This window comes from Talpa occidentalis, unplaced genomic scaffold (assembly GCF_014898055.3).
Source record: "Talpa occidentalis isolate TD23 unplaced genomic scaffold, MPIMG_talOcc4v2.1 talOcc4.11, whole genome shotgun sequence".
In the NCBI taxonomy this organism is placed as follows: domain Eukaryota; kingdom Metazoa; phylum Chordata; class Mammalia; order Eulipotyphla; family Talpidae; genus Talpa; species Talpa occidentalis.
Window position 1 is genome coordinate 92,640,660 of NW_023601104.1, and position 253,397 is coordinate 92,894,056.

The following is a 253,397-nucleotide window of genomic DNA, read 5'->3' on the forward strand; positions in this document are numbered from 1 at the left end:
TCTGCAGCATGAGTTCGATCACTGGCCAGGGAGCAACCCACATGGCGAAGCAGACCTCTCCTGTCTCGCCCACTACTACCCTCAACACACTGTGTAGCAGTTTGTTTCAGTCGGTCTGCCTGTTCTGTTCCCCACTCTGTCTCTGGTGAGTCCTTTCACCCCCCGCATTTCTGGCCTGTACCCTAGCTCTTGTATGCATAAATAAATAAATCTTTTAAAAAAATTTATTTTGGGGGGCCTCCCTGGTGGTGCAAGGGATTAAGCACAATACTGTGAAGCTATCTGCAGCCTTTTCAGTCAGTCTGCCTGTTCTGTTCCCCACTCTGTCTCTGGTGAATCCTCACCCTCCGTACCTCTAGCCTATACCCCAGTTCTTGTATGCATAAATAAATAAATCTTGAAAAAAAATCTTTTCAACCTCCATCATTTAAAAAAAAAGATTTATTTCATTAGGTTTCCTATTATTCCTACTTAAGGATTACAGTTGGAAATTCATCAGAAGATAATTTAGAAATGTAAGCTGAAATATTAATGGATGATATTGATGGCATTTTGTTATATTTCATTGTCGTTTTCCCATACAGATATTTACATTGATACTTTCACACTTGAGGTCAGTTTGGTATAAGAGAAATATTTTTTAGTTCACTCTTTTTTTTTTTAATAGAGGCATGTATTTATTTATTTATTTATTTGTTTGTTTTATTTATACAAGCACTGGGTACAGTCAGAAGCGCGGGAGGGTGAGAGAATTCACCAGAGCCAGAGTGGGGAGCAGAGCAGGCAGAAGGACCGAAGGACACTGCTGAGGGGAGCAGCGGGCGGCAGGAGAGGTCTGCGCGCCTTGTGGGACCCTCCTCTGGTGGCCGGGGAGCAGCTGGGGATCGAACCGGCTTCGCAGAGGAGGCCGCGGGCAGCTTCGCAACCCAGCGCTCAACCGCTGCGCCACCGGGGAGGCCCCTAGTTCACTCATTTTCTAACAAAGATCTCACATATTTATTACTGAGCCAGTCTACTAGATGCAGAAGCAAAGAGATGGTTTCAGTAAGATGGTGTGACAGGAAGACCCGGGGACCCTGACGCAGCATAAGTCCCTAGCCACCTCACAGGCGTTCTCCTTCTGTAACAGCTGCATCCTCATACAAAAGGGAGGTTCCATGTTCCCTGTCCCACCTAATGAGGGGCAGAGCTGAGCAGTGAGCAGGAGCTGGAAACACAGAGGAGAGACAGGGGAGACACCTGAAGAGAGAGAGAGAGACACATGAAGTCTCCCCCCACCCCCTTCTTCTCGACTTTGGACTTGCACCAGGGACTTGGGAGATCCTTGGAAGGGACACGTGGGTGAGGGACGCTCGGGAGGCTGACAATGGCAGCTGTTATCTTGATATGTACTTTGATTTTTCTCCTTTAGCCCCTGCCTTGCTTGATCCTTTCTGCCCCTTTCCTATGGTTCCCTGCCAGAAGGTGCCTTACATTTGTGGCAAGCTTTTGGCTTCCGTGACCCCACTTTGGGCGCATTTCCATGAGGGAATGGGTAACTTTGGGTGTTTTGTTGGCAATCTATTTTCTTTCTTCTCTCTCTTTTTTTTTTAAGATTTATTTATGCATACAAGAGCTGGGGTACAGGCCAGAGATGCAGGGGGTGAGAGGATTCACCAGAGACAGAGTGAGGAACAGAACAGGCAGACTGACTGAAATAAACTGCTGAGGGGAGCAGTGGGCGAGACAAGAGAGGTCTGCTGCACCGTGTGGGTGGCTCCCTGGCCAGCCGGGGATTGAACTTGTGCTGCAGAGGCTGCAGATTGCTTCATAGTGCGGTGCTTAACCCCTTGCGCCACCAGGGAGGCCCTCTTTCTTCTCTTTCTATGTACACCAATCCTATTAAATTTTTTTTAAAGATTTATTTATTTATTTATGCATACAAGAACTGGGGTGTAGGTGCTGGAATCTACAGCAATAAGCAAGGAGAAAGTGCTGCTGGAATCTAGTGGGCAGGAACAAAGGCCACTGTTCAACACTCTACAATGCACAGGACAACTTCCCCACTTGCCCCAAAACAGATTATCAGACCCCCAAAAGTTAATAGTGCCAAGGTTTAGAAATGCTGCAGAGTGGTACCTTTGTCACAGCACTTCAAAGATAATTGTAGTTGTCAAGGGGTTGGTCTTCTCAGCTAGAAAGGCAGCTCCTTGAAGATAGGTGATGTGTGGATCTTTTTTTGTTTTTTAAAATTTATTTATTTATGCATACAAGAACTGGGGTATAGGCCAGAGGTGTGGGGGCGGTGAGAGGATTCACCAGAGACAGAGTGGGGAACAGAACAGGCAGATCTACTAAAATACACTGCCAAGGGGAGTAGCAGATGAGTCAGGAGAGGTCTGCTGCACCATGTGGGCAGTTCCCTGGCCTGGCAGGGATCAAACTTAGCTTAACAACATGGCACCACCAAGAAGGCCCTTATGTGTGGATCTTGAGTATTTGATATATACTTGACACTTAAGAAGTAAGGTGAAAAGCTACATCCAGATTCAAACTCAGGGTCCTGAGAGGGCATGCTGTTTGTTTTCTTCATTTTCCCTCTCTTTGAGCACTACAATCAGTCAGTTGATAACCCATTGCATGCATTCACTAGTAAATAATTAATAAGCATTTACTATATACTAGAAATGTTTTAGGTACTGGGAATACAGCAATAAGCAAGGCAATGTCTGCTCAAATGAAATGTATTGAAATAGAGGAAGATAATAAGGGAGAACATGATTTCAGACAATGATGATAAATAGAAAGAAAATAAAAGTGAAATGCAGGGGCCTCCCTGGTGGCACAGGGTTTAAAGTCTGAGCACTATCAAGCTATTGCCAGCCACTGTGACATGAGTTCGATCCCTGTCCAGGGAGATAACCCACATGGCGCAATAGGCCTCTCCTGTTTTACCCACTGCTCCCCTCAACAGTGTATTTTAGTAGATCTGCCTGTTACTCGCTCCACTCTGTCTCTGGTGAATCCTCTCACCCCCACCTCCCAACCTCTGACCTACACCCCAGTTCTTGTATGCATAAAAAAGAAAAAGTGTAATGCAGTAGGGAAAGATGGGGTGGAATCCAAAAATTTAGGTAGTGTGAAATGGTGGCATTTGAACTATTGACGATAATAAGCCAATCATTAGAAGATAATGAGACGTTGAGAGGAGGGGACGGGAGGCGCGGGGGATAATGACCCAGGCCTAGACAACTACAATTACATAGACTCCTAGTGGCCCCTCCAGGAGGGCCAAGGGGAGCGTCCTATCATCTACAGGATGGGAATGTTTAACGCGTTTTAACTACAATCAGAAGCCGGAGTTATACTATTAACTGATCACTCTGGCTTCTTAGGGAGAATATATGAAATATCCGTATTCAAAGGTCTAAAATACTTGTCACAAAACATAAAACAAAAATTCTAAAAGCATGGCCACCTTCTCGGCTACTTCTCCTCAAGGGGGAAACCGCCCGTGTCCAGCAGGGGGCGCTCTAGGCGCCAGGTCCACAGACTGAGCGGGGCACTCTGGTTCTTTCAGAGAAGTCGGCCGCTTCCGGGAGCGGCCATGTTGCCCGGCACCTTCCTCTCTAGCCACCCGACTCTATGGCCTCCGGCGGCCGGAGCCCGCCCCTCGGCGGCGGGTCCCGCGCTCTGCGGACGGTGCCCAGAGCCGAGCCGGGCTTGCGGGCTTCGGCGTCCATCGGGCCCGGGTCATGGCGGCCGCAGGGTCCGCGCCCCGGGCTGGCGCCAGGTGAGCAGTGCGGCTGGGAAGGCGGGCCGGGCCTCGGGGCGACCGGCTCGGGGCTGCGTGGGGAAGGGGCGCCCTGCCCTGCCCTGCCCGACCCTCGAGCCCCCGCCGCTCCCGGGACCTCTGAGCGCAGGGGGCGTTTGCGACCCCCGCCCCGACCTTCGCGGGACCCCCGGCCGCCCCTGCCCTCGGGTGTGGGGACCCGGGATCTGGCTCGGTGGCCCCCCGCCAGGACCCCAAGACCCGGGGTGCTCAGAACTGAGGTGATCCTCGTGCTCAGTTCGGGGCGCCGGGTGGGCCAGGGCAAGGCCCCTCGTTGTTTTGTCACCGCCCTGCCCGTGTTCCTCGTTCTCAACCCCATTCCACCGCCTTCCTCAGACCTGCCCTGCCTTATAGCAGATGAATGTGCCTTCGACCCCACCATCGTCAGATTGTCTGTACGTTACCTTGAGAAATGTACAGCGGCTTTGAATTCATATAAATGATAATATGCGTGATTTTTTTATTATTTAAATTTTATTTTTATGTTCCCCATACAATTACAACCCCCTTATTTTCACCCCAAGCCCTCCTTCCCCGCCCCCCAACCCCCATAGAGTGTCTCTGATTCTAGTTATTCTTTTTCCTGGTCCCTTATTTTTCTAGATTCCTTCTATGAATGAGACCATCTGGGATTTTTCTTTTTCTTTCTGGCTTATTTCGCTGAGCAGGATCCCATCCAATATGCTGTGATTTTTTTAAAATAAATTTTTTTTATATTCCCCATACATTTGCAATCCCCTTATTTTGACCCCAATCCCTCCCCTCCCCACCCCCCATAGAGTGTCTCTTGTTCATAGTTGTTTGTTGATTTTGATATTTTCTTTCTTATAGTTATTCTTTTTCCTGGTCCCTTGTTTAAGTTTTCTAGATTCCTGCTATGAGTGAGACCATCCGGTATTTTTCTTTTTCTTTCTGGTTTATTTCGCTGAGCATGATCCCTTCCAATATGCTGTGATTTTTTTAAAAGCGTTTTTACTCAACATTATGTTTTTGAGACTATCCAGGAGATGGTGATCTAGTTTCCACCCTCGAGCGCTGCCTGGTGCCGCCTAAGTGCTTTCGACCCCATTTTATTCGAGTGTTGTGGTGATGGACGCTACATTGCTTCCAATTTTTAACCAACACAGACCACACTGGCCTTGTCTCTCCGGGAAATGGGTGATTTTCTCTGGATTATCCACCCCCCAGGGTGGGCTGCTAGGTCGGAGTCTGAGATAATGGCCTAAGTTTTTTAACGTCTGCTAAAATGTTCTCTGGAATGGTTATGCCAGTTTTATGCCCCCCAAAGCGCAAAAGTTCCTGTTTTTCCCCTCATCACCCCAACTGCAGTATTGTTTGGTTTCCTAATGTTAATCTGATGGGTGTGAGGTGGTATCCTATTGTGCGAATTTTCATGTATTGAGCTTTTGGGTTTCCTTTTTTCTGAATTGTCTGTTTATATCCTTCTATGTATGTGGATTTTCTTATATGCTCTACATTGTAATTCTTTATTGGTTTTATACTTTACAACTAACCTTCCCAAGTTTTTTTTATATTAACTATGGCACCATGTTGAACAAAAATATTTCATTCTAATTAAGCTGACTCCATCAGTTTTCCTCTTTAGTTGTTTAGTGTCTTACTGGCACAATAAATTCCTTCCCACTTTAACATAACTAAGATCTTCATTAAAATACTTTTCTACATTTCCTTCAAGTAGCTAAATGGTGTTTCTTTTCACATGTGCATTTGTAACCCATTTGGAGTTTCACAATTTTATTTCTGTAAATAGTTTGAAGTAATGACCTAAGTTTCTCTCCACCATTTAAAATTAATAGCTAATTAATAGTTAAAAATTAGAGAAGCTGTGTAGTTAGTTAAGAGCGTAGATTCTTGGAATCAGGCTGCGACTGTTCAATCCCTGAGGCCTCCAGGGGGTGACCCGGCAAGTAACTTAACCTCTTCCCTCAATCCCTCATTCATAAAATAGGATATAGTCTTCATCTCTTAGGATGAATTAATACGTATAAAACATGTGTACAATAGTACCAGGACATAGTACAGCTTATAAGTGTTGACAACTATTAGTATTGGTATTAATATGCCCTTTCTTATACTGTAACCTCGGTTATGTGCCCAGGTGAACAGACCTGTTTTTTGTTTCTCTAGTCCTTTGGTCTTTTTGTTCCTATATTAATACCACACTCTCTTATTCCTCCAGCCCTGTCATATGTGTCTTAATAACCCAGTGGTTTATGTTCTCATCCTTCTACTTTCCTATTTTCACAACTGCTTATGCTATTTAAGAGCCTTTATATTTCCATATAAAGTTCCTCAGCAAAGTCCAGCTTTTGCTTGGTATTACACTCAATTTATAGACTACTTTTGTTAGAAGTGGTATTTGTAAAATGATATAATGTTACGTCATATTGGGTCTATCTCGTTAAGTCTTCTTGTATCCTATAGTAGAGCTTTTTGTTGTTCCTCCAAAATGTTTCATAGGTTCTTTTTGTGTGTGCGGGGGACCCTTGTCGGTGGCCGGGGAACAAACCCGTGCTGCAGAGGCTGCAGTCTGCCTCGCAGCCCAGCGCTCAACTGCTGCACCACCAGGGGAGGCCCTTCATAGGTTCTTTTTTAAAATTAATTCCTGGCTATTTTTTGTTTTACTTTCGTAAATTATGTCTTATAGTCTTGTTGGTTATTATCGGTATAGAACTATTGACTGTCTCTAGCAATACTGCTGAACTTTTATTTTCATCATTTTGCCTGTTGATTTGCTGCGTTTCCAATGTCAGTGATCACATCATCTGCAAATAACGACAATTTAATCTCTTCTCTTTCAATTCTTTTACCTCATTTCTTTCTCATGCTTTATTGCTTTAGCCAGGACCCTAAAATCTTTTATGAAGTGAACTTTCCTGTCTTGTTTGTGACCATAAAAAGCATGTGGCTAAAGTTTCTTCATTAACTATGTTTTTTTGCTCTAGACCTTTGATAAATAACCTTTTATATAGTATGTGTCAACTCCAAGAAAAGGCCTTTCTAGCCCTGTCTACCCAGGTGCCCAGGTAGACTGTCCCCAGTCTACCATCCTAGGCATTCATCAACCATTCTTTCTGCCTGGCCTGGACCACCAAGTTAGAGCTTGCTAACTGCTCTCTTGAGACTCACTGCCTTCTTAGGCCTCTCCTGCTTTCTCTTCTTTAGGCCCAGGTTAGATCTGCAATTTCTCCAGCGGTTCCTGCAGATACAGAAGGTTTTATTTCCGGCTTGGCCGTCACAGAATGCCTTGATGTTCCTGACCCTTTTGTGTGTGGCCCTCCTGGGTGAGTGAATGAGCCTAGGCTAGACGGGGAGGGCAGCCTTGGTTTGGGGTTCCCTTCCTTCTCTCTAGGGTGTTAATGAGGCAAGGACTCAGGAGGAAGCCGCCCTCCTTCTTTTCTCCTCATCACTGATTTCTGGCTCCTCTCCCTCCCCAGAACAACTGGTAATCTACCAGGTTGGTTTAATCCCCAGTCAGTACTACGGGGTCCTGGGAAACAAAGACTTGGATGGGTTTAAGACCCTGACCTTCCTGGCTGTGGTGCTCATCGTTCTCAACTCCATGGTAAAGTCTTCTCCTTAAGTCTCTCTTCCTCACCAGCCAAGTATGAGGGGAACACACACTGGGACTTAGCCACCAGGAAACAGGAACCAAACTGGGTGTATGCTTCCTCCCTTTTCTGGGAACCGAGGTCACAACCCTAGCAGGGCAGGAGCTTGCTACTGGCCCACTGGGATCAATTCCTCAGGTGTTCGATGCTCCTAGGGCTCGGCCATAAGGTTTTGGTTTAATTCAGCATTTAGTGGAAACAATCATTATTCCTTTCATTCCCAGAACTCTTGCATCAGGTGTCAGAGTACTTTACAGCTAGAACTGCTGCTCCTCTCGGGGGCAGAGGCTGGGACTCAGCCTGGTACTGTGTCACACCTGGCTTCCTTGCACCTGCTGCTTTCTCTCGCAAAATGGCCTCACTTTTCCAGATTCCTCTCACCGCCCTCAGTTCCTCCTCAACTTTCTCCTTCATTTTCCCTTCACCTAACTCTGCCCTTTCTCTCGCTCACTAACACACACTGTTGTCACACTCCCCACACCCTTGTAATTATCTGTTTTCCTTGCTAGACTATGGGCTCATTATTCCCCTGCTGTTTAGCACGTTAATGCTCCATGAATGGTGAATGATGAGGGTCAGCCCTCTGCTAGGACTCAAGCCTAGTGCTCTCCTCCTTTAGTCTGTGCTACCTGTACGTGGGGAAGCTACTTCTCGTCATATCTTGACACTTCTAAGGTGACTTTGGTCAGTAAATACCTATGTATACAGAGCCCTGTTCCAAGTTTTGGGGACAGAAACAAGAACATAAATGGAATAGCAGATGTGGTCCCCGATCTACCCGAGCTCATCTGCCCTCAGAATAAAACAGCACAAGGTAGAAAGGGGTTAGAGCGCCTGGCTTCCGCTTAACCTTCTCTGTTCGGTGAACAAACACGTGAGTGAATGAGGAAGGGAAACATCCCCTCCGCCCAGGTGCCCAGTGGTTGGATGGGCTGGGGCTGGTCAGCAGAGGCTGTCGGCCGGCTCTGCGTGGGAGCCGAGGCTGGCAGGAAGCCATCCCTCCTCTCCCCTCCCCTTCTCGCCTCCCCACTGCACAGCTGAAGAGCTTTGACCAGTTCACCTGCAACCTGCTGTACGTGAGCTGGAGGAAGGACCTCACGGAGCACCTCCACCATCTCTACTTCCGGGGCCGCGTTTACTACACCCTCAACGTGCTGCAGGATGACATCGACAACCCGTAGGCACCCCTTCAGTCCTTGCTATCTTCTGCAGGGCACTGTCCATCAGGCTCAGCCCTGGAGATGCTGAGGCAGACCCCCCGGAGCTTCTCCCCACAGTTCCTGTCCATCAGGCTCAGCCCTGGAGATGCTGAGGCAGACCCCCTGGAGCTTCTCCCCACAGTTCTCTGCCAGAGACTGCCCAGGACTGGGGGAGAGCACCCTCCAGGGGACCTCTGGGTGGGCTGTAGGGCTAACAGGGAGCTAAAAAATAGCAGCAGCTTCCTTTTCTCCATTTCATACCCTGGGCTTCCAAGTCAGGCACCCTCTGAAGAACGTGTCCTTGCTCAGAAGGAAGTGCAGTTGTCAGATTCACTCACCACCCTCCCAAGCACCTTGTTGCGAGGAGTGACTTTTCCTTACCTAATGCTGAGTTTTATAGCAAAGATTGTTGGGTGGCTGCTGCTGCCACTTAATTTGTAAGCCTCTTCTGCACGGCTCAATCCCTGTGAAACTTCCCTGCCATATACTCAGGTGGAGGCAGGCTGAGGCTCAGGAGAGAAATTGGGAACAGCTAGGGGGCTGCTTTCCTGATGATCCAGAAAAATTGGCTCATCTTCCCTCGAGTTTTTGTGACTACTGAATACTGGCTAAGAACCCCCGGTGCTGAGCCTTTCAGTTGCCGCTTTTTCTGAGGGGTAAACTGAGGCATCATAAGGCCAAAAACCTCCACAGCCCTGTTTAAAAGTCCTCAGGGTCTGGCTGCCTCTAGAAACTCAGCCCTTTTCTGTGTCTTCCTACTGCGTCACCGCTGGCAGAACTGAAAGGTCAGGGCAAGAGGTAATGTGAAACTGTCAGCTCTCTCAACCCCTGAGCCCAGCTCCGGGTTCAATCACTGCGTCACCGGCTGCAGGGACCAGCGCATCAGCCAGGACGTGGAGCGGTTCTGCCGACAGCTCAGCAGCGTGGCCAGCAAGTTGATCATCTCCCCCTTCACCCTGGTCTACTACACCTATCAGTGCTTCCGAAGGTGAAGCCTCTCCTCTTCCTGGGGCCTCCTCCTCCCCCGCCCAGGTGCTCCCCCCAGAGGGCCCTCACTCACTGAGTTAGGGGGCAGTCAGTGCTCCCAGGTCTGGGTCTTCCTCGGGCCCTTCACCTCCCTATAGGGTCACAGGGATCTGGTGCTCTGACAACTTAGACCAGATGCCCGAAGCCCCCTGCCGCCCCAGGAGCAGAGGACCCCCCAGGCTGAGATTGGACAGGGGCTGTGGAAGTCGAAGAGGCCAGGAGTCTGGCCGCAGCCTGCAGGGCCATGTGATGCCCCACACCCTCCCTCTGCTTTTCAGCACAGGCTGGCTTGGCCCTGTGAGCATCTTCGGGTATTTCATCCTGGGAACCATAGTGAACAAAATGTTGATGGGGCCCATTGTTGCGAAGCTGGTGCAGCAGGAGAAGCTGGAAGGGGATTTCAGGTGTGTCTCTTCCTGGAGGTTTCTGGGATGGGCATAGTGATTAAGAAATAGGACCTAAAGGAAGACCAAGTTCACACTCCAGCTACTCAGTTTCTTGCTGTGTGCTCTTGGGCACAGTCTTTAGCCTTTCTAAATTTAGGTTTTCCCATCTGAAATGGTTGTGTTGCCCAGAGAATTTTGAGGATTAATGAGATTATATGTGAGAAGCATTGAGAAGTACCTGGCTGGTCCTCATCCCTGGGTGTTGTGACATGCTTCTGGCCCAGCCGCTATTTCTGGGCAGCCAGTGGGTCTCTCCCCTGCTCTATGCATCTTGGCTTCCTCCTAAGGGCACAGCCCTGGGGGAGGGGTTCTGTGGCCAGGAAAACACCTGTCCTTCCTGGAGAGAATCATCTGCAAGGCTCCTACCACTCCCCAAGCCCTAGGGTTTCCCACCCCTGTGACAGTTCAGGGAAGGGTCAAGCCAAGGCAGCCACAGTTTCACAATGGGACCAGGCTCCTCCTTGGAGATCTCCACATTCCAGGGCTCTCAAAGGAGAGGGCCAGTACTGCCTGATGTCAGCATGCACTTCCCTTTGGTCTGCCCAGGTTCAAGCACATGCAGATCCGGGTGAATGCCGAGCCTGCCGCTTTCTACAGGTGAATCCAACGGGGATAGTTCCCCACCTGCCTTGTCAGAGCTGGTAGTGATGGAAAGATGAACAATACAACCCTCCCCCCACCCCAACCAAACCCAGGGCCTGAGCCTGAGCAACCTCAGGCTTGGCAGTGGGCCCTCTCTTTACCTCTCACTGACCTGTCTCCCTCTTCCTTCGGCTCAGGATTTGCTTCTGAAGTTGGTGGTTTCTTTTAGTGACCTTTATGGGACTTAAATTTGTTGTAAGAATGAAATGAATGAGTGCTTCATTACCTGGCTGGACTCTCTTGCTTTGCCTCTGCCTATAAAATGGCTTTCTGCCAATGCCTGACATCCTAGGCCATTTGTTATCTCTGTGGGAAATCAGGGGAACTGCTTGCTCCCCAGAAGCCACATGTCTGGTCTCCTGACAGCAGTGTTGTGAAATCGTATACCTTCCCCAGGGCATAGGTCCCCGTGCTCTGCCTTGTGCAAGGCCTCTAGAGTCCGTGATTGGACTAAGAGCACGGCCCTCAGAAGTGTAAGGAGTGGAAGCTACTCCTTGGGCCCTCTGTACTTGGGTGGGTCTCAGCCCTGGGGCCTTTGCCCTGATCAGTTTCTGCTGCCGTTTGCAGCTGCTACCACTTGGGGGCACCAAGAATCTTGGAGGTTGGGTTTCCTGTTTTTGGATTGAGTGGCCTCTGCTCGGGAAGCTGCAGGGAAAACAGGCTAGTTTATGACGCTCCAAATGGGTTCTGCTGGAACCCCTCAGGGTAGCACTGAAGACACACCGCTTACCTAATGCTTTCCATGTTCCAGGTGAAGAATGCAGTGTCAGAGATACCCGCCCCTCCCCCCTAAATGGAGCACGCCTCAAGGGCAAGGACTATTTTCTCCACCTCTCTAGCTAACTATTACAGAGCCTGCCACAAAGTGACCGCCCACGAATACTGTCTAAAGCTGAGGACCCCCATGGGCCAGCACTTTGTATCCAGAAATTCTTACTCTGGCTCAGTGCGTAGGTGTTACTAGCTCCATTTTACAGATGCGGGAACAGACTCATAATCTGTTAGTGTCTCCCAGCGAGTCAATAACTAATCAGAGCCAGGATTTGAACCGGGTTTGTCCAATTAGAGTTCTTGTTCTGCCCATGTTCATTTACTACCATGTTGAATGAGTAAAGCTGTGAATGGGTGCGAGGCAGAGAGGCCTCAGGTAAAGGTCCCTGAGATGGATTGGTCCCTGAATGAGGGTGTGAGGAGGGACACACTCCTGGCCGAGGCGCTCCGGGCCCCATGGACATGCCAGCCTTTCTCGTCAGAGCTGGGCACGTGGAGCACATGAGGACAGACCGCAGGCTGCAGAGACTCCTCCAGACCCAGAGGGAGCTGATGGTTAAGGAGCTCTGGTTGTACAGTAGGTGGAGGGAGCCCCAGGATCAAGACAGTCCCCTTCCCTTCCTACACCCCCTGACTTCCTCTGCACTGATAAATTTGCTCTGATGAAGGAAATTGCTGGGGAATCACTGCCTTTGCCATGAGTGTCCTCAGGAGCCTGGGGGGGTCCAGGGAATAGCTTAGCCCGACGGGGGCTTCCTCCTCCTTCAGGGCACATGAGTGGTCCCCAGGCCTCTGACACTGCCTCTTCCGCAGTTGGGGTCAACACATTTGACTATCTGGGCAGCATCCTGAGCTACGTTGTGATCGCCATCCCCATTTTCAGTGGTGTCCTGGGAGATCTGAGCCCCACAGAGCTCAGCACCCTGGTGAGCAAGGTGAGAATCCTCCCTGGCGGCCCCCACTTGCCACCCCCATCCCTCACTGCAGCACCCAGGGCCCGGGAGTGGAGACCTGTGCTCACTGCTCTCATCCTGTCCAGAATGCCTTTGTGTGCATTTACCTCATCAGCTGCTTCACCCAGCTCATCGACCTCTCCACCACACTCTCGGATGTGGCCGGTTACACACACAGGTGAGGCTGCATCCAGTCCTCCGCTAGTCCCCAAGCACAGCGTGCGCCACTGGGAGAAATGGCTGAAGGAAACAGGAACAGAAATCTCACCATAAACTAGTGGGCTGAGACAGAAAAAGGAGTTTCGCCTTCACCTGGCCCCTCAGACCCTCCTCAGGTTTCCACTTTTTGCCCAGGATTGGGGAGCTTCGGGAGACCCTGCTGGACATGTCCCTGAAGTCCCAGGATGATGAGCTCCTGGACGAGAGCGAGTGGGACCTGGGCAGGTGAGCGCTGGGCTGGCAGTGGTTGGGAACGCAGGCTGCAGGCTCTGGAACCGCCCATCTTGGTTCAGCCTGGAGCCCTGCCCTCCCGCAGGTGGGCAGCAGAGTAGTGCTCAGCAGGTGAATGTTCCCAGTCGTTGCTGTCTGATAGCTGCCGTGCCAGTTACACCATCCCTGGGCTGATGCAGCGAAGTCACACACCCGCTGGGCCTGAGATGAAACAAGCATCTGAATAGTGTCCCTCTTCCTTTTCCCCGCTTCCTTTTGAGTCCTGCCACCTACCCCGCTCTCTGGGCATGTCTGCTTGTTCTCCAGGCCCCGCCTAGACCAGCCAGGTCTCTCTGCATCTCTGCAGGCTCTGTGGTTTCTGACCTCTCTGTGCATTGAGGGTTTTATGTCCACCTTGAGTGTGCACATGACTTAATCTGTGCCTCAGTTTCTTCACCTCTAAAGAGGGGATATTAACCTTCCTTTTTGGGTTGTCATGAAGATAGAGCCATTGTAGTTCATGAGAAGTGCTAGGACAGTGGCCCCAGAGTCAGCTTTCAAAAATGGAAGCAGTCTGAATGTCAGAATTCCAAAGCCTACAATCAACTCTCAGGAACTAACGCTTAACTGTTGCCCCTGTTCAAAATTAAAACTTCATGTAACTGAGTCCAGAGGCTGGTGTCATGGTGCGAGGAGTGTAGGAAACCCAGATGGCTAATCTGTGGGATGATGGGAAGACAGGTATCCAGGAAGCTCCAGAAACTCCAGACCATTCAGTGTCACCCCAGCAGTTCTTACATCTGTTCTCCAGCCACACCAGGCACCACGAAACCCCACCAGCATTAAAATTGGCAAGCTTAAGATCAGTCACTTGCCACGCTTTGCACAACCGGGCACAGAGTAGGTGGCCCAGGCTTCCTGACTGCATTAGTTTGCTAGGTTTGTGTTAACACAGGCTGGGTGGCTTAAGCAATAGAGATTAATTTTCTCACCATTTTGGAGACTAGATGTTCAAGATCAAAGGTGTCAGCAAGATTGGTTTCTCCTGAGACCTCTCTCTTTGACTGGCAGACAGCTCTTCTCACTGTGTTCTCAGGTGGCCTTTTCTGTATGCATGTGCACCTCTGAATCACCCCCTCTTAAAGGGACACCAGTCATACTGGCTCAGGGACCTACCGTAATGACCTCATTTCCATGTCATCATTTCTAAAAGCCCTCCCTCCAAATGTATTTTGACGGACTAGGGGTAGGAACTATATTTTACCATTTTTTTTTTTTTTTTTTTTATAGAGGCATGTTTATTTATTTATTTGTTTGTTTGTTTGTTTTGTTCATACATGCACTGGGTATAGTCAGAAGCGCGGGAGGGTGAGAGAATTCACCAGAGCCAGAGTGGGGAGCAGAGCAGGCAGAAGGACCGAAGTACACTGCTGAGGGGAGCAGCGGGCGGCAGGAGAGGTCTGCGTGCCATGTGGGACCCTCCTCTGGTGGCCGGGAGCAGCCGGGGATTGAACCGGCGTCGCAGAGGCTGCGGGCAGCTTCGCAACCCAGCGCTCAACCGCTGCGCCACCGGGGAGGCCCTATTTTACCATTTTTAAAAAAGATATTTTTATTTATTTATGCAAGAACTGGGGTGTAGGCCAGAGGTGTGAGGGTTGAGAGGATTCACCAGAGAGTTGGGAAAGGATCAGGCAGATTGACTGAAAACACTGCTGAGGGGAGCAGCGGGCAAGACAGGAGAGGTCTGCTGTGCCATGTGAGTCAACTCCCTGGCCAGGGATCAAACTCGTGCTGCAGAGGCTGCCCATGGCTTCATGGTGCTGAGACTTAACCCCTTTGCCACCAGTGAGGCCTTGCATCATATGATTTTGAGGACACAACCCCTAGCAAGTCCCCATCCAGAGGTGATACCCCCCAGGAGAACCTCCCTGCAATGCTGGCACCATTCTACCTTCCTACCCTCTACCCTCGGATCCCAGGGCCCCAGGATGGCCAGCAGCAGGGCCTGCAGACACAGCTTTTCTCCTTGAGCGAGTCTCCATCTCTGCCCCCGCCTCCGACAAACCCCTAATCAAGGACCTGAGCCTGAAGATATCTGAGGGGCAAAGCCTGCTCATCACGGGCAACACAGGCACTGGCAAGACCTCCTTGCTCCGGGTTCTGGGTGGCCTCTGGGCAAGCACAAGGGGTAAGAATCAGTTCTCCCCACCTCTGACCAGCCTTGGCATGGGAGGGTGTGAGTGTCCATCCAGCCTTTGCTCTTGGGTAAAGGGTGGGAGGCGGTTACCTCCTTGGGGGTGGGGAGCTCATTTTGAGGTCTCCCCATGGCTGTACAGGCTCAGTGCAGATGCTGACGGACTTCGGACCCCATGGGGTGCTGTTCCTGCCACAGAAGCCGTTCTTCACTGACGGGACCCTTCGTGAGCAGGTTGGCCTGGCTTAGGACCCTCTGCCCAAACCAGGACCTCTGGAGTATGACGAGTCCTGGCCCAGTAGAGTTATGGGGCAGGAGGTGAGGTAATAACACAGCCCATGCCTGGGAGCTCCCCCGGCCTACGGATCAGGACATGGACTCAGAGCAACTCCTGGGGCAGGTTCACCTGTGGGGGCGCTGGCCAGAGATGACAAGTGTTCGCTGGGTACCACGATTGCATTCTGGAGCCCTGCCCTCAGGGGTTCACAGACGCAGGTTCCATGGGTGGTTCTGAGGGAGGGTGGTCTGTGCAGTCACCCCTGTCAGCCCTTGTCCTAGGCCCACATGGGTTCTGTTCCATCAGGTGATCTATCCCCTGAAGGAGATCTACCCGGACGCAGGTAAGTGGCCTCTTCGGGCACGTCCTTCAGTTGTCCCTGCTCTGCCTGAGCCTGGCCTCACCTGTGCCCTTTGGGGGAAGCCCCAGTCAGGCTGCTGGCTTAGGCTGCCTCCCTCCTCCACCTCCAGCACTTTGCTCTTTTAGAGTGTGTCCCCTCAGCTCGTCTTGTTCTCTCCCCTTAAGGAGAACTCACTGGAGGAAGGGAAGTAATGGCTCTGTCACCCGCTGTTAAGAGCTGTGACCCGTCTCTCCCGAGCCTTAGCCGAGATCCGGCCTCTGCCAGAATGCACCCTGTCCCCTCTGGCTGCCCAGCAGTTGATTCCTGACGAACGCTTCTCTGTTTTGCAGGTTCTACTGATGATGAGAGGATTGTGAGGTTCTTGGAGTTGGCAGGCCTGGTAAGTAGGGGAGGGAAGCTGAGGTCTGAGCCCCTCTGAGGTGGCCACTGTCTCTGGGCCCAGGTCCAGAAGCATGAACCTGGGGCAGGGGAGTGGGCATATAAAGTGGCAGTGGGAACTGTTAGCCAGCTATAGAACAAGCGGGCACACCCTCTGTAACGAATTTTTAAAAATAATAAAACTAAGTCTGCTTTTTCTTGCCACTGCGCTCCAGCAGATCTAAGCAATGCAGTTGACAGTATGGTCATCTCTACCTAGGGCAGTAGGCACCCTCAGCCCCCCACCTTGGTAGCCACTAGTCTCAGAGGGGTATGTGTGAGGCAGTTCCCTGGGATGGCAGGAGGCAGGGATGGCATGGACGTGTTCCCTCCATGTGTCTTACAGTCCAGCTTGGTGGCACGAGCAGAAGGACTGGACCAGCAGGTCGATTGGAACTGGTAAGAAAAGGCCTGGGGTACTCCAGACCAGCTTCCCCTAAGACAGTAGTGCCTCCAGGAGCCAGGTCAAGGGGTGGTAAATGACTCCTGACCCCAAAGTCCAGGTGTTTTCTGGATATTTGGGGCTTGTTCTATGCCCGTGGGAGCAGAGTGTTGGCCTCAGCTGTGTGGGCAGCCGGGCTGCGGTTGAAAGGGGAGTGATGTCCATCTGCCTTGGGGTCCGCTTGGCCATCCTCTCTAGAAAGAACCTCTCCCTGATGAGACCCACTCTAGGCATCAGCCAAAATGTAGTCTTCTTCCAGCACTTCTTCTCCTTCCCCTGCCTCAGGTATGATGTTCTGTCCCCAGGGGAGATGCAGAGGCTCTCCTTTGCCCGGCTTTTCTATCTGCAGCCAAAGTACGCAGGTGAGGTCCGCCCTGCAGGTGCGTGTCAGGTACTGTGTGCTCACAGGTGTAGCAGGATCTGGCCATGTACATGGAGGCATTAGCACAGCAGGAGAGCACACCTGTGTGTGTCTGGGCTTCTTTGCCCCTGCAGGCCCCGGCAGGGCTCTGCCATGAGGCCACAGTGCTTGGCATCCTGATATTCTACTGGGTCAGAGGCTTCCTGCCATCAAAGCAGCTGGATCCACCCCCAGAGGACTGGGATTTTAGGCTCCTCAGGCTCTGCCACCTTGAATGACCATGATCCCAGCTGCAACTGGCAGAGGGGTGCCAGGTGTGGAATATTCCAAGGACTTACATTCATGGGAAAGTAAGATGCACAGTGACTGGTGCCTGTGTTCAGGAAACTGAGGGGTTTGTCCTGCCACTGGCAGGGGCTGCCCCGGAGCTTGGCCCTTTGCTCCTGTGGCCATCCTCTCCACAAGCCTGGGCTCCTAAGCAGAGCAGCTTTTGGCCTTCCCTGGGTCCCTGCCAGGGGTGAGTGTGGCTGGAGGCGAGGCAGACAGGCCAGGGGCCAGAATCCTTCTCCTGTGGATTCCACCCTCAGTACTTGATGAAGCCACCAGTGCCCTGACGGAGGAGGTGGAGAGCGAGCTCTACCGCATCGGCCAGCAGCTGGGCATGACGTTCATCAGTGTGGGACATCGGCGCAGCCTAGAGAAGGTATCGTGCTTGTAAGGGTGGCCTGAGGAGGAGGAAGAACCCAAAGGTTGGGCCTGACCATGGCCAGAAGCCCCTCAGAATGGGGCGTGGAGGTGGCACAGGGCTAGAGGGATAAAGGCCTCTGGTTGACAGCCTGATCCGTGTGTGATGCCCTCTCTTGTAGTTTCACTCGTTGGTTCTGAAACTCTATGAGGAAGGAAGATGGGAACTGAGCAGAATCAAAGTGGAATGAAGCTAAGGATGCAGCTGGTCCCTGGAAGGAGAGCCGGGCCCAGGGCAGGTTGGCAGTCCCCAGGAAACACTGGTTCACCTCAAGGATCTGGTGTGGACCCAGCCCAGGTGTGGGCCTCGCTGGGACACTCAGTCCTGCCAGGACTCCTGCAGCCACAGCCAGAGTGCTGTACACCTGCATTGCTGATTACGTACAAATGACCTCAGATCATGTTTTACACCTGCATTGCTAATTACTTACAAATGACCTCAGATCATGTTTTCTAAAGAAAAACCCACAAGTGTGAAGTCTCTAGGAAATGAAGGTTGCAAGTGGACCTAGTAGTGGATTTGGAGTCAAGAGATCCACAAATCTTTTAAATCAGCCACATTTTGCAGCAAACGATTTTTAAATTTAATTAACTATATAAATATATAGCTTTTTTTAAAAAGAAAAACATTAAAAAAATTCTTTTATAGCTTTCCTCTTTTTCTTCTCTCTTACAGAGTGAGTTTGGGGTTTTTCACTGTACCCCACAGTTCCCCCCTCTGCATTTGCCAATTGTACCTGAGCCATTAGTCTCCATAGCCCCACTCTGTTTTGCTAGTTTGCTTTTTTTTTTTTAAAGATTTATTTATTTATGCATACAAGAGCTGGGGTACAGACCAGAAGTGCAGGCGGTGAGAGGATCCACCATAGACAGAGTGGGGAACAGAACAGGTAGATTGACTGAAACACACTGCTGAGGGGAGCAGTGGGGGAGACAGGAGAGGTCTATTGTGCCATGTGGGTGACTCCCTGGCCGGGGAGCTGCAGTAACTCGTGATGCAGTAGTTGCTGATCACTTCATAGTGCTGAAGTTTAACCTCCTGTGCCACCAGGGAGGCCCGGTTTTGCTAGTGTTTTTTTTTTTTGTTTTGTTTTCTTTTTTAAGATTTCTTTATTTATACAAGCACTGGGTACAGTCAGAAGTGCGGGAGGGTGAAAGAATTCACCAGAGCCAGAGCGGGGAGCAGAACAGGCAGACTGACAAAATACACTGCTGAGGGGAGCAGCGGGTGTGGCAGGAGAGGTTTGTCACGCCATGTGGGACCCTCTCTGGGGGCTGGGGATGGAACCAGCGCTGCAGAGGCTGCGGGCAGCCCAGCCACCAGGGGAGGCCTGGTTTTGCTAGTTTCAACCCGGGGAAAATCACCCCTTTCCCCTTAGCCAAAAAAAGTTTGAAATTTTTCAAAAATAATCATTATTAAGGAACAAGAACAATGATTTGGGCAAAACCCAGAAAGCACAAAGGCATGAGATGAAGTTATCGGGCCTAAAACCCTTGCTCTAGAACAGTGTTCCCCTAAGTACAGTTGTCAGCATATCACCTTCATGTTTTTTTTTAAAGATTTATTTATGCATACAAGACCTGGGCCACAGGCCAGAGGTGTGGGGGTCGAGAGGACTCACCAGAGACAGAGTGGGGAGCAGAACAGGCAAACTGATGAAATCCAATGCTGAGGGGAGCAGTGGGCGGGCCAAGAAAGGTCTGCTGCACCATGTAATTCACCTTACTGGCCGGGGATCGAACTCGTGCTGCAGTGGCTGCCAATAGCTTCATAGTGCTGCATCTTAACCCCTTGCGCCACCAGGGAGACCCCCACCTTTGCTAGACCTCTACTTCCTGTACTGTTCATTACTTAATATTTTTTAGTAACTCACTTTTTATTTTGACTTTTATTGAGATAACATTGGTTTCAACACTATGATTCATAGGTATAGGATCACACCTCTTCAGATGTGTGTTACTATACAATTAACTCCTTTTTAAATTTAAATGCATATTAAAAAATTTGTACCTGATATAGTAATTGGAACGTGAAAACCAGTATTATGAGGTATTATGAATTGCAGCTCCGCAGTGCTGCTGCAAAGACGGAGCCTGAGGCTTGCTCTCTTTGTTCAACGGGTGCTTGAGGTTATAGAAGAATTAGACGTACAACTGAGAATTTTCTAATAAAGTTAGAAAGATGGAATGGGAATTGTAAGGGGGAAAGCTTTCTCACTGTAAGAATTGAGGTTGGGCCTTCCCCGGTGGCGCAGCAGGTTGAGCGCAGCACTGTGAAGCTGTCCGCAGCCTCTGCAGTGTGGGTTTGATTCCTGGCCGGCCAGCGAGATTCCCACATGGCGTGGCAGACCTCTCCTGTCTCACCCGCTGCTCCCCTCAGCAGTGTATTTTGGTCATCTGCCTGTTCTCCCCACTCTGTCTCTGGTGAATCCTCTCACCCTCCTGTGCCTCTGGCCTGTACCCCAGCTCTTGTATAAAAATAAATCTTTTAAAAAAAAAAAAGAATTGAGGTTATTTGTCGGTTGGCACCCCTGAGGAGGGTATCAGATATGGGGGTAGGGATCCTAGACTTGGTGCTGCCCTGGATAACAAGTCTCGCCCACCCCCACTCTGCCCAACTTGTCATGGCTTTGGGACCTGTTCTTTCTCAGCTGCCCCCTGGTGGGGGAGTAAAAACTGCGTGTCCAGATGCCAGTCTCTCTTGGTGCCGAACTAGATCCAGTCCCAGGCAACACCTCAGTAGGACTAGGATGTCAGCCCGGGAAACCCAGGGGAGCCCTTCAGCCACCCTGCTGACCCCTCTCACAGGTCCCTGAAAGGGATCTTCAGGGTTGGCATCTGCTTCAGGAAGCTTCCCATACTTGAATCTTCCCCCACTCCCTGCCCAGTGGTGTTCTAGTCTCCTTGCAAACACCTCCAGCTCTGGGGACCACCCATCCTCAACAAAGTGCAGAAAATGCTTCCTAAGTTAAGGGGAAAGCTGTCTCCCTAAGGTTCCCCCTAATTCCCACCCTTGGGCCTATGTCAGTCAAATTGTGGGATCTGGGTATGGAAAGATGCCCTCCCTAGTTTTTATTTCTGGGCTTTTACCAGTGCAGTGGAAGTCTCCTCCCTCCCCACTCAGCCTATTTGGTGACAGCGTTGCTTCTTTGACTTCATCCTTACTAGCCCCTTCAACTCTTAAGCCTTTCCACAGCCTCTAACAAATTTTAGAGATCAAGTTCATTCCTGATTCCTTTGCATGTGATATTTCCTCTGCTTTAAACCTATTCCAAGGGCAAGTATCTGTTTTAAGTGTTTTAAATTCAGCCAGGCAAATAATTTCCCAGTTTAAATCTCATTCTGCCATCCAGGGATCTACATAGACCAAAGTAAATGATGCATAGAAATGTCATCCGTATAGTCCTGGCATTACTCTTCTAGAGAGTTCTGGGTCTGTGGGACAGGGGAAGAGAAAGCAATCTTTCGTCAGCTCCATCAAGTGTCTGCTTACCATATCAACTTGTGCATCCTAACGGCATTTCAACCCAACGTGTCCAGAAGTGAACTTTTTAAAATTTTATATATTTTTTACATCATTTTTCATTTTTGTACAGAAGTGATCTTCTGATCACTCCCCAAAACTTTTTCCAGTCTCTTCTGCAGGTATGCAGTACCATTGTCCATCCAGATGCATGAATCAGAAATCTAAGTCATCTCTAATGTACCGGCGCACAGCCCCTTATCCAACCCATAGTACTTATCCAACTCAGGTCCTATCGATTTTACCCTTGTCCCATCCATCCACCTATCTAGGAGAAGCTTAAGAGGTAAAGATAAGAAAACCGGAAGGAGAATCAGTTTCTGAAGAAAGAAGTGTCAGGAGGTAGCCTCTGCCCCATCATTTTGGGGAATGTTAAGAAATTTGTCCATTCTGTGGATTAATGCAACTGTTGACAATAAAGGATCGTCAATTATTTAGTCATCAAACCTCTACTGAATCCCTGCCCCCTGTGAAGGCAATGGAGTCCAGGAATACAGTGGGGAACGAGGAGGACATAGGTCCTCCCCTCATGGAGCTTATATGCTAGGTGATCTGAAGACCATAAAGTCACCAGAAAATTAGGGTTTTTTTTTTTAAAGATTTAATTTTTATTTATCTATACAAGCACTGGGGTACAGGCCAGAGGCACAGGAGGGTGAAAGAATTCACCAGAGACAGAGTGGGAAGCAGAACAGGCAGACGTACCGAAGTACACTCTGAGGAGAGCAGCGGGCGAGACAGGAAGGGTCTGCTGTGCCAAGTGGGTATCTCCCTGGCTGGCTGGGAATTGAACCCACACTACAGAGACTGCGGACAGCTTCACAGTGCTGCGCTCAACACGCTGCACCATTGGGGATGCCCAAGAATTACAGTTTAATGTCAGTTTATGTACAACATTTGCAAAGTTGTACATAATGTTACTGTACTATGGGGTAGAAGGTCTTCTCTATCTGCCTCTAGAAGTCAACCATTTCTAGTACTCTCCGAATGCCAATTCAAATACAAAACCATGGAAGAATATGATAGAATTTTGCCAGGGTTCATGAGATTGCAGGGAATTAAATGCCAACTGCAAAGCAAAACATCTCCAAAACTCCCATTATCTTATTCTCTTCCCTTCACCAAAATTTCATGCCTTAAGCAACTGCCTATGTCTTCTCTCTCCCTCTCCCACATCATCCTGCCAGCCTCTTTAAGCTACTTGGATATTCCTCCCTCCCTTCCCAAGGGATTTCGGTGTGGGAAGAAATAACTTGGATTTCAGACTATCTTGGAGGACCAAGGTGGGTGGAAGCGATCTCAGTTTTTGAATAAAAATCTACAGGGCAAGCCACAGACGTGGAAGTTCTCATCAACGACCGCTGTTCCTCCCACACATCCAGCACTTTCTGGACATTTTCTCATTTACTCCTTGTCACAGGCCTAGCAGGCAGGAAGGCTGCAGAGCTTGGGCCGTGACCGATGGCCCACCCTGCGTGAGGCAGGTCTTACCCTCCCTGTAAAATAAAATACCTCTGAACCTAGCCTGAATGTGCTGCTGAGTGTGGAAGGACAGGGACTGAGGCGGGAGCTGGTGGCCTGGCCACAGGACCAGGTGTTGAGAAAGCTGGAGAGGCTGTGAGTGGGAGAAGGAACATTAGAGACTTGGGTTAGCCAGGCCAGTCCTTCTGAGGGTGGTAGGGACAGACAGGTGGCAGACTTGTCTCTCTATGCACATTCTATTAAAGTTCTCACACTAAGCGCATGCTTTGTCTTTATGTGGCACATGGCAGAATCCCTTTAGAGCATGCAAGTTTGGGCACCCCTAAGGTACCCCTAGTCTGCCCGCTAACAAAGAAGGACTTAAAAATGAATGTTAGCAAAAACCTCCTCCCCCGAAAAAAAAAGTAGAAAGTGGGATTTTTTTTTTTTTTAATAAGTGTGAAACTTAGTAAAAGTAACTCAAGAAGAGTCATGCAAACCATCTCATCGCCTCCTTGGCTCTTCACCCCAACCCGTGAGGCATTGTTCTGACTGTGGTTTGGTAGAGGAACTGTAGTGGCAGGAAGGAGGACACAGAGCAGGTTCTCTATGAGCCAAGCAGACGGGCTAAAGGAGGAGTGAGTCCTGGAGCCCTCAGTGGACTTTGTAGGCTTTTATTGGGATTTACCAGGTACACGGCTGGCAGGCCTCCCAGCCCCCAGCAAGTCTTCACTCTCCAGTGTTCTCTCTGCTTCTCTCTGGTAGTTCTGTTCTGCTGGCGTCCCCGTGACGCCGCCCTTATAAGCTCGGCCTCTCAGCCCAGGTGTACCCACTTAGGCATGCCCACATCCTACTCCAGGTGCCCGCCATCAGGCATCCATTCAGGACCACAGGATCCATCATTAATCCAAATGGCGGGAGGGCAGAAAAGCCTGACATTTTCTTTACCCTACAACATTCTTCCCGGTTTTATGTTGCTCTCTTCAGGCGTTGTCATCCAGGGGATGGGGCCTTGCAGACAGTGTCAGTGGGCAGACAGGAGCGCCCTGGGACCCCAAAACCTGCCTGCTTTAAATGGGTTCTGCCAGGCCTCCCTGGTGGTGCAGGGGTTAAGATGCAACCTATGAAGCAATCCGCAGCCACTGCAGCACGGGTTCGATTCCCGGCCAACCTGGGAGAAACCCACACGGTGGGACAGACCTCTCCTGACTCGCCCGCTGCTCCCCTCAGCAGTGTATTTCAGTCAATCTGCCTGTTCTGCTCCCCACTCTGTCTCTGGTGAATCCTCTCACCCCCCACACCTCTGGCCTGTACCCCATCATCAGGGGGATGGTTCTGCCATCCCCCTCATCAAGACAAAACTTACTGAACTGAGTGCATAAGACCTTTCATAGAAAGCACTTTAATACAATTAATGTCAATAGAAGAGAAAGAATATAGGTAAAATAGTTTACCTGTAAAACACCCAAAGTTACCCATCCCCTCGTGGAAAAATGTCCAGCCAAAAGTGATGGCCCAAAGCGGGACCCCTGAGGCCCGAAAGCCTGCCGCAAGTCTAAGGCCCCTTCTGACAGGAAACCATAAGAAAGGGGAAAAGGGTCCAGGAAAGTCTGAGAGGAAAAGAGCAAAAGTAAAACACAAGTCAGGATAAAGGCTGCCACTGTCAGCCTCCCCAAGGGTCTCTCACCCACGTCTCTGTCTCAAGTGTCTTCCCCCAGGTCCCTGATACAAGTCCAAGGCTGAGAAGGAAGCGTGGCCTGTTCTTCACAAGTCTCTCTGCTCCATGTGCCTCTTCCAAGTGTTCTCTTGTCCTTCCTTCCAGCCTTTCCCAGCCATTTTTAGCTTCTCCCTGCTCAGCTGCACCCTCCCTTGGGTGGGGCAGGGAACCTGGGACCGCCCCTTCTGACGCATCTCACACTGACTACAGGAGTGGGGGCCGGGGTGGGCGCTGACCGCCCTTCCTTGCCTGTTGCTCTGCTCCTCCCCTCCTGGGCTCTTGCTGGAGGAAGGAAGGAGAGGGGCTCCTATTGGAGGCTGTGTTTGTTCTCTGAACATTCCCCTGTATTTATTTATTAAGATTTATTCATCTATGCGTACAAGAACTGGGGTACAGGCCAGAGGTGCGGGGTAGAGGGGTGAGAGGATCCACTAGAGACAGCGTGGGGAACAGAACAGGCAGACTGACTGAAATACACTGCTGAGGGGAGCAGGGTGAGTCAGGAGAGGTCTGCTGCGCCCTGTGGGTCAGTGGCTTCCAATAGCTTCATAGCGCTGAGATTTAACCCCTTGCGCCACCAGGGAGGCCCATCCGGCACTTGTTCTAACCCAAAGAAGCCACCAGCTGTTTTCCCACTAGAAAACAAATTCATGTTTTTAAAATAATAATTTCAGATTAAAAAAAAAATCTGTGACGATAGTACAGAGTTCCTCTAAGCCCCTCACTCATTTACACTGTGATCACATCTGCATTAGTATGTTACAGCTGGTGGGCCGCTCCCCACGCCTCTACACCCTGAGGGGAGCCTGAAAGGAGGGGCAAGGGCCTTCTGGTGGGAGCAGGACAGGAGGATGACTTTGCAGCCTGGCTCCTGGAGTGAGCTGCCCGAGACACGGGAGCTGGGTGAGCAACAGGGGGCTGGAACTAGGTTCCAGAAAGCCCTCAGACCATTACCCGCCTTGCTACCTGGCCCCAGGACTAGGCCTCAGGAGCGGCTGTCACCCCCACTTGCTACTGTCCCCACAACGAGCCAGACCCCTTCTCATCTGTCCCCACCAGGCCAGCTCAGCAGCTACAGGCAGCCCTCATAAATCAGCCCCTCTGCTCTTTTTTTTGTTTTTAAAGATTTATTTATTTATGCATACAAGAGCTGGGGTACAGGCCAGAGGTGTTGGGGGGCGGTGAGAGGATTCACCAGAGACAGAGTGGGGAGCAGAACAGGCAGATTGACTAAAATACACTGCTGAGGGGAGCAGCGGGCAAGTCAGGAGAGGCCTGCTGTGCCATGTGGGTTGCTCCCTGGCCGGCTGGGGATCAAATTCATGCTGCAGAGGCTGCGGATATCTTCATAGGTTGCATCTTAACCCCTTGTGCCACCAGGGAGGCCCCCCTCTGGTCTTTTTATCACTCTCTTGCTCTTCTTGGTGCACGGAGTCATCTCTCTGTGGCCTGTTGGGCTTCAGGATCCTGGGGGAAACCCCCTTCCAGGTTCTGGGTTTCGGGATCCTCAGTGTCTAGAGAGAAGTCCTTCTGGGTGTGGTCAGTGAGTGTCACTTCCTTTGTTCTATCCCTGGCTATCCAGGCCCTTCCTCTTCTGTCCACATTCTTCCCTTCGCGTTGGCATCCCGGGCCTCTCCCCTCCTGGACTCCCCTTAGACCTAGCTCCATGTGCCTCTGCAGAAAGCTGCAGGTAGACTCCCTGGGGCGGTCGTCCAGGAGGATTTCTGACACCTCCTGAAACTTTGAGTGTCCCAGCTGTTCTTCAGATCTAACTGAAGGTGGGGCAGCTGCAAAGACACCCCACACCCCAGCTCGAGCGGCTTGTCCCGGGGCAGCCACCCTTCCATGTGCTCAGGTGATGCCTTTGCAGGGTCCTCGCTGCACCCTCACAGCCCTCAGGGGCTGTCGTGCGGGTGTCTTATTCCAACTGAGCATACAGGACAGAGGCGCAGACTCTTTGACCCAAACCCTTTGGTTTGACCTGAGCCCCATGGATATGCTGTCACGGCCCCGTTTATTACACCTGTATGGCCTCGGGGCAGCTACAACTTCACATTTTATTTATGTGATACTTGAATTCTGTTTGTCTTTCCCTCTGAAGAGGTCGCTGTCCACCACTCTCTCCCCAATACCTTGCCCACAGCCTGGTACACAGATGCTCAATAAATATCTTTAAATTATCGACTCAGTGGATGAGTTAGAGGAAGGACATTCATTCATTCAACAATAGATGGAGTGTCAGGCCCTGTGATGGGTCCGGAGGATAAAAGATGAATAAGGGCCTCCCCGATGGCGCAGCGGTTGAGCGCTGGGTTGCGAAGCTGCCCGCGGCCTCTGCAGCGCCGGTTCGATCCCTGGCTGCTCCCCGGCCACCGGAGGAGGGTCCCACATGGTGCGCAGACCTCTCCTGCCGCCTGCTGCTCCCCTCAGCAGTGTACTTCGGTCCTTCTGCCTGCTCTGCTCCCCGCTCTGGCTCTGGTGAATTCTCTCACCCTCCCGTGCTTCTGACTGTACCCAGTGCTTGTATAAATAAATAAATAAATATTAAAAAAAAAAAAAAAGATGAATAAGACACGGTGCCCACCCTTGAAGAAGTCAGCCTCGTGGGGAAAATTACAGCATGAACTGCGACAACAGAGGGTCGTCAGGAGAGCTGTGAGGAAACAGAGGTTACACACGGGGGTGAACGGCTTTCCAGAGAGGAGGGGGACTTGAAGCGTGAGTGATGGGTATTTTCTGGAATGTTGGGGTTGGGTACAGCACAGAGGCCTTTCCTAGACCGAGGTACCCGATGTGCTCAGGGAGGTTGGGAGGCATCCTGTGCCGACTTCAAATGAGGCTCTTGCATCTTTCCCTTTGCCACAGTGTGGGGTGGGGGTGGGGAGGCTGGCCCACCTGTGCTCCCCAGGCTCTGGGGCAAAGAGCACTATACCTGGGCCCAACCCAGGGTACAGGGACTTCCAAGCACTCACCATTCCCCTGTGATGACAGGCTGCCAGAATAATCTCCCGGGAGAGGAGCGTCTACAGCTGAGCCGACTTGAAATAATCTTAGAAGATTTCTTGAGCCAAAAGCTCAAATATAATCTATCTCACCTGCCCCGCCCCATCTTGTAATTCCATCCAACACATCCTAAATCTGTGGGTCCTGCTGTCCTAGAGCAATCACAGCAGCTCCTCCACATGTCTCATTTTCTCCTCCTGTGAGGGGGTTTAACAGAGGTTTGGCAACTTCCAGTTCCCGATTCTGCTGCCTTTTCCAGGCCCTGCTGTTGTGTTTGAGTTGTAGGTAAGATACACAGTGGGGGGCCTCCCTGGTGTAGCATCAGCACTATGAAGCTATCAGCAGCCACTGCAGCATAAGTTCGATCCCCAGCCAGTGAGGTGACCCACATGGCACAACAGACCTCTCCTGCTTGCCTGCTGCTCCCCTCAGCAGTGGATTTTGTCAGTCTGCCTGTCCTGTTCCCCGCTCCATCTCTGGTGAATCCTCTTACCCGCCCCACACCTCTGGCCTGTGCCCCATTCTTGTCTGCATAAATAAATAAATCTTTAAAAAAAAATACACAGTGGGCATATGTAAACAAAAGAAAGGAGTCAAATTCTTGGGGGCCTGCGGTGGCTGTGGGCTTTGCCCCAAGTGTGAAGGAAAATAGAGTTGTTTATAAGGAAGTACCAGAGGAAAGGTAAATGCAATCTATTGTTGGGGAGCAGGAGGGTGGCGAGGTAATAAGTTAGGGCTCAATGGCTTGGATATTTTGTGGTGCCTGCGAGGGAGGAGGGTCCTGTATCACAGTGATACATGTCATGGGGAGGTGGTAAACACCAGTTCAGTGGCAAACAGCAGAGCACCGTGTCTCTGCAGGTGGAGTAGCTTAAAAGAGGAATCGAGTAAATTTGACCTAAAAGTGATTCCATGGATTTACTTTTCTTTCTTTTTTTTTTTGAAAGATTTATTTATTTATTTTATGTAAGAACTGGGGTACAGGTCAGAAGCGTAGGAGGGTGAGAGGATTCACCAGAGCCAGAGCAGGGAAGAGAACAGGCAGACTGACGAAATCCACTGCTGAGGGGAGCAGTGGGCAGCAGGAGAGGTCTGCTGCGCCATGTGGGGTTCTCCCTGGCTGGCAGGGAATTGAACCAGTGCTGCAGAGGCTGCGGACAGCTTCGCAGCGCTGCGCTCAACTGCTGTGCCACCGGGGAGGCCCCGGATTTACTCTTCTACACACACACACACACACACACACAAACACACACCCCATCCTCACCCACGGAGGATTCCGGGATCCCGCCTCTGCTGTTTTTACATCAATTTTATTCTTACTTGTGTCTTTACAGAAAATGGCACAGAAATCACAGGCTGAGAATACCTAGAAGTTATTACAGCTCCATATTTCAAACACCTCCATATCAAGTTCTGTCTTCTCACTCTATGTACATTATTTACACGCCAGGGGCTACAGTCTAACACTTTAAACCAACAGGGACAAAGACAAGAAGAACTGGAGTGGGGGCGGGGGAGACGTTCCATGAATGAATGAAGAAGAAATCAACTTTTGATAAGGAATTAAAATCCCAGCTAGCTACCCCAGGCCTTTCTCTTGCTTCGCTTTCCCTGCCAAGGTGGGTGGGATGGCAGAGGAGAGGGGGTGAGGGAGTCCAGGGCCTGGCCTGGGGATAGAAGAGGCAGCTGCAGAGAGGCCACCAGTATGAACAACCCTCCCGTTAGCAGACAGGAGAAGCCCCTTATTCCTACATGGCCGCTGTGTCAGTCTTACAAGCGGACATGCGCCGTGGCGGGCACCTCGCATGGGGGTGTGCCTGTACTCAATTTGGGCCTCACACTGGCTTGCTCTCCTTCCAGTCCTTTCTCATGCCCTTCTTGTGACCAACCTTGATGAATATATACAGCCCCAGGCCCGCTCCAGGCTTGGCTTGGATCAAGTTGCATTAAGGTCTGTGGCTTCCTAGGTATTCACATGACAGCTGGGTTGGGTGCTCCAAAGCAGGGCACATGCGAACCAGTAATTTGCAAGAAGCTCTGGGGAAGAATACCTGATGGGCAGCATACCAGAGGAGTCAGGATGTATTAGGACACAGGCCCAAGGGCCGTGGGTAAGGGTCTGCCCTCCCGAGATGTGCAGTGGGCCAGAGCAAGGCTGAGAATGTGCCTGGCAGCAGACAGCGGGCCTGGACTCACCACGTTACTGGACGTCACCACATGCAGGGGAGCACCTGTGCTGGGAGGAGCCATGGGCAGGCTGGGTGTGAAGAGGGTGGGTTCCTGGAGTGACCTTGGAAGGTATGAGATGGAGGATGACCGAGGGGCCCAGGCTGACTCTTCTCAAGTTGAATCTGGAATCTGGGCCCCACTGATGGGGTGGGCAGAGGTTGTACCTGCCTGTAGGGCAGAGGCCCAGATGATGAGGGAAGGAACAGGCTGAGGGGGTTTTGCTGACTGGGGCGCTCAGGACTCTGGCAGCGGAGCACAGGTCCTCCGTCCCTGACAGGCAGGCATGTTGGCAGCAGGCATGTAGGGCAGCAGGATCCATGGGGGTAGAGCGCAGGGAAGGGGACGCTTAGAGCAGGAGAACAGAGTAAGGGAAGGGGTGGCTCAGGGCAGTGAGAATTTCCCAGGTATTGCGCGAAAGCAGCTTGAGGAGGTGGCTTGGGGTAGCAAGAAGGCTTCTGAGGCAGGGACTTCGGGATAAGGAGGTGACTGCAGAGATCGACACTAGGTAGGGCATGTCTGTCCCAGCAAGGCCCACAGCCTCGGCTGGAACTGAGTTGTGCCTGAAGTCACCGGGGGGTCCTGCAGGGCCTGTGGGGCAGGGGGAGAGTGGCAGAGGCCAGGCCTGGGCCTCAGAGAACCTTCGGTACCACAGGCCCCGCGGAGAACAGAGTCCTGGGGCTCCAGTGACGGCTCGCCCGCGACCTAAGCCATGTCCTCCAGCTGCGCTGGACTCAGCTTCTCCGGCGGCCTGTCCTCCTCCACGGCCCCCTCCTCCGCTGGCTCCTCGGCGCTCCGGGCCAGGCTGTCAGGCCCGGACACAGTCCCGAGCACTTTGGTGCTGTGCTCCTGAGCTCTGGCTCGGAGGGCTGCAATGCTGTTCTCCCTCAGTTCCTCCTGGGACATGGCTGCGGGAGGGTCGGGGCCCCGCTCCTCCTGCTCCATCTTGTCGAGCTTGGGCAGGGCCTGGCGCTCCACCTCGGGTTTCCTTCCCGACTCAGCTGCTGCCTCCAGCGACTTTTTGTGCATCCCTAAAAAGAATTGTTGGTATTCGGGTTTAGAAAAGCGCCTGGGAAAGCCATCTTGAACTGAAAACAGCAAAGATAGAGAGAGGCCAGAATTAAGGACAGTAGAAAGCCTTGCTTCACACGCCGCAGTCGCGCGAGTCCCGGGGCAGGGGAGCGGGAGGCAGGCGGGGAAGGGGCCGCACCAGCCCTGCGGGGGGCTTCGCCTAGCCATGCCCGCGATGCCCACCGGCAGCCTGTTCTACCCCTTCCCAAACACAGCAAGCACGCCCCCCTCCCTGCCTCCTAGGAGTCCGGATCTTAAACCCCAAGGTCAGCTGGCACTACTACCAGACGGCAGGGCAGGGGTGAGGGTGGAGGTGAGGAAGGTGGCAGGGGGGAGAGATTTAGAGGGAAGAAGCCCTTTGGGCAAAGCCGGAATAGTAGCCAAAGGGACTTAGGGTGTCCTCAGTCCCCAAGGGGGGCTTTTTTAATGACCACAAACCCATCTCCAGCTAAAGGAAGAGATCTAGACTCTAGAACAAGCCACAGCCTTCTCACAGACCAAAGAACCCACCGGGATGAGAGTCCTAGACACCTAGTGTGTGGGTGCAAGGGACAGACTCAGGGTCCTAGGCCAAGCTTGCCTTTGGAGGCCCCCGAGGAGACCCCAGTCTGCTTGGAGGGGCTCTCTCCTGCTAGGCTGCTGTGGCCAGCCCCCCATCCTTCTGGAGCTTTCTCCTCTGGGAGCCCACTGTCCTCACGTGGGGCGGGTCCCAAGAAGGGTGTGGGCTCTTACCCAGTAGCCACGGGGCGCAGGAGTCCATGATGCCATCCTTGGCAGATTTGAGGATGGACTCGGGCAGGGGGATGGAGTGCCGCACCATGGCCCCGTATAGCCCGTACTCCGCCATGACGCTGCTCCGGCCCCAGCATTTCTCCCGCTTCCTCCATTTGGCTCGGCGGTTCTGGAACCAGACCTGCAAGTGCAGGCCAACAGGTCAGTCGCTTGCTCTGTGCCAGGCCCTCAGCCCCTGCTGCCTGGAGTTAAGGCCCACCCCCATGGGGTTAAATAACCATAGCTGACTGAATTCATTTTAAAGAGCTAATCGACTTTCTGAAACTCTGATGAATCGGGCAGCTTCCCATCTAGTAGGACAAGAGGGCCACAAAATGTAAGCTTTTTGCAGGCAGAAAGAGCAGGAGGAGGGCTGAGGGCCTGGTTTCAAGGTGAGGTAACCTACCTGTGGGGATGGGGCAAGCCCTGTGGAAGGCAGGTTATCTCGTCTTCCTTTGCGGAATGGAAAAATCCCCTCTGACCAGAAATTTCCATACTGACCAGCTAAGACTACGTCCCCGGGCGAGGTTGAAAGGCAGCGAGGTTAGGTATCAAGTCCTGGTGGGCTTAGCACAAACGCCTCCATTTGGGGGCTACTGCTTTCCTTTCAACAATGGCCAGTAGCCCCATCCCCTGGGGACTGCTGGGTTCTCCAGCCAGTTTATACAGCCAAGTCCCGACCTAAGCTCAGCCACCCTGGGGTGAGCTTCCTCCAGTTTCAGGGGTGTTCAGAATGGGGACACCGAGTCTGGTGAGAATGCAATGGGGGGAATAGGTCTGGTTTTTTTTTTTTTAATCAAAGCAGTTCTAGAGCAATGTAGGGACCCCTCCTGGGGCAGGGGTGTGTGTGTGTGTGTGTGTGTGTGTGTGCGCACACACACGTGGACAGCACCACATGGTTCTCAGGGCTGGCTCTCTTGAAAGTGTCACAGCCCAGCGTCAACACAGAAACCCTTTTCTGACTTGCAGAAGGCCAGATTCCTTTCAGGGGCTAGAGTAGCCGCGTCTCTTGCCGTGGGGTGCCCGTGGACCCAGGGAGCCAGGGCACAGATGATCTTGGGGTAACAGGAAGCCTGGGAGATACTTCCACAACACCCGGTAGGGCACCCTGCCAGGCCTGAGTCAACCTCCCTTCCAGGCGGCCCCCAGGGAGCAGCCATCACAGTGTCCTCCACCAGCTCCCTCACCCTGAATGCTATCTGGGGGCGCCAAGCAGCCCCGCCTCAGCCAAGCAAGGAAGATGAAACTCCCAGTGGTGTGAGGAGCCAATGGGTGTGGGGGGACTGTGTGGTGGGGGACATGTTTTAAGGCCCCAAAGCTGACAGGTGCAAGGTCTGAAAGAACAAGGGGTGTCCTGGGGGAGGTACCCAGGGCCCGCCAGTCGGGCACTCTAGGGAGATCCCTTGGTCCCAGCCACGCTTGGCGGAAGCCAGACTTCGGGGTCCCCCAAGCACCTTCCAGAGTCTCCCGAGGAGGGTCAGCGCTGCCCCTGGGCGGGGGTGGGGGGCGAGCCCGGAGGAAATGGAGGCCCGGGAAGGACCCCCCGCCGGCCTCCACCTTGCGGCGTCGGGATCCTGCGGGGGGGTGGGGGGGGCGGCTGGACCCCCGGCGCCCTGGGAAGTGGGGGTGGCGGGTTGGGGAGAGGCGGGCTCGTGGAAATCTATTAGTTTCCGCTGCGATTTCCATTCCCTGCACTCGGGCAGGGCCCCCGCCCCGGCGGCGGCGGCTTCAGCTTTTGATGAAAAATTGCTCGGGCTCTATTCAGGAGGCGGCAAAAGAAGAGTCACCCCCAGGGGCAGCCCTGGGCTGATTGAAAAATAAGTTAATTTCAGTTTGAATCGATGGGCCTCAGGCACTGAAATATCACGGGAAATTAAAGCGGCCGCTCTCCGGGGAGCCCGGCATTGACCCGCGCTAATTAATGCTGGGGAGGCCGCGGGGCGCGGGCCGCCCCTCCCGGGGGACCCCAGCGCTTCTCATTTAACTAATTAGACGGGGAAAATTGGGTGTTAATTTGTTTAGGATTTTTTCCCCTCTCCCCCCCCTGCAGCCCCCCCCCCCGGCCCCCGCCCGGCGCGGGGCGCGGGAAATGAATGCGGGGCTCGCGGCAGATGGCTGCCCCGGTCACTCGCAATCTTCCCGGGCTTGATTGCTTGATTAGGTCGTTAGCACATTAAAAAAAAAAATTGCTTGCCGTCTGGCGCTGGCGTGATGAGTGGGACGCGCGGCAGCGCCTGGGTAATTTATCTTTTTATACGGCAAAGAATTTGATTTCAATCTGCAGATATATGGGGCGCCTTTGACACCTGTTTAACACCGCGCGGCTGACAGGTTAACCCTTTGCTGCCTCGGCCGCCCGGAGGCTCGGGCGGGGCGGGCCGGAGCCCGGCGCCCGCGCGCCCCCGCGGTTCCCGCCGCCGCCACCAGGGGGCGGGGTGAGTGCCCCGCGGCTCGCGGCGGCCGGTGCGGCCGTGTCCGGCAGAGGGCGCTCCAGCCGCCCGCCGCGCGGCCCCAGCGTCACCCGCGAACAGCCCCGCGGGCCAGGCACGTTCCGCCCGGCCGACCGCGCCGTCCACGCGCAGCTTTAAACTGACCTGAGGGTCGGGAAGCCCGTTTTGGCACTTCTGATTTTGTAAATAACGGGAACCCCTAAAAATGGGAGAGGCACGACCTCAGTCGTCCTGGGCTCTCAGCCCTCGCACTGGCACACAGAGGCTACGCACAGCTTCGTGGGTTGCGTCCAGGGAGCTACCCACACGGCGCGGCAGACCTCTCGTGGCTCGCCCGCTGCTCCCTCAGCAGTGTACTTTGGTCTGTCTGCCTGTTCTGCTCCCTGCTTTGTCTCTGGTGAATCCTCTCACCCACCCCAACCTCAGGCCTGTACCCCAGTTCTTGTATGCATTAAATGGATGAAGCTTTAGGGAAAAAAGAAAAGAAAAGAAAGAGCAAGAAAGGGAGAGAGGAAGGAAGGAAGGGAGGGAGGGAGGGGACTCATCCCACCTTGGGTGCCACCGGGTCAGGCCTTCCTGGAGAGCTGGGGAGCCAATGTGTCCCAGCTCCCCCCTGATCCAGACGCAGACTGCCCTAAATGGGCCCTGTAAAGGAGCGGTTTGTAACTTAAGGGCCACAGAGGACTGTGATCCCCGCACTGAGGAGCAGAGAGGGGTGAGCCAGGCCAGGGCAAGTACCTGCTTGTCTCAAGCTGCCTTCTCCCACAGAGGAAACACGGAAAAGACCTAACCACATGCAGGGCCAAGTGACCTGGGGTTTCATCACCTTTGAAAGAAGACAGCAAAGATTGAACCCCGGCCTCAGTGCTATCGATGCTATGCGCTGAGTTCGATCCCCGGCCAGAGAGTTAACCCATACATGGCGCAGCAGACCTCTCCTGTCTCACCTGCTGCTCCCCTCAGCAGTGGAGTTCAGTAGATCTGTCTGTTCTGCTCCCCACTCTGTCTCTGCTGAATCCCCGCCCCCCCTGCACTTCTGGTCTACACCCCAGTTCTTCTATGCAAATAACTAAATAAAATTACAATTAAAAAAAAATTGAACCCTTAGTGATGGAATTCCAGGCACCAGGTCTGACCACCCAGGTTGGAAAGGCTTTCTTTATTTTTTAAAAAAAGATTTATTTATTTATGCAAATAAGAGCTGGGGTGTATGCCAGAGGTGCAGGAGGGGGTGTGTATGAAAGGATTCACCAGAGACAGAGTGGGGAGCAGAACAGGCAGACAGACTGAAAAACACTGTTGAGGGAAGCAGCGGGCGAGACAGAAGAGGTCTGTGCACCATGTGGGTAGCTCCCTGGCTGGAGACTGAACTCTGTGCAGCAGGGGCTGCAGATAGCTTAGTTCTGAGATTTAATCCCTCGCACCACCAGGGAGGCCCTGAGAAGGTTTTCTTCATGAATCTAAAAGTAAACCATCTGCTTGGTGGGCAGGAGATGCCCTTCCAGCCCAAATGCGGTGCACTATGAAACATACAGAACCACCACAGACCCCACACCAGAGGCCTGCAGCCAGACTCCAGAGTGTTTTGGATTTTAGGAAGAATCTTCCATATGTTACACTACACCTGCAGCAGCAGTGGCTGCACCTCATCGTCAACCCAGCAGTTTTCATCTCCACAACAAAGTGCACACATACTCATTCTAAGAGGGCTAAAGAGCATAAAGTCACATCTAGTGTTTGAACCAATGAGTTTTGATGACCGACTTAGAATTGTTTTCAACAGGGGCTGGATTTAGGGGTTCTGGAGAAAGATCATGGGGTACACAAAGGCAGAGGTGCCCCTCTCTCCCTGAAAGAGTGGCTGCCTGAGAAGCACACCTTGTTTCTTCAGGATTTCATGGGTGTCAGGGCTTGATAGGGGCGGGCTGTCACCTGGAGACAGCTTCCTTACTGGAACACTAAAGAGAGGGCTGCAGACAGGAGACTCAGAGCTTCTCTAGGGCCTGTGAACAGAACCATTTTCCTGGGTCTCCTAATTTGGGCAAATGAATAACTGCCGTGCAGGCTTTGCCCACAGACACTCCCAGAGGAGTTGGCGCCAGCTGGTCGCTCAAACCAGGAGCCATTGACTCTCGGTGATGGGGTCCTGGAATGCCTGGCTCTCTTCGAAGACCAGATGCTGCTTCAATTTATGGAGGAAACCTGGACAGCCAGAGCCATTCCTTTTTAAGACAGTTGGCAGGGAAGCTATGGCGATGGTGCCTTGGAGGAAAGTGGACAAGGCATTAGAATTCATCCTACCCACTCTCCCTAGCTGCCTTTCTCTTCCCTTCCTGGAAGCACCCAGCATGTGTGCAAAGCTTTAACAGTGGACAAGAAACACTGAAGTCAGCCAATCCTGAACTGGAATCCCCAGCTCTGGCAAAAAATTGCTGCATGATCTTGGGCAAGTTACTTGCCTTCTCTCAGGCTCAGTCTCTTAATACAGAAGATAAGAATCCCCATTTTTTTAGGGTTGTTTGGAGGATTAATGAAAAAAGTAAAAGTGCCTAAAATCTTCATCCTTCTAGAAAAAAAAAGAAAATGGCTAAAATCAGTGCCTGTCACACAAAAAGATGCTCAATATGTACTGCTTATTATTATTTCAGCAGAGCAACAAAATACTCAGGGGTGTGTACTCAGAGTGTATGTAATTGTGCCATCACTGCCCCTTTGGCCTCCTCCACATACCCTTTAACAAGGCTGGACTAGGGGGCCTCCCTGGTGGCACAAGGGGTTGAGTCTCAGCACTATGAAGCTATCCTGAGCCACTGCAGCATGAGTTCAATCCCCAGCCAGGGAGCTACCCACATGGCACAGCAGACCTCTCCTGTCTCCCCGCTGCTCTCCTCAGCAGTGTATTTCAGTCAGTCTGCCTGTTCTGTTCCCCACTCTGTCTCTGGTGAATCCTCTCACCTCCCGCACCTCTGGCCTATACCCCATTTCTTGTATGCATAAATAAATAAATCTTAAAAAAGAAAAACCAGGGTCTCCCCGGTGGCGCAGTGGGTTGAGTGCAGCGCTGTGAAGCTGTCCGCACTTCTATAATGCAGGTTCGATTCCTGGCCGGCCAGGGAAGTTACCACATGGAACAGCAGACCTCTCCTGTCTCGCCTGCTGCTCCTCTCAGCAGTGTATTTCGGTCCATCTGCCTATTCTGTTCCCTGCTCTGTCTCTGGTGGATTCCCTCACCCTCCTGTGCCTCTGGCCTGTACCCCAGCTATTGTATAAATAAAATAAATCTTAAAAAAAAAAAAAGAACAAAAGAAAAACCACAAGGCTGGACTAACAATAACCACAATGCAGGGAGAGACACAACCAACCTTCAGGCTGTCAGATTTTTGATACAGATGTCCCCTCTTTCCCCTCCAGGCGTCCTGAAGGGGGTGCCCAAACAGATCTCACTGCAAGTTTCCCCATATTTCTAATGTGTCCTAGTCCCTTGAGACTCCAATGCAAGAAAACATCCATGTGGCGCCCGCCACTCCCTCAAGTCTGCTGACGGGGACTGGAAGCCCAAGGTCAGAGGTCTCTGCTCTGCCTCCTGTGGAGGAGGCCAGAGGGGCTGCCTCTGCGACACGGTGCATTTCTTAACCTCTCTGAGCTTCAGGTTTCTCCTCTGCCCCATCCTGCCATATCCTCAGTGGTTTCTCATGAAAATTAAGTCAAACAGTGTATGGGAAGCTCGTGGTTCACAGGAAGAACTTAAAAACATTGGCCAGATGTTGGATGAATTCTGTGAACAAATGTGTGACAAAATGAGGCTTTGCTTTCCAGCAAATGCCCAAAAATACTCTCACACTGAGCCCAGCCCTCCCATCTCCCCTGTTGTGAGATTCCCTCTCAGGATGGACTCCTTCCCTCCCTGGTCTCTTGGTGCTGGCTAACCCACAATGTTCCCTCAGTCCCTCTCTCTCTCCTGACTGTCCACTTTCTAGAAGACACTGCTCCCCTCACAGGGGAGTCAGGTCTGGGCCCCTTCCAGAAAGCCTGAGTCAAGGCCCCAGGCGGGCCCACAGCCCTGACTTACAGCCTCTGATTGCCTGAGAAGGGGCCCTGAGTGACCAAGGGCCACCAGGTTTGGAGTCCGAGGCAAAGGAGAGGGACCCACCTTCCAGCTCAGGAAGGAGACTGGGTTTCCCCGAGCATTCTCCCTTGGGGGGAGTCCCTGAGAGCTCAGGTAGGATGTCTCTAGCTGTCATATCTGGCCTGGCAAGGCAGAGAAGATCCTGAGACCCTGTCCCTCTGAGGGTGGACAGCACTCGGGGAAGGGCTTCTTGCCAAGTGGGTACCCTTCTGCTACAGGGCACGCATGGACAACCAAGCCACTGCCTTGGCTCTTTCCTTCACGAGTGGGTGAGCAGCACAAGCAACCATGGCCGTGTCCAGGGTGTCTCTTGTCCTCACACAGCTCCTGTCTCGCCAGCAGCTCCCTGGGCCCCCACGGGACAACATGCCCAGAGCTCCTGCCCTCAGAGGCCTCCCAGGAGACCCTCTGCAATCACCCCAGAACCACCCACGCAGGAAGCCATCCACATGACAGATGCTCCATGGACATTCTGGGCACTTGGCTCCCTGGGGCCCTGCCCTCCAATCTTGTCCCTTGCCAGTAGGCCTGGCTCGGCTGGCCACGTGGCGGTTTCCATCACCTTCACCCAGCTTCTTTCCTGCCCCTGTCTGGGAGCTGATTAATTTGGGCTCATTGCGGGTGTTATTTAAGGACGTCACACTCCAAGCCTACTCAGTGCTCTGACACTGTCCACGCTCCTCCCGCAGCACCCCCAGCTTCAGGCTCACAGAAACCCCGCGGCTGCTGCCGCCTCTGTCCACTAGGGGGCAGCACCCTCCCCAGCGCCCCAACATGTCATAACCCAGCATTTTTTGGAGACAGAAAAAAACCAGTGTGTTTGAATCTGATATGAGATTCAGAATCTCTTCGCTGACAACGCTCTGTGTCCCTCCACCCCAACCTGCAGAGAGTGGCGTGAGGACGGGCCAACACTCCAAGCACAAAGACAGTAAATGGCCACAACCAGGCACTGGCCTTGTCAGCACTGCCCCAGGCATTGGCTACTCCAATTGACCCACACAGGCCTTCACGGGTCATTCACGGGTCCCTCGCGTGACATCGCTGAGTGCTGGGTTTCAACCTCAGCTGCTCAACGCACTCTCGGCCCCTCAGTTCCCGCATTCAGGAAATGTGGCGAGAATGGCCTCTGACTCACCCAGGTGTTGAGAAGGTTTAATGAAACAAGGTGTAGAATGCTCTTAATATCTGGGACCACGGAAAGAACTTAATAATAACAGTACTTTCATTAAGTTAGTCTTCCAGAAAAATACTATTAGCTTACAAGTCAGCCGTCTGAGGCTCAGAGTTTGGCTTGCTGACTTGGAGCAATGAGGAGGTGTGTGAGCCAGCATGCCCGCCCTGGGTTCTCATCCGACAGTAGCTTGGAGGCTACAGACATACTCATGTGGCTACCTGGAATGGACAAGAGGTGTGTGCCCCGGGACTGCTAAAGGCAACCTTCCTGCCCCTCTCCCCCGCCCCATTTCACCAATGGCAGCCCAGGTCCTGGAGATGAAGGTGACCTTCAGGAGGCCCTCCCTGGGAGAGATCCCTTGACTTCCTTTACAGATAAGGAGGCTGAGAGATGGGAGGTGACCTGGCTTCTGACCGGCCTGCTGGGTGTCAGAGCCGGAAGTGAGGCCAGGTCCCTGACATCCAGTCAGTGACCTCTCTGCTGCTCCTTGAGGGTGTCTAACCCTGGAACAGAGCCTCTGATAACACCCTCCTAGTCCTGCTCTGCCCACTCACAGGCAGGCCTCTGACTGAAGGTAGGACAGGGACTGGTTTCCATTTTCCACGCAGAGCTCTGGTTGGAAGGGGGGCCGTGTAGTGACACAAGTGTTCCGGAGTGGAAAGGTGGGGGGAGGTCTGAGTTCTGTACCCCGTCCTTCAGATTGCCTTTCTGTCAAAGGGGAGTAGCAACAGACACTCACAGGGTCCCCTAGGGTCCCTGGGGAGTGTACATAAACTCCTCTAAAAGGAAACAACAGAACCTGGTTACCACCGTGGGGATGCTGGCAGGGAGTATTTCACCCTTTGGAACTCACATACATGGATTTTCCCATTCAAAAAATAATTTTTTTAAAGATTTATTTATTTATGCATACAAGAACTGGGGTACTGGCCACAGGTGCAGAGGGGTGAGAGGATTCAGCAGAGACAGAGTGGGGAACAGAACAGGCAGATCTACTGAAATACACACTGCTGAGGGGAGCAGCAGGGAGACAGGAGAGGTCTGCCGCGCCATGTGGGTCACCTCCCTGGCCGGGTATTGAACTCCATGCTGCAGTGGCTGAGGATAGCTTCACAGTTGCGTCTTAATCCCTTATGCCATCAGGAAGGCCCCCAAAATAATTTTTTATGACTAGTTTTTGATTTTTAGAATAGTGCCTGGTACTCTATAAATATTGATTTTTGTATAAAGCCTTGGTGCAGACCCCCTCATGTGACCTCAAATCATCTGTTTCCCCCACTGCAAGTCAAAGCAGATTATTTTTTATGACAGTTGTGGAGCCTGTGGGCTTGAGAGGCAGAGCTGGGCTCGAGCCCTGTGTGCCCCACCTATAGCTGTGTGGTCTTGGGGCAGTCGCTCTGCCTCAGTTCCTCAGTTACAAAAGGAGGTTAATGGCCTCTACCCCACAAGTTGTCACCACGAGTTAATGAAATCAGAGCTGAAACCATGCGCGGGCCAGGTAGCCTCGGAATACACTGCACATGGTTCATCACATCCGCAGGTGCCACGATCACCCCTATCTTACAGATGGGGAGTCGGAGGCCGTGGGGGTGAGGCACTTGCCCATGGTCTGCTGGAAACTGGTAAAATCAGGATGTGTCTGGCTCCAAAGTCCATGCCCCTAACCACTGCACTCCCTGCCTCTCCTGAGCACATCTCCTGTTAGAACACCTGGCACACGGAAACCACTCTGTCAGTTTTAGCTATGATGATTATCGACACATGCTAAGCTCTTCCCCAGGCCACCTGGTAAAACATTTTGGTGCAGGACTATTTGACAGTTGCAGTCACCTCCTGGGGGCAGTATTTACCCAAGAACCCTGCGCGCACAAACAGCTCCAGAAAGTCCACCTTAGTGGGCCCATAGAAACAAAACCACAGTCAGTCCTCATAGTGTCAGGGCAATTAACTTTGTCGGCACCCTGGCTCCTCCTAGCTGGCTCTGGTGGCTTCAGACACCACCCTGTAGACACCCTCCAGGCCACTAAAGAAGCCTCCACCTGCGGGGGCACCCACCCCAACCATAGCGGGTTGACAGGACAACCCACTGCAAGACACAAGCTGCTCCTTCTCAGTGCACAGGCGGGTCCTCCTAACAGTGGGAGTTTGATCCTACCATGGATAGGATCTTCGCACTCTCTCTCTCTCTCTCTCTCTCTCTCTCTCTCTCACACACACACACACACACACACACACCCCGTTCCGGATTCCAAGTCAGCACCCAACCTTACCCCACTGGAACCCAAATGGGTGGGGGAAGATGGGGCCAGGCTGCCATGGATAATGCATCAAACACATAATCTGCTTACGAATAATTGAGCTTATGGTTAGTGTCAAGGTCTAAAGCCATTAGCTGGAATTCCAAATAGATTTCCAGGGGAGAGGAAAGCTCTTCTAGAAAAGCAACTCATGCCCCATTTTCCATTCTCTGGGTCTCTAGTGAGAGAAGGCAGAACAACCCACACATCTTATTTGGTTCCTCCTCTAGGCCTATCAGGATTCCCCCCAGTACGTGTCCTATCACACCCGGAAACGTAAAAGGTTTTGATCTGAACAGGGGACAGAAGGGATTTCACGAAGTACGAAGCTTCCACCCATTTCCCAGGCTCAGCTGTGAACTACTCTGGGCTAATCAGCTGATGGGTCTATATTTCATTAAAAGTTTTGATCCAACTAAGCTTAGAAACTCCAATTTTTCTGGAATGTTCTTTCCCCCCATTACTCCTTCCACCTCATGGGGGTCCTGTTAGAAAATCATCAGACTTCATCTTTTACCAGAGGAATAATTAAGTAGCTCCCTTCCTGCCCAGTTAGGGGGGTTCTGAACTTGGGGAGGTCCTGCTGCTGATGAAAGGAGACTCCATACCCACCACCGCTGAGCACAGCCCAGTCTCCATCGAGGCTGGTTAAGCAGGGAACCCTCCAGGAGAGGGGGAAGGGAGGAGGGGGGAAGCTGATGGGGAGGGGAGGGCTGAGGAGGGAAGAAAGCGGAGGAAAAGGAGTAGGAGGAAGGGAGAAGGAGGAGTGGCTCACTGAGCTACACCTGCAGCCACAGGTACTGGCCACATCCTGGCGTGAGGTGGGGGTGAAAAGCAATCAGCGCTCAGGGCAGGATCAGCTGATTGGTTGTGAGAGAAGCAAGTCTTGGGTGATGGGGAGGGGAGAGGAAGTAGGAGGTAGGTGAGTGAAAGGAAGGGAACCAGACTCGGGCAGAGTTGGAAACACCAACCCCCAGCCCACCCCTCAGCCACCCAGAAAGGCCTGGGCCCTCTGGTCTTGGAGTACCCAGGGGACATCTCTGCAACAGAGACCTTGCCCAGAAGCCAGCACCTGCCCAGAGCTCCTCCCACACAGGCCCTGGGGTCTGCCTGACATCCTGCTCAGGAAGCTCATATGGAGCCACAGGCCAGCCCAGGCTGCTAGACCTCTCGCCCCAACAGCAACCCCTCACTCAGCCGGTGTCCAGCAGATTCCTGTCAGCTTAAATCAACTATTCTGTGTGAGGACATGGTGTCCACAGCAGCGGCTGGGAGCCCGGAGGTGTCCCTGAGAGGTAATGCCCAGCAAGAAAACTCCTCTGCTACCTGTATCCTGTCTTCCGGCAGCTCGGTTTTCATGGCCAGCATCTCGCGGGCATAGACATCTGGGTAGTGGGCCTCGTTGAACGCTTTCTCCAGCTCCTCCAGCTGGTAGGAGGTAAAGATTGTCCTGAGAGGAGAAAAATCAGACACTCAGGATCCAGAAACAGAAAGAATCTGCTCCAGAGAGGACGGAATGGCCCTTTCCTGCGCCTCCCGGACAGCACAAACCATTGGCTCAGCACAATGAACACACACAGATACACAAACACACACTCACACGCACAGCTCAGCCCTCTGAACTCCTCTTTTTATGACTGAGGGTTAAGCAGAGGTGCCCTGCTGGTGGCTGGGGGCGTCAGTGCTCAGGGACTGTTCACATGGCAAATCTTTCTGGAGGTGCTTTTGGGGAAAGGGTGTTAAAACAGAAACTTTAGGGCCTCCCTGGTGGCGCAGCGGTTGAGTGCTGGGTTGCGAAGCTGCCCACGGCCTCTGCGGCGCCAGTTCGATCCCTGGCTGCTCCCTGGCCACCGGAGGAGGGTCCCACGTGGCACGCAGACCTCTCCTGCCGCCCGCTGCTCCCCTCAGCAGTGTACTTCGGGCCTTCTGCCTGTTCTGCTCTGGCTCTGGTGAATTCTCTCACCCTCCCGCGCTTCTGACTGTACCCAGTGCTTGTATAGATAAATAAATAAATCTTAAAAAAAAAACAAACAAAAAAAACCAGAAACTTTAGAAAACTGCAGAAAGTCCCTTGTTCCATGACCCCAGCAAGGAGTAAGGGACTCCCTAGACAAATAAACGTCTGAGCCCCACCAGCTCTGCTCCCGGACTCCGCTCGCACGCAGCACACTTGATCTTGCAAACCGCACTCAGAGTTTGAAGCCTCACTAGATGCTCTGTGCACCTGCCCCCCCAGTGTCTGCAGCGGGAAGCGGAGTCTCCCACTCCCTGAAACCTCCTCAACACTCCACCCTCCTCAGCTGCCCTGTCCCGGCCCCACCTCTCAGAGCTGCACTCAGAACCCCTCCCCCACTTCTGAGCTCACAAGGTAAAGGCCACCTCCCACCTCCCACAACACACACACACACACACACACACACACACTCAGCCATGAGGGGTTTGGAGGTCCCATACAGGGGAATCCCATTCCGGTCTGCTCCAGAAAGCCTGTCCACACAGCCCCGACCTCTCACAGTGACCTGTGGGGGATCACAAACTGCATTAAGAATCTGGTAAAAGCTACATGCTCTCACCCTGGGAAAACGTGCAAATGAATTGTGTTGGAGCATTCCAACATAAAATTTTGCCTCCACAATTGGGTTCATAGACACTTTTTCTTGCCTAAACCACTACATATCCACTTACACATGTGAATTCTCTTCTCAGACCTTAATTTCACTAAGTTCCAGGTGAGCGGTACCCTGCACCCTCCTCTGCAAGCCGGCAGCGTAGTCCAGCAGGCACCGTCCTTGCTGGGTATGTTCCCAGCTTGTTCCTCTGGGATTTGAACCCTCGGACCAGCACAGGACTTAGAATCCCTCCCTGCTGCCCTCACCCAGCACAAGGGAAAAGGATGAAGGTAAACCCTGCAAAATCCTTGTGCTGATGTCAACTTTAATATCTTGGGGGATGAAGCAAGAAGTGTGTGAGGAAGAGAGATTCAGCTCTTTATAGAAAACGACTGGTTGGATTCTAAATCGTTTCTCCTTTTCTCTTGGGGGACATACAATGCTTGTGTACACAGAAAGTTAATTCTTCAGAATTTGGAAGATGTGCTCCTTTCGATTCCTCTCTTGCCACTTACTGGGGAGTCCCTGAACAGATCGTCAAAATAAACAACCAACACATGCAAGTCCTTTTCAAAACGAGGGAAACTGAGCCACACAGGTGCAACTGCTTGGCCAAAGCCAAAGAGGAGGGCAGATGGTAGGGCATGTCGGTGCCAGTCTCCGCTCGGGAGGGCTCCCAATAAAGACAAAAACAAAACCAAGAACAAACAGCCCCCCAAACTCCTCTTCATTCCTTTTTCACAGCGAATGTTGGTGCTCTGATGCCAACAGGGACTCTATACCCACAATGTGCCCCAAACCCGGCTCCTGGCTTTATGCAGAACTCAGCCCCTTTGAGTAGCCGTTATGTCCAGTGTGCAGAGGCTCTGAGCCTTTCCGGCAGAGAAAAGAGACGAGGGGAGAGGGAGAGACTCCCAAGCTGCCACTCCATCCCCTCTCTAACCCCTGCTAAGCCCAGCATATTTCTGGGAGGTGGCGAAAAGGCCCTCTCCCACCACCAGATTTGGAGATCTTTTACCTGAAACCCCTAAATGAAAACAGCTCAGGAAAACACATTTTTTTCACTAGTTAAAAACTGTAATCAGTGGCCATTCTCCGCTTCCCAATAATTTCAATCTTTTCCCTCTGTGCATAGAAATAGCCAGAAACTGAGGGCAGGTGGGGGTTGATGTCTCGTGTCCCCTGGTATCCTCCCCAGGGTTTCCCTGGTGGAGAGGGTGGGGTGAGGACAGAGGGTCAGGAACTGCAGGCACGGACGTGGTGCTACGCACCAGCCATCAAAGAATGTCCTGATGTGGAAATACTGTTCAGTACCGGAGTTTGCGGGGTGTTTTTCTCAGGGCTCCCTATGCTGGGAAACCTCACCCCCCATCCAAGCACCAAAGTAAAAGCAGACCAGCCAGACTCCCAGCTGCTCCCCAACTCAGAGGGGTCCCTGAACTGCTCCAGGAAGCTGTGAAAATTACCCAACCTGGGACCAGCATGGGATAGGGGTATAATTTACTGAATATTTGTTGGATGAATGAATGTAAAAGACAAAAAGGAGAGATGCAAGATAGGACTAAAACCAATGTTCCCATTTAAAAATAAAACCAAACCTGGGCCTCCCTGGTGGCACAACGGGGTTAAGACACAACCTATGAAGCTATTCGCAGCCTCTGCGGCACAAGTTCGATCCTGGCCCACCAGGGAGCAACCCACATGGCAGGCAGACCTCTCCTGTCTCCCGGCTGGTCCCCTCAGCAACGGATTTCAGTCAGTCCCCCTGTTCTGCTCCCCACTCTGTCTCTGGTGAATTCTCTCACCCTCCCCGGCACCTCTGGCCTGTACCCCAGATCTTGTATGCCTAAATAATTTTTTTTAAAAATAAAACCAAACCAAACAAGAACAAATAGCTGCGGGAGGGGAACGACCAAAGTCCAAGTTCTTTCTCATCCAGGAGGGGCCTCTTGGGGCCTGGAAGTCAGAAGTGCCTTTTGGAAAGGTGGGGAGTCGATATCGGAGTCTCTAGCTAAGAAGGAAGAAAACGCAGAAAAGAGTGGAGAAAAGGGGGGGCGAAGGAGCCGAGAATAAATTGGGGGAAAGAAGATGAAGTGGGGTGAGGAGCCGCAGAGCTCACCAGTGGGGACAAGTCCGAGAGCGCGCGGGAGGCCCCGGCGGGCGGGCGGGGAGGGAGATTTGGAGAAACAGACCCAGGGCTGAGCTCAGCGACCGCGCTTGAAAGCAGCAGTTTCGGAAAATCAGGCCGATTTTTGGTTCCCACTCTCTTATTCCTTAAAAACCACCTCATGATTTTACACGAGGACTCGGTAGTCGTGGCGCTGATGCCCAAGGAAAGCAGGGCCTGGGATGGGGGGTTCCTTTTCCAGATACACCTTTCGGCACCCATTGAAATGTAGTAGTGCAAGTAATGTCTATTTAAAGGCTTTTATTTAAATTAAAGAAACCAAATCCTGTGTGGTCTGTATCCCGGGGCAGCCTCGCGCGCCCGGCCCGCGCGCTCCCTCGCGCCCACTCCCCATTTTGCAGACAAGGAAACTGAGGCTCGCAGAAGGGAAGCAACCTTCTCCGGATCACAAAAGAGCAGAAGCCAAAAGGAAAAAATCCCTGGATGCCGATGTCACACGGTCACACTCCCGACACTGGGCGCGCAGGGAATGGGGGGCTGGGGGGCTGGCAGGGCCGGCGGGGACCGCAGGAGACCGGCGCGGCCCGAGGCCGAGCGCCCGCGAGGGAGGCGGGGGCCGGGGCGGCCGCCGGGAGGTGCGCGTGGTTCCCCCAAAGTGTGGCCGCAGGGATCGCGTCTGGGGCCCGCCAGCTCCCCTCGCGCGGGTTGGGCCCGGCTTGGGGCCTTTTCTTGCTCGCGAGGAAGGAGGGAAGAGCCTAAAACGCAGCCGCTTCCCCGGCGCGGCCACACAGCTTCCTCCCTGCGCGCGGCCCGGGGCCAGGAGCCGGGCTGGGCTTCGCAAACAACGCCTGGTCGCCCTTCCCGGGCAGTCTCGACCCTCAGATCCGGAGTTGCCAAAAAAAAAGAAAAAAAAAGGGGGGGGTGCGGGGGTTCGAGCCCCCGACGCTCGCACAGCAGCGGCAGGGGGTGGGGCGCAGGGGAGGGACCCGAAAGCGCCGCAAGGACCTTACCTGTGCCGCCGTTTCTTCCGTTTCTTGGTCTGGTTTAAAGCCGATTTGGACATTTTTCGGTCGCTGGAGGACACATCTTCAGAATCTGAAAAGCGGGCGGAGGCACATGCGGCAGAATGGGGGGCGCGTTCCGCGGCGCCCCGGTGCGTCAGGAGCCGGGAGCCCGCGAGGGCCCCACCCCGGGCCGCCCCCGGGAGCGGAGGGGGCCGGCTCTGCCCCCCGAGAAGCCCTCTGAGGGGTCGGCCCCGTCCCTGAAGCTCGGCCGGCTCTACCCGCCCCGGCGTCGGGACCGAGCGCTTTGGAGCAGATTTCGTTGCAGAGAGGCAAAGGCCCCGCGCGCCGGGAGCCGGCCCCGAGGGGGAGCGCGGCCGCCCCAGGGGCCGCGGAGACCCGGGGCGCGCTCGGAACTCCGCCCTCAGCCCCGGCGCCGCGGGGAAAGTTGGCCTGGAGGGGGCCCGGGCGTCGCCAGGTGCGCGCAGGGGGAGCGCTCGGGCCTCCCGGGCGAGCGCCGGACCAAAGCCGGCCCCGGGCGCCCCGCTTGCGACTGGACAGACCGCGGCGCGCCGCTCTCCGGGGCCCCCCAAACAAAAATGAACAAATAAATCCATAACGAAATATGAGGGGAATTGCCCAGTGCAAGCAAGAGCCAGGCGGCCGGGCGGGCGGGGACGCACAGCCCGGAAAGCGGCCCTGGGAGGGCGCGGCGGGGTGACCCAGGGGCCCCCAGACTCGGGGAGGCGCGAGGTCCGATCCATCGTGGCGCTTAGGAGGGATCGGACGGCGGCCGCTTGCACTGCTGCGGCGTCCAGGATCGCGGGGCGAGAAGAACCCCAGGCGGTCCGTGCCGGGCAGGGCCGGGGGTGGGAAGGGAGAAGCAGGGAGGAAAGGACAACTTTGGACACCAGGGCTGGGGCCGAAGCACCCGCTTCCCGGCCGCCAGCCCGCGGGGCAGCATCCCTCCCGCTCCCGGAGCGCACGCAGGTCCTTTCGAGGCCGGGGCCGCAGCAGAACAGCAGAACTGCGGCTCCCCAGCCCGCCCCGTGGCGTGGCACCCCAAGTCCGGCTTACGGTGGGGCCCCACCCCGGCGCCGCGGCGGAGTTGGGCCTGGCGCGGGGGCCGGCGCCCTGCAGGGCAGCGGGAGACGCTGGGGCCGAATCCCGCGGGCGCCTGGAGCATCCGCCCCAGCCCCGAGCGGGCCAGCCCGGGCCCTGGCCGCGATCCCTCGGCCGGTCACCAACTTTTGCGCGGGGTGGAGGCCTTGCGGCGCGGCGAGAGCCGACAGCTCCCGGTTCCCGTGCCCAGCCAGCCAGCCTCGCAGCCTCGCCCTCACCTACCCGAGCTGGCCGTCTGGCTGGTGTCCAGCGGCCCCGACGCTCTGCCCAGAGGCTGCAAGTGGACGTTCTGCGGGTCGGACAGCACTTCCAGGAAGGTGGGCTGCGCGTAGAAGCCGGGGAGCCCTCCCGGCCCCAGCAGCCCCATGCCGCCCACTCCTGCGGGACTGAGCACCGAGCGCGCCGCCAGCAAGTGCCCGGGGGCCAGGCCGTCGAGGGCGGCCCGAGGGTGGGAACTGGGGGGCTCCTTGTTCAAGCCTAGGATCTCCTGGATGCCGAACCCGGTGCACCTGGCCGGGGCGCCCCCCGAGGTACTCTTGGCCACTGTCTCGGGTTTGGGTTTGCTGAGCGCTTCCCCCGCTTTTCCCGTCATCTCCTGGCTCGCTGGAGGGGCCGAGGCCGCAGGTCTGTTTCTCCCCCCACCCCCCGCCGGGCTCCCCGCTTCCCGAAGTTGGTCCCAGGTGCCCCCTCCGGTGTCTAATGCTCTGGAGCCCCAAGGAGATTCCCCTTTTATCCAACCAGGCGGCAGCCCAAGTGGGGTCAGAGCTGAGCAGCCAATCACCGGGGCCAGGAGCGATTAGGAATTCCAAAAAGCTGGCAGCTCCTGCAGCAGGCAGCACCGAGGGGCCGGGGCACTAGGGGCCAGTCAGTGGGTGGGCTCTGCAGGATGCCCCAGAGCAGGTGCCCCAGGGGCTGAGATGACAACTAGGTTCCAGGCTGTCACAGGAGGCAGGGTGGCTTGGGACTCTGGGCAGCACCTGCCTGGGTCATGCCCCTGGGGCTGGGGTGGGACAATGGGCTGAGGGTACAGTCCAGAGCCAAGAGCACGCCTCCCCTCAACTACCGTGCAGTTTGACAGGGTCAAAGAAGTTCAAACACGGGAGCCCCGTGTGAAAGACAGAAAGAGGGAGCAACAGTGCCTGGGAGTGTGTGTGGTGGCCAAGGAAGGGGTCAGAGTGTGAAGGGGGCAAGGTGAGGTGTGAAAAGCCCCAGGCTTGTGTCCCCAGTCCAGGACACAATGGCAAGTTCGGAAGAACTACTCCATAAATATTGGTCCAATGAATGAATGCATGAGAAAGGGTCAGGAATAGGGGTGTCTGGTGGGAAAGGAGAGTGCTGGCGACCTGTTGTGATCAGCTGTGGACCTCTGAACATCTTCTCAGAGTGAGCATGGCGTGTGGCCACCTTCCATGGAAAGACTTCATTATTCTCTCATCCATTCATTCAACTCCTATCTCTTGAGCACCTCACCAGCCCCGAGCTTGAAGCTAGGGATTCCAGACAATCTGAGCAGAGGGTCTGCTGCTCCACCCATGCTGATGTGGAAGAGGGGCTGAGGGGCATGGCAGGTGAGCTGCTCTCTCTTTTATGGGAATCCTTTGATCCACTCCAGGATTGGAAGCTGCAAAATTGCAATCAACAGGGCCAGTTGAAAAGGATGAGAGGCAGCAAGAGACTGTTTCCGGCAGGGTGGGACCCTCACCTGCAGAGAAGAGCCTGAATTCCAGAGGTGACTGGTGGAGTTCCTTGTCCCCTGCTTGAGGGTTCTGTGAGAAGCAAGGCCCCCTTGAGCTCAACTGTCAAGTGGGAGTGAGTGTTTGCACGCACTTGTGCCCGCACACTATGACCTGCTGCTCCCTTTACTCCACCACCACAGCTAACTCTTCTAAAACCATCTTGGGGCTGGGGGCTATCATATCTACCTGGGCACTCACCTCTCCACTCTATACCTAGCATAGAGTAGGTGCTTAATAAGTGTTTTTGGCATTGAAGGCACCCTGTAAGGGGTCATTTGCTCTAGGCAGATACTGGAAAACCAGCCTGGGGAAGAGATTCCATTCAAGAGCTCTTGGCCAGTCAGCTGCAATCCCCCAAATAGATTGAAACCCCCTCAAGGGCCCAGCCCACTGCCAAGGTGTCTAACACCCTCTGTGGCTGCCAAGGGCCAAAGAATGAGGCAGGAACATCTCACAGTGCACAGGGCCTCTGGGAGAGGATACTGTTCACTGCTAGGCTGTCTCCTAATCCTATAATAATGCCATACCACATGCCTGTGTTCACCAGCCCCTTTCCGAGCATAATCCCTGGTCTTCACAACAACCCTGTTCAACACCTGAGAGCTGGCATAGCTATTCTTAGTTGGCAAAGTGTAAACTCAGGAACATGCAATCTCAAGGTATCCTTCATCTTGACTTCTGTGAAGTTGGGTTCCAATTGACACCACTCACATAGACAACAATGTGAACGGTGCCCCCAGTTGACTTTGCCTTCCAGCTGAAAAGTCTTATCTCCATTTTATGAATGGAGAGATGAGGTAACTTGTCCCAGGCTACCAACTAGTAAGCAGTAGAGGCCAGTCTCAACCTCAAATGAATCTGGTGTCCAAAATTGTGCTTTCTTGACTCCATCCCTCTCTCGGCTGCCTCTTCATGCCAGCCTACCCTGGAGGATGAATGGTGGTGTTATATTAATGGCATCTGTCATGTCCCTGACTTATCACAGGACCTCCACGATGAGCCAGATGCCAGCCGATGGGCAAGGACATGAGTGATGGAAAACAAGTGTGAGTGATGGAAGCACTACTCTTGCCAGGAGATGAAGATGAAAAACCTCTTGACCAAACCCAGTCTGAAGCTGCTAGTTCCCAACTCCCAGGGAGACAGTTACATTCTGCCCTGGGAGGCAGGAGCCAGGGAGGAGGGAGCCATAGGCCTCCGAAAGGCACCCTTACAGAGGCTAAAGGTGGTTAGAGGGCCCAGCATCCGTCAGCCAGTCTCACCCTCAGAACAGAACTTTCCACAGACTGCTGGCTGGGGGAGCTGTCTGAATGTTGGGGAATTGTTTTTGCATCTTAACTACTCAACAGGCCACACCAGGCTTGAGACACTTAGGGAAAGGTTGGCCCTTGGAGTTGCGTTAAGGTGGGAGGATGAGGAGTACCCTTTTAGAGGCATTTAACTTGGCCACACTGGAACAGAACCCCAGGTCTACTGCATACAGCTCTGTGGGATACATACATATATATATATATATATATATATATATATATTATATCATTGTTCATTTTTGCATGCTGTTTGCTTTCTCCTCTCAGGTATACTCCCCATAGAATTTCCACCACCCATTCACCCGTGCAGCATTGCCATAGTCCCTTGTGCTCTTTGTCCCCCGTTTTGATCCCTCTACCCCCCAACCCCGCAGAATGTCTCTGAGTTATAGTTGCCTCTCTATTTTTTTTTATTGTTATTATTTCCCCCCTGCTCCCTTATTTGGTCCCCCTACACTCCTCCTGTAAGTGAAACCATCCAATATTTTTCTTTTTCCTTCTGGCTTATTTCACTGAGCATAATCCCTTCTAGCTCCATCCATGTTGCTGAGAATGGCACAAGTTTATCTTTTTTGATTGCTGAATAGTATTCTGTTGTGTATATACACATCTTCTTGATCCAGTCATTTATTTTGGGGCATTTGGGTTGTTTCTATCTCTTACCTATTGTAAATAGTGCTGCAATAAGCATAGGGGTACAGGTATCCTTTTGAATAATGTTTTTGGGGTTGTTCTTTGGGTAGATTCCTAGGAGTAGAATTGCTGGGTCATGTGGTAGCTCCACTTCCAGTAGTTTGAGGAACCTCCACACAGTTTTCCATAGTGGTTGGACCAGTTTGCATTCCCACCAGCAGTGTAGGAGAGTTCCCTTATCTCCACATTCTTGCCAACACTGTTTTTCTAATATGTGCCATTCTCACTGGTATCAGGTGGTATCACATTGTGGTTTTGATTTGTATTTCCCTGATTATAAGGGACGTTGAACATTTTTTCACATAATGTTGGCCATTTGCATTTCTTCTTTAGAGAAGTGTCTTTTTAGCTCTTCTGCCCATTTTTTGACTGGCTTGTTTACTTTGTTTTTGTTGGGTTGTATGAGTTCTTTGTAGATCTTTGTGATGGGTCCCAACTCCATCAGTTGTATGGAGTGCAAAAATTTTCTCCCAGTCAGTAGGGTGTCTCTTTGTTTTGGTTAATGTCTCTTTTGCTGTACACAGCTCAGAGGTTTTGAGTCAATCACTTAACTTCCTTCTTACCTCAGAGTGCTTTACCTATAACACAATCTGACACTGGACTTGTGAGCATCCTCTGACTCCCAGTTAGCACAGAGGTCAAGGGCATGGACTCTAGAGCCTAACTGCTGGTTTCACACTCCTGTTCTAGCACTTTCTTATTGACCTTGAGAAAGTCATCCAACCACTCAGTGCCCCTCTGTGCCTCAATTTTCTTATCCGTAAAATGGGGATAGCGATAGTACTTCTCCCTTACAATTGTCATGAAAATTAGAAATGTACAGTGCTGAAAATGGTACAAAATGAGGTTCTTTGAGTGTTATTTGCATTGTCATTTGAAAGGATATTGTTCTCGTGATCTGCAATGTGGTAAGGAACAAGACAGATCTAGTCCTGATCTTCACGGAGTTTGGGACTGAGATTGAAGAAGATGATATTTTAAAGCATTTACCATGGTGCCTGGCCCTGGGGACTCAATCCATCATGACTCTTCCTACGATTATTAATGGGTGCCAGCCCTCTTATTGCATGTAATCCACTCAACTTCTCTGAGAGGTCAGGAGTTCTGTCCCCTTGTTACAAATAAGACACTGGGGTTCAGGGAGGGAGATTAGGGTTGAAAGAATTTTTCTACTTCCTCTGCCTGGTTGCCGGTCATTTTAGCACCAGCTGCAGCCGTCATTCCGCCCTATAAGCTGCCTGCCCGAGTCGCTACCCAGCCACAAGCAACAATTTTTGAAGGGAGGAGGGAGGATGGAAAATGCAAAGAGAAAGGACCTGTGTTTGAATCAATAATCCCATTATGAATCTTTCACCCATGAATGTCTTTTCCTTTTTTTAATGCTCTTATGTACTTTGGGTTTGTCCCTTGAGAATAAACCTTATCTTTTCTCGTGCTAGACAGTTCTCCTGAGAGTCTCTGAGTCTCCCAAGCTGCCGTCTCTCGTCACTCTGCCACCAGACACTGGAGCAGATACTCCCTTTGTTCCATGAAAGGGCTGATGCTGGGAGAGACACAAGAGAGATTTTGATTGATGCTTATACATAATAAACATTTTTTAACTTCTGGTCAACTTTTTTACATTGTCTCAATGAATCCCCCCAAATTCCCTGAGGTGGGTATCATTTTCTTGACTGAGGAAGCAACCTCAGAGCATTTGGTGACATCCCAAGAATGTTCATCTACCCAAGGCCAACGGAGCCCAAGTCCACTGACCTCTTGTTTTCTTGAAGATGGAATCAGAGCCTCAAGCAAAGGAAGGAGGTAAATGATGACCCTGAAATGCTTGAGCGACGATCCTTCCCCACCGAGAACTGGAGAAAGGAAAGGAAGGGGGGTGGTCTCAGAGGGACTGGGGAAGGCTCCTGAGGTCGAGGCCAGATGAATCCCCTGAATTTAGGGCTACTGAGAACATCTTACCTCAAACTCCTGGGACTATTTTGTCTTCCTAGTCCTCAAGGATTAATCTAGCATTTTCTCAGCACCTAAGTGATGGGTGCTTCTGTTATCTTCTCTTCAGAAATAAGGAAACTGAGTCCCATTATGGTTATGGCCAGGCAGCTAGTGAATTGTATTTGAATAGTATTTGAACCCATGTGAATTGGGTTTTTGTGGCATTAAGACTGTCAGTTCGGGCCTCCCTGGTTGGTGCAGGGGTTAAAGTCTCAGCGCTGTCACGCTATTGGCAGCCACAGCAGTCGAGTTCATTCCCCGGCCAGGGAACTACCCACATGGCGCAGCAGACCTCTCCTGTCTCACCCGCTGCACCCCGTCAGTAGTGTATTTCAGTCAGTCTGCCTGTTCTGCTCCCCACTCTGTCTCTGGTGAATCCTCTCACCCCCCCACACCTCTGACCTACGCCCAAGTTCCTGCATGCATAAGCAAATAAAAATAAATCTTAAAAAAAAAAGACTGTTAGTTCAAGTACTCTAAGGAAGCAGATGCCAAGGCAGAATTAGGAATGCAAGTGGTTTATTTGGGGAGGGGTGACACCTGTGAAAGATCAAAGTGGGGAGAAGCGATACTGGGCAGAGAGCCTCCGACCACAGTACAGGTCTTACAATCTCAGCCAATCTAACTGGGTGCTCTGGAACAAATATTACCCATGAAAGGAGCCTTGAGTTGGGCAGAATGGCCAGGTTCTCGTACCTGCACCAGGCTCTCACTCAAATGCTGTGGTGGGTCAGAACACGAGTAATATACCTCACATGCAATGTTACTCAGAGAGTAGATCTTCTATTCTCACATGGTGACTATGTGATGAGTTGGAGGTGGCAGCTAACACCATAGCCATAATCATGTTTGCAATTTACACATATATCAGATCTATTAGACCACAATGCCATGTGTCAATGATATCTCAATAAAGCTGGTGGGGGTGGGGTTGGCATGTGGAAAGCCAGCTCTGGGGAGGATCTCCTAGGGACTGCAGCTAGAGGCGGTGTGTTAATTGCACTCTTGCACAAGTTCCATCTTGAAGGAACATTCAAGCAGCGCAACTCCAGTGGCTTCTACAGATGCGATGTAACAGCCAAGTCCACCTCAAGGGTTTATCTTTCACTCAGGCTCTCTGGGTTAGCCAGGCACAGCTGAGTTGGTCCAGGTGTGTTTTACGAATTTCATTCTTCTCATAGCAGAGGTCAGGGCCAGCCAAGACTGAGCCAAACCACACAAGCCCATTGGAAGCCTCTGCTCACCTCCCGTTGATGAAGCTAGTCTTATGGCCAAACCCAAAGGCGAGGCGTTGGGGCAAAAACTCTGCCAAACAAGGGTGGAGAGGAGGTAGAATTTTGAATAAACACACTGTCTGGCAGTCCCCTGGCTGCAGAGCCTACACCTTGGTCACTGTGTCATCAGTGCTGGTACAGCCCTGATGCGAGGAATAACAGGGCAGTGGCTAAGAGCAGACCCTGGATCCAGCACTCACAAGCTCTTCCCTCAGGCATTTATTTGATCTCTGGGAGCCTCAGTTTCCTCTTTTGTAAAGTGGGAATCACAAAAGAGTCTACATTAAAGGGTTGTGGGAGAATTCAGTGAGAGAATATCTGTGCAACACTCGGCTTGGTGCCTGGTATGTGGTAGGCCTCAGGAATACTATATTTACGTCCAACCTGTATAGCAGCCCTCTGAAATGGGCCTTGCTCTCTGTTAACCCAGAGCTGTGTGTTATTCTGAAAATGGGAGTCCACTGTATATTGTGTTCTAAACTTTCTCCCACCCAGAACATGTGGCAGTGTGTCACACATGTCTTCCTGGGTGCTGTTTCCCCACATCTTTACTAAATGCCACCATAGTTGCCTTCAGATGGATGTCCCTGCCTTTGTGCAAGTCTCTCCCACCAGAACAGAACCAACTACAGAGGCTTGGCACTCTCGGGCCTCCCAGAGGTGGCCCACACCAGGGCATGAGGGAAGTGAGTGTGAGGACAGTGCTTGGTGGGGCAGGAGAGGAGACAGGACAGCCTGTTGGTGGGGAGCTCGAGGCTTGGGGAGCTCGGGAGCTCGAGGCATCCAGGAAGGCTGCGGGAGCCTTGCTTGACAAGGTGTGGCGGGAGGGGAGAGGGAACTTTCAGCACAAACCCATAATGTGAACAAAGTTGAAAAAGAGATCCTGAACCTCTTCAAATTTCTTCAGCTTTTTCTTCCATGAAACAGGAGCCACTTTGGAGAACCCATACTGTAAGGGGATTGAGAAGACTCGGGGTCTTAGTGGAGATGACAGACAGTCAGGGGCCTGGCACAGTAGGGGCTGGGTTTTCTGGGTTTCACTCTCCCTCCTCTGGCCTCTGTCACCAAGTTAGTGTGATACGGTGGGTAGGGACACTGGCTCTTAAATCACATGGTCCTGAGTCCAGTTCCCCATCTACATTTGCTAACTGTGTGACCTGGGCAAGTAACGTAGCTTCTCTGTGCTTCAGTATCCCCGTGTGTATGGAACACGCAGGGAAGACATCCTGGAGGAGGCAGCACTGGGTTGGGCTGTGAAGTATGAATGCTCCCGGGGGCTCCCTGCCTGCCTGGCAGCAATGGACCGAGGCCCCCAACAACTCCTTTACCTGTGACCACCTCCTCTCAACAGCCCCCCATCAAACCTCAAATTTAGTTCACCTTTCTAGAAAGGGGAACATCCAACACCTCCACATATTTTCCTTCAGTCATGGGGTTGGGGGAGAAAGTCACCCACCTCTGCCTGGCCAAGGGATCCTCCAGCCCATCCTAATTTCCTCCTGCCTAGAATCACCACTTGGCATCGTAGGGGTGAGAGGAAAAGCCTCCCTCCCGACACTCCCTGGTGGGCGCACAGGGGCAGAGGCCAGCAGGAGTAGAAAGCCAGCCAGGGAAAGGTTTAGGCCCACAATCCAACCTTAATATCCCATAATAAAATGCTGTCAGCATGAGTTTCCTGTTCAAGTGGATCTGCTAAGAAGGCTGGGGGAGGTCAGAGGTGTATTCCGGCCTTCCCTGGAGAGTGAGGGGGGATCAGTGGGGTGGAGGGGGTTGCCTGGGGCACGAGGGGCCCCTCCTTACCCTCTCTCCTCTGACATCCAAACAGGCTCTCAGGAAGGGGTTTGTCACACTTGTCTGTCAAACCGTGAAAGGGAGGGGCCCTCAAGCCTCCTGGGGGTGTATGTCTCCTTTGATAATCCTCCAGCCACAGAGGCAGACAGTGTGCTTTGAATGTGAGGGGGGTTCAGGAGATGGGGTGGTGTTCCCAGTGGGGGCGGACCGGTGTCAGAAGGCCTGAAGTCCCATCATGAAGTGGGAGCCACCAGGCCAGCCCTGGGCACTCTTAGGGGACAGGGGACCGCCTAGTGAAAAGCCTAAGGATCCGCTGTGGCCTCATTCCGGGGACACCATCCCTTGTTACTCAAAATGGCTGTCGTCTGTGCCCTTTGCCTCCCAGGCTGGCGCTTGCCAAGCCCCTTCCTCACGGGAGCACAGGCCTGACTTCCCAGAGAGGTCAGCTTTCTCAGCGGCCCAGCAGCCTGCAGCCTGGAAGGGAGCGTGACCAGAGCTTGCGCACTGAGAGGCCATCACGACCCGGCACCCTGCTGGGGACTCTCCTGGCATCATGTGGGTGACCACAGAAGAGCAGCAACGGGGCAGGGTTGTGGGAGGGGTTGGTGTCATTTCTGGTTTCCCAACAGGTCAACAGGGGTCTGGGGAGCTTAAGAACTAAACCAAGATGTAGGGGAGATGACACTGGGCCAGGTCCCCAGAGCAGTCAGGAGGTGTGGGGAGAGGCCTGCAGGCTCCGACAGGGCCTGGGAACCAGCCGGGCCTGGGCAGGGCCTTGGAGTTGGTGAGTCCGCAGCAAGGTGGAGGCAGAGATTGAGAGGAGGGTGAGATGGGCCCTGGCTCCTGTCCTGGAGCCTGGGGGTGGGTGACAGTGATGAGCTAGGCTGGGGCGACCAGGGGAGGGGAAGAGGGTTCTGGGGCAGAGAAGAGTAAAGCTGGGCCCCCAGCCCTTTTGCGAGCCCTTTTAATTTGTGTAAATGAGGGTTTTTAATTTGTTATTCTGGGTTTTATTTCTATTACCATCTCATTTGCCTCTAAACCCTATTTTGCCCCAGCCTGGACCGAATTCCATTTGATGCATTAGGACTAATTCTCCTCCCGAAGGGTTAGATGTTTTCTCCCTACACAAAAGTCGCTTATTTTGGATAAAGAGACGATTAGATTTATCTTTAATATTTTAATGGCAGCTGGGATTAGCGGGCAAACAGCCCCGACTGGGGTTGTTTGCTATGGATTAGATTCTGATAAACTCTCAGATGGGGGCCCCCCACCCCACTCCACTCTCTGTTTTCCACAAAGTGCTTTTTATTATTTTTTGTTGAAAAAAAATTTCCTTGTCTTTTGGAGCATCATAAATTCCATTTGCTGTTTTCTATTAAATCAAGTTGATTAAATTCGTTGTGACTCTTCGCACATAGATCTTTTTAATTTTAACGTCTTCAGCATAAAATCTTTAATGGTGCAATTCGAAATGGCTGCAATATACAGTACAGGCCTTGATAGAACAGATGGAAATGAGGTTCTTGGCGGGGAGGGGTCCTGTCAGGAGGGGAGAGCCCGGCTCAGGCTCAGGCCTCCGGGAGATGACAGGTAATGGCCCTCTGAGGCCAGGACAGGTTCTAGCCCCTGTGGTGCCACTTCCTAGGGGCCTTGGGTAGTGACCGTGGCCCTAGTTTACAGAGTGCTTGCGATGTGGGTCATAAGCTCAACTGATGTGTACTGGAGTGCTCGCCACGTGCCAGGCACAGTGTGTGCGTTGACAGTAACCCTGAGGAGGAGGCTCAGGAGGTCCCTTGCCCAAGGTCACACAGCAAGCTGGTGGCAGTGGGCGAGTCCAGGCTGCCTTTGGCCACAGAGTGAGCAGTTGTGCTCTTGCTCACAGGTGCATGCAAGACTCAGATGAGGGACGGTGAAGGGCCAGATTTTCCAGGACCCAGTTGGGGCCCAGAGGCCCTGCCATCACTGCAGAGTTGATTTGCTGAGACCTTGGGAAGCTTCCTTGATTCCAGGGTCAGTGAGGCTCTCAGTTATGGGCACCCCCTCCCACCACCTCTCCAGCCTCAGGTTTGTTCCGGATCCTTCCTGCTCTAATCCTGACCTCATCAAGTCTCGGGAAGGGTTGATCCACAGGAGCAAATCCCTCATTCAGAGGGACAAAATCAGCTTAATTTGCAGCAATTTGAAGCATGTCTTTGCCAGGATTTGAATATCAAATTATCCCACAGCCTAGGCTGGACTGGAGGGCCTCCCCCGCCACAATATGGATGGATGTGCTCTGGGTTCACCAGGGAAGTTGTCCTGGGAGTGACCTAGGCTGAGGCTAGGCTGGATGTGCTGGAGTGAGGTGCAAAGTGGGGGCTGAGGGGGCTGGGAAAGGTGAGATCATAATTAGCCTGCATTTTTTTAGAGGGCCCTGTAGTTTCCAGGCCTGGGGAATGGGATGGGGCTGGAAACCACCCCTCCCCAACCCCGTCCTGAGACTGAATCTAGAGTCTTACCAAATATTCTCAGGCCCCTCCCCAAATAAAGGAATCAAGATTTTCATAGGGCCTCCCAGGTGGTGCAGGCGGTTGAGAGCAGTGCTGTGAAGCTGTCCGCAGACTCTGCAGTGCCGGTTCCATCCCTGCCGGCCTCGGAGCAACTCACATGGCGAACAGACCTCTCGTTTCGCCCGCTGCTCCCCTCAGCAGTGTATTTTGTAAGTCTGCCTGTTCTGTTCCCCCTCTGTCTCTGGTAAACCCTCTCACCCTCCCGTGCATCTGGCCTGTACCCCAGTTCTTGTATAAATAAAATAAATCTTTTAAAAAAAAGATTTTTATAAAACTTGAAAAATTCTAGAGCAACTCAGTTTCAATCAGCAAACCCTTACTCCCCAAGCACACATGCTGTGCTTCCTCCTGTCTTGAGGAATTTTGCCTCCTCTGGCATCCACCCCATTCGTTCCCAGTCACTGGCACTGCAGACCCTGTCCCTTTGCTCTTTGCTCTGTGGTGGCCCCAGATACCGAAGTCAGATGTTGCACAGGACCCTTCAGCCTTCTTCCCTGGTCAGCATGTCCATTCTCTCCAGCCTCCCTGTGCCTCTGTGCTTGCTTGGGCCTGGCAGCCATCCTCCGAGGTTGGCCACACGGGACACGCCGCCCCCCTCCTCTGGCCTATACCTCAGCTCTTGTATGCATAAATAAATCTTTAAAAAAAAAGAGGCAAATGACTTATAGAGAAGTCATGGACACAGACAAGTTAGGGCCAAGGCGGGTGCGTAGATAAGAGCTCAGAATCAGGTGGCCTGGCTGTGAATCCCAGACCCACCACTTAGACCCTGTGAGCCCAGCACATTACCTCTCTGTGCCTCAGTTTCTTCATCTCTAAAATGGATGCAGTTGGAAATGTTTCCTGCCTTATTGGGCTTTCACAAGGATGAAATGGGTAAACAGAGGACAAGCACTTAGAACTGCGCCAGCACATAGTAGGTGTTGGAGTGAGAACCTCGCTGTTTGGCTCTCTCCCAGCAGTGGGCTCTCTGGGGACAGGGACTGGACTCAGCTGTGTGCTGAGTGGTTATGGCTGCTGCTTTCACACTGAAGAGCCAAAGGGGCGGGAGCCGCGGCAGGACCAGCACGTTTCACTCATCCCTGACGAGGGCGGGTGTGTCTGCTCTGGGTCACACCAGGGCCTGACCCTCTCTGCAGAGGCTCACAGCTTCCTGGTGGAGTGACCTGTCCATGGGAAGGGTCTGACCACTGGGAGAGCTCCAGCAGGCCCTCTGTCCACCCAACACCGTCAGCACACAGCTGAGACGTCCAGTCCCTGTCCCCAGAGAGCCCACTGCTGGGGAGAGAGCCAAACAGCGAGGTTCTCACTCCAACACCTACTATGTGCTGGCGCAGTTCTAAGTGCTTGTCCTCTGTTTACCCATTTCATCCTTGTGAAAGCCCAATAAGGCAGGAAACATTTCCAACTGCATCCATTTTAGAGATGAAGAAACTGAGGCACAGAGAGGTAATGTGCTGGGCTCACAGGGTCTAAGTGGTGGGTCTGGGATTCACAGCCAGGCCACCTGATTCTGAGCTCTTATCTACGCACCCGCCTTGGCCCTAACTTGTCTGTGTCCATGACTTCTCTATAAGTCATTTGCCTCTTTTTTTTTTAATAAAGATTTATATATGCATACAAGAGCTGAGGTATAGGCCAGAGGAGGGGGGCGGGGTGAGAGGATTCGCCAGAGACAGAGTGGGGAACAGAACAGGTGGATCTACTGAAATACACTGCTGAGGGGAGCAGCGGGCAAGACAGGAGAGGTCTGCTGCGCCATGTGGGTAGCTCCCTGGCTGGGGATTGATCTCATGTCACAGTAGCTGCTGATAGCTTCATAGTGCTGAGACTTGACCCCTTGCGCCATCAGGGAGGCCCCCACTTGCCTTATTTTTAAAGACCCAACCACAGTGAGTCTTGGAAGCATAGAGAGGAGCACTGAACCCATACGAGGGTGGTCACAGGAGCTTTGGGGAGGAAGCATCTTTGACGATATGAGCAACAATTGTGTACCTTGCATCGGTGATGCAGAGATGAAAAGGCTGTGGTCCCTGCCCTGAAGGAGTCACAAACTGGGGGAGCAAATGTCTATAAGCAGATGTGCTAAGTGCACGGATGGAGAAAGCACAGGGCGTCACGGGAGCACTGGGGAGACCCTAAAACGAGTGATCCTGGAGGAGGCTCAAGTGAGCTGAGTGAAAGGACAAATGGGAATCTTGAGGACACATCCTCCACTGGGGCCAGTTATTAAGCTGAGGTTAGGGGGCCCAGAAATCCCTTGTCTGGCCACCTACTCCTGTGGAGGTCTGTACCCCAACTCCTGTGTGTTTCTGGGAGGCAGGGCCTAGCACAAGACTCGTGAACTCTCAGTCCTAAGCCTAGCAGGGGTCAGGCAGAGTCTGTTGTGGGAGCAGTGGCTGACTTGGAAGGCTAAGTGGTTTGATTTGAAGGCACCTAGAATTTAGAGCAAGAAGGGCCCCCAGAAACCACCCAATCCCACTTCAAAGGAAGCAGAACAAGCTGAGGGAAGTAACAGGAAATGCTCAGCGCTGCTCCACCCCCCCAGCTGAAGTGGAACTTGAATTCCCAGCTCCCAGTGCCCTGACCTTCTCTGTGGGGTAGTCTGGGCCCGCCTAACCCTGCCCCCAGGACCACCTTGCCAATGGTGGCCAGGCAGCCTTTCCTGAATAACGACGGTACTGGCTCAGATTAAGGGCAACTAGCTGGCTCTTGGCTTTTCCTTTTTATATAACATCTAATCTCCTTCTAATCAGCCATTATTAAATTATATTCTGTTTTTAATTCATTCACAGATCACCGATGGGACAGCTGTATGGATAATTGGGGAGAGATAATTTATGTAAATGAGGAGCAGCAGAAGGTAGGGGAGAGGGAGGCTGAGGGCCCAAGGGGCCCCTCCTGTGCCAGGCTCTGGAGAGGGCAGTGACCTGGCCTGGCCAGGGAATGGGTGGCTGGGACTTCAGGGTTCCTGATGCCTGCCCCTCAGCATGCTTCTAGCAAAAGGGGAGCACATGACTTTTGGGGGGCAGCTCTCAGACATCAGCTCTCCTTGTTAGAAGTGGATCCTGAGAATTCCAGCCAGAGCTGTGTTTGATTCCAGCTCCACCACTTGTGTAGCTGTCTCTCAACCTTAGTTTCAGGTCTGCATAGCAGGGGTGTCCACAGTTCTGACGGCACGAGGGGGTGGTGAGGCGTGAGAACCTGGTGCAGAGGGTCAGCTGGTGCCTGGTGTCCAAAGCACTCCCCTCACTAGTTGAGGTTGCTGTTACCTCCCTCTAACACCTGCCCAGAGGTCATGGGGCTGCCTTCTTGGTAACACAGACCTGACACATCATCCCACTGATAATAATCAACAGCAACAACTGACACCTTGATATGTTTCCTGTGCCAGGCACTGTGCTAAGCACCTGCTGCACACAGTATGTCACTGTATCATCAGAACAACTGCATGAGGTGGGCACCATTGTCTCCCGTTTACAACTGAAAATGCTGAGGACCCCAAGCTCTCTCCTGGCCATTCCTTTAACAGAAACTAAAGCAGAAGCCTGCTTAGAAAGGCTGGAGGCTCATGTAAAACCAGGACCCCAGCTGGAGGCCTTATGGGGAAGGTGCCCAGAACTGGAAGACAAAGGCCTGCAGGCTGGCAGAGGAGGCAGGAGAAGGAGGCTGGGCCTCCAGTCCTCTTGGTTGTCCCTTTGGGGTCCCAGAGTAGGGCTCAGGTGGGCACAGGTGAGGTCTGCATGTGACTGGGGTTAGCAGGAGCTGGTGAGGAGGACCTTGGACCATTCCCAGAGGGAGGCAGATTAGGGAGAGTTAGGGAGGGTGGTCCCAGAGGGTCCCTGCAGAGTAATGGGATTAGCCCTAGGCAGCGAGTGAAAGTTATTAGTGTGGGGGGCCTCTGGCTTCCCACCCGAGGCTACAGCTGTCTCCCATCCCCAGGAGACTCACTAGCAGTGCCTGACCCCCACAATGGCAAGCTGGCACCCTCTGCCCCCATTTGCTTTCCTGTTGTGATCATCTGTCAAGGGCTGGCCTCCTCTCCTTAGCCTCCCGCCTATCTTTGGCAGACTGGGCCAGCCACACAGTGTAGCCTAGCATTGCTCTGTGCCTCAGTTTCCCTATCTGGATAGAAGGTGACAGCGAGGATGCTTGAGACCCTCTGAGATAGAAGCCCTGAGAGATGGAGGGAGGCCCTGAGAGGGCGCCCGGGCAGGTCCCCTAGGTTTGTGGTTCTGGATGCAGTAGCCGTGTGGCCCTGGACGCGCCTGTTGGCCTCTGTTTCCTAATTTGTAAACTGGGGCCAGTGGCACGGCAGGGTTTTCACAGGGCTGGACTGCGCAGGGATGCGTAGCTTCGGACCTTGTTAGCGGTCCCGGCCCGGGCGCGCCTCTGGCCTGAGACCTAAGGACCAGAGCGCCCGCATCTTAGCCTGAGCATCGCGGAGCAGGGCGGGCAGGACCAGGCCTGGGAGGAGCCGCGGGAGCCTTCGGGGTCGGTCCGCGCGCCCTCTAGCGGCGAAGGCGCGAATAGCGCGGGACGCGCACTCCGCGGAGGCTCAGACCAGCCCGGCAGGTGCGAGCACCTGGAGTCCCGCGAGTGCGCGCCAGGTCCACGTTCCTGGAAGCCTCAAGGGAAGGGGTGCCACGGGCCCTAAATGTTTCCTGTCCTAACCGATGCCTGACAGCCACTGGCCCAGCTTCTAGGCGAGTGTGTTAAAACGAAAATAGCCTCCCCAAGGGGAGCATTTTTTCCACTGCTTACCCAGCGGGGGGCCCAGCAGACTCAGAAATTTGCCCAGTCTGGCAGTGAATGCCAGTCAGCCCGGTGCCAGCTTGGAAAAGTCACTCCCTTTTCTAGACTCAGTTTCCTTGGGTAAACTGCCACGGTGGTTCCACCTATTCCACCCCAACAAGTCTTCTAGACGTTCAGCATTCAGATCCCCTTAGAGCTGCACTTTTACTTCTGCCTTTAGACTGAGAAAGTAAAATAGAGACCACAAACTATAAGGCTCTCAGTAACGGTAGTGTTTAAAAAAAAAAGATTTATTTATTTATTTATGCATACAGGAGCTGGGGTTCAGGCCAGAGGTGCCAGGGGGTGTGTGTGTGAGAGGATTCACCAGAGACAGAGTGGGGAGCAGAACAGGCAGATTGACTGAAATACACTGCTGAGGGGAGCAGCGGGCAAGCCAGGAATTTGTCCTTAGGGGAGGCACCCTGGAGCATGTACGCCCTCAACCGTCACTTCCACAGGGCAGGTGCTTCACAGGTATGATCTCATCTAATCTTCACAAAGACCCAATAAGATTTCTTAAAATATTATTCTCAGCTTTTTCAGAGATGGAAACTGTGGCTTAAAGAAGTGAAGTCACTTCCTGGGTCACAGAGCTCTCAAGTGGAAGAGCAGGACTGGAGCCATCTCTGCCCGCACAGCCTGAACTGCCCGCCCTGACCCAGCCTGCATCCTGCCCACCTCTCACGGGTGCCAGGAGCCAGTCCTTCCAATGGATGCTCTCCCCGGGGCCTTCTTCCACCTGGCACATCTGTGTGCACCACTTCCCCAACGTCCTACCTGCCTCCAAGCTCTGCACCTCACTCGTGTGAGGCACAGGCCGTCAGATACCCAGGAGATCCAGGGGTCTCCTGTGTCTGGGGACAGTGGCGGGCAGTGCGCCCCAATCCTCTCAGCTGGGCTGGTGCTGAGCGCGGCGGGAAGGCAGGCACAGAGCGTGCTGATCCTAACCAAGTTTGCCAGCCCAGCTTTTCTCATGGTTTCCGCACAATGGTCTGCTTTGTGCCCACCTGCCGATAATGCTTAATTAGGCAAGGAGTTGATTAATTTGAGGTAATTGACAGCTAATTAGGGGCCCACAGGCTCATTAAGTTGACATCTTGTCTTCATGAGTTGGCCGAGTAGGGTCAGGTGACCCACAAAAGCTGTTGCTTCTTTCTCCCCAGCTCACCCCAGTCCCATAGGTAGAGGTGCTCACCTGGGCAGACCTAGCAATTCAGGTGGGGAAATCCCAAGGTCAAGAATACAAGAACAGAGGAAATCAAGGCAGCCCAGGAGGAAGGACCAGAGATGGAGGTGGAAGTAGAGAGCAGGCACTGAGGAGAGCTGGGTGCCTATTCATGGGGCAGGGAACACCTGGTGTCCATGCAGGGAGGAGGAAGGTGTGTGGCGAGGCCTGTTGGTAATAATCATGGAGCGAGACGGACCAGTTCTGCTAGGAAACAGCTAGGTGAGTGTGAACAAGTTAGTTCACCTCTAGGCCTCAGGCTTCACAAATCTGTGAAAATGGGAATAATAATAAAGTTATTGTGAAAAGTACATGAGATCTGACGTAAAAGATTTAAACTGGTACTTGGGGTGTCCAGAGAGTATTTGAGTAAACGCTAACCCTTGTTGGCAGCAGGAAGGAGCGACAAAGAAGATAAGTCCGATCATCCTGGAGAGAAATTGTAAGGGGCAGGAATGGAGCACAGTGCAGGTTTCCTGATCCCATGCAGACCGGGTAAAGGAGGAGTCAGAGTCCTTAGGGCTTTTGCAGGTCTTTTTTTTTTTTTTTTTTTTTTTTAATTTTTTTTTTTTTTTTAATAGAGGCATGTTTTTCTTTATTTATTTGTTTGCTTGTTTGTTTGTTTTGTTTATACATGCACTGGGTACAGTCAGAAGCGCGGGAGGGTGAGAGAATTCACCAGAGCCAGAGCGGGGAGCAGAGCAGGCAGAAGGACCGAAGTACACTGCTGAGGGGAGCAGCGGGCGGCAGGAGAGGTCTGCGCGCCATGTGGGACCCTCCTCTGGTGGCCGGGGAGCAGCCGGGGATTGAACCGGCGCCGCAGAGGCCGCGGGCAGGTTCGCAACCCAGCGCTCTACCGCTGCGCCACCGGGGAGGCCCTTTTGCAGGTCTTTTATTGGGATTTACCCGGTATACAGCAGGCTAGGGTGCTGGGGGGCCGGGAGGCTGGCAGGCCTCCCAGCCCCCAGCAAGTCTTCACTCTATCTGGGCTCTCCGGCCTTCTCTGCTTCTCTCTCGGCTTCTGCTGCTTCTCGGCTTCTTGGCTTCTCTTGCTTCTCTCTCATCTTCTCCTGGCGTTCCCGTGATGCCGCCCTTAAAAAGCACAGTCTTAGCACAGGTGTACCCACTTCAGGTGCCCGCCATCGGGCATGCATTCAGGATCACAGGGTTCCCTCATCTATCCTGATGGCGGGAGGGCAGAAAAGCCTTATACCTTTTACCTTGACCTACAGAAATGGATAATTTTCTTTCATCTAAAGGGGTGCATGGGCCTCCCTGGTGGTGCGAGGGGTTAAGTCTCTACACTATGAAGCTATTGGCAGCCACTGCACCATGAGTTTGGGCCCCGGCTGACCGGGGAACTGACCCACATGGTGCAGCAGACCTCTCCTGTCTTGTCTGCTGCTCCCCTCAGCAGTGGATTTCAGTAGATCTGCCTGCTCTGCTCCCCACTCTGTCTCTGGTGAATCCTCTCCACCCCCACCCCCTTCACCTCTTGCCTATACCCCAGTTTTTCTAAGCAAAAATAAATAAATAAAATCTTTTTAAAAAGTTTATAATTTACTTGGGGCCTTAAATGAGTTAAGCTTAGGGAATAACATTAGAGGTAATAACAGAAGTAATAATCACCACATCTGAGTGTTCAGCCTTCCTAGGGTCTTCCATATTCTATCTCACTTAATCCTCTCAGTTGAGGTATGTGCAGCTGCGGTGCCCAGTGTAAGCGAGGAAACAAGGCTTGGTGAGGCTAAGTGATTTGCTCCGTCCCCTGGGTCCTCAAGACCAGCTCTTCTGTCTCCCCCAACATACCCCAGACCTTATCCCCTCACTCAGCCTTCTAACCCTGCCACCCATCTCTGCTTTCCAGGCCTTCAGCTCCCACCCAGAGGCACCTTCATCATTCCTTTTTGACACGTCGACTTCATTTTCCTAGGCTGAATCTCATTTAACAATCTCCTGCCCATATTTCTAAGCTCCTGGGTCTCACTGTACTATTTTCCTGTCCTCTCTGGGGTTTGTAACACCAATCATCTGCAGGTTTCATTAGCATGCTGTTTACCCCTGTCTTTCAGATCATTAATGAAGATGCGAAGTAAGACACCAGTGCCCAGGCCCCCGCCACGTGCCTCTCCCCTCTCTCCAGCGCCCGGCCTGCTGGAATCATTACCCTTCCTGGTGTGACAGGGTCAGAACCAAACCAATTTGCATCAATCTTTGGTGATGCTGTGAAGTGTCGCCGGCCCTGCAAGCCTCACGTTGTAACAACTGCTTCGGCTGTCTGTTCTGGAGCGCTCCTCTCTCCTTCTGGGAGCTGATCAGATCTGGCCGCCCAGCTCCTCTGGCTGAAAGCCCCAGGGTTGTCCTGCTCAGGCAGGATTCAGGGCTGCATGTGGCTGACGTTTGCCTTTGTTTTACAATCGTGAGCTGGGCAGAAGGAGCGCCTCTTTGAGAAACAGAAGGGACAAGGGCACGGACTGGTGAAATGGAGGAGGGAGCGGGTGTGGCAGGCACCGAATTTTTCTTACTCATCCTGACGGCTATTTCTGTTGAATGAAAATGAGGAGCCCAGGGAGGCTCCTTGGGACACTCCAAAGCCTAGTCTGATGCCTGCGCTTGTACATTCTGGGTGGCTGGGGCTGGGGCGCTTGAGTCACTTCTTGGGGACAAAGACCATTCTCCTTCAGGATTTTCATTCGTCATAAGAAACGCTTTTGCCTCTTTATCAACTCGTTGACTCTGCTCGTCTCTCAGAGGAATCGACTTTCTGTACATACTCGCTCCCTGATAAAGGTGAGCACCACTTCCAACGCACCCTACGTGTCCCTCAGTTCCCACCTTCATGAAAGGTACTTCATTCTGTTTCCTGAGGAAGATACGTGCGTCATTCCAGACTCTGCCTCCCCCATGCCTACTCCGCTGACCCCTAACTCAACTTTCCCCCTTTTCTCTCAAGTAGGGAAGAGGGAGGTGAGCAGGAAGAAAGCAGTGAAGGAAAATCATATGTTCCACATCCAAGGGAAAGTTTTGCATCCTCCAGAGGTGGGGAAATTCAGCCTCCAGAGTCTCCAGCAAGTTAGATGAAAGTTACGTTTCTCAGGGTGGGGAAGGAATGAGGAAAAAGAATAATTTTGCAACACTGAACACCTACTGAGCAACCATTTTTCTGTGCCAGAGAAAGGCTCTGTGGAATGCGAGGGATGGCCTGCAGAACTGGTTATGATTGGGGAACAAGTTGTTTCAACCACATTGCATGAGATGGAGCAGTGACTGGGTGGGCGGGGTGCTTAGTAGGTGCTCATCAACACATAAGAGGTGTACATGCTGACACCTTCTTACACAAAACACATTTTATTACCATAAACCTATGTTGTTGTTGAACTGTGTGTGTGTGTGTGTGTGTGTGTGTGCCCACGTGTGTTAATAGGCTAAGATGAGAGGAAGTTTTAAGCCCTGGCTACCTGTTTACCCAGCTCCAGAGGTCTTCTTCTCCCAGTGTTATATTATAAAAGAATACATACTGCTGTTCGGTTGAGCGCTGGGTTGCGAAGCTGCCCGCGGCCTCTGCGGCGCCGGTTCGATCCCCGGCTGCTCCCCGGCCACCAGAGGAGGGTCCCACATGGCGCGCAGACCTCCCCTGTCGCCCGCTGCTCCCCTCAGCAGTGTACTTCGATTCTTCTGCCTGCTCTGCTCCCCGCTCTGGCTCTGGTGAATTCTCTCACCCTCCCGCGCTTCTGACTGTACCCAATGCATGTATAAACAAACAAACAAATAAATAAATACATAAATAAAAATACATGCCTCTTTAAAAAAAAAAAAAAAAAGAATACATACTGCTGTAGAGAAACTGGGAAACATAGAGGAATATAAAGATTTCCCATACTTCTCCGAGTAGGCAGTAAGCATTGTTAACCACTTGGGCCTGTTTCCTTCTGCTCCCCCTATCCACATACCGGAGATCAAGCTGCATTTATCATTTTACCTTTTACTAGTCTCAGTTATCCTTGTGACAACCGCTTCTTCTGTGCCCGTGTAATCTCTTTGCAAACTGTGTGGCTACATAATAGTTCAGTATGCGAAATGTACCATCGTTTACTTGTTAGTTATATTGATGTTGATTGAGAAGACGACACCCAAAACTACATATTATAAAATATTATTTTAATAAAAAATGTACTTAATAACTCAATTTAAGTTACATGCTTGAGGGGTTTTTGGGCAGTTGGTTTTGGATCAGTGGGGCTGTGAAGGAAGCAAGAGATGAGGTTCAGGGTAAGAAGGTGGATGCAGTGGCAGCAAAGAACAATGGGGGGTAGCAGGGGGCCAAGGAAGGAGTTTTTGGGCGCTCGCTTCCCCATGAGGCACTGCTTTCCTCAGAGATCATTTCTCATTCTGACCCCAGAGCCTCTGTCTTAGCCTCAGGCAATGCTTCTCATTTCTACTCAGTTTCAAGTCACTGACTTCTCAACTTGACTCTTCTCAGCTGCTCCTTTGAATGGAGTCACTGACTCAGGCTGGCTTGGCTCCTGGGGTTTGGCTGCCACCAGAAAGGCCCTGGGATGTGACCTTCAGCCTGGCTTGACCCGGAGGCCTTGGGCTTCAGAGTGAGGCCAGACTGCTCTCTGTGGGCTCTCAGAGAGGCAAAACCTCGAGAGAGGGCTGTTGGGAGAGCCCAGGTGTCAGTGGATTGGCTCAGCCCTGGAAGGGGAGTATCTGGGGGGTAGGAGGAGGACAGATCAGAACAGAGACATGTGTTCCTAAGCAGTGACTGGAAAAGCGTGGATGCTAAGAGGATATTAGTATGCCAAGAAGCACAGGATATTGATACATGCCAAGTACATCAGCTAGTTGTGGCTTCTTCTCCTAGCAGTTGATGGTTCACTTTTGTGTGTTCAAAAACCAGAATCTTCCAGGAGAAGGAACAGGTAGCTGGCAGGGGTGAGGAAGAGCCAGAGACATAGAGGGATGTGGTGGGTGCTGGAAGTGATGGCCACTTCCAGGTCGTGAGCTCTGAGAGCAGAATTCATGCATGTGCTGAGTGTTAGCTATCTAGAGATTGTAGCTACAGTTGAATCGGGCTGCAGAATTCCCAGGGATGGTGGCACGCTTAGAGCTCCTAGGCAGCCACCTCTCTGGACAGTGTGGAAAACGGGGTTTAAGAGACTAAAAGAGGGGCATGGGCAGAAGGGTGAATGAGCATGGTGACTTAGTGCTTCAGACCCAGTTCAGGGGAGACCCCAGACCAGGATGCACCAAGAGCTGTTCCCCACTGTCTCTTCCCAATCTGCCCACAACCCCAGTGTCGGCCTCTTGGAGGTGGGAAGCATTGCCGCAGCAGCTGGTTTAAGGACCCTGTCTTCTCACAGTGCCCAATGCAACCCCCCACCTGCACTGTCCTCTGGTTAGAGCTGTGTGAATCGGAAGACAATCTGGAGCTTATTAGTGACCCAGGGAGACATGAAACTTGTGTTGCTGGGACCCAGACAGCAAGAGTCTTAGCGGCAATCTCCAGCTGAGAAAAGACTGAGGCATTGTCTCACCTAATTACAGGGAATGGCCCTCTTCATGTTTGTGATTCAGTACGCTTGTCCGATCACTTTTGATCGCTTTTCTCCATTTGCTGGCTCAGGTCATGCTGGAATTGTGCTAATTAAGAGAGAAGTGGACAGTGATCTTGTCAGCCCTGGTTACTGGTGGGGACAAAGCAGAACATTATTCTGAGGCAATGTTTTGTGAGAGCCCTTCTTCTAGCTCTCATTAGGAAGAAGGGGCCCACAGAAGGGGTAGGTTCTGAATGCGTGGTCCAGCTAACGCAGCATCAGGGTGTTCCAGTGCTAATTAACAGGCTCTGTGCACTTGCGCCAACCAGGAGCCTCTTGCTTACACCTGGTGTCATCTGAAACCCCAACTGTCCCTGCTCATGAAGTCAAAGTGTTGGGCAAGAGGATGGGAAGGCCAGTGGCCTCTTTAGGCAGAGTCAGGGACACATTGCCAAAGTGCCAAAAAAGTCCAAAAAGATAGGAAAAGTCAGTTTCAGGCTAGTGAGAATTTACAAGCTTGGGCAGACCTTTTTTTGTCCACTCTTTGGAGGTGGGGGTTGCAAGGCCCTCTAGTGAAATGAAACCCATGCAAAAGTTGTATAGAAGTGGAGAGCTGGTAATTTCCTCATTTCTTGCTCTGCCTGTTTATCTCTTGTGTGCCTTAATCCTGGGGCAGGGGGTGGAATGGGGGTTGGGGGAAGGGATCAGAGTATCCCATGAGAAATGGCTTCACTACAAAGCTCCTCCAGAAGCCTGAACACCCTTTGGAAGTCATAGGGGCAACAGAAGGACTTTCACCAGCAATGCTTGCACTGCCCTGATCTGGAGGAGTCAGAAGACAGAGATGCTAAATCAGCAGCAGGTTGAGAACCCAAAACAAGAAGCAGTTAGCAAGTGTTCATTTAAAAAAGTGGGTAACATTAAGTGGGTAACAAAAAGATAAAAAAAGGTTAATGATGGTATTTTGATATCAATGTAATGAATATCCTGGAACTTTTGGGGGTCTAACAATGGAAGGAAAGTGAACCTAAATCCTGAGAGTAAGAAGCAACAAGACGCTTCTCAGTACAGTGCTGCTCACAGCCAACCACTAAGTTACAAGGATGGTATTCAGAAAGACAGATGGAAAGGGAAAACAAATCGGTAGACAAATAATAACTAAAAATAATCTGCAGCGATTTGGAGCAGAACATTCCTAACATTGTCCCTCTTCAATCAGTCAGCCATGCTTTTCCAGATCATTGAAATCTACTGTCCACTTGGATGTTTTGTTAGAAATCAAAGATGAGCCAAAGATGGTAAGCAACTGCTTTCCTTTTTTTTTTTTTTTTTTAAGATTTATTTATTTATGCATACAAGAGCTGGGGTGCAGGCCAGAAGTGCGGGGGGTGGGAGGATTCACCAGAGACAGAGTGGGGAACAGAACAGGCAGACAGACTGAAATACACTGCTGAGGGGAGCAGTGGGGGAGACAGGAGAGGTCTACGACGCCATGTGGGGAGCTACCTGGCCAGCTGGGGATCGAACTCATGCTACAGAGGCTGCAGATAGCTCCACAGTGCTGTGCTTAACCCCTTGCGGCACCAGGGAGGCCCCAACTGCTTTCCTTACTTAATATGGAATGTTTTCTCTGAAAGGGTGTATGCTATTTTCTCTGTAAGGGCATGTACTGGTCTAGAGCAAGTCAACTATCAATGACTGAGAGTAGCAGTACTGATAAATACTTCTGCTTCTCTAGTTCTTGACCAGAGTTGAAAAGACACTCCATTTAAGGGTTTTAGTAGGTGGCAGAGAAATATTTGTTTTCAATCCATCATGTTTAACTAGATCCTACAGACAGATTGTGAACTCCCAGAGCAAAGAAGACACTGAAGAACTAGATGTGTAGAAACAACTACAACCTTGAGGAGCTTATAACTAGCAAGGCAGTAAGATAGTATGCACAGCGCTTAAATATAAGATGAAAGTCATAAGGAAGGTCTAAGCTTTGGAGGAATTCAGGAGGAAGGGTTATTTCCACCTGGATCATCAGAAGTTTACAAGAATAAGTTTCAAGTGTGCAAAAGGGATGCAAGATTTTCTAGGAATACAAGGGCATGAACAAAGATACTCAAATGTTTTTGAGAAACAGAATTGTTCAGATTAACTGGAACAGACATTTCATGTTGTAAAGGAAGGAAACCAGAAAGGAGGGTTGATTATGATTGCATGTAGAGATTTTAATGCCAAGTTGAAAGATCCAGACTTCATTAGTAAACATGGAGAGGTATTACAGGTTTTTAACTGTACTTTAGGGAGTTGAACAGTAACGAGCTGGGTGGCCACTAGAAGACACTGGGGAGACTAAGAAGCAAGTGACCAAAAAGCCGCACATGACCCACTGTGATATTAAGGGGAAGATGGCAGACATCTGTGATAATGGTTGTGCTTTCTGACGAGGTCTGTGCTTTAAATATGCAACTTGGTCCTTTGAGGAAAAACTCACTCTCCTATAAAAGAGACATTATTTATTATGATGATGCAGAAACATCATATATAAAGCACCATCCTCTAACACCCTGAAATACATACACACACACTGTACATAAATTTATATTATCAATATAAAAATACATCATTAACATTTCTAAGGACGACAAATACAAACCCAATAAATAGCACAATTCTAAAACATCTACTTACATTAAGTGCTGGTGAGTAAGATGACAGTAAAAGAAAGGTCAAAGCAGACCAGAAAACCAACTATGTAGCTTCAGGTTACAAACTTCATTCAGTTGGTTTTGGAGAGGTATCTCAATAGTCTCCAGATATTTTTCAATTTCCCCAAGAATTTAAAAGTGCCTCATGTCATCGACTCTCAAAAACAGAGCAAAGGAAGAATTTGACATGGCACTATTTTTTGCCCCTCCCTATCACCACTCTCTCTCTCTCCCCCACACACATACTCCCTGTCACTCTTCAACCGCATTTTAGACATAAAAGAATGTTAATAATAAGCTTAACTTAATATCAAACCCTCAACAACCCAACTTCTTCATCTCACACACATCCTTTGTGTCTTGTGTTTAATCCTTCCCATCCCAATTCTGTGCCCTGTTCGATAAAACTGCAAGGGGGTCAAATGGTATGAATGCTAGAAAATGCTCAGTGACCAACCATCGAGTTGTGCGGTTCTGGGTCTTAGCACACAGAACTCAGCACACACACGGGACCAAAAACTTGACCACAACTTTCCTTGCATCCAAACACTGTCACACAACAGCCTCGTGAATGTTCTTGTCATGAAGTTCAGGAAACCCCATGTACTTTTAAAAAATATCAGAGGCTGGGGGCTGGCTTATAAGACAAACTCCGGAGAACATGTAGAATCAATGAGCTAGATTCTCAGGTTTCAATATAGAGATAGGTAAGTGACAAAGAGCTCCAAAGGACTTGTATTTAAGTCAGGAAATTCTCTTTTCAGCGCGCGTGCGCGCATGTGTGTGTGTGTGTTAGAATGGTGAACTATCTGATATGTGCTATCAGAGGGGACAAGGGAGATAAAAACATTGCCACTATCCCATAGCACATCCCTTTAAGGTGAATGAGAGTTTCTAGTCAAATGGAAATTCCTGCAGACAACGCCCTTCTATGTTTCAGACATAGTGACATTTTTTCCCCTAGCAACAGATTAACTAGAACTTTAAAGTTCTTTCTGTCACCTTTACATTGGTCTTGAGGGACCTTTCACTATAGAAGCTAATCCCAGGAGGGATTCGATATATAGCGATCCCCTGTCCTGGAGTCAGAACTAAAAGGAAGGGCTCTGGAACTATCATGAGAGGTGAAGAAATTTAAAAACGGTATACACTTCAAAAAGATCCCGGTTTCTTCAGTTGGGGATTCTTGGAACCTAACATAACTGGAGAGGTTATAGGACAGGCGGCAAGGCCCGGGTCAGAATCTTAATTGGTCTCTGATCTCCTCGCATCACAAATTCTTCCTACGATATCAAGTACAACTCAAAAGAACCCATCCAATCAACATGTCACACTGACTTCGCCATCCCTTAATCATATCAACTGTAAGATCCTGGGGCTCTTGAATCATTTCCAGAAGAGAGAAAGCAGGACGGCGACCTATAAGAATGATATGCCCTCTGCTGTTACCAACATCAGAGGCTGAGACGATCAAAGTCTAGAAGCTGACTGAATAACTGCACTGATCCTTGGGTAGAACAGCTTCTTCTCTGGCTGCCGAATGTCCTCAGAGGTGCAGAGTGCCAGGAGCAGGAGAGAGGGTCAGTCCTGGACGCGCATCCTCCGGCCTCTCTCCAGGAAGCAGTTAAATGTGCGTAGGCAGAGCTGCACCTGGAGGGGAGTGTGGGTCCAGTCTCCAGGACGTCCTGTTCACATGCAGCTGCTACTTCTTGGGTTTCTCTAGAATGTTGAGGAATTTCCCCCGTGTCATCTCTCTAGCTGGAATCACAAAGCAAAAGAAAGATCAATGAAGACCTACCTTTTGAAAAAAGAATCACTGGAAGATTTAATTTTAAAATGCAGATTAAAAAAAAAAAAAAGGCAGTCAGGGCTGAAAAAAATTATCATCTTAAAAAATTAATAAAAATGCAGATTGATTTAAATTGTATATAAGACTGCTACCCTAACAGATTCAATTACCAATAACCTCCAAAAAGGGGGAAAAACCAGCCACAACTGACAACTAAAACTGTACAAAGCTATTCTGAAGTTTGCAATGGCTATACGTCGCAAACCAGCTAAGGAAGACTTGATTATCCACCCTTGAAAAACAATCAGCAGGGAATTCCCCAAAAACCTCTCTCTCTCTCAAGAATGTAACCTAATCCTCAAATTCACCATCTCAGTGGGTTTGCTCTTGGAGGATAAAAATCTAACCAAGATGAGAGTCTTTCTCTGGATTGTTGGTCTCTGGACGTTCATAATCTCAAATCAAAGTCAGAGATCATTTGCCCCAGTTCTCAGCAGCGGTGCTCCCTGGATGCTGTAATATAACAGGGTTTATATCCCCCCAGTGCAGCTCATCTGTGGATGGAGTAATAAAGTGGGGTTTATGGAGCTTTGGTCTTCTCTCTCTTGGCATTGTCAGCCCTTAGATATTTAATACAGCCAGGCAAGGTTTATGTGTCTTTCCCTGACTTTCAGCACTATCAATCTTTGAATGCTAGAGTTACAAGAGGGTTTATACAGCTACTTTCCTATATATGAGGCTTCGAAATGAAAGTAAAACATTTCTCAATTACAAGGGCCACTCCAGAAACTCAGGCTGAGCTCTGTCAAGCAAATTCTCCAATCGTATTTAGCTTTACACCCACTTCATGCTCATCTCCACAAGATCTTCTTTTCAGATCTCTCAAATGGATTTACCAGTGTTGAAAGTTTCTGATGGCTGGGCCTGTTCTGGGACCATGCAGTGGTGCGGGGGGCAGAGGAAAGGCTGTTCCCCATGGTGGCTCGAGAACATGTCTCCATCTTAGCCAAAGTCAGGTGGTTAGGGAGGCACCAGCAGGGATGAGAAGGACCTTTGCCCAGTCTGCCTTTCCCAAGTCCAGAGCAAATGGTGCTAGATGAGTGAGCTCTCACTTCCCACCCCACCGCCACCTAAGTATAATAGTTCCTGGTTGATCTGTACAACAATGAAATAAAACAGTATAGACTCCAACCACAGGAAGGCTTTTGGTAACTTGATGGATAGTCTCCACTTTCCTAAGTTTCTGAGCTCCAGCAATGGGAAAGGAAATCCCATTAACTTGGTATGGAAGCCCCAGTCCTAGGTCTTCCCTCATGTACCTACAACCCCATCTTGGCCCAAGTCAAATGGACTATTCCTTCCTGGGTGGATTTATACCAAGCCCTATACAGATAAGGTTCCCGTAAGAATTGTAATTACTCAAGTATATTAACTGAGGGCAGAGATTGTGTTTTATTATTCTTTACATCACCAGCACCAAGCATAGTATCTACTAAGTAAACGTTAGTTGGATGAGTAATAACATACAAACGAAACAGAACCAAGTAGGAACATAGTATGTCCAAGCTCTTTCCTTCCACAAGTGACCCTTGGTGCTCTATTCTCTATTTTGTGGGATTCTTTTTAAATTTGCCCCCTTTTTTGGCAATCAATTCCCTTGGTGGAAGTAATGCCAAATGAATGTCGAGATCAGTGGATAAGGACTAAATACCCTAGAGGAAATCCAGGCAAGTACTTTCTTGCCGATGGGAGGCAGCATGGACTTCTTACAGAGAACACAGGATTTGAATTCAATTTAAGTTCCAGCTCCAGCACTTAGCAGCTGGGACACTTGGGCTGGGTAAGACCTGAGTCTTAAGTTTCTTCATCTATAAAATTAATAACATATAAATGTCACCTGCCCTGCTTTGCTTCAGCAAAGAACATGCTTGGTATAGCAGGAATCACACAAGCCCTTCCAGGGGGACAGGAAGTAGTCAGGTTCTTCTTTTTCAACTCAGTATTTCCTCAGTGAATGAATGAACTGTGATAAGAAGGGAAGCTAGCAATCTCAAAAATCCCATTCCTTGTAATCTTTTTCCTCCATCTGATCCTATAGGAACTTACTTATACTTTTGGTTAGACTGGGTCTCATCATTCGTTTCTGCTAGACGGGTTATCTATTGGATGGTCTATTCTCCAGTGCTTATGAAGGACTTTAAACACAGTATCAAATGATTCTTCAAATCAGACAGAAGCGGGTACTGTGGAAACCAGACATGGGCAATACAAAATTCTGCTGGGTAGACCAGAGCCTGGGTCCAACGTCACGAGCCAACAGCACTGCACCGGTCTTACTAATTATTTCTGCTTGCTGTCCTTCAGATGCCCCAATTCTCAACTATTTATTTTTCCCTAAAGGAGAGAGTGACCAATATTTTAAGATCTAAAATACAAAAAGATCCAATCTATTCAAGGCATCAGAAGGATTTAAAAGGAAAAATAAATGGATATTCCAAAGTCAGTGGCAAGCTCTCCTTGAATTTAACCCATCCTTTTTAACAACCCCCTTTCCATTCAATCATTCCTCCCCTTCAACCTAATCTAAGTACACAGAGCTGCAGGAAACCACTGGAAAAGTAAAAGTAATTCAAAAGACATCATCTTCTACGTGGGAGGGGAGAAAGTTTTCCTACTTGCCAGTCCCATATAGGAGATATACGAATTTGTGACATAGCTGCTCCCTAAAAGAGGGCTGTGCCCTATAAATCACATCCGAAGCACCAACCCCTTTTTGTGCACAGAGAAATTGCTGTGGGTCAGGGGCTGGCTGCTTCAGAGCACGTGCCCTCCTGTTCACTTGTCATCAGAGATGTTAACATTTCTGATTAATTCTCAGACCCCTTATTTTATTCCCAGTGTCTTTCTCCTAGCTCTCCTGCTCTGCTGCAGTGCGAAGGTTCTTACCGACCTGCTACAGTAATCACCACCCACTAACCGCACCCCCCTAAACCTAGCGAAATTGTTTAGTGATGCCAAACGCGCTTTTAATTTGCAAGACATCAGACACAGAGGTAATTTATACCAACATCTGTTCATTTTTGACTTCTCAAACAAACTCGCACATGCTGCTACAAAATCCCATTAGGAATAGGGAGACAGCCTTCTGCTACTATTCTGGACTTCTACACATAAACACACACACACACACACCCACCCCTTCCAGTAGGGTTTTATATGTAAATGCATTTTACTGAAAAACTACATTTCAAATCTCTTCGGGGGAAAACCTTTAGAGCTATCTATGACTTGCTTACAGAGGTGACGAAGATGTTTCTATTTCCTCTGCCTGGCCCCATCCTTGTTTCCCAGTCCAGTTTGATAGCATTCTAGACTTCATGGCTAACATAAGATTACGTGAACCTCAGTTTGGCATTTCCAATTCCTCCCTTCTTTCCTGGCTCTTTTCTTCCGCAATGAATGAAGACAGAGGACAATTCCAGAGATACTATGAATGCTAGGAAGAGTTTCAGATAGCGTCAATAAAGTTTGTTAACTATTTTGTAATTCCAGATGAATTCTCTAGGGGTCAAGACTCAAGAGGAAGGCAACACTGCCACCACATTCTAATAACTATGCCGAGAATCCACTGGTCATTAGCTACCGCAGTGTAAACTGTGCTGAAGGAAGAATGGTCTCTGGGTCAAGTCATGATTTACAGCCCCTCCTATGCGGTGCCAGCCCATGAACTGAGAATGCCACAAAAGAGACTGTCACCGTAGGGTGAACACGTGAACTGCTTCAGGGAGTGGAGAGCAGGGCCACTTGTACACAAAGACAACAAAAGGATAGACGACAATCAACTTTCAAGTTTATGCTGTTTCGATGACACCATCCTAGTTCCTTTGGAGCTGCAGGTTCCCAGCAGCTGTAATACGTGGCTGTACCTGCAGAGGTCAGGGCTGAAGGGAGGGCTCCATCTTGCTTGCTCTGGAGGTGGTGGGTGTTTAATATTATTTCTTCTCTAGACTCTGCAATTCCTCCCTCCTACATTTAGCCTTGCCTCTGGCTCTCTTTCCACAATGACTATCCCTAAACTGCCTTCTCTGCAGTAAATTTTCTGGTGGCTGGTTGAAAAAGATTCAGTGGTACAGATTGATTTCTCACCGGTGAGGGGATGAGGGATTACCAGAGGCACCCTGGTTAACAAGATTGGGTGCAGAGTCTCTCAAGAGACCAGCCCTCTCAGCCAGGGTTCTGCACCTTTTTGCCCATGACATATGGGTTTCATTACAGAAAGATTTTCCAGAATATAACTTTGAGGCAATTGCCTGAGAAAATTTGGCTTGGTTTTAATGCAGGGGACAATGTAAAGATTAAGTAACTTTTTAGTAAAATTGAGAAAACTCATGGTGTTTGGACAAACCACTAGAAATATTTTTGTGCTTTGATAGGATTAAAAACATGAGTGACCTGGAAAAAGGTTACTTTTCACTGGTTCTCTCACATTCCCAAGAGCAACAACAGGCCTTCATTAGGAGACTCTGTTATGAATGGCAGGAAACAAAGCAGACAGCACAACATGGTGAAAAGAGCAGGGCTGTCAGCATTAGCCAAGCTTCAGCTCAACAACCATGCAAGTCACCCAAGCCATCTTTCGGAGGTTCAGTTTCCTCATCTGTTGAAGGTGAGATTAATACAAAAGTCACAAGAGGCTCAGTAGATGTTAGTCACTGTATTCCCTCTTCCTTTGCTTCCCCTTCTTTCCTTCCTTTCCACACAAGTTTATTCAGGCAACAAGGTACTTGATGGGAAAACTATCTAGAATTCATTCCTTTGTAGAGTAATATCAGCTGAAGGAGCATGCCATGAATGGAGAAAGGGAATATTTCCACAAAACCATTATTTTCCTCCATCCCATTATCTTTTGATGGCTCTCAAAATACATTGGCCATTTAGTTTAAATTAATAATAAAATAACAGCAATAGGCTAGTGCACAAGTGCCAGTTATTTTATATACAATAAAGGACAAAAAGAGGAGAAAAGGAAAGAATAGAGAAATCCATTCTAGCCCTAGACGGGATGTGGTGGAGCCAAATTGGGGTTTTTTAATGGAGCACGGATTCCTGGTCTGTGGGAACAGAGTTCTGAAGTAAACAGCAGGTTCCTTTGTAGTAGATATTTCTAGTCTGCTGCTGGATCACAGAGTCGTATCTTCACTCCACTTCCAGCTATGCAGGTGTGTCTGTTTCATAAATCTGTCTCACTGATAAACACTGTCGTTCACAATAGGACTTCATTAGTCTACTAAGTGGTGGATGCCTCTTAACCTTAAACTGCAGCAAGAACCATCTTGCCCTACCACCTACACATTAATATAACATTGTTCTTGAGTGTTTGTTTCATCAGTCATGAAGAGTAACAGGGTCTCTTCAGCTGCCACGTCACGAAAGAGGTACCAGGTCTGCACCAAAGGTACCATAAAAGCAGCATCAGGAGTTGTAAGAGGGGGTAGAATTATTTTCAGATCGCAAATACAAAACAATTGGAAACATGAATGATTTCCATGTTTTGTAGAAATGCTACCATTTGCTATAATTATGGCTTTGACTCTTAAAAAATTACATTTTTGGCCCTTGAAACCCTGAATGCATTCTAATAACTATGACTAAGGCATCTCCTAGTCATCACATGTGCTGTGCAGAAGAGAAGCCTGATGGGGGTGGGTATGAATAGTTAAGTTAGCCTACTATGTATTAGATATTAGGGAAGATTCAAATAAATTAGAAGTGGCCTTTGGGATGGAGCTAGCTGTTCACAGGTACTGGTGCATTAGAGGAGAACAAAAGGAGACCAATATGATTAATAATGCTGGCTTCTCTTTCACAGGAAGGTAGAAAGTTTTCCTTTCGCTCTGGCAGAGAGCTGGCGCACAGCAGAGCAGTTCCAGGGCAGTCTGCCAGACAGAGATTCTTCACTATGCTCCAGTCCAAGCCTTCACACAAAACCTAGCACTGAGCGATCGATAATTCAAGTCAAGGACTAAGCATTTTTTAATGTCTCTAGCATGAGAGCAGCTGGTGCTGGTGCCACTGTCAAGAGCAGAAGGTGTTGTGAACTGAGAATGGTGTCACTACATGGGGAGGGGCCTCTTGGAGCCTCAGAAGGTGATGTATTGTGCAAAGATCTGCTGACAATTATCAATCACCACTGTGGGAGAGTGCAGACAAGTGAGAGTCTTTAGTAGAAATTTCATTTTTTCCCTAAAAATTTATAAAGTAGCATTTGGTGACTGTAAGCAGAAAAGCCTTGAGGCTTTTGTCTCATTATTTGGGCATAATATTTTAAAAAAGAGTCTCAAAAATATGTATCCGAGAAAAGAATAGTCGAGATAGTATATCTATGACCAAACTATCACCTACTATCAAAATCTTCATCCTCAGAATTCTCAAAAAGCCCCGGAGATACACTTCTCAGATTCTCTTCTTATCAGGTATCTTGTTTCTCTAACAGGCCTTTTTCTTCCAAAAGTATGGCCAACGAATAGTGTTTCCATCAATGAATTGAGAAAGATGACTTTATAGTACACATTTGTTCCCTTCAACTCACAGTAAGACCCAGTGAATGTTTATCCAAGAAGTAACATAAAAAAGAAAATCCAGGACTCAATGTATAGGTAAACAAATTTGGACAGTTCCAATATGGAAAATAATTTTAATGGCTTTTTACAACAGGGGGAGAAAAGGACAGAAATATCTAGTCAACAGATTTATTCTCAGAATATAAAACATCAAGCAGGAACATAAAATATGGGAAGTGTCAGCCACGATGCCTGAAGATTGAAAGCAGAAGTAGAAGAATCTTAATTGTCAGGCATTTGAAAAATGTGTATTCAGGAGAAAGCCTGTGTTTCTCCATCAACTCTCCCTGCCTGGCCCTTTTAAAGAGCAACGACTAGATTTGAAATACTCAATCTTTCTCATCATCCTTCTCCTACTAAAAATCAAACCAAAACAACAACCAAAAAAAAAAAAAAAAACCCCAAAGATTTATGTTCAATAAATCAGCAATTTCTTATTTGTATTTTGTTTCCTTTTCTGAGGGCCTCACAGGCCTACTTCATAGTTCGCTTGGTTCTCTTTGCAAGGGTAAATTCAACTGAATGAAGGGCAATGATATCAAAGCAATGGATTAACACTCTTGGGGTAAGAACTTTTATTAAATACCCATAAATTTGTGCAGAACAGTCATGCTTCAGGTCTTTATACAGTAATAGATTGTGGTGAAGTACTCATTATAGCCAAAGACATTAGTAGCTTCAGGCAGTCTTAATTTCCTCATCCATAAAGCAGTAACAGCAATAATAATCTATCATGTAAGGTTAAGATAGTACAACAACTAGTCAAAGTGACTTGATCAGCACAAAATATTTTGCCCCAAGTTAGATAATTTATCCATAGGCTTGATTCCACTCTCACAGAAATCAGAACAAGATCACAGCATAGATAATTTCAAGTGTCTTGAGTATTAAGAACCTTCCTGTTTAGAACATACCCTTATCAAGGTGCTGGCAATAACTAAAGTTTACAGGGATGAAGGCCCAGTGTTCTTGACCCCCAGGGTAGGGAAAGAGTTACATCTTCCCACTGAGAAGCCAATAAAAACCTCTCTTGATTATAATTTAGATAAGAACCACTGGATTGAATAATAATGTCTGAAACTCCCCTGGCTGTTTCACCTTGAGATGTCCATCACTGGGTTAAACATGATGCTAATTGCATTTGGATTGATTAATTTCTCTCACTCCTGTCTATTCGAATAACGCTTAACAAAATAATCATAGCACCCAGAGCCAAATCTTTTCCGTCAAAGGAATGAAGCCATCAGAACAGGCAGAGATGAAAGAAATGAAGATGACCCGTAATTACTGCTACGGTGATATCATTACCATATTATACAAAATGAGTGTGTGGGGGGAAGGGGGAGTGGAGAGAGGAGGGGCTGAGATTATTTATATTTTTTAATGGAACCCTACAATCCAAGAATACAGATTTGACATCAAGTAGAACATATAGAAATATAGAACTTTAAAAAATACAAATCTTGCTCATGAAATTGCAAAATCCAGCAAACACTGAGGCCCAAGATACATCAAGTGTCTTGGTCTGTGAACACGTATTATTCACGCCACTATTTTTTCACTGCAATAACACTTTGTGTATGACTTGCATAGAGATTTAAGATGCTGTCTTCATACCACAAGCATTCCTATACTTACTGGAGAATTTTTCTTTAAGTCAGGGAATAATAACATTTTAATATTGTTAGAGGTGGCTTGTTTGTAAAATTAGAGTCCAGGCATTAACTGCAGCTCGTTCTAGTTAAAGACAAAAAATGCCTATGAATCACTAAGCATGGTTCATTGGACAATAGCATGGATTTAACTCACTAGCAAGGAAGAATCTAACAATATTTCCTTACTTTCTTTTGATATAACATTTTCAATGCTTAGATAGGAAATCTATGATGGTATAGAATTTGAACCTTAGGTCTGAACCTATCACTTATTAGATGGTGATCTCAGGTAAGTTGTGTAGCTTCTGTGTCTCAGGTCCTTCACCTATAAAATGGGGAACAATATCTACCTGTATGGGTCATTGTGAGACTTAAGAAAATATATTTAAGCGCTTAGGAAGTGCTGATACGAGAAAAAAAAAAAATTCCCCCACCTCCTTGCAGTGATTAATTTTATGGCTATTTACAGAATCTTGAACAATGTTTTGGTTATTTCATTTACTAAAATTAATTTAAATGGACATTTGTAACGTAAGTTTTTGCATATAGATTTTAACAAATATTTGTAAATAAATAAAGAGGATAGTCAGGTATATTATTTTTTTTTTTTAATAGAGGCATGTTTTATTTATTTATTTGTTTGTTTGTTTGTTTATTTTTGTTTATTTGGGTACAGTCAGAAGCACGGGAGGGTGAGAGAATTCACCAGAGCCAGAGCGGGGAGCAGAGCAGGCAGAAGGACCAAAGTACACTGCTGAGGGGAGCAGCGGGCGGCAGGAGAGGTCTGTGCGCCATGTGGGACCCTCCTCTGGTGGCCTGGGAGCAGCCGGGGATCGAACTGGCGCTGCAGAGGCTGCGGGCAGCTTCGCAACCCAGCGCTCAACCGCTGCGCCACCGGGGAGGCCCAGGTATATTATTTTAACAGACTAGAAATATCTGGGGGATATTTTTGCTATATATATATTTTAAGATTTATTATGCATACAAGAGCTGGGGTACAGAACCATCATTAAACTGAAAACAGTAAAAAGATTAAATTATTTTATTTAGTGCAGACAAGAAGGCATGTTTCTCTATACACAACAAATATTCTCAAATAAAACAAGCATTTATATTCTGAATTTGTAATCATTCAGTAGTGAATATGAACAGTGCTTTAAAAACAAAACAACGTATTTTTGCCAGATTAAAACAAGAATCTAAACCATTTACTCCTTTCATTCAGTAGTATGTGTTTTCTTTTTGATTGAGAGGCATTGGAATACAGCATAAAGGGTTTATTTTATCCAGATTTGGAGGTAGGCTTAGATTTGATTAAAATCCCAGCCTCCATTTCCAAGCTTCATGATCTTTAGTAAGTAATTTACTTTTCTGACCATCAGTTTTCTCATCTGTAAAATGGGAATTATAAAATAGGTTTTGCGGAGTTTTTTTGAAATTAAGGAAGGCACAGTATGAAAATTCTTTATATTCCCTGACATACAGTTGGGAAGTAAAAAAAAAAAAAAAAAAAACAAAAAACTGGCAGTGTTATTTATTTTTATCCTTCTCAGCAAAAAATCACCTTTTCAGAGAGGTCTTCCCTGACTGCACTATCCAAATTGAGTCCGCGTCAGTTATTATCTCTCTTTTTTTTTCAGTTATTCTTTTTCATATCAACCCATTTACTTCCTTTATAGCATTAACCAAAATCCAAAACTTAACTTTGTTTATTTACCTTCATTTTCTATGAAGTTCTATAGAATCTCCATCTATAGCCCCAAAGGGAATATTGCTAGGCACTTAATAGGTGATTATCTATCTATCTATATTTAAATAATCTATTCATCTATGACAGGGTTCTGTTTCTTTTTCAATTTTTAAACAACCTGCATGAGAGATGTTTGTTTCAGTAAAGTTATAGACACCATTTACCCTTTGACTCAGCAATTCCACCTCTATGATGCTATTCCAAAAATACACTGGCAAAAATATTAACTAGTCTATTCATTTTAGCACTGTCTATAATAACTGAAGACTGGAAACAACCCAAATGCTCATCAACAAGAAGAGGAGTGGTATAACCTTACTATAGAATACTACTCAGCTGTAAAAAGGAATAAAGATACCCCCTCAATGCCCCCACATTATGGTAAACTCTCCTGAGCAAACTGTTTACATGAAAAAAGCAAGGCGCAGAGGATTGTATAAGGTATACTACCTTATGTGGAAAATTAGAACAAGAGGGAAATACCTCTATATTTAATTGTATTTTGAAGGAAAAAAAAAAGGGGGAAGGATAAAGTTTGGTTACTAGTTTGTATTAATAAAGATGGTTATCTAGGGGAGGGAGAGGTGGGGAAGGCTAGAGATGGAAGGCAGACACTCTGAATGTACCTTACTTTATGTTTTACTTTGGAACACCATATAAACAATATGCTAACAATAGTAATATGGTCAATAACATGTTAAAACCAAAATCACTAAATAGGAAAAAACTCTCTCTAAAATTTGAAACAAACTAAAAATAACTTGAATCTTTAAAACTTGGCAAAATAACATTGTACAAAAATCTAAATAATTTAAAGAGGTATGTTCTGAAAATAGAGTCCTAGAAGTATATATACAAGATATAAAAGAAACACAGAGAAGTCTTAAACTGCATAGATGAGTCTAGGTCACAGTTTTTGATATTATGTTTACTATGGTTTAAAAACAAATAAATAATGATGTCAGTTATCAGGAACCAAGAGTTTCAGCATAAGAGAAAAAGACAATATAAAATCAAACACATTAAATAAGAGTCCTCTAACACCTTTAATTTGAACTGGGCATAATATTAAGAACATAACTTCTTTTCAAAAACAAATGTTTCCTAACATTGTAAGAGTTAGTGTAGAAGCAATGACAGACCAGTAATAACAAATAATATTAGTGCCTAGACTTCTATTAAAAGGAACTTTCCTGCTTTGCCCGCTGCTCCTCTCAGCAGTGTATTTCAGTGGATCTGCCTGTTCTGCTCCCCACTCTGTCTCTGGTGAATCCTCTCACCCCCCCCACATCTCTGGCCTACACCCCAGTTCTTGTATGCATAAATAAATAAATAAATAAATAAATAAGCCTTTAAAAAAAAAAAAGAAATCATATTGACAAATATAAGTGCATAATTTTCAATTTATTCTTAAAACAGTTAAGAGGGATGCTTTCTGGATCAATATGTTGCTTCTATAAAATTCCCTGGGTGGTAAAGAGAGTGAATCCTTCGTTACTCATTTAATGAATCCTCTCAGAACAAGCTTCAGAGTGAGGAGAAAGACTAACTTTAACGTCTAGACCAGTGAAATAACTAACAAATTTTAAAAAGGATTAGTGTAATCCAAGCTTTCACTAATCCAGCTAAATTTCAACGAGTTTGCCTTTACACTATCAACAACTGTATATTAACGACTCACTAATCCTACCTCATTTTGATTACTCTCTTACTTCATAGATGCTGATTTATTCAATTTAAAACAAATCACGTGTTCTAGCTGATAATTTGATTTTTAATGATTTGTTCTGAGGTTTCATGTAGGAATGGTTCATGTTCTCAACCTGACCAGACAGAAAATTCATCAGTGGAAGAGACTTTTAATATAATTTCCCTAAACAGACTTGGGGGGGGGGAGCGAAGAGCACAATATACAGTGGCTAGCTAGCTCTCCAGTAAGCCTCAATTTAAAAATTCCCTCTAAAATCATATATCAGTACAATCACTGTCCTCACTTGATTGTAAATTTTAATTTTTTAATTTATTCATTTTGTATTATTTTTTATTAAGGCCATAATGGTTTACTACACCACGGATGATTTAATATCCATCACCAAAAACTCTGATGATCCTCTACACCAAAGATCACTGGGCTTTCCCCTTTGCTCTCCAACCTCCACCCACCCCTCTGGTGATCTCAATTATAGAGTCAGATTTCTAGGGTTTGTTCTGGTTTAGTTTTATCTGTTTCTTTGTTTTATTTATAGTACACATATGAGTGAAATTATATGATATTTGTCTTTCTCCTGACTTATTTCACTTAGCATAATGTAATCCAATTCCATCCATGTTGTTGCAAATGGAAAGATTTCATCTTTTTTAATATGAATTTCTTTTAAAATCAAATTATAATCAGGTGAGAACTTGACTGTATTATGTGTCTACTTAGAAACTCATTTAGCAGTATTTATTTGCTTTATGATTAGAAACAACAGCTAGTTAACCTGTATCTTCAGAATATCCACTTATGTTTTTGAATAATTTTGTTTATACCATTCTGAATTCATTTAAAATAATAAGAACACAAAAATATCCTCAGCCAGAATGATATTACAATGTGTATAACAGTCTACATCACTGAAACTCTAGCATCTAACCTGCACATAAGTAACACACAATAAACATGTACTGAGTAAAAAAATACTCTTTCACTGACAGTACAAGCCATAATTTAGGATCTTAAAAAATGATTTTTGGGTAACCAATGTGGTTAGATATAAGAGAGGGAAATCTGGTTAATTAGATGCTATAAACAGTACTACCTAATACTGAAATTTAAAATCTTTTCCATTAATTTTATTTACATTCAAACCAATACAGAAGTGAAAGTGAAAAGAACATTTTAGATTCTAGATTATTGGTATCAATATTAGAACGTTAAGAGTTCTAAATTAGTCTCATCAGCTACAACAAATTCTTGCTGTATTCCCATTATATACTCTTATGATTGCACGTGAGACACCAAAAGAGATCAGCCTCTTTCTTAGAATATCTCTTTGGGCATGAAAGTTTGCTAATCAACAAATTAATTATGCACTGGGCAGACAACTGTAGAGAAATTAGGGACAGATCCTACTTCAATACACTAGAGGTTTTTCAGGTAGGCTAATGAACCTATATTGCGGTTCTCAAAATGTAGTCCAACCACATCAGTATCACTTGGAAAACCAGTTAGATATACCAATCCTTGGCCCACACCCCAGACCTACTGGATCAGAAACTCTAGAGGTTGGGCCCAAGAATGATGTTTTTTAAGAAGTCCCTTCTTCAGGTGATTCTGTAACATGCTTGAGAACTACTAACCTATATTATCCAGGCTCTTTGATGTTGTCTCCATTTCTCTCCTGTTACAATTTATTACTAAAAGGTTATTTTTTCTTTTTAAAATTATGACTCAAAACACATTTGTTACCATAAAGTATAAGAGAGTATATCTTCTTGAAAGAGCAACAACAGGAGAAATGAAAACATTCAGTCAAAGGTTTAGAATTTTTACCAAAACTTTAGCTCTGTTTCTATGGTCACACATTGTACCTGGTATTAAGGCCACACAATATAATCCTTAACCTTGAGGATCCTGGCGGAAGACCGGGAAATAATTACCAAACAATGTAATCAAAGCTATAAGAGGAATATACAGTACATTATGAGGGCAGCAATGGGGATAATTAATTCTGCAGAAGGTTGGGTTGGATGGACTGGAAAGCTTTAGCAAGGGGGGATACTTGAACTGTGTGACTTTAGGAAAGTCTTACCTAGGAACACCCAGGCAAACTACGGACGGCTCCTTTTAAAAGCATTCCACAAGGGGACTCCCCGGTGGAACAGCGGTTGAGCTGGGTTGTGAAGCTGCCCACAGCCTCTGCAGCGCCGGTTCGATCCCCGGCCGCCAGGCAAGGGTCCCACATGGCGCACAGACCTCTCCTGCCGCCTGCTGCTCCCCTCAGCAGTGTATTTCATCAGTCTGCCTGTTCTGCTCTCCACTCTGGCTCTAGTGAATTCTCTCACCCTCCCGCCCTTCTGACTGTACCCAGTGCTTGTATAAATATTTAGGGTGAGAGAATTCACCAGAGCCAGAGCGGGGAGCAGAGCAGGCAGAAGGACCAAAGTACACTGCCGAGGGAGCAGCAGGCAGCAGGAGAGGTCTGCGCGCCATGTGGAACCCTCCTCCGGTGGCCAGGGAGCAGCCAGGGATTGAACCGGCGCTGCAGAGGCTGCGGGCAGCTTCACAACCCAGAGCTCAACCGTTGCGCCACCGGGGAGGCCCTAAATAAATAAATCTTTAAAAACAAAACAAAACATGGCTTTGCCATGAAACATAAATTTCTAAAAATAATTAAAAAAAAGCATTCCACAAGGCCACTGGTGTAAAATGCCAGTAAAGGGCATTCCTGGTGGCGCAGGGGCTAAAGTCTCAGTGCTATCAAGCTATCAGCAGCTAAGGCAGCATGAGTTTGATCCTCAGACAGGGAGCTGACCCACATGGCACAGCAGCCCTCTCCTGCCTTACCCGCTGCTCCCCTCAGCAGTGTATTTCAGTAGATCTGCCTATTCTATTCCCCACTTCTGTCTGGTGAATCCTCTCACCTCCCGTACCTCTGGCCTACATCCCAGTTTTCGTATACATAAAATAAATATATTTAAAAAAAATAAATGCCAGTTAACATTATGAAGCAGATCATAATTCCCAGCACTATTTGGAATTTCTTGTGGACACCAAAGTAGAATAAGACATGCCTTGATATTAAGAAATTAAACCACAGTAATGAGTGAATATGCCTATCCAAATTTTGTCAGAAATGAAGCCAATTATAAATATTCTTCATCTTTTTTTGTTAAGCAAAAAGCAGTGACAGTCACTATCCAAACCAAAATAAAGGCAAATGACTTTCTCTTTAAAAAAAAAAAAAAATATTTATTTATACAAGCACTAGCGCACAAGTCAGAGGCGCCGGAGGGTGAAAGAATTCACCAGAGACAGAGCAGGGAGCAGAACAGGCCAAAGGACAAAAGTACACTGCTGAGGGGAGCAGCGGGCGAGACAGGAGAGGTCTGCCACGCCATGCGGGAATCTCCCTGGCCGGCCAGGAATCGAACCGGCACTGCTGAGGCTGAGGAAAGCTTTACAGCACTGCACTCAACCCGCTGCACCACTGGGGAGACCCTAAAATACTTTGTTTTTTATTAAAAAGAAATAAATTATAAAGCTCAAGCTGTAGGATACTATCTTACTGGGTTAAAAAATTTTGTACTCATAAGATCAACCTAACCAAGTTCCATGAAATAGCCAAATCTTAAAATCATTTTTTTCTTTTGTATTGACGCTGATTCCAATAAACTAGTATTTCTATAACCAAACAGATCTGACTAAATCTCATTTTGGGGGAAGGTAAAGAGACCATTAAAGCTATCTTTCATAATTTGCTAAATAATAAGTTTATCTTAGTAAAAACTACTTATCAAGGCCCTGGTAACCTTAGCTTTGGTTTAAGGGGTTCTATTCCTAATAAATAAACCCCCAAATTCAGAGTTGAGTCAAAGGTCAGAAGACAATGTAATACTTGAAAGAGTCCTACCATTAATCACATTCTTTGAACTACTTTCCTAATGATTGTCCAAGTTCACTTCATTGTAGAGTGATGTGTCTTTGAAGTTAATGTCAATACAGAAATTAATTTCTATATGTCAGAAGTTGTTCAGTATTCTAAGTGCATAGACTCGTTGTTGCAGTTTCACTCTAAGCAAAAACAAAATAAGATTATATGGCTGAGATTAAAAATAACAAAACAGAGGATATGACCTATTGCTGTCACTTGGCTTTTTCATGCCCCATGGGCCAACCAACTGTAAATGGATTCACAAAAAGCCATTCTTCTTCATTCTAGCTCAAGATCTGAAACATCAAATTCTACAGTCCTTTGAGATGGAATTCAAAACTAAGACTGCTGAAATCAAAAAGGACTGTGCTTTTGTTTATCCAGTCACAATTTCTAAGTGACTCAGTATGACAAAGGAGAGACTAATAAATAAATGGCTGAATGTCCTACTAGTTTAGCAAAATATATTTACGCCATTGGATGATGCACGTTGTACTCATTCTAGTCAAAATTATACCCAGGGTATTGTAATGCAAATCTTGAGACATTACATACAAACACATTCCCACATCAAAAAAAAAGGTTTAAAATGGTGATGATAAAAAACGTACTGTTTTTTATCTGAATGCTTGTAGTCGCATTTCCTAAGAGCTAAAAAGTAGAAATACATAACCCCATCAACTGATAAACAACAACAAAAAAATGTGGCACATCCATATAATGGAATATAATGGCATTTAAAGGGAATGAGATCTAGAGACAAAAAGACTTGTGATTATTTGGGGCTACTTGGGAAGGAGTATAGTGAGGGTAAACCAGAGTGACTGCTATGGATGGAAATACATCAAAATTGGATTATGATGCTTGTATACCTCTGTGAATATACTAAACACTCATTGACTTGTACACTTCAAACAAGTGGAAAGATCCCCCAAAAGCTTTTTTTTTTTTTTAAATGAGTGATGTGCACAGTTGTGCAAAAATTAAATGCAGAAGCATAAAAAAACTTTGGGCTTACGTCAGACTGCTGATAGAGAGACTTTACATAGGGCAGATCCAAGGCAATAGAATCTGAGTTCCTCCACTAAAGATACAGGCATCCAGTTCTTACCTCTAATTTGAAGCACAAAGGAAAAAAGCCCATTCCTTCTGTTTTTGTTCTTGATAAAGAACTGACTGAAAATTTAACCAATCAATGATCTTGGTTTAAAAAATATGGGCATTGGGACATTACCGCCATATACATCAAGAGAAAATATACTTCATAAACTCAATTCCATTTTAATTCAGATATCAGATTTGTATTTATGATGTACTTTTAGAAAATGAATACACTATATTTTGAGTTAAAATAAGTACAGCAGCACTTAGAAGACTTAGACACTATGAATAATTATTTGAAAAATGTTCCTTTTGTTTAATGACTGAATATTTATCCCAGGAAGCCCAGATGCAGTTAGATTTAATATAAGTAGATTAGATTAATGCAAATGCATTAAACACAAAAACAGTTAACAAAGCTCTATATTTTAAACATATCAAAATCCATGAATGCTACTAAGTAATCTCAGTACATCTAAATAATTGGCTAAATGTAATAATGGAATTAGCAATCCTAACTCAGATCATGAGCAATGTTGAGAAAACTTACATAAAAAGATTATAGAAAAGCATTTATTTAACTGTAGATTTTTCATGTGCTTAATGCTGTTAAACTCTGAAGATATTAGGAAGAATAATTCTGACAGTTTTTTAATTGGTTTATTCAATATGTATTTATTGAACACAACTTTATAGAGGATTAGTAGAGCTCACTGTTTTGCACTGACCTTTTGAAGAGAATAAAAGAATCAGAAAATCACTTTACACGTTAACACAGTTATTCCTGTGGTATAATTTTTCATAGGATCCATAGTCTCCAGAACTGCCACACTAGTTACCTGGTTGCCCTTCAGTTCAATGTGGCTTAGATGATTTTCTGATCTGAACACATTCTTATATATATATTTTTAAAGATTTATTTATTTATGCATAGAAGAACTGAGGTACAGGCCAGAGGCATGGGTGGTGAGAGGATTCACTAGAGACAGTGTGGGGAACAGAGCAGGCAGATTGACTGAAATATACTGCTGAGGGGAGCAGCGGGCAAGTCAGGAGAGGTCTGCTGTGCCATGTGGGTTGCTCCCTGGCCAGGGATCAAACTCGTGCTGCAGTGGCTGCGGATAGCTTCATAGGTTGCATCATAACCCCTTGCGCCAGCAGGGAGGCCCACATTCTTATGTTCTTAATATACTATTTTTTCTGGTCTCCACCTGTCTCCTTTTATTCTGGGACTCCAATTACATGTATGTTAAACTGCTTGATATTGTTTCACTGAAGTCGGATTAATTTTGTTTTCAACATTTTTCTCTTGGTGCTTCATTTTAGAAGTTTATAACCATTTCAATAGTTTTTTATTGCTTGTTCAAGTTGAACAGAATTGTTCAACTAATTCATTTTTAAGTGAGCTAAGTTCTACATTTGAGTCCATGCACATCATACAGATTTTAATAGGTATAAACCTAGAATACTTGCAAAATTTCTCATTGTAGCAGAAAAAGTGGATTTTCAGAAAAGGAGAGAAATTGAGGATTACTCAAATTTAGATGCAGAAATAAAAGAAGGAATCTTATGGTATGGACTATCTATCACGCCATTTATATTATCAAACTAAATTTTAAAAACCTACCTCTAACTTTTCAATTTATTTTATTTTTAATAAAAAAAATAGTATATTTAAACTCTAAAGTGACTTCTAAAATGTTAAGTGAAATATTATAGCATTCACCTCACCAAAAATTATTTTTATTTTCTTTTGCTTTGAGGTAGGTAATTTGGCAAAATGTAGCATTATAAATTCTATAGGTAATCAAATAAATTAACATTTTGTATTCACCTCAGATTCACACAAGTGAAGAAATGCTCATTAAGAATTATGCCTGAGAATCTGTAGAAAAAGTAAAAATGTAAAAAAGGCTGGTATAAATGGAATTCATGTGAAAATAACTTCACTCTTCTGTTCATTGTTAATTGGCAGTATTATCTAGTTTTTTACAAGCGGGCAATAAGAAGCTTTCTAGTATAATGAACATTCTATATGAAAGGAATGATGAAATTTCAAGCTATTATGTAACTATTGGGGCAATCTTTAAAAACATTATGAATACAGTTGATAAAGATTTCAGGAGGGTCTATAACTCATTTGCCTACACAAGAGCTTATTAAGTTATTGAGGCACATAATGTATCACATTAAAATTTGACCCCTCCTTCAAAAACTGTATTTTGATAATATAGAAGATAATCTAAGACTGCTTATAGTAGACCAAACACATTTAAACAACCATTGAAACAAAGTATAAGGGCCACAATACAGGTAAAGAATAAGTGCTCTACAGCCCAAAGATGGAAAGCATACTATTAAGGATTGGAAAATTCACAGCATTAATCTTGAATTGGGCCTCCACTGTGAGTAAGATGTGGGCCTCCCTGGTGGCCTAGTGTCTTAAATCTCAGTGCTTCCACCACAATGGCCCACCATGACTGCCTCAGTTCGATCCCAGTCAGGGAGCTGACCTGCATGGCACAGAAGACCTTCCTGTTTCGCCCACTGCTCCCCTTAGCAGAATATTTCAGTAGATCTGATCTGCCTGTTCTGTTTCCCACTCTGTCTCCTGTGAATCCTCTCACTGCCTTCCCTCCCCCAGCCTATACACCAGTTTTTCTATGCAAAAATAAATAAATAAAATCTCTAAAAAATAAGTGAATATGTGGAGAAGCAGAAAGGAGGGCCAAGGCATTCCAGATGGTGGAAAGGAACAAAGACATATAGGGTGACTGGGGAGACAGAAGTGAGGTACAAACTTCAGAAATCCTCACATCTAAAGATTCAGAGGAGGGGCCTCCCTGGTGGCGCAAAGGGTTAAGCACTGCACTATGAAGCAATCCACAGCCTCTGCAGCATGAGTTCGATCCCCAGCAGGCCAGGGAGCTACCCATATGGCACAGCAGACCTCTCCTGTCTCGCCCACTGCTCCCCTCAGCAGTGTACTTCGGTCAATCTGCCTGCTCTGTTCCCCACTCTGTCTCTGGTGAATCCTCTCACCCCCCCATGCCTCTGGCCTTTACCCCAGCTCTTATATGCATAAATATATAAATCTTTAAAAAATAATAAAGATTCAGAGGAAAGGATACTAAAAGCATGGGTTCACAGAAGCCAGCGAAGTAGCTTCTGTAAAAAGTAATGAAGCTAAAAAAGGCTACTGGATAAAGTAAAAACTGATATTTAATTTATTGATGGGAAAAAAAGTGTAGGATAGGGAGGGGCACTTGATTTGAGAACTGAAAAACTGGGTTTTCAGTTGATTTTCAAGTATGGTAGAGCCAACTCTGAGAGATACAAGTGCTAACAAACAAACAAAAATAGTAGTTTCCATGAGTAGAAGCAGTTTCCAGATTAAAGAAAACAATTATCAGTTCACAACTAGAGTGCTGGATTCAGTTTTCATTGCCATATTTTAAGAAATATATTGGTAAACTAGAATCTATATCCAAAGAAAGGTAACAGGAGTATTATCTCAAAACTGCAACAACAGGGAGTCAAAAAGACTGGTTTTATGTACTCTTATCCCCTTTAAGCTGGCTTCATCTTCTGTATCCCCATTCTAAGCAATGAGAGCACCTCTACCAAGTCACCGAAGTTAGAAATCTGGGAAGAACAGATTTCTCCTCCTCCTTTACTCCCATCTTCAACTGGTCACTAAATGATGTCTCTAACCCAAAATTCTCACACCAATTGCATTTTTTGTACCACTACTTTAGTTTAGTTCCCCTTCACTTTATCCCTGGATTATTACTGATAATCTAACTGACTTCGAAGTCTCAACTATACTCTTACAAAACTACTGTCTACACTCAAGTTCTAGGGAATTTTCTATAGTCAAATCTAATCCTACTACTCCCTGGTTAAAAAAGAAATATCCAATCACTTCCAATCATTTGCAGATTAACAGTTCAGTTTCCTTTGTGGTTTACAAGATTTCTACCTCTTTATTTCTTCATTCATCAGATATTCACTGAGCATCTGTTATGTGCTAGGCAACGTGAATGTGATGATGAACAAGCCAGAAGAGGTCCTGGCCCTCATGGAGTTTGTATCTAATGGGCAACTTCATCTCTTGCTATTCTCCCACATGTTCCAGCAGCAGGAACAAGTAGCATTTCTTCAAAAGCACCATGTAACTCCACACTTCTGTGCCTATGTATATTATTAAATTACTTAGATTGGCCAAATAGCTTCTTCCATTTTCCTATACTATTTACCTTATATCCATATGGTAAATTTGTACATCCTCTTCATTTGGCTTCAAGAGTCTTTCTATAAAGGCTTCCCTGAAATCCTCACTCGGGGAGAGTTGGTTGGATGCAGTCACGCACTGCATGCAAACTTATTTTACAGTCAACTACAATTATCTGATTACATGTATGTGTCTCACTGAGTGATGACTTACTCAAGGATGTCTTACTTATCTTTGAAATCTAAGAATTTAACAGTGTCTGAGACATAATATAAGCTCAATTAATATTTTTGAAAGAACTGAATTATATGATTAGGCACATGAATGAATTTTTAAAAGGGGCACTATAATATATTTCCTCAAATATATTAACCTATGTGAGAGAAATTTGTACTTTTTAAAATGTTACTGACATCATAAGTAACAACTGTGACTATAAATTAAGAAAAGTAGGAGCAAAGGGAAAATTCTACTAGGATGATTTAATTGTCTAGCAATGCAAATGAGCTCCATACTGCTGGAAATGTTGAAATGGATGTTGGAAGACGAACAGACTTATGGTGCCGGAGAAAGAGTAAATAAACATGGAAATAAGATTAAAGATTCCTTAGAAGTCACCAGAAAACAGAAAGCAGAATAGAAGGAAAAGGAAGAGTAATTGAATGAGGAAATGAAGGGCATTTTTTGGGATTAGGAAAAAGGAAGGGAAAACAGAGACAAAGGACTTCGATATTAAGGTCCGCTTAAGATAGCCTAGGTATTCCCGATAAAATAGAAAAAAAAAAAATGGACTGAGAATGTAGGAAAAGAAACTAATTTAGAAATAATCACTATGGAAAGTCAGTGACACATTCCAGATATGAAATTCTGTTTTGTTTTCAAGGGTCTATGAAACAGGCAATTTCATACTTCCATCCAAATTTTAACATTCCTCTGTCCAGAAATTCTATTTATTATCTAAATAAAGTCATTCGATGTCACATTAAATATATTTCCTTTCAGTCTGAATGGTTGAAAAACTGATTAATTTTTCTATCAGAATATTTACTAATTAAAGGCAAGTAATAACAGTATTGCCACCCTGTTAATAAATAACTGTTACAAGGAAGAGAACCATAAGATTAGGATAAACAAAACGATTATAAAAATGGAGCAATGTAACATAGACTCCAGCTGTTGATTTTGTAGATCCTCTGTTGCAGGTAGAAGGAATAGAATCCTTAATTTTTATGGTTGCAAAGATTATGTGAGATCATCTAATCTATGCCGACCTAATCCCATGCATCATATGGTAACATTCTAGAGAGGGTAGAAGAGTTCTGCCTGACCTACGGGTGGGAAACTTGGTGCTTTTTTAAGAGTCCATTTAATTTCTGGACATTTGGAAGGTTCTTCATTATACTGTGGCAAAAACAAAACACCCTTTAACTTGTCTCCATTGTTATTAACACTTATCTTCTGGAATAGGACATGGATAAATGCCATGGTTAGTCTATGTAGACAAAATGGAATATAATGAGTCTAATCAAAAGGAAACATAGGTGAAGTATTAGGGACAACTAAGTCAATAGACAGTTGTTTCCTGAATACTTTAAGAGCAGTGAAAGTAACCCCTTATCATCTTTCTTGTCACTAGGATTCTGTTCAAACCCAAGGGGTTTATAGAAATTATACAATTCTTTTGCACTTGCAGATATTCAGTATTTCTTGGATGAAGCATACCGTAAGGAGAAACAGCATGTGATTCCATAGCCAAACATGGACGATCCATTAAAAAGACAAGTGACAGCTCCAGCCCTCTCTAGGAACATTTGTCACCTACGCCTTTATCCTTCAGGGATTTGAGTTGAATGACATTTGCTGTAGGCTGATAATTAGTTTTTCTTTCTTTCTTTTTCTTCCTTTTTAAAAAAAAAAAAAAAAAGCATAAGAGGCCAATGTTGGCCTCTTCCCCATGAGAGACAGTAGCCTGAGTGGTTTTGGGAATATATGCCTTGATCAGATTTGCACTATGACTCCTAAATGCATGAGTTATCCCAGAAACACCTGCTCTCCTGACAGGCCACCTGGGACCAGCAGAAAAAGGATCCATCAATTCCCCTCTCCCTAGAGAGATCACCCAGACTTGAGTGTTAAATGTACAGTTCAATGCCATGTTAAAAACTAAAATTCCATATACCAAAACATACCAGTTACCAGAGGTCAATATTTAGAAGATCCTAATAATAGAAATTAGCATAGAATTTATTTTTTTCTAACTGAACTGCACTCAACTAAATACTCAGAAAATTATCACTCATAAAGCAGGAAAAATGGTAAAGAGTAAAATTAATCATATTGTGTCACTAATATATTGCTAAGAACTTGACTTTTAGGTTCTATACCCCATCATATGATGAAATACAGCTGCACTGCACCAAAAAACTCTGGACTACTTATTTTACATTACAGTAAGTTTGGGCACACAAATTTTATAATATAAGGACTAAAGTTTTTAAGTAATCACTTTTTAATTCAAAGTAATTACCTTCCTTTTTTACAAAGAGAGGTAGACATCTTTTATTTTTGTCCTATTCATAATCATTTCCTGTTTCGGTTTCCAATCATTTTCCTACTAAATATTATTTAGCCTTGTGTCTCCAATGTTACAATGCCCAGTCTCCTTCCTATTACCTATTTCACCTATTTTTTAACTATTTTAATTATTGTTTAACAATTAAAGTTTTATACATACATATTTCAAAAATCAAGTAATTCTGTAAGTTTTATTAAGAAAAACTGCAGTTCACTTTTACCAACCATTTTAGTGGCAACCATTTTCACCCTGTTTAGCTGATTATTTTATATCTCTATATCGCTAAATGATTAAATAGTATGCTCATAAGACTGCTTTTTCAACTTGAGGCATTATGTATTTTTCAACTTGAGGCATTATATATTGACTTCTCTCACTAGAGACAGTGATGATTTAAAACTCCTTTCTCCACCCCTTCACCTTAATTCCTTACAATACATGTGCAAGCATCCTGTCTCCTATTCCCTGAATTACATACTATAACTTTACTTAGGTCAATATTCAACTTTCTACACTATTACTTTATAAACATTATAGCTTCTCATATAATAAGCTATGATTCTCTTTTCTTGCTTGCTCACTTTTTATTTTCCCTAGATTTTTTAGTTTCCCCGACTTTTAATCTATTGATTGAACAATATTTATTAACTTATCTCTAGGTTCAACCATAGACACCATGTGAGCCTATTGTCTAAATCTTAAAATACTGAGATATATGAGGCCTCCCTGGTGGTGCAAGGGGGTAAGTCTCAGCACTATGAAGCTACTGGCAGCCACTGCAGCATGTGTTCAATCCCCGACCAGGCAACTAACCCATGTGGTGCAGCAGACCGTTCCTGTCTTACCTGCTGCTTCCCTCAGCAGTGTATTTCAGTCAATACCCCTGTTCTGCTCCCCACTCTGTCTCTGGCATGTGAGTCCTCTCACATGCCCCCAGCACCTCTGGCCTATACCCCCAGCACCTCTGGCCTATACCCCAGCTCTTACATAAATAAAAAATAAATAAAAATAAATCTTTAAAAAGATTTTTTTTTAAAGATATTGAGATATATCATGTCATTTATCAATTTCATCTTCTTGAAGAAGTCTTCAGTATGGTCTGGTTGTCTTCTGTACCTACTGCATAGCAGTCAACCTGAATTCATCCTCTCCCAGGCTGGGAAGATCCTGTTTTCTGGATCCCACATTGTTTTCTTTTTTGGCTTATTCCCCTATTTGGGTGGTACATGAGTTCAATAGTTCCTAAATGTTTAAGAGATTAATTTTTTGGTATCTGGAAGGATTTTTCAGACTAAAACTGTATGTTCTACAATTTGGGGAACTTTTCTTGAAGTATTTCACTAATGACCTACTATTAATATTTTTCTCTCTGTTGGAACTCCTATTATTCAAGTTTTTGGATCTCATAGATTGGTCCTTTTCTTTTTGCTCTACATTTTAGGAGATCTCCTTAACTTCAACTCTTAAAACTTTCATTGAGTTATTCATTTCTATCATATTTTTAATTTTGTGTGCTTTTTTCTGTTCTCTAAGTAGTCCTGTTATTATCTCTTTCGTGGTAACGTATCTCCCTAAAGCTATTAATGAGATAGTTTGTGTTCTCCAAGTTGGCTTTTTCCATGTGTTGTCTTTGGTATTTATTTTTTTATTTAGGGGTTTTTCTCATATATTGGTAATTTTTTATTTTTCCCCCCATATGTAATAACAGGGAACTAAAATGGTGCTTCAAAAGTCTGAATGTGGGGGTTGGGGGTTGTCAACTGTGACTTTCACTGAAGCAGGCCAGGCAATCTAGGTGTAGAACTTCCAACTTCAGTGACTTTATTCTTCTTGGGCTAGTTGGATCCCCCCAGAGAAGTCTCTTCCAACCTGCAGACTAAAGAGGTATAATTCACTGCCTTTTCAGTATAGAATATTCATTCTCTATTGGTCTGGTATCCACCAGTTGTAGAGTCTCTTTGTTTTACCCGCTTTAGCTAATAAACTTCTCTTTTGTGGGGTAGAATAAAGCAGGTGATCTAGGTTTCTTACTCCTTCTTAAATAGACTTTAATCCTCTTATTTAAACTATCTTCCCCTTCTACCTGATACCAATGTTCAGCCTTTTGGAGAACTGTGAAGTATGAACTGATTTGGTCTTGGTTTTCCTCACTTTAAGGTTGTCTTTCTTAGGTTTACTAAGTCTTTCCAATACTTCGCTGCTGTGTTCTCTCAAGAGCTTAAATCTTAAAAAACAAAAACAAAACAAAACTGGTCTTAATAGGGTTTGGAAAGGGAAGGAAAGCAAATGTGTGCATTAAATCCACCATTAATCTGTAAGATTCTCTCCCCAAATTTATTTTTTCACTATAGACAATTCTAACTTTCTCCATTATACTGTCTGTCATCCTCCCCACTCCTACCATGGTTTTGTCTTTACATTCCTAAGTTTAGTTATATTCCTTCTAGAAAGTGAGAGGCAGTGGATAGCCTCTGAAACAGTAGCAATAAGGAAAAGAATGGCTAAATACCTATCTGTTCTCTGACTACCTTGGAGACTATTGTTTCCACTTCTTATTCTGTAAATATAAGAAGATTCCATCTATTCAACAGGCATTTGCACAATACTATGGCATGATATACAACAGTAATTAACAGCATGGCTTCTGACAGCAAGAGTCTGGATAAGGAGTGAGGGGTGGTCTCAGCACCCCAGTTGGGAAGGCATGCACAAATATCATTTGGGTGCTAATGGAAGTCAGGAATAGGAGCTAACAATGTGGCTAACAAAATTGAGAAAGAACAGTTAACAGTTCCAAAAAAAAAAAAAAAATGGTTAGAAGAGATTCAAAAGAAAATTAGGTGAATTCAACGTAGGGTAGAGGTTGGGAAAGTTATCTTCTACTGATATTCATGCTTTGTCTAATTATTATCAGAGTTTTTAATTTAAAAAATTTGTTAATATCTATTATTTATTAAACTCTTTGGTAAAATGCAGAGCCAATAGAATTTTGGGGAGACATGGACAGATATTTCAAACTCTAGCTTATGTGGCATTTCCTAGTGCACCCAGTCAACTGCAAAAGTTACACATATCTATTTTTTAAAAGATTTATTTTTATTTATTTATGCACACAAGAACTGGGGTATATGGAGGCCAGAGGTGGGGGGTTGGGGTAAGAGGATTCACCAGAAACAGAGTGGGGAGCAGAACAGGAGGATCAACTGAAATATACTGCTGAGGGGAGCAGCACGCAAGTCAGGAGAAGTCTGTTGTGCCATGTGGGTTAGTTCCCTGGTTGGGGATGGAACTCAGGCTACAGTGGCTGGCGATAAATTGATAACACTGAGACTTAACCCCTGCGCCACCAGGGAGGCCCAGAAACAAACATCTATTAAAAAACCAAAACTGGGCCTCCCTGGTGGCGTAAGGGGTTAAGACGCAACCTATGAAGCTATCTGCAGCCACCACAGCACAAGTTTGATCCCCAGCCGGCTAGGGAGTTACCCACAAGGCGCAGCAGACCTCTCCTGACTCACCTGCTGTTCCCCTCAGCAGTGTATTTTGGTCAATCTGCCTGTTCTGTTCCCTACTCTGTCTCTGGTGAATCCTCTTACCCCCACACCTCTGGCCTGTAGCCCAGTTCTTGTATGCATAAATAAATAAAATTAAAAAAAAACAAAAAACCAAAACTATTCACGATGCAAAACAAAATATTTTATTTGGGGCCTCCCCTGGTGGCACAGCAGTTAAGTGCTGGGCTGCAAAGCTGCCCGCAGCCTCTGCAGCACCAGTTCGATCCCCGGCTGCCAGTGAGGGTCCTGCATGGCGCAGCAGACCTCTCCTGCTGCGCCCACTGCTCCTCTCAGCAGTGCGTTTCATCGGTCTGCCTGCTCTGTTCCCTGCTCTGGCTCTGGTGAATTCTCTCACCCTCCCGTGCTACTGACTGTACCCAGTACTTGTATAAATAAATAAATAAATCTTAAAAAAATATATTTTATGTGTAAGATTTAATTCATACAATGTTTTGTACTCAGTGTCTCAGATATTCATTTATTTCCTCTCAGTTCCTAGGTCACCTCTCTGCTCTGCTTTGTGATACTGGGACTGGAAATGTATATACATTTCCCCTCTTCTGGCTTGCCCAATTTTTAGCTAGCCAACAGAGAGGGCATTAATGCAACACCAAAAGGCTGAAGCAGAAAGAAGGAACTTTCCTTCTTCCTTCTGAATATATGATTTTTCTATACAGTGACAAGAAGGATGGCAAGTGTGGGGGTGGAAGGGTGGAGTGGGGGAGCCAGGAGTCCCAACTAGGTGGCCCTCAGTTCAGTGGTAGGCCTCCCACCAGCTACAATTCTTTCCTACCACACAGGTAGTTCCTCCAATTTGTCAGCACAGAACCCTCTGGCAGTGGGCAACATATTCTCATGGCAGCCAGGAACTTTCTTCAGTGGTTTGATTCTCAACCTTGCAGGGACCTCTAAGTTTCTAAGTTCTTTTGTGGTTCATATTTCCTTCAGCCCTGGGGGTAGCAGTTTTCTGCAACTGCTATCTTGGTGTCTTTTTAAACCCCCCTTTAGAAGTTAACCACCTTCTACCTTGTTAATAATTTTTCAAAAAATTCTTTGTTTACAGTACTCCTGATTGAATTCTGACTGATACAATCACTCCAAAAAAAGAGCAAATAAATGAAACACACAATACACCATGGTGATCCCCACACCCTGATATTAGAAAGCTAACTACTGTTATAAATCCACAGAAACTACCTAATATCAATTCTGAATTAAAAAAAAACATAAATATTAAGGTTAACCAAACTGTGAGTAGTAAGCACTGAAGAGTAAGAATAAAGAACCAACTACATTAGAGAAAGTTTTAGATTTTTTTTTAAAGATTTATTTATTTATGCATATAAGAGTTGGGGTGCAGGCCAGAGATGCCGTGTGGATGAGAGGATTGGCCAGAGACAAGTGGGGAACAGAACAGGCAGACTGACTGAAATATACTGCTGAGGGGAGCAGCAGGTGAGACAGGAGAAGTCTGCTGCACCATGTGGGTAGCTCCCTGCCCGGCCGGGGATTGAACTTGTGCTGAAGAGGCTGTGGATTGCTTCATAGGGCGGTGCTTAACCCTTTGCGCCACCAGGGAGGCCTAAGTTTTAGATTTTGTTGTGATAAAATTACAAGATTGGTGGCTGACAAGAGCCAAGTAGATGAAAGAATCTGATTATAAGAAAGCATTTAATACTGCTTCTCCTGGCATCTTCCTTGCAAAATTAATTAAAACTAGTCAGGATATATGAGTCTCATGAATTGAAAACTGGCCTCAAGACCGCACGGAGTGATTATAAACTGCCTTAAATCACACTGAAGAAAGCGTGAGGTAGACTGTCCAGAGAGTATTAGATTGGTTATAATCCAGTATTTCCATTAGTGCTTGGAAAAGTAAAGAGGAAGTTAATTAAAGTTTAGTAGACATTAACTAGAAGGGATGTGTGAAAGCCAGTATAGTCTAAAGTGTAAAAGATTAGGAAGTGAAAGAAGATATATGAAAGATCTCTTCAAAGACCAACTCTTTCAATGAATAATTAACATGAAAAGGATTTTCACCTACTGATCTCAAAACTTCCATATGCATATGGGATGTCATAAAGTTGACAGGGAAGAATCAAAGGCTTATAGCTGGGCTAACTAAGAGCCCCCTAAGGGACCTAATTCCTTTTAGTCACTAGGGATTACAAACTTTTATAGAGAAGAGTGTCCTGTCTATATATAATCCTTTGCACGGCTATACTCCACAGGAGCTTGAGTTAATGCCAAAATTTCCTTGCCACGTGGATTTGTACATTAACAAATACACAGAAGCAGAGACAGAGAAGAATAAGCAAAAGCTTAACACCAGCAGCCATAAAGATATAATTTATGCCTTAATAAAGAGATGGCCTAAACCCAGAAGCTTTCACACCTCTTCTCTCTTCTCCTGCACCTTCCTGGCACTGATGTGTGTATCAGGCACTGGGAACCCAGTGGAGAACAAAGCAGATACTCTAACAAGTAACTATAATACTGGGTAGCATAGGAAGAAGCAGACAGTGCTGACAGAGCATATGTCATGGGCATGGAAGTGAAAGTTTGAGTAACCTAGTCTAAGGGTCAGATACGGCCTTCCAAAGGAGACTAGAGTTTGCTCTAATCCCTGTGTGGGCAGTCCATCCTTCTCAAGGGAGTGAAATGTCAATGGTAATTTCCTGCTATGGAACAGAAGATAGTCTGAAGCTTCATGTAGTCAATAGGGATGCAGGGCCTGATTTTCGTGAAAAATTTCCTTTTCTATATTTGGATACTGTTGTCAGCATATGATGTCAAAAACTGTAGCAGTCATCTTGCAAGTATGATGGAAACCAACCTAAGAGGGACTCCAACACACCACAGGTGGCAAAACAGAAAGATGGAAGGAACATGAATCTCCAGCAATAATGTCGAGCCACTGGAATGAAGTGACCCTGAAAATGAAATACCTCTGCACTTCTTGTTAAATGAAACACCCTTATCCTTTAGGCCATCTTAGCTAGACATTCTGCATTTTACAGACAAAAACATCCTATAACTGGTAAGAGTGGTAGTTTGTTTGATAAGGCTGCTGTAACAAACTATTATAGACTCAAAAGCATTTCTATATAACAGAAATTTATTGCCTCATATTTCTGGATACTAGAAGTCCAAAATCAAAGCTCTGTCAGGGTGCTTTCTTCCAAGGCCTATGAAGAAAGGATTTGTTCCAGGACTTTTTCTGTGGCTTGTAGGTGGCAGTTTTCTATGCGTATCTGTCTCTGTCAGAATTTCTCCTCTGTATAGGGACACCCATCATACTGGATTAAGGCCTACCCTAATGACCTCATTTTAACTTGATGACTTCTGTAAAGACCCTGTCTCTAAGTAAGGTGACATTCTGATGTATGGAGGGTTAGGACTCTGATCTATCTGTTTTTCAGGGGGACATAATTCAACCTAAAAGGCCTAAAAGAGGCCTTTTAAAGAATCTAAGGAAAGTCATGGATATTCTCTGCAGAAAAATATACATGTATATGCATACACAGTGTTTGAATATTATTAATACAAAAAGAAAACACATTTTATTTGATTTAATTATTAGTGTTAAATAAGATTTAAAGCTTAGAATAGTTGAGATCCAACCATTGGGATTACAGAATCAACACTGACATCCATGGCCCCAGCAAACCTATATCATCGGTAGGCTGGAAAGAGCTCTGAGGCCCAGCAAAATGGCAGGAAGAGAAGGGCAGAGGGCACTGGGAAGAAAACTATAGCCATCTGGCACAACATCAGTATACTTGTAATACGTGAAGGACAAAAATTCTGAAATCTTGTGCTTCTTGGCTTTGAGAAATAGCATGCAAAATCATTAAGGGTCACTGGTGAACTATGGCAATTAGGTTAAAAAAGTTTGATTTCTATTCTCCACAGTTAAATAACTTAAGATACTAATAAGGGCATAAACAGACACTTTCTTTCCTCTGTTAGCATTAAAGATCACTGCAAAACAAAGTCAAATTACAAAGATACCTCTAATGTTGAAACCAAGAGTTGGGAACATTTGCAAAATCACCTGGCAATGATAGACAAAACCATACATTCTGATACTAGGAAACTATATTTTCTCTTCCACAGGAAATCCTCATAGCCTCCGGAATAGATCCTAGTGAATGAGAACAAAAAATTAACTCTACCTGGAAATAGGTAGACACTACACAGAAAGGGTAGATTTGAAATGGCCTTCAAACTGGAAAAAATGGATAGGACAATGTTAGGAGGGCTCGTTTTTAAAGGCACGAGGAATCAGAATTTTATCTTATAGAACTCAAGGAGTCAAAGAACTTGTAAAGATTTGTTTTTTAAGATGTGGATCGGAGACAGCCATTTTCACCACTGACCATGGCAACTAATAATGCTACACACCTAACAGCTACTCAATTAATACTTGTTGAGCAAATGACAGGCTAAAGCCTTAGCAAAGAGTTGTTAGAACTGTAGATTAACATATAAACAAGTGTGAGTCCAAAAAGCCAATATCGGGTGTTGACATAAAAACAACAAAAGTATGGAAGTCTTGATGCTTGTTTTTGTTATTGCTCAAAAAGGGGTATTCTGAGCTGTAATCAAATGATACCAATTCTTTTTGTATATTAAAATGACTTTATCTGACTTAAAGTTGGAGGACAAAGCAAATCAATAACCTTATACAGAGGAAATAAGGCCAAGTAAAATTGCATCTAAAACATCAATGTTTATTTCAGTCTGTAAGCCCTTTTTTTTGCCTGGCTGTACAATCTCCAATCATCCCTGAAATAGAAGTGATTGGGTTCTTCTGGACCCACCAGTTAAGGGGAGGGAACATTTATCTACCGTCAATTCATGAGACACTAATCTCCTTCCCACTCCTCTGATTACAAGCAAGCAGGATGCTAGAGGAAAGGCTTCAATAGAAGCTTTAAAAAATAAATAAATAAACCCAGGCCCTTCTGCTCCAGGAATACAGAAAAAGATTGGCATTAATGTAAGAGAAAGTGATCGGCCTAAACAAAAGCCAATCTGAAGGAAAAGCAAACCCCACAAGCTAGCCAGCATTACTGCAAGGAAGATAGCACACTTGTTAAAAATGTATATTTTAATTTTCTATATTGCGAAAAGACCCCAATTTGCCCGGGGATCTAGCTAAGCTGCCATTTTCTACTACGACAGAGTCTAATCTTTATTTAATGGATTTAGCATCTATCTTTACTAGAGTGGTCTCTAAGGAAAAGGGGAGGGGAGAATGAAGGGGCAGAGAAGAGATGATCAGATTCCCCCCCCCCTTTCATCCATCCAGCGCTCATGTTTGTGTTCAAAATTCAATTACCTCCTTATTGATACTTCACAGAGATATTTAAGCTGCAAACATGAAGCCCTGATTTCCCAAGGGGCCATGCCCCTCTCTATTTCACTGCTCTGCTTCCCCTAGGGTGAATTCCTGAGGCGTCCATATTAATAGGTAATCAGTCACAATTCATTTATTAAACAGCTAGCAAGGTTTATCAGCCTGTCCTGATTAGCCCGAAGAAACCACTGAATTCCTAATTTATTTATGGAAATGTAAGTGTCTTTTTGAATTCCATTCAGGAGCTGCAGAAGTGTTTTGGTCTTAGCATACTGCAATCTAACAGGCAGCACAAGCAGCTAGAAAGCTTTCCAGGAAGAAGGAGCTGCTTGCCACCAGAAGGCAAAGAGCCAGGGACATACACTACAGAGATTCTTCTCCTGGCCCTGGGATTTGGGTCCACATAATCCTTGGATTAGTACTTATTTGATTGCTTTCTGTTTACATAAAAGAGTTTGAAATGTTGTCACTAGGCAGCCATTACTATCCACTGTAACAAAAATCAATTTCAGGAATGCTACTTTTTTTGATTGGCAGAAAAATGGTCCTTAATGGAGTAGAATTGAGGACTCAGTGAGTTAAAAGCCAATCATTCTTAGCAGAGTTAAAACCAACACCTGGCTGGAATACAAACCCAAACTACAATAATACTTTCCAAGCATTCATCTTAAAATAGTAACTAAACCAAACCCTGTTTTAATCTTCACTGTTCTAAGCTACAGTGACAAAACAGCTTTGCGTATAATTTTCACAATTCGAATCAATTAACAATTCACCCCAAATTGCCCATTACTAATTAAGTGGCCAATACAGATTAAATAAAGCTCTTAGGAGTAACATTAAAACTCATGCTAACTGCCCCAATAAGTGCAATTAGAAAAGAAACAGTCTTAAGAACATGAGCAGATCATATAAACTAGAGTCCTGTTTTCAGCCAGAATTACAAGTACTTTCTTCTGGAAAACGACAAAATATATAAAAATATGAAGAAAAGTAGCCGACATTTCAATGCCAACAAATCATGCTGCTAATGCTTATTTTTGTATGGATAATCCACCACCAGTATTTTCAAATCCTAATTTGCCTTTCTCATATAGTTTGCTATGATTAAAAGCACACCCCTAATAATCTACTATATGCAGTGAAAGGCAAACCATAATCATAAAAAAACAACAATAATTGAAAGACCTGGACAGTACTTAAAATTGTCACGGGTAATCAAAAACAAAGAAAGTAAGAGAAACTGTCACAGCCGAGTCTAAGAGGAGATATAACTAATATATTTAACTATGGTATCCTGTATGGGACCCTGGAACAAAAAATAGACATTAGGGGAAAACTAAGGAAATCTGAAAAAAGTATGGGAAAGAGTTCATCAATTGTACCAAATGCCTAACAGATGTACCATAGTAATATGGAAAACTGTACTTTTGGATTGTGGATTATCTGGAAGTTCTCCTTCAAAATTTTCCTATAACTAAAACTTAAATTTTATTTAAAAACCAGAAACTGACAATTTACAAACTAAATTAGAAAGTGGCCAAAACATGAGTAATTTTTGTTTAAAATTTTAAAAGCGTTTAAGAGAAAGTTAAAGATATACTTTTGAAAATTCATTTTTTTATTAGAAACAATTATTTTTGGCAGATTTCAAGATACACATTTAGAAATGAAAATTTATATATATACTTATTTGTTTTTACTTGAAAGGACTAGCAAAAAGTTACTAGTACATTTATCAGTTTTAAATATTCTCCAGAAAAATATTATCTCCATGTACATCAATGGCTATAATAATTGCAACAGGAAACTACCTAAAATATATACACATACACACACAAAAGGCAAACCAGTTCTAATATTAAAATGAAATATAATGGGAGGGGTGTCTGAGAAAGAAATCAATATATCCTCAAATCAAATGTTAACATTCTGAACTGTTTTACTACTAGATTGTGTTAATGTTATTACTGTTTCTCTCCTTAAATTTGAATCATCAAATATTAATTTATTAGTAAGTACTCTGGCTAAAGAGAAACATACACTCAACTCAGAAGCACCAGCTTCCCCCACTCCCAAATTAATACTTACATACATTAAGATTTGGTTACTAAATTCAAAGCAAGACATAATAAAATTTTCTTTTAAGGCCCAATGTCTTTAGCTTCTAACACTTAAAAATATTGATGTCTCTGGACTCTAAAGTACTAATTGTGGAAAAGCAAAAAATGAAGCACATCATGGCAGGCATAGTATAACACACCAAAAGCAACTACTGTGGACTCAGATGGCTTCAATTTGATTCACAGCTCTTGGGCTGGCCCAGAACATTGAAACCCTAAAATGGGGTCAATGGTCTAAATGACTCCCAGTGAAGTTAGGAGGTTCTGGAAGCTATGTACTGAAGGCACTTAGCACAGAACCTATTAGTAGGCACTCAGATCATAATGGCTACTGAAGGTATGCTATCAATGTTTCTCAGAAGATATCTGATGATTACAGATAGAAAACTTGAAGAAAAGTTAACTGACTTCCCAAATTATATAGTTTTGGAAACAAAAGGGCAAATCAATAACATCTGATGTAAGAAAAGTTAACTGAATGATGAAAACAATGTAGATCATTACCATTACTATAGCATCCTTAAAGATAAAAACATGCTTCTCATGCAGTTAATAACCTACACGGAAGGCAAATCACATACGTATTATAAACATATGTATATAGTATATAACATATGTATTACATATGCATTATAAACATGATTATACTGTATGTTATATGTGTATTCTAAGCATATGTATTATATATGTATTATAAACATATGTGTATAGTGTATGTAATTTATCACCCATATATCACAGGTGACAAAAAGAAAATTTAATCAGGTTAGTGAGTTGTCCAAGGTCAACAGCTAATAACAAGCCAAGTCAGGACTTTAATGTAGTTCTTCAGACTCCACTGATATCCCACTTCAAACAGTATAGGTATGTTCTATCCTTTGGCTGATAACTCTTGATTCTGACATATTACTGTAATCTATGTCAAATTCCTTACAAATAAAACTCCTGTATGCCATTAAATTTCGTAAGCCCCAGTGCTTTCGTTAAGCACTACCATTTTAAGAAAATTTAAGCATGAAAAAAGTGACTATTCAAGTAGCATATATTTTGTATTAAAATTACCAGCAAAAACAGAATAGTCAACCACTTTAATTTTTTCTTTTAATTTTTGTTCAAGTGCATCCTAATTGCCTCATCAATAAATTTCACTGACATCTTTGTACAAAGCAATCAGTCATTCTGTTAATCTTGACATATACATATGCCTAAATACAAGACAGGCAAAAAAATGACAATGTCCAAATCCTTCCTGAATATTCTATTTATTAGCACCTGTGAAAAGCAATACCACTTTATCACTACAGGGTTTTGTGTGGAAAAATACATCCTCTAGTTTTGTGGACTCTAAATTTTATTGGTCATATGAAATAGTAATACATAAAACAACAAATGTATAAAAATATTTAAATGTTCTTTCTGGTCTACTTGTCCCAACATATGACCCGTATCACTCCTACTGAAAAGTTTCTAAGAATCACACCCATAAATCTACATTTCAACCTAAAACTTCAAAGGGAATACTGCCATCTACTGAATTACATTCATCACTATTCTTTCTCTATTCCAGTGTTAACCTCATTTAATGACTCCTTGGGAACAAAATTTTTTACACTAAGGGATGTTTATGTTAAAAGCAAACTTTTAAGGCACAACAGTTATATATATTCATAGTTACCCATGACAAAAATACCCTAGAATATCATTTCTATTGTTTTTATCCACTATTTTGAAATCTGGGGGATACGTTCCCTTTTTCTTCAGTATCTTCTTTCCTAACTGGCTAGAAAATTACTCATGCTCAATAACCTTTATTGAGCTTCCATAGCAAACCAGAAAGGTTATGAGAGTTCTTTCAATTTAAGGACAGACTGACGATCAGACTTTAGAGTGAGTTAGTTTCAAATTTTATCTCAGCCACTACTTGTCTTACATTACTTTTAGTTAATTCTAAATTATAATATATACAGAGAAAAATGTACAAATCTTAAGTATATCTATGAGGAACTTCACAAAACAAAGACATAACAATCACATATATCTCTAGATGGAGAACTAAGCCCCCTTCCTTCTATCTCCTCCCAACCATCAACATATCCCCAATGCAATCATTATTTTTACTTTATCACTACAGATTAGCGTTGCTTATTTTTGAGCATTATATAAATGAAACTGTACAATATGTACTATATAGTGTCTAGCTTCATTCACTCAATGTTATATTCCTGAGGTTCATTCATTCATGGTATAGCAATAAGTTGTTCATTTACATAGTTATACAGTATACTATTATATGAACATAGCATAATTTATTCATTCTACCATCAATGAATTTTTAGATTATTTTTAGTTTGGGTCTACTGTGAATAGCGTTGCTCTGAATAATTTTGTATGTATCTTTTAGTATACAAATGTTTACATTTCTTTTTTTTTAAAGATTTATTTACTTATGCATACAAGAGCTGGGATACAGGCCAGAGATGTGGGGGGTGAGAGGACTCGCCAGAGACAGAGTGGGGAGCAGAACAGGCAGACTGACTGAAATACACTGCTGAGGGGAGCAGCGGGCAAGACAGGAGAAGTCTGCTGCGCCATGTGGGTAGCTCCCTGGCTAGCCAGGCTCGAACTTGTGCTGCAGTGGCTGCAGATTGCTTCATAGTGCTGTGCTTCACTCCTTGTGCCACCAGGGAGGCCCCTACAAATGTTTACATCTCTATTTCTAGGGTACATATCTAATATTGGAATTATTGGGTCACATGGTGTATGTATGATCAGTCTGACAGTTTTCCAAAAATGGTTTTATTGACAGCAACTTGCCATTTGAAGGCTCATATTTCTCAGCAAAGGATTGGTCTTTCAACTATAAAGTGTTCATAGTTAAAAAGACACTTGGAATTAAGCAGGGAGTACTTAAGGGGAAGAAGTTAGGGAGTTGCTGAGATCATAAGAAACCTTCTCAGACTTCCTGGTCTCCCCTTGAGGACTAGGGCCTAAGGTCCAGGGCTTGCCAGAAGTCTATTTTGAGAACAGAAGAGTCTGCATTCCATGTTCATGTACTCTAAATACCAATTCATCAGCAGGTTTCTTTCATGCAGGCTCTCCTAACACTCTCTGAACATGATCAATACATCAGCCTCCCTGATAGATAAAGATATTGTATGTTTTTAAGTATAGGCCTAGTTGTTTCAATTAGAATGCAGATATTTTTACACAATAACTTCCCTCCTATCAGATTACATGGAACGTGTTTTGAAGTAAAGAGGTTTCTGAAAAGCAAGACTATTACTGGAATTGAACTGGAATTACCATAATGAAAACCCTCCTCTAAGATTTCTCCAACTTATAGTGACAAAGACCCTTGTCAATAACATGTGGAATGCCATGCCTAACTTCATTCATGTGCCCATCAGGCCAAGCGCAGTCTTATCTCATCATGATGTTTCAAGTTAAAGGTAAAAAGGAGACAGCTGCCAGAATATTTTAATACCTATGAATTTAGAGAATTGCTCGATGTCAGTCTAATCATTTTGTAGAGTTATAAAAATATCTGCTACAAAAGCAGTGCTCTAAGTATGTGCCCTTATGTAGCTCAGGGTAATAAAACACTGCATAGTCCCGGGTCAAAGACTGCCAAGCCAGAACTGATATACATCAGTGCTGCTGTGAATTTAAAAACTGTTCTGGCTAATCTTTTTAAAGGACTCTTATTTGTTTACTTAAAAATAAGAATTAGCTGCAACAGTAACCAACTGCTTCAGTGCTTCAACAACGAGTTGTGCCTGATGCTTCAGAAATCATCACTGCATGTTATTGGAGGTTAACGGCATGTAGAAGACTTAAAAAAAATCGATACATTTTTTAAATTATGGGTTTTTGAGACTCTGTTGGGTAGTAAATCCATATAGCATAGAAAGCAGAAATAATCAAAATCATTGTCAAGATACATGTCAAACTCACCCCAGGTCAGATATATTTGATAGTGGCTTTCTTATCTCTTTGTTGCCACTTACAGGCTTAACAGGGTAAATCTAGAGGCTGCTGCATGGCCAAATTATGATGTAAGTTTACTCTGCCTCTCTATTTAATTATTGGTCCATATGTGCACAAAAGAGCAAAACAGCAAAGCCTTTTACTGTACAAGTAAACTGAGCTGCCAGTAAGGGAAATAAGTATGGATCTGTGTAGGCTAATCAAACAGTAACTGCTACATAAAATGTTACATTTTTACATGGATTCTTATACTGAGGAGGAAAACAATTTGCCAATGATTATATAGGATTTACTTCTTTCATTCTAGTTTAAATATCACTTTTTAAAGATCAGTACACTGTGATCTCTCATTTCTGAAACATGGTAGTCAAGTGGCACCAAGTATATGATATGCTCTCTTGTACTTCAATCTTTTACATATTTGCCTTCTCATTTGCCACTAATCAGATTTTAAGTGCCTTGAAAGAAGTTTATACATTTTTGACACCTGGGATCTAGCATATTACTTTTCAGTGTAAGCCATAAATATTTATTTATTATGATATATTTAAATCCTAAGAAATATATGTGAGCTCTTGATGGGGTCAGATGCTATTAAAATAAATACCAAGAATGTCGGGAGATTGTTTCAAATCTACTTTAGGACAGAATAAAGGCCTTCAGTTAGAAGCAAACCTACAAGGGAATTCTTCAAACCCTTTTGGGCTTCCTGGACTAGTTTTATTTTGACATTTTCTTCTCTTTCTGATAAGAAAAAATTGAGATATAATTCACATAGCATGAAGTTTACCTACCCCCTTTTAAATTATGGGAACATACACATACATTTTAACCATCTTAATCATTTTTAGGTGTGGAGTACAGTAACATGAAGTTTATGTGAATAGTCCCTCTTCCCAGCACATTTGTTAAAAAGAGACTATTTCCCCTTTATTGAATGATTTGGTTATTTAAAACTAACTTACACTAAAAGAAAATACCTTTGCATACATAAATCACATAAAAGGAGAGGTAAACACCCATTAGACAATAGATATGTATCATGTACCACTTACAGAGTTAGGAATTCAGTTGTGAACAATAGATACCAATATATCTTTAGAGAGCCTGCGGAGTTTTAATGTTAGACTAACTCATCTACTTTGTAGCTATGTGCTAACTTCATGTAAAATTAAAGTTCCCCCTGATAATTTGAGAACTTTGATATACAAAAGGATTTCTTTTCCAAATACTGATAGGCAAAATTATCATCATCATCATCATCATCATCATCATCATCATCCTCCTCCCATAAATCCTTTTTCTGTTTTGGATTGGCTTTATAAATATTTTGTACCAGAAATGGTGAGACACCAAATTTCTCAATAGCTGGAATTTCAGGTTCTTCCCATCATGGATAATATGCAAGGTCATCCTGAATGGCTATAGTTTGCAACTCTAAATCTCAATGTGATGTTCCTGCCCCTTTAATGCTTCTGACTTTTTCACTTCTGACTTTTAAATACAAGCTTAAGGTATATAACTTTGATTTTTACTAGCATCATAAAATGCCATGCACCAAGATCTCAAACTTCTTCTCAGCTAACTTTAGAAGAGATACGTCCTTGATTATATAAGAAATATTATGGATTCTCTTACTGAAGATCAAGTGATCTCACTGGCATATCTTACACAGAAAGGTTGTATATGATTTTAAGCAGAATATTTTCACAGGTAATGAAAAGGAGTGTACCATTAAAACAGGTAAGACAAGAGGGTGGCAAAGGTCAGGTGGGCACACATGACAGTGATATGGAAGAAGTGAAAGAGTGGGAAGAGCTGGCAAAGAATGTAAAGGGAATAATATTGAAGAATCAGAAGACATTTGGGGGAGTTTTCATAAATTTAGTCAAAGCTCTAACATGGGAAACTGCTGACACCATAACCAGTAAGGATAAATAGAGCTTTAAATATAAAACTTGCAGGAAATAAAAGCAAAACAAGGTACCATTCCTAATTTCTTTGGGGAAAAAACTATCACCTGAAGGTTTCCTTTTAGAAAACTGTTTCATATATAATTATCTCCTCTACCACTTTTTTCAAGGTTAATAGTTGAAACTTTTTCTATAGTTCAGTACATTTCATTGTCTCAACCACACATAATAATCTGACATCACTATTTTTAGTTTGAAGATTCAGATAAATTCAAGTTAGTGTTTCTATGAATAATTCAGTATTTTATACTATACTATTTATTTTAGTGGAAGAATTAGTTACTTCCAATTATAGAATAATTTACATCCAAAGCCCAAGAGAGGAATTTAATTTCTTTCATCCATACCTTATTGTATTTCAGAGTAAAAACAATATGCTTTGGGTTATCAAATACTTAGGATATCACAGACTTGGGAATTCATAAAGTTCATTCATGAATGTCAAGGTCCTATCTTGAAAGCAACAAGTTGACTGTAATTTACTACAAAAGTGCCAGATGCTCATTTTATAGGCAGATTTCATAAGCCTTACTTTAATTAGAAGTTGTTAGAGCTACATTTGGCAAGAGAAGATTCTCTCTCAGATGTTAGGAATATTGTTAGAATCTTTTTATTTCATTCCTTCTAGGAGACTAACTGAAATAATTTGAGGGTTAAAGATAATTTGACAGATAAAAATTTTCATGGTAAATTCTTTCTTGAAAGGTCAAATGCATATGCTAAAATGTACTGATTTTATTTATTTCATTATGGAGACTACAGCTTAGAAGATATAAAATAGTGGGCAAAATCAGAAGGTTGGTCTTTTATACTGTAGTTATAGCCCACAAAGCTGTAGCAAATTGATCATTGATATTACAAATAATTGCCTATTTCAAAGCTCATACAACTTGTACTAGCTCCAGGGAAGTGATTTGTATAAACTCTAGACTTACTCCATAATCCACCTATAGAAACTTTGCTCCAGAACTTGCATAACAGTCACCCTCTTCAAATGGCTTAGTTAAACCCCTAACTTAACACAGAGTTGAAATTTAGTCAAGAGAAGTAGTCATGGGTCTAAAGGTCAGCAAACCTCTTTTAAAGAAGAAGAGAGTAATGTCACGCTTTGGGGGTCGCGGTAAATCTGTCTCATATGCTTCTATTTTTTATTTTTACAACTCTTTAGAAATGTAAAAACCATTCTAAGCTCAAGGGAAATCAGATAAATGCAGCGGGTCACAGTTTGCTAACCTTTAGAGTAGTGCTATCCTATAGGAATGTCCCATCTCTGTGCTAATATGGTAGCCACTGTCTGCAAATGGATACTGAGCATTTGCTAGTACAACGAGGTACTGAATCTTTATTTTATTAATTCCTATTTAATGTTAATTAACTTTAAATGTCATATATGGCCAGTGCTTACCATTTTTGTTTCTTTTAATTTTTTTTTTCTTTTCTTTTGTGGCTACCATTTTGAATAGTGCATTATCTAGAGGAATACCAAAAGTCCCCAAGGACCTCAGCAATCTCTGCATACCTTTGCTCTCAAGAACCTGTGGAAGACTTCAACAAGAAGTAAATCAGGTATAAACAGTAATGTTATTAATGCTAGCTTCCAACAATTAAGCTAAGCACTAAACCCAATTCAAATAAGTAACACTAGAAGCAATATGATGGCATTACACAAATTATTCATATGACATCTCTTCAGTAATGTTTGGGCAAATCAGAACTTGAAGTGCTGAGTGGGTCTAAGGACTTTGAGGGCCTCCCTGGTGGTGCAGTGGATTGAGCGCAGCGCTGTGAAGCTGTCCACAGCCTCTGCAGCGCTGGTTTGATTCCTGGCTGGCAGGGGAGATTCCCACATGGTGCAGCAGACCTCTCCTGCCGTGACTGCTGTTCCCCTAGGAGTGCTTTCAGTGTCTCTGCCTGTTCTGCTCCCCGCTCTGTCTCTAGTGAGTCCTCTCTCCCTCCCACGCCTCTGACCTGTACCCCAGCTATTGTATAAAAATAAATAAATAAATAAATAAATCTTTTAAAAAAATTTCTTAAAGGACTTTGAATTAAAATAGACAAAATGACTATTTGTAAATAGACATACAATGTTCCCATTTTTGGTGTGACAATTTCTACCATTCAGTTTGAATAGATCCTTCCACTGAAGACAAATTCAACTAAAATTAGGTTTCTGTTTGCCTGAGAAGACAACTGATTTCTCCCATCATTGACCTGAAAAGCTCCTGGGAAATTGCTTTGCTTCATTCATCAAACTGCCACTCCCACAGGTCCCTAAAGTTCATGAGGCACAAACTTGCTTTGTTAGTCAAGCTGTTTACACACGAAACCTACGTCCTCATTTTCATGTGCTGACAAATCACCTCCCAAGTCCATTAATGCATTCATAATTTGATTTTTGGAACTCTGAAGTAGAAAACTCGGGGAGAAAACACTCGTTTAACTTTAGAGGAAACCTACAATCAATGCCTCAGCGTAGGGAAAATGGAGTGGCTACAGCTCTTTTTTGCCTTCCACTGGTAGCCTGTCCGGCTGGCATCTGCAGCCCTGCTTTCCTTCCAGGTTTCATTGCCCACAGTGACATCGTGTTGGTGTAAAAAGTTCTTGGCAGCGCGCGCACGGGGCACACATGGACACCAGGCAGAGAAATAGACAAGATTACGAGAGGGAAACCAAGGGAGAATGCCAAAGAGGAGTAAAACTGAGTGTGTGGAGGTCATGGGGACTGGGAGGTCTGGTTGCTTCCAGCCTCCCAGCCCCTCTGCCGGTCTGCCTGCCTGCTGGTCTGCCTGTACCTGGTTCCCTGCTTCAGCATTCAGCTGTCAAATCTATCAAAGGCTCCAAGATTCCTTTTTCTGTCTGCCCGACTCCACAATGAATCTGCCTAGTTTGGGATGGTTCCCAAACACTCAGATAATACCCACTGAAGGTATATACATTTTTAATATTTATTTATGTATACAAGAGCTGGAATAGAGGCCAGAGGTGCAGGGGGCGGGGGTAAAAGGATTCACCAGAGAGAGTGGGGAGCAGAGCAGGCAGATCTACTGAAATACACTGCTGAGGGGAGCAGCCAGAGAGGCAGGAGAGGTCTGCTGCGCCATGTGGGTTGCTCCCTGGCCAGCTGGAATCAAACTCGTACTGCAGTGGCTGGCAATAGCTTGATAGCGCTGTCTTTAACCCCTGTGCCACCAGGGAGGCCCCGCCACTAAAGATATTTGTTTTTCCCACCTATCTTTAGGACCCTTTGGTGCCCTACTACTCTGGTTCTTTTGCATTTATTACCCCTGGCTGGTACTGAGTCCCAGGGCAAGTTAGGGTTAATTAGGTAGCTTCAGGGACAGTGCAGACAGGGACTTTGGGAGAGTTAAAAAAGCTTCTGCAGTAAGGACAGAAAAATCCAGAAGGGCTAATGAGGACAGTAAATTTTTTTTCCCCCAAGATTTATTTATTTATCTATCTATCTATCTATCTATTTATTTATTTATACAAGCACTGGGTACAGTCAGAAGTGCAGGAGGGTGAGAGAATTCACCAGAGTCAGAGCAGAGCAGGCAGACAGAAGTACATTGCTGAGGGGAGCAGCGGGCGGCAGGAGAGGTCTGCACGCCATGTGAGACCCTCACCGGTGGCCGGAGATTGAACCAGTGCTGCAGAGGCTGCAGGCAGCTTCGCAACCCAGCGCTCAACTGCTGCGCCACTGGGCAGGGAGGGCAGTAAATTTTAAAGACTAATAAGGAGAGTAAATTTTAAGAGAACTTGGACAGGGGCAGTGAAAGAAAGACTAAGATAAGAGCTTTAGTAAAGTGGACACAGCTGCCCAGGGAAGTACAGGCACAGAGAGAGAGCCCATAACAAAGAGGATGACAAAATTTTAGAATAAAGAAAAAAGGTTTAAATATGCCCTAGACACAGGCCCATTCAGCTCCCTTGCCCCTCCCTGGCCTGGTTCCACCAGCTTGGGTGTCCCACTTTATTTCTGTTCCTTTTTTCCTAATTAACTTTTTCATTCTCAAAACAAATTTGCCTCTTTTCACTTGCTTGCCTGAGTGTCAGCCAAGTTCCTACTGCAGCTTTGTGAGGCACCAACCCATGGTGGTCTAGTGGCTGGGACTCAGTGCTGCCACCACAGCCTGGGATCCAATCCTGGGGAACACTAGACCAGAAAACCTGACATTACGGAATCAGTACCAGTCCTCTGGCCATCTGAACAGGTACAAAAGGAGCAGTCTGGGAGTTTATCCCTATTATAACCCATAAAAACTAAAAACAAAGAGACAGAGAATGTATCACAAATGCTGGAGCACCAAAACCCTGGAAGAAGTCCCAATCCAGCAGAGCTGTGGAATGTACCTGAAGAAGAGTTTCAGGTAATAGTTATAACAATGCTTGCTGAACTAAAATAAACAATGGGTGATATAAAACTGGAAGAGAATAAAGACTGAGAATATGAGTACAACTAGAATGAGTGGGTCCAAAACAGCACTATAACTGGATTTTAAAAATACAATAGAAGGCCTCAATGGCAGACAAAAATAATTAGTGAGCGCAAAAGCACAGTGTCAGAAAATACATAAATATAAAATAAAATGAAAAAAGAACTTTAAAAAATGAAAATAGCACAAGAGCTCTTTGGGGTAACATAAAAAGAAATAACATCTAAACTATCTGCCTAGCAACTATAAATGGGAGACATTCTGCAGGGGAGGAGGAGGGGAAAGGATCAAAACAGGGGTGGAAAGAGCACAAGGGACTCTGGTGGTGGGACACAGGTGAACTGGTGGTGTGAATTTCACAGGGACTATACCTGAGAGGAGAAAGCATACATTGTACAAAAATGAAGAATATATATATATAAAATTTTTTTAAAAATTTAAAAAGCTATCAGCCTAGAATCTAGAATTAGTACATTCATACAAAGAAATCCAATGCAGCAACTGGGAAACAATGAGATAGATCTATATGTACTACTGGGGACAGACATTCAAGAGGAAAAACCAAGCCAAAAAGCAGTATGTATATTTCTCATTTGTATGTGGTAACAAACAAACTTGATTATGCGCAGAAAATGTATGGAAGTGCACATGGAGAAACTGATGGTGGTGGGTAGGGCTGGTAAGTTCAGCAGGCAGGGTTTTTAATTTTCACTTTATATGCTATATAATTAAAGTTTTTAAACTGCCAATCGGCTGTTTAAAATGTTTTTTTAGAAACCTAGAGAGATCTCTGCGGTGGTTTCCCCAAGAGACTATGAAGATGTGGTGACCTTTCTTTTATCATTATATGTTATCACTGAAATGAAAAAGTCAAGACTATTCCTTGTATTCCTAATGTCACTATAAAGTTGCTAATATTGCTTCTGTCAGTGAATTTCTTTGGTGGAGAGGAGGAAAAAAAATTCACACAACAGTACCATGAAAGTGAAAAAGGGAAAAAGCAGACTTTAAATAGGGCCTTGGTAGGACTAGAAATCCACAAGTGCCAACCAGCTCCAGGGCGGAAAAGATCCCAGGAGAGCCATCACATTTCAATTACCATCACTAACGTTAGTTATTATTTGGCCTGCTCCAGTCCCTGAGGAAGCCTGCCTGTGATGGCAATACCCAGTCTCTTCTTGTAGAACAATTCATTAGGCAAAGCAGAACAGCTGGGGCAGTCACGTGCAAGTCCTTAAAGCACTGCCACACTGGGACCTCAGGCCCAGGTTTCCCTTTCGGTGAGGGACAGCCACCACCCTTCTGACAGCTGTAGTGTCCTCCAGGGGCACTTCGGGGTTTAATCAGTACTTCCCGCCCTGGAGAGGACCATTTGATTTCTAACACCAACTAATGGCATTCCTCCTATCAGCAGGTTACACCAGACATCAGATAAGAGGCTTTAAGGCATTTTTATCTTGTTCTAATACTCCAGAGTTAATGAGGCAGCAAAAGATACTGTCATAGAGTCCCGATGTAGCTATATTATCCAATAAAGGGACTCTGTCCAAGACAGGCTTAATATGGATCGAGGAGGTAAAGAAGCCTTGCTCAATATTGATCCTACTGCATGGATGAGAATCCAGTCATTAAAAGTAGGGGAATATCACGCATATTCTATAGCAGACAAAATGCTACAAGGAAAGAGTCATTTTTAAGGTGAAGAGTAAACTGCTGATTTTTACCATTTTAAACAGCATAGGTTTATTATTATTAGGTTAATTTGGCATTTTTGGTTTAGTTTTTTTTAAAAATGCTTCTAAATGAATACCTATTTTCATGTCTTGCTGAAAATATTCTAGGAGTTAGTTTCTTTTTTTAAATTAGCAATGAAGTCATCATAAAATAGCTTGTAGTAATTATATAACACATATTTATATTAATTGTATTAAATATAATATGCTCATAAAGGACATAATTTTTCTATTAGCAATAAAGCCAATTTTATTATGCTAAACCACATAGACTGCCATTAATTTCTAAATATCACAAAACCTACAAAGCTTTTGAAATAACTTCATTATCCATTCAACATTACTATTAGCTTATTATAACCAATGCTATGTGAGACATAGTGAAAATAAAAATCAGTCCTTGGATTCACTAGTCTCCAGGCTAATTGTTTAAAAGAAAATTTTACATAAACTTTTTTTTTTGTATTCTAGATTCTGTTTTGGGAAATATATAGAATCAGAGAACCAAGTGGTTTTCTTTTCCCCATAATTGGAAATCTGTAACAGGGTCTACTCAGAACTTGATGATTGGATATAAATATTAATAAGCTGATCATATAAAATTGTCAATACTAAAATATTTAAAGCTATTAAAAAAAGATTTATTTATTTATTTATTTATACAAGCACTGGGTACAGTCAGAAGCGTGGGAGGGTGAGAGAATTCACCAGAGCCAGAGCGGGGAACAGAACAGGCAAACCGATGAAATACACTGCCGAGGGGAGCAGCGGGCACAGCAGGAGAGGTCTGCGCACCATGTGGGACCCTCGCCAGCGGCCGGGGATCGAAAAGGCGCTGCAGAGGCTGCGGCCAGCCTCGCAGCCCAGCGCTCAACCGCTGCACCACAAGGGGAGGCCCAAGCTGACTATTTCTTGAGTAGTTTGTCACATAAAGATTAAAGGGGGCTAAAATTGTCTAATGCCTAACTGAAAATAGTCCTTGCCTTCCCTTCCCCAAAAAATGACCTGCAAGCTCTTCAAAGTACGTGTCGGACATATATTCATTCATTTATGGAGGATTAAATATATTTAATATAGTACAAGAAAACAGAATCAATAGCCCTACCTTTGCTTGTAATTCACAATCAACAAAGTTTAAGAGTAAAGTTCATTTGACAGATGGTAAGTTCATACATGCACCTCTAAAATCACTATTTCTAAGCTTCTCAACATAAACATCACCTCATATTCTTCTATTTCTACTGAAAAGTCATAGCTCTTGTACAGGTCTCCTGTGTTCCCCATGGCAGAAAGTTCTGGTTGACCTTCCCAATACCCATTCTCCTTTTCTTTCTTATCAGCCCCCAATTTGAAAGCAAAATTACAGCCCAGAATAGAAGATTACATTCTTTTGCAGCTAGGTGGGTCACTATCCTCCAGATAAGAAGCTTAAACGGAAAAGAGTCAGCTGTTTGGGGTCTCCTCTTTCCCATCTCTCCACCTTCTTCAGTCTTAAAAATAGTGATCTTGAAGTATCCTTTAGGATGGATGCATTAAGAAAGTGGAGTCACTATGGTGGAGGGCTATGGGGGCTCTGGAGAAGGGAAAACTACGGTGACCACACCTGTGGGGAGAAATCCTATATTATGAAAAAACAAATAAGGATATAAAATATTGATATATTATTAATTTTTAAAAAAGTAGAGTAAAAAGAAAGAATCCTTGGTCCTTGATGACGCTGTGGAGCTGCCCCACTGGCTGGGCCTGTCTACCTTCAGTATACATTTTTTTTTTTTTTTTTTTAAAAACTACCTTGGATAAGCCACATTATTTTGGACTTTTAATTATATGTAGTTGAAACTCATCCTAACCAATAGACCTGAGAGCCATAATCTTTTAGTCTATAACCCTGATAGTTTTTCATTTCAAAGATACTTTAATAAAATGTTAGCAAACAAAAACTGAGGTTTTATACCACATACTCCACTTCTACCCATAACTGTATTTTCCTAGTCACTGGGGCTTAAAACCTTGAAATTTTTAGACTCTGTGTCTAAGTTTCTTATAATTTCATATCTATTTTTAACCCCAAATACCTCTAACTGTTCCCTCCTTTGCCATTACAACATCCTATCTAGTACAAACAGCTATTGCATTGTAGACCACAGCAGCTTCCTACCAGTTCTCTCTGGGTGCTGCTATCAGTCTTTGGAAAATGAAGCCTGGTCCTTCAGGCTTTCTATAATCTAACTTGTCCTTTTCCCCCTACACTTTCTAAGATTCTAAACAATCCAAACTAGAAAACTGCTTCCCAATCTGAGATATTTTCCTCCCTGTCTCATGTAAATTTTTTTTTTTAAAGATTTATTTATTTATTCATACAAGCACTGGGTACAGTCAGAGGCGCGGGAGGGTGAGAGAATTCACCAGAGCCAGAGCGGAGAGTAGAACAGGCAGAGTGATGAAGTACACGGCTGAGGGGAGCAGCGGGCGGCAGGAGAGGTCTGCACGCCATGTGGGACCCTCGCCAGGTGGCCAGGGATTGAACCGGCCCGCCCGGCCCTGCAGAGGCTGCGGGCAGCTTTGCAACCCAGTGCTCAACTGCTGCGCCACCTGGGAGGCCCTGTCTCATGTAAATCTTAACCATCAAATTCTACTTCAGGTTTCATCTCTTTCAAGAAGTATTCCCCAAATCCTTTACCTCACTTTTTCCTCTTCAAGAATCTGTCAAACCTATGCTCAGAGGGAAACATGGGGTGATGAGCATGGTGTGAAAAAGGCCAGGTCACACAGAGCTGGAAGGCCAAGTTAAAGGTTTTTATTTTATCCTAACAACAATGGGAAGCCATTGATGGATTTTAAGAAGGGAATGAGGTCATGTGCCAATTTGCATTTCAAAAATATTACTCTGGCTGGAAAGTGTAGCAGTTATTGGAGAAAAGATCAATTCTACAGTTGATTCAGTCAGGAGAAGGGGAGAACACCAAAGGTAGATTGAAGCAGCTTGATAAAGCAGGCCTGGTGTAGAGGGAGAACTTGAAACTCATATTCTAGAGGAAAACGATAGTAATCTGAGTAAATACATGTTCACCATAGGAGAAAACTGGTAGATATTTATCAAAAAAGTTGGTGTGCAGATTTTAGCACTAAATGTTCTTTTATTGAGAATGCATTGATATTTATAATGCCTGAACTAGATCTTGTTTTTTAAAAAAGCTACACAAGATTTTTAGGGACAATTGAAGAATTCTGAATGTGGAGGGCTATTAGGGACATTACATATTCAGGTATTATAGATTTTTAGGGAAATAGAGGAATTTAATTATAAGTTTTCTTGGATGCAACAACAGTGTTAATATGAAGAAAACTGTCCTTACTCTTAGGAGACGTATTCTGAAGTATTCCAGGGTAATGTGCCTGATATTTGAAACTTACTTCCAAATAGTTCAAGGGGAAAAAAAAATGTGTGTGTGTGTGTGAGTGTGTGTGCACATGCATATATACATCCTATATATACAATTGCATTTTATATATATAAGAGGAGAGGCTCACTGGGTGTTTAACATTTTTTTCACAAGGGACTATCAGAGGAAAAGATAACTTACTAGCTTTTTTCCCAACCTATTTCTTGTATTGATATTCATTTATTTGATAATTTGAAATAAATTGTTTTCTAACCTACAGTTCCCAGCAAGTTTGGCATCTTAAAAAGTAAATCACAAGAGCATTTTCACCCAAGAATGATCCCTTTTACAAGCAGTTAAAGAATCAATACTCTAGCCCTCCCTTTAGTTTCAAGCCTGGCTACTCCTGGATTCCATTCTCAGGCTGATTAAGGAGACTGAGGAAACTTCAGGTCCCTTTTCAATCTGAAGACATGTCATTGAATCATTCTCCAACACCTATGTTTATTAAACCTTTAATACATACAAAGTTATCAATCCCTCATGTGGAGCCATTTCAGAGAATAGCAGATACACAAACTTGGATTCAAATAATCTACTGTGTTGCTCTTTTCTTTGTTAATGCCATTATCCTCCAACACAGTGAGACTGCTGACTAATTGAACCCTAGTTTTTACTGAATTTGATAGCTGACAGAGGCATAAACAGAAGCAGAAAGCATAAACTCTTCTCACTTCAATCAAGAGAAAAATGCTTCCTCTGCAGAGCTAGAATACTATACTTTTCCCACCTACAAAACTATTTTCTGGGAGGAAACAGTCTCAGTAACAAGTCTGTTAATCTGAGTAATCAGAAGGCTTATTTCTATAGTCAGACCTAGCTAGACATCTCTTCTTTTGACTAATTGAACAGGCATGCAGGTGAAAACCCTTAACTTAGTCCAAATTTACTGTGTTTACAATCAGACTGCATAAAATGGAAAAAAGACAAAAGAAAAAATAAACGTCTGCACCAAAATGGGTGTCAAACATCTCCAATATGGTAATCATTAAAGGAAGCAATTTTTTAAGTTCTTAAAATAAAACAAGGACTTATAGTATCAAGTCATAAGGCAAACTTGAAGGTTTGTTTGGTTGCTTTTAGGTTACTGTGTATGTTTGCTATATGGGAAAGAGTAAATCAGATACTAGAAGTTTTCCCACACTAGAATTACGTAACAATGTAACTTTACAAGTTTACTCAATGCTTAGAGTGAATATAAGGAAGAAAATGGAAAAAAATGAAGAAAAGGTGTCCCTGTTCTAAAGGAAGGCAAGGACTGACTGACAAAGGAGTCTGAGTAGCTTATTCCTCTCTTACAAAGAAATAGCGTATCTTGTGTGGAGCAAGAAGAAACTGTTAGAGAAATAGGAGAGAAAAAGAATTAAAACCACAGATAATTTCAAATTCATTTTAGCCAGGATTTTCTCTAATCATACTTTCCACACAGCTTCTAGAAAGAAGTCAATTTTGTATCCTATCATCTCTTTTCATCTTTCCCTTTTCCATCTACCAGTAGAAAGATGGCAAAAAGAATACAAACAAGTTTAAGGAATGGGGAAAACCGACTAGAGAGCACTCCATATCATTTAGATTCATGGACTGACTGAAGGTAGCCTCTCTTTGTTAAACTGTAATGTCACTTCTACTCTTAAACTACCTCACAGAAGGTGCTGGGTATGCAAGGACAGTTTTGATTCTTGAGGGAGTTGTTCAAGTATCAAATGTACTAGAAAAAGGTATGTGTGTGCACTTCGCCATCTATTTTTAAAGGGCTTTTCTTAGTTTCTTTCATAATTTGTAAGGAAAGAAAACAAAGACTAAAGAAATCCTGAAGGGTCTTCAGAGCAGGAATATTAAGGATTTCTCAGCTGTAAGACTCTTTCTCATGGCAAATGGTAGAAGACAACCCCTTCAAGCAGTTAGGAAAGAATCATTAGAGAATTAAGACATGGCAGATGTAGTCATCAAAACTCTAGGAGAGGATCCCACTCTTGGAGGAAGAATGGATGTTCTTTAAGAGAAATCCTGTGTTTATTTCCAAGTAAAGGAAAATGGAAGGATGAAAAAAGATGCAAGTTTACCTATCAATAGTGACAGAAAAGGGAAGTCCACCCTAAAGAGATTGTATAAAATAAAGTTAGAAAGGGTCCTTCCTCAGTTGCACAAAGATTGTCCAATTTTTATTTTCAACACAGTTATCTAACACAAAGTTATCTAATCTTAAACAATCAGAGGCCAAGGTCCAGTATCAATTCCTAACCCACCTTTCCTTCCTAATCTCCTAGCAAGTTAATGCAAATCAAAGCAAGCACTTCAGTGCTGCTGGTAGTGAAGCCTTTCCCAAGAGAGGCCTGTAAAACAGGACAGTCAGTGACAGCAGTACAATTACTGACACAGATACAGACTTTATGGACATGTTTATCTCTGCTGTAAATCCACACTCTCTCTCCACTACGATTCACGAGTCATAAAGAAATTGCAGATAATGAAAAAGTTGGGGAAATTTACAGCATGTCGGAAACCTCAGACAGCCAGAAGAAATTAAAGAGCTGACTAGGGATAAATCACACAGGTACAATTAAAACTTCCCGCATATCTCCTTCATTTCCAAACTGAGGCACAATCCAATGGAGCTGATGAAAAGTTGAGGTCATGACTCCTCAGGATGTAATCATTTCTTAACTAAGTGCATGTTAAAAATTAGCCAATTCACAGGTCATGTGTAGATGCTGATACCTTGATTTCCTTCACTCTCCACTAGAAGCACCCACAGAGCAATTCTGTCTATAAACAGGCCAAATGGCAACCAGCAATAAATGGAAAGGTGATGTCCCCTCTCCCATTGCCATCTCCGTAGGTGTAGGACATCTTTTACCATCACCACTGTGGACTGAGTATTAAAATGAGAAAGTAGAGCTACAATAGGTAAATAAAATTGGAAGTTTCGTCTTTCCCAATAAATAACCATTCTGAAGGTTTCATTTGATCTCTTTTCAACATTCCAAAGGAGATTTTAAAGGACTGTTATGTCTGATACTAGAAGGAGAATAACTTCTTTGTACTTGTTTTTTGATGATGGATAGAATTACTGGTCCATACGCTATGTAACCATCTCTGCATGAGCTTAAATGTGGTATGGTGTTAGCTATACCACTGCCATCAACTCCTGTGACATTCTTTCAGTCACAAAGGCTACAGGAAAGGAGAAAAAACAGAAAGAAAAAAAGGCAAAACAAAACAAAAACTCAGGAATTTGTAAGTGCAATTAATATTCAACTCTTACTTCAATAAAGTAAATCAGAAAAATAACAAAGGTAAGAAATAATGTCTATTCCTGGGCCTCCCTGGTGGCGCAAGGGGTTGAGCACAGCACCGTGAAGCTATCTGCAGCCTCTGCAGCACGAGTTAGATCCCCAGCCAGCCAGGGAGCTACCCACATGATACAGCAGACATCTCCTGTCGCACCCGCTGCTCCCCTCAGCAGTTTATTCCAGTGCATCCGCCTGTTCTGTTCCCCATTGTGTCTGGTAAATTGTCTCGCCCCCCGTACCTCCAGCCTGTACCCCAGTTCTTGTATGCATAAATAAATAAATCTTTAAAAAAAATGTCTATTCCTTAAATAATAATAGCTTACCAGATCCCCACTTAACAGAATTCCTCTATTCTATAAACCTATCAACAACTCTATGAAAGAAAAAAAGACTTTTAATCTGCACTCTTCCATTTTCCCTAGCTTACTTAGATGAAACTAGCAGGTTTAAAAACATCAATTCAAACACATACAAGATCTTCCTGGAAAGCAGAAACAAAGATTTTACCAACTAACTGAACTGAACCAAAGTGTCAAAAAGTACATAGGTCAATACTAATCTCCGTGTATCCCTATAGAATAAAGTTGCAACCAAATCAGCTCTAACATGATTTGGAAATTCTGAGCAAAAAATGAAGGTTAATAGGCTTTTTAAGCAATGTGGAGGGTACAACTGACATGGTTTCGATTTTATTCCTATTTGACCCCTTGATGATTTGAGGTGCATTTTATACTTCAGAGAACCTAAATATCATTTTCATTTTATATATTAAGATTTTATTCTCTGTGGAATAAAGAGTTTAAAAAATACTAAAAATTTCAACCCAGACATCAGTACCATAAAAAAATTGTCATATCTAGCTCATAGATCTCAATTCTATTTATCCATAAACAGTAGACATGGCTTCTGATGTGTTTCTGCTTATAAAGAAAAGTTCCTTCAACTCCTAAGTGTCTGACTGGTGGCCACTATCAAACAAGAACTGTTAGATAGATATAGAATTTAACGATAAATTCCAAGAGGCAACTCATACTGTATCAAATCAGTATTTGAGTGAAATCAAGAAATAAATTTATTGTCAATTCTAAGTGAAAACGCTACCCCTGGGTTAACAATCAGAAGACTTGGATTCTAGTTCCAATTTTACAAATAACTAGGTACATGACTCTGGCAAATCACTGAAGCTCTCTGAACCTGTTCCCTCATCTGCTCAAATGGGAATAGCAGAACAGTAGGAAGGATTAAATAAGAAAACATGCGTAAGAAACACTGCAGTCTCAAAACTACTTGCCTTTTCCCTCTTCATGTGGCATGATTGAGATTCCCAGTTCTGTCACTAATAAGTTCTGTGGCTGTCCTTAGGCAAGTCACCTAATATCTTTAGGCCTCTGTTTCTGCATCTGTAACATCAGAGGGTTGGCACTTGATGATCTCTAAGATTCCCTTCCAGCTCTAACATGCTACGATTATCGATCCTGTCACTAAGTTATTGGGTGGCCCTGAAAAAGTCACTTCATTTCATCAGATCTGTTTTCTCACCTTTAAGTACTTAGAGCTGAACCAATAGAAAAATAGATAAGAATTAAACAGGATATTCATAAAAGGAGGAAAAACAAGTAGCCAGTAAATATAACTTTACTAGCAATCAAAGAAATGCATATCAAAATACTGAAACATAATTTTTCACCAATAAAATTGGCAAGCACTCAAAGGGTAAAGGATATCTAGGGTTAGCTAAGATATAAGAATACAAGCTCTTTCATATACTGTTCTTAGAAATAAATTTTGGACAAGTCATTTTAGAAGTCACTTTGGCAAAGGGTACAAAAATTTGAAAGTGCCATTCACTGTGATCTAGCAGAGAAAGCACAATGCAGCATGATTTACCTTCGTGAACACTGGAAACAATCTTAAGTATTCATTAAGAAAGAATTAACAAAATATATTGTAAATCATCATATGCCATTCTACACAGTCGTAAAACTGGTGATTTTGCTCTTTCCATGGGTACTAAATATGTTAAAAAAATACTAAGTCTAAAAGGAGGTTGTAGAAGAATTACTTAATGCCATGTATATAATATGAATACTTTTGTGTGTGTGTGTGTGTGTGTGTGTGTGTGTGTGTGTGTGTGTGTGTGCGCGCGCGCGCGCATAATATCTCAAAAACAAATGTTTGGAGGATTTGGAGGAGTGTTCACTAAAATCTTAAAAGTGTCTACTGTTTTGGTGTGATTTTTATTTCTTTATATTTTCTACAATGGATATATATTATTTTATAATGGCAAAAATAAAGCTCATATTTAACTTAAATACATTACAAAAAAGATCATTTCCATTACCTAAGCAATATCTCTTGTTCTTATAATGAAATACAATGTATACAGTTGCACTGTTAGCATTACAATGTACTTGCTTTACTTAGACTTATGCTAAGCAATTTACACATACCATTTCTAATCTTCTCTACTGAGCTGTAAGACCATTTTATCCTAAAGAAAACCCAGCAAAAGCTTTTCATTTTAGAAGTTGTTTGCCGCCCCAGACAAATGTTAGTTTGAAAAGAGTAAGAAACCTCAAACTGAGATCTTTAATACAAAAATTATCTTTATTTTTTTAGAAAGTCACTTTGAAAACATAAACAAATTTTATTCTCAATTATCCTTCAAATCTCAAATAGAAACACTCGGGCAATTAGTATTCTAAAATGAGACTAGGAATATACTCAGACTGTTACACTGCAGGAAAAGCAAGAATGTGGTGTTTAACAAAGCACAGTAGATGAGGGGGTATGGTATTTGGACTGGTTATTTGCTTCAGGATGGCCTGGAGAGGCAATCAAGGAACCAGAGTATTTAAGGGTAAAACTTAATTCCTAGATCACGTTGAAATTTTGGGTTGTCATTCTACATTAAAAGCATATTTAACTAGCTCATTTCCTGATATATGTCTGTGTGATTTAAATTGAAGAGATAAAAGGAAATATTTAGGCACCCTCTGCTCTTCCCACAAACTCATAAACCTCATCTATTCTCTTTATGTAATAATAGATTAGCTCTTTTCAATCTCTTTTCCAAATGCAGCTATGTTCTAAACCCAAGAGGTCCCATAGAAACCTCACTTCGTCTCCCATGTCTTCTACCTTTGCCACCAGAATTTAAACATATAGAAGTCTATTATTAAAAGAAAAATAAACTTCGACTCCATTTCTATCTCTTAACAGCCAAAACTCTGAAAGTATTATCTACATTTCCTATTCCATTTCTACCTTCCACACATTTCTCACTCCATTTCAAATGCCTCTATACACCCCTAAAACTGCCTCTCTCACCATAAATTCAACTGCCTACACACTCTCCAAATAACATCTAAAGTAGAATCCCATTTAAAAAGCAAACTGATAATCTTTCCTTACAAATCTGTTCCTCCTCCCTGTTCTTTTTTAAAAGTTTTAGGGGGTATAACATATATAATAAGCTATACATATTTGAAGTGTAGTCTGGTAAATTTAGACAAATGCATTTGCCACTACTGAGGCAAACCCTTTCTGAGCCCTGTGGATCATGAGATTTTTCCAATCTGGCTGGTGAGATGAGCACTATTACTGGCTCTGGGATTCCAGCCACTGTCCCATCTAATCCTTTGGCTGGTTCTCTCTTCAGCCTCAATTAGCATCCTCACGTGACTGTGCTTAGTACATTTAGGTGACTATTCTGGGAAGACCCACTACAGGATTTTCTCTGTGCAGCTCTGTCCTGAGAACTCTAGCTGCCTTGGTCTCTCCAATCTCTTAGTTCCGTTTCTTCAACTCAGGGAAGCCTTCCAGGCTCTGCCTGGGGTTCTCTCCCTTGTTCCACAGGGGAATTCTCAAAGCAGTAAATGGGACAAACACAGAGCATACCTCATTTCTTTCTTTATTTTTTTAAGATTTATTTTATTTATGCATGCATGCAAGACTTGGGGTCTAGGCCAGAGATTCAAGAGGATGAGAGGATTCACCAGAGACAGTGGAGAGCAGAACAGGCAGATCGACTGAAATATACACTGCTAAGGGGAGCAGCAGGCGAGACAGGAGAGGTCTTCTGCTCATGTGGGTTAGCTACCTGGTCTGGGATTGAACTTGTGCTGCAATAGCTCAGATAGTTTCATAGTACTGAGACTTAACTCCTTGCACCACCAAGGAACCCAGCACAGATACTTCTTAAGCTATATTTTGTGCCCCCATTTCTTTAAATCCCCCATTTATTTCTTATCCCTCAGGGTTTACTGTCCTCTCTGGTCTCTAGTGTCCTAAAAACCATTTTTTTATTTAAGTGAAATTCATGTTTTTAAGTGTATGATTCAGTGGCATTAGTATATTCACAATATTGTGCAACCATCACTTGTATCATTTCATTTTTATAGCCCCAAAAGAAAATTCTGAACCTGTTAACCACTCACTCTCTTGTTTCATGAATTCAAAAATACTAAGATGCCTTTTGTACTTCTCTCACAAGTGAACAGTGAAGTTTTCTAAAACCTACCTAACAAAAACATTGTTAACATAGTGAAAGAAGTAGATATGAACATATAGCTATCAAGCAAGAGTTGAAGAAATTTGAAAATAAAGTGAATATTTTAAAATATTGTTTTAATTTTTAATAGAGTAAGTATAGATATTATCATCGTCATTTCAGAAATGAAGAAAATGGGGTTTAAAAAGTTAAGTAATTTGCCTAAGAGGTAGAAGGAGATTCATAAAAAAGCTGTAGGACTCCAGAACCCAAGCTCTTAATCCCTGTTTGTGCTCACCTATTAGCTACTTATCTGGCTCCTACCTACTTATCTTGGGGTTTTCTTTCTCTTGTATCATATTCAAGTAATCACTTCTCTACTCTAGCCTGTGTTCTTCAAACATAGGTACTTCTTAAACTCTATTTTGAAAAAAGCAATTCCTACCTGTACCTCACTACAATAAGACAGCATACTCTCCCAATGACTTCTTTAAATCAGACAAATTTAAGATTGTCAACCTATCAGTTACAGATAGGATATAATCCCTTTGATCTGAGGATCTTGCCCTTTGTTTACAGCAATGCCAACTGCATGGTGGGTAACATGACAACTCTTCCAGCATTAACATTGATGGTAATATTGGTGGGGCATTCCTTTTTGAACAGTGCCCATCCCAATCCCCCAATACCACCTTTCTTGTAGATTCCCAGGTATGTGGCCAAAGGAAAGACTCCATGTTTTCTGAAAGTCCTAGAGAACATATACAGAACATATATAGTCCTAGAGAACATATACAGCAGGTACCTCTCCTCTTTCCCTTTTTGTTGGTGATGTTGGTGACTAACTGGAGATGGCAGTTCTGGCCAAAAGGAAGACTAGATTTTTTATTTGTAATTGTCCTTAGATATAATAAGCATTTTTCTGTCATTAAATATTCTTTAATTAGGGCCTCCCCGGTGGCGCAGCGGTTGAGCGCTGGGTTGCGAAGCTGCCTGCGGCCTCTGCGGCGCCGGTTCGAACCCCGGCTGCTCCCCGGCCATCGGAGGAGGGTCCCACATGGCGCGCAGACCTCTCCTGTCGCCAGCTGCTCCCCTCAGCAGTGTTCTTCGGTCCCTCTGCCTGCTCTGCTCCCCACTTTGGCTCTGGTGAATTCTCTCACCCTCCCGCGCTTCTGACTGTACCCAGTGCTTATATAAACAAAACAAATAAATAATAAATAAATAAAACATGCCTCTATAAAAAAAATTCTTTAATTAAAGAAATAAACTTTTAAATGGCTATATTGTCTTTTACTATATGTACACTGTATAATTTATTTAGTTATTCCCGTAATGTTGAGTTTTAAATAGTTTTGCTATGTCATCTTTTTACCTATAATATGTAAAATTGTGCAGAATGCTACTTTGAAGCCAAACCATCCACCTTAATTTGTGCCTTGCCTGCTTTCCTCTACACTAGCTCTCTCCCCCACCCCCACAAAATCAGGAAAGAATAAAACATCACAAGCATTTTATGGCAAAATCCTCTTTGTATGAAAGCCATCGCAGAGACAATGCTGGGTTTATGAAATAACTTGACTAATGGATAAAAGACATGAATGCTTATAAGCCTTAGAAGTAATTTGAGGCTTTGTGTATCCTAATTTGTTAATCAAGGGAAAAATGAGAAATAATGGCATCTTTTATTTCCCATTATCATAATACATTTTTAAAAACAAAATACTCAAAGCTAAATCAACAATTTCTAATTATGAAGAATAACCTTGATCCCCTCCAAGTGGGATTTCCAAATTTTATACTACTATGTTATTACCTAAGAAAGATGCCATGCTAATGACTATGGAAAGTGGTATAGTAATATATAAAATAAATACAACAAAGCAAGTTTCATTTGATATTTAAGAAACATGGATTACAGCAAGGTGCTTTTGAATCAAATTCCCTAGCTTTAGATTCTGATTAAAATAATTTAAATTTCTGCATTCTTGAATGTCCAACCCTTTCTATAGAAACATTTTTTAAAAGTCTACAAGTAAAAAATATTTTACATAACAAAAGTAAAATTAAAAAAAGATATTAATATTTGCCTATCAAGTTGGCATTGACTTTTAAAAATTATACTTGATGTTGGCAAGGATGTAGAGACAGAAATTGTCTTTCTGCAAGACAATGTAGCAGTATGTTTCTCTGTCAATCAGAGATTCCACAAATCTGTGGCTGCAAGTAAAATGCAGTCTACACGCTTAGGAGGAACTAACTTTGGTGCTGATATAATCCGAATATGGCTATTGATTAAAAGATTTGAGAACATCAAATACGTTGTCAATTTCTGTTATTTCAAATTAAAATTTATGAAATTATTTTCCAGTTAATAAAGATCTGGACATTTACTGTATACAAAAGGCCTTAACAATTTCCTAAATAGCTATATGTAGCTAATGGAATAAAATAGCACTACCATGAAAGAGGCTTAATGACCTGCCAGGGAGCACAGACACTCCATAAATCCATTTTTGAAGTTATGAATATGCTGTTTTATACATTCATTTCCTGGAGAAAAAAAAAATCTAAAATACTACCTGTTGCCTAAAGTAGACAAGAGTATTCCTGTCTTTCCATTAATAATACCAAACCAAATACATGGTTTTTACTTATTTCTGGAAAAAATTAAGAGGGACATGTAAAAGAGATAGGTGATTTTTTTTTTTTTTTTAAGCTGATCTCTCTTCTCCTGACTTACATTAACCAGGCTCAAAACACCAAGTTATTCAGCTTACTCCCTAAGGTCCATCAGTTACCTAGTCCTGAAAATTATATACTGGAAACCACAATCAGAATACTTCTTTCACTCATTCAAGCCCTCAATCTTTCTTGCTGGACTCCAAATATATAAGGAGTGTATTCTAATATATTCTAGGCTCCTTAAAGCCCAGGTTAGATGACTCACACTGTCCCTTGAGCATGGCTATTGCTTTCAAGCCCTGCTTTGCTATGAAATCTTCATTCTATCTGGAATATGAATATGGTCCCTTTCCATTTCCACCCATCAACATCCAATATGTTCTTTAAGGTTTATTTTAATTATCCAGAATATGCAAATATTACCATATACCTTTCTCTAGTCCACAGGAGACATCATTAGTTGACGTCAGACTCCTTCTCAAAATCCTTCTCAATGGTCCTATGCAATCCTTACTAATCCATCCATGTTGTCATACAAAATGAAATTTATCTGCCTTTCTTGTAGCAATCTAATGTAATTGCCCTCTTCTCCTACTTCCAAAGTTCTTTGCACTCATATGGAACTTATCTCCTCTCCTATTAAGAATCATTTACTTAATTGTCTTATTTCTCTTTCCTATTATATTTTAATCTGCTCAAGGGCAGTAATTATGTCTTATTTGTCTTCATATCCCCTACAGTCCTACACTAAGTAAGGCATTCAAACAGTTGCTGCATTGAATACTTTATTTTTTTGTTATTATCTCATCATTCAAAATGGCTAAATATGAAAGTGTTTTATTTTAATTTAAACAATTAAATTCTTCTGGAAGGACTAATTAGCCCAAGACTATTTCATCAATTTTAGCTGAATACTTCTGCTTGAATTTAATAAGCTACTGTCTGATATCACACATTAACAACAGAGTGAAAGGATAAAACAAGATAAGCTGAGAGGTTGAACCCACTTTGAGAGTCTAATATCCAGCTTTGGAGGTTAATAAATTAAATGACCATACTTTTGGGAAATATTGGAAGAAATACGTCATTTCTGACAAAAGAGAACTAAAGGATTCTGATCCTCAAAAATATACAGTTTTGGGGCATCCCTCGTGGTGCAAGGGGTTAAGACGCAGCCTATGTAGCTGTCCGCAGCCACTGCAGCATGAGTTCAATCTCTGGCCTGCCAGGGAGCAACCCACATGGCGCAGTAGACCTCTCCTGACTCGCCAGCTCCCCTCAGCAGTGTACTTCAGTCAATCCGCCTGTCCTGTTCCCCACTCTGTCTCTGGTGAATCCTCTCACCTCCTCACACCTCTGGCCTATACCCCAGTTCTTGTATGCATAAATAAATAAATCTTTTTTAAAAAAAAAAATTGTGTGTATATATATACACACAATTTTGGGGCCTCCCGAGTGGCGCAGTGGTTAAAGTCTCAGCGCTATCAAGCTATTGCCAGCCACTGCGGCATGAGTTTGATCCCTGGCCAGGGAGCTAACCCACAGCAGACCTCTCCAATCTTGCCCACTGCTCCCCTCAGCAGTATATATCAGTAGATCTACCTTTTCTGCTCCCCACACTGTCTCCTGTGAATCTTCTCACCCTCCACACCTCTGGCCTACACCCCACCTCTTGTATGCATAAATAAATAAATAAATAATAAATCTTAAAAAATATATATATACATACACACAGTTTACAAAAGAAACTGTTTAAAAGATGGAGAGATAAAAAGGAAAAGAAAAAGTTAAAAACCATGCAAGGTATCAACAAAATTAAGCAAGTAGTCTGGTAAAACAAGAAGAAATTTTTTAAAATCCTAAATCAGGAACTCCGTTGAAGAGATGGGGAGAAGAAAAGCTAGCAGTACAGTAAGACTCATACTGCCATCTAGAGGTTGAAGGCTAGATTTTTCGCCTCAGTCAAGAGCAGTTTAATTGAACTTTCAAGCATTACAAACTTAGGACTGAATAGGCCTTATAAACTAAGCCAGACAAATAACTCTTATGTCAGAACACAAAGACTACCCAGGGTATAAGAGTACCAGTTATTCTCCCCCTGCCTACCTTCATAGATTGAAATTCCATTTATCTGAAATGTCCAGGTTAGAGAAAAATCACAGAGACAGAAAGCAGATTAGTGGTAGCCTAGACCTGTAGAGTTTAGGGGAAAATGACTGCTAATGGGTACAATGTTTCTTTTGGTGGCAATGAAAATGTTCTAAAGTTGATTGTATTGTGGTAATGACTGCACAACTCTTGAGCACACCAAATCACTGAAATGCAAGCTAAATGGTGAATTGTAAAGTATGTGAACTATATCACAATAAAGCTGTTATAAAAAGAAGAAAAAATAACAAATGTATGAAAGCCCCAAGTTTTAGTCCTAGTTTCAAACGGCATGTTGGCAAAAATATGGGGAATACGGCCACTAAGTTGGGCATCTGCATGACTACTAAAAGGTTTGTAGCCTTCAGAGTGGGGAAACATTTAAGAACAGGATTCACGATAGTTCAATGGGCCTTAGGATAAAGCAATCAATGTACTGTTGCAACTTATAAGACTAAATCAGGAAACCCAAATTGTAATAGCAATGGAGTAGGGTTCAAGTAGAAGATAATACCAAGAAGATTAACAAGATTCACACTCTCTCTACTATGTGTGGTCGATCATCCATTGTCATAAGAGGAAAAATTCTAGAAATCACAAGAACTTCAAATGTTACTTCCCATCACTGAAACACAAACTATGCATAAAAAGAACAATTTCCAGAAGTGTCTACCTTTTCAGTAACTGGGTTTCATTAGAAAAATTCTGTCATTTCATCTGAAGGCATCTACAGTTAGTCATTCATTCAATCAGCAAGTACACATTGCACATTAACTATATGCCAAGTACTCTATGGGTTACAAAGAGAGTTCAAAAATATTCTTACCTTAGAGTTACAATAAATCCAAGAGATAAGATATATACCAACAATCTCCCAGCAGAGCAAAGTATCATACAATTGAAACTAACTGCTCTAGAAACAATTTTGGCAGGCCAGGAAAGAGCTCACTTTCCAGATCAGGTATAAAAAGGAAAGGATGATAGAAGAGGTAGATTCTAGGCTGAACAATGAAGGATGAACAAAAGTTCTAATATTATAAATAGGTCAGGGAGGCTTTTCTGAGAAAAAGGAATAGTATAAATAAATAAAGATGCAAGAATGTTCCAGAAACAGTATTACAAATGGGAACAGTACATGTTTTGGTAGAGGAGAACTAAGAGGCTAAAGTCAGAATGTAGAGGATTGAATGCCATGCTAAAGAATCCAAATTTTATTATACGATTAATGAAATACTATCAACAACTTAAGAGCAAAGGATAAAAGAAGCAAATGGTACTTTAGAAATATTACTATAGTAGTGATAAACAAGATGGACTGGAACAGGGTCATTGAGAGGCAAAACAGACTTGTTAGAAGGTGACTACAATAGTTCCAGTAAAACAGGAAGGACACTGAACTCAGAAGTTACAGAAACAGAATTCTTTATACGGTAGGGCAGGTTACAATTCTTTGTATTTCAATGTATTTCAAGGGAATTTCATATAAATTAACCACCCATTTGAGCCATGGTGCCTCAGTGACAAAAGTTATAAATACCTATGCAAAAAAGTATTGCATTCTAAAGTCTGCACACCAAAAGGGTTAACTGTGACATAATCAAGTTCCAAATCAAAGGGTAGGGTTCATCTTCCAGAAGATTACAATCTAGTTACTACTAGTCCTAGTAGGTCCACGTTATTTCTATACTAACATTTAACAATGCTCTAGGGAAGTGACAATCATGTTTAGAGGACAAATATTTTTTGCATTTTGTTCTTTCCATCATCTTTATCGGGGCAGATATTTGCATGAAAACAGGATCACTGGTCCTTGGGGATTCATCAGTTCCTATCGCTTATTTTTCATCCATGTCATCCTTTCAATTAATGCAGAAAAGAGGACTGAGATATCGAAACACCAGATTAGGGTGTCAAGTAAATGTCAACCTCTAGAGTAGATGAATAATCTGTAAGGACAAAAAAAAAAAAAAAATTCTTGCTTTCATGCATATATGCTATACACAATAAAACAAAGAAAAACTGCATTCAAGAAGTCTAATACATTTCAGTGTAATTCTTTCCATTCTAATTTTAAAAATTATTTTCTTTATGTTAACAGTTAAATTTGCATTGGTCAGGGAAAAATGACAATTAAGAAGTCTAATACATTTCAGTGTAATTTTTTCCATTCTAATTTTAAAAATTATTTTCTTTATGTTAACAGTTAAATTTGCATTGGTCAGGGAAAAATGACAATTATAAAACACCGCTACAGAAGTTGCAAGGCTGGAATTTTGAAATAGAAAATAATTTTTTATAAAACTCAGCTATGCTCATAGGACTCAACCAGCAGAAACAAGCATTTCTAACACATAATTTTGGTTCAGTCTCAAGATGGCTGAGTTTGGTGACTTCAAACCCCCATCTCAAAGCCTTATGTTTTTTAGAAATGCAAAAACTTAATGATAATGGTTTTAACTGTGTGAATTAAAAATTAAAACAAACTACACCAAGTTTCTGATTCAGTGGAAAGTCATTAAAATAGACTTTATTAATGCTTAGGGAACTGACTCATTTTTCTAAAAACTGATAAAGAGAAAGAATAGTTTACCTAGTTAAGAGCAGCTTTCAAGGTAAAATAAAGTCCATGATAGAAAAATTCTATCTAATAAGAATGAATGGGGCCTCCCCAGGTGGCGCAGCGGTTGAGCGCTGGGCTGCGAAGCTGCCCGCGGCCTCTGCAGCGCCGGTTCGATCCCCGGCTGCCAGGCGAGGGTCCCACATGGCGCGCAGACCTCTCCTGCCGCCCGCTGCTCCCCTCAGCAGTGTACTTCGTCAGTCTGCCTGCTCTGCTCTCCCCTCTGGCTCTGGTGAATTCTCTCACCCTCCCGTGCTTCTGACTGTACCCAGTGCTTGTATAAATAAGTAAATAAATATTTAAAAAAAAAAAGAATGAATGACAGAATCAAAATATTACTGTTTTGCAACCTATGATAAAATAGTAGATCTAGGTAGTTACCAAAGTAACTGATGAATAACAGATCAGGGTAACAATACCTTTATCAACTAATTAATCTTAACATCACAATTAGATACAAGCAGACACAATGGACTTCTGATGGATGTATATAGTATTTACAAAATTTTCTTGCCAAAATAAAAATAAAGCCTGTATCAGTGCTTTTAAATTTAGCTACTAGAAAATAAAAAGAAATAGATGACCATACTAAGTGCTTTCATAGGGATGTAAACAAAAAATCTACAGAACAAATTCTGCGAAAAAATTCTACAGAACAAATAACTAGCTAGGTTTACTAAATGGCAAAGGAAAGTAAAAGGGAGGTAGAACCAAGACAGATTAAGATACTTAAGAGAAATACCTATCAAATATGGTATATGAACCTTATTTAGATATGATTCAAACAAATTAACTGTAACAACTATGAGTCAACCATGGACATCCAAATTAAGCAGGTCTGCTAAGCTTTTAGGCATAATAATGGAATCGAGGCAATATTTTTTTAAAGAGAGAGAGAAAAAGAAAGAATCCCTGTCTTCTGGGAAATAATATGAAGATATTTGGCAATAAATAAGATGCCTGAGATTTGCTTTGAAATTATAGGAGATCAGTATAAGTAAAACAGATAGGTTATAATATTGAAGATGCATCCTGATCATTATTCTGCTTTCTTGACTTTGGTATTATGTCTAAAATTTTCCAAAATAAAAAGTGGAGCAAGAAATACGTCATTATCTTTCTCAGTAGGAATACAGAAAAACTAACCTGAGGGAAAATAGTAATTTCAACTACAACTAATTGACAAAAATGCTACTGATAAATACACTTGGTAATATAGCATCTCTTGAGAGAAAAAGCATAAAATTCATTTCATTAAAAAAAGTGACACAGAGGTAAAGAACTGATCATTATAACTGTTACAGCACTTACTATCCAGAAACAGACTCTATACTATTGAAACCTCACATCTATGAATTTAAAACTCACAGATTTGTCTTTCATTATAAACTCTGGAAGCCCATGACATACACAGTAGCTACTAATTTTAACCAAGACATTAATCATGAGAAATAAACAACCATGACAGAGAGATTTAGAAGCAATAAGTAAACTTAGCAAACCACTAAAAACCTATCACAAAGCAGTTTGTTGTTCTCTATTTCTTGACTGATGAAGTGATTAAAAAATGTCTTCTTGATAAAAGAAAGTCAACTCTAATGACAATAATGTAAATAAAGAAAAGGTAGAGGGCTAAGAACTGATTAGTCAAAAATTACAGCTTTTAAGGTGAAATGTTGAATTTGGCAATAAGTTAAATCAGTGACATGAACAAATCCACTACATGCTTCTGTGATGAAAAAAAAAAACCATTTTGAAACTGTTTGTGGGATTTTGCTAATCAGTATAAAACTTGTATTTTTGAAGAAATTATAAGCCATAGTAGTCTCTCAAACTGCATTTATGAATGTTTCAGAAGGTACCCATTGAGAACAAAGTCCCAGTCACTGTATTTACATTGAGAATCTCTTTCCGTTGCTAAGTGAAGATTTCCTACAATTTCTTCTTCAATTTTGTAATGAATACAGAATGGGAAAAGATACAATTTATAAAGAAATAATTTTAAACTAAAAAGTGGAGAGCAGACAGGAACAAATGAGAACTTTTGAAACATTACTCATGGCAGCAGATTATGTTCCTGACCTGCTATACATCCTTTCTTTTAGGAAACTAATCCTCCCTTCCCATTCCATCTAAGTCTGACTAACCCTTCAATCTGCATCTACACTGTGGGCCCAGGCCTGGTCCATCAGAGTGTTCCATGCAACCTAGCAAAAGACCTGGATTTAGGATAGGTATGTGAACGACAATGGAATTATCAGAGTCCTCCCAGGACCTTTCTTTTTAAACTCTCAGAAAACATGTTCTTTCTTTTTGGGATTATGATATTTAAAGACACAAACTGGAGCTCCTTTTGGCCACCGTCTCCAGTGCTGGTTCAAATAAGCCTTATACATGAGTGAAGCAGTGCCTTGAGATGCAAAACAAAACCAAGTGTACATCCCAATGACATCATTAAGTCATGGATTTAGATATGCTCAAAACTATTTTGATTTATGGAAACTAAAGTTCCTCTTTTGCTTAAGCTAGTTTGAATTGACATCCTGTTACTTAAAACTGAAAGGGTTCCCAATGTACTATTAGTGTATAGAGAAAAATCACTTGTTACCCAGTAGACTCAGTGATTAATAAACACATTCTCACAAAAGGCAGTGATTTCTTATCTCCAGAACATTTAATAAAGATACTTTCTGAATTATAGCTAGAATGAAATAGACAACATGTAACCCTGAATAAATATGATCTGAGTACTTACATTCATCCAACCCCAGCTGATAGGCCAGGTTCTGTAGTCCTCGCACCTTCTCCATCAAATTAGCTGTTGTGAGGCTCCCCAATTCTGAAATAGAATCATTTATTTAAATACCATTTTTTTTCTGTTCTACAGTAACAATTAATTTGGGTTCTGAAACCCTGTTATAAAAGTTTTCAAGCTTAATTTCTATAGAATACATGGAAAATGCACCCATATCTTTTCTTCTCATCCAATCATCCTTTCCCCTTGCCTTTCTTCCCCTCCGCTCCCCTCCCTTCTCCCTCACACACACATCAGTGAATTTTCCATAAATGTAAAATGTGTCAATTGAGCTTATCTACTTGCTTATCTACTTCAAAAGATTTAGCATAAATACAATAGCAAATTACATGTGTAGTCTAAAGATCCTTTCATAACATTTTGCCTAGCATATAAAATGAACACACCATTAAAATATGAAGCCTTATATGATGTCATACAGCACTGTGAAGGCATCACAGAGCTCTGTCTTACAAAATGTATAAGTCTGCCCTGTTATTTATAAGTCCTCAATATTATAATTAACGATCAAATAGCAACTAAAAATTCTTATTATTTCTCATTTCCCTAAGTTTAGAAAACAAAAAATAAATTACAGTGTACTTAAATAAAAACTTACTTTACCAGATTTTCATTTAAATAGCACCCAATTCCTTTTAGGTTTAAGACATTGCTCAATTGAAACATGAAACATAATGCTATGATCCCTTATTAAAAATCTAAAGTTTCCATAGAAAATACATACTAAGAGGATATTAGATAAATGTCTGCTTGAAACATTAGAACAATGAACCTGGGATGCCCTTGAAACTTAATTTTTCCATGGTTGGAGGAGGGGATCTACATTTAAGCAGGACAATAAATTACTTCTGAAATCGAATAAAGATGTTATTTTCTCCCACTTATCATGTCACATTCATCTATATCTGGTATAAGTAGACTTTCTTGATCTGTTCTGCTGCCTAAATAGCTCAGGAATCCCAGATTTTTACCTTAATTTCAGTTTATTACTTCATAACCATCATGAATTTTATCACCAGATGGATGATAAAAAATTAATTTAAATTCCCACTTTATGGTTGCGTTCCAAATCATCTATTAAACAACAATATCCACTACTTATAGTATTCTATTTATAGGAGAAAGTGCTGGAATAGAAAGAAGACATGTCTAACCCACTATGGTATTGTTAGTTAATAGTATTGATAACAATGTATGGCACTAAAACCTAAATAAGGCATTTGTGTTATAGTGGAAAGAGACTTAAAAGATTAGAATTTAAATTTTAACTGTTTCTAATATATCTTAAGTTAACCTCTGAATCTTAAGATATTATATCTAACTCACAAGACCTTTATAAGAATTAAATGTGAGACCTATTTGGCCACTGTAAGCAGTCTATAAAATAAAATTAATATTAAAAGAATTTAGCAACGGAAAACATTATGACTGAGTCTTGAACTGGCAGGATTTCTACACATGGACAAGTAAAGAAAGGCATTCAGACACAAATAACTATGAATGAGGACAGTTAAGTAAGCAGTTTGACTGAAACTGAGAATACTTGTAAGAAAAGAACGAGAGGGTCTCCCTGATGCCTCAAGGGGTTAAGCACAGTGCTATAAAGCTACCCGCAACCTCTGCAGCACGAGTTTGATTCCTACTGGCCATTGAGCTATCCACATGGCGCAGACCTCTCCTGTCTCACCCAGTGCTCCCCTCAGTAGTGTGTTTCAGTCAGTCTGCCTGTTCTGTTCCCCACTCTGTCTCTGGTGAATCCTCTCATTCCCTGTGCCTCTGGCCTGTACCCCAGTTCTTGTATGCGTAAATAAATAAATTAAAAAAAAAAATAAGAACAAGAGGAACTGGAAAAGTGGTTTCTGGAAGAACATAAATGGCAGGTTAAAAGTCAGAGGTCACTGACTTTTAACCTTTTTACAAAGGTAAGCTTTGCTTACCTTTCAACATGTCGATGTCATCACGTTCTATTTCAGCCATCCATTTGGGTGGAGAGCTAGTAATAGGCTGTCAGAAAATAAGAATATATCTATTCAGATACACACAAAGCATGAAGAGTCCCTATTCTTCCTTCTTATAAAAAAATAGTTTATTAATCTTCAGGTTCCTTGAAAACACTGGCAGATTTCTCCAGGTTCAGAAAATGACTTGCAAATAGTCACCACACAAACTAATACTGCTCATCTTTAAAGTTACTCAGAGAAATAATTTAGAAGAATTAGGTCTGACTACTGTTACACTTATGTGCATAACAGGTTAGCATAGTAACAGAAGAAATTACTTGAAATTCAGATCTGGCAAAAGCTTCCAACTGAGCTATCTGGAACACTCTCTGGCAGAGGAGAAGATTTAAAGAATCAAGAATGAGAAAATCCTTAATTTAAATGAGAAAAGACAGATGATTGTCACTTGAAATTTCATTTTACACATGGACTGTTTTAAAAACTTCACAATTTTAAGTAATCTTTTTTTTAATAATTTTTTTTTTTAATAGAGGCATGTTTTTATTTATTTATTTATTTGTTTGTTTGTTTTGTTTACACATGCACTGGGTACAGTCAGAAGCACGGGAGGGTGAGAGAACTCACCAGAGCCAGAGCGGGGAGCAGAGCAGGCAGAAGGACCAAAGTACACTGCTGAGGGGGGCAGTGGGCGGCAGGAGAGGTCTGCGCGCCATGTGGGACCCTCCTCCAGTGGCCGGGGGGCAGCTGGGGATCAAACCGGCGCTGCAGAGGCTGCGGGCAGCTTCGCAACCCAGCGCTCAACCGCTGCGCCACCGGGGAGGCCCAATTTTAAGTAAGTAATCTTTTTATACCTGAATGTGAACTTATAAAATATGAAAGGGAGCCAGCCCATTTTCAGAACAGACTGGGGGCAACAGTTCTCAATTCCAGTTGCACATGAGCATCACCTATGTAACTAAACAGCTAAAAACAACCTGGTCACGCCCCAGATGTACTGATTTAGAATATCAAGGGTTGGAGAAGGGTCCAATGGAGAGAGCAGAGATGAAATTACATATGGATTTTTTTTTTAAAGTTCACAACTACACATGGATGATTCTCTGTGCACGGAGAGGTAGAGCTGAGAAACATTTCGTCAGCTTTGCGTTCTTTTCCCCTTTTTTTCCATTAACATTTGCATGGTTGTATGTGACAAGCAAAACACTTAATACACATCATGTCAGTGAATTTCCAAATCAGCCCTATGAAGCTGATATTACTATCTTCAGTCTACAAATAAAAAACAAATATAGGAAGATTATAAATCACTTCCTTCAGGTCATGTAGAACCAGGACTCAAAACTCATGTAGTCTGAGTTGAGAAACCACTAATGTATATTACCTCCCCAAGAAGATCCTAGGTCAAATGCACTATTTTTACCCCTGGAGAGATTTTAAATCTGGTGTCTTAAGAACACCTGAACCAGGCCTCCCTGGTGGCGCAGTGGTTGAGTGCTGGGTTGCGAAGCTGCCCGCAGCCTCTGCAGCGCTGGTTCGATCCCCGGCTGCTCCCCAACCACTGGAGGAGGATCCCACATGGTGCGCAGACCTCTCCTGCCGCCCGCTGCTCCCCTCAGCAGTGTGCTTCTGTCCTTCTGCCTGCTCTGCTCCCTACTCTGGCTCTGGTGAATTCTCTCACCCTCCCGTGCTTCTGACTGTACCCAGTGCTTGTATAAATAAATAAATAAATCTTTAAGGAAAAAAAAAAAAGATCAAGTGTAAAAATGTTAGGAAATTTGCTCAGATGGATAACAAGTAGACTCAGGATTCAAATCCAAGAGAACTCCAAAGTCCTACGCTCTTCTGCATGTCTCCTGCTTGGGCCTTATAAGATGCTAAAGGAGCATAAGCCAGCTTCCATATAATTTTCATATAACTTCATACTTAGTTTTCAGTTTAATTATATTTGATTATGAACTCCTGAACAAATGAGAACGGCTACAAAGTCATACTCCCTTTGAACAAACGCTCTCATGGTATCCAAAATCTACAGGTCCACAGTGGCCTTAATATATTTAACTCAACTTTAACTCTAATGTGAGTAGAGAATGCTAAGCATGTAGTAAGGAACTTTAAGAGCTTAACAGAAAGAACATGGCTCTGGAATCAGACAGACCTGCATTCAACTCCCGGGCTGTCATTCACTAGGACTTACTTAGACAAGTAACTTCTAAATTTCTCAGCAAGTCGGTACTTCTAACATTGGTATCAAATGCTTTTAAGTATGGTGTTAGAAGAATGAATACTAGTAGTCAGACTAATGGGTTCAAAGCCTGGATCTGCTAATTTTAGTGGATAACTCTGGGTAACCTACTTAACCTTTCTGTGTCTATTTCCTTGTCATAAACAGGGATAATTATACTTCATGTGGTTTTGTGAAGTTTAAAATATATGTGTTATGTGCTTAGAACAGTATCTGGCACATACACTACGTAAGTGCCAGCTAATATTATAATCATACTCTGCTGGCTGTGAAAACATATAAGAGAACATAAGTAGAGCATCTAGTACAGTGCCTGTTATCCCAGGAGTAGAAAAGCTCTGACTCTAATGAGTATCTTCTTTTGGTTTCTGATAAGCTATTCAGAAATTCCCTAAGGAAATGTAAATCATAATGTATCACATAAAAGAGAAAAGTTTTAAAATCATAGTTTGGGCAAAAAAGGTAGCATTACATTAAATATTTCAACTGCCTTAACCTAAAAGCTTTCAAGCTGAGAAAGTGTCTCATAATCAAAGTTCAAAATACCAAAATAGAGCATTAGGACAGAGGAAGACATTATCATCAATTAACATGATGATAATATAAGCAGACTTCTTGACTGCAGTTACAGTTATTTGAAGATTATTCTTGAAAACAAAGAAATCAGAAACATTTGAGATTTTATGCAGGAGCAAACAGTGGATAAACTTCATTAAGTAAGTAACATAGTACTTACACTTTTGAAGGAAGCTGCAAATTCAGCAACACCTGGTACTAGACAGAAAAAAAAATACAACATCATTCTCTCAGTAAACATTTTAGTGCTCCAAACATAGAGGATTTAAATAATAATAGGAAACCAACCCTGTCTTTAGGAATTTATAGTCTAGAAAAGACAATAAATCAGTAACTATAACATTGTTTAAGTGCTCTAAAAAAGATACCAGGTGCAAAAATGGAAGGGCAAAAAATGAAAACCTACATCAGACTGAGGGGACAGCAAGAAGAACTTCTCAGAGAAAATGAGACCTGCGTCAGAGAAAAGCTTCAACTGAACTATGAAGGATCAAGAATTGGCTGTAAGGGAAGGTGGTGAGATATAATTATCTCTTACCAAAAAATGTAAATTTCCTTTTTAGGTACACTGTTCTGTTTATTTAAATGGCTCAAATAAAGAAGCACATTAAAAAACAGAAAAACAAAAATCAGATATTTAAAAATAATGTTCAACCTTACCAATAAAGAAATACAAACTAAAAATAATAAAGACTAGTAACATCCAATATTAGCTAGTAGGGAGACATTCTCATACAAGTCATCCTCTTCCATAAGCACAAAGCTATAAATGCAAGGATATTCATTGTTGAAATATTATAACATCAAAAACTGCATATAACTTAGGTTTCCAAGTAGGATATGAATACATAAACTACAGTATATCTATACAATAAAATACTTAAAAGAATGAAGTAAATCTATATCTCCTAACATGGAAAGGTACATTAATAAATTACTAGGTGGAATTTAAGTTGTAGACCTTGTACCAATGGCCCCATCATGACACAAAAAACAAACAAAAAATTTCTATATACTTTAAAATATATATTTATTTGCTTATCTGTATAATCAGAAACAAGGTAAAAAGGATTTGTACCAAACGATTAACAGTGGTTAACTCTGTAAGAGTGACTGGAAAAGGCAAGGAAATATTTAATCACCTCTGTATTAGCTGAACTTATTACAGAGATTTTAAAAACAACATTTTTTAAAGGATCCTTGTAATTTCCTGAGTCAAATCATGTTCTGAAAAAAATTCAACTATCAAACATCTACTCTTAATATTGTACCACAGAATTCAATCTCTTCCTTTTAAAATAAAATAAAAATTTGAATCCTTATAGTTAAATGGTAACTCTTCAAAAAATCTCCCTCAAAGTAGCACTGGTTCTCCTGCATCAATTCTGATATAAAGAAACCAAAAACTTACATTGTTCTGGCCAAAGGTCTGGTGAAGCACGGTCAAGTTTTTCAAAACTTAGCAAAGATGCTTCCAGATCTGTCCCTAGAACAAAATGTCCAGATGAGTGAAAAAGACACAAAACACACTGATTTATAACAATTCATTCTCAAAGAACATACACTGAAAAACATCCAGAAATCTAGAGATTTGAATTCTTTACTAATATTACTGTAACTGGTTAGCAAGTCACCTATGTTTAGCAAAATAGGTCATAGATGGCCTTGACAACATTAGTTTTCATGTATGTGAGGGCCAATAAAGCACACAAATAAATCATTTTCCCTCATCAAACCTTACTTTTCTGAACTTTGAAACAGAAGCAATATTTTAGTGAGATGTTAGGAAAAATGAACATCAACAAACCCACTTTCAGAATCTTCACTCAGACTTAGAATTTCCACCTGTTACAAAAATGTCCCTGCAGCCAAGAAAAACAAACCCTTCCCTTACCATACCAAAAACATCACCTTACTCTCTCTTGCACTTCTAGTTTCTACCATTCCTACTGGTTCATACTCAATACCAAGTAAGCCTACTCTAGAATTTCCTTCTTTGAAAGAACTGTCCCTTGACCCCATGACCTCCTACTCCTCCTTCACTGCGGGATCCACTTCTTCATCACACATTCTTTCCTGTCTTCCCATACATGAAGACTAATGTTGTCAAGGCCATTTATGACCTATTTTGCTAAACCTAGGTCACTTGCTAAACAGTGATCACTTCTCTGTTATCTTTTAAATTATGTCTTTGCAGCATTCACACACTGACCATTCCTCTTGAAACACTGGATTTCCAGCTTCTATAAAACACTATGCTGGTTTTTCTCCTACCTCACTGACTCCTTCATTCTCCTCTTCCACTCAGGCTCCAGCCTAAGCTGGCTTCACTTCCCACCTAAAGTCTCCTAAGGAGATCTCAACTAGTCCTATTAGCCATTAGCATCATTTATATACCAATGACACCATATTTATATTTTCAGTCCCAATCTTTCCCCAAACTTCAAAGCTATATATTCAAGTGGCTACTTGACATAGTCCTCCAGTTACACATGTGAAAAGATCCTTCAGTCTAATATGTTCATAACCATATTCCACCTCAAGAAATAGCATTACCATGAACCCCAATTTTCAAATAGAAAACCCACGTGTCATCTTTCATGCCTTTCTTTCCTTTACTCTTCCAAAACTAATCCAATAGTGAACCCAATAGTTTCTCTCCAAAATACGCCTTGAAACCATTAATAACCCCTTAACAGTTCTCCCTGCTCTCATTCTAATCCCTTTCTGTCTGTCCCTACCTGTAAATCTATTCTGCACAGAGTAGCCAGAACTAATTTTTTTAACAGCAGTCAGTTCATATTACTCCACAGCTTAAAGAATGTATATCTATCACTTAACTATGAACACATTTAATGTTTCATACAGTGTTTACCCGTTAAACACGAAACTTAAGATGACTCAGTTAAACTTGAAACTTAAGATGAAGCAATATATTAGTTTTACATCTACATAATCATTCTTTCAATAAATGTCCCTTGGAGGTCTACTACTTGCCTGGGACCCAACCAGGAACAAAAACAGACTTGGCACTTATAAACTAGGGTGAAAGGGGCAAAGTTATCAGAATAACAATGTTGACAGTGAAGGTACTGAATCAGAACATAATGGTGAAGAAGGATAACTCCAGATACTGTGTTGCGGTTGTCTCTACAGCTAAAATAGGGCCTGAAACTGCAAAAAGTCTTCAATCTTTCATCTCCCAATGCACCTAGCATTATGCCTTTTATATAGTAGGTACGAAAATACAGCTTTCCTGGCCTCAATTCCTCATTCCTGAAATGAACATCCAAGATTCCTTCCAAATTTGTATTTCTTTGTTTCTTTGGAAAGGTAAAACTACATTATCAATGAACGTGGGGATGAGAGCGAAAGAAGCAAAAATGAAATGAGTTCAAAAGTGACTGCAAGACCCTACCTCTCTAAAGCAAAGCCAAGAGCTAAAGCGTGTGGCAATAAAAGCACTTAATCACTATCTGATATGATTTGCACCTAGACAACATATAAACAGAAATCGTGCATTCACTCAGTCCGAGGAAAGAACACATAAAGCAGAAGCAAGAGAATTTGAAAAGTGTGCAAAACTACACTAAGACCATCAATTCTCATTTTCCTCAGGTCTTTCATTGCTATGGGTCAAGAATGTCTTCCGCTCCTCTTGCTGCCAGGGCAATGGTACCAATATGAGGAGACGGGAGAGAATCATGTTCCTCTAGCAGTACAGTCCTGGGTGAGGTTAAATCACCAATCCTGCCTGAGGTTTAGGAGAATCGTTCCAGATCCTCAAAGAGAAGAGAAATGATCCTTCAACCCGGCATCTGGAGGAGAAAGCTACAGCAAGGAATCTCCTTTTCCCCCAGCAATATCACCTCCTCCGCCCTCAGCCTCACCCAAAAGGGGTTGAGGGAGGGCCAGGGCGACCCTCGTCCTGTTCCCCCGAATGGATCCCTTAAGGGACCGACGCCTCCAGGTATACAGTGGAGACATAGGGCACCTCTGGCGCCTCCGTGAAGAGCGGTGGCGCTGAAGACGCATCCAAGGAAAAGAAGTGGAAGGGAAAGGGGCCTAAGAAAAAAGTGCAAGTTTGAGGGGCCAAAGGCGAGAGGAAGTTCGCAGGGAGCAGAGGAGGAGGTGGCAGGCTTAGGCTCTCTGAGCCGGCTCTTACCGTCCGTGGGAGACGCCATCTTCCAGCCCATGTCACGTGACCGCGCCAACCGTCGGCGGGAAAGCTGTGCCCGTCAGCCCCGCCCCCGAAGAGAAACCCCGTCCCTCCCTCGCAGGCCCGTCGCACGTCCCCGCCCCGTGGGGCGCTCGGCCTCGCCCCGCCCCGGCGCCGGCCACACCCCCACGCGGCGAGCGGGGTGGGGCGACGGCCGCCTTCTCGGAGACGCTTATTTACGTTCCTCGGGGATGGGGTGGGGCCGCCGCCGTGCGTGCGGCCAATCGGGGTTCCGGGTTAGGGGGCGTCTTCCCCGTGTGCTCAAAATAGCGTGTCCGAGCCTGGGGCGTCTCCCCTGCCGCGGCCAACAGAATCTGGGGGCGCGGGGGAGGCCGCCGCCGTCCACCTCTGGCCAATCGGGCGTCCCGGGCGGGCGTGTGGGGTGGGGTCGGCCGGCGGGCGCGGGGCGGGTCAGGTGACACGCTCCGCTCCTCTAATGAGGCGGCGCGGCCGGGCCGCGGGGCGAGGCCTGGCAGCCCTGGGGGTGTGGGCGGTCTGGGGAGCCGCGGGGCGGCGGAGAAGCGGCGGCCGGAGCCATGGCGGCGGTGGTGGCGGCGGTGGTGGCGGCGGCGGCGGCGCGGGCCCGGATCCTGCAGGCGAGTGCGGGTGGCGCCGACGGAGCGCGAAGCTCGGGATTGGGTCCTCGCGGCCGCCATCGGGGCCATCCCCCTCCCGGCCGGCCCGCGTGTCCCCACCCGCCCGTGCGACCCTGTCCCACCCCTCGGTTTCCGCCCCCGTGGGCTCCAGCCCTGGACGGTCACCCCGACCCTCTCCCCTTTTATTGCTGCGTCTCCTCTTTAATGGCTTGGCCCACCCTCCTCCAGCTCTGCCGCGTCCCTGCTGTCAGTCTCGTGCCCTCCGCTCCCGCGGTCAGCTCGCCTCTGCTCCAGTCACTTCTGTCTCCCCCAAAACTGCCCGATCCGGTCACCTTTATGAAGGTGCCAGCCCCCCGCGACCCTTCCCCCGCCCTTCTTCGGCGTCTTTCTTCCGAGGCAAAGGGAAGAGGTGCCCCGCGAGGGGCGAGGGTCAGTGAATGAACTTTGAATCTCCTTCTAGAAATGTGCACTAGGTCCCCCCCTCCCCAGCAGCCATTTGCTGTGCTTCTTCCCCAGCTGTGACTCTTTGTATTTTCCACATGCAGTGGGGCCCTCCCGCATTTCTGGCCAAGACTTTCAGTTAAACTTTCTCTTAGCGAAGTTACAGTATTCGTGTTGGCGATAAATAAGGACAGTTATACTTCCATCATGTTCCAAGCACATGCAGGGAACTAAACAACTCTCAATCAGGTGATAGAAAATGGGAGCCAAGGAAGACAAGAAGTATTAAGTCCAAGTTCCGCCCCAGAGTCAACTCTTAGTGTGCCAGCACGCCTTCAACTCTGCATGGTGGGGACTTGGGTCCTCTCTGAAGCCAGCCTGAAGAGAGGTGCTTGAGGCCTGTTATCTCTGACTCAGTTCCTAACCTTTCCCCTATTCAGAGCCAAGCAAGGGCTTAGCCTATAGGAGGTGGGATTACCTGCAATAAACAACATTGCATCATTCCTCCTACCTGCAATAAACAACTTTTCTTACTCATTACATACAGCCTGAGGACATCTTCCTCTACTTTGCTTAACTTTTAAATAATATTAATATTAACCAAGTTTCAGTGGTTCCACTCTAGAAGTTTAGGCATTTTTAACATTCTTAGCAGTCAGCAAACCTTCGTGTTTAATATGCTCTTTCATGGGATGATGGGAAATGGATTGGAAGGGCTGTCCCAATGGTCTGACTTCACTCATCTATTCCTTGCTATGACTTAACTCTGTTTTTCTACTATAATTATTTCATGCAGAGTAGAGAAAGCTTCTGCCATGTATTTTTCACTACGAATTTCTCAGAAATCTTTCACTGAAGTTGACTTTTTTCCTTTGCCTCCTCCCCACCACAATGAGTTATTGAGATTCTTAAGGTCCTATTTTGTTCTTTGTCTCAAGAAGAATCTCCCTTCTCAGGTATTTTGGAAACAGACTTTTTTTTTTATTCATATGAAAAAAATTTCTGAGCCATTCTGAAAAAGAACAGTTAGCCAACTAGGAGTTATTGTTACATGAAACTTTGATAATATTCTGGCCATCATGAATTTTAGAGGACTATCAGAAGACTCTGTAAAAGAGAGTTCATGTCTTCAGTTTTAAATATCCAGCTTCTCTTCTGTGTTATAGTGGCTAGTAAAATTTACCTTCTTCTTGAGTTATTATCACTCCTATTCAGAGGCAAGAAAACCAATCTTAAAAACTTGGCAATTCTTTTGATGGAAAGAGCAGAGGCTTCATAATCCCAGCTCCACCATTTTCTACTTTAAGAATATTTGTGAAGATAACAACTAATGAATATAATGAAGTAAATTACCTGACACTTAAGGTCTCCCAACTGGTAACTGATGGGACTGAGAATTCAGGGCTTAAGTCTCGGCATTTCTTTCTGTGTCAGGCACTGTTTCCCAAGCTTCTGAAAGAAGTTCTCACAAGAAACTTCCCCATTACAATGCAGTGATAAGTACTAAACAATAGGAGTACAGAGAATCCCAAGCTCATATGTGAAAATTCTAGAAGCCTCCAAAGGGACTTGGCTCTGGGCTTGATTCTTGCAAGGTTAATAGGCCTTTAGCCAAAGGCAGAAGGGAGTTTCTGGTAAAGAAAAATTTAAGCACCAAATAAACATCCAGAGAACAAGAAGTTTGATGTGAACGATCACAGGACAGTTCCTTCAGCAAGCGCTAATGAGTGTTTCTTGGGAAATTAAAAAAAATGGGAGATCTAACCTATCAAAAACTGTGATAATATTATACCAGAGACAGAGCCTTTATGCCCTGTGGACAGCAGGGAGGCTGTGTGCAAGCAAAATAACAAAAATAAATAACCTGTGATATTCAAGTCATCCACGCATTTTCTGCCCTATAAGAGAGTGTATGCGAAACAAAATTAATACCAAATGATTGCTTGGTGAGTGACATCACTTCCCCCTAGCAAGTCCTCATTCTTTCATTCTACAAAACGTCACTGAGTGCTTACTCTATTCCAGGAGCGGGAGCTAGGGCTGAGGATACAATGTTCTAGTGATCTGAAAAGAGAGATACCTAATAATTAAACAAGCTATTGTTCCATACTGTGACATGAGAAATAGAGAAATCCAGGTGTTCCATGAACTCCACAATCAGGTATGTGGTCCAGACCTGAAATTGAGACTTTCACAGAAAGTGATAGCTAACTAGAGAGCTCTATAGTAAGAGTGAGCCAAGTAAATGAAATGAAACAATTCCTGGCAAGAGGGAGCAGCGTGCAAGGGCAAAGAAAGCAAAGTATGTTGGGAATGGCGGCTGCAGCATAGAGAGCAAGGAGGAAGGCTATGTGACTAGAGAAGATACTATGCTGTCTTCTATGCAACAGCAAATTTAATCTTTATCCTTTTGGCAAGAGAAACCATTGGACAGCTTTAAACAAGAAAGTGATCTGATCAGATTTGTGTTTAAAAGGGCCCTCTGGCTATGGGGCAGAAACTAGATTCAGAAGGTTTAAGATTAGAGACTGAGAGACCTGTTAGGAGGCCATTATGTGGTAAAGGCAGGAGGGGTGGAGAAAAAGGGGTGTGTTCTAAAGATTTCTAGGAAAACAGATTACCTGGATTTGTTTGATTCACTATGGAATGTGGGAGGAGTCAAGTGACTAGGTTTCTACTTCAGCAACTATGTGAATAGTGGCCCCATTCAGAGAAAGGAGGGCTGCAGAAAGCAGAGCAAGTTGTTAGGAGGACCATGAGGATATCAAATTTTATCAACCTATACCTAAATAACATCAAAGTAGAGATGTGGCAAAGACAGTTATCACCTGAAGAGGAAGATTCTGGCTCTGAACAATAGGTTTAAGCATCATCAAGGTCTAATAATGAAGCCTTGAAAGTCAAAGAAATCACTGAAGGAGCATACACTAGGTCCTCCACTAACATTTATTCAAGTTGTTTCATTTATAACATTGACGGGGCGGGCGTGGGGCATTGGTTGTATTGCCTACCAGCCATGGCATGTTCCAGAGAGGTGCACTTTAGATTCATTGGTATGTCTCAGTCCTCCCAGTCTGAGTGGGTGTGGATGAGTGTGCCTGTGATGGAAGGGTGTCCCATCCAAGGTAGGTTTCCTTCCTTGTGCCCTAAGCTGCTAGGATAAGCTTTGGCCAGCCAAGACCCTGAACCGGAGTAAGCTGGTTGGAAAATGAATATAGATTATTTTTTCATATTAGCAGAGCTTTTGGGTCTTCATTTAGAAAGGTGCTGATATTTTTGTGACCAGAAATATGCTGTGGGAACTTAACTCTTGCTTGTATCAATTTGTATGATATATGGTAAAATTGTTTTGTTTGACATTGTTTCACTTGAAGTTGCAGTTCCTGAGGACCTGTCCATGATGTTAAGTTAGGTCTTAAAAAATGTGGAATGAGAAGAGGGCTTCAAACCAAGCCTTGAGGAACTGGAATGGTTTAGTGGTCAGGCAGAAGAGGATGAGCCAGCAAAGAACAGAGAGGTGGTCACAGAGATAGAAGAAATAACAGGGCATCACAGAGGACAAGAAAAAGGGGAGTGAGTAGTCACCTCTTGTCTGCTGAGAGGTCAAATGCAAGGAGCAGTGGGATGTAGGAATCACTGGTGTTCATAAAGGTTGGAGTAGATGGAAGAGTTGGTGGGAAGTGAGGAAATAAAAGTAATTAGTAGAGAATCCTTGCTATTTGATGGAAGAGGTTTAAGGTACAGGAAGGAAAGGATAATTGATGCAGTACGTGAGGCAGCAAGAAAGGTGGACCTCAGGTGCAGATACTAGCCTGAGGACAGATGCATCTTTAGTCTGTACATAATGATTGTGCACCGCTGTCTCCTCATCACTTTGTCCATACAGAATTTGCTAGCTGCCTTTTCCAGTATAAGTGAAAGGATGGAAATAAAGAGAGGTATATGTGGAGATCCCTTTTGTAGATTTGCTATTGGGAATTTGAGAAAAATCTCAGCTGATGGTCTGTTTCCTCTGAAATAGGAAAAAAAGATTAGCTCCTCAGAGTGAGCAAGGAAGTAGAAGCAATGAAAAGTTTTAAGAGAATTGATAAGTTTTCAATTAGCAAGTAGTAAAAAGCAAGTAATAACAATAACATTTAGCGAAGCAGCTACTTGGTAGCTGTTTTCCATATCTGAACAATCTTGTTCACAGTAACTCTGTAAAATAGACGAACAAGACGTGCAGTGCACTATTTGCCTTCCTGGAACTTAAGTCTTTTGGGTAATGGACAACTACCTGGGCATTTAAAACACAGACAGGTAAATCTGATAGGGGAAATATTGGCTGCTATGGGAATACCAAAAAAAGGACACTCAATCTAGTATGGGATGGAAGCATTCAAACAATCTAACTGCCCAGTGAACCTTTCTTTTGTTCAGTAGATATTTATTGAACACCTCCTATGTACCAGGTTGGTATTAGCAACATGGCTATAATGAGACATAGTGGGCTCCAGGAGAGTGTTAGTTACTTGAAATAACTTTTGTGGGGAATAGAAGAGGAAACAGACTAGGTGTTTGGGAGGATTGTCTGCTAGCCCAAAGGACTACCCTTTCCTTTGGACTGTGCTACAAGCTACACAAACAAATTTTTGTACTTCACACAGCCCTGAACTTAATATGCTCTAGATTGTAGCTTTCTTTTACATCCCAGTCCTGAGTATTTCAGTTTGTTGCTTTGATCAGACATTTGTATTTCTTAAATCAACTTCTAGAACATATATACAAATTATTTTTTAGTTACTTTATTGTAACTGACTCCATACACGCACCCAAGCAACAGTGCTGATTATATCCTATTAAATATTACTTACATAACATTCTCTTCCTGAAAGGTACATATAGCAATTTTAGTTGTGTTGAAATTGACATAGACTATTATTTTTAAATACAAAATTTGATTTGTATAACTGAAAACATCACAGTCAAGATAATAACATACCCTTCACCCCTAGAAAATTTCCCTCTTACCTCTTCCTCTATATTTTCTCCATCATCTCCACACAACCACTGATCTGCTTTCTGATACTGCAGTTTAGTTTGTATTTTATTGTTTGATCAAATGACATCATATGGTATTTACCAATACTTTGTATTTGACTTGTTTCACTCAGTGTAACTATAATTCTCCATGTTGCATGTATCAATAAATACTTCATTCCTTTTTGCTAAATATAGTCTAGGGCCTCCCCTGTGGTGCAGCGGTTGAGCACTGGGTTGTGAAGTTGCCCGCAGCCTCTGCAGCGCTGGTTCAATCCCCAGCTGCTCCCCGGCCACCAGAGGAGGGTCCCACATGGCGCACAGACCTTCTGACTGTACCCAGTGCTTGCATAAATAAATAAATAAATAATCAAATCCTTTTAAAAATAAATAAATAAATATAGTCTAGTGTACGGATATACCACCTTAGTTCCCTATTTACCCAACCAATTTAGACATTTGGATTGTTTGCAAGTTTGGGGATATAACAAATAAAATTGTTATGAACATGTCTAAGTATTTGTATGCATGTATATTATGTATATTATATTATGTATGTTATATTTGACACTTGATTATATACTATCTCATATTCAATGCTTACTGTGTTAGTTACCAGGGCGTTTTTATGTTGTTAGCTTTATGGTAACTGCATTTTCCAGGCCACAAATTAGAAAAATAAAGTGTAATGACAAAAAGGAATCAGGACTGTTGCAGATATTGAAGTCATGTTTATTGATCCCTCATAGTTAACTATGCCTTGTCACCTCATAACTTTTCTTTTTAAAGATTATGCGACCCTTGAGAGCAAACACCAAATCCTTTTCATATACCCACAGTAACCAACATAATGTTAAACATAAACTTAGCCATTCATTAAATTTTTGATAAAATTTTGACCTCATCAAAATGAGCCATTTTTTCCCTCATAGGTTTCTTCCAAGGTGAATTCCACTTGCTATCCAGCTTCCTCCTTCTCTTCTTCCGTGGTGAGTTTCTGGCACTAAAGGTTGACCTCTGAGATCCAGCATAATTTGGGGGCATTTTCATTTATCTTTTTTGAAAAAGATTTATTTTATTTATTCATACAAGAACTGGGGTGTAGACCAGAGGTGCGTTGGGGGGTGTGAGAGGATTCACCAGAGACAGAACAGGCAGACTGACTGAAATACACTGCTGAGGGGAGCAGCGGGTGAGACAGGAGAGGTCTGCTGTGCCATAAATGTGTTAGCTCCCTGGCTGGGGATTGAACTCAGGCTGTCATGGTGATAGCATAGCACTGAGACTGAACCCCTACGCCACCAAAGTGTGTGTGAAATATTCATGCTGGTTTTCTTACCCAAGATTAAGTCTTTTATGTTTTAAGCATTTTTAGTATTGGAAGGTGGTCTTTATAATTATGTTTTTTAATGACTGTATAATATTTCATCAAGTAGATATGACCCAAATGAACTAATAATTTCCCTGTATAACTTTTCAATTGCTTCAGTTTTCAATATTATAAACTGACGTTCACACTTGACAGCAATGTGGGTTTACTCATGCAGTTCTACTGTGTGATTAGTAGGGAACTTCCCCTTTTCAGAACTATCACAGTATTAAGAGGCTCTGGCACATCTTGATGAACACTCTAGACAAGTATATTATGTATCTTTTTCCTGGTGGTAATATTTCTAGAGAGCAGAAAAATTCAGTAATCAACTAGAATTCCATCCTCTCTTTGAAAGGAAAAGAGAAGTAAATCAATTAACTAATACAAAGTCTCTGGGTTTTTGTCCTTCAGTCAACTGTAAAGCTCTTCATTGATGGGAAATTTGTTGAATCCAAAAGTGACAAATGGCTCGACATCCACAATCCAGTAAGTGAAGCAATTTTGGAACTTAAAGTGACTAGCCTAAAATTCTGAGAACAAGATGGGGATGTGGGGACTCCAGTCTATCATGAAACGAATAGTGCTGCCTCTATTGAAATATGGGGCAGCGGCAAAGCATGATATGCTGCTTTTTGCCATCAGGCCACCAATGAGGTCATTGGCCGGGTCCCCCTGGCCACCAAAGCTGAAATGGATGCAGCTGTTGCTTCCTGCAAACGTGCGTTTCCCGCATGGGCAGACACTTCAATATTAAGCCGTCAGCAGATCCTACTCCGCTATCAACAACTTATTAAAGACAACTTGGTAAGAAATCTGAATGGTATTATTTTCTAAACTGTTGTCTAGCAGATTCTTATTACTTCCATAGAGGCCCTTTTAGCTGTCCTCCCTAATCTACATCTCAGAGAGACAAAGGTTATGACTTCCTGGTACTACTTGTGTCTTGGTTTGTTCTTCGACTGTCTTGAGAATTAAAAGGAGGCACATCCTTGCATGGTTTCCATGTATGTGTTTTCTCTCTAGAAAGAAATTGCCAGGTTAATCACATTGGAACAAGGGAAGACCCTCGCTGATGCTGAAGGGGATGTATTTCGAGGCCTGCGTAAGCTGGGAGCCCCCCCACCCCATGGGGAGTTCAGGGATCCTTGGGAAGGAGCGAAGTGAGATGGATGGCCAAGGTCCCAGGATGGAGGGGTTGCTTCTTCCTATGTGTAGATTTTGCTATCCCATCATATCTTTTTTAAAACTTGTAGAAGATGATGATCTTTCTATAAGATTGATTTATTTGACATGATATTCCAGGAGGCTTGTGAATTCTGTACAATCCCTTCACAAGGAAGGGCAAGTCAGGATTTTCTTCCCTGTGTCAAGCCACTCCTTGCCCTCAGGGCTTAGTAGAGCAGGACTATGCTAAATAAATACTGCAGTGTACAGAGCTGGCCTTGTAACTGGAAGACTGGAGTTTGCGCCACCTGTCACCACTGCATGCCAATAAATCTTTAAAGTGCTCTTTAATCAGACAACCGGCAGTCTGGAAGATGGGGGGTTAACTCCCTAAAGAAACCACCTTATCATTTCATTTCCAGCTGCCTTTTTATAGTGAATTGAACAAAGAGAGTTCAGCAGTAAGCAGGCCTTCACTACTGCCAGGAGATTGTGATGTCCAGCTCCCGGAGCTCCTTATTGCCCTCCTGGACAGCTGGCCTCAGTCTTGTCCCACTGTGCTGAGGCTCCCTGCACTCCTCCAGAAGTGTCCTTAGGCTGGAAAATTAACTCAGAGCAGACAGGTCAAAAACAATATGTGTGTGCAGATTTCCTACTATACCAGCGTAGTATCTCACCAGATCTCCTCCCTTCCCTAGCCCCTATCAGCCTGACTGCTGCTTCTCTGTTCCAGAGGTGGTTGAGCATGCCTGTAGCGTGACATCCCTCATGCTGGGAGAGACCATGCCATCCATCACTAAAGACATGGACCTCTATTCCTACCGTCTGCCTTTGGGGGTGTGTGCAGGCATTGCTCCTTTTAATTTTCCTGCCATGATCCCCCTCTGGATGTTTCCTATGGCCATGGTGTGTGGAAACACTTTTCTAATGAAACCATCAGAGCGAGTTCCTGGAGCAACTATGCTTCTTGCCAAGTTGCTCCAGGATTCTGGTGCTCCCAATGGAACACTGAACATCATCCACGGACAAAATGAAGGTAACTACCCTTTGGTACATGCATGGCACTTTGGTCCCTGGCTAGAACAAGGTGTTCAATATTGATGATGGGATGTTTTAGGATGAGGAAGCTAGGAAGGAAGGGATTTTCTAATATCCTCTATGTTTGATGTTAATGTTTGCTATTTTGCCATCTCTGTGTGCTGTAAGTAACTAACTGGAGACTGGCAGTGTTTATGTACCATAGAGTACATTAGGACAAAGAAATATGCATTAGGACAAGACACAGATGGAAGAGAAAGTGTTCACTTTAATATTAAGATAATTTATGCAGATGTTAACTCAGGTAATTTATAGACCTCAGAGAGAATGAAGGTCTTCTAATTCATAGAATAGCTAATAAAGGGTTTCTGTTCCTAGGGCCCTTTATATATTATCTTAGTTAATCTTGACAATAACCCTGTGGTAGGTACTTTATTTTTCAACTTTACAGATAAGAAAATTGAAGCATAATGAAATTAGTTTGCTAAAAGTCATACTTCCAGAAATTACCAAAGTCAGGAGGTATGTATGCAGGAAGACTGACTCTGGTTGTACTTTTAAAGACTATGCTATCTTGCCTCTCACATGTGGGCACAATAGTATCTGAGAGTCTCCCAGTATATAGGAAGAGCTGTGTATTGAAAAACTTGTTTTGGAAGTAATAGAAATTATAACCTTCAGAATTACAAGCGGAAATTCTGAAGTAGCAAATGAGAAAAGTATTGAAAGACGAAAAGAGAACTTCAAAAGGGAAATCCAGGGTAGAAAAAAATATACATGAAAACTTTAATTCATAGCAATGGGAAAAGGGGAAATTTGCCATGTAGAGAATTCCATGGTCATTTGTTTCTTTGTAGTGATCATTTATTTTATTTTTAAAGCTGTAAATTTTATTTGCGATCATCCGGATATCAAAGCCATCAGCTTCGTGGGATCCAACCAAGCGGGAGAGTACATCTTCGAGAGAGGGTCAAAACATGGCAAGAGAGTTCAAGCCAACATGGTGACTTCTTATTCCTTTTCCCCTAAACACTATGCAATAACGTTTTCTAGAAACATCCCTTCTGCCCGTCTGCAGTGAGGCCACTCAAATGCCAGTGTTTCTTTATTAACACTTTATTCATAAACTTTATTTATAAATAAATAAAGTTTACCCTTTATTCATAAATCTTGTGATGAGTTTTATTCTAAATCACTCTAATTAGTCACTTTAATCTTGAATTCTATGGGCTGCACCAATAATGACCATAATGACCATATTCTGGTCTGACCCTCTTTCTTCCTTCATACCATACTTCTGACCCTTTTTCTTTTAAGGCATTTTTTAACCACTAATGTCAGAGATATGATCTTCCCTAAGAGTTCAGGCTATTTAAGGTCCTGGAAAGAACCGACTATCCTTGATATATGAGTGTGGTTTACTTGATTGCATATATTTGCTCCTCTTACTAGCTTCTTGCCAAATATTTAGCAATTCTTTGATACTAAATATAAAGTCCAGTTGCTACTTTCTTTCTCTTCAGCTGATGTTGCAGAGAGGACAGGCACCTGCGCACAGGCCCACTTCTGAATGACTAAATGTGTTTTGGCCAATTTGACTTAGGCTCCCTCAGTTCACTATATATTTGTCTTTTGTGTCTAATGGTATTCTATGTGTAATGAGATAAAATTAGGTAGCAAAAATAGTATCTGTCCATGCACTCAACTATAATTGTATCTGGAAATATACATGTGGAAATGATCATGTATCATCCTACATAGAAAAGAAGTTTAAGGGGCTGTGTATTTGGAAGCAAGCCAATTTGGGGAACTTCTTTCTAGAGAAATTATCATAGCCCTACTTCCTATTTTGCTTTTAACTAGTTACTGGAAGCTCTTTGTTTACATCGCTTTTCAAATAACTGGAAACCCCAGCAGACAAATTCTAACTTAAGCAAGAGAAGGGAATTATCCTTGGGCTCCTATATGTAGTATTTAGCTTGTCTGTTTGGTTGAATTTCTGATTGCTGCTTTTAACTTTTTGTGGGGGGTGCGTGGTAATGGTTTTGATCTAAATAAACATATCAGCTTATTGGATGAGAAGGAAAAGTAATTTGGAGATGTGCTCAATTTTGGTGAGACTTTAGTAGTATCAAAATGATAATCTGTTCTCAAAGTGACAAAGGATAAATTCTCTAGTCCTTTCTTTTTAAGTCTCATTTGAAATCTCAGATTCTTTGCTAAATTTCTTAGCTTTATAATATTTTGCCAAGGAAGATAAATGTACTTTCTCTATTTCCTTAGGGAGCCAAAAACCATGGGGTAGTCATGCCAGATGCCAATAAGGAGAATACCCTGAACCAGCTGGTGGGGGCAGCTTTCGGAGCTGCTGGTCAGCGATGCATGGCTCTTTCAACAGCAATTCTTGTGGGTGAAGCTAAGAAGTGGCTGCCAGAGCTGGTGGAACGTGCCAAAAACCTGAGAGTCAATGCAGGTAATCAGTGATCTGCCTAGCTCCTTTAGACTTTGCATCTATCATTAAACTTTTGGTTTAGCCTCGGCTTGATCCATGAGAACAATCATGTCTATTGTTCCCATTGCCTCTCTTTACACTGTGCTTGTCTTCTGGATTCATTGTTAGCAGTCATAATTTATGTTAATGAAGACCCTCTAATGTTTCTATGTGGCTTTATAGGAGACCAGCCTGGGGCTGATCTTGGCCCTCTGATCACCCCTCAGGCCAAAGAGAGAGTCTGTAATCTGATTGATAGTGGAACAAAGGAAGGAGCATCCATCCTTCTTGATGGTCGAAAAATTAAAGTCAAAGGATATGAAAATGGCAACTTTGTTGGACCAACTATCATCTCAAATGTCAAGGTGAACAACTCTATAAGTTATTTCACAAGTACAAGAGCTGAAGGCATCTTAGAACTGTGGACTCTCATCTCTCCAGTTCATAAATGAAGACATTTCAATGACCAGAGGTCTCACCTCTTGCCAGGATTACTCAGTTATTTTATCTAGAGTCTGAATGAGTCTCCTCTCCTGATTCAGAGTGTCTTTTTACTTATAGCAATGGCCAACAGACTATCCCTAAAGGGCTAGGTAGTAAATATTTTTAGTTTTGCAGGACTATATAGTCTGTGGCAACTACTCAGCAATGGACACTTTAGTGTGAAAGTAACTGTTAACATTGTGTGACTGTGTTTCAATAAAACTTTATGGAGAATGGAATTTTAATTTTATATCGTTTATGTGACATGACTGGTTTTTTCAACCATTTAAAAAATGTAAGAGCCATTCTCAGCTTATGGGCTATACAAAAATGGGCAATAAGCCACATTTAATCCATGGGCCATAATTTGCCAACCCCTATTTTATATACTGTTGCTTGTTTAATGCCTCTCCTCCTTGATGCCAAGCTTACAGCTATTGCTATAGCAATATATCAACTCCCTGTTATTTATTGAATATCTACTCTGTGCCCAAAACTTAGCTGCATCTTCACCAGAAAGTTACAAAAGAAAAATAATTGGTGTCATTTTTTATTTATCAAAACTCTGAAAGTTTTTCAGCTAACATTAATTACTAAACAAAGTTATGAGGTCTCTTTTTGAAATTCATATGTCTCCACTAATCCTACCAATAAGCCCAAATAATCAAGAGTTGAATTTAGTAAAAATTATGAAATCTCTTGCCACAGAAACATAAGAGGAAAAATCCACTTGTCAGCAACAAATACAGCTAACTAGCTACAGTGGTGAAAGATACTTAAATATTTTAATGTGACCTGCTATCAAAATATAAATGCATGGATTCATTTGGAAGGCAAAGGAAGAATGAGAATAGATTGTTTATGTTACAGAAAACTTAGCATAAGTTTACTTTAAACAAAAAATTCTATTGTATTTAATACATATTTGAATCATGAAACTAACTTTTCAGTAACATATCAATTGTATACACTAATCATGTAGGTATTGAGGAAGCCAGTGGTGGAACCTAAAAATCCAGTGCTTACAGGAAAGGAGTGTAGTTATAGTTAATAGGAATTTCAAGTTATTTGTGTGAATGGCAGCTTGAAAGATGGAACACAGTAAGAAGTAACTTTTTTTATAGGTGGTTTAAAATGAAAAGAGGTTTCTAAGATGAAAGCTGTCCATATAAACAGGTAATAAAGTACCAAATTAGCATTAAACACTGACTTTTCTGTATGCATCATTCCTGGTAGCCAAGTATGACCTGTTACAAAGAGGAGATTTTTGGTCCAGTTCTGGTGGTTCTGGAGACAGAAACTTTGGATGATGCCATCAAGATTGTAAATGACAACCCATATGGAAATGGAACTGCCATCTTCACCACCAATGGCGCCACTGCTCGGAAATATTCACACCTGGTGGATGTCGGGCAGGTTTGTGAACAGAATTTTTAAGAGATTCTTGTACCCACTTACTGTTTCCTATCTAAAGGGAGATGGTAAACAGTGATTGGTGACTGCCCCTCTGACCTCCCACAGTGCCCATTTCTTTCTCAGGAATATAAGTTCCTGGGATGGAAGATGGGGGGAAGGTGGGTGTTTAAAAATGGTCTCTTGGATGCCAAGTATTTGTGCTTCTAAATGGAGAGTTTCTTGGAGTTCTCTTCTTAGTATCTGATGTGGATCTGTTGTTCTAGGTGGGTGTGAATGTCCCCATTCCAGTGCCTTTGCCAATGTTCTCATTCACTGGCTCTCGATCTTCCTTCAGAGGCGACACCAATTTCTATGGCAAACAGGTAACTTTTAAGTTTAAAAGAATATTTTTTTCCTCTAAGAAATTTTCAGAAACATATTCAGGAGTAAGGATTCAGCAAGGAAGGGCCTGTCAGCAGCTTCTGTGGGGTCTTGTGTCGTCCATCAGTGCTTTTCAGGAGGTTCCCTAGAAAAGATTTACAAGTCAATAAAGTTTTGCCCAAACTGCTCAAGCCTTTGTATGTACCATTTCTTTGCTGGTGACCCTCTTCTACCTTTCATCTGACTCTTAAGTCATGTGCCATGTCTCATGTTAAAGAATGGACTCCTCCAGAAAATCACCTCTGACCAGCACCACCCCCTTCCCTCAGTGCTTGGCTGGGTATGTCCTCATTGCTCCCACTGCACATATTTCTCTTATAATAGTTACTCCTCTACAACATAATTTTATTGAGCACCTTCTTTGTACCAAACACTATTCAAGGATGTGTAAATAATAGCACTGAATAAGAAAAATCAGGCAGATCTAGAATCAAATTACCTGGATTCAAATCTCAACTCAGCCAGTTATTAACTGTGACCTTGGGGGTAACCCTCCCTATGCCTGAAATTTCTTCATCTATAAAATGAGAACAACAATAATACCTATATTTAGGTATTATTAAGAGGTTGCAAGGATAAAATTACCTGTTACCTCAACCTTCATCAGGTACATATGTCCTAAGGCAGAAACAGGCATGGCATATTCAAACAGCAGAAATGGACTAAAGCATAGTGAGTGAATGAGAAGAATGATAAGAAGTCAGGTTAGAGAGGTAAGCAGGGCGCAAGTCATGTAGGGCTCTTTAAGCCATGTTAAAAAGTCCTTATTACACATTGTCATTATTTACTGATCTGTAGTACAGAGCAGGTGTCCAAAGCTATATTAAACAAAAGGAAGTTTTTTGTAGTCCCACAAAAATACAGTCATTTTGGAACCTTAAGTAATAAATTACATGTTTTCTATACAGGTCTTCTTTTTATAGGTTATTAAAAAGTTAACAGTTGTAATTGCATAGCTGAATATAACATTATGGCCAATGTGTTAAGTGAACACTGGTTATGTACAGGCTGATTATCCAGTTTACGCACTAGTTGCAACTTTTGCAGAACTGACTAGGTTGATACTATTAACAAAAATTTCTTTCAAGGAAAGCAGAGTAAAACTATTGCTTAAAAACAGTCTTTTTTTTCCCTTCTTTTCTCCCCTGTCTTGGTTTAATTATTATAAATTACTCTGGTAAATGAGACTTCTTGGAGGAAAAGACCAACCTCCCATACAGTTTGAAATCTTAAATCCTCACATAAATAAATTGCTACTTTGGCATTTTGGAAAGAGAATATGAAAGTATTATTCCTATGTAATAAATTATAAACTTTAGTTGAAAGTATGTAGATCTCTAGTAGTTATAAATACATTAAAATGGCTGAGATTTTGTCAAATAATTCTAGAAGGGTTTATTTAACCAAACTAATTCGTTTCTAAAATACCGTCCTAGTAATTAAATGTTACTTAAATGTTAAGTAATGTTACTTAAATGTTACTTCCTAGTAATTAAATGTTAGATCCACACAGTGTATTCTCTTTTTTTCAAGCATATTCTTTTTTTTTTAAAAAAAAGATTTATTTATGCATACAAGAGCTGGGGTATAGGCCAGAGGTGCAGGGGGCGGTAAGAGGATTCACCAGAGACAGAGTGGGGAACAGAACAGGCAGATCGACCAAAGTACACTGCTGAGAGGAGCAGTGGGCAAGTCAGGAGAGGTCTGCTGCACCATGTGGGTTTGTTCCCTGGCTGGCTGGCCAGGGATTGAACTCGTGCTGCAGAGGCTGCGGACAGCTTCACAGGCTGCATCTTAACCCCTTGAGCCACCAGGGAGGCCCTCAAGCATATTCTTATAAAATAAATGATGTGTGTATACAGCCTTAAATGTGCTGGATTTGGGAACTCACTTTATAGGTGATTTAGAAGTGAATGTGTATAATACCAAACATTTTACTTTTGATTTGTAAGATATTATAGGCTGTTTTATCACTGACTGTTGTCATAAATGGTCTATTAGTGTTTTACTCTTTCAACCCTTTTTCTTCTTCTGGGAAGGACAGGAAAACTAACAACTGTCGAAAAACAGTTACATTGCTAGGATGCTCATTTCATTTTCCCTCACAGCCTTGGTATGAGGTGGATGTTATGTCACAGATAAAGCCAAGGTTAAACTGGTCAGTAAGGAGTAAGTAGAGGCAGAATTTGAACCAAGTCACAAGACCATGGAGCACATGATACTCAGCTCTAGGAGCAGAATGACCTGCAAGTTTAACAGATTATATTGTTCAGTTTTTCCATTTTGATGCTCTTGACTAGTTTCAGCACAGTGATAGCTAAGGTTTGACTGTTTTATGTGCCGGATATTATGCTAAATGTTGTGCAAAGATTGTCTCATGAACAGTATACTGAATTTTGGTAGCATCTATTCCTCAAGTAGGAAAATGAGTAACTCTTCATGGCATCCCCTACAAAAGTAAGTTAAAAGAAGACTCATAAATTCCCAGCAATATAATCTCTTTTTTCCTTTTGTTTTCCTTAGGGCATTCAATTCTATACTCAGCTAAAGACCATCACTTCTCAGTGGAAAGAAGAAGATGCTACTCTTTCCTCGCCTGCTGTAGTCATGCCTACCATGGGCCGTTAGAAACAAGTTTGTTCCAGACTTGTCCATCCTGAGTAATCTCCCTTTATTCTTGACCAACTTCATTTGCCAACTTTGTGCAGATCAGATCCCTGGGATTGGAATACTTTGCAACTAAAATCTTTCTCAGGGCCATTAGCCCCTGGGAGTTGCTATGGGGAGACTCCTAGTGTATCTTTGATAACAGATTTTCCTAGCTCTTCATACTTCTATTTTTGAGGTAACTGTTGTAACTGTGAAATGTTTATCTGGAATGAGAGCTTAGACCTGTCTTCTAAAATTCTCCCCTTTCTGATGACTTGAAAGAAAGATTACTGTACTAAAGAAGATCTTCCAATAAATGGAAGAGGACTTCTTGGATGGGGAAATTGGACAGAAATAACTCACCCTTTGGTTGATCTTCACAGTCCTACATAGATGCCATTGGGGGAGACCCCTCTGCCAAGCTTTCCTGAGCCTCTCATTTCTCCCACACTACACCAGATAGAAACCATTTCTACTTATCCCACAATTGTGACAACTGCTTCTTTCTTTTTTGCTGAATGCCACTTTGTCTTAATGATTCACAACTATCAAATTCTACCTGCTTCTTAAAAGTCACTTCTCAAGGATACCTCAGTATGCAAAGGATAAATCAACTTTTTGTGTGAACCAAATGTTAAATTTCGGGATTGCTTCAGCAATCAATTAATACTTCAGTCATTCATTCAGATACAAATAATTTTTTTTTTTTTTTAGATAAACAATTTCAAAGTTTTTTTAGGTCTAGAAATCAAGGGGTGTTCCAATCATGAAAGTGGGCAAGACTCTTGCCTTAAGCAAATCTAACCTGATATTACTGTTTTTTTATGTTGTCCTTTCCTCTTGCCTGTATTTCTCATTAATGATACTTAATGAAAGAACCCTTAAAAATGTACAGTAATTCATTGGGTCTTAAGAAATTTCAAAGCTTTTCATGATATAAAATTGTTAAAAAATGCTTTGACAGGTTCTTCTATCATTAATTCAGCTGTCTTTATACTTTTTGTGTCTTTGCTGTAACTAAACTTTTAGTCGGAACAGAAAAGAATGTGTGAGACAAAATAGAGCCTGTGTTTTGTTCTACCTGTCTTACTGATGCAGTTTTCACCTGGTAAACTAGAAGTCTCCTGGCTCTGAGAGAGTCATCCCTGGCCCTCAGCCAGATGACATAGGTCATTTATTTTTCTCCTTCCTCACTAATCATGTGGATAATGCTAACCTACTCTGTGGGAGTTATTCCTTGAATTAAGGATAGTGAAACGATTGTACACTCTGTGGATTTTAGGCTTGCTGCTATTTCCTGCTAGATGGAATAGCAGAGCTGTCATTCGATTAAGGGACTGTAACTTTTTTTTTTTTTTTTTGGTTTTCTTTTTTGTTTTTGGATAGATGAAGCAATAAAAATGTTTAATTTGATAATGGAATGAATGCCCCTGGTTTTATACCTTGTTACAGCTAACACAGGTAGTGATGTTTAATCCAATCCCACAACTATAGGGTAGGTTGAGTGAAAGGTCATGTTGCCTAAATTCCATGTGGAATTAAATAATCACAGAGATACCCATGTTTCCTTACAGTTAAGGGAAGTCACTATTTAAAAAACACTAATCAAAATTATGTTGCTAATTGGAATAAAACATTTGACTTGCTGCTTGCTGCTCAGAAGAGTTTCTTGTTTCTTTAGTTGCAGTTAAAAATTCAGTATTTTATTTTTGCTCTGATATGGCCTCCTTTGAAATCTCTCAGATTCATTGTATTGATTGATTTTGAATAACAAATTACAAATAAAAAGCTCTTAAAAAGAAAAACCTGCGTTTTAATGGTGCCAGATTATGCCTTTGTCCACTTGCTTGTAGTGACTAAGACTTCCTACTTCTGTCCAGAACCAATAGTTAGATGGTTATTATACTTATTCTTACATAAAAGATAGTACATATTTTGACTAGGCCGTGCATTTCAAAAGGCAGCTTTCAGACTTTCCACACTAAAAGCAAATGCATATTTAGGACTCTTTAAGTATAACAGACCTTTTCTTGAGTTGCTATAATGTTGTTATAAAAATGTCTATAATCTCTTACTAGTGTTAGTACTCATCTCGCTGATCCCTGAGAGCTCCTAGAGAGTAGCGAACAGAACTGTGATTTAGCAAGAAGCTACACAGAGAGAAGTAACAGTCATGTGTATTGTTTGGGTAGATTTCAGGCTCCTTACTATGTTAGACTCTTGTGGTCCTTTCGGAATATTGGGCGTCATCATTTCATCAGTGGAGTTTGAGATTGACGCTTGCTGGGTGATAAAGGTCTGATCCGGAAGGTTTCTTTCATCCCTGCAATTAGGATAAAGTAACAGACCTGTCAACAACCATATACACATGGAACTTGGTTCAGAACAATAGACTTGTCTTATTTCTCTCACTGAATTCCAGCACATAAAAGATGTCACAAGATCCACCGTGATCAGGCTCATGTTCATTGTTTTGTCAAGAAAGATCTTACCTAGATTCCCTTTTTTCTCCATTGTCAGGAACATAGTCTGGAATTGGAGGCTTAGAGCTCTGGCTGTATTTCCTGTGGTGGGTAAAAGTTAACAATGAGGCAGTATCTCCTTGTGTCCTACATTTCAATTACACTGTTAAAGTGCTATGAAATGTTATCTTTGGATGGGCTTCTTATTTTCAAAAATGAGCTTTTACACATATATAGAGGCAATACAAATGTTAGTTACGCAAGCTAAGATATTCTCTTCCAATTGAGGTTTGTTAACATAAGAAAAAGAAAAAATTATGGAGATGACTATGTGAAGCTACTCAACAGTTTTTAAGGGTGAAGGGCAAGATTGAACCAGAGTACTGACTGAAAACATGGCCAGAAAAATTCCCTTTCCACAAAAAGAACCTTAGAACACAGAAAGGCTACCCCGTGGAGATAGATCAAGTGTGAAATTCTGTAGACTTTGCGAAGTCTGGTTTAAGAACAAGAAATAAACTTATCAACTCAATATTTTAATTTGAAGATGAGCTTAACAGTTATAAAAAATGTAGTTGGTGGCCTCCCCCGTGGCTCAGCAGTTGAGTGCTGGGCTGCGAAGCTGCCAGCAACCTCTGCAGTACCGGTTCGATCGATCCCTGGCTGCTGGCGAGGGTCCCACATGGCGTGCAGACCTCTCCTGCTGCGCCCACTGCTCCCCTCAGCAGTGTATTTCATCCGTCTGCCTGTTCTGTTCTCCACTTTGGCTCTGGTGAATTCTCTCACCCTCCCACACTTCTGACTGTACCTAGTGCTTGTATAAATAAATAAATCTTAAAAAAAAAAAAAATGTAGTTGGTTGATTTGACAATAAAGTTCCTAAAACTCAAATAGGTGCAAATGAAAGCATATCCATATTCAATCAAACCCATTCAAAACTGGATTATATTAAATAGTCTAATAATGATGCATGGGGAGAAATGAATTTTAGCTACTCCTAGTGTCTGAGGTATAGCCAGAGTGGTTGGCTGCTGATACATTGAAGAGTACATCCAATTTATTGGTTATTTTCTTTTTTTTTTTTTTATAGAGGCATGCTTTATTTATTTATTTATTTATTTATTTTGTTTTTTTGGTTGGTTGGTTGGTTATACATGCACTGGGTACAGTCAGAAGCACGGGAGGGTGAGAGAATTCACCAGAGCCAGAGCGGGGAGCAGAGCAGGCAGAAGGACCGAAGTACATGAGGGGAGCAGCGGGAGGTCTGCACGCCATGTGGGACCCTCCTCCGGTGGTGGCCGGGGAGCAGCTGGGGATCGAACCGGCGCCGCAGAGGCTGCAGGCAGCTTCGCAACCCAGCGCTCAGCCGCTGTGCCACCGGGGAGGCCCTTTATTGGTTATTTTCTATTGACTTAGTTCAGTCACAGTATTGTACTGTTAGATTCACAAGCAGACACAACCAACTGCGAACTCTTACTGACTTTTTAATTATTCTACTTGCCTTGCTAGACCTTATATGATCTAATTCCTTCCCAGTTTGGTTTGAGCTTTCTTAATCTCAGTCTCACCTTCACACGTCACCATTCTATTCCTATCTTACTTTTCCTTCAACCCTGGCATGCAATTCCAACAGGGTTAGATCATGTGGTTAAGTTCAAGTTGATTGCTTTGGTGTGAAAGATTTCACTCAAATTCCATTGTTCCACCAATGCTATAAAAAATATAGTGTGGAATGTGAGGCCTAAGACTGGCTATATTTCCTGGGATACAGAAAAGCCAACTCAATGAAACAGACATTGAGTACCCACAGTCTGAATTCTACCGCCACCTCTTTAATAAAACACTTTGGAAAGCTACCAGAGATACACAAAAAATTCCCTACTCTTCCACCTCCCAATTAGTCTAATACTTTAAACTCTTTTGCAAATAGTCTTCTTTGTTATTTTCAATGTGGTTATTACTAAAGGCGCTTGAGTCCGTTACTCCTCTAACTTCATTCACTTTCCTAAGCTCAACTACCAGTTCTCATGAAACATGCTCAAATCTCCCTCCCTAAACTCTTATCTGTATCTCAATGCCTTAAATGTCTTTCACTTTAATATATTGCCATCATCTCCAATGAAACATTGAAAACACAACTTTCTGTTCCTTCTGCCTAGAATGTTTTTCTCTCTCCCTCACTTGTTCCTATTTACCTTTTAGAGGTCAGTTCAGGTTTTCACTTCCTCAGAAACTTTGCTGACTTTCTTAACTAGGTCAGATTCCCTTAAGGCAGGCTCTCATATCATTATATGGACATTTTTAAAGCGGAATCTTATTGTTCAGAAGCCACTCACGCCATGTCCAGATTAATCCGTCCAATAGCTTTTATGTAATTTAAAAGAATCGACATTTTTCCTGTATAGATCATAAAGTCCTTGAGACCTGGCACAATACCTTTATTTGCTCAACACCCTATCAATAAATAGCAGGCACTGGATATGTTTATGTTAAGTTAGTTAATGGATGGGTTAAACAAGATGTAAACATTTCCCAAAATGTTTACAGAACATTTTCCCAAAATGTTTCCCAAAATGGCTTTCCAGATTCTTCATTTAACTTTATAACATCATTCTTTCTCTAAGCTAAAACACTTAGGCACATCCTTTTCTCCTTCCTAAGTGTCTTTCATTTTCTCCCCTTTTCTCTAACTACTCCCACCCTTGCCTAAACCCCTCATCATCACATGCCTAGAGTACTGCAGTAGCTTCTGCTGGTCCCCAACTCCAGTTCTGTGAGGTTAAGGTCAACTCTGAAAATGACGACCTGTGTATCCTTCCAGTGAGAATCACAGAATGGCTCAATGCTCTTTATACTCATTTAGGACCAAGGAGAAAAGCATGTGATACTACTCTAGAATCCACACTAATGCATTAGCATATTTTTTGAATGAACTCCAATTATACTTTATTATGTACCTAGTGATATTTGTTATGTTTGGGCAACTAGATTGTAAGTTCTCTGAGATCAAGGATAATGTCTCTCAATTCTTTTGAATCCCAGTAGTACCTAACAGTGCCAAGCATGTAAGAAATCAGGAAGTGCTTGGTCTATGTTAGCCACTTTATAATCCATCCCAGGGTTACAGTCACTGATAACACACAAAGGAGAGTGAAACTACTCATTAGAAGGAATTATTTGTGATACCTGTTTTCCTTTTTTAGATATAGTTATTAGAGATTCTGTGGACTAATAATCAACTAATAATCATTTACTTATCTTTGGGGCCTCTCTGGAGGCGTAAGGGTTAAGTCTCAGCGCTGCCACCACAAAGACCCACCAAGGTGGCCTGAGTTCCATCCCAGCCAGGGAATTGACCCACACATGGCACAGCAGACCTCTCCTGTCTCTCCCACTGCTCCCCTTAGCAGTGTATTTCAGCAAATGTTTCTGCTCTGCTCCCCACACTGTCTCTGGTGAATCCTCTCACCTCCCACACATCTGGCCTACACCCCAGTTCTATGCAAAAATAAATTAAAAAAAATTTTTTTAAATCATTTACTTATCTTTAAAGACCAATAAAATCTTAACAATTGTAATGCTTTACTTCAATTACCACTCATTCAGCTGAATAACAATACATACCTTTTTTTTTTTTTTAAGATTTATTTATTTATTTTTACAAGCACTGGGTACAGTCAGAAGAGCGGGAGGGTGAGAGAATTCACCAGAGCCAGAGAGGGGAGCAGAGCAGGCAGAAGGACCGAAGTACACTGCTGAGGGGAGCAGCGGGCGGCAGGAGAGGTCTGTGCACCATGGGGGACCCTTGCCCAGCAGCCGGGGATCGAACCGGTGCTACAGAGCTTTGCAGCCCAGCGCTCAACCGCTGCAGCATTGGGGAGGCCCTTTAGCAAATATTGCCCTAAGTATGTAAGATTAGTATTTTCTACTTCCGCTCCCCTCCCCATTAATTCCAATTCATCAACTCATCTTTCATTTTCATGCTCATTCATTCATTTCCCATTCTTTATGTATGGGAATTGCAACATCTAAGCAGTATGAATCCCTTTTATATTTTCCAGTCTTCCCCTTTAATTTTAGATGAGAATCAGATCACTGTTCCAATATAGTTTCTAGGTTTGATAACAATTGATATTTCTCTACAGAAATAGGGAGTTACCTAGGAACAAAACCATTCATTTTTGCAAAGAGCAATCTCAAGACTTTCTCCTTCTGCTCCCAGGTCAAATCTCCAATATCCACATTTTCTTGAACACCTCTCCTGAAAATTTTCAAAGAAAAAAAGTAAGAAGAAAATATATGGTAAAAATAAACATCTCTTCTGTTTAAAAATATAAAATATGTAAACATGAGAAAGAAATTTTCTAAACCATAACTAAATATTATGAAGTTTCCAATGTAACAACTACAAAGCAAACCTTGTAAACTATAAATAAAGGTGAAAAAGATATCAATATGCTAGCCTATCTGAAATGTTATGTAGTTACTAAGTTGAAAATAAGAAAAACTATAATAACATGGAAAAAACTGTGCAAAACTTGAAGCAACTAAGCAAAACAGAAAGCTGTGATATAACTATGTATGTAGGTACACACAAAGACAAAAGGAACAACAAAGTTGCTTGATGAAATTATTGATAAATTTCTTGCAACTCTTCTTTTATTATTAAATATTTTGCTATGAAAAAATAACAAAATGTAAATTTAGAAAAAGCAGATAACTTTTCTGGTCTATTTTCCGAACTCCAAATAATTCTGCAGTTAAACTGTCCAGGCTGGTCTTTTATCTGTACCATAACTTTCCCAGGAGATTAATAGTCTACTTGTTATTTACAAAAGCTGACATGGAGATAGAATCATTAATGTTGTATGATATCAAAAATACTTCCTCATATAGGCCAATTGGATTAGGGTTTTTTTTTAAGTTTAGGTTTTGCCTTATGTTCACCATTCTTAAATGTCCTCCCCCAATCTGCCTCTTAAGCAGATGATGAAATATTTTAACCACTATTTCTTCCCTGTTGGGTAGAGGCAATAGGACACCGAGGTTAAGGTGACAAGTTACTCAGTAGTAAAAATGTAGATAGAACACAGAATAGGAAGAGTCTAGTTTCTGAAATAACAATTAGATAATCATTTTATGTACCTTCCTCTGAAAACGTATATACCATTTAATATACAGTAGACCAAAAAAATGTAAGAGAAATTGCATTGGGGCCTCCCTAGTGGCCTAGGGGTTAAGTCCCAGTGCTATCACTACTACAGCGTGAGTTCAATCCCCTGCCAGGGAGCTAACCCACAAATGGTACAGCAGACCTCTCCTGTCTTGCCCACTGGTCCCCACTTTGACTCTGGTGAATCCTCTCACTCTTCCCACATCTCTGGCCTTTACCCCAGTTCTTCTACGCAAAAATAAATAATTCTAAAAAAAAAGGGAAATTGCCTTATGTATAGTAGTGACTCAATTTACTTGACAAATTAAAAAAGAAGAGATGACTACATTGTATCTCTTGGTAACAGAAGTATTATTACAGACTTCTGAATATGGCAAGAAAATAAAAAAATATTATGAACGTTTGTGAAGAAGAATCTTATCTTTCAGAAGCCACTGATCATGTCCAATTTTCCCAACATTTATAATTTAAAAGAACCTACAATTAGCCCATTAAAAATAATTTAAAGCAGAAAACACATTTAGAAGCACTCTTAATAAGGTATTAAGTACATAGTCGTAGGGAGTCCTTTTAACTTTCTTGAAGACTCTAATCACATTGAGATAAAAAAAACTTGGTTTTCAGAATAATCTTTAAGATGTACTATAATCCATGGTTTATGGGCAGAAGAGTGAACAGATAAAAATGCTAAAAGGAAACAATCAGCATGGGTAGTCTACAGCTATCTTTGTGCTGCTCATTACTGGGTGTCCTCCAATCCATGGGGTTGTTCTGTACGAAGAATTGTTACATTGATTTTTTAAATTATATGTTTAGCTAGATACCTATGAATTTGACTTTACAATAGTAAAAGGAACATAACAAAATATTTATGAATGATTATAAAAAATGTTTAACTGAATCTAATCAAACTACAGGAAATAAAATAAGGGAACCTACTGAAATATATTACCTCTGAATCATACAGTGTTGTAAACTAATGTTAACTCAATTAAAAAAAAATTACAGTGACATTCTATGCCACAAATGATCTAGCCTCCTTAAAGTCTCACTTATGAAAGGGGGGGGCTCATACTAAGAATACCTACTGATGCCCACACACTATGCTAGGTATGGGGTTACAAAGATGAGTTTAAGTCAGTTCCTATGCTCAAATAATTTACTGAGCAATATATTCAATACTTAGATATTATCGAACTGAACTCTTTGAGATTTTATTTCTCTAAAGGGCACAAGAATAATCACAAAGTGATAAAGTATTAAAGCATTATTCATACCATTTTTCAGCCTCCATAAGATCTTGATTCACACTATTAGTGCTGTGTTCTCTGCCATCAAATGTTCTGATCTTGGGATATTCTGTTCTTCCTGCACATGCCTCTCTCATTTTAAAATTGAAAGCAGCTTGTGCTACCTGTTTATAACGCTTCCTGTTAAATAGGATCTGTTGCTTCACTTCGTGTAGAGCATCTAAAAAGAATCTTTCCACTTCTGTTCTCTCATCCAGTATGTTCTTGGCCAGCTTCTTCACTCGATTCATTTCCCTGTCCTTCATATGAAGAAGTTGTTGTAGATTGTCTATTTCAACCCGCCCTGCTTGGTTCTCTATTAATGCCTTTTGCTGTAGTTTTAAAACTTCAGTCTCAAACTCTCTGGTCATACAACTTAGGGCAGTCTCCAAGCTTAACACCTTCTTCTGAAGAATTTGGATTTGTGATCTCTGCTGCATAAGTTGCATAATCTTTTCCTTAACCAAAAGATCATTGATCTCCTAAAAACAGGAAAAGAAGTGAGAGGCTTTTTTTTTTCTTTAGTCAATTCCAGAACATAAAATCTCCTCACGAATTACATTATTTCATGAGATTATGAGATTTGTGTGTGATGGCATGTTAAGATAGTGATGTTTTAGTATTTAGTGCTTAGAGTATAAAAAACATGCTTGGATCCTTTTCTGGATTTGTAAAGGCCACTGATTTTGTTAATTAAGAAAATTTCCCTGGTCTAACCACTATGGAAAGCTGTGTGGAGATTCCTCAACCTACTAAAGATAGAGCTCCCATATGATCCAGCAATTCCGCTCCTAGGTATTTACCCAAAGGACACAGAAACATTAATTCCAAAGAGCACCTGCACCCCTATGTTTATAGCAGCACTATTTACAATTACTAAGCTATGGAAACAACCCAAATGCCCAAAAATAGATGACTGGATCAAGAAGATGTGGTACATATACACAATGGAATATTACTCAGCAATCAAAAAAGATAAACACATGTAATTTGCAGCAACATGGATGGCACTGGAAGGGATCATGCTCAGCGAAATAAGCCAGAAAAAAAAAGAAAAATACCAGATGGTCTCACTCATAGCAGGAATCTAGAAAACCTAAATAAGGGACCAGGTAAAAGAATAACTATAAGAAAGAAAAAATCAAAATCAACAAACAACTATGAACACACTATGGGGGGGGAGGATGGGGAAAGGAGGGTTTGGAGTCAAAATAAGGGGGTTGCAATTGTATGGGGAATATAAAAATAAATTTTTTTTTAAAATATAAAAAAAGAAGATTTCCTGGCCTCCCTGGTGGCACAGGGGTTAAAGACAGCACTATCAAGTGATTGGCAGCCACTGCAGCATGAGTTCGATCCAGGCCGGCCATGTTCGATCCACATGGTGCAGCAGACCTCTCCTGTCTCGCCTGCTGCTCCCCTCAACAGTGTATTTCAGTAGATCTGCATGTTCTGTTTCCCACTCTCTCTGATGAACCCTCTCACTCCCCACACCTCTGGCCTGTACCCCAGTTCTTGCATGCATAATAAAATAAATCTTTTTTTAAAAAAAGAAAGTTTCCTGCCTCTAAAATTCTGAGAGGTTAAATATTTTACATTATCAGAAGGCTAATTTAAAAATCAGTAAGACTATACAGTAAAACATTAACAACCATATACTGGAAACTGGCAGTCTACTTGCTCCCTATACCAACGTCCCTTTCCTCCTTAGTAACTTCTGAAGTGAGGGGCATACTTTTTCCTTCTTGTTCTTCCCTCCTGCTGTGTGAGTAATGGTTAGCGCTCCAGCAACTTCTGTAGGCCATGAGGTAACTATGAGGATATAAACCACATGTTGTACAGTAGAGTTAAGGAAGCTGAGCCTCTATAGACATTGTGGCACTACCATCCCAGCTCTGGAGTGCTTATCTTCAGTTCTATTAGATGAGAGGATAAACACTTACATGGTGAAACCATTGTTATCAGGGCTGTACCTACAGCTGAACCCATTCCTAAGTGGTTCAGGGACCAACCAACGCCAAGCAAAGCAAAATGAGTATTACAAGGTAATAGAGGATAGGATTATATTTGTATTTCTGACACAGTGTTTATAAAGCCAAGACTAGTGTTTCTTGTAAGTCATTATAAGAACTGAGAGAAGAAGAAAAATGGTCCCATTGACCTTATGTAATACTACAATACTCAATTCTTAGTATTCGCCAACCCATCCTTTTTTATAAAAGGGGGGAGGGAATAAAATCTAAATAAGAGTGGAAACCTTTTGTTGTAGAAGAAAAGTTTGACTCTCTCGCAACTTCTGAGTGTTTTTTTGCAGAGCTTCCGCTTCTTTAAGGTGGGATGTGAGGGCTTTCTGGAGGTACATGTTCTCTTTAAAAACAGTTCTTCCAGCACTATTCAATTGCCTGAAATAGACAGATATAAGATTCCCAAACATGGCACTAAGTTTTAGATATTACCAAACTAAAACAATGATTGCTGTATCCCCCAACTTTACTTATAATTACCTCCACTCATTTATATAGTTTATGATGGGTATTCAGTAGTTAGGTGGGGATCTTGTGACTAAGCTCTTACCAATAATGGGAAAATGAAAAGTGACATATTACTCCAGTTCAAAACAGTTAAGAGCAGGTATGAGATTCCTATGCTCTTTCTTGTCCATAGGACTGGAGGGAAAGAACTCCAAGGTGGAAGCAGCTCAGCTTTCTGAATCACCACTGGGGAAGGGCTGTCAACCCATATTGAGTTGTGGAATAAAAAGTAAACCACTGAGTGGGCCTCCCCGGTGGTGCAGCAGTTGAGCGCTGGGTTGCGAAGCTGCCTGCGGCCTCTGCGGCACCGGTTCGATCCCCGGCTGCTCCCCGGCCACTGGAGGAGGGTCCCACATGGTGCGTGAGCAGACCTCTCCTGCCGCCCACTGCTCCCCTCAGCAGTGTACTTCGGTCCTTCTGCCTGCTCTGCTCCCCGCTCTGGCTCTGGTGAATTCTCTCACCCTCCCGCGCTTCTGACTGTACCCAGTGCATGTATAAACAAAACAAACAAATAAATAAATAAAACATGCCTCTATTAAAAAAAAAAAAAAGTAAACCACTGAGACTTGGGAATTAATTAACACATCACTAACCTATCTCATGACAACCAGGCAAGTTTGCTGTTATTGATCTCATTTTTACTTTTTTTTTTAAAGATTTTTATTTATTCATACATACAAGAACTGGGGTACTGGCCAGATGTGCGGGAGGATGAGAGGATTCACCAGAGAGCGGGGAACAGAACAGGTAGACTGAGTGAAATACACTGCTGAGGGGAGCAGCAGGAGAGACAGGAGAGGTCTGCCTCACCATGTGGGATTCTCGCCGGCAGGCTGGGATCGAACCCGCGCTGCAAAGGCTGAGCTTCACAGTACAGCACTCAACCACCTGCGCCACCAGGGGAGGCCCGATCTCATTTTTATTTATTTATTTATTTTAATATTTTATTTTATATAATTCTTACATCATTTTTCATTTTTGCACAATGTATGCATTTTCATTTTGGTTATATTCCCCATACAATTGCACCCCCCCTTATTTTGACCCTAATCCTTCCTCTCCCCACCCCTCTCCCCTGTAGTGTGTCTCTGGTTTATAGTTGCTTGTTGATTTTGATTTTTACTTTGTATTAATTAGTCTTTTTCCTGGTCCCTTATTTAGGTTTTCTAGATTCCTGTTATGAGTGAGATCATCCAGTATTTTTCTTTCTCTTTCTGGCTTATTTTGCTGAGCATGATCCCTTCTAGCTCCATCCATGTTGCTGCAAACTGCGTGTGTTTTTCTTTTTTGATTGCTGAGTAATATTCCATTGTGTATATGTACCACATCTTCTTGATCCAGTCATCTATTTTTGGGCATTTGGGTTGTTTCCATAGCTTAGTAATTGTAAATAGTGCTACTATAAACATAGGGATGCAGGTGCCCTTTGCAATTGATGTTTCTGTGTCCTTTGGGTAAATACCTAGGAGTGGAATTGCTGGATCATATGGAAGCTCTATCTTTAGTAGATCAAGAAATCTCCACAGAGCTCTCCATAGTGGTTGGACCAGTTTGCACTCCCACCAGCAATGCAGGAGAGTTCCTTTTTCTCCGCAACCTCGCCAACATTTGTTGTTGATAGTTTTTTTAATATGTGCCATTCTCACTGGTGTAAGATGGTATCTCATTGTAGTTTTGATTTGCATTTCCCTGATTACAAGTGCCGATCTCATTTTTAGATGGAAAAAGTTTATTTCGAAAAGGTTAGGAAATCTTCCTATAGTCAGAATACATGTTGAGAACCAAAATCTAACTTCCGAGCCTTGGTTCTTCCCTCTATACTACGTTGCTACAGAAAGACTGGAAAGCAGGGCCACAAAGAGAAAGAAGCAGAGCAAGAAAGTAAACTAGAAATTTTGAAGAAAACAAGGCAGGAGAGAAGGGGAAAGAGAAGAGGCTAGCAGAAAGAAAAAGGAGGTATTTGTCTCTTACGCAATAGCTTCATTGTGGGCCCGCTCTGCCAGCATTATTATCTTCTTTTCAGCTTCTTGTTCTAGTCGGTGCTAAACAAAAGAAAAGAAAATAGGCTCTTTTAATAGTTGTATTACCAGCAACAAACTTTACTTATCAAAAAGTAATTATTTATTTTATAATGTAAGTAGAATTCTCCTATCCACATGACCTGATGTAAACCACTCCAAGTTTTGGTGGGGGAGAGAGCAAAGAGGATAATGTGAACACAGGAACCTTAGGGTATTTTCCCAATCTCCCCACTGAAGAAGCAATGTGATATATAAATAGGAGAAGGGGAAAATACCACCCCATCTGTATTGGAAAGCAGAGCTGGGATAAATTTCTGCTAAATACAATTATGAGGAAAGTCATTTGTTCATTCAACAAATTCCAACTGAGCACTAACAGTGTACCAGATTTTTTAAATGCCAGTACCTGTTTGTACCACCCTCAACTCTATAGTCCCATTAATTTCGGGGGGGGGGGCAAACTGTTCAATATTTCCATAAGAATGAAAAAAAGGAATTAATGAAAGAAAAGCCATAGGCACTCTGAACAGATTCTGTAGAAGTGTTCTAATGTGCTTCCTATATAAAACCTGAAGAATTAACTTCAGAGGCCCAGAGAAAGTGGAAATTTGTGATGTGCTAAGGAACATTTTTGAGTCCTCTTTCATTAAGATCATCCTTAGTATGACTTGACTAAGGGAACAACCTCGTATGCACAAGAGTGGCTGCCCCAATTCTGTCTCTCCCCTATATGATGGGGTACAAGCAGCTTTAGTTCCACTAAGGGAACACACAGCGGTGGGGGATGTGTCCTAAAGCCTTGGCAATCCCTCTTGAGGGTACTGGGAAGAGAAAAAAAGACTAGTCACTGAATATCTAGCATAGCCTTCATTTTCTCTGTTTTTATTCTGCAGTGATTTGATAACATTCTGAAAATATACTAATTAACCCTAATATGCATACCTTTTCTTCAAAAAACTTGCCTTCCAGTCTTCTAAGAGTCTCCTGATGTTTCTGCTCTGTATGCCTTAAATTCTCCTTCAGCTAAAATTAAAATGACAACTGAAAAATCATCAATAGGAAATAGGGTTGATTAGGGCACATGCCTAGAAAATTCTCAATAAGGAAACATTTTCTATTATACATTAATTCTGAACACACAAACTATATCCCTGTCTCTGAATACCATACTTCCCACAATCTTCTATAGATTTATCAGATTAGTATTGATTTTTTTTCAAAATTCTCAGTTTATTCAAACATCATTCCAGTGTTGAAACTCAAAAAAATCTTTTCATGAATAAGTTCTTGGACATTCCAGACAAGTATTCTCATAATCATAGTTCCCAAATTAAAAATTGATACATATGGGCTCACAAAATGATATCTTAGAATTGGAACGGAACCTTGAGTTTACACACTCTTCCATCAAAGATCAGAATCTCTTCTGTAAGAAAACTAAGTAGAGATAGGTGTATCAATCATTCATATCTCATATATTCTCTGCCCTTTAATAGTTCCCATTTTTAGAAAATTCTTCCTAGTGTCAATCGAAAAAAAATCTTTCTTATAGTTCCCAATGCCTATGATTTCCACAGATGAATCCTTCTGTTCTCTAAAAGTACATAGAATAAAAAGGATATAAAATTCTTCTTAGACAAATTTGAGGTAATTTAAAAACAAGACTCAGTCAGACTGAAACAGATATACTGAATCTAATATCCAATTTCCAAAAAAAAGTAGCAGAAGGGCTTCCGGTCAGACAGACCAGAGTTCTAGTGGTACCTTCCCCACTTCCTGGCTGTTTGACTCAGGGTAAGTCACTTCATTTCTCTCTGTCTCAGATCTCCAGGAATAAAAAGAGGGTAACACTATCTCACAGGAGGCGACAAGGGTTAAACAACAATACATTTAAAGTTATTAGAATAGTAATAATTTAATATAAAGATTAGTTATTATGTCTTATGTTGTTCTCCCTTAGACTTAACAATTTTCCATTCTGTGATTGCTGTCCTAACTTTATTAAATTGGATTGACAACTTTTCTATCGTGACCGCATTTAAAAATAGCATATTGGGGCCTCCCTGGTGGCGCAAGGGGTTAAGACACAACATACGAAACTATCCACAGCCACTGAAGTACGAGTTTGATCCCCTGCCAGGGAGATATCCACATGGTGCAGCAGACCTCACCTGTCTCACCTGCTGCACCCCTCAGCAGTGTATTTCAATCAATCCCCCTGTTCTTCTCCCCACTCTGTCTCTGGTGAATCCTCTCTCCTCTCACCCCTCATACCTCTGGCCTGTACCCCAGTTCCTGTATGCATAAATAAATAAATCTTTTTACAAAATAGCATATAGACATTTTAAAAAATGTTTCTACATCGCAGGGGAAGAAAAAGGAAAGTCTATAAACTAAAATATTAACAATGCCTTTACTCTAGATGGGAGATTAGATGGGGTGATTTTATCAGCTAAATTTGTGAAATGGGTATTATCACTGTCAAAAGAAGAAAAACTGAAACTAATTATTTTTTAAAATAACTGCAACATTATCAATAAATAATCCTGTTAATCAGGTATATATAGTAGACAATTTTTTTAAATTTCTGCTTTGGATATCTTTTGAAAAATCTAAATGTAATTAGCTTATTTTTAACTTGTAAATGAATTTTCTATATCCAATATAATTAGTTTTCTTCCTTTATGCTTACCACTCAATTTTATGTTTATGGACTCCCATACCAACCTTAATTCTTCAATATTTGGAATTTCACAGAACTACCTTATTCTTTCCATAAATCAGTATATATACTTTTTGTCTTCCCAATGGCTATCTTTGAAAGGGCTAAATCTATTTCTCCACGAGGTGGCAATATTGTTCTTTAAGAAATGACACAAAGGCCCAGCAGAATATGTTTTTAAGTCACCTCAATTGAATACACCAAATGCCTACACTTAGGGTGGCTATTTTGAGGGCTCCTGAAAAATTATGGAACTTGTTTCAATCTGCAGTATTTTCAAATAAAATAAACCAACATTCCTTGTTAAAAAAATTTTCAGCTTGATTGAAGTAACACTTCAAAATGTAAGTTATTTTTTAAGTTCTGGTTTAAGACCTAGTGAAGAGTGATAACACAAACATAATTAGAGAACAGAGTTATATAATTACTGTTTTAAGGACTTTAAAGAGCTTGAAACTTGTAGGAGAGTGTTCTATAGAAAATACTGCAAAGGTGTCTTTATTACGGTGAGCTACAGAAATTAAAAATTCTAAAACAGCAGTCATATGAATAGTTGTAAAGCAAAAAGTAATCAGTTCATGAATAAAGTTGGCCTCACAGGAAGGTTTTGAGATAACTACACAATTATGATAGGAAGAATCAATTTCTCCCAGCCTAAGAAAGTAACTACTCCCCACCTTGCTTGAAACGTGCCAATTTATTCTTTCATGGGAGCCCTTTAATAAGAGCGTTAAAGTTTTAAAGTAATCAAAACATTATTAACTACTATGCTACCACTTTTACTGGGGATTAATAGGAGACAATGTGCTAAGCATTTTATACACATTATGTTATTTAATCTACACAACATCTCTAAGAGGAGTAGGTGACTTTATTTTTTTTAAGATTTATTTATTTATGCATACAAGAACTGGAGTGTAGACCCAAGGTACCAGGGGTGAGAGGATTCACCAGAGACAGAGCTGGGAGCAGAACATGCAGATTTACTTAAATACACTGCTGACGGGGGACAGCAGGCAAGACAGGAGAGGTCTGTTGTACCATGTGGGTTAACTCACTGGCTGGGGATTGATCTCATGCCCCAATGGCTGGGGGTAGCTTGATAGTGCTGAGACTTTAACTCCTGCACCACCAGGGAGACCCAAGGAGTAGGTGGTTTTAAAGCCACTTTTTATAAAAGAGGAATTCGGAGAATCCTATGAGATTCAGAGAAATTAACAAACAGACCACGAGGCCACACAGCTATCAACTGCAGAGTTAGCATGTGAAGTTCATGATCTTAACCACCACATTATCTTATCTATCTTACTCATTTGTCATATGCCCACCCTTTTAGTTTAACAGTTAGCTAAAAAGTAAACAGAAATAGGATGCAGAAACTTTGGTTTGTCATCAAAGCTGGTTCTGGCTATGTAGGACCGTGGGTAGCCAAAGGAGCACTAGAGAGACCACACCGTGACTGGAGAGTGAGAGGCACTAAAATGGATAGTTGGAGGGCTTTAAATAAAACTTACTGTAATAATCATAATTTTAGCAAGAGAATAATAACAGCAGGATCAGTGAAAGCAGGTAATATTTAGCACACAGTGTTAAGCATTTAAAACATTATCTCATTTATTCTTCACAATGACCCTTTGAAGTTGATATAATTCTCAACTCCACTTTACAACTGAGGAAATTTAACAAGACACCTAAGTAATTGGAGACAGTATTTATATTCTTTCAGTCTGACATAAGAGTACCAACATCTAACTCCTACACCTCATGCCACATGGTTAACTTAGAATGCAATAATATTTCTTTGACTATTACTACAAATATCAGCAGTATTCATGTATATTCATTTGTGTGTTAAGGGTCAGCTCACACCAGTTCATTGCTAGCAGGTTGTTAAAGCATTGGCAGCTAAAATTAGCCATCATAAAAGCATTTAAACCAAAGAAACCGCAAATGCTACAAATGAGGACCCTTTTTTGAAGAGAGCTACATACCACTGTTAACATTCTCATTATGTAACATATATATTTTAGCACTTTAGATATGTTAACTCATTTAGTTCTTACAGCAGTTCTGTTAGTAACTCTCATTATCCTTATTTTACAGATAAGGAAACCAAAGTATAGAGAGATTAAGTAACTTACCCAGAGTCACAAAGCTGACTTTAGCTACTTGTGCCCAGCACTCACCTCTATTTTTTACTGTATTATCATTAATACAATAATACTACACCCTAAGCTGAAGGAATGGAAAGTAAGAGAAAGCACATAAATAGTTCGGAAAAACTTCCTGAAAATAGTCAGTTTCCGTACCCCACCCACCCCTACCCAGAGAACTTTCTAAAATTATCATTTATCAGCCTCAATATATTGCCTTTAAAACTATGCATCTTTGGCCCCACTGGTTTCTAAGAACTATAGTTTGTTTCTTATTGAAGTCACTCTATAACTGTGGATATAAACGTAGGAGGGTAAATGAGCTAAGATCTGGTGAATTCACAAATTAATACATGGAAAGAGAAAAGTCTAACCATTAAGATCTTTTGCATTTAGTTCTAAACTGATGTCTTCCACTTTTCTCTCAAATAATCTTTAAAATGTCAAGGGGAGTCCTTTATACCATCTCATGAGAGAAAATGTCTATGAAGGCTCTTATAGACCTAAGTATTTAATTTTATCAATAAGCTTGGGAGAAAAAGAGAGAGAGAAACTTACATCATCTAATTCTTTCTCCACTTGGATTTTTCTCTTCTGGAATTGTTTTATTGTTTTCAATTCTGCTTGAATCATGCTTATTTCTCTGGCTTTTTGATGGAACTGTCCCTCCAGCTCATTTATTTGCAGAGTATACTTTTGTTCCTACATGCAAAAAAAAAAAAAAAAAAGAAAAAAGAAAAAGCGAACAGGTAAATGAGTCAGGAAAGAGAACAGCAGCCCCACTCAGTCATGTTCTGACTGAAGCTGTAAGCCATTTGCCTATCTTCTTTGAAGAAATAGTCCCTTTTCATTTTTGCATAGTTTTAAACTTTGTAAAAAGATATCAACTGCCTTGAATAAGAAAAAAATTCTAGAATAAGTTTTATATGGAAAACACAGATCTTTACTAAAAAGAGGTATGAGAAGACTAAACAATCTGTACCCTAACCTGTAAGATAAATAACATCACTGACCCTAAATTGAAATTAATAAGCTAAAAGACAGAAGGCCACTATCTCTCAAAAGTAAATCAAGGGGGGAAAAAATGGGAGAAAGAGGAAGGAGGGGGTAAGAGGAGAAAGGAAGGGTAGGAAAAAGGAAAATGGAAGGAGGTAAAGAAAAAAGGGCCAATAGGATTTAAAAAAAATGGATAGAAAAAAAAAAAATGGATAGAAGTCAGATTTCTCAGAATATTCTATGTTTTGTAAATTTGACTTTGGAACCATATATCTTATTAATTATAATTATATAATTACATAATTTACACGAACAATTAAATTTTTAAAATTTTATTATTATTTTCAATACATATATTTTACATCATTCTTCCTTTTTGTAGAAAGCATGTTTTCTTCTCTCAAGTGTAGTCCCCATAAAATTCCAGCTACCAATTTACCTGTGCACCATCACCAGAGTCCCTTGTGTCTTCCCTCCCATGTTTTGATCCCTCGCCCGCCCCCTCCCCTGCAGAGTATCTGATTAATAGTTGCTTGTTAATTTTGGTTTTTAGTTTTATAATTTTTTTCCTTATCCCTTATTTGGTTTCCCTACATTTCTCCTATAAGTAAAATCATCCAATACTTTTCCTTTTTCTTTCTGGCTTATTTCACTGACTGTAATCCCTTCCAGCTCCTCCATGTTGCTGCAAGTGGCATGAGTATATCTTTAAAAAAAAAAAAAAAGATTTATTTCATTCATTTATGCATACAAGAGCTGGGGTGTAGGCCAGAGGTGGCAGGGGTAAGGAGATTCACTGGAGACAGAATATGGAGCAGAACAGGCAGACCGACTGAAATACACTGCTGAGGGGAGCAGCAGCGGGTGAGACAGGAGAGGTCTGCTGCGCCATGTAGGTTAGCTCCCTGACTGGGAATTAAATTGGCACTGCAGTGGCTGCAGATTGCTTCATAGTGCTGAGATTTAACCCCTTCCTCCACCAGGGAGGCCCAAGTTTATCTTTTTTGATTGCTGAATAGTATTCCATTGTGTGTATATGCACCACATTTTCTTGATCCAGTCATCTATTTTTGGGCATTGGGTTGTTTCCATATCTTACCTATTATAAATAGTGCTGTAATAAACATAGGAGTGCAGGTATCATTTTGAATTAATGTTTCTGTGTCCTTTGGGTAGATTCCCAGGAGTGGAATTGCTGGGTCATGTGGAAGCTCCATTTTTAGTAGTTTGAGGAACCTCTACACAGCTTTCCATATTGGTTGGACCAGCTTACATTCCCACCAGCAGTGTAGGAGAGTTCCTTTTTCCCCATATCCTCCCCAACATTCGTTGTTTCCTATTTTTTAATGTGCCATTCTCGCTAGTGTGAGGTGGTATTTCATTGTGATTTTGATTAACATTTCCCTGATTACAAGTGATGTTGAACATTTTTTCATATACCTGTTGGCCTTTTGCATTTACTCTTTGAAAAAGTGTCTTTTTAGCTCTTCTGCCCATTTTTTGACTGGATTATTTACTTTGTTTTTGTTGAGTTGAGTTGGCTCTTTGTAGATCTCTGTGACTACTCCCTTATCAGCAGTATTGTGCAAAATTTTTTTTCCCAATTAGTAGGATGTCTCTTTGTTTTGGTCAATGTCTCTTTTGCTGTACAGAAGCTTTTTAATTTGATGTAGTCCCAACTGTTCATCTTTTCTTCACTTTCTTTGCTTTGGGGGATGTGTCTTTGAAGATGTTACTGAGATGTATGTCATGTATTGTTTTGCCTATATTTTCTTCTATAATTTTACATGCACAATTAATTTTTTTATTTTTTACTTTTTTTTATTGTGGTAACATTGGCTTATAATACTGTATATGATTCAGAGGTATAGGTTCACACCTCTTCAGATACATGCTCACAAATTTTTTAAAAGCAGCTCATAAAGAAAGAAGCCAAATGGGTGGTTGGTGGCAATTCCCCACAGAAAGGAATTTTTTCAAATAGTTTTTAAACCTGGTGATTTGATCGGCAATGTGAATGGTATATATCCAAAGGGGGAAAAATGCCCCCAAATGTTAAAACTGTTTCCATTAATCTGTGTCAGTGGTAGTAGTAATATCCTGTGACTGTTGAGGTATTGAGGTTTAAAGCAATAATACAACTAGATTGGCATCAGCAAGAACCAGGATTTCTGGTGAAGGAGAAAGGAGATAAAATGAAGTAAAAACCTTGTACTCATACATCTGAATTGAAAGTATTAAAAATATGGAGTCATGATACACTTAAATATTTAAAAATAATATAATTCCTAGCTCTGTCCACTGAAAAATCCCACCTAGAATGACAGTCCAAGATAAGTGAGCACTACTAACGCCAGATGGTTTTCAAGTTTCCCATAATAACATTTTCATGTTGAGTTTTTGTACAATCATGTGAACTTTAAAGTCACTGAACTGCACAGAGGACCTGTTCACTTATCCTCACTGTGTCTTAAATAACTGAACCTACCAGAAACTTGACTGCCCAGTAAGTGAATTATTTGTGGGCATAGATACTCACCAACTTTTCCTTCTCTTCTTGTGCTTTTTCCTTCGTTTCATTTAGTTGCTCTTTCAGTTTTTCAATCTGTAAAATAGGAAAATAGAGAATCAGGAAGATAAACAGTGTATACCTTTATTGTGGTACCTTTATTGTGACATGCCTTAATTAAATGGCTAGTTTTAATATGATACTAAACCCACTAGGGTTGGAGAGGTGGGATAAGGTAGGAAGAAGAGAAGAGCTGGTGATATTCTCCCTGCCCTTAACCTGCTATTGCCAGTTTCCAAAACCTACCAGTTTCCAAAAAGTTACCTGGGTAACTTTTTCTTTTTCATTGTGGTAAGAAACACATTTAATTTACCACCTTAAGCATTATTAAGAATACAATTTACGCCTCCCCTGGTGGCCCAGGGGGTTGAGTGCCGCGCTGTAAAGCTGTCAGCAGTCTCTGCAGCACTGGTTCAATCCCTGCTGGCAGGTGAGGGTCGCACATGATGCGGCAGACCTCTCCTGTTGTACCCGCTGCTCCCCTCAGCAGTGTATTTCGTCAGCCTGCCTGTTCTGTTCCCCACTCTGTCTCTGGTGGATCCTCTCACCCTCCCGTGCATCTGGCTTGTACACTGGTTCTTGTGTAAATGAATAAATAAATCTTTGAAAAAAAGCGTGTTAGGTATATTCACATTATTGTGCAACTCAAGCGTGTTAGGTATATTCACATTATTGTGCAACAGATATCTACAACTTTTTCATCTGAACTCATGAAACATTAATTCTTCCTCCTACCTTCCTACTCTGCCCCCTTAGCAACCACCTTTTGACTGTTTTTATAACTTTCATTACATTAGATACTTGATATATGTGCACTCATACAGTAATTATCCTTTTGTGACTGATTATTTCACTTGGTATCACCTTGAGTTTCATCCGTGTTGGAGTGTGTGACAGGATATTCTTCATAAGGTTGCATAATATTCACTGTTTATCACATGAAAACAAGGTCACTTAGTGAAGGCCATGCATTGCTTGATGATATTTCAGTCAATGGCTGACCAACTATTCTACTGTGGTTGCAATAGGCTATACCATGTAACTTAGGGGTGTGGCAGGCTACACAACTAGGTTTGGGTCATTACACTCTGTGACATTTGCACTATGACAAAATCACCTCATGGCACAATTCTCATAACGTCCCCGAAGTGACAGGTGACTCAATACACCACATTTTCTTTTTTTTTTAAAGATTGATTTATTTATGTATACAAGAACTGGGGTACAGGCCAGAGAGGTGGGGGTGAGAGGATTCACCGGAGACAGAGTGGGGAAGAGAACAGGCTGATTAACTGAAATACACTGCTGAGGGGAGCAGCGGGGGAGTCAGAAGAGGTCTCCTGTGCCATGTGGGTCAGCTCCTTGGCCAGGGATCAAACTATGCTGCAGTGGCTGCAGATAGCTTCATAGTGCTGGGTCTTAACCCCTTGTGTCACCATGGAGGCCCCTACCACATTTTTTTTATTCACTAATTTGTCAATGGACTTTTGGCTTGCTCCCATTTCTGGGCTTACATGACTAATTCTTCAACAAACACAGGTTTTCAAATACCTCTTCAAGATCTTGTTTTGAATTCTTTTGGGAATGTAGGCAAAACTGGGCATGCTAGATCACATAGTAATTTTTTTTTTTAAATTTTTTGCTGTTTTCCATAATGGCTGCACCATTTTATTTATTTATTTATTTATTTTTACTTTTTTAATTTTATATATTTTTAACATTTTTCATTTTTGCACAATATATGCATTTTCATCTTGGTTATAGTCCCCATACAATTCCCACCCCCCTTATTTTGACCCTAATCTCTCTTCCTCCCTCCTCCCCCCTTTAGTGTGTCTCTGGTTTATAGTTGCTTGTTGATTTTGATTTTTACTTTAGTATAATTATTCTTTTTCCTGGTCCCTTATTTAGGTTTTCCAAATTCCTGCTATGAGTGAGACCATCCAGTATTTTTCTTTTTCTTTCTGGCTTATTTCGCTGAGCATGATCCCTTCTAGCTCCATCCATGTTGCTGCAAATTGCATGTGTTTATCTTTTTTGTTTGCTGAGTAATATTCCATTGTGTATATGTACCACATCTTCTTGATCCAATCATCTATTTTTGGGCATTTGGGTTGTTTCCATAGCTTAGCTATTGTGAATAGTGCTGCCATAAACATAGGGGTGCAGGTGCCGTTTTGAATTAATGTTTCTGTGTCCATTGGATAAATACCTAGGAGTGGAATTGCTGGATAATATGGAATCTCCATCTTTAGCAGGTTGAGGAATCTCCACATAGCTTTTAAAGACTCTTCACCCAAAGCAGTGATAGCGAAGGCAAAGATAAACATCTGGGACTACATCAAATTAAAGAGCTTCTGTACAGCAAAAGAGACAGTAACCAAAACAAACAGACACCCCACCGACTGGGGGAAAATTTTTTGCCACAACACTACTGATGAAGGGCTGATGACAAAAATCTACAAAGAGCTGACGAGACTCAACAAAAACAAAGTAAATAATCCAGTCAAAAAATGGGCAGAAGAGCTAAAAAGGAACTTCTCCAAAGAGGAAATGCAAATGGCCAACAGGCATATGAAAAAATGTTCAGCATCACTTGCAATCAGGGAAATGCAAATCAAAACTACAATGAGGGACCATCTTACACCAGTGAGAATGGCACATATTAAAAAAAAAAAAAAAACTAGTAGCAACAAATGTAGCCGAGGATGTGGAGAAAAAGGAACTCTCCTGCACTGCTGGTGGGAGTGCAAACTGGTCCAACCACTATGGAAAGTTGTGTGGAGATTCCTCAAGCTTCTAAAGATGGAGCTTCCATATGATCAGGCTGCACCATTTTACATTCCCAGCAACAGTGCACAAGGTTCTAATTTCCCCACATCCTTCCCAATACACTTGCCATTTTTCTTTTTAATATTTGTTTGCTTTGTGTAGAAGAACTGGGGTATAGGTCAGATGCAGGGGTTGAGAGGATCCACCAGAGACAGAGTGGGGAACAGAAAAGGCAGATTAACTGAAGTACACTGCTGAGGGGAGCAGCAGGTGAGACAGGAGATGTCTGCTGTGCCATGTGGGTCAACTCCCTGGCTGGGGATAGAACTCATGTGTCTTTAGCCCCTGCACCACCAGGGAGGCCCAATGAAGTAAAATTTAAAACTACAGTATGAATTGTTTTGGGATACAATGAAGCACACCATCTTCAGCACACTGGAAATTTCCTTGGGTTTTCATGGGCCTCAGAGGCAAATGGAAAGAAAAGTATTCTAAATTACACCTAAATTCCACTTTAACACTGACTAGCTAGTGCCTCGGCAAGTTACTGTCCTTTCTGAGAGTCTACTTCTACATCTGTAAAATGGGAACAATAATATTGTGACTGCATGGTGCTACTAAAAGGACTAAATGAGAATAGAAGTACCTAGCACAGTTCCTGGCACAAAATAGGGGCTCCAAAATGTTAGTTCATGGGCCTCCCTGGTGACACAAGGGTTAAGCACAGCATTGTGAAGCTATCCACAGCCTCTGCAGTATGAGTTCGATCCCTGGTCTGCCAGGGAGCTACACACATGGTGCAGCAAACCTCACCTGTCTCACCCGTTGCTCCCCTCAGCAGTGTATTTCAGTCAGTCCGCCTGTTCTGTTCTGTTCCCCACTCTGTCTCTAGTGAATCCTCTCACCCCCCCACCAGCACCTCTGGCCTGTACCCCAGTAATTGCATGCATAAAAATAAATAAATCTTAAAAAAAAAAGTTAGGGTCCTTCTCTGTTTTCTTTTAAATTAAAAATGACAGCTTTGTGGGCCTCCCCTGGTGGCGCAGCGGTTGAGAGCTGGGTTGCAATGCTGCCCATAGCCTCTGCAGCACCAGTTCGATCCCCGGCCACCAGCGAGGGTCCCACCAAAAAAAAAAAAAAGACAGCTTTGCTCTCAACATTTAAGAGTCAGTAATACAAATTCAAGATTCAACTGGCCAAAAGGAGGAGATTCAACTTGTTGGGGCCATAATCATGTTCACATGGATTATCAGAGATTTACTTTATAAATAATTAAAACTAAGTAAATATCAGTATCAAAAAATGTATATGGGCCCCCTCCCCAGTGGCGCAGCGGGTTGAGTGTAGCGCTGTGAAGCTGTCCAAAGCTTCTGTAGCGTGGGTTCGATTCCCGGCTGGCCAGGGAGATTCCCACATGGCGCCGCAGACCTCTCCTGTTGTGCCTGCTGCTCCCCTCAGCAGTGCTTTTGGTTTGTCTGCCTGTTCTGCTCCCCACTCTGCCTCTGGTGAATCCTCTCACCCTCCTGTGCCTATGACCTGTACCCCAGCTATGTATGAAAAAATAAAAAATAAAAAAATCTAAAAATAAGTGTATGATCTATGTATATCTATGTATATGATTTATGCTCTTGTCCTTAAAATGGATCATAAAGTCCCTTATGATCAACATGTTTCAGATAAAAAAACAAAATATGGGACAAAAACTGAAAATAAGAAAGAATCAATTCTGACAGCAGTCATTTTGAAATAGCGTTCTGCCAGAACAAGTTCTAAAGTTAACTGAAATGTTTTAAGTGTAATGAGATTTCAAGGAATTAAAATCCTTGAAATATACACACCACACCACAGTAGAACCACAGAGGTAGTTATTAGGCTCAGAAGGGGTTTCTACCTACCTACCATATTATCTTTCTCCTGATCCTGCTTCTTCAGGAAGCTTAACACACACATTGTGTCTTTCTCCATTTTGTACTGCTGTCTCTTTAAGTCCTCATTGGTTTTTGCCAGTCTCCTGGAAGCATCACGATACTCAATCCTAGAAAGCTCTGTGACTTCCAGCCTGGCTTCCCAGAGGGAGGCATTGGCCTTGGCTCTCTCCACCACAGATTCATCAGTTTTCGTTGCCTTCCTAATGGAAAGAGGACATAGACAATGTGTAACTATTTCTCTATTTTTTTAGCATTATACCTCAATTATTATATATTTTGCTTGGCATTGCTTGGCACATGTGAGTAAATATTGTTTGGTGAATGAGTTGATAAAAAATACATCATTTACTTGAAAAGTAAGAGGGAACTTTTGAAGAATAATCTAAAGGAGTGAGAAAACAAAGTGGAAAGACAAGTCAAATTCACTTCATAAAGCTTTCACATCTTTTCATTTATTTTTTTGATTATCTCATATTTGAACTGTCTTTCCTATTCTTACTCAGTCTTACACCTTGCTTCTCTCTATTGCAACCCACTACCTTAGTTCTCCTTCTGTGTAGTTAGATTTGTAGTGTTATGTTTTAAATCTATAGTTCTATAATCTTTCACTTATCTCTACCCCAGTTTTTGATTTTGTTTTTTAGCTAGGCCTTTGATAAAAGATCAGTCACTAGCTAAGTATGTTAAATATTTTATCAGCTAGTGCCACAAAACTCCAAGTTTCAAGGATGGCTGAGAAATAAACCACAATCAAGTATCCAGAAGTGGAGAGGAAATTTTAAAAAGTAAAGGAAGGTTTCCAACATTAAAATGATGAAAGGGGAGATTTTCAAAATAACAACTTACAAGCATTAACAAAACATCTATATAATACGGTAGACACTAGATATATAAAAAATTACATAATAAATAAGACTATCTGTATTTGAATTCTAAATATTTTCACACATATGAATATGTGTTCCTTTCCATTCCCACCCCCAGTTCCTAGTTCTCAATCTTTTTGCAGTCCCGCTCACTTTTTGTCCTCTTCAAATTTAAGCCAATTCCATGCTCAATCCCCAGCCTGTTCTAGCAGTTATCTCTTTCCAGCATGATTAGGCACCAGCTATAGACTGCCTTGCTACAATCAGCCAATTGCTCCCTGAAGGTATCAGGTCTAAGCTGCTCAAAGTAGATAATGAAAGAAATCAGATACCTGGGCCTCCCCAGTGGTGCAATGGGTTGAGCACAGCACTGTGAAGCTGTTTGCAGCCTCTGCAGCGCAGGTTCAACTCCCAGCCGGCCAGGGAGATACACACATGGCGTGACAGGCCTCTTCTGTCTCACCTGCTGCTCCCCTCAGCAGTGTGCTTCGGTCAGTCTGCCTGTTCTGTTCCCCACTCTGTGTCTGGTGAATTCTCTCTCCCTCCTGCACATCTGGCCTGTACCCCAGTTCTTGTATAAATAAATAAATCTTAAAAAAAAAAAGAAATCAGATACCTCCTTTACTCCTATCACTCGTTTGTTTCTACTGGTGATAGAAATAAAGCAGTTTCGGGCCTCCCCGGTGGCGCAGCGGTTGAGCGATGGGTTGCGAAGCTGCCCGCAGCCTCTGCAGCACCCGTTTGATCCATCCCCGGCTGCTCCCCGGCCAGCGGAGGAGGGTCCCCCATGGCGCACAGACCTCTCCTGCCGCCCGCTGCTCCCCTCAGCAGTGTGTTTCGGTCCTTCTGCCTGCTCTGCTCCCCGCTCTGGCTCTGGTGAATTCTCTCACCCTCCCACACTTCTGACTGTACCCAGTGCTTGTATAAATAAATAAATAAATGTTTAAAAAAAAAAAGAAAAATCTTTAAAAAAAAAGAATTTATTAAAAAAAAAGAAATAAAGCAGTTTCTCAAATTATGAGTAATGGAATATGCAAGGAGTAGGAGATCTGTTATCTTCAATGTTACTCATTGTTCACACACATACTGTAGATGCATGGCCAAAGACAGAAAATACATGCTAATGAGTTCCAGAATGCCATAAGTCGTTGGCACTTTTTAAAGGTGCTAGAACGCGCACGCGCGGGCACACACACACACACACACACACACACACACACACTTGCATAATCAGACTATAGAGTACTTTTTAAAATTGAGGTAACATTGGTTGGTTTACATAATTGTTTTAGAGGTGTTGTTACCATACCACACCTACCACAGAACCCACAGTCCATTCCCAGAGTCCATTATGTTCCCTCCCCTTTGTTCTCATTTTTCCTGGTGCCCATCTCCTGCTGGGCACCTGGCATCAGCTTTCCAGGGCTTGTTAGTTTGGCATTATCTGATCCTTTGTTTGATATCTCTATATTCCACATGTAAGTGACACCATCTGGTATTTGTCTTACTCCTTGTAGAAGACTATTTATATTAGTACATGGAGTGGAGATGGGGAAACTACGTACAAGTAAGTACATGGGGCTATCATTTTACAAAAAAGAAAAAGAATGATAGTTAGTGGTTATCTTTGGATGATGTGATTACAGGTGATTTTTTTTTTCTCTTGACTTTCCATGTTTCTTAAACTTCCAGTACTGAGCATATATTGCTACTCTCTTAAATTACAAGTTTTGAGGATTCCTTTGTGGTCCCATATATGGTGGCGTTGGACAGTATATGTGACTCCACTGTTTCTAGAAATCACCAGGTTACCCAGTAGTCCTAGTGGCAAGCCAGTAGCAACTCCAAGTTTACAAAGTGTTTGTGCTAGAGATTTAACAATCTTTAGGGTTCTGATCAGTTTGGAGAATTTGCAACAACTACTCAATTCAGTCAAATCCATTAGGTTTTTCTCTGACCCAAAGGGGATTTCTGAAAATGCTCAAGGAACTACTTTAATCACACACAGGTCTTCTAGATGTTAAAGATCATCTCAGCCACAAAGCAGAGATCCCTCAGGCTAAAAAAGCAAGAAAGAATGAACTCAGCAGAGGGTGGTGGGGGGAGAAAAGAAGATCCACATTGAGGCATACACAAACAGATACCTTAATTTGTTTATTTAACAAATATTAAGCATCTGTTATACTAGGTGCTGAAGATAATGGTGAATGATATTTAATGCCTATTCTACAGAAGTTTATGGTCTTGAGCAGGGCTTCCCAACTGGCACTACCGAAATTCTAAGCCAAATGAGTCTTTGTTTGGGGGTGAGAATAGGGGCTATGTGATGTGTCGTAGGGCGTTTAACAACATTCTTGGTCTCTACCCACTAGATGCCAGTAGCCCCCATCTCCAGATGTGACAATCAAAAATGTCTCCAGATTATACAAACTGTCCCCTGGGAACCAAAACCAAGCCCTACTGATAACAACTGGTCTAGAGCAGTGTTGTCCAATATAACTTTTTATGATAAAAAGTTCTATATCTGTGCAAACACAGTCACCACTAGTCACATGTGCCTGCAGGGTTTATGAAATGTGACTAGTACAAATGAGGATCTGGTTTTTTAAAGTTAATTTTAACTAATTTCAATTTCATAGCCAGACATGGCTGGTGGCTACTTGAGGACCTCCATACACCAAGAAATAGTAACCTGACCTTCACTTTTAGGGTCAGAATTAACTTCCTCACTCTCAGTTCTCTTCTCTTCCACTGGCGCCTGTATCATCTGGTCCTGTATTACTTTTACTCTTTGGGAACTCAGTCTGTCTTCCGTCCGTGCAGGCACATTGGTGGGGCTGTCTAAATTACTTCAGGGCCCCAAGTCTCATACTCAATTGTCTAAATTCAAGCAATACAGTTTGGTGTGCACTGGAGGAATTTCTGAACTATGGCAGCTGTCCTCAGAAGCGGGAAGAGCCAGAGCAGGGCCGAGGAGGGTCGTCGGGAGGGCACCAGCTAGCCAGTCCCCTGCCTCTCCGAGGCCCGCGTCCCGCCGGCTTCCGGACCCTATCCGTCGGGTCGGCCAGCCCTCGAAGGACTCCCAGGGCGACTTCTCCTTACTTCTTCTTGTCTTTGCCTTTCCTTTTGTCCCTCCCCTTCGCCGGCATCCCAGCTGCTCGAGCGGCGCGGGCAGGGGTGGTCGCCACTACGCGACTCCCCCAGCTTGGCTCTGTTGCTAAGGAAACCAGCACGCCGAGCGGGGATCTGCCCGCCCGGCCGTTGCGGGAGCGCGGAGAGCGCACGCGCGCGTGACGTGGCCCGCCGCCGCCGCCGGGGCCCAGTCCGCGGGCCGGGCGGGGGGCGGGGCGGAGAGCGCGCCGAGGGCGGCGGGTGGCCGCGCCGGGCGGCGCGCGCGGTGAGTGTGCGAGCGGCGGGGGCGCCCAGCCCTGACTGGGGTGCGGCGCGGGCCGGGGGCGGGCCGCGGGCGTGCGGGGGCGCTGGTGCGGGCCTGCCGCGGGCGGCGGCGCGGCGTCCTGCGGGCCGGGCGTCTCGCGCGGCGCGGCTGTCGGGGCGCCCTCGCCTCAGGAGGCTTCCTCGGGCGTCCGCCCGCCCCGCCGCGGCCGTCACGGCGCCGCCCCCCGCCGCTTGGCGGCCCGGGCGCCTCACCCGGGGGCCTCCCCTTCCCGCGCGCCCCGCCCACCGACCTGCCTCTGCCTCGCTCTCGCCGCGGCCCCTCAGCCGCCCCGGCGCTGGTCTCCTCAGCCCTTCCCCGGCTGCTGACTCTGCGCTGAGCCCGGAGGGACGGAGCACCCCGCCGACCGCCCGGGCCAGAGTTGTGTGACGGGGCGGTTGGGGACTCCCCGGGCGCGGCGGGGCGGGGCGCCCGGGCCCGGGGTCCGGGAGCCCGGCGGAGGCAGAAGTGCTGTCACCCGGGCGGGAGAGGCTCCCGGGGCGGGAGGGGGTCGGGCCCGCGGTCCGGCTGTGTCCTGTGACCCACGCCACCCGCCCAGAAGCGGCCCGGCCTTCCCTTTCGCTGACACTTCGTGGGTCCCCACCCCCCTTCACTGCGAGTTGAAAGCCTTTTGGTGTCTTTTCCTGAGCGCCACTATGAGGAGTACTCACAAGTATTCTCCTTTTTCGGAGGAGGTGCTCTGTGACTATGCTTCATTCAGTGGCAGTGAGTCATTGAGGGAGTTAGTGTTCTGGGTGCCAAGACGTTTGTTCTGGAATGGCTTGTGATTGAAGCTCTCCGTTACCCATTTCAAACGGAATTTCAGTTTTCTTTGAAACTGGGTTGTCGAGCCTTGCTTGCTTTCTCTAGGCAGAACTTAAACCCCCACATCCCTCCCAGTGATCTCTGACCTCCGATTCACCCTCCCCCGCTTCACGTCCCCCACATTTCCTCCTCCCTGCTTATATAGCTTTTGTTTCTAGATTCTGTGGTTAGAGGGAACATGATGATTTGTTGATGAGCACTGAGAATCTTTTTTATTGATACCATCTGCTAGCATGACCCTGGCTTACTTTGTTTCTGGTGCATCTCCACTTCTGCATGTCACAGTCCTTTGGGTCCATAATGGAAACACCATAAGTTGAGGGAGTTTTCCCTGATAGGGAATCTGTAAAGTTTCCATTAATTTCAGGTTCCATCAGTTTCAGGTTCTGAAAATACATCCTGTTGATAGATGCAGAAAAGCGAGAGTAGGACATTTACTATCACAGGTTTTAAGTTTGGAATTCATTCTAAAATTTGGTTACTGTGCTTTTTAGTGTGAAAGTCTGTCTCTAAGACTTTCACCATTTAAACATAGGTTTACAGACTCATTTAAAAACAGTAATTTGTCACGATTATTTCTAAAGTGTGCACAGTACTTTAATTACATGTATTAGTTATTTTGTACGACAAAATAACTGACTGTAAGCTTGATTTTCTAGTTAACACTGTTGTAACATGAATATGGTTGAAAGAACTGCCTTAATTCATACTGTGGTAGAAGTGGTTCTAGAATCTGTAGTCTTCTGAATCTCTGTTCTCTGCCAAAGATTTGGATGTTATTCAGCCATTTGTTAGTAAGAAACAATAGATGGTATAGATAGTAGGGTAGGAAGTTGCTAGTTAGCAATTCCTCTGGTAGCATTTGCTTCCATAATTTTTGGTAGTTTTGCTGTGAAGTTTCAGGGATTATTTTGCTAAGTAAATTTGCTTTGTTTTGTTGTTTAGAATGCTAATGCTTTAAATACTTGGAATAAGCCATATAATGTTTTGACTTGGCTTTGTAATTTTTTTTTTTTCAGTTTGCATAGTTCCTGATCAACATAGAAATGTGGAGTATCTTGACTGAATCCTCATGCAGACAAGATGATGATGGTGCTGGTAGGCAGGACAAGGTAACAATTCTGTTAGCTTAAAATTGTACTTCGTGAAGTTTTTTTCTTTTTTTTTCGTGACTAGGATTCTTTTTTTGGGAAATTATGGTAACTTTCTCTTGTCCCATTGAATGTAATTCCATTAAGTTTGGAGATGCTAAAAACCAAGTACAAAATATAATACAATTACAAAGTATATATTTTGTAAATATATTTTGTAAATACTATGTAGTATTTCTAATTTTTTTTCTTCCAGTAATTTGAAATTGGGTATACTGTGCAAAGTCATATGTGACTATTTTGGTTTAGCTTAGAAACCAAATATCTCTTTTAGTTTGGAGACAAAGTTTTTCCTTCTAAATCATCCTTGAAATCATGTGATAGCAGATCCTATAAGTGGAAGAGACTGGGTGAAGAGATTTTGATTTTTTTTTTTCCCCACACAGCCTTTTGAATCCTGGATAATATATTATTGTCCAAATTATATCTGAAGGGACTAATTGAATATCAAGGGGAGTTAATTACTTTCATCCTATTTTATTATATGTGCTGCTTGCATAGAATTCTATAGGTATTACCTTGTGATATTATAACTAGTTCATATCACTGTAGGGGCATTGTAAGGAATTCTAGAGATCAAAGATCAACTATTTTAACATTTCATTCTTTTATAGATATGATACTTTGCTACAGATAATTATTACCTATTGGCAATTTATTTGCAAAATATCTAATTTTTATTAGTTATCCATCTGGACAAAGCCATTAACCTGGAACTAACAATTAGATCTTTGAGACTAATTATATACCCAAATTTCACATCCACTAATCTGAATTTTCATGTCATGGATCTGTCAAATGTTCATTCGAGAAGTGTTTAGTACTAATTATGTACCAACTTCTCTAATAGCTTGATGGATACAGTGGGGACAAGACAGGGCCTCTGCTTCCACGTGGCTTACAGTCAGATGTATATTGATCTGGACATTGATCTCCAAGAATACATAATGTCCTAGGCACCTATATGCAAACAGTTAACAATACACAATTGGAATATAAACAACTGCAAGCAGTGATTGATAAAAGAGAGATGCCATAGACTCTGAATGCAACAGGTATTTGGAGACATGAAGACTATTATAATCAGGGAAAGTTTACAAAAGGAAGTAGACTTCAAAGAAAAGGGAAGGCTTTCTGGGAAGGTAGAACAAAGTAAAGAAAATTCAATGCATACCTGAAACCAGGAGTAATTTAACTAGAGTAGTGGTTCCCGAAGTGTGGTCTGTGTACCAGTATCACCTGGAAACTTGCTTGATACTGTTATAGAGCAGCCCCGATATGCGCTTTATGGTGACCAACGCAAGAAAAATTACTTTGGGCTGGTCAACCACGGGTGAAGCTTGCAAAGCACATTGGGCGCCAAGCTGTTATAGAGCAGCCCCGATATTTAACGGGTTCCTGGCTGTGGGTCCTCACCCGCGCGCTTAAAAGGGACTTATTAATACTCCACTACAGGCACACACAAAAGGTTAATAAAAGGTTTATTTACAAGGGAAAAGGAAATAAGGAAAATGTACAACTCAGGGAGAAAATAGGGAAATAAAGTCTTTAATGCATCCTACCCGATCCGACGACCTGGAAACCCAAAGTCACTCAGCTGGCCAGATGCTGCTAGCTGGTGGAGAGCCAAAATGGGGGACCCCCAAAGCCCATGTGTCTGCCTTTTATATCAACCTGGCTGCTTAACCCCACCCTCAGGTCCCAGCTACCTTCCCTTAGGTGGTGAGGGAATTTGGAGTTCCCAGTGTCTTTGGCTTTGGCCTGGGGTGGGGATGGAGTCCACAAAGCCTGTATGGAATTAGCTTTAGGACATCCTTTTCCCCCTAATAATACCAGAATCTCAGGCCCCACTTGAGAGCTACTGAGTCAGAAATGCTGGTAGTGAGACCCAGCAATCTGATTTAATGAGCTCTCCAAGTAGTTCTGATGCTTGTTAAAGTTTGAGAACTAGAGCAAAGGGTTTTTGTATGTAAGTAATAGACACAAAAATTTAAAAAGGAGTTTGTCTTTTATCCTCAGAGCAAAGTCATCAGCTTATGACGTGAGGATTGGATTTGGTACATATATACATTTTGTTTGGTCGCTTTTGAATTTGCTTTTTCTTAAATGGATTTTGTTGTCTCTTTTTAAAAACTAGATTCTACCTAGAAATCTGTGTTTTTCAGCTTATCCTGAAAAATCAGAAGACCTGGCGCTTATGGGCAATACTTTAATTGTGGAAGCAGTTGATGACAACAGGAGAACTTTTGCTTTAGATAGGATACAGGCTCTTCACTTTGCCACAGTCCCCACCATTTCCTGTTATTTTACATACCTTTACTCACATTTCCTGTCTGGTCTTTAGGTATTTGAGTTTTTAACCTTTGGTGGACAGTGGGAAATTGGAAAGTTTTGAGGAGCGTGCCATGATTTATGTATTCATTAATTAATTCCACAAACATTTATTAATTAAACATATTCTAAGTTGTACTATGTTCAAAGATTAATGAATTCCAGCCAAGATGTGCCTAACAATCTAGTGAGAAAATGATGAAAACAGCATTTAGGAAGACAGTGGTATGTGGATTTAATAATGGAGACATTCTCAAGTAGAAGACCAGTTAGTAGGCTATAACAGTCCAAATCTGAAGTCATAAAAGGTAGAGTTTAAATAATTTTTTTTTTTTAATAGAGGCATGTTTTATTTATTTATTTGTTTGTTTGTTTGTTTTTGTTTATACAAGCACTGGGTACAGTCAGAAGCGCGGGAGGGTGAGAGAATCCACCAGAGCCAGAGCGGGGAGCAGAGCAGGCAGAAGGACCGAAGGACACTGCTGAGGGGAGCAGTGGGCGGCAGGAGAGGTCTGCGCGCCACATGGGACCCTCCTCCGGTGGCCGGGGAGCAGCCGGGGATCGAACCGGCGCCGCAGAGGCCGCGGGCAGCTTCGCAACCCAGCGCTCAACCGCTGCGCCACCGGGGAGGCCCAAAAGGTAGAGTTTAGATGTTAGCCGATTAGATGGGAAAAAAAGAGATGGGAAAGATACTGCAAAGGAAAAATCACCAGTCCTTTTTAACAGATAAGAATATAAACAGCATGAGCTAGGAGAATTCGAAGATGTTGACAATTTTGAGTTGAGGAAATTGCGGTGCACTAACAAACTGGAATGTAGAAAGAATTCATTTAACATTTTCATTAAGGCAATCAGAAATTTTGTATCTGTTAAGCAACAACTGTTCTCCCTCCAATACCAGATAACCTCTAATCTGCTTTTGTCTTTATGAATTTGCCTATTCTATTTTATGTAAATAGAAACATACAATATTTGTCCATTTTTGTCTGTCAGTTATGTTTTCAAGGGTCACCCACATTGTAGCATATATCAGAACTTCATTCCTTTTTTATAACTAAATGATATGCCGTTTTTGTATATATATCATATTTTGTGTATTCACGCATCTGTTGATGGACATTTGGGTTGTTTCTACCTGTAGCTATTGTTAATAGTGCCACAGTGAGCATTAGCTTAGGGGTATCTGTTTAAGTCCCTATTTTCCAATTCATTTGGATATGTTCTTAGGGTTGTGATTGGCTTGGTCCCTAACTGTGTACTTGGACGTGTAATAATAAGTGGCAGCTCTTGCCCGCAGCCTCTGCAGCACTGGTTTGATCCCCGGCTGCCGGCGAGGGTCCCACATGGTGCGACGGACCTCTCCTGCCATGCCTGCTGCTCCCCTCAGCAGTGTATTTTGTCACTCTGTCTGTTCTGCTCCCCACTCTGGCTCTGGTAAATTCTCTCACCCACCCGTGCTTCTGACTGTACCCAGTGCTTGCATAAATAAATAAATAAATCTTAAGGAAAAAAAATAAGTGGCAGCTCTTGATCAAACTAACATAGCTGGTATTTGAATTCTTCACAGCCAAAAATGACCTCACAAAGTGCATAAACTAGACTTTAAGCATTTTGTGGATTACCTCCTTAGACACTGTCTCTCCAATCTGTTTACATGTACATTTACACAAACATACATACTAGTTTTTATTTTATTTTTTTAAAGATTTTATTTTTATTTTATTTTTGCATAGAAGAACTGGGGTGTAGCCAGAAATGGGGGGGGGGATTCACCAGAAACAGAGTGGGAAGCAGAACAGGCAAATCTACTGAAATACACTGTTGAGGGGAGCAGTGGGCGAGATGAGAGAGGTCTGCTGCACCATGTGGGTTAGCTCCTGGCCGGGGATAGAACTCAGGTTGTCATGGTGGGCCGTCGCAGTGGTAGCGATAAGACTTATCCCCTAGGCCACCAGGAAGGCCCCACATACTAATTTTTAGAGGAATGTGTCTTGCTTCCTTTTGCTGTCATTGATTTTGGAAACAGGTAATTTTATAAGAGTGACTGAGGTGGTAGTGTGAATGAGAACAAAGTGTGGGAAAAGAGAAAGATTTCAAGAGTACTATATTATAAGTCAAGAAATAAATTTGATGATTTGATTTCCAAAGCCTGAACATAATGGAAATAGAACTGTAGAGGGAGATATCTGCATCAAAAAAAGGCATACTGGGGGCCTCTCCGGTGGCCTAGGGATTAAGTCTCAGTGTTGTCACCACTATAGCCCGCCAAGTTTGATCCCCACACACAGCCAGGGGCTAACCCACATGGTGCAGTAGACCTCTCCTGTCTCACGCACTGTTCCTCTTAGCAGTGTTTTTCAGTCAATCCACCTATTCTGCTTCCCACTCTGTCTCTGGTGAATCCTCTTACCTCCTGAATCTCTGGCCTATATCCTAGTTATTCTACAAGCAAAAATAAATAAGTAAATATTTGAAATGGACCATTTAAACTAAGAAAAAGCATACTGACAAGAGAGAACTTTGCTCTTCTAATTATCCATATCATCTTCTATAAGTTGAAAAAGTGACATTTTAGTTGAAGGAAACAAAGGGGAAAGCCCCAAAGAAAAAATTGGTAATTAACTTACATAAAGTAATACACACATCTTTTCTGTAGGTCAGATTTCTGCAAATTCTACTTTCTTGTTCCTAGCTGAATGCTCACAGTAAATGGAAAGGGACCTTTGAGCCATTTAAGAGCTTTCACAAAGTCCACAGCCCTTATTCTGTTGGAGAGGCTCTTATTTGTATTAATTGGCATAAAAGTCTAATAATTATGGCCCTCTGATTCACATCCCACAAGAAGTTTTTAAAACTAGACGATGGCAGGGCCTCCCTGGTGGCGCAGCGATTGAGCGCTGGATTGCGAAGCTGCCCGCAGCCTCTGCAGCGCCAGTTCGATCCCCGGCCCCTGCCGGTGAGGGTCCCACATGGCACGCAGACCTCTCCCGCCACCTGCTGCTCTCCTCAGCAGTGTACTTCGTCACTCTTCCTGTTCTACTCTCCGCTCTGGCTCTGGTGAATTCTCTCACCCTTCCGCACCTCTGACTGTACCCAGTGCTTGTATGAATAAATAAATAAATCTTAAAAAAAAAAATAGATGATGGCAGCTTATTGGAGGAGTTAGGCACATGATAGTATTGATCAAGTGTAATTGATAGTACTATGCTGAGGGAAACTAGCTCAGAAAGCACAGTAATCTGGGCGCATTTAGTGGCAGAAGGGCAAGTAGCCCTAAAGACCCGTGATTGTAATCATGACCCTGCACTATAAACCATGTCATTTGAGAAACATTTTAACTTTACAAACACTGTTAAAATTAGAATGTTACAGAGGAATGTATTTAGAGGAAAAGCATTTTGAACACATTTGTAGAAATATGGAATTCCTATTCCTTGTTGTTTTTTTTTTTTTAAATAGAGGCATTTTTTTTTATTTATTTATTTGTTTGTTTGTTTTGTTTATACATGCACTGGGTACAGTCAGAAGCGCGGGAGGGTGAGAGAATTCACCAGAGCCAGAGCGGGGAGCAGAGCAGGCAGAAGGACTGAAGTACACTGCTGAGGGGAGCAGCGGGTGGCAGGAGAGGTCTGCACACCACGTGGGACCCTCCTCCAGTGGCCGGGGAGCAGCCGGGGATCGAACCGGCGCCGCAGAGGCCGCGGGCAGCCTCGCAACCCAGCGCTCTACCGCTGCGCCACCGGGGAGGCCCCCTATTCCTTGTTTTTTACGTGAAGTCTCATTGTAATATTTCAGTCCTTCTTATGTTTGTCATTTTTTTAAAATGTTCTTTTTTTTAAGATTGATTTATTTATGCATACAAGAGCTGGGGTATAGGCCTGAGGTGCAGAGGATGAGAGGATTCAGCAGAGACAGAGTGGGAAGCAGAACAGGTGGATCTACTGAAATACACACCTGAGGGGAACAACTGGAGAGACAGGAGAGGTCTGCTGTGCCATGTGGATCAGCTCCCAGGCCAGCCAGGGATCGAACCCATGCTGTGCTGCAGTGGTTGTGGATAGCCTCATAGAGCTGCGACTTAACCCTTGCGCCACCAAGGAGGCCCCTGTCATTTTTATTTACCATGTTTGAAGCAGTGGTTATTTTCAGTTGATAAGAAGAAAGGGAAACTATGTTTTCTACTTTCCCCACAAACTCCAGTAGAAACAATGGAAGTGGCACTGATCCTTGCAATTACTGTTCTGCAAATAAGTGCCTTCCACAATGGGTATGGGTTTAGAGACAGAAATAGTTTATCACCTGAGTTATTCACAATATTTGCTCAGTGCTCATGATATCCTCCTCATTGATAATACAGGTTTCCCCCACTTTCTAAAAGTAGAATTTCCTATTTGGCACGATTTAGTATGTTATTTCTTGGATCTGTTATCAATTTATGTGGGAAAATTATTGCTCATTCCAGACCCCCAAAATAACCTCCTAAATCATACAAAATAGGAAACTCTACTTTTGGATAGAGGGAGAAACCTGTATCTTCTTACATAAAGGACTTTGACTCTTATGAATAGGTAAGAAAGGACCTTGTGACTTGTGAAGAAAGAGAGAGGCAGCAATAGCAACAGCTCTCCTCTTGTAGTAATTGTAGCTAAGTCAGGCTGAAACAATGAAGAATGAAGTCATACACTGACTAATTTCATTTCAGTATAACACCAAAATGGTTTTATTGTATAGAATGGGCCTTTTGATACTTTTCCAATGCTGTCTTGATTAAAATGGAATAAAGTACAGAAAGAAGCAGTCTGTTCATAGGAAATAGTGATATATTTGTTTTTTGAGTGCCAGGGTATCAATTCTAGTTCCTTCATAGAGAATTAGAGTATTTGATCTTAGGGTTGGAGAAACTTAAAGAATATTTCACTTAGCCAGACTTTTGATCTGTGAATCCACTTTGGACATTGAGGTCCCTGTGGAGAGTCCACATGGGAAGTAACTGCCAGCTCTTGAGCAAACCATCTTAGAGGTGGGTTCTCAGCTTCAGTGAAGCCTTAAGATGACTGTAGCCCCAGTCTACATCTTGATTACACTATCATGAGAGACTCTGAGCCAAAACTATCCAATTAAGCCATTCCCAAATTCCCGAACTACAGAAACTGTGTGATAATAAATGTTTACTTTTGAGCAACTAAGTTTTGGGGTTATTTCTTAGGCAGCAATAGATAACTAATGTACAGCATACTACAACATATAATGACTTGGTAAACAGAAGGGAATTTGCACAATGTAAACAGTGTTTAGTATTCTTTACTTTTTGGGGGGAAGTTAGTTCAGTTATCACAGCTGTAACAGTTTGAAAAATGCTTGTTTAAAGAAAATCTAGTTATAGAACTAATAGTCTCAGAAAAATATAGGGTTTCCTAAAAATACCCATGTTTAGTATTCATTCTCTTTAAAATCTATTTATGAAAATACTTCTCTTTTTTATGTCACTTTGCAGTTTATTCCTATTGTCAGTTTCCATTGAGCATTAACTTTGACACTGTTCTACATGCTTGGGTTACATAAGTAAACAAAAAAAGTTCCTGCTCTTGAGGAACTCCTATTCTATCTGAAGAATACAGACAACAAGTAGTATAGGCTATCTAATATGCTATAGTGTGATAAGTGGCATGGAAAAAAGAGAAAGATTAGACTAAGGGGAATTGCGGTAAAGCCGGGAGAGGTAGGGAGCACAGGAGGGCGGTTACTATATTAAAGATAGGCCTTAATAAGAGAGCAGTATTTGAATGATCATTTGAAGGAGCTGCAGGAATTTATCAAATGAATCTAGGAAAAGATTGTTCCAGATAGTGCGGATAGCTAGAGCAAAGGACATAAGGAGTTTGTGCGACATAAGCACAGAGGTTAGTGTGGTGGGAGTGAGTAAGGTAAAAACTTAGTAGGGATGGTTAGACAGGAAAAGGGGAGGGAAGCAGGGCAGCTGCATCCATGAAGGCTGTTGTTGAGACCATGCTGCTCTCTTTTCACATACTTTTTCATTACTGGAAGCCATTACTGGATTTTGCACTGAGAAAAGTATGGACTAACATTTTAAAGGATGATTTTGGTTGCTTGTTCAAAAATAGAATCTAGGTGAGTGAGGGTAAAAGCAGAGATCTATTAGGACAGTATTAGAGTAAATCACATATGAGGTGATGGTGGCTCAGGCCAAGATGGTAGAAATAGATTTTTGAAACGTAATGGGATAGAACCATTAGGAAACGCATCAGATGCCTCAGAGTCCTGCGTGACTCTGGGCTCTGGAATTAGGCCATCTGGTTTGTGTTTCTGCTTTTAACTACTGTATGGTCTTAAATTACTTAAGCATCAGTTTTTTCATTATAGAGTGGGAATGTTAATACCATTACCTGATAGAGATTGTGAGAGATGATTATTTTACATTTTAAAAGGACAGGTTCATTAGGAAAAGGAGAAAGCAAAAAAGAGGCACTTGCATAGACACAGGTGGGCTGAGAGCTGCTGCTTTGCCAAGGGAAAAGGTGTGTGAAAAGAAACCTGCATAGTCACAGGGAAGCAGCTCTCCTGCCCACCTGTGACTGTGCAGGTGTTTCCCTTCACCAACCTCCCTTTGCAAAGCAGCAGAGGCAGTTCTCCTCCCAAGGCTGCCTACCTGTGACTATGCATGTCTTTCTTTTAGCTAACCTTTCCCTTTTGGAGGCTGCTCTCTGTGCCTGCTTGTGTCTGTGCAAGTGTCCTTTACTCGTCTCTCCCTTTTTGTAATAAACCTGCCCTTTTGGATATAAAAAAAGGGAAAGAAATCTGCATAGTCACAGGCACGTAGGAGAGCTGCCAGTATTGTGAGATTAAATGAAATAGCCCATGTAAAGTACTTAATATAGTGCTTGGCAAGTATTACGTTCTCAGTAGGTATTAGCTGCTATTGTTATTATCTCAGATTGTGTTCCTTTGGTCATAGTCTTTCCTCTGCATCTAATACCAACCCTTCTCTTAAATACCATCTTCAATACAGTCATTTACTTTTCATTTTGCTTCTCAGCTCCATGTGAAAAAAATTCTTTGGAAATTTTAAAAATGAAAACTATCCATAGTTTCCCTACTGTCTTCACCTTTTTGTGGTTCCCTGGTCTTTGTCCATATCTCTGTTATTTATGTAGTTACTTCTGTTTGTTTTTTCATGATCAGTCAACTATCATTTCATGACCTTCTTAATCCTCTAGGTAGGATTAGTCCTGTGCCTTGGACTCCTTTAACATTTTTATGATTAACTTTAAAAAGTATGTGTGTGGTGGAGGGGGTGGGGGGTGAGTGAGTGAGAGAGATCTCAGAAAAATTTTGAGTGGAAGCTTTTGTATTTCATTATCTGTGGACTTTTCTAGTTGCTTATGCCACTCCATTATTTTCCACTGTTGGGAAATACTGTGTCATTTTGCTGAAGTAAGTCAATATTGATTTATGCTTAGGGAGGAAATAGAAAGATATAAATAACAGGTGTCACCATTAAACCGTATAAGGAAAACAAGTTCACTCCTTCTGCAGTCCAATTCAGTGCCTCCCAAGCTATCCTTTTTCACTCCTGCCCTTTTTATTCACAAACACCTCTATATTCTAAGCCACAATAAACTCTTTTTTTTTTCATTTTTTAAAATTTTATATATTTTTTACATCATTTTTCATTTTTGCACAAAGTATGCATTTTCATCTTGGACAATAAATTCTTAATACTAGAAATTCTCAGAATTCTTGTGTCACATCACCAAATTAATTCCTAACTCTGATTCAGGCCCCTTAAGCCTCTCATTCCTTAAGAAGTCTCTCACAACTTTTCCAACTCCATTTTTACCCATCTAAGATGAGTTATCTGTCCCTTATGTCCTTTTTTTTTTTTTCCTTAAAGATTTATTTATTTATTTATACAAGCACTGGGTAGAGTCAGAAGTGAGGGAGGGTGAGAGAATTCACCAGAGCCAGAGTGGGGAACAGAACAGGCAGACTGATGAAATACACTGCTGAGGGGAGCAGCAGGCGTGGCAGGAGAGGTCTGTCGCGCCACGTGGGACCCTCACCGGTGGCCGGGGATCGAACTGGTGCTGCAGAGGCCTTGGGCAGCTTTGCAGCCCAGCACTCAACCACTGTGCCACCAGGGGAGACCCTGTCCTTTTTAAAAAAAAAAAAAAAAAAAAGATTGATTTATTTATGCATATAAGAACTGTGGTACAGGCCAGAGATGTGTATGTGGGGGGTGAAAGGATTCACCAGAGACAGTGGGGAGCAGAACAGGCAGATTGAAATACACTGCTGAGGGGAGCAGTGGGAGAGACAGGAGAGGTTTGCTGCGCAAAGTGGGCAGCTCCCTGGCCAGCCAGGGGTCGAACTCATGCGGCAGAGGCTGTGGATAGCTTCACAGTGCTGTGCGTAACCCCTTGTGCCACCAGGGAGGCCCTCCCGTTCCTATTTCTATCACAGAACCTACCATGCACATTATGGCACAAAGGTGAATGTGACTCCTGAACCTAGCATGATTAAGAAGCACTGAAATAAGAGCAAAGAGCAAAATAAAACCCACAGTAAAAGCAATGATGAGAAGCTTTCTTCTAGTAAGCTGAAGTTCTCCAAGAACTAGACGTGTCTAGAAGCTAGCATAGTGTCTGGTGTCCATTAGGCAGTCACAAAATGGATATTTAATTAGACAATTCAATGCCCAGTTTTCTAAATTCATCTCAAGACTGGAATTTATCGAGAAGTATTATTAACTTCTCTGTTATTGGTCTAATGTGAAAACATGAAGTAGTAGGGAATTAATAACATTATTATATCATCACATAATGTAAATATTACATATTAAATGATGTAAAAACTAATTAGTACATTAAAAACTCCACAGAAAGGGGCCTCCCTGGTGGCACAGGAGTTAAAGACACAGTGCCATCAAGCTATCCCCAGCCACCGCAGCATGAGTTTGATGCCTGACCAGCCAGGGAGCAACCCAAATGGCGCAGCAGACCTCTCCTGTCTTGCCCAGTGCTCCCCTCAGTGTGTTTCAGTGATCTGCCTGTTCTGCTCCTCAGTCTCTGCTGAATTCTCTCTCTCTCTCTTTCTTTCTCTCTCTTTCTCTCTCTCTCTCTCTCTCTCTCTCTCTCTCTCTCTCTCTCTCTCTCGCGCTCTCTCTCTCTCTCTCTCTCACACACACACACACACACACACACACACACTGCCACACCTCTGGCCTGTACCCCAGTTCTTGTAGTCTTGTATGCATAAATAAATAAATCTTAAAAAAAAAACAAACTCTACAGAATTCAGTTCCTGAGCAACTTCTGCCCAATAGGCAATAATTCTACTAGTTGGCACTTAACTATTATTAAAGTAGATGAACCAGCCAATCCTGTGTATCCAGAAAAGGTTGGATAAGGGAGGAGTAAGGATAAAGAAGGGAGTGAGTTAGCAAATACTGAGCAGTTGCAGATTAGCACAAAGGTGAATGTGACTCCTGACACTAGCTTGATTCAGAACCACTGAAACAAGAGCAAAGAGCAAAAGACACCTCACAGTGAAAGCAGTGACTCATTAGGAACGGGCAGACACAAGCAGGTGAGCACCCAAATGGGGCCTGGGGCCTGTGGAATTTGGTCTGTCAGGTCTGGGTGATATAGAAGGGAATCCAGAATTTGAAGGTCTAGGAAGGCTGAGTGAGGAAGATCAGTATTTACTACAGAGAGATACACTGAGAAGACCTTAGAAGGAGATGGAGATAATGACAAGCACTGGCTGGTACCTAGTTTCAAAGAAAAGAATTGAAGGGGGGCTTTTGTTGAGGATAAAATGAAGATTGAGAAGACCAATTCTGAAAGGAGTGGATTTAAATATACTGATGTGTATACTCCAGTTTATAAAAAGTAAGCTTGACTATTATTTTGAGTAGAATATAAAATATTTTTATATAATTGACACATTTAGCAAAACATCCTTCCTTGGAAGTTTGGAATTGTGATTTTCCAATGGGTAGGTAATTAAAAATCTTTTGGAAAGAAATCAGCTGCTTGTTAAATGGGTGAGATCCAGTGTCTAAGCTACTGGATCACTATTCATCCCCTCAGAGTATTTATTCAGTACCTACATTGTGCTAACATTGCTCCAGTGCTAGGAATGTCAGGGACAGGGGAGGGGTCCTGGGGCCCCTCAACCTGATTTTAACCTCCCCACCACACAGGTGGTTAAACTGGGACCTACCAGCCACTGTCCACTGCTCCAACCACAGAGAGTTGGAGAGGTAGACCCAGACGTCCTGCTCCCAAGCCCAGGAAAGAGCCCTTGAGACCCTCTTGTCAAGGTTTAAAAGAGGGCTCCACAGATACTCATGAGGACAGGCAAGGAGTCAGTGTTTATTGATGAACAAAAGAGCAAGCAAAGAGTGCTCTGGGGAGGGCCTCCCTGGTGGCGCAGCGGTTGAGCGCTGAGCTGCGAAGTTGCCTGCAGCCTCAGCAGTGCCAGTTTGATCCCGGCCTCTGGGCGAGGGTCCCACATGGTGCGCAGACCTCTCCTGCCACCCGCTGCTCCCCTCAGCAGTGTATTTCATCACTCTGTCTGTTCTGCTCCCCGCTCTGGCTCTGGTGAATCCTCTCACCCTCCCACGCTTCTGATTATACCCAGTGCTTGTAAAAAGAAAGAAATAAATCTTTAAAAAAAAAAAAAAAAAAAAGAGTGCTCTGGGGAGACATCTCTGGGCTTGAGAGAGAGTGCAGGGGCTGGGGGTCTAATTACATTTATGTAATTAGATTATTTATGCTTATAAGAACTGGGGTACAGACCAGAGGGGTGGGGGGATAGAGGATTCACCAGAGACAGAGTGGGGAACAGAACAGGCAGGCTGACTGAAATACACCACTGAGGGGAGGAGCAGGCGAGGCAGAAGAGGTCTGCTGCACCATATAGGTTGCTCCCTGGCCGGCTGGGGATAGAACTGGTGCTGTAGAGGCTGTGGATAGCTTCATAGTTATGTGCTTAACCCCTTGCGCCACCAGGGAGGACCCCTAATTACATTTTAGGACTGGGTTTTGAGAACATAGGAATTAAACTTCACTGGCTGAGAAAGCAAAGAGAGCACACTTGGCTAAAGTCCATTTGTTGTTAACTAGTTGTGAGCACCAGCCAACTTACTTTTTATCAACCAGCTCAGTGCTTGAGCTGGGCTTGTGACCATCTCCAAGGTGAACATCTCATGGAGGCTGTGTGCCCACAGCTCCAGTCTGAACCAGTCTGGTCTCAAGGTCTGTGACTTTCTTTTGGGTTTGCAACTACCTTTTCCCATAGAAGCCAACATAATAACCTGTAGAAAGATAACTCAAAAATTGTAAAACAAAACAATGGGCCAAGGAAATTTATTGCAGCAGGTGCCTGGATCTAGAGTCATCTTGTTTACCAGACTGTGGAAACAGCAAAATTTTGTCCTTGATTCTTGTCCTTGTCCTGGGACCCTTCCTATTTCAGAAACATCAGTGAACAAAACAGACAAATACATAATTCACATGAAAGTTGGAAGCAGGGAACATAGGGAAAAGTAGTAAATTATATGGTGTTTTAGGTGGTGATAAGTGCTATGGTGAAAAAATAAATGGGAGAAAAGTAAATGAAATGCCCGTGACCTAGTAGGTTGCAGTTTTTATTTGCTTTAAAAGATTTATTTTAGGGCCTCCCCGGTGGCGCAGTGGTTGAGTGCTGGGCTGCGAAGCTGTCCACAGCCTCTGCAGCCCCGGTTTGCTCCCGGTTCTATCCCCGGCCACCGGCGAGGGTCCCACATAGCGCACAGACCTCTCCTGCCATGCCCGCTGCTCCCCTCAGCAGTGTACCTTGGTCCTTCTGCCTGTTCTGCTCCCCGCTCTGGCTCTGGTGAATTCTCTCACCCTCCCGCACTTCTGACTGTACCCAGTGCTTGTATAAATAAATAAATAAATAAATAAATCTTTAAAAAAATTAAAAGATTTATTTTATTTATGCATACAAGAACTGAGGTTTAGGCCAGAGGTGCAGAGGCGAGGGGTGAGAGGATTCACCAGAGACAGAGTGGGAAGCAGAACAGTGGATTGACTGAAATACACTGCTGAGGGGAGCAGCAGGCAAGACAAGAGAGGTCTGCTGCGCCATGTGGGTCCGCTCCCTGGCTGGGATCTAACTTGTGCTGCAGTGGCTGCAGATAGCTTCATATTACTGATACTTAACCCCTTGCACCACCAGGGAGGTTGCAGTTTTAAATAGAGTGGGCAGGAAGGTCTCACTGGGAAGTTGAGATTTGAGCAAAGACTAACAAAGTGAGTAAACCATGGAGAGAGGTGATACAAAATAGAATGTCATTCTGTATACTCTAAATTGTAAACCTTGCTAGTCCTATTCTTAAGGTATCTAATCTGAAAGGAAAATGAGACTGGAAGTGGTGTTAGACAGTGGAGTGGAGAAGGGGCATTTTATGAGTTCATATTTTGCTTTCTCTAAGATTTACTTACTCTTTAGTTTTACAGTGGGCACCTGGTATGACTGCAGTTTTCACTGCATGAAAACAGATACACAGTGTGCACTTTTCCCCCCTTGAAATCTAATTTGGAAGAAAAACAAGTGTTTGCTTAATGGAATTTAAAGAGGTTTTTCTAGAACCATAATAGGAGATAAAATGAGTGATACCTAAAAAAGATGCTGTGAAGCTAGTCACAGAGGTAGAGGAAAGCTGGTGTTTGGACACTCGCTAAATACACTTCCTACTGGACAAAAAGGAGAAGGTTTTATTTTTTTTTATTTTTTTTTTTTTATTTTTTATTTTTTATTTTTATTTTTTTTTTATAGAGGCATGCTTTATTTATTTGTTTGCTGGTTTCTTTGTTTTTTGTTTATACATGCACTGGGTACAGTCAGAAGCGCGGGAGGGCGAGAGAATTCACCAGAGCCAGAGCGGGGAGCAGAGCAGGCAGAAGGACCGAAGTACACTGCTGAGGGGAGCAGCGGGCGGCAGGAGAGGTCTGCGCGCCATGTGGGACCCTCCTCTGGTGGCCGGGGAGCAGCCGGGGATCGAACCGGCGCCGCAGAGGCCGCGCGCAGCTTCGCAACCCAGCGCTCAACCGCTGCGCCACCGGGGAGGCCCCAAGGAGAAGGTTTTGAATATGGTTTGCTCTGAACTAGACAAGGATCCATTACACTCAGATCACCTGAAAAGGTTGTTTCTTTTTTCAGTTATTTAGATTGATCTACGTGACCAACCTGCTTGCTATAATAAAAGAATCAGCCAAAGGAGGTAATTTAAGATGTGAGTATGAAACTGGTCAGTCAGCAGACTTGTTTCAGTGCTTGATTTCCTGGGATGATGTTTCCTTCTAAAAGTTGAACAATTCGAAAAGTTGAGATTCTAAAAGTTGAGCAGTTCTGGTCCTTTCATAACCAATAACTCATTGTTAACTATTGTTTGGCCTTGAATAGTGTTCAGAGTAATAATTCTAACTTTACCTTTTAGTACCTCATAACAACTATTAATTTAAATAATTGAAAATTCCAAATGCAATTAACTTTAATTTGCTTTATTTTATGTAATGTATTAAGTGTGGGGAGGGGTGCATTTTGATAAAACAAACCCTGGGATATCTACAAACTGGAGAATGATTGAGAACCCTCAACCTGTACTCCAAACATAGTGATTATTCTGTTCGAAATGGAGGACTGGGAACGGGGAACTTTGGAATTAGATCTCGTTAACCAGTAACTATGACTTATGTAAGGAGAAGTCTAGAGATGAATGATGAATCAGAAAAAAAAAACTACTTTGAGTAAAGTACATAGGGGCAATTAAGGAAGAAGGCTGTGTTAGAGGTAGATATGACATTCATCATTAATGTCATGAGAAAATACATCATGGAGCAGAGAAAATGTGGCTTATCCAGGAGACATTTATTGGTGTCCAGAGACATCCTTGTCTCTGGTGTAGGGGGCAGGTGTTACTGACATCCGATGGGTAGAGGCCAGGAATGCTGCTCAGCTCCCTACCACGATACCTAAGACAGTGACAGTGGCCATAACAAAGTATCCAGCCCCAATATCAGTAGATCCTGGGGTTCAAGAAACCTTAAAGAACTCCAGTTTTCCTTTACACATGAGATGACAGGAAACAGCAGGCCAGTTACAAATCACAGAACAAAAAGCATTTAACTTTTTTGTTCTCATTTAATGTCCCTCCTAGGGAAAAAAAAAAAAAAGGGAAAAAATTACTACTAAAGTAACCAGTGGTAAAATGGATTCCATTGTTCCACTGAACACTATCAAGTGTTTGTTGTTGTTTTTTATCACAGGCTTAAGAATATCTAAATTCATTATAATTGCTTTATTGCAAGAACTTATAATTTGCTTTACTGTAAAATGATGCCCCCCAAAAACTAAAAAAGCACAACAAAAAGTGCACACTTAAATAATTATTTCCCAGTGTTCCAATGACAAATCCATTCTCTCTTTCCATTTTTTACATCTTCAATCCTGAAAACAAATTAGAAGATGTTATAATGATATATAATATTTGAACAGTGTGTTGTAATTTGAAAACAAAACCTCACATTATAGACATTATAATTTGGTTTTCCTAATAACCACAATAAGTGGGTAGGGCAGGTATTCTTATATCCACTTTACAGGTGAGGGAATGGAGTCTTAGACTTGCTCAAGATCATGCTGCTTCCTGATGGACATAGATGCTCTGACTGAAATCCAGAGCACCCCTCCCCACAGGTAACACATTACATAAAATAAAGCAAATTAACGTTTAATTGTATTTGGAATTTTCAATTATTTAAATTAATAGTTGTTACGAGGTACTAAAAGGTAAAGTTAGATTACTCTGAACACTATTCAAGGCTGATTCTAGACTGACCCTAGACTTTGCACTCACTCCACGCTGTTCCATGTAATCTATCCAGCATAATACACAAATCCAAAGCAAATAATCCTAAGCCCTTAAAGGTTTTTTGTCTTTGCCTTGGACACATCAAGAAATACAGGCAATAACCTGCCATAAAGAAAACATTTTGCAATTGGGGAAAAAAAGAGAGGGGTTGGAAGAATGGAGACTGATAACTGATCAGGATTTCACTTCTGTTTCATGACTTTCAGGAAGTCATCAAACCTCTCCATCTTTTTTACTTCTCTGCCCTATGTTCTTAGGAAGATAACATGGCCTAAAGTCTGTGATGGTGCTTTTAAAAACCATAATGTTCTTTATAAATGTTTTAAATTAAGCTGACTTATTTAGTTAAAATATGATTCTATGTGAAGCCACTGACAATGTTGTTGGTCACAGGTGATAGTCTAGTGGCCTGATTTTTGATTGCGGTAAACACTGCAGTAGTAGGGACTTTGTAACTTCTGTGTAACTTTATAATTCTGATTTGGAAATTGAAGTTTCTTACCTGTTAGTCAAATTTATAAGTTCTTACAATAAAGCAAATATAATGAGTTTAAATATTCTTAAGCCTGTGATTAAAAAACCACAACAGGGCGAGAGTGTTAACTGTATTATCTAAAGACAAAAATTGTCAAAATGGAAAGAAGAAAATTAGACTCAACAATAGGAGCAAGGTGGCAAAGGAACATGGGAATATATGTTTCAAACCCCAGTTTCCTTTTGCAACCAGATACCCTTCAGAAAAGGTACTAAGAGTCTATGTCGCCCTGGTCTAGCTTGTTGTGCTGGTTATTAGAAATAGAGAAGGAGCACTTTGGGGGAAGGGGTGGGACTTTCATATGGTTGTTTTTCTTCTTTTACAGAGATAAACAAAAAACCTGGTTGGTCTGACTTTGTGTATCTTTGTCATATAAGCCATTGCAGGTGTGTGAGCAGCACTGCTTCTGCAACAAAAGCCTAGACTCACCACTCATACATCTTGGGAAAAGAATGGCCACTTCGTGGGGGGTAGTCTTCTTCATGCTGGTGGCATCCTGCGTTTGTACCACTATCTTCTACAGAGACCAACAGACTTGGTTTGAAGGTGTCTTCCTGTCTTCCATGTGCCCCATCAATGTCAGTGACAGCACATTATATGGAATTATGTTTGATGCAGGGAGCACTGGCACAAGAATTCACGTTTACACATTTGTGCAAAAAATACCAGGTAAGTTCAACTGGTCTATAAATCCATAGACCAGTCTATAAATCCATACTTCAGATCGCCTTCCATAAACAGATATACTGAGTGTGTGATTTGAATTACAGAATCATGTAGCTAGTGAATGTTTTTCTTCAGAGAACGTTCTGGACTATAACTGAATACATATGCTTTACTTCAGTGTGAAATTGAGAGAGATCTGATCTGGCTTTAGTCTGAAACTCATGTGTCCAAGAATTATGGTTGTCATGATCTTTCCTCTCCCTTGAGGATGGTTAATATTTCAGGGTCCAAAATAGTGGGACTGCTGGGAGAAGGATCACCTTGGTGAGGAGATGAGGGAATCCTAAAGATTAACTTTGAATTTGCAGTGTTCTGTTATCTCATTACATGTCGATCCTAAGGAAAGAAGTAGGAATTAGTGTCCACAAGAGAAATGCAATGTCATCCTCTGTCCCCCTGTCCAGTACTCCTGCCAGCCATTCCTCACAAGTGGAATTACTTGGAATAGCAGGTTACTCTGTCAATAGTAGGTCTTACAATGCAGAGACCAGTATCTGAAGAAGCCTAATTTTTAGTAATCAGCTTTCTCTATTCTGTTTTTTTGTATGGCAAAATAGGACAGCTTCCAATTCTGGAAGGGGAAATTTTTGATTCTGTGAAGCCAGGACTTTCTGCTTTTGTAGATCAACCTAAGCAGGTAAGTTTCTTACAATTAGATGTTTAGATTTCGATGCCTTGATAACTTTACCGCATTACTGCTGTTAAATATTTCTCAGTTTGCTCTCCTTAGCTAATCTCCTGCATAACAGTAATTGCATACCCTGTGCTCACTAGGGTTTGGGTGGAAGGAAAAGAGAAAATAGATTATGGCCATAGAGGGATAACACCATTTTGTGTGTGTGTGTGTATTTACTATTTAAAACTTTGAATGGAAGCCATCAACTGTCTTGATTTATGTAGATGTAGAAGATTAGAAATTCTATAGGGTATGAGGTATAAACATGGCAATTAAGGGACTATCAACCAAGTGAAATACCAATAGGATAGAACCATGCCTATACTCTAGAAATTAGGCAGGAGACCATCATAAAATCTTTGGTGGTAGAGGATAAATGTAAAGTTTTGTTGTGACTGTACTTCACATGTGGCTACCAACAACATGAAACACCCAGTGTGTGAGAGGGCATGCTGAAATAAAGTAATGCAGTATATTGAACTTTGTTAGCAGATATAAAGATATTCAAAGTCACAAGGATAATAATTAGCCAAATGAAAACTTGATGTTAAAAATGACTTGAACTTGAACTGAGAGCATGTTTATTTTCTTAACTCACTATTGTGAAATGGTAAATGTGCCAGAAAACTGAAAGCTGTTGAAAGCAACTACATTATCAGAAATTGATTTGACATTTAGAGATGATTGTGTTGTGCTTGCTACTAATTATGATTGAGACAGTGTATTGTTAGAATATATGTTTATTCAGGGAAACTGGATTTGAAATAATGGTTTTTATTTTATTATAAATTGAGCATCTACTGTGGGTAGGTAGGTGCTAATGATACAGAAATGAACCTGATTTGTTCTGTCCTCTTACAGCTAGTATTCATGTGGCAGCTGCATACAGTGTGCCTCATCTACTGTACATGATAATTTTGTGGTATAAAGCATATCTCTCACTTCATAGCTGAAGGAGCCAAGCCCCAGTATGTTCAAGTGACCTATGTTAAGTCACAGGCAAACTTCTAATCCAAATTGTTTCCTTTACTATTCCCATCTTCTGGCTTAAAGAAAATTTAAATGAGAATACAGCAATCAATGACTACAGTATAAAAGAATCATTTTTATTAAAAATGAAGTGGGTTATCTTTCTTTAGTGAAGGCTACATCTCTAGATTTCCACCTCTACAGAGCCCTCTCTGCTGTACTTTCCTGTTACTCTCTTAGAGCATATTGAGGGAATAGACCTGTGCCACTAATTGGAGTGTTCACTGAATGAGTGGGTCATCTTTTTTGAAGGGTGCTGAGACTGTTCAAGGACTCTTAGAGGTGGCCAAAGATTCAATCCCCCGAAGTCACTGGAAAAGGACCCCAGTGGTTCTGAAGGCAACAGCAGGCCTGCGCTTACTGCCAGAACAGAAAGCCCAGGCTCTACTTTTTGAGGTAACTTTTGAAATCTTCTGCATCTTGAATAATTCTTTTTCTCTCTATGAATATTATCTCTACTCTTTTTTTTATATAAAGATAAAACTTTTTAAAAAAGATTTATTTATTTTTTCATACAAGAGCTGGGGTACAGGCCAGAGATGCAGGGGGTGAAAGGATTCACCAGGGACAGAGCAGGGAACAGAACAGGCAGACTGACTGGAATATACTGCTGAGGGGAGCAGCAGGCGAGTCAGGAGAGGTCTGCTGCGCTGTGTGGGTTGCTTCCTGGCTGGCCGGGGATCTAACTTGTGTTGCAGAGACTGCGGATTGCTTCATAGTGCTGTGCTTAACCCCTTGTGCCACCAGGAAGGCCCCATCTCTACTCTTTTTTACCCTCTGGAGTGTTACTATTACCTTTAGTATTCCACCATTATGCAAGCACTATGGTGACCATGGGCTCTTGTAGCTTGTTATTTGCATTTTTAAATATTACCCTTGGACTTATAGAGCTTTTTCTAAAAAGTTTAAAGTACTACGTGTCCATGGTATTCTTAATTTCCTTAACATGTTAAAGAAGAATCATAGAAAATTGTTTTTATCGACAATTGAGGTATCACTTACATATCATTAAATGTATTTTTTTTCTTTAAAGAACACTCTTATTATTTCACAGTCAGAAGTCTGAGCACAGTGGGGCCTCCCTGGTGACCTAGGGATTAAGTCTCAGCACTGTCACCGCTACAGCCTGAGTTCAATCACCAGCCAGGGAGCTAACCCACATGACGCAGCAGACCTCTCCTGTCTCGCTTGCTGCTCCCCTTGCCAGTGTATTTCAGTCAATTCACCTGTTCTGCTCCCCACTCTGTGTCTGGTGAATCTTCTTACCCTCCGCACCTCTAGCCTATACCCCTGTTCTTCTCCATAATGAATGCTTAAAAAAATGTCTGAGCACAGTAAGGTACAATCTGATTCTCTTACTAGGATCTCACAAGACCAAACTTAGGGTGCTAGCAGGGCTGCATTCCTTTCTGGCAATTCTGGGAAAGAATTTGCTTAAGTGTACACTTAAGTGAATGTTGACAAATTATAGACATTTCCCTTAACCCTTTTGCACTTAGTTTCCTTCACTCCTGAAACAAGGCAACTGTTGATCTGCTTTCTGTCATTATATTTTAGTTTTACTTATACTTATATTTTATGTAAATGGAAGCATACAGTTTCATGTTATGTTTTTATGTAGGGCGTGCTGGTGGTACTATTTCAAATAGGGTAGACAGAGGAGACCTCATTGATAAGACACATTTGATCAGACATCTGAGGGAAATGAAGAAGCAAGCTATACAAGGCATTTATGGGAAGAATGTCTCAGGCTAAAGAAACAGCAGGTCCAAAGGCCAAAAGCAGGAATGTGCTTGGTATGTTCAAGGAACAGTATCCAGAAGGTCCATGTGACTAGCAGGGAATGAATAATGGAAGGGGGAAGTAGAAGGTGAGGTCAGAGAGGTGTGAGGGAGAGAGTTTATCATGTAGGGCCAGTGTAAGGACTTTGGGTTTGTCTCTAAGAAGGAAGCCACTGGAGAGTTTTGAGCTAAGGAGAGACAGGATCTGATGTCTGTTTCAAAAGCACTGCTCTGCTGTGTTGAGACTGAACTGTGGGCAGGAGAGGGGAAGGCAAGAGCAGAAGCTCTCTTCTGTGTTTATTCCTGTTTGCTTATCTGTCTTCTCCTTGAAAGCTTATTTATAGCTCATATAACTGGCTTTTCCTGATTGAAACAGGGTCCATAGTTCATTGCATGAAGTGTTTTATCTCATTAGAAGTGAGAAAAGCAGGTAGTCTATAATTTCTCCTATCCTAGACTCCCAACCCCATAATCATAAAAATAACACATAACATATCATTTACCTATATCTACGAAGAGTCAAGAGTATTTGTGTGAGAGCTTCATTTCCACTTCCTAAAATGGAATTAATAAACCTACATCTGAGGTCTGTCTGCACTATTGTGATCCCAGCCATGAGCCAAATCTGACAGGGTCTGATAGCAGTATACTCTAGCCTTGGATAAGATCTCCTTTACCAGGAAGGGTGGCAGAGACCTGTAGAATTTGATGGGTGAGCAGCAAAAATGTTTCTGTATCATCAGGAACCACCCAGGCTCAACTCTTCTTTACTATCTTTATTTGCTCATCTAAAAAATGGAGTAGGAAAGGATTTTCCCAACTTCAATGATGTCCCCGTAGAATTTACCAGTTGTTGGCAGAATCAAATGTATGCCTCTGTTCACCTGTAAATTGAGATGGTTTAGTTGAAATTTGTTTTAAAATCAAAGGCTTCCTCTGTTTTGTTTTTTGCAAGAAACCAGTAAGGGCTTGCCTGATTCTTCTATAGCTTCTTAGGGAAAATATGATCATAAAATTTTGTCTGAAGAAAATGAAGATAGGGCCTTCCTGGTGGCACAAGGGGTTAAGTCTCAGCACTACAAAACTATCAGCAGCTACTGCAGCTTGAGTTCGATCCCCAGCCAGGGAGCTGACCCACATGGTGCAGCAGACCTCTCCTGTCTCGCCTGCTGCTCCCCTCAGCAGTGTGTTTCAGTAGATCTGCCTGTTCTGCTCCCCACTCTGTCTCTGATGAATCCTCTCACCCCTGGCACCTCTAGCCTGTACCCCAGTTCTTGTATATATAAATAAGTAAATCTTAAAAAAAAAAAAAAGAAAGAAAGAGAATAGTTTTCTAAGCCTTGTAAGGTACAGCCAAAACATGAAAATCTCTTTTATTGCCTTAGGGAATTGAGATTTTTTTTCATTTCTCTCTAGGTAAAAGAGGTCTTCATGAAGTCACCTTTCCTGGTACCAGATGACAGTGTTGGCATCATGGATGGATCCTATGAAGGTGGGAGAGCTAATGATACATGTTCTAGGGAGAAAGAGCCAGGCTTAAAGATCTGATTAAAGGAGCTGGCAGTAGGGATGGCATTGCTGAGGAAAAAGAAACTAAGGAGAAACCAACAAGCAAGGAGGAATGGAATAGCAGGAAGTGGAAGAATGGGGAGACATGAATGTGGAGAGAAACATAAGATGGGGCAAGGAAAATGCCCTGGGATGTAATCTTTGTCTTTCTCTTTTTCAGGCATATTAGCTTGGATTACTGTGAATTTTCTGACAGGTAATACATTCTCAAGTTTATCTGAAGACCTTAACTGGGTTTTGTACAGGGTCAGAGAGCAAAAATACCTTTCTTTTTTCCTGTGTTGTCCTTTCTTTAAAAAAAAAAAAAGGACAAGGAAAAAGAAGACAGGAAGTTAATGTTTTTAATCTGCCTTCAAGGCTTCAGCTGCAACAAGAGTCCTTCTAGGTTAGCATTCACCTACAGCCTGTGGGGCCACGGAGCTGTGAAATATTCATGAAATTCCTCCAATGTGTATTAAGAGCAGGATCTCTCTGCAGACAGGAGCATTGGGCTATGTAGGAAGCAGATGTTCAGAGCTGGCTCTCATTCACAGGTCAGCTACATGGTCACAGCCAGGAGACTGTGGGGACCCTGGACCTGGGGGGGGCCTCCACCCAAATCACGTTCCTGCCCCAGTTTGAGGTGAGTCATTTACTTGACAGTTTGGTGAGCCACCTACTCAGTAGGCATATCATGATGCTAAGAAAGTGATGTCCCATTTCCAGGTAGAAGCTTTACCATAGTTAGTATAGTTAGTTAATTACTGAGTGAACTTTGCCTTGCCCACTTACTGGCCAGGCATTTTGATTCCTTAAACCTTGTGAGATTAGCGGTTTAGTCTGACTCCTTCATCTCTGATTTTTTGGGGAGAGACAGGAATGGTGGTGATAGCATCTTCAGATAATTGCAGATTCTAAATAGTCTTTTTGCTTTTTCTGATTTGCAGAAAACCCTGGAACAAACCCCGAGGGACTACCTCACTTCCTTTGAGATGTTTAACAGTACTTATAAGCTCTACACACATAGGTGAGGAAGGGGGACAGGAAGGAATAATATTTCATACTGTATGATTCTCTAAACTTCACAGTATTCTCACATCTATTACTGCATATGACCAGCCTTACAAAAAGCCTGCCAACTGAAAAGTCCTATTCACTTAAACCCAAACCACTTGTCAAAACCCAAGTGTCCCAAGAGACTTCTCCATTCTTGGCCTCAAGTATCTAACTTAAAGAATCAGAGAGCCTCCCCGGTGGCGCAGCAGTTGAGTGCTGGGTTGCAAAGCTGCCCGCAGCCTCTGTAGCACCAGTTCGATCCCCGGCTGCTCCCCAACCACCGGAGGAGGGTCCCACATGGCGTGCAGACCTCTCCTGCCGCCCGCTGCTTCCCTCAGCAGTGTACTTCGGTCCTTCTGCCTGCTCTGCTCCTCGCTCTGGCTCTGGTGAATTCGCTCACCCTCCCGTGCTTCTGACTGTACCCAGTGCTTGTATAAATAAATAAATAAATCTTAAAAAAAAAGAATCAGAAGTTCTCTCTAGAGAGAGGATATTCAGAGAAGGTTTAACCAAAACACCCTGTCCACTCCTTTGAGTGGGCTTTCAGCTATTGAACCTCCAATCCAAAATTTGATCACAGTGGAGCTGGTGGCTAAAATAATGAGAGTTTTACTGGGGATGGTTCCCAGGGTGTGACCCTTGTGTCACTGTCTCTGGCCTTTAAGTCATAGCTCTGAAAAGTTCTTACTGAATGGTCTTGAGCTAAGCTGGGTAGAAATTACCAAGACAGAGGAATAGGTCACAGAAAACAAAGTTTTCTTCCCTCTAGAAGGAGATGGAAAAGCCATGTTACTTTTGAAAGAGGTAGCTTTAGGCTATAGAACTTTAGGACCAGCACAAAATTAGTTAATCCTGTATTTTACAGTTACTTGGGATTTGGATTGAAAGCTGCAAGACTAGCAACCCTGGGAGCCCTGGAAACAGAAGGTTTGTCTGGGGGCCTGTTCTGGGTGGGGTGTGGTGAAAGTGATCCAATGTTCAGCTTCCTTTTCCCTCCATTGGCAGTGATTCTGGGGAAGAAAGGGTTATGCTGAATTAGGAAGCATATGTTGTATAATGGGCATAGTGATATCAAATTCCTTTTCTACTCTATGAGTTCAGGTGTTTTGGTATACTTTATTAGTGATTTCTAGAACCACTATTTATATAGGTAGAACAATCTGTGGCCAGGAGGCTGAAATGTCTACAGAAATTCAAAGCTCAAAGAGTGAATTTGACAGGAGCCCAAACCCTTAGCTTTTTGTGGGAATTCAGGAAGAAAGATTCCCCTCACAAAGTGGAATAACTGAGCAAACCCATACTGCATAGGCGTTAGAAGGATTGAGAGTTCGGCTTTTACAGTCAGGCAGAACTGAAATCAGCCCCAATTTTGTGATTCAGGGCAAGTTAGCTAACTTTTCTGCACTCCTTTTTTCATCTTTAGAGGGATTTTGCATTTAATACACTTTGTATGGTGCCTGGCAAATAGTAAGCTATTATTGTGATGATGACTATTTAGCATTTCCCAATTTACAAAACATCTTCATGTGTATATCCTTTAAGATTCACACTAATGCGGAAAGTAGAATAGTATCTCTCCCCTTTTTTAAGAAAGGAGGGAACTTACTCCATTGTAGGTTTTGGATGTGATGAAAACCATGAAATCCTCCACCAAACGCACATATGCATACAAATTTGCCTGTAATTTCAGGGACTTCAGCAACCCCCTTTTATGAGCCCTGAGTTAAGAATTCATGTCATAGGAAGTAGTTGTATAACTATTTTCATATGATTTTAATAAACTACCTTACTGATTCCTTTCAACTACACTGGTTTCTTGCTTTCTTTCCACCTTCTCTCTCACATTCTTTCCCTCTTACTTGGTTTCTTTCAGGGATTGATGGACTCACTTTCCGAAGTGCCTGCCTGCCAAGATGGTTGGAAGCAGAGTGGATCTTTGGGGGTGTGAAATACCAGTATGGTGGCAACCAAGAAGGCAAGTGATTTTTTTTTCCCACTGGTTGAGATTATCTTTACAGTAGAAGTCTCAAGTCTCAGAGCTAAGAGTAGCTTGTCATGTTCTCTTGTCATGCTGCAGAAACTCATTCCAAATATTTCTTGGTATACTTCCAGGGAATGAAGGACAGTAAACAAGACAGAGGTCACTCTATCCTGCTCTTTCTCAAACAAGTGTTGTAGATCCATTAGAAACCTATTCTTACTCTGGTTCTAGTGCACTAATGGTCTCTGCACGCAGCAGGGTGAAACTGCTTCAGCTTCAGTTAATATTTGGCTACTTAAATTGTAGTAATACTTAAAGTTAAGACAGTAGGAAGCATAATTCATCTTAGGTATTATAAAAGGTTTAGACCTTAAAAGCAAAGAAAAAGCTTTATTTTCTCCAGTGAAGGAAGGAAGCAATTGACTTTTCTGGATACTTCTTATAAATACCATGAAACATAATGCTAGGCAGCAGCTCAAGGTCAGCTGTGACTTTTTTTTTTTTTAATTTTTTGCGTAGAAGAACTGGGGTATAGGCCAGAGGTGTGGGAGGAAGGGGTGAGAGGATTCACCAGAGACGGAGCGGGGAGCAGAACAGCTGAATTTATTAAAATACACTGCTAAGGGGAGCAGTGGGTGAGACAGGACAGGTCTGCTACACCATGTGTGGGTTAGCTCCCTGGCCAGGGATCAGGCCTTAGCAGTGGTAGTGGTGATAGCACTGAGGCTTAAACACTAGGCCACCAGGGAGGCCCAGCTGTCACTGTTTTGATGAGCACAGATTAGGGAAGGGTGGGGTGCCTTGGAGAAGTAGATACCTTTGCTCCAGAACCATGAGACTACAGAATTTTGCTCATCTTTATAAGCCCTTTGTCCTAAGCCTCAGCCTTCTGATTTCCTTGATCCTCTTGCTTTTTCCCTTCAACTCCAGCAATTTTCTCAGAGAGTGGTTGCTTCCCCTGTTGTTTTTCTCACCTTGCCCCTATGTATCGTTGTCTCCTGGCAGGGGAGGTGGGCTTTGAGCCTTGCTATGCTGAAGTGCTGAGGGTGGTCCAAGGCAAACTACACCAGCCAGAGGAGATCAGGAGGAGCTCCTTTTATGCTTTCTCTTACTATTATGATCGAGCTGCTGACACAGACTTGATTGGTAAGTTCACTCCAGGTGTCAGCCCAGGAAAAAAACTGGGCAAGGCTGTGTTGGGAGACGGGGTGTTTGAAATGCTTAAGGAGGTGATCACCTTACTCTTCTCCGGGCTGATGGTCGAGTGATGGTAGTCACTCAGATGGAAGCATCAGTATAACTCATAGTTTTATGGAGTTGGAAGATGGCGTAAACAAATACATGTGAAAAACAAAACAAAGCAAAAAATTAAAAAAGGAAAAAAACACATATACATGAACTCTTAAAAAAATTTTATTGCGGTATAACACATAAAATGCACATATGTAAAGTGTGTAATTTGCTAAGATTTAAAATATGTATATACCCATGAAACTATCACCAAAATCAAGATAATGAACATATCACTCCAAAAGGTGTCCTTCTCCCCTTTTAAAACTTTTCTTATCACAATAGTAATGTTTTTGTTTACCTGTAAGTATGAATATACATGATCTCATAGCCTGAGATATAAACTAATTCCCTTGTTCCTAATGTGTTTTCATGCAGGAAAATTTTTTTATTGTGGTTAAATATACATAACATAAAATAGACTATAAGTAAAGAAAATAGATTGCAAAAATTATTTTATATGGAAATGTCTTAACATATTCTCTAATATTGGAAATTTTATTTCAAATTTTTCATTATTATAATTATCAGGACAGGTTCATTTTCATAAATACTTTGACTATTTTCTTTCATTCCAGATTATGAAAAGGGGGGTGTTTTAAAAGTTGAAGATTTTGAAAGAAAAGCAAGGGAAGGTAAGTATCAGTAGCGGCCCCTGAAGGTGAGTGTGCCCCACCTCCAGTGCTTCAGTCAACTGAAAGCCTCTCAGAAGGCTGGCTTCCTGTCTTGGCCAGGAAGTTAAAGCACTAAGTCGTATGGAAAAACATGGGGATACAAGAGACTTTGGGGAAATGGTGAAAACCTTTTCTTGTTTCTACATTTCTTCGTTTTTTAAAAAAATTGAAATAGTATCATTCATGTTAATGAAACACTGGACACCAAAATATATGGGAAATAGCCACTGAAGCTTCAGTGATCCCAAAATACGGTTAACTGGTATTTCTTTGTTAGTATTAATAGTATATAAAATATTTAGAATTAAGCCTCACAATAGTCATAGAAATTTAGCAAACTGGGACCCAGGTACGTTTGAGTAGATAAGCTGTAACATAAGAAATGTGCAAGTTCTTAATCTTATAGAGAAGCTATCTGTGTACAGGTATAGCCTCAAGACTCTCAGGCATCTGAGAAGTGGAGAATTCTATGCTTTTTCTAAATTTAGAGAAAATCATATACCTCTCAGTTGGCTGCAAACTTGAATTCCAGCTTCACTCTCTGTCACCTTCAGTATGTGATAACTTGGAGAACTTCACCTCGGGCAGTCCTTTCCTGTGCATGGACCTCAGTTACATCACAGCCTTACTGAAGGATGGCTTTGGCTTTGCAGACAGCACTGTTTTACAGGTAAGCGAGCAGGCACCAGAGCTACATAACAGTCTTCTTATATGGAGGTGGGAAGAAGGTTAAGAATTTGTTAAATCAGAGTTGCAAAAGGTAGAATTAGGAGGTATTTTCACTTGGGCTTTGGATGAGGCAGTGTGTGGTATGGTATATGTATTTTATGTGTGCCTCATATAGTTAATGCCTTTTGAATCTTGGGTTGCCTTTTGTCTTCCTATCTTCATTTGTTTGGGTGAATTGTGAGCTCAACTTGATCTGTAGTAACTTACCTATTCTAAGCATATTGTACAAGTTTCATCCAACCCATTTATTTTCTTGTCTTCTCTACCATAATTGTGCAATTGTACATTATAGTTACGGTGGTGATTAAGTTGTAATTTTGCTTTCAAATAGCATCCTGTCTATTAGAAGAGTTGTGACAAAATTATAGCTATGGCACAAGGTGACTTTGAATTATATGGTCAAGTAACTATTTTGTCTCTGAAGCTGCCACCCCCACCTTCCTTGTGCCACTTCTCCTTCTTGTTTCCTCAGTTACAAATGCATTGGTATTGCTTTGTTTCTTATGTCATACAGATTTCATAAACTTTATGTACTAAGATATTTCAATTTAAAATATTTTATCTGTCAATATTGGCATTTAAAGTGCTTAACATATAAGAGTCACTGGCCAGTAGAGTCAGACTAGCATAGTGTTTACACCATGGCTCCGTTGTTCATCAGATCTGGGTTCAGGTTCTGACCCTGTAAGCTTACTAGCTATGTGTCCTTAGAGATTTACTAACTTTTAGGCTCCTCATCCAGACCCCAGAGATCTTTACAGTATCTATTTCATAGAATTGTTATGAAAACTAAGATATTACATGTAAAGCACCACAACTGGCACATAGTAATTTATTAATTAATATTGGTTTTATTATTAGCATAGGCATTTCATACTGGTTGGGGATAGATTTGTGGATAAAAAAGGTCATCCTAAGCCCGCAATATACATTCAGTTGCCTGTTTCCTTTACCTAAGCATAAACAATAGCCAAGGCATTAAAGGACTATATTCTGCCATTTCCTGTGCTGCCATCTCTTAGTCTTTATGATTTCATTGGCAACAAAATTTAAATCAGGGGTAGATAGTCTCCTGTCCTAGAGATCACTTCATTTTGGTCCTTATATCCCTACTCCTGAGGACAGAGGAATAGCATTTCATGGGATGGGGGAGACACCAATTTGACTTAGGTGTTTTGGACTAAACCTTAAGATAATGATTTACATGCTGTTCTTCCCAGTATTTGTCACAGTGACTAGACTAGATTTCATCAGGTGAACAAAGAATTAGTGCGTCCTAAGAACTTTCTACTGGAAGAAGACAAACCAGTACATTTGTTTTCAAACTTTTGTGTGTGGTGGTGATGATGGCATTTTTATCCAACAAAAACTTATGCTGAATGCCAGTAAAACTGATAAAAATGGAGGTACCTGGTTGAAGTAGAGATTGGAAGCCTGAACTCCTTAGCTATGTGGCTTCCTTTTCTCCTTTAAAACACTCTTAGAACCTGTACAATTCTAAAGAAAATAATTTGATAAACACTAATTCTCTTGTTATAGGTGAGGAAATGGGTCTAAACTTTTATTCAAGATCATGAACTAATAGAGGCATAACCTGGCCTTAAGTGCATTGGTTGGTTATTAGATATTAGCATTTAAGAGGATGCAGAGTATGAGCTGAGAAGTTTAATGTATTCTTTCCTACCCCTAAATCTAGTCCCAACTCCTGATCATGCCCTTGCTACTCCATCTAGTAACACCTTGGTGTAAGTTGCCTTATCAGAACTTGGTGATTCAGAAAACAAGGATCTTACATAAAGTTCAGGATTAGGGAAAGAAGACTGTCTCTCTAGAAAATCCTTGCTAGAAGGCCTATATGGAACCACTTCCTGGCCCAGAAAATTCAGGATCAAAATGGTAGGTCCAGGAGCAACTGGCCATGGAAGGAGGGAACCTGTTAAAGAGAGAAGTAAGGGATGTACCCCAAGTCTGGCTTCTCAGTTCTGCTTTGGTTTAGCCATTGGGATGATTTTTGCTGATATTCTCCGTCTGTGTCATGCTTGCTGGAGTTGACAACTGAACAAAAATGTGAAGACTTTTTTTTTTCCTTCTCCCCAACAGCTTACAAAGAAAGTGAACAACATAGAGACAGGTTGGGCCTTGGGGGCCACCTTCCACCTGCTGCAGTCTCTGGGCATCTCCCTCTGAGGACTATATTTGCCAACAACCTTTTTAAGGAGAGAGGACTCAGTCATATTCTGAGCTGGTTTGGGGACAACCCAGACTGAAGCCCAGCAGCTGTCTTCATCAGGAGGAAGGAGCTTTGGCTTTGCCCTCAAATCTAGAGATCCAGGTTTAATTAATTTTACACATCTAATGTGAATGTTACCTAGTAACTCTGTGTGCACAGCTTGTACCAGAGTCTAAATCTTTGAGATTCCTGTGTGTCAGAGCTGGAAGGAATAGCTTTGGAACTTAACTCTGGAGAGCCCAGGGTGGATCCCTGGGAACCAAAGAAAATATCTTTTCAACCCTTTGAGTGCCTCATTTGAACATTTTTAATTTTCCTCTTACATGCTAAAATGAGCTGATTGTAATCCCATGACCTATCAGTACTAGTATTTTCCCCTCCCTACACACTACCGTGTTCCATCCTTATCTCTACCCACCTCTACTGAAAGAAAAAACCCAAACATCTGTTTTTTTCCTTTCATGTCTAATTCAAGGGGAGCAAAAGATACCATTATCTGAAAATTGTGTGATCCTGCTTTGTGCTTGCTGTAGCCAGCAAGTAATCCTAAATTTTAGCAGGATAGAGAACATCTTCTGACTTCCCAGATCCCAGCCATCTAGTCTGGAGGGACATTTGGGAAGGTGTGGCTTCCTCATACAAAGCACCTTTTAATCAACTTTTTGTCAGTCAACCCCGGGATTAACCAACACATCCAGCCTTACAGGAATGTCTTCAGTGCCAGTACCTTCTCTTGGCTAGTGTGTTTTTAGTAACTATGTCATCCTAAACTTGTTTTCTTTGTATTTATAATCTGGACTTTGTATTTCTGATCTGGACTTTGGTCACTGTCCCTGTCAGTTTGCCCCTTTATTCTGTTTGTAGCAGTATTTCTTCCTGCCCCAGCCCCTGCTTATTTTAAATAATATCCTCTCTCTGTTTTGTTCCAATGTTTCCAACAGCCTTTCTATGCTACCTAACAATTGATTGGGTTGGCCATTTTGGCCCACATCATTAGAGTGGATTTTCTTTTTTGAGCTCTTGATTTTGTGAATTATTTTCCCTAAATTTCATTATCTTGTACTGTCCCACATGATCCTCATCTGCCTCTCCTCTACCCACCTGAGTGCTCTTGGACCTGAAAGACCTTCCTGTGGTCTGGCTCCTTTGCATTGGCTCTGTACCTCTAGCTTCTTTCCAGGAAACTTTTCTCTATAGACTTTCAGCTCACACAGAAAATTAAATATATTTGGCCCTCACACCCATTCCTGGGGAACCTTATATTTTAGTTACTGCCATTGAGTCAATAAATACTTAACATCTGATATGTGCAGTAAGGCAAATTTCTGTCCTCATTCCCCAAATTTTAGTTGTCTTCTTAAATTCAATGTGGAATTCAAGACTTTCATCCTTTTTTATAGTTAGGTTGCCTTTAAACCTGTAGTCTTCCTCAGTAAATGCTAGTACTAATGAAATAGAAATCTTTAGAGTTGGAAATGGCTCAAAGATATAACCCAGTCTTCTATCCGCTGCATAATTCCCTTAACATTTCTGCTATCATTCAGCTTCTCTTTAGGCATGTTTTCAGACAGCTCACTGCACTGGTAGCAAAAAAATCCCTCCTTATTTGAGCTGAAATGTACCTGTCTTCTCAGAAGCTTTAGTTCTGTTCTAATCCCTCCTACCACAGCCTTTCAATCATTTGAAGAAAAGTTCAGCCAAGTTCTTTATGATCTCTTCTTTGGCATCCCACATGGCTTCTACACCCCTTACTATTTTTGTCTGAAAAGTGGGCTGCTAGAACCTGTCATCATAAAACATTGTTCCACGTGATTATGGAAAGACCATTTCCTCTAGTGGAAACCAAGTTTTTTCTCAAGAGGTGGGCTTTTTTCACACAAGACTCCTCCAGCTTGACATGTCTCTTACCACCACCATATCTGAAGCTTGTGGTAATCAGGAGTTCTTCTCACTTCTTTTTTTTTTTTTAAAGTTGCCTCCCCTCTTCGTTGTTTTTGTTTGTTTGTTTGTTTTAAAGATTATTTATTTATACAAGCACTGGGTAGTCAGAAGCATGGGAGGGTGAGAGGATTCACCAGAGCCAGAGCGGGGAACAGAGTAGGCAGACCGACAAAATACACTGCTAAGGGGAGCAGCGGGCGGCAGGAAAGGACTGCGTGCCAAGTGGGACCCTCGCCCCAAAGCCAGGGATCAAACGGGCGCTGCAGAGGCTGCAGGCAGCTTTGCAGCCCAGCACTCAACCACTGCACCACTGGGGAGGCCCTCTTCTCACTTCTTATATGTTTATATTCATCTCCTTTTTCATGCTTGGGAAGTTTTCTTCAATTATCTCCTTGAATAATTTCTCAGATCCTTTGTCTCTCTCCTTGCCTTCTGGAATGCCTATAACTCTTACATTTCCTCTCTTCATGGAGTCTGATAATTGTCTAAGGGTGTCCTCATTCTTCTTCCTTTGCACTCTCTCCTTTTCTCTTTTGGTTCTTTTTATTTCTGCATCTTCGAGAGTACTGATCCATTCTTCCATTTCCTTGATACTGTTTTCAGTGCTTTTCACAGAGCGCTCTGTCTCCTCAGTAATCTTTTAGTCTCCTCTTCTTTTTATTTCCTTTCTTAAGGTCTCATTTTCACTGATTATTTTCTCATCATTACACTTTTTTTAAAAGATTTATTTATATTTATGCATACAAGAGCTGGGGTATAGGCTGGATGTGTGGAGGGTGAGTGGATTCCCCAGAGACTGAGTGGGGAACAGAACAGGCAGGTTGACCAAAGTACACTGCTGAGGGGAGCAGCAGGTGAGTCAGGAGAGGTCTGCTGCGCCATGTGGGTTGCTACCTGGCCGGTTGGGGATCAAACTCATGCTGCAGTGGTTACGGAGAGCTTCATAGGTTGCATCTTAACCCCTTGCGCCACCAGGGAGGCCCTCTTACACTTTTTAATCATGATGATTCTAAATTCTCTATCTGACAGGCAGAGAAGTTCTTCCATGTCATTGTTGAGCTCTGGTGACTGATTTTCTTTTTGTGGTGTGTCCTTCCCCTGCAGGCTTGCTTGGTCATTTGTATTTTTCCTTCTCCCTGCCTTTGATTTCTGATTAGTTCTATGCATTGGGATGTTGTGCCACTGGTGCTGGTGGGCATCTATTTGGGGTGCTCCTTCAGGGGCATTGGAAATTATTTATCAGACCAAGACCAGCACTGTTAGGCCAAAACTCCACCAGGATGTTGATGCTGTGGCTGTGATGCTGGGCGCTGCCCCTGAGAGTTCACTCCCTCCATATTTACTCAGTTCCAGCAAGGAATCAGCTGGTTGGTGATTTTGCTCTGGTCACTAGGTGGCACCAGAGACTTGTACTTGCTGACCTGTGCTTTTCCCACTGTAGTTCTCTGAGAAACAGAGCAGGGGAGGGGAGCACCTCAACACAGGGACTATTGCTCACACTGGGTGCTGTGTCTGCCCTGTGTTCACCTGATGCTGTGCCTTCAGCTGTGAACAGTGATGAACAATGATGTAAAAATTTTTTTAAATAAAAAAATAATAATAAAGAGATTATGCTGAGCATTGTTAAATAAAAGAGCAAGAGAAGCACTACACTAAAAAGTAGAGTTATGCAAGATGACAAGATAGCATAATATACAGGGAAAATAATATAATCATCAGGATTTGAGTAGAGAAGGATATTTCAGTCATAACTCATTGGGATTTTTTACTTTTAGAACTTGGTGCTAGTTTTAGTTTAAAAAAAGTAAAAAAAAAATTTTACTTTCTCCTTCTTAACTGATTTAAATAAAAGCAGACCTCCCATTTCTCAGTGGTCTGAGCAGGGGATTGTCAAACTTGCTTCCTACTCCAGGTCTTAGTTACTGATCTCCTCTGTGGGATATGGAATAAGTGAGCACCAGCAGATTCTCCAAACGTGGCTAAGAACCATGCAGGGAGCCATTGCCTTGACAGGACGATAAAGAATGGAGGCAAATCCCTTCCAAGTTGCCAGGGACCTGAGTGAGAACTGGAACAGCTTTTTAAATATGAGCCAAGGAATTCTGTGGATTTTCAGCCTGAGGTTGAGAGATCAGAGTGGTTGGTTCCCACTTATTTCCATCAGTGTTTCTGTGTTTATGGACAGAGGTGAGGAGAGAGTTTGAACACTAGATGATGAATATTTTCTGAAATATATTTTGAAGTTTATATCCTATAGCAGAAGTCAGGAAATGAGCTTGTCCTCCAGATCTCACCTGCTGCCTATTTGTGTACAGATGGTCATTTACATTTCTACATGGTGGAAAAAGAAATCATAATATTACAGGGCAAACCACGCTCTAAAACAGGTTGCCTGATTGTGGGTCTTCACCTGCATGCTTAAAGAGGACTTAAACTGCAGTCACACACAAAAGGTTAACAAAGGTTTATTTACAAGGGGAAGGGAAATGAGGAAATGTACAACTCAGGGAATAAAGAGGGAGATAAATTCTTAAATGCGTCCTACCCATTCCGCGGACCTGGAATCCCAAGTGACTTGCTGAGACCAAACTTGCCTGGCCAAGAGCACGAGCCAAGTGAGCCCCGACCCCACTAACATGGCTGGTTTTATTTACAAACAGAGAAATGGCTGCTTAACTGTGCCCTTAGGTCCTTGCAACTTCCCTTTGGGGATCATGGGATTTGTAGTTCCCAGTGTCTTGATGGAGTGGGGGTAGCATCCACAAAGCCTGTATGGAATTTGCTCAGGACATCCTTTCCCCCTAATAATTCCCCCCTTTCACTTTTTGCCACCATTTACATGGTGATGAAGATCAAATGTATGGATGCTGGGGTACAGTCTTAGATGAATATTTTTCTCAGGGTTCCCGTTGGAAAGCAAACCAGTCTCTCCAGGTATTGTCCATTGTGGGAAGCAAAAGTCCTCCATTCCTGGAAAATAATTTATCAGTCCAAGACAAAAAAAATAAATCTGTAGGCATTAGCTAAAACAAAACAGCAAAGATATCAAATCATAGGGGAAAAAAATCTTAAAATTGGTTCAATGTATGTGAAAACAAGTTCTCTGAACCTTGATCCCAAATCATTTCAATAGCATAGCAAAAGTTTGCAAACTAAATCTACTTTTAAACCATATTACCTATTTTATCATAAAATCACAGGGCAGAATAACTAAACAGCAATTTTAGCTGGCTTTGTTGGAATACTCCATATAGGATCAGAGCGAACTCTTGACATCCAGTCCATGTAGGCTTCAAGATCAAAGTTGGTCTCATCAGACTCCACCTGGGCTTTTCTCTTCTCAAGGGTACCAGGGCTTTTTTGTTTGCCGGGTTGTCCAGTCCTGCCAATGGAGGTGAGCTTCCTCACCTTCCTGGAGGTCTCTGGAACTCTACAAACAAAGTAGAAAGTTCTCTTCTTGGTTCAGCTCTGTTTCAACTTCCTGGAAGAACACCACTCAAAACCACACAATAAAACTTATGTCCATTTGGTTTTGTTTTAAGCAGACAAAATCCCTATGGAAGTTATGCAAAAATAGATGCTGAGATAGGTAGTAAAAATTACTACCACTATTTTTATGCTGTGTTGGTATCAAGGGGAGAGAAAATGCAAACACAAGTTAAGTTAGCTTTGCTGGAAAAAAAAATGCAGCACCACGGCAGATCCTGGTCACTCAAAACAAGAACATGTTGTTGATTCAGAACAAAATTAAAAAAAAAATTACCAGGATTATGTCAAAGAAAAGTTAGTAAAAATCAGGTATATTTCCAGGTCTATTCAGTCCTTTGTAGGAAATTTTTACTCTTAACAGTTCCACCAATAGGAATCTGTTGAGGCCTCTTTGCCCTGTTTTCTCCAGAAATAATTTCTATAGGTATCAAACCATTCAAGTATACAATATGACAAGGCGACAATCACCATTGACAATTTACATATCAGGTATTGAGAGGTTGTATACACGTTCTAGAAAATCAATGTGAACATTTCTGTACATGTCAAAGTGTTACCCTTTTTCCCAAGTGACAAGGCTTCCCTTCTAGTTTTACTCTCCTGGGTAAGCCAAATAGGACAAACTCATCTGGTGCCTTTCCCAGGAGGAAAGGGAGAAACTTTGTGGAGTGTCTCAGGAGCTCTACTGAGGTTCCTTCTATCAACAAAATTTCCTTCTATCAACCAAATGATAGACTACCAAATTTTTTTATTTGAATTTAGATTTCTGGGAAGCTTTGCCATAAACATCAGAAGAACAGCAGCAGCTACAATATTCGATCTCTATGAAGGCACCGGCTTAGTTCAGTATTAGAATGTTGACAAATCATAACCTTTAATTTTTTTTCAATGTCTGTAGGCACCATGTATGCCAATTTGTCAACCACTAGAGGCCAAGACAAGGACACAAGGAAAGGACATACAGACATTCAACATCTAGACACAAAGCTCTTTAGTTACCATGTATCACGTGTGGGATCTTATACAGCTGCAATTTCACTCATAGGCCAAAATGAAGTTAAAAGGAAAATACCAAAATCAAGATCGAAAGCCTTTCTGTGTAAAACAATACTGCCAGCACATGCGTGACTCTGGATCTTATGTCACGTCTCCTGAACTTTGAGAGGAAAGATTGGTCAGAGCATGTCAGTCACCTCAGGGTTTCTTCAGAAAAGTGAATCCTGGGGTATCCCTGCAACAGTAACTGGAAGTCAGTAATATTCAAGTTTCGGTCTTTTTCTTATATAAGTATCTCAAGCCCTCGATGGGTTCACAAGACCAATGGGACTTTGTCTCTGGGTCAGTTCCTTCTGGGGTTTTTTAGATCTAGTGGAGCCCTTGGGCTCCCTATTGTTCATCTGAACCTTCTCCATGCACTATCATTTGTCTCCCTTCCTCTGTACTGGGATCTTGGTTCCTTGTATTTGGTCCGTCTTCCCTCCTGTCCTCATCTGAGCCTCGACGCTGGGCTACCATGTGTCTCCTGTCCTCTCTCCTTGGTCTCAGGTTCCGTGTGCTCCGTCTGTCTTCCGTCCAGTGACCCCTGTGGGAATCGTCATGTCCTGGTGTCCTCAGTCTTCTGTCCTGCCGTCTGTCATTATGTCATCTGCTGCGCCCCTGTAGTCTGGGACAGCTGTACTCCCAATGTCCCTCTTCCCTGCAGGGAGCACACTGACTCCTCCCTAGGGGTTCCCATCTCCTGGGGTCACGCCTCAGTCTGTTACTGTTTTCCTGAAGCCCTGTCCTGTGCTCTCTTTGTATGAAAACTGTCGCAGGTCTTGGTCTCCTATCCTCTATTATTATAAACCTGGAATGCCAAGTCCACTACCTGGGATGGACTCATCTCTGCGATGCCGTCCACCTTTGCTAACTTTTTCCATATGTCTGTGTAAGGTCGAGGCCAGGGCAGAGATGGGCTTCAGAGGGGAGTACTTGAAACTGCTGCCACCTGTATCCTAGGAGCCAGCTCTGCCCGGTTTGCACGGGCCCTGATAAGCAGAGTTGAAAGAACAACCAGTTCTGAGAGAAAAAACTTCTTTGAAAAGCAACTTCAACTCCTCATTCTCCACCTCCCTCCAAGGCCAGACCCTGCCCTATAAAAGCTTGCCCTTATCCCCCAATGGGTGCGACTTCTCCGACACCCCAGGGGGTAGGCAAACCTTGCCTGCCTGTGAACACAATAAATTTCTTGCCTGTGAGAAACTTAGCCTGGCTTTCCTTTTCTTTTTCTTTTTCTTTATTTTAAAAGATTGATTTATTTATGCATACCAGAGCCAGGGTACAGGCCAGAGATGCGGGGGTGAGAGGATTCACCAGAGACAGAGTGGGGAACAGAACAGGCAGACTGACTGAAATACACTGCTGAGGGGAGCAGCAGGCGAGACAGGAGAGGTCTGCTGGTCATGTGGGTAGCTCCCTGGCCAGCTGGGTATCCAACTCATACTGCAGAGGCTGCGGGTTGTCCCATAGTGCAGTGCTTAACCCCCTGCGCCACCTGGGAGACCCTGGCTTGCTTTTTCTTTACCGCGCCAATCCTTTCAGTCCGGGGCACTATGCGTAATGAACGCCATAGTGATCACATGAGTATTTTCCGGGGCATCTGGGTTTATGTCTGTGTGGTTGGTATACGTCTGAATAACTCTTTCAAGGAACTGTGATGGATCCTTGTTAGCTACCTGTTCAAGTTGTAATATTTTGTTAAAATTTTTTTGTTTGGGGATTCCGTGCTGCAATTCTACCAGTAAACATTTTTTATACAGTTCTAACATCACCATTCCCCCATTGTTGGGGTCCCACTCGGGATCTACCCCTGGGACAACCATCTCTGGCTCTGCGGATTCTCCGTCCTGTTGGTGGAGACGGTCAGCCTCCTCCCTGGCTCTCCTGAGTACCATTCTCTGCTCGTCCAGAGTCAGCAAAGTTTGTAGCATGGACTGTATGTCTGCCCAGTTAGGGCAGTGGGAGAGGAAGATAGAGGCAAACAAGTTCATCATCCTCTTAGGAGCCTGCCGGCGTGAGGGCACAGAGCTCCTCCAATTTAGGGGGTCCGCGGTGCTAAAGGGATGGTGTGACTGAAAGTAGCCAGCAGGTTGCCCATGTTCATTTAAGCCACCCATCAGCATCTGTGGGAGAGGAAACTGTCCTGCCTCAGGGTGACCCTTCCTGCCAAAGTGGGTGCCCCGTCTAGTGTGGGGAGGCGACGCCATTTAGTTTCCTCCCCAGAGGGCAGTGGAGGCTGTGAAGTCTCAGGAGTCTGCACAGGGGGAACATTGCTCCCCCACATCCAATTTTTGGAGGGCAGCCTGTAGCTGGTCCTGCACACTTTTAAGAACTGCTCGATTTTCCTCCCTCATACTCTGCACAGCTAAATTGAGAGCCTGAATTTGCTGCTCTCAGACTCATAACTTTAGCTAATGAACAACTCAGCCTCACATTTTTCACTTCAAGACATTGTAAGAGCTGGATAACTCATACCTAAACACATGTTGTATTTTTTTTAAGATTTATTTATTTATTTATATAAGCACTGGGTACAGTCAGAAGCACGGGAGGGTGAGAGAATTCACCAGAGCCAGAGCGGGGAGCAGAGCAGGCAGAAGGACCGAAGTACACTGCTGAGGGGAGCAGCAGGCATGGCAGGAGAGGTCTGCGCGCCATGTGGGACCCTCCTCCGGTGGCCGGGGAGCAGCCAGGGATCGAACTGGCGCTGCAGAGGCTGCGGGCAGCTTTGCAACCCAGCGCTCATCCGCTGCGCCACCAGGGAGGCCCAGGGTTATTTTTTTAGAAAAGAATTTTACCAAAAGAAGAAAAGGAGTCTGGGTATAAACAAAACCACATTGGGCCTCCCCGGTGGCGCAGCGGTTGAGCGCTGGGTTGCGAAACTGCGCGCAGCCTCTGCGGCGCCGGTTCGATCCCCGGCTGCTCCCCGGCCACCGGAGGAGGGTCCCACATGGCGCGCAGACCTCTCCTGCCGCCCGCTGCTCCCCTCAGCAGTGTACTTCGGTCCTTCTGCCTGCTCTGCTACCCGCTCTGGCTCTGGTGAATTCTCTCACCCTCCCGCACTTCTGACTGTACCCAGTGCATGTATAAACAAAAACAAACAAACCAGCAAACAAATAAATAAAGCATGCCTCTAAAAAAAAAAAAAAAAAAAAAAAAAAAAAAAACCACATTTATCCCTGTTAACATAGACCTGGTCAGTAACTCTTTTTGACTACTCCAAGCTTTTTTTTTTCCCTAATTAAACACATTTAAACATACAATAAAACAATTAACTCCCAACATTATAAATTTAAGACATTTATGCTTTAATTAAACCATTGCATTTTGAACTCGTTTTTGTTTACCAGAAATTTTAGATCACAATCTCAAAATTTTGTTTGTTTGTTTTTCCATTAGAATGTATAATGGCAGCATTTTAACATGGCAACCCTCTGGAGACAGAAGTCACAAAGGCACAGACACAGAGATCTCTCGTTTAGAATTTGGCCATTTGCACTAATTTTTAGAGATAATTTTTAGAGATAGTTATTTTACCGATATTTGTGACAACACTGACTACAATTATTAATTTACTATTAAATAATAATTTTTAACTAGCTCCTTCATATAAGAAAACATTTCTCAAGTTTTATTTGTAAGAATGCCCTTAGGTTCTAAAGAAAGTGGGGCAGAATATTCCCTATGAGTTTTTTTCAGGCCACATTTTTCCTTAAATTCCTAGAAGAGATTTTGGATGGGTGGACAGTTTCACCAAAACTATGTACCTTTTCAAGACAAAGCTAGACTAATTCCTAAAACAACTTAAGTTTTTCAAGTTAAGTCGATATAGCCATTTAAGTTTGGTGGGTTTTTTGTGGGTTGTTGTTTTTTCTTTTTGCAATCAAGAAGGTTTCTAATTTGAGATGGAAACTAAAGTCCTTACATGTTCTGAGTATCCCATTTTAATCATTTTAATACCTCAAGAGCCCACAATTGGAACCATTTTAAAGAAAAGCATTGAAAATTCAATATAAAGTCCTGGTTTCTGTTTGACCTCACAGATGAGGCCTGGTCCTAGGAAAGATAAAAGATACCTTCTACCTGGACCATGAGAAGGACAGGAGTAGAGATAGATTGGGCCTCCCTATGAAGCTATCCGCAGTCTCTGCAGCACGAGTTCGATCCCCAGCCAGCCAGGGAGCTACCCACATGGTGCACTGGACTGCTACTGACTAGCCCGCTGCTCCCCTTGGCAGTGTAGACCAGTTAGTCTGCCTATTCTGTTCCCCACTCTGTCTCTGGTGAATCCTCTCACCTCCCCCCACCTCTGGCCTATCTCCTAGTTCTTGTATGCATAAATAAATCTTAAAAAAAAGAAATTTGACAAGGAATATTATTTTGATTACTAAATTGATTATTTTAAATAAGAAACTTAGATTTTTAAAGAAACCTGTCACTTTTAATGGCCAATAAGAAGTTTAGACATTGGGCCTCCCCTGGTGGCGCAGCAGTTGAGTGCTGGGTTGCGAAGCTGCCCGCAGCCTCTGCAGCGCTGGGGAGGGTCCCACATGGCGCGACAGACCTCCCCTGCTGCGCCCACTGCTCCTGTCAGCAGTGTATTTTGTCAGTCTGCCTGTTCTGCTCCCCGCTCTGGTGAATATTCTCTCCCTCCCAAGCTTCTGACTGTACCCAGCGCTTGTATAAATAAATAAACAAACAAACAAATAAATAAATAAATCTTTAAAAAAAAAAAAAGACGTTTAGACATTTTCCAACCAATTGGCAAGCTTCATTTACAGCTGACTAGAAAGTCCAAAGTCATTTTGACAAAACCAACTGAGCCTGATCCCAGAAGTCCCGAGTGTGATCCGCAGAGGCCAGCCAGCTCAGAGGAAGACAAGGCCTCCTTCAAGTGGAGAGCACTCTCTTCAGCTGACTGGACACCCCGTCGTCACAGTGACTGGGAGACACTGAATCAGCTGTCTGACTAAACACGTCAGAATAAGAAAAATACCCAATTTTTAAATACCCAAGACCCGACTGCAGATCCTTGCTTGCATTCCTCACACAGGCACAACGTTCAGATTCACAGAGCTCTTTGCACACGGTGAGGACCAAGGAAGGGAAGGAGATGCCCCCGGTCCAGGCCCACTGCTCTCATGGGGACAACCCAGCCCTCCCGGCCACCTGCCAGCATCCACCGAGTCAGGGTTGTCCTAGGTTGCCTAGAGCCAACGTGCCTGCACGGACCCTGGATGTCAGGGGGAGACCATAGAAGAGGATCGTCACAGGGAACGCCTGCCTGAGCCAGCCAGTGCGGGAAAGGGGAGCTGCCTGCCTGGCTTTAGGGTTAGGGAAGCATCAGTCTGTGCCCCACTGTCAGCTGCTCCTGGGCTCCTGCAGGGAAACAGTGGCAGGAGCTGCTTCCTAGACAGGGGTTGGCAGCTACAGGTCCCCACTTCAGTTAACACCCAAGGGGCTTTCAGATGAAACAAATACGGCACCTCTCACCATTTTCACCACATCCCCGGCTTCCAGGAAAAAAAGGGGAAACTCCAAATACCAGACACCCAAGGAAAATAGCAAATGTTTCCCAATTCCCACTCATCCAGGCCTGACACACAAAAGGTACCGCAATTGAGGGAGACTTAACAGACTCCCTCCCAAACTCGGGAACTGGACTGCCTCCCTGAGGGGGACTCCGATTCCTCCCAAATGTGTACAGGCGAGGGGCATGGCAGGTGTGCACCCCTGGGAGCTGACACCAAATGCCAGGGGTTCCATCAGGGTTCCATCTCCTCCAAGGTGAATCCTGGGGCAGAGAAGGGCTGTGCCTCTCCCTCCCTCGGAGACCTTGGGAGTTCCCTGGAGGAAAAACTCCCACAGCTGTTGGGACTCTCCCTCCCCCTGGAGAGAGGGCGCTCCCTACTCCGCCAAGGGCTACTGCTCCATCCCTGGGAAGTCAGAGTTGGGGCTGGCAGAGCCCAAGTGGCATCCAGCTCCTGCCTCTTGCTCTCCCAATTGTGAGTGCACACCGGGCTCAGTTTCCCTCAGCCAATAGAAGGAAACAGAATTTGAGTAAAAGGAAAGTGGTTGAATTCGTGGAGAAATGAGGAGGGCAGCAGACTCATGTCTGAAAGACCACCGTCCTGCGCTTGGGCAGAGGGCAGGGGTGTTTCTACCAAGGGAAAAAAGGGGAAGGTGGGTGAGGGTCTGCAAAGGGAGGTGGAAGGGTCGGCACTGAGTCAGATGGGCACCAGCTTGCTTTTTTCAACTCCTTGGAATGCAAAGAAGGCAAACCTGTCAAACAAGGGTGGACTTGCAAGACATCTGGGAAGACCCCCTTGTTAATGCTTATCTGAGAGACCAGACATTTGTGACTGCATCCGTTTCTCCGACACAAGAAAGACCTTGATCTGTACGTGGGCCCATCTTCTGACCCATGCCCAGTCCTCCAGTCACCACCCTGATATTTTCCTTGTCTCAACACTTTATGTCTTAGGGGGTCTCCAACATATGACATCATGTTTCAACTAGATCTCTCTCTCTCTCACACACACACAGAATTTGTTATCGCACCCCCTTGCTAGACAATCTCGCGCACAATCAGTCCCTTCATTGCATAACAACCCGGCGCACACGGTGGTGATTTCGTCCCTCCCTGCCCACCCGCGCCTGTGCGTTTCCTCATTGCTCCCCTGGCTCTCCCGGGTGCCCAACATCCCTTCTCACCCACATGCACATCATTGCCTTCACTCACCTGACTGTGCCCTCTCTCTCTCTCTCTCTCTCTCTCTCTCTCACACACACACACACACACACACACACACACACACACACACACACTGCATCACTGCACTTCGGGGGCGGCCCCGAGGCACACACGCCACTTTCTTCGCTGAACACGGTCACAGCCGATGGATCTGTGGGACCGAGTGGGCTGTTCCTTGGGATTTTCATTGCGATGGTTTCCGACCATTGGTTACTGTAAATGAAGAGCCGGGGAACGCGTTCACGACCCGAGACTTGCTCTGTCTGCCAAGTCACTCCCAAACTCCGGAGACCCGCCGACCGCGGGCCTCGCTCCAGCCCCCGCGGAAGGGCGGTCGGAGCCGGCGCACCCGGACCCGCCTCCCGCGCACCCCCCGGGCCACCGTCGCGCTCCCGCCGCGTCGGCCCGGCCGCCCCTCGGGCCCGGTCCCTTCCTCCTGCGTCAGCTCCCGGGTGCGGGGCGGGGGGGGCCGAGCCCTCGCGCCCCGAGACTCACTCTCCACGGCGGCCCCCCGCCCCCCGCAGCCCTGCTCCCCGCCCGCACGCGGCAGCGCGCAGCTGCTCCCTCCCCGCTCCGTCCCCGCAGCTCCTCGCTCCTCCGCCTCTGTCCCGGCGCCGCCCGGTCACGGACGATGCCGTCGGGTCTTCCCCGCGGCCGCCCGATCGCCGCGCCAGGCCCCGGCACGGCCCGTGGAGACGCCTGGCGAGGCGGGGCGCGGCGCCACCTGGCGGCGACGGAGGGCGGCGCGGCGGGGGGCGGGGCGGGGCGGGGCGGGGCGGGGCGGGGCGGGGCGGGGCGGGGCGGGGCTGCGGGGAGCGGGAGCCGAGCGAGGACCCGAGCCCGACCCTCTGCCCACGTCTGCGGGGCGCGGGGCAGGTGCCGGCAGGTGCCCGCAGCCGCTGCTCAGAAACCCCGACCGGGACCCCGCGTCGGCCGCCCCCGAGCCCGCCCGGACGCCTCGGGAGACAGACTTGTCAAATACAAGAGATCGGATGCTCATCTGGGGGCGCCGCCCAGAGAGAGCTGTCCCTGCACCCGTCCGGGGTCCTCCCTGCATTCAAGCGCTCATGAGGGAACAGCATCAGTGTCTCCCAGTGCCCAGTCAACTATTTCACATATTGGCTTTTATTCCCATCTGCATTGTCACTTATTTTTTTAAAAAGCAGCGAATACACATCTGTGTGCTCACCTCTATATGCACTTAATATAAATACAGCCCCACCCCCAACCCCCATTCTAGAGAGTCTGTGGCCTGAGGTCACAATGAATGACCTTTGACTATGAAAGCATCCTTGTGACACACTGCGCGGGCACTGGGATACCGGATTCCTGTTGGGGTGGGTGGGCGCTCAGATGAGAGTAGCTTTTAGATTTCCAGTGGGGGAGCCTCTGCTCTGTGCAGCAGGATGGGGGTACACACTGGACAGCGGGCAGGAGGGCCCAGAGACTCAGGATTGTGAAAAGAAATTAGGAAGATTAGCTGGGACACTGCTCACTAAACACTAACTGCAGCATCAGAGATTCAATCACAGACCTTGGGGAAAGAGGTGACTTCGGCGTAAATAAACTATGTTTTCTCCCCAGTAGAATTGCACCGTAATGTACCATCGACTGGCAGACACCCCAGCAGGGGTGCGTGTCCTCCATCAGTCAGGCCCTGCTGTCCCTTTGGCCCTATACAGCCCAAGTGACCCTAGTCCCTGGTTCCCATGCACTCATGGGAGCTCCCTGGCAGCATCAGGAATTCCCGACTTACCACTGAACAGGACTTAGGATTGACACCCTGGGAGGTGTGACAGAACCATCAGGTTAGATCTGGAAAAAATTACTTTTTAGTTTCCCCTTCAATTAAAAAAATGTAGGCTTGGGGCCTCCCTGGTGGCACAAGGAGTTAGAATCAGCCCTTTGAGGCAATCCTCAGCTACTGCAGCGCAAGTTCAATCCCCTGGCAGGGAGGTGACCCACATGGCACAGCAGACCTCTCCTGTCTCACCCGCTGCTCCCCTCAGCAGTGTATTTCAGTCAGTCCTCCTGTTCTGCTCCCCACTCTGTCTCTCAACCCTCCGCACCTGTGGCCTGTACCCCAGTTCTTGTATGCATAAATAAATATATCTTTAAAAAAATTTTAAATGTAGGATTTTTGCCTTTTGAGTGGAGACAGTGGGTTGCAAGTGCAAATTGTAATCAATCAACCCTTGTTCCTGTGTATCTCTGTATATTGTTCCCCACACATATACTCTTTTATTCCCTTTTGTAATTTCAGAAAAAGAAAAGAAAATCATTAATACGTGTTAAAATTTCTTAAGATTATAAATTATAGGGGCCGCGCTGTTGGTGATATTGGCAGTGATACGTCTCAGCACTATGAAGCTATTAGCAGCCACTGCAGCACAAGTTCAATCCTTGGCCAGGGAGCTGACCCACAGGGTGCAGCAGACCTCTCCTGTCTCCCGCTGCTCCCCTCAAAAGTGGATTTCGGTAGGTCTGCCTGTTCTGCTCCCCACTCTGTCTCTGGTGAATCTTCTCACCCCCTGTAACTCTGGCCTAATTCCAATTCTTGTAGCAGAAATAAATAAAACAAATCTTCAAAAAAGATTATATAAAGTATAGCTCAGCACAAAGGATAAATAAAACAAAATTTTTCAAACAAAATCAACTCCAAAATACAGCTCTCTGTTTTCTTACATCATATTTTTAGAGTGTGTTTAGGAAAAAGAAATCACCAGAAAAGACCTACAACCATCACACACTTGAACATAACCTGACTCCAGCAAAATAATAACAGGCCATCTGTCACTTTCCATGTGTCTGGGGTGTCCCTATTCCTGGGTGTCTGTGTCATACGTTGTAATATCCTCTATTCCTATGAGGTGATCACAGGATTCCCATGGGACAGGGGCAGGTAGTTGGATGTCAGTGAAGAAGGGGACACAGTTTCTGGGTTTGCTCTGGGTGCTGGATCCATTGTGTGCAACTGGGTAAGCAGCACATTGAACAGGATGGCACCGATGGCTGAGAGTCACTGGGAAAGTTGAGGTAACAAGAGTAATTATAAGAGATGAGCTGCCCTTCCTGGGTTAAGGGAAGACTCACTGTTGAAACCCCTGTGTGCAGGGCAGATAGTATAAATGTGAAATTTTAGAATTACCAAATGAACTGCATTCACTGGGTGAAGAAACACAAGACCACACTCTATCATAATCTTCCTCTCTTGAGTAAGCACAAATATGTGGCTGTCATAAGTATTTCCCTTGCCCGTCATGACAATTCAATACCTGAGTGTGTGTCACTAACTGTATACTTAACACATGATTTCAGTTTTGAGTATTGTTTAAAATTTAAATCAATCATAAAATGTTCATATTATATCTTGACTCTTTCACTCAACATGTAGGCAAGATGACCCACATACTGGATTTAGCTAGAGTCTCTGTATTTTTGTAACAGGAGGGTCCCCAGGAAAGGGGGAGGTTCCAGGTTCCCTGCCCCACCAAAAGGAGGGTGGAGCTGAGCAGGGAGAGAAGCAGCTGCAGAGGAGACTGAGGAAGGGAGAAAGCAGGATGGAGCCAGAAGGAGACCTGGAGGAGGCGCATGGAGCCGAGAGACACGTGAAGAAACTGCGCTTGTCTTTTGGTCGTGGACTGGGTGACACAGATGTGGGTGAGACCCGTGGGGAGGTGCCAATGGCGGTTTTTTCCTTGATTTTGATTTTTCTCTTTTCCCTCCAGACCTGTCTGGTTGTTTCTGATCCTTTTCTGTGGGTCCCCACTGGAAGGCGCTTAGACTTGTGGCAGGCTTTGGAGCCTTGCTCTGGGCCAATCCTGTTTGAGTGGACTTTTACCCACGAGGGGACGGGTAACTTTGGGTGCTTGACTTAGAAACTAGCTTCTTTGCCTTTCCTGTATTGTTCACTGATTGTATTAAAGTTCCTTTTCATTAAACTCTCATGTTTGTGTTGATGCAGCAGATGGCAGAACCTATTTAGAGCAGGCAGGTTTGTGGGGTCTGGGGTGCCCCTCTCCCTGCCCTGTAACATTTTCACTGTTGTATAGTATTCCACTCAATGCAAAGTAACTTCTCCCTTCTATTCTACATGCACAGTATATTATTTCATTAATATCTTATATCCAGAGCTTCCCCGGTGGCACAGCATTTGAGCGCTGGATTGCAAAGCTGCCTGCAGCTTCAGTTCGATCCCTGGCCACTGGGCGAGGATCCCGCATGGTGCACAGACCTCTCCTGCCGCCCACTGCTCCCCTCAGCAGTGTATTTCGTCAGTCTGCCTGTTCTGCTCCCCGTTCTGGCTCTGGTGAATTTTCTCACCCTCCTGCGCTTCTGACTGTACCCAGTGCTTGTATAAATAAAATCTTTTAAAAAAATCTTATATCCATGCTCAATTAACAATGTCTTTACAATTTTATCTTTCTTCCTTCATTTAACATTATAACATATTTTTTCAAGTCATTGAAAACTATTCAGAATTATTGTACCTAGTTGCTACATTTATTGTCCTATATTTGACTGTCTCCTGGAGTTTGATCGAGAGTGTTTCCAAGTATTTGTTAGTATAAGAAAGTGCAGGTTAGCATTTTTACAAATAAAGATTTTAATTTGTGTTCAAAGCATTTCCTTAGGTCATTTCCCCAAAATTGAATTACTATTTCTTTTACTACAAACGCATATCTATAATAGTCCCTAATTCCAAGAGTCTAAACTCAAGTTCCCTGCAGAAGGGCAGACAAATTTGTTTTTTTCTCTGAATGAGCAAGAATCCCTATTTCAGCTGCCACTTGCCTCCATGCCATTCCATCTTCCCATCTTCAAGGCTCTGACATCACAAACTCCCCGCTGCTGCTCCCTGCTCTGTGCAAGCCTCCCCCCCCCCCCCCCCCCCCGCCCCTCTCCGCGGCGGCCGGCTCTCCCCTTGCGGGGCTGACGCGCCTGGGCCGCGGCTCCGTCCTCCCGCTGCGCCTCCCGCGGTGCCCTGGCCCCTCCGATGTCCTTATTCCTGCTTCGGCCGCACCGCCCTCCCAGCCACCAGGCGGCGCGCTCCGCTCCTCCGTCCCTGGTTTGCCCCGTGAGCCTCTCCTTCCTCGGACTTTCCCCGCCCCCTTATTTACATAAATTCACTACGTGTTGACGCGGGGGCTGCCACGGAAGCGGAAGTGGCGGAGGCGAGAAGCGGCCGCCCCGGCGGAGCGGGCCCGCGGCCCAAGGAAGGAGAAGCCCTGGGGACAAAGTACAGGAGCGGGAGGCGCGCGCCGCCTGGTGGCGAGGCGGGGAAATGCGGCCACGCGGGGACTAATGAGGAGGCGCCGCGGAGGCGAAGGCCGGGGCGGGCGGAGCAGGACGCCCCTTCTCTCATTGTGGGGGAGCAGCGGGTTTGGGGGGCCCTCTGTGGTCGCGGGTCAGTGTTCCCCAGCGTGTCTTTAATGCACATGGACAGGATTTGCTGTTTTAATGGCTGTGAAAATTTTAGGGTCATAGTATTTTCAGAGATGTGGGACACTCGCCTCCGTTTCAGTTTGATTTTCTAAACTTCAGCCGCAGCAGGACAGGCGGGGGCGCCCCGGGAGCACCCCGGACTTTCCCCTCCGCCCCTCGTCTCTGCCACCCCCCCCACGCACGAGCAGCCCCGCCACTGCAGCCCAACCCTGCAGCC

General features: G+C 43.5%; 6 protein-coding genes across 15 annotated transcripts; 3 read left to right on the forward strand and 3 right to left on the reverse strand.

The window, feature by feature from the left end:
- The first annotated feature begins 3,692 nt into the window (after positions 1-3,692).
- ABCD4 (ATP binding cassette subfamily D member 4) lies at positions 3,693-18,312 on the forward strand. 2 transcript variants are annotated; one of them, XM_037503861.2, is made up of 19 exons: positions 3,693-3,772; positions 6,998-7,116; positions 7,270-7,397; positions 8,481-8,620; positions 9,514-9,630; positions 9,947-10,072; positions 10,661-10,711; positions 12,010-12,104; positions 12,341-12,462; positions 12,567-12,658; positions 12,835-12,924; positions 14,889-15,097; positions 15,246-15,337; positions 15,687-15,723; positions 16,071-16,120; positions 16,505-16,557; positions 16,886-16,962; positions 17,549-17,664; positions 17,828-18,312. In XM_037503861.2, exons 1-19 carry the CDS (start codon positions 3,735-3,737, stop codon positions 17,894-17,896), a joined length of 1,821 nt encoding a protein of 606 aa, XP_037359758.1. In that variant the 5' UTR covers positions 3,693-3,734; the 3' UTR covers positions 17,897-18,312. The 2 variants fall into 2 exon arrangements, with proteins under 2 accessions (XP_037359758.1, XP_054548123.1); XM_054692148.1 differs by lacking the exons at positions 3,693-3,772; positions 7,270-7,397 and having other exon boundaries at positions 7,078-7,116.
- Positions 18,313-30,340: 12,028 nt separating this feature from the next.
- VSX2 (visual system homeobox 2) lies at positions 30,341-49,019 on the reverse strand. The gene is made up of 5 exons (XM_037502003.1): positions 48,610-49,019; positions 47,275-47,359; positions 42,854-42,977; positions 31,439-31,619; positions 30,341-30,666 (listed from the first exon to the last, which is right to left on the reverse strand). Exons 1-5 carry the CDS (start codon positions 48,977-48,979, stop codon positions 30,341-30,343), a joined length of 1,086 nt encoding a protein of 361 aa, XP_037357900.1. The 5' UTR covers positions 48,980-49,019.
- Positions 49,020-73,499: 24,480 nt separating this feature from the next.
- LIN52 (lin-52 DREAM MuvB core complex component) lies at positions 73,500-153,042 on the reverse strand. 8 transcript variants are annotated; one of them, XR_005123829.2, is made up of 7 exons: positions 152,953-153,042; positions 150,199-150,273; positions 148,948-148,985; positions 145,946-146,012; positions 143,949-144,032; positions 75,444-75,748; positions 73,500-73,780 (listed from the first exon to the last, which is right to left on the reverse strand). XR_005123829.2 is itself a non-coding variant. In XM_037503862.2 (6 exons), the coding sequence occupies exons 1-6, from the start codon at positions 152,981-152,983 to the stop codon at positions 75,693-75,695; spliced, it is 351 nt and encodes a 116-aa protein (XP_037359759.1). In that variant the 5' UTR covers positions 152,984-153,042; the 3' UTR covers positions 73,790-75,692. The 8 variants fall into 8 exon arrangements, 4 of the variants coding, with proteins under 4 accessions (XP_037359759.1, XP_037359761.1, XP_037359762.1 ...); XR_005123828.2 differs by having other exon boundaries at positions 75,440-75,748; XR_008550620.1 differs by lacking the exon at positions 73,500-73,780 and adding an exon at positions 101,434-101,574 and having other exon boundaries at positions 75,712-75,748.
- Positions 153,043-161,082: 8,040 nt separating this feature from the next.
- ALDH6A1 (aldehyde dehydrogenase 6 family member A1) lies at positions 161,083-167,062 on the forward strand. Its single transcript, XM_037503868.2, has 7 exons — positions 161,083-161,238; positions 161,458-161,536; positions 162,332-162,634; positions 163,518-163,639; positions 164,920-165,109; positions 165,311-165,492; positions 166,847-167,062. The coding sequence occupies exons 1-7, from the start codon at positions 161,125-161,127 to the stop codon at positions 167,045-167,047; spliced, it is 1,191 nt and encodes a 396-aa protein (XP_037359765.1). The 5' UTR covers positions 161,083-161,124; the 3' UTR covers positions 167,048-167,062.
- On the reverse strand, positions 165,954-200,838 carry BBOF1 (basal body orientation factor 1). Its single transcript, XM_037503867.2, has 12 exons — positions 200,680-200,838; positions 196,683-196,911; positions 191,982-192,047; positions 189,005-189,148; positions 184,514-184,594; positions 183,522-183,592; positions 181,277-181,421; positions 179,008-179,501; positions 176,717-176,818; positions 172,588-172,659; positions 172,304-172,418; positions 165,954-167,531 (listed from the first exon to the last, which is right to left on the reverse strand). Exons 1-12 carry the CDS (start codon positions 200,724-200,726, stop codon positions 167,520-167,522), a joined length of 1,578 nt encoding a protein of 525 aa, XP_037359764.1. The 5' UTR covers positions 200,727-200,838; the 3' UTR covers positions 165,954-167,519.
- Positions 200,839-221,172: 20,334 nt separating this feature from the next.
- Positions 221,173-242,279, forward strand: ENTPD5 (ectonucleoside triphosphate diphosphohydrolase 5 (inactive)). Of its 2 annotated transcripts, none has more exons than XM_037503870.1 (13): positions 221,173-221,462; positions 222,077-222,156; positions 223,477-223,620; positions 226,422-226,497; positions 226,735-226,770; positions 227,108-227,196; positions 227,501-227,580; positions 228,475-228,536; positions 229,483-229,584; positions 230,596-230,736; positions 231,459-231,515; positions 232,109-232,224; positions 234,384-234,516. In XM_037503870.1, the coding sequence occupies exons 1-13, from the start codon at positions 221,246-221,248 to the stop codon at positions 234,468-234,470; spliced, it is 1,287 nt and encodes a 428-aa protein (XP_037359767.1). In that variant the 5' UTR covers positions 221,173-221,245; the 3' UTR covers positions 234,471-234,516. The 2 variants fall into 2 exon arrangements, with proteins under 2 accessions (XP_037359767.1, XP_037359766.1); XM_037503869.2 differs by lacking the exon at positions 234,384-234,516 and adding an exon at positions 241,489-242,279 and having other exon boundaries at positions 221,212-221,462.
- The last annotated feature ends 11,118 nt before the right edge of the window (positions 242,280-253,397 follow it).

Bases quoted from the DNA above. Each gene is read 5' to 3' on its own strand.
- ABCD4 (XM_037503861.2), top strand. From the start codon at position 3,735: ATGGCGGCCGCAGGGTCCGCGCCCCGGGCTGGCGCCAG. The intron at 12,925-14,888 runs GTGAGCGCTGGG...CTCGGATCCCAG, and splicing joins AGCGAGTGGGACCTGGGCAG to GGCCCCAGGATGGCCAGCAG. The intron at 16,963-17,548 runs GTGAGGTCCGCC...TTCCACCCTCAG, and splicing joins TCTGCAGCCAAAGTACGCAG to TACTTGATGAAGCCACCAGT.
- VSX2 (XM_037502003.1), bottom strand. From the start codon at position 48,979: ATGACGGGAAAAGCGGGGGAAGCGCTCAGCAAACCCAAACCCGAGACA. The intron at 47,360-48,609 runs GTAGGTGAGGGC...CCCGCTTTTCAG, and splicing joins CAGCCAGACGGCCAGCTCGG to ATTCTGAAGATGTGTCCTCC. The intron at 42,978-47,274 runs GTAAGGTCCTTG...TTCTCCTCTCAG, and splicing joins CGGAAGAAACGGCGGCACAG to GACAATCTTTACCTCCTACC.
- LIN52 (XM_037503862.2), bottom strand. From the start codon at position 152,983: ATGGGCTGGAAGATGGCGTCTCCCACGGACG. The intron at 150,274-152,952 runs GTAAGAGCCGGC...ATTTTGTTCTAG, and splicing joins GATGGCGTCTCCCACGGACG to GGACAGATCTGGAAGCATCT. The intron at 146,013-148,947 runs GTAAGTACTATG...ATTTTCTGACAG, and splicing joins TTGCAGCTTCCTTCAAAAGT to CCTATTACTAGCTCTCCACC.
- ALDH6A1 (XM_037503868.2), top strand. From the start codon at position 161,125: ATGGATGCAGCTGTTGCTTCCTGCAAACGTGCGTTTCCCGCATGGGCA. The intron at 163,640-164,919 runs GTGACTTCTTAT...CTATTTCCTTAG, and splicing joins AGAGAGTTCAAGCCAACATG to GGAGCCAAAAACCATGGGGT. The intron at 165,110-165,310 runs GTAATCAGTGAT...GTGGCTTTATAG, and splicing joins AAACCTGAGAGTCAATGCAG to GAGACCAGCCTGGGGCTGAT.
- BBOF1 (XM_037503867.2), bottom strand. From the start codon at position 200,726: ATGCCGGCGAAGGGGAGGGACAAAAGGAAAGGCAAAGACAAGAAGAA. The intron at 196,912-200,679 runs GTAAGGAGAAGT...TCTTTCCATTAG, and splicing joins AAAGGCAAAGACAAGAAGAA to GAAGGCAACGAAAACTGATG. The intron at 179,502-181,276 runs GTTTCCACTCTT...TCCTGTTTTTAG, and splicing joins CTTTTCTTCTACAACAAAAG to GAGATCAATGATCTTTTGGT.
- ENTPD5 (XM_037503869.2), top strand. From the start codon at position 221,246: ATGGCCACTTCGTGGGGGGTAGTCTTCTTCATGCTGGTGGCATCCTGC. The intron at 223,621-226,421 runs GTAACTTTTGAA...ATTTCTCTCTAG, and splicing joins CCCAGGCTCTACTTTTTGAG to GTAAAAGAGGTCTTCATGAA. The intron at 230,737-231,458 runs GTAAGTTCACTC...CTTTCATTCCAG, and splicing joins TGCTGACACAGACTTGATTG to ATTATGAAAAGGGGGGTGTT.